The following is a 286,394-nucleotide window of genomic DNA, read 5'->3' as shown; positions in this document are numbered from 1 at the left end:
GGGTAGGTTTTGGTTTGTATGATCCTAATATAACATGTGCACCTCTAATGTTTTAAAAGAATGGAATGCCTTCTGTTGTAGTAATGAAGACAGGATTAGGATTGCTAATCAGATTAGGGAGATTACTGCTGTGAGAGACAGCTATACAACAGATTTCTCTAATCGGGCTGAATGTAATCATTATAGAGTTTTTGTGTACTGTGTTAATGTGTATTTTGCAATTGTGTATTTTTGGGGTGTAATTTGTATGTGTATGCGATTTCTTTTTCGTTTTATTGTGTATTTTATGAGAATCAAGAATCTGAACTGAGCTATCCTTGATTAAACGCCTGTCGTGAGCTCTACTCTTTTGGTTTATAAAAATAAAAAGACGCTTTTCTTGGGGGAGGTGGCGATTTATTTTGTTGTTTTGTTTAGGTACCTTGGGTATCCCCTGTCCTAATGGGGGTAACATGACGTGTGGGGGTGATGATGGGGAAGATGGGGGAGCTCACGTTTTATCCGGACACTGGGAGTAGTGAAAAAGAGGACAGCTGGACACAAACTTAAACTAGGTTGCATAAGGCTGCATAAAAAAACATATCTACATGGGCGTCGCCAGGATTTTTTCAAGAGGGAGGCAAATCACATCCCCCCCCCCCCAGAAATCCCTGTTTACTCATATTCTCGATTCATCATTTATCCAATAAATTAACAGCAATATGACTTCGCACCTCTTTTTCTTTCTTTTTGCCCATTATCCCCCTCCTTTTTTTGGGGTGGGGGAAGCACCCCTATCCCCCCCCCCCCCCTTCGTGACGCCCATGCATATCTACAACTCTCACTTGTGTACAACTTAATATACGTTTGGAAAGAACCGACGCAGGAAAGGCTTGGGTGGTGCTTCCATTAGGGCAAGTACATGTGTCACAAGTTCAATTAAGTTCAGAGTAATCAGGGTACCAGTGTATTGTGCGCACTGGTCCAATGCGTTTATATTGATCTCCCTGACAACCAGGCTTTGTGCTGTTGACACGGGACTCCATGCATTGAAATACGGAGGACTGGGAACAGCCCCGTGGGTAACGTTCCCACGGGAAGCTGCACACGTCACCGCCTCCTGCTCCATCCATGCAAAGAAAAACAAAGATTGACCGATTGACTGATGTCATTCGACGTTTACAACACTGATTAAAATGACTTCATTGGAACCTCAACAATAATCCGTCTACGAAATTCAAAGTCTGGGCACTAAACCGTGCATAATGATCATGATTGGGCAACAAAGCAACAATCACAACGCATTCAAGGTCTATAGAAAAAGGCCGACAAGAAACGATAGTTTGTGTACAGCAGAACTAAATCTAACTAAAGTCTTTTTTTTTTAAAATATATACCAGCTGCAAACCACGTCCTATTATTGAACCTGGGCATAATTTCATGGGAACAGCCTCAGGCTGTGGAACGTCGAGGAAATGGCCCAGTTGGGTACGAAAACGCGTTTATCAAGAACTGATGAAAGGTTCACACAACTGTCATTACAACGCGAAAGAATTTCGGGGTATGAAATTGGTTTTAAAAAATGGAGCCGTTGGAGCGCTTGTCGTAAGACTCATCTTCAGGGAAAGACGTCTTTCAGCAATGACATTGTTTCTCAATAATCATCATATACGATCACTTTCACCTAAAAGTCCCGTTTATATTGATCTCCCTGACAACCAGGCTTTGTGCTGTTCACACGAGACTCCATGCATTGAAATACGGAGGACTGGGAACAGTCCCGTGGGTAACGTTCCCACGGGAAGCTGTACACGTCACCGCCTCCTGCTCCATCCATGCAAAGAAAAACAAAGATTGACCGATTGACTGATGTCATTCGACGTTTACAACACTGATTAAAATGACTTCATTTGGAACCTCAACAATAATCCGTCTACGAAATTCAAAGTCTGGGCACTAAACCGTGCATAATGATCATGATTGGGCAACAAAGCAACAATCACAACGCATTCAAGGTCTATAGAAAAAGGCCGACAAGAAACGATAGTTTGTGTACAGCAGAACTAAATCTAACTAAAGTCTCTTTTTTTTTTTAAATATATACCAGCTGCAAACCACGTCCTATTATTGAACCTGGGCATAATTTCATGGGAACAGCCTCAGGCTGTGGAACGTCGAGGAAATGGCCCAGTTGGGTACGAAAACGCATTCATCAAGAACTGATGAAAGGTTCACACAACTGTCATTACAACGCGAAAGAATTTCAGGGTATAAAATTGGTTTTAAAAAAATGGAGCCGTTGGAGCGCTTGTCGTAAGACTCATTTTCAGGGAAAGACGTCTTTCAGCAATGACATTGTTTCTCAATAATCATCATATACGATCATATTTCTTCTAAAAGTCCCGTGTTTCCGTGACAACTTATCAAGGGAAAAGCGAAGAAGGTAATTTTAAGCTTCCTTCAAACTTCATGCTGCCTATAAGGTTGGCGAAGTTCCAGTCCTCCTCCCACGACTGGTTGTAATTCAAGATAGATTTGGAAGCTGTCATTGGTCCGTGATAAGTGGGAAGGTTTACAGCACTTGTTTGTGTAGACTGTCTGCTACATACACGCGTAATTAGCCAATATGCCTCGAAGCAGCTGATCCGACATATCGTCAACCGCCTCCCGTTGATTTGTTAATTCCTAATATTAATAAGGGAATAAATGTGTGCTCCGGAGGTTTTTATCACTCTGTTTAATACCACTTAGAGTCTGGGTGCTGATAATTACCCGAGCCGGAGGCGAGGGTAATTATCAGCACCCAGACTCTAAGTGGTATTAAACAGAGTGATAAATACCGACGGAGTACATATTTATTCCCATTCATAAATACCTTTTCGGTAAAAAAAAATCATATAATTCGTTCAAAACACCCCGATTTTGTTCAACAAATTCACTTTATGCTTTTTGAAACATCCCTCCTGCAAAATAATAGAGTGTTCAGCTGGCGAGTAAGATGAAAACAACCCTTTTATGGAGATTGACGCGCGCGTATCATGTTCTACGCGATGTCGCGCAGAACGCACCTGGCGCGTTGCGTTTTGAATTTAGAACTATAAAATTCTAACTCCCTGGTAGTGTTGCGCATGCCTACGTGAGGATTGTGAACGTTCAACCAATGAAACGATAAGAGGCACTGGATTTTTAGGAGTCCACATTTTATTGTGACACTGGAAAAGTGTTTAAGACCAGCTAGCCATGTCTTTATCATCCGTTTAATACCGGCCACGTGACGGGCTCTCGACCAATAGGAATGGCTAAACTGTCTGAGGTATTTATGAATGTTCTTTAATAATTCCCCATAAAATTTAGTTATTCTGTTCGTGTTGGCCAGTGCTCTGAATATGATCGTTTAAATCTAAGCAACAAAAACAAAATGGTCAGAAAATAAAATTCAAAAGAAGTAAATCCAATGCCAAATACCTGGGGGAAACGCGTTCAATGCGCGTGCGTCGTGAGTAACCCAAAATGGCGGATGTTGCGTCAAGGCGTGAGCATCAATCGTGAGCACTGTGCGGTCGAAAATTGTTAGAATTGTGTCAACAAAGTGTACAGGGGGGATTCGGGATTTTCTCAAAGGGGGGGGGGGGGGAGGCGTCTATCGCTTCTGAAAAGTGGCGGGGTGGGGGAAATACTTTGATCAGAACTAATGGGAGCGCGAAGCCCTTATACGGCGTTGGGTTCGGGGCCCGCTTAAGGGCCCCGAACAATAATTCTAGATTCTAGCAATCTGAGGCCATTTCTGACCACTTTAACCAGTTTTTTTTTAAACAAAAGATCATCTTTTAAACATCCAACATTTTCGAGTGTGTATAGTAATTGAATCAGCTATTCTGAGCTATAATCAAATATAGGCTACAAGTGTTATTCGGGGACGAAAAAATGGAGGGGGGGGGGACAAACGATATGATATCACCCACCCCACTTTAAAAAGTGGGGGAGAGGTCTACCTGCCCCCTCCCCCCCCCCCCGATTGCCGCCAATGGACGTGAATTTTATCCTCTTTCTTGAATGCAAAAAATATGTGATTTTCGTAACAGAGTGAGACTCCGATAATACGATACGATACCTCCACCGTCTAGCAGTAACACTCATCTGGTTTTAAAGGGCGTGCAATTGCATAGGTCTGCTCCCCTCTCACTCGTCGCGCGCCCTCTGTCTCGTCGCGTGTGCTGTCTCGTTGCAGTTCTTGGTCCCGTCGCTTTTTAATTTAGTAAAGTACGACCGAACCCCGATAATAATTACTGTCTTATGTGCAACTAATCCTTGCAGGCTACGGCCTGACGTAACTGATTTTGTCTCACCCTCTTCTTTCTTCTCTTTTTGAGTCTCTCTCCCTCTATACAGTGAGAGTCAAAAAAAACTATACCCTTTAAGAATTTACTATAGTTTTATTCTGTAGCAATATAGATAAGATATTTCAATATAAGGACATTCAGTACAATTGAAATCGCCTCCCAGAACAATGACCCGGTCGGAACACTGAGAACAATGATCCGAGAGATCGCTAATGGCTTGAATTGCATCATTGTCAGTTTGGGGAATTAAAACGTTGTATCTGTGATAAATAGTATTCCGAAATTCGAGTTTAGTGTAAAGGATGTGTCCGCGGCAAATTACACTGGAATCCAGAGTATTAAAAGTACCACTTTTATTGAGAGTAGTGACACCAGATCCTTTGAACGAATCGGGGGCATATATGGGAGTATAATGCCATGTGTTCCAACAGGGACATTGCTCCGTGAGGCTATACGTTTCTTGCAAAAACACAATATCGGGATTACTACAAATATTATGAACATAGACTTGAAAATAGGGGGTCCGTGTTGCAGTGGAGCACCCCCGGTATTTAAATTAAGGAACGACAGAGCCATAAAGAAATTAAGCAGGTGAAGAAATTGAAATTCCATGGAGAAAGAGAGAAATTAAATATCAAGTGATCTGATCAGTTGTTTGCACCCTCTGCTGCATGCTCTTTTGCAGGAGCGGATGGTTTTGCAGGGGTTTTAGTTGTTTTTCAAGTCCCGGGACGTCAGAGGTGAATTTTTGGATGATCTGGGTCTTTTTCTTTTTTGGCTTTGACCTGGGTGAGAAAGTTAATCATCTGTTTGTGTGAGAGGGGACCTTTTGTGGTGAAAATGGTCTCAGGGATGAAATCATCTTCGGTATGTGTGTGTCTTCCCACAGCATGGAGTCGGTGACGGTGTTCATTTCCGCGGCGGTCGAGGCGGGCGAGGAGGGCACGGGTGTTTGGGTGTCGAGCGCTTGGGAAAAGGAAGGGAGAGCCATCCGGTGTGAGGATCATTGAGGATTTAGGTGTTTGTGTGGTGAAATTGTGGGCCAGTTTCACAAGTTTGGAAGGTGGAGGCGAGGACGATTTGCTTCTGGTTGGTTTTCCTTTAGCGATTATGTCAGAGAAGAGACGTGACAGCCCAGGGGGTGATCCCCAAACGGAAAGGATCTCCGCAGGTGGGTTTGGATGGATGGTTGACTTGGAGGGATTTGTGGAGGTTTTTTTTTAGGAGGTTTGGAATGGGATTTGGGTGTTTCCGGGATAGATATGGGGCCAGTTGCGTTACTGGGCGCGGCTTGGCTGTTTTAGTAGGCATTCCTGGTAGTTTATTAGGGGGCGGGGGCCGAGGCAGCAGACGCACCTTTCACGGAGGCGTTGCCCCTGACCGCGGCAGTGGGCGCGGGCGCAGGACCGGCAGCCCCAGCAGAGGAAGCTGGCTCGGGTGGGAATGAGGGGTTTTTTTTCGGGGGGGGGGGGGGGGGGGTTGGCGCTGGATTTATTGTGGACAAAGGTTGGGGGAGGATTGATTGGATTGTCTGGTTTGTTCGATACTTCACCGTGGTCACGTTCGTCAATGTCATCGTCGGGTCGTCGTTTCTTGCAGGAGCGGCTGACATGCCCGAACTCGTCGCAGTTGAAACACCGCACCGATTCCGCTGTGAGGAAGACACGGTAGTTGACACAAGAGAACGTGAAATTGATGTGATCGGGGCGGGGGGGGGAGGATGTTTGAGGCAAAAAGGACCTGAACTTGTCTTTGCATTTGACATTAAAAGCTTTTGCATGTCTAGGAGAAAAGTCTATTGCAAGAGCAACTGATTCAGCCGACAAAATCGCAATATTTAAATACCTACGTGTCAAATCCAGTTTCAATAAAGTGATAAATCAATCTACATCACACTAGATATGCTAAATACAGTACACTAGTGGAAAATGCATAGTATTAATGTCTACAAACGAGTGAGGGCGCCCTTTACCGTATCACAATACGGTCGTTTCACAATAGTGCGCCTCCAAGAGTTTGCAACGCTTTGGCCAATTACAATGCGCAAAATCTGTCGACCCAATACGCGTTTGGAAAAGGTCGACTGATTTCGCGCATTGTAATTGGCCAACGCTCTGCAAACTCTTGGAGGCGCACTATTGTGAATCGCCCGTATTCCAGTCAAAAAGGCCTAAAAATGCTGTGTACTTTGCCTTATATTCCAAGAAAGATACACTGTGGACAGGTTAGTCCTACTTTCGGCACACCACACAGGAATATTTTCTACATGAGCATTAGAAATTTATCCGTATCATTCTATCCTAGAGAAATGCATAGCGTTAAGGGCGGCTCCATGTTGGATACAATTTAATGACACAAACTTGCTTATGGTGAAGTTTCAAACTAATTTTACACACACAAAATCTGAAGTTTGGATGAAACATAAATTATCTAAACAAATCAAATCTCATACCTGAAGATCAGTTGGATACGGCCAGCCCAACACACAAGGCATGCGGACAGCGTTTGCCCGCCGCCGCGTGGTGGCGCTGTAACCGCTACTCGGACAGATGCGTAAGTGATGCCTTACCAATCCTACACAGTCTTTTTATCACAATGAACACGTAATTGTTTAATGTGCATCTTTAGATTTATTCCACATTGGCAAGCACGAGAAAGGTGGGACAATTCATTTCATAAAATAAGAACATTAATTCTAGAAAGCGTTTAATTTAATTACAAAAACTTCACTCCGAATTTTATTCTCTTTTGACACTCTTTGTTGAGACGATAACTCAAGAACAACATATTGCATTGGTTTGTAATTGCGAACGGTTATTAATAATAACATTTGACACAACCCGTTTGAAAGTTGGCAAATCCAGTTTCAATAAAGTGATAAATCAATCTACATCACACTAGATATGCTAAATACAGTACACTAGTGGAAAATGCATAGTATTAATGTCTACAAACGAGTGAGGGCGCCCTTTACCGTATCACAATACGGTCGTTTCACAATAGTGCGCCTCCAAGAGTTTGCAACGCTTTGGCCAATTACAATGCGCAAAATCTGTCGACCCAATACGCGTTTGGAAAAGGTCGACTGATTTCGCGCATTGTAATTGGCCAACGCTCTGCAAACTCTTGGAGGCGCACTATTGTGAATCGCCCGTATTCCAGTCAAAAAGGCCTAAAAATGCTGTGTACTTTGCCTTATATTCCAAGAAAGATACACTGTGGACAGGTTAGTCCTACTTTCGGCACACCACACAGGAATATTTTCTACATGAGCATTAGGAATTTATCCGTATCATTCTATCCTAGAGAAATGCATAGCGTTAAGGGCGGCTCCATGTTGGATACAATTTAATGACACAAACTTGCTTATGGTGAAGTTTCAAACTAATTTTACACACACAAAATCTGAAGTTTGGATGAAACATAAATTATCTAAACAAATCAAATCTCATACCTGAAGATCAGTTGGATACGGCCAGCCCAACACACAAGGCATGCGGACAGCGTTTGCCCGCCGCCGCGTGGTGGCGCTGTAACCGCTACTCGGACAGATGCGTAAGTGATGCCTTACCAATCCTACACAGTCTTTTTATCACAATGAACACGTAATTGTTTAATGTGCATCTTTAGATTTATTCCACATTGGCAAGCACGAGAAAGGTGGGACAATTAATTTCATAAAATAAGAACATTAATTCTAGAAAGCGTTTAATTTAATTACAAAAACTTCACTCCGAATTTTATTCTCTTTTGACACTCTTTGTTGAGACGATAACTCAAGAACAACATATTGCATTGGTTTGAAATTGCGAACGGTTATTAATAATAACATTTGACACAACCCGTTTGAAAGTTGGCATGATTCCTGCGGGAATGAAGCACTCTTTTGGAGTCAGTAACTCTAGAAAAAAAATGTGTTCTGAAAAGAAACATTGTTCGCTAAACAGTCGTGATGTGATGACAGAAAAAGTGGAAATCGACTGGAACCGTGATAACCAACGGCCAAGAGGGCGCCCTACACAACCACTGGTCAGCACGCGGCCACAATCTGCCCATTGAACAAAAATACAACACTTTTCGTAGAGACAATAACTCAAGAACAACATGTCGCTATGGATTGAAATTGCAAACGATTATTGACCATAACATTTGGCACAACCCGTTTGAAAACTGGCGTGAACTGTGGAAGAATACATTTAATATGATTTAAAGAAAATAGGCCTAAGCGGTTAAATCACGAAAACTTCATTCCGAATTGTATCTTTTCTGACACATTTTGTGTGGAGACGATAACTCAAGAACAACATAATGCATTGGATTGAAATTGCGTCCGATTATTGACCATACAATGTGACACAACCCGTTGGAAAATTTACGTGAACCGTGGAAAAATACATTTAATATGTTTTAAAGAAAATAGGCATAAGCGTTTAATTTAATTACGAAAACTTCACTCCGAATTGTATTATCTTTTGACACTCCTTGTTGAGACGATAACTCAAGAACAACATATTGCATTGGTTTGAAATTGCCAACGCTTATTAATCATAACATTTGACACAGCACGTTTGAAAATTGATGTGAACCGTGGAAGAATACAATCAATATGATAAAAGGAAAGAAGTGCTGAGAATTACGAAAAATTCATTCCGAATCTGAGTCTATTTGAATTGCAAACAAAATGAAGCACTCTTTTGGAGACAAAAACTCCAGAAAAAAAAATTGGTTCTGAAACAAAACTTTGTTCGATAATAAGTCGTGATGAAATGACAGAAAAAGTGGAAACCGACTGGAACCGTGATAACCAACGGCCAACAGTGCATGTGCCAGATTTTTCTACCCTCTATGATTTTTTCCTTAAGAGGGCGCCCTACACAACCACTGGTCAGCACTTTTTGTGGAGACGATAACTCAAGAACAACATATCGCATATTGGATTGAAATTGCAAACGATTATTTACCATAACATTTGACACAACCCGTCACCATGACGTCATCGCATGACTTTTATAATTAAAAAAAAAAATCTTGTACCGTATACTTTAAAACATTGTACATGTACATACATTGTCTGGGGCGTGTTATAGATATAAAAAAAGGATAATGCAGAAAAGCCCTATGTTCTGTTGCAAACAGACATAGATCTCTAGTTTTTTCTTCCTCTTCTTTTTTTTTGCCTAACTCTGATAGACTTTGTACACGTATTTTCCACCCTTCACGTTTGCAATTCATCTTAGTCATACATTTTTCAAAGTTATCATAGGCATAGTCCCTAAAGCAAACATGTGTCCCGAAGAATGACGTAAAGATCATGGGTCACGTGACGTCATCATTCATGTGCATATAACAAATTCCTATTTCTACAGATTGAGTTGAAACTTAGTATGTAGGTAGACCGGGATGTCTTATAGATGAAAATTGGGGTGACGTTATGATGACGTCATCATAGGTCACTTGACGTCACCCTAAATGTGCATATTGTAAAGTCCTATATCTAGAGAACTGAATGTCGGATTGGGTCGAAACTTGGTATGTGAGTAGACCGGGATGTGTTTTAGGCAAACATTGAGGTAAGGTCATCATGAAGTCATCGTGGGATTTTCTATATTTTTTTGGATGTTTTTACCTTTAAGTCATATCTCACGAACCCAACATGCAACAATCAAAATTCTTTTTGTATTTTGTTTGTTGGATAATAGGCGCTTGCACAAAGTTTTGAAAAACGTGTGACGTCATGATGAATCATCAAAAATGCAATTTTTGAAAACATATATAAGGGAAAGTCTGATCGTCATAAAACTTGGTTGATAGCTAGATAATGGTACAAGTATGCAGAATCCCCCCCCCCCCCCGGGGGGGGGGGGGCAGAAATTGCGTCAGTCCTTAACCCAGGTTTTCAGGCTCAGATATGCCTGACCCGGGGTCACTAAAGGTGACTGCATATCTCCGTAGTGGGTGTCTGTGGCTAGGATTAGATGGAAGATCACCAGAATTGGTTTGAAAACTTTTTTTTAATTAAGGTAATTAACCAAATTGGGTCCCCAAAAGGGCTAGTTTCTGTGTCGGAGGGTTTTAATATTTACAATTTCATTCCGTTTCCAAAATTGAGCATTTCCTTTCGTCTGATTGACTTATTAAAAGGACTATTACATTTAGCAGTTATCCCTAGCTACAGAGTATTAGGCCATCACACACCAGTCTTTATCACGACTAAATCATTTTTTGTCTGATAGACAATTACATTTTTACTGCAACTTAATATTTAAACTTTATATAACATTTCGGTGATTAATTATTAAGTGCCAATCATTTTCAACTAATTTCTCAATCACAAACATTTTATTGTTTTTAAATCAAATAAATCAGTTTTTGCTTATCCTTCCCAATCACTACAGGAATGCGTTCGAACATTTCATACAAAAAGTAGTTTTAAAAAGATATAAACAGCAAAGTGTTATAGATTAAAATTGATATGTCAAGGTCTTGTGACACTTACTTCCGGTGTCGCCGTAAGTGCTATTTTAGACCCTAATTACCATATCTCCTGAGTTATACAACTGATGGGTTTGATTCCTTGTAATAGTATTTCCCAACATTCACAGATCACTATACTGCAGAATTATTACTGCTAAATTTTTTGTTCTTATGTTTTGACGTCATGAATATTTAATGACGCAAATTTGTGGCCATCATAATCTCAACAATACAATACGATAAGTTTCCGTACATTGCAGTTCTTTGCAAAATGTCCTTATATTGGAGTGAAAATGCACCACCTTCAATGTCAAGGTTATGTGACCCATACTTCCGGTTTTATACCGGAAGTGCAATTTTTAAAGATTATAATATCAATTTCTATTAATATTGTTTTGATTGTCAGCATTTCGTACGGTCCAATAGACATTCAAAAACATTTTGGGAACAGCTCTGTGGTTCAAATTAGAAGAATAGCTCTGTGGTTGTTCACAACGACAATCTCTAGTTTTGGGGTTTTTTTTCCTTTCTCTCTTTTTTCCCTCTTCCACTTTTACCCATAGGGTTTGTACACGTTTTCATTCTTAAAGCCAATTTTGGGTATTATTTTAAATCCGATCAACATTCAACTTTCCATAGTCATTAACCATCATTTGAAGATGTATGCCATCAATTTGAAGGTTATTTTTTTACAGTCTTGTAACAAATGAACTATTGGACCGATCTAATGAATTATTAATGTGATTGGGTTGAAACTTCATATTAATACAAAACTATAATGACAGACAATAATATAGTTGCACTATAATTACTGTGCACTTAATTGTTGTCATATTATGCCGTCATGAATATTTAATGAGGCAAAGTTGTTGCCACCATATTTCAACAATTCGATAATGTATGATTACAATTTTTTTCACATGTTCTTGTATTGAACGATAAATGCGTTTCCTGGAATATCAAAGTCATGTGATCCTCAGAATTGGTACTTTTACCCTAATGATTATATCTTATGAATTATAAATGTTATGGGGTTGATACCTCAAAGTATTAGGAGGGAACATTGAAAGATTAATATATTGCATTATTATTTATGTGTAATTTATTGTTTTCATGTTATGACGTCATGAATATTAAACTGTCAATATTGTGACCGCAATATCGCAACAAGTCAATCAATTATATGCATCCAGAACTTTGCACATTTCCTCATATTGGACTGAAAACGTACTTCAGGCAATGTCAAAGCCATGTGACCCTCACTTCAGGTTGTACCGAAAGTCCAATTGTTCAAGGTTATAATTTCAATATTAATAGTTAATTATTTTGTAATAATTTCATCATGTTTCATGGTCCAATAAAGAATCATAGAACTATCAGACCTATATTGATCTCTCATTATTAGAACAAACACAGTAATGATCCATTAGGCCTGCAATACATTGATTAATTAATGAATCCATCACAGTTGTATCATAATTTTGTATAGGCATGTATAATATATTATAACAAATTTGAAAAAAATTGTCACACTTACGTCAAACCGAAAGGCTAATCACGTAACTATAGGTTTTTCCGGACAATTTCAGAAAATGTATACATGAATTTGTAAAAGAAGCATTCGTTTCCGTGCGAATCAACCTTCAAAATCCCTGTTTCTATTTATTAAGTGATAATTGTTATTCCATGAAGGTGCATTCAGTCGTATGTGTAATACTTTAAATTAAACGTTGTGCACATTCATTCATTTATTTGAATGATGCAAAATGAAATCAAATGCTAGTTATTGTGATATTTAACCCTGGATATACGCTAATTCTGAAAATCAGCGCCAAATTGAATGATGTTTTACACATTCAAATGCACATTTTCCAAAATTGTCCGGGAAAACCTATACATGTAATTACATTTTTTTGGGAAAAAAATCATGAATCATTTTGAACTGTCCAATAGACAATCAAGAACACATATATACACAGAAAACACAAAGTGAGTAATTTGACTCATTATCGTAATAAATGAGTCAAACCTTGAGCCAAAGTGCGTCACTATACGGACAAAATGACTCATTTTTGACGATATTGAGTCAAATTACTCACTTTCTGTTTTCTGTGTATATCAGATGGGTTTGATACCTTATATTAGCATGAAACAACAATGATAAATATGTTAGCATAATTATTACTTTGCATCTTATTGCTCTCATGTTATTAATATGTCATTAATATGTAAATGAGGCAATCTTTACCGTCTTATTCACCGATTGATCTCAAACTTGATAGGTATATAGACAGGGAAATGTTTTAGATGAATATTGTTATGTTAAAGTCATGTGACCCTTACCTCTGGTGTTACCGGAATGTTTATATTAAACCCAATGTATCATATCTTATGAATTATAAATCTGATGGGGTTGATATCGTATATTAACATGAAGCAACAGTCATTATTGCATTATTATTAATGTCCAGTTTAATGTTCTTATGTTAAGACGGTATGAATATTTGTGGTTAACGTTTATTAACAATTTGATTTTATTCTATGCAATAGACAATCAAAAATATTTTGGAAACAGCTCTGTGGTTGTTTGGTCCCAACCACAATCTTTAGTATTTTCTTACTCTTCTTTCATTACTGAATTTCTGATGCCAGACGGCTCCAATTCATTTGCTGGCTATGTTGGAGGGGGGTTGGACCCGCGCCACACGCTAGAAATCACAGTTGAAGCAAAAACATACAATTGTAAATTTTAAGTGTGTTGGAGTTTGCACAACGCATTACAAGGGTGGACCTGAGGGGACTAACCAATCTCGCCCCAGACTAAACCAATGTTAACTTTTAACATAATGGGTAAAAATTCCCAAATTCAATCACTGAATAACGTCATCACTCAATATTGGGTATCTTAATTCATTGTTTGAAGCCTAGTACTATTTTGCATAGACTGCAATGCCTCATCCAACACCCCAACCCCCCTGAAAAGTCTTGGACTTCAACAAAGCAACCACCCTAATAGAAAGTTTTGTAATGGCTGTTGATTAATTGGGGAGTCGGGGTTAAAATTAGACAGAAAATGTACCCATGTACGGGCGCCCTTCGTTCACGAGCACCGCCATGAAAAGCGCCACCTATTGTTGTTGTCTGTGTCATATTTTTTTAAGGGGGGAGGGGGGGGTTGATGGCAAAGGGCTGTATGGATTTTTGAAGGGCCATGATGTCAGTGCGCAGCATTTCAAGTAGCCTGTGGCAAAAAAAATCTGCTGTTTGCTGGTTCCAGGTAAATTTCCATCCCACAAATATTACCTAAGACTTTACATGTATATACATATCGAGTTTGAAAGTTCGTTTCCAGTCCCATTATTGAATCAAGTCAATTCAAAGGTACCTTTTGGGGGACTTGAGTTGAAAAGCTCGTTATTATGTTCACATCCTTCTTCTTACGGACTTGAATTATGTTCTCATCCGCGATGTCTTCATGAGCTTGTTTTACTGGGGCCCTATACTGTTGTGACCTGCACAAGGGGGTTACAAAATGAACTAGTCACGCGTGACCACGGTCCAGGTGAGCTCTCACACCTCTGGGTTGGCCAATTATTGTCCGATTCCCCCTGCCAAATACTGTCCCATTTTTCCTGCCAAATCGTGTCCGATTTTCCTGCCAAATACTGTCCGATTCCCATGCCAAATATTGTCCGATTTTTCCTGCAAAATACTGTCCGAATTTTCCTGCCAAGTAACGTCCGATTTTTCCTGCCAAATACTGTCCGATTCGATCCCCCTGCCAACTACTGTCCGATTCGATCCCCCTGCCAAATACTGTCCGATTCCCTCTATCCATCCCTACCACATATTGTCCGATTTTTTCCTGCAAAATACTGTCCGATTTTTCCTGCCAAATACTGTCCGATTCCCCTGCCAAAAACTGTCCGATTAGTCCTGCAAAACTGTCCGGCAGGACGAGTACGCTCTGACCATACCATACTTGTGGTGTCAGTGCGCCCTAATAGCCTTTAGTGATCGGTCGATCGACGGCGTCCGGACACTATTTGGCACCGGACACCATTTGGCATGTATTCATGCCAAATAGTGTCTGGCGCCCACTGCGCATGCTCAGCGGACACTATTTGGCACCGGACGGTTTTTGGCATGACACCGTCCGATGCTCTCACTCCACCGGGTGGACAACGAGTCTTGCAGTTAGGGCCCTGTCACACCTCTGCTTATCCCAATTCCTTATGAGTTGCGCATGGAAATTTTGTTCATACGCAGTCGTACGCACAATACGCACCTCATATGCATCTGTATCGTTTTGTGTAAGTTTTATGTACGCAGGCATACGCATGGTACGGCCAAGTACGCCGGATAGTTTTGGGCATGCACAAAACTACGCTGCGTACGCTGTTACGCAGATCATAAGTTATAAATACGCAGCGCATCGGTCCCGGATCTGTCGAGCACGGTACGAGTACGCTATGTGTTCGTAGGGGATAATCGATTCATACGCAGTAATACGCTGACCTCCCGGCACGCACCCCGTCAGCATATGAGCCGCCTATAATTGGACGTATACATAGCGTACTTGCATAAGGTGTGACAGGGGCTTTAAAGCCCCTGTCACACTTTTGCGTATTCCAATTCCTTATGAGTTCCTTATCAACAATTTTCAATACGCAGCCGTACGATCAAAAACGTCGAAATTTGTTGATTACTTTGACATGTGTGCGACACACATCTAGCGAACAAGTAACGAATTCAGCGCATCCACTGCGTATGAGATGCGTATGAGTTGCGTATGCAGTGCGCAAGTTCGCCATCTGTGCGTTTCTCAAGAGTTACGAATAAGTACAATGCGCTGCCCGCTCGCAGGACGAGCGGTACTAATTCGCGCAATACGTCGCTATGTATACGTCCAATATAGGAGGTCAGCGTATTGCCGCGTATGAACGGCTTATTATCCCTCACGAACACATAGCGTACTCGTACCGCGCTCGACCGATGCGGGACCGATGCGCTGCGTATTTATAACTTATGACCTGCGTAACAGCGTACGCAGCGTAGTTTTGTGCATGCCCAAAACTATCCAGCGTACTGGGCCGTACCATGCGTATGCCTGCGTACATAAAACTTACATAAAACGATAGAGATGCATATGAGGTGCGTATTGTGCGTACGACTGCGTATGAAAAATAGTCAATGCGCAACTCATAAGGAATTAGGATACGCAGAAGTGTGACATGGCCCTATATAATAAACCAGTCACGTATGAACACGGCATGACCTTTGTGATTAAGTCTGACCCAGTGACCAGCCCCGCCCAGGCCACGACACGGCCAAACCTGACTTGCATTCTAGGAGACTCTTGTAAATATATTTTGACGTTCACAACAATACGTATTTATGTTTTAATTAACTTGGACTGCGTATGAAATTTATGGCTATGGCTTGAAAAAGCTAGCACTTGTTAGTTATTTGCGGCCACTGCCGAGTAGTTCAGACAGACTCGCAAGAGTAATTGCTCCGTTATTTCTGCGAACAAAAACAAACAAAAAAGTGTAAATCTTGCATGGAAACTGATCGCAAGTCCAGAAACTTACCGGCAAACACAGACGAAGCAAACTAAAACAGCGCCCCCTATGACGACAGCTAACAATGCAATGCCTACTCTTGGGGAAGGAGTTTTAGCTGCAGACATATACAAAATATAAAAAAAAATATAAATAAAACATTGGACAGTTTTATAATTTATTTTTCATCGGTTAGTATACTTAACATATTAATCCCTGTACCACCTGTGCCGCCCCAAAATTCCCTACCTGTTACTTCCTGTGCGACACCAAAAACCGCCCATATGCAGCCAACTATGAAGGTGGATGAAGCGTGTACTCACACTCAACGGCAACGGGTCAGGTGTGTGCCACATCTTAAGGGGGAGAAGTACAACTTTTTGTACCAACCGCAGGCCGAAAATGTGACAACCAGTACAACTGCAACCTCGTACCCAGGGTGTCGAACAGTATGCGCCCATCACTACCTGCTCTCTCACCCTGGTATTGGATCATTTGCATGTGCAAGATTTTTGCACACGTATGCAAATGAGGAACAGTCTGGTGTCTGGATATGCGTTACACATTAGCGTTTGTTTTTGTATGCGGTGTCTGGGGTAAAAACAGAGTCAATTCGTAGCAGCGCGAGCACGGCGTGAGTTACGAAAACACGATTTTTGAAATCAAACTGTTACGATCTTATCGAGACAACATGTGTAGTATCCATAGCCATTCATTTGTATCCTAGGCATTCCATCACATGCGAGATCACTTGTGTTATTCTGTGCTACTAGGCGCTCCATAGATAAGGTCACTGAAAGGTCAAATAAAGCATGCTTGCATGGCACCACAATAGTACAGTTTGTCTGTCTCGATCAGTCCAACAAAACCTCTAAGTTATACACTTGAAACATCACAATTGGCGACGAGGATGGGATCTTTTCGTTGCTGAGGAACCCAGCATTGATTCTGTCGTCAGTTGTTGTCAGTTTGTCGTCGTTTGTTGGCTGAAATTCCGGTCTCAAAACTGAGTAAGTTTTCGGAAGATCGTCTGTTGAACAATCTCGTACGTGTGTACTGTATGCATCACATGCACTGTTACACGACCGTGTGCGTCGTATAAACGCTGTACTGTACCGTCAAAAGCAGTGCACTAATCACCATGGCTGCATCTAACTGCCCTAATCTGCCATCTTTTCCGAACTTTCAACCACACACCGAGCCATCTACTGTTGGCTTGCGATGGCAGAAGTATGTAAAGAGACTGGAAAACCTCTTTGTAGCTTTCAACATTGTTGATGATAAACAACAGCGGGCACTCCTACTGCACTATGCAGGCCAGGAAGTCATGGACATTTTCGAGACACTAGCTGATACTGGGTCAGATTACAAGACAGCTAAAGAGCAGCTTGACAAGTACTTCTCCCCACGACGCAATATTGAATATGAGAGATTCGTGTTCAGAGAAGCGAAACAATCTCCGACTGAAACAGTTGGTGATTTAAACACCAGGCTCCAACAGCTGGCACAAAAATGCGAGTTCCATGACCTGGACTCCGAGGTCAAGTCGCAAATCATCCGTGGTTGTTCTTCGTCCAAGCTGCGTCGTTACGCCCTGCGTGAAGCAGATCTCACTCTCACGAAGCTGCTTACAACCGCACGTGCCTACGAACTTTCGGATACGCAGGCAAAAAGCATGGAAAAACATCCAAGTCCCAGTACAGAGACAGTGCACAAGGTACACAGCTCCAAGTACCGGTCAAGCTCGAGTCAGCAATTGGGCAAATCTGCGCACATGGCCAAACCCCGACACAGCGTGCCATGTCGCAATTGCGGTGGAACATTCCCACACAAGACACAGTGTCCTGCCAAGGGTGTCACGTGTCATACCTGCGGAAAACTGAACCATTTCGCAAAACACTGCCTGAGTCGCGGTGGCACACGAGACAAACCACGACCCGGCAAAGCCAAAGTACATGCCGTTGATCACGACGCTGAGTCCAGCTCCGAAGATGAGTACGTTTTCGGTGTGAAAGCACCACACCGATCCAAGCAACCTGTTGTCACGGTCCGCATCAACAAGACGCCTATCAAAGCGATCATTGACACCGGTGCGTCTGTCAGTGTCATGTCAGCTGTAACCTACGGCACTCTTCAGTCTGTTCCGAAACTGCAGAGACATACAAACACGAAAATCTTCGCGTATGGCAGTACTACTCCCCTCGAGATTGTAGGCACATTCGAGGCAACTGTTGCCTACAAGTCTTCCGATATCAAGTCGACATTTTACGTGACAAAGCAGCAGGGGGACACGCTTATCAGTTTCACCACCGCATCAGAACTTGGCATCATCCATGTCGCGTACAACATCCAACCGGATGACTCGCCGCAGATACATCAGTTGCTTGAGCACTACTCCGATCGTTTCATCGGCATCGGTAAGCTCAAAGACTTTCAGTGCATACTCCATGAGGACAAGTCCGTCCAGCCCATCGCTCTACCTCATCGCCGCATACCGTTCCAAGTGCGGAAAAAAGTCGAAGCCGAGTTACGCAAGCTACTTGCCTTGGACATCATCGAACCAGTGCGTGACGAGCCCACTCCATGGGTCTCGCCAATCCATGTAGTCGAGAAACCCAAACGGCCCGGGGAGATACGCATGTGCGTCGACATGCGTAATGTCAATAAAGCCATCAAGCGCGAACGACACGTAACCCCCACCATCGATGACATCATCGCGGACGTCAACGGCTCCACGGTGTTTAGTAAGCTTGATCTTAACGCAGGCTACCACCAGGTGGAGTTGTCCCCAGAGTCGCGTCATCTTACAGTCTTCTCAACACACGCAGGACTGTACCGCTACAAGCGCTTGAACTTTGGCGTTTGTTCAGCTGCTGAAGTGTTCCAGAATATCATCAACGCTACACTGCAGGGGCTTGAGGGAGTCCTCAATATCAGTGATGATATCCTCGTGTTCGGCAGCACTCAACAAGAGCATGACACGCGACTCAAAGCCTGTCTTAACCGTCTCCGCGAAAGAAACCTCACGCTGAACAAAGACAAGTGCCGATTCAGCAAGAGCCGAGTTGAATACTTCGGACACATCTTCAGCCGTGACGGGGTCTCACCTGATCCAAAAAAGGTTCAGGCTATCCAAGATGTGTCTGAGCCCCAAAACGCCAGTGAAGTCCGCAGCTTCCTTGGACTAGTCACTTACTGCAGTCGTTTCATCCCCGACCTAGCTACCATCTCCGCACCCCTACGCGAACTGACCAAAGACTCAGTCCCTTGGTCATGGGGTCCTGAACAGCAGCAGGCTCTCAAGCAAGCCCAAGAACGCGTTTCGCAGTGCTGCACCATGGCGTACTACGACCCAACCAAGAAGACGGAGATCGTAGTGGATGCCAGTCCAGTCGGTCTCGCTGGCATTCTTGCACAACGCAACGCCAACGACGAACTCTCAGTTGTCGCACTCGCGAGTCGGTCACTAACACCCGTTGAGCAACGGTACTCGCAAACCGAGCGAGAAGCGCTGGCCATAACATGGGCAGTTCTTCATTTTCACCTCTATGTATACGGGGGCGATTTCACCATCGTCACAGACCACAAACCGCTGGTCACGCTATTCAACAGTCCGAACAATCAAGCTCCAGCTCGCATCGAACGCTGGATACTGAAGCTCCAGGAGTACAACTACACTGTTGAATACCAGCCGGGTAAGCTAAACCCTGCTGACTACATGTCACGTCACCCCCAGCCCCACACGCGAGCTCCAAGCAGAGAACAAAAGATCGCGGAAGAACATCTCAACTTCATCGCTGAGAACGCTGTGCCCAAAACTGTTACGCTGGAAGAACTCCAAACCGCAACACAACAAGATCCAGTTCTCCAGAACTGCATCAACGCATTGGTCACTGGTAGTTGGGACAGACTTCTCACCCAACCACACAATCAGCAGGCCAGTGACACAGTGCGAAGCTTACACAAGATACGTGCTGAGCTTACCACAACCGCAAATCGCGATCTCCTACTCCGCGGACACCGTATTGTCGTTCCCCGAACTCTCCAGCAAACAGTCGTCAACATCGCCCATGAGGGACACCAGGGAATAACCAAAACCAAACAACTGCTGCGTGAGAAAATATGGTTTCCTGGCATTGATCGTCTGGTTGACCAAACCATCCGCGACTGCCTGCCGTGCCAAGCCTCGACGGTGGACACTACACGCGCTCCACTGCAAATGTCGCCGCTCCCCAACGGTCCATGGCTTGAGGTCAGTGTTGACTTCTGTGACCTCCCTTCTGGTGAGCACATCCTAGTCGTCATTGATGACTACAGCAGGTTTCCAGAGATTGAAATCGTCTCATCTACATCAGCACGCGCAGTCATCCCGAAACTCGATCGCATATTCGCAACGTTCGGTGTGCCACAAGTCGTACGCACGGACAATGGCCCACCATTCAACAGTGGAGAGTTCTCCAATTTTGCAGACTACCTTGGCTTCAAGCACCGCAAAGTCACGCCACGTTGGCCACGCGCAAATGGAGAGGTCGAGCGGTTTATGCAAACTCTAAAGAAAACCTATCGCACCGCCATTGCTGACCACAAGCCGTGGAAGCAAACCCTCTTCCAGCTCCTTCGAAACTACCGCGCAACCCCACACGCGACCACAGGCACCCCTCCTGCAACACTTCTCTTCGGTAGGCCAATGCGCACTCGCCTTCCGGAGACTACACGCACGACTCCCAATCCCAACGCCAAACGCAAAGACAAACGTCGAAAGGCTGCCATGAAGGCATACGCAGACAAGCGTGAACACGCCAAACACAAAAACATCACTGTGGGTGACACAGTTCTCATCCGCCGCGATGGTATGGTTGCAAAGGACCAAACACCATATCACCTTCAACCCTACATCGTCACCGACACGCGAGGATCCATGATCACTGCTCGACGCGGGTCTCACAGAGTGACTCGCAACATTTCTCGCTTCAAGCGCATCAATGATCAACCTCAACCATCACATGACTCAGATGAGTCTGACCTGGATGACCTGTCTGATACACCTACCCAAACACCCAATCAAGCACCACGCAGAAACCCACCTCGAGCACGCCACCCACCAGCGCGTTTCAAAGACTATACTGTGAAATAACTTGGCCACTCAAACTACCAACACCAGAGAACACTTGGTTTCAATCATGACAGTTTGAACTTGTATATACATGTAACCGTTTTGATTTTAACATGTAACCGTTTTGATTTTTATGAACATGTAACCGTTTGCACTTTATATAACTGCGTAAACTTCATGTAACTGTTTTGATCTCTTATAATGTGTTTTCACTGTTTTGACCTAAACCTCCTTTGTTTGAACGAGCACACAGCGCTTACCAAAAACAAACAACTTTGGCATTCCTGATTGTTTTCATGTTCCAAAAAAAGGGAGTGATGTAGTATCCATAGCCATTCATTTGTATCCTAGGCATTCCATCACATGCGAGATCACTTGTGTTATTCTGTGCTACTAGGCGCTCCATAGATAAGGTCACTGAAAGGTCAAATAAAGCATGCTTGCATGGCACCACAATAGTACAGTTTGTCTGTCTCGATCAGTCCAACAAAACCTCTAAGTTATACACTTGAAACATCACAACATGCAGTATCATATTTCATATTAATATGAGCAAATTGGAAAGGAAATTAGTATTTTCGAGAAGGCGTGGACGAATGATCGCGAAAACACGTACTGCACGTTGTGAATATATAGCACCAAGTACACGATAAAAATCCATTACTAGCCAATTGCGGTATCCAATCAGGATACAGGAAGAAAGTTTCCTATCCAGGGTTTACTATTGGAAACGCGGTTGGAAATAAAGTAAGCACTGGGGACGAGGTTGAGTACAACTGGTTATGCGCGAAACGCATCTTGTGAAGTTCCCTAGGGATGGAGCTAAGGGCATATTTGTGATTCCACACCGATGGCCGAGTGATTTTTTCCCAAACGACACCGCAATGGAGTGAACTTTCACGTGTGTTCACGACCATTATGTCCGTCTGGTCGATTACGTCCGACAACAGATTTTGACGAGCAATGACCGATTATGCCCAACCCATTGTGTCCGACGCCTGATTATGTTCGACCCATTTTGTCACCCAAAGCTCACCTTTTTGATTGTAACTGCAGATATTTGGCTATAGGGCCATCGCAGATTTGTCATTTAAAAAACCTTAGGTAGTAAGAATAGTAATATTTAACTTTTCAAAATGGCTGTCATTGTATTGTTATTATACCTATATTTTGTTTCAAAGGAAAAAACTGCAATGGCCCTAAAGCCAAATATCTTTCTCAAGACATACGCTGACTTTGTGCCAAATACCCTGCTTTTATCATCAAATGAACAATTCCGTCACTTTTTCCATTTTAATATTAAAGTGTTTCGCGTTTTTAAGTTTCATTTAAATATTTCATACTTTTGTTATCTACATGATTAGTATGTATTTCTTGTTATGTAATTAAAACTTATTATGTAGCTCAAATTTATTGAAGTCTTTTAATACTTATTTTAGTTGGCGAGATTCTTTGTTTACTTCATCGCCATCAATAGACTTGGTGCCAAGTCGGTTATTGTTCACGTACGTACGTTATCGGTTACTGGTTCTGCGCAAGCAAAATGTCATATTTGGTCTGGTTCCCAGATCAAATATATGATCCTGACTATTGATGTTTAACAACCGACTTGACAAAAACGTTTTCTACTTTGTACACAACATATGGGAGTATTTTGAATCGCTGGCGAATTCCATGCGAGCACTCTGATTGGTTCAGATTCCAGCATGTATTCTAGGCCGCTACGAAAGGTCATTCTCATTTGTGCTTTGTGCTGTGTAACATTCCAAAATTAATTACAGAGCATACACGCCTCCGATAAATCAAGTATACCAAAATGATACATTTTATTTTGTATACACAATTGACCAAGCTGAGGGATTGGCCAATAAAATGTCACCCGATCTGCAAACATGTCCAGACGTATTGAGCAGAACTCCCCATGTAACGGAACGAACAAGTCCTCATTTGCGTTGCTGTGCGCCATTGGATCTCACCGCATAGATCACTGCATATGTATTGCGCTGCACGCATATATGAATATCGTTCGGAGAACGTACCGGTCAAGTCTTTACATATCTGTGTCGCAACCATAGAGCTGTATAATAAAGACTGGTCTTATACCAGCCGCACCGATGTAGATCGACTGAAGTACACACACAAAATACGACTATCTAACGACTTGTCATCAAGTTTACGTCATCAACGGCATCATCGCCGTTGTTATCACTATTTCGTGTAACCGTCCATACTAACATTTCTAGGCACCGAAGGGCAAACCCTAACTCCCTTGGGGTACGCAAAATCGTATTGAAATCGGAGGATTTAGGACTGTTAGGGCTATTAATCAGTATTTGTATTAATAAAAATAATATCAGTAAAAGGAGATGGGTCATACATGAAACCACAGTTATGATTTGCATTGAATTCGATTGAACAGTAAGAAGTATCTAAAGAAATAAGTTAGGCCGTTGTGGTTTTAATTGTCAAATTCTTAGGTTGTTCTGTGATTTTTCCTCTGCCAGCGCTAACAGTACATTTGTATAGGCTTTTTTGTTTAACCGATTACCTTTTGCTAATCGCTTGATTTATATTTTTAGTAAATATCAACCGGTATATGATACAGCGATGATAGTGTCGATATATTTACTCTTGCTCTTATTGGCAAAGATTAAATAACCCATTTAATTAAAATTGTGTCGATTGCGTTGAATTATTTCTGTTAGCAATATTCAAAATACAGTTACTACTGTCATCAATATTCAGAATACCCAAAGTCGTCAATGGCTTTAATATTTCTAGTAGGACTGTCCGCGTTAAATTTGGGTCATAATATTGGAATTGGCAACCAGTAGGGCACAATAGCGCAAAGGTCAACGTGTACCTACACATTTTCGTCACCTTAGTTATCCTTCACCTCTGTATATTCCAAAACGAGACCACTCTAATGATATAAGGTCACATCCATGAAAATTATGTAAACGCACAACCTTACAATACGTGATTTTTGTTTTATTAAACCCTTCTTATCTTCCAAGATTATTTCGAATTTTAGGTCTCCTACTTTGAAAACTGTGTCCCTCCGTTTACACGAAAAATTGCCAGCTCTTTACCACTATTATGCACAATTGAAACGATACACTTATCGATACTTGTTTAAATTCTCCAAACCACATTTCCAAACTACAAAAGAAAAATGCCCTACAATAAAACCAAAAAAAATATTAAAGGGAACGAATTAAAGAAATAATGAATGAACACAAAAGCAATGACAGTTCACGAAGTATCCACTAAACTACATTAGTGACTCCTTCCACTGAGTTGTTTTATTCGTTATATTATTGCATGTACATGTATTGCGCCATACGCTGCAATTATCCATGTAGGACCGACTTTGTGGTATAGAAAAGACTCATTGACTGCTTGAGTCACTGACTGCATGTCTATGTCATTGACCTCCTGACTGAGGCACTGACCTCCTGACTGGGTCACTAACCTCCTGAGTGTACTGACTGTCTGACTGAGTCACCGACTGCCTGACTGAGTCCCTAACCTCCTGACCGAGTCACAAAACTCCTGAGTCACTGACACATACATGAGTCACTGACACGTACATGAGTCAATGACCTCCTGTCTAAGTCACAGACCGCATGTTTGAGTCACTCACCATATGACTGACTCAATGACTGCTTAAGTCACTGACCGCTAACTGAGTCACTGACTGCATGACTGAGTCACTGACATCCTGACTGAGTTACTGGCTGCCTGATTGAGTCACGAATCTCTTGACTGAGTCACTGCCTGCCTGACTGAGTCATCGACTGCACGACTGAATCACTGACCTCCTGACTGAGTCACTGACCACCTGATTGTGTCACTGACTGCCTGATTGTGTCACTGACTATCTGACCGAGTCACTCCCCTCCTCCCCGAGCCACTGACTGCCTGACTGAGTCACTAACCTCTTGACTGAGTCACGGACTGCTTGACTGAGTCACTCACTGACTACATGCCTGAGTCACTAACCTTCTGACTGAGTCACTGACATCCTTACTGCGTGACTGACCACATGAAAGAGTCACCGACCTCCTGACTGAGTCACAAACCGCATGACCAAGTCACTGAACATATGACTGAGTAAAAGATTGCCTAAATCACTGACTGCCTGACTGAGTCTCTGACTGCCTAACTGAGTCACTGAATGCCTAACTTAGTCACTGACTGACGACTGACTGAGAACTGAGTCTCTGACTGATCCATTGGGCCACTGACTGACTGACCGACTCCCCGAATGAATGACTGACTAACTAATTGTTGTAACTGATGAGTCTAATTGACCGAGTGACTGAATGAGTAAATGACTGAGAAACTCCCCGAGTCAAAAACTGAGTAGGTCACTGACTAAATGATTGAGACACTGACTGGGTGAGTCACTGAAAGGTATTGACTGACTGACTTGGTCGCTGACTGAATGACTGAATCACCGACTGAAGAAGTTACTGACTGACTGATTGACTAACTTTCCTGTTCACCGGACTGAGTCACTGTCTGACAGAATGAGTTACTGACTGACTTACTGATGACTCATTGATAAACTGATCAATGACTAGGTCCGTACAGTAGGGACGGGAGGGCTGGGCAGACGCAAGAGACACGACAAACGAAAAGGTGTCACTTGGTCTGCAAAAAAAATAATAAAATCATCGCAGTATATTATTGCATTTGCTAAATTTCCTCTACAGACAAACAAATTCTCCTTTCCGAAACTCACCCCGTACTGTCACGGTGAAGGTGCACTCTGCTGTGTTACCCTGGCCATCTCGTGCCTCGTAGGTGATTGTATGGGATCCCTGGCTAAAGTGACTTCCAGGGGGTGACCCCTGGGTTTGAAATATCCTCCGACTGTACGGCACATTGTCGGTTGCTGTTGGTGCCTCCCAGCTCACCACGGCACGTGTTTGTCTACTGCCTGCCTCCACTGAAAAGCTGCTTGGACAAGACGTGAACCTTGGTGGCTCAATATCTGAAGAACAAAACGGGGAAAATCATGTCCATGTATAAGAAGAATCAGTTTTTAAATAAATAGTTACTAATTTTTGGCTCTTCTTACATTCTATGATATCCTCCAAAAGATCTACCAAATTTTAAGACACAAAATTGTATCGTTCGTTAATTACCCTAATTACACAAAGTGACGAATGTTGATTCAGCAGCTCAGTGTTTCGTTTTGAAGAAGTGACGAATCTGTATTTGAGATTTAGTCTCGTAGTGCTGAGACTTGACTCGAGTCACAATTGCTTTAAGTCGGTATCTCAAAACAAAAAGGAAATACAAACAAAATCACCAAAACCACTTAGTTTGCATAAGTGTAGTGCAGACCCGACCGAAAACCGACTTTATTTTATTATTTACTTATTTATTTATTTTAAATCTTTAGACATTAAGTTCAGAAATACAATCCTAAATGTAAGCGTGTTCAATGACAAGTCCTTGGAAGATCGAGTCACATTGTGCACTAGTTGGTCGATACAAAAAAAAAAAATCAGCCAAGTTCTCTAAAGATGTTTTCAAACCACTTGAACAACTAGGGGACCAGTCGATGTTAAAATCACCCAGAAGGATGACACCCGCATATTTGTCCAAGTCAAGGATCATCAAAGTTGCCTCAAGAACGTCAATGCCAGCATGGTCAGATGGTGGACGGTAGAAGACCCCACATAGCCGCTGCTCGGATCCAATGATTAGTTGGGCAAACGCTATTTCCGCACTGTCATCCGTTGGCAAATCCACAGCAATTGGTTTGAGGACATTTGAAATCATCAACATGACACCACCACCGTGCCGACTCCTATCTTTCCGAAAGATGGAGTAATTGTCATTTGCAAACAGTGAGGAGGGCACTGAAGAGTCTAGCCAAGTTTCTGTTACTGCAACCACAGCCAGCTCCAAAGAGGTGACCAGTGCTTCGAATTCAGCCATTTTGTTTTTTTAAACTCCCTAGAGTTTAAAGACACACAGCAGAGTTTTCGAACGTTACCGCTAGTGGTTGGGGCAGTTCTTTCATGGATATGATGGGATATGTCCTGGTCAGAATCTTTGCAGGAGGTTGATACAGATTCAAAAAAGAGTCACTTAAATTAGGCAAGGAGCAGGCGACACAGTTCCAAAGCTCGTCCGGATGATGATATAAGGTTGCAGTTCAGTAAATCGGTCCGAAATCAGTTGTCTGCTACCTATAATTTCAAAATGGCGCCTTTCATCGTTTGTTGTCAAATGTGTACGCCTGCGCTTTACATTCCACGACATTTTTTTTTGGGGGGGGGGACCTGGGGGGGGGGGCAGCGTTTCAAAAGGGGTCACCAATGACGGTTCCGCAACAAATGCGCCCAAAATCTGAATGGGGCTGATGGACCGTCGTCCGATCACAGCAATTTCGAGCGGACAAGGGGGGGGAATTTGGGGTTGGAAGGAGCAAAAACTCAATTAACTCCTATTGGGGCGCCCTACAGCAAGAGGGCTTGTTTTCAGGCCAGAAATCGCAGTCAGAGATTTTTTATCGCTATTTTTTGATGAAATATGAGTCATCCATCCTTCCTCGTGCCGTAGAAGTGGTTTGGGGAAATTTTCAAAACCTCGCTTCTTTATAGGTTGCAAACCAGTAAATCGGTCCGAAATTGCATACGCCGGCCAAATCACGATTTGCATGCCCTCAAAATCTTCAGTATTTGAGCATGCTGTGGGCCATGAACTTGAGGGTTTGTAAGAAATATGGGTGGAAGCCGTGCACAGGACTGTGAACTTGTAGTTCCGTTCAATTTGGAAGAAATTGGGGCCCTTAAAGCGCTCTATTTTGCAATGGAGTGTAGGCATCGTTTTTCAAATTAGCGATGGGCTTCAGGACTATTTTCAGGGGTGATCAACTTCGGATGGAAATTTCTCCTAAAAGTCATCAATTGACCCCCAAAAAATTGAAAAGAAAATGAAAGATGATGAAATAAACTTCAAGTTGATGTGTGCGTCGAACACCTTGGAGAGTTGTGAGTATTTTTCCCGAATTTCTGTCAAATTTCCTGTCAAACTCTCGTGTTTTTTTTACAAAATTCTGTCAAAGTTAACCGAAAATCGGCTAAAACGGTCACCTTGCGTCCAATGGACATGTACATTCATGGCTCGCGCTGCGCCTCACGACGAACGTTCAGCCAGAGATAGGTGTGTCTGGGTGCCAGACTGTGTGGGTATAGGACACCCCAAGTTGCTGTGAAAAAAACTTCACGCAAGAGTGGGTTTACAACTTGGGACTGTCGTGAATATTGGCGTCAATATTGGCTTCAATATTTGCGACATGGAGGCTATGTCGTGAATATTGGCGTCAATATTGGCGTCAAAATTTGCGACATGCAGACCATGTCGTCAATATTGACGTCAATATTGGCGTCAATATTTGCGACATGGAGGTCATGTCGTGAATGTAGGTGTGTCTGGGTGCCAGACTGTGTGGGTAACGGATACCCCAAGTTGCTGTTAAAAAAAAATCACGCATGAGTGGGTTTACAACTTGGGCCTGTCGTTAATATTGGCGTCAATATTGGCGTCAATATTTGCAACATGGAGGCTATGTCGTGAATATTGCCGTCGATATTGGCGTCAATATTTGCGACATGGAGACCATGTCGTGAATATTGGCGTCAATATTGGCGTCAACATTTTCGACTTGGAGACCATGTCGTGAATATTGGCGTCAATATTGGCGTCAATATTTGCGACTTGGAGACCATGTCGTGAATATTGGCGTCAATATTGGCGTTAATATTTGCGACTTGGAGACCATGTCGTGAATATTGGCGTCAATATTGGCGTCAATATTTGCAAATTGGGTCCATGTCGTGAATATTGGCGTCAATATTGGCGCAAATAATTGCGACATGGAGGCCATGTCGTATATATTCGCGTCAATATTGGCGTCAATATATATGTGCGATGTTCCTTTAAAGCCACCATATTAAGCCACAGAGAGACCAGGATTTTCACGCGACGACGGTACTTTTAGGCACAAAAAAGGGACAACACACCTAGTTGCCTAAGCCAGATATTCGGGGTTTTGTCGGGTCGGTTCGGTTTCGGGTCGGTTCGGGTCGGTTTTCCCTGAATTCGTGTCGGGTCGGTTTTATGTTGTTCAGCTCGATTTCTGTTCGGTTTTGGTTTATATCTATAATATTTCGGGTCGGACAAGGGCCTGATTACAGTTTTGTTTGACCTTCAGACCGTCAGGTTTTGGTTGAACCAGCACTCCACCACTGCTAAACAGTATTGATGGCTTCGGCTCTGCCAACCTGTGGTAGTAATGCGCATGCGCTTATCTTATTTGCATATTTCATGGGAAAGGCCATTATCATCACCCAGACTCTAAGCAGTCTTAAACAGAGTGATCAAAACCTCTCGAGCACACATTTATTCCCTTATTCAAGACACTGTCCTCATTTCGTCTTTTTCGATTTGAAGCTGCCACTGTAATATTGTTGACAACAGTTCGCGTATACCTAGCATTCTCGCGCACATGCATCGCGCATGCAGCTTCTGCGTGCATATTTTCCGTGTTCGTCGGTACGCGCACGCTACGCTCTGTTGGGTGGTTGACAACTGTGAATTTCTATGCCTCTTAATCGTGCGGGAACCAGCGAAAATGCCTGGATGACTGCAATCAACCGGGAATTTCATTATTGCAATCATCTGGGAACTTTTTATCAAAGCATACAATACGCTGATTTACTTTTACCGATGGAAGCCTGATATAAATAATAATTATTATACGTGTAAAGTATCATTAAGGAGACACGTTATCGTAATTTCTTCGCACGATGGGAGACATCGGTCATTAGGGAGACATTTTCATGTCTCCCTAATGTCACAACCCCCCTTTAGAGGCATTTTTTTTATTGCAACTAGATCATACTTGTTGCTCGTGTCTAATCAGTAAACAAACCGACATTCGTGGAAAAACGACAAGGGATTATTGGGTTAGGGCACATCCAGACTCCAGTCCAGAGTAATTATTAATATTATTATTATTAAAATTATTTCTTTGGGGCGTGGGGCATTGGGGGTTAAGGTGAGGCAAAGAAAAGGAGGTGGGGCAGGAGCATTATTTTTTTTAAGTTCTTGTGTCAATTCTTTACCTACGCATCTAGGGAAATCACTAGACCACTCGCCATTGTCTTGACATTCCAATAGCGTTGAACTAGTAAGAGTGAATCCAGTCCCACAATGGAATTTGCACACCGATGCTGCAATGTTGGTCTTGGTGCAACTATAAAAGAGATCAGAACCTCCAAGGATGATCGGGCATCGAAGGACTGAAAACAAAAAAAAAGATAAATTTACTGTCACATCGATTCTGTCACATCGATTCACTTCACATTGCAGTCACAAGTTTAATTTAGCTCAGTTGGTGTTTGGGGTTTTGGGGGGGGGGGGGGGGGTTTTGCTGGACATATGTCCGACAAACATAATTATACTAACTGACTAACTGACTGACTGACTGACAAACCAAGTGACTGTCTGAGTGACTGATGGGCCTTTTCACACTACGACAAATCTTCGTGTTGTACACGGGTCCGACACGTGTAAAATGGAATAACCTTTTATAGTCGGGGGGTCTTAGGGATATTTTGGTTCAGATTCTTCCAAAGCACCGAATTTGGCACAGATGTCGTCCATACCATACTATTTCGATTTTTGACGGGCGCCAAGACAGGCGCCACACGGGGCCGCCATATTGGCAAAATCCAATATGGCCGCCAACCGGGTCAGAGGTCAAATAAACTAAATGAGCTAGAATCATAAATAATACCACTTTTCAGGTATTTTCGGGGTTGAGCAATCTGAATCTGATGTTATTTTAACGATTTAAGGCAGGACAGACGCCCAAGGGACCGCCATATTGGCAGAATCCAAAATGGCCGCCACATATATCACAGTTAAACAAATAATGAGCTAAAATCTTAAATTATACCACCTGTAATGATTTGAGGCAAGACAGATGCCCTAGGCAACCAGGTTGGAGGTACTCGCAGTTAAAACAATACAACCACAGGGGTTTTGGGGGGTCGAAATATCTGATTCTGATGTTATTTTAATTATTTTAGGTCAAGTTTACCACTCGAGATCGTTTGGGTAAAACCTGGTGTTTCTGGTGCGTCATTCCATATAAAAAAAAAATCCTTTCCTATTGGCTGTACATGTCGGCAAGTTTGACATCTCTACACATACCATATAAACAATCTTAAATTGGAGCGAGAAAATTGTCCCAAGTTATTAAAGGATGTACAGGCGCGTGTGGTGTGTGCCTGCCATGCTGAGGATGGGTGGTGCTATCAACCAACGGTTGTTTCATTGTCTTCACCACCAACGATGTTGATCACAGATAACTGAGGCTCAGGGCAACCTCTCACTTGGTGAGTTCCAGTGATATGCCCAAACCGTAAATATCCATTTCTCGCATGAAACCCTGCAGTGAAGCGGGCTCATCAAGCTTGACCTCTCCGACAAATCAACTCAAAAGCTACCTGACTCCTACATGATCCAGCCTCTCCCAAATTGAACTCATGTCTAAATTTGCACCCAGACTTGACAAACGAAGTTAGGCCATCCCTTGATGTGCGAGTTGACAAGGTCAAGAAAGGATGAGGCTTGGATGGCACATATACCAGCTTACAGAAGCAACGCAGGCCTGCAGATGGTGACATCATCACCTGATTGGGACACAATTAACTCAGTGCTAGCAAACGAGTCAGCGAAGCCCCTTGCTGAAATCGGCATCTACGCCATATTCCTACACAAGGCCACATCCTTATTTTCAATGTTCAAGCACGTGATGGAACTGACGATGCAGAGCACTGAATTCCTCAATCCAGGCCAAACCGGCGTGTTTAGATTAGTCACTGTATGATATCACCAATCTGCTCTCAAAGTCAATACCACCGATTTATTTTAGGAGAAGAGAAGTTTGTAAATATGATGGGCGTGCTGCGTGCTGCACATTGAAGACATTCATCAATGTGACAGGGTAGCACCTGCCTCACTCTGGGCATGGAGGATGGGAGGGCCACTGTCCTTTCTAAGGCTGAGGTCCTGACATTCGCTCACAGTCTGAACTCAAAGAGCATCACATCAGCCGCAGGAGGTACGCCCATTAAGTCTCTCTCACGTCACTTTACCTGGACAAGCAGACCGCCTACTCAGAGCATTATAAGAATGTAATGGGCACACCGGAGTAATTTGATATGCGACCCACTGAGCCTGAAGGATTGAGAGTCACTGCGATCACTTCCGAGATCATTTCAAGCTTGTTTTGGAGATCCTCGATCGGCCTATTGGAGCTCTGGGTGGGCTTTGGAAGTGGTGAAAAGTACAGTGACACTAGTCCATAGCATCTACTCCGATCTTGGTCCGACAAAGTCCTTGGCACCACCCCTCTTTTAAAGCCTGACATGGTGCGACACGACTTGCTTCGCCATGTCATGCAGAGCAAGGGGTGTGGTGCAGCTGCAGGTGTCAAATGGGCCAGACATCGCTTCTCCACTACTGGAAGCAGCTTGTCGGAAGCATCCCAGCTACCTGCCGTGCTGTTTGAACATATAAAGCAACCGCTACTGCAGGCCACCTCTGACCAGCAGGAAATGCCTGACTTCATGGAGTGGGGCTGGCACAAAGATGGTACCAGTACATGGCAACCACTATGGACCACACTCTCAATGATGCTTCAGTGGCATGCGCCATTCTCTTGCACTGTGGCTGCCACACGCAAGGGAAGGTAGAAATGCAATCACACTGGGTTTCTATATGCAAGGTCCTATACAAATTATGGAGAAATGTGCATAATTGGACGGTGGTGATGACCAGTACAGTACTCATTTCTGGCCGAGCATCATAGAGGGCGGGCCAAAATGTATAGGTGGTAATATCATCAATCACTGGTTCATGTGCATATTGTAAACATGCAGCTCCATTCAAACGCGCACAGCGGCATATAGCATTTTGTCATTGCAGATATCATCTTCAAATATTTTAATAAAAATGGTTCAAACAGTAATCTTTATTGAAAAGTCTAATCCCTAATGACCTTTAGGGCAAAATGTGACCTACAATCTTTAATAAAGCAATAGATTCAGATTCTCCAAACCTGAAAACCCCTGTAAAATGGTATTATTAATGGTCCTAGCTCGTTTAGTTTTTAACTGTGACTGACCTCTATAAACTTGGCTATCGGCCATATTGGATTTTTCCAATATGGCAGCCCCCTGGGGCATCCGTCTTGCATCAAATCATTGAAATAACCTCAGATTCAGATTCTTTGACACCGAAAACCCCTCCAAAGTTGTATTACTCATGATTCTAGCTAGTTTAGTTTTTTAACTGCGGTGTGTGGCGGCCATTTTGGATTTGCCAATATTGCGGTCCCTTGGGCGTTTGTCTTGCCTCAAATCATTAAAATAACATCAGATTCAGATTGCTCGACCCCGAAAATACCTGAAAAGTGGTATTATTTATGATTCTAGCTCGTTTAGTTTGATTGACCTCTGACCCGGTTGGCGGCCATATTAGATTTTGCCAATATGGCGGCCCCGTGGGGTGCCTGTCTTTGCGCCCGTCAAAATTCGAAATAGTATGGTATGGACGACATCTGTGCCGAATTTGGTGCTTTTGGAAGAATCTGAACCAAACAGCCCCTATAACGCCCTAACATCTTTGACTATTAACACTACAACATTTGAACACGGCACTGACCCGTGTAGAGCGCTCGACCCGTGTCGAAACTTATACCCTACTCGGGAGGTGGGTTGAGATTTCTCGATCCGTGTCGATAAGTCCGACACGTGTTAAAAGCCGTAGTGTGAACACTTCTGGGTTGCGTTCGACCCGTTTACAACCGCACATCGACTCATCCGATGCGGACCGGCCGGTACGAGTGCGTGCATGCAGCATGCATCACGCTGCAGATGTTACTTTTTAGCATGCAACAAACATACAAATAACCTCTGACCTGCTGCCCTGTCGCGCCACCACCGGTGTGATATGAAAATCGGACTCGTGTGAAAATTGGACTAATTTTCCCTTTTATTGGTAAAACCCTTTCACGTGACCGGTCCCTCTCCTAATTATTTATGCATGAGCATGCCAATACCTTAATGAGTCCGTATTTCATAACACCTGATATTCACGCTACACCTGCCGACCGCGCTTGCTTTTTTCGTAAGGGCTAGAAAGTAGAAGCGGCAGACCACGTTTTGATTTTGTGCGTTCTTCGCATTACTTTCGATGGTGCTAGAAGTTCAAGTAACAAAATATTTTATCCTCCGACGTTAAATGGGCCGTACTGACTTACTGACTGGCCGACCGACTCCCCAAGTAACTGATTGACTGGCTGGCTGGCTGACTCCCCAGTCATACTAGCTTACTGGCTCACTGACATTCTGACTGAATGGCTGACTGAGTCACCTAACTAACAGTGATTGGCAGACGGACCGACTGACTGATCAACTTACCAACATACCGACTGGCTAACCGACTGAATAACTGACTTACTAAACGACTGAGTCATATATTGGGTATGAATAATGTCCGTAACTGAAGATTGTCCAAGTTTAAGTTTCAAGGGAGGGCTGCTCTAGTCATGCATAACGCTCAGATGATTCTACCTAGTGTTTAAGTAGATGCATAAAACAAGGCATGGAGCAATGAATCAAGATTTGATGATTTCAATATATCCCCTCAGATCTGTCCTTGAAATTGTCAGAATGACTGTGCACCTATCCCATAAATACCTTTCATGGTGATACGAAACGTGCAGTATGCCCTCTGGTTGGCGGTGTTACTGGCTACATATATTATGGTGTGAACTCCTTCGCTAAATGTAGTACCTGACGCTTGTCCGGCTGATTGGCTGTAAATCAAAAAACATTGACAATTCTGGTAACTTCAATAGAAACACTAGACCTATGTTTGCAGACAACACAAAACAGCATCTATAACACATCACATTATACGTAAATATCAAGTTATCGAACATATATTTCTGTAGATATTGGCCTTAAATAGAAAAATGCCCCTTTAGTGGACGTCACATGACTTTTGATGACGTCATGGTGACATCACTTAAATTTTCATCTCTAACACATCCCGGTATGCGTACATATAAAGTTACAACCCGATCGGACCAATGTTCTGTAGATATAGGCCTCAGAAAATCGCCCATTTAATGTAACGTCACATGACTCTTGATGACGTCATGATAACGTCACCTCAATTTTCATCCGTAACACATCCTTGTGAATGTGCATATTATATTTCAACCCAATCAGACTTGTACTTCCGGAGATATAGCGATGTGAAAAATTGCAAATTTAATATGACGTTACGTAACACATGATGACGTCATCATTATAAAAATCATCGGGGACCACCTTCGGCTGCTGGTCTAAGTGTCTGCCCAAGTCTAAAGTCAATCAGACATATGCAAGTGCCAAAGTTCATTGTTTGAAGAAAAACGTGTACAAATGTATGGGGGAAATGCATCTTTAATGTAACGTAACCTGAAACCTGATAACGTCACTGTAATAATGATGTTCATCGGGTCGGGTTGACCAGGCGAAACCGACCAGAAACATTACAGATATAAACTGAATCCAATCCGAAACCGATCTTAACTCTCTTAAACCAGGACCACCTGTGGGTGGTGTTCTAAGTATGTACCAAGTCTGAAATCAATCAGATTAAAAAGAAAAAAAGAAAAGAAAAGGGCCAAAGTGGACTTGTAGAAGAAACGTGTGCAAAACCTAGGGAGAAAAAAGGCTGAAAAAGGAGAAACAATCTTAACGAAAGCAAGAGCTGTTCGAAACAGCTAAAAATAAATGAGAACAAAAACAAAGGCTTTTCCGCACTTTGCGGAAAAGCCAAAAACAGAAATGTGTTTGTGGACAAACATAAAACTGTTCGGATATTTGAAATATTATGTCCACGTGATGAACAATAGATGACGTCACTTCAAATGCCATTTTAAAACAGCACATTGTACGTACATATCAAGTTACAAGTTAATAGAGTATATAGTTCTGTAGATATAGACCTTTATTAGAAAATTGCAACCTTAATTGATGTCACATAACATTTGATAATGCCATAACCTGAAGTTTCATCTGTAATACATCCTCGCATGAGTACGTGTCAAGTTACAATTCAATCAGACCTATATGGTTCTGTAGCTATAGGTCTTAAATGTTGCCATCTGTATCACATCCCTGTGAGTGTGCTAACCAAGTGTATTCAAATCAGACTTGTATTTCAGAAGTTAAAGCGATTTTTAAAAAAAATGCATCTTTAATGTGACATAACCGAACACCTGATGACATCACGATCACAAATTTCTTTTAGGACTATTTGTGGATGGTGGTCTAAGTATATACTAAATCTGAAGTCGATCGGATTTACGAAAGTGCCAAAGTTGAGTGTTTTAAAACGTGTACAAACCCAATATGGACAAATGCATCTTTAATGTGATGTAACCTGACACATAATTTCGTCACGACCACGAATTTCTTTTAGGACCATCTGTGGGTGGTGGTCTATGTAACATTTAGGAAAGTGCCAAAGTGTATGGGTAGAATTAAGAAACGTGTACAAAACCTAAGGAGAAAAAGTCTGAAAAAGAGAGGAAAAAAGGAAACTAGAGATCTATGTCTGTTTACAACAAAACATAGGGCTTCTCCGCATTATGCATGTATTTTTATCAATTACACGTCCCAGACTATGCATGTACAACGTTTAAATGTATACGATACCATTTTTTTTCTTTTATTATGCAGCGTCTGTGAGATACCTAGTCGTCAGAAAATAATATATCGATATTGAGTCAAACATATCGGACTACTTTCATACGCAATTTTAACCCATTTGGGACTGATAGTTTTCTCAATATATACAAATGCACCTTTATGATTACGTCACATGCATTACGATGACGTCATCTCAATAACGCTTGCAAGGAAGTGGTAAATTTTAGAAGCGGAATGAAATTGTAAATATTAATAAATTCTTAAAAATCATGCGATGACGTCATGGTGACGTCATTTTAGTTTTTACATTCTAGTACAATTATCTAGCTATCCATCAAGTTTCATGATATGACGATCGGACCTTCCATTAGGCCTAGAAGTGTTTTTAAAAAAACCACATTTTTGATGACGTCATGATGACGTGACACATTTTTCAACATTAGTTACGTATACCTATTACCTAATAATCATAACACGAAAAGAATTAAAAATGTTGTGATGACGTCACGTGACCCATGGTAACGTCACGATGACGTCACTATTTGGCATATAAAGATGTATGACAATGATAAAGTCCAAAAGTGGCACTGAGAAAAAACGTGTACAAAGTTCATGGGATTTAGGCGACAAGAAGAGGAGGAGGAGGAGCGGGAGGAGGAGGAGGAGAAGGAAGAAGAAGAAAGAAAAATCTTTACAAAAATATTTAAAAAAACAGTTTTTTCCGCACTTTGCGGAAAAGCCCAAAAATCTTAACCCTGCGCAGCGTTTACAGCTAAAAATGAGAACAAAAAGATATGTGATATGTGACAAAATATCGATGAATTGTGCACTTTTGCATAAAAGCGTGAAACTTGGCACAGATGTTCATATTCATGCGAGAAAATGTTTTAGATGTGGAGCCATCGCAAATTCACCCTTTAAGGGGGGGGGGGCATCAATTAAGGGGGGCAGGACTCATCACGCCCGCAGTGAAAACGGTTGTTCCCACTTGTCAAAACAGCAGGAAACTTCACAAAGACATAATTATATAGACTTTAAGTGTTTACCGGATTCGGTGCCACCAAAAAAGTACCGGGGGGGGGCGTGGCAGCCATTAAAAAAGGGGGGGTAAATATTGTGCCTACCTTGAGAAAAATTGTTCTCATATTTTATGAACGAATAAAACGTCCCACAGACGTTTATATGTATGAGGGGGAAACATCCAGATGTGGAGCCATTTCGAACACAACCTTTCAGGGGCGTGGCAACCATATTAGAAAAAAAGGGCGGGGTTTTCGTTATGCCCACCATGGAACCATTGGTCCCACATTCGTAGAGAAATGGAACTTTTCCACAGCCATTGACATTCATGAGAAATAAATTCCAGATGTGGAGCCATCGCAAATACACCCTTTTAGGGGCGTGGCAGCCATATTGAAAAAGGGGCGGGGCTCTCATTATGCCCACTATGGGGAAAATGTGCCCACATCTCATAAACGAAAGCTAATTCCCAAAGAACGTTGATTCACGAGAAAAAAAATTCAGACGTGGAGCCGACCATCGCAAACACACCCTTTTAGGGGCGTGGCAGCCATAGTAAAATGTGGGTAGTCATAATGCTCCTATAAAAAAAGGTGTGCCTCCTTCTTATCAACGGATTAAACTCCACACAGACAATATATTTACGAACATCTTTCTTTTTTGAATGTGAAGCCATCACAAACTTACCCTTTTAGAGGCGTGGCATCCATTAAAAAAATGGGGGAATGCTACTTATCATTTTCCCACCATCGAAACTTGTGCCTACCTTATATAAATGAGTAAACTTCACACAAACTTGGTTGGTTAAAGAAAACAAATTCAGATTTGGAGCCACCCCAAACTCATTTTTAGAGGCGTGAGGGGCCTACTGACTCTGGCCACAATTTGTTTATTTTGTGGTTGATTTCTTATAATGTTGATTGGCCCATAACTTATATGACATTATTTGGTGACACTATGACTTACACAAAAGAGCACGGGCAAGTATCGGTAGGCTAACCAGTTAAAGGGTTCAATGCCTTTGGGTCCGTTATAAAAAAAAAAGCATGGCAAACACATAAGGTATTTGAAAGTAACAATAGGCTTTCCAAGTATAACTGAGGTACCCCAGTTTATACCCCAATTCAGAAATTGCTGTAGGGGATGAGAGGTTAACAATAATTCTACAGACGACAGAACCAGTTACTGAATTAAATAATATACATGTAGATGAGGCAATAATGCATAGTGTAAGAAAAAAAGGGTTTACCAACAATCACTTCCAACTATAAAGGCGGCTTTAGATCCAACACATTAGAAGAGCTATCTAAGTTGGATTGATTATATGAAAAGTGGTCAAAATTTTCCACAGTGGGCACATTGAGTGCCCCCCCCCCCCGCCATTTTAAAAATGGATTCCACGCCTCTAAAAGCGAAAAAAAACAAGAGCTGTTTCGGCGTGTACACCGAAACAGCTAACTAATTTGTTTTTACAAAAACAAGAGCTGTTTCGGTAACAGCTAACTAGAGATCTATGTCTGCTTTCAACATTATGCTTTTTTTCAATAACACGTCCCAGACTATGCATGTAAAACGTTTCAAAGGACATTGTATACGGTCCATTTTTTTTTTAAATTTAGCATGTTGTGTCTGTGAGATATATTATCGTCCAACAGAAATAAACCAATATTAAATCAGACGTGTCGGACTACCTTTGTACGCAATTTTGACCCATTTGGACTGATAGTTTTCTCAATATGAGACAATAAAAATGCTTTATGATAGCGCCACATGTCCTGCGATGACGTCATCTTGATAAAACTTATCAATACACATTTTTGCATTGTGGCCTTGGTTTGTACCAAGGTTGAAGTCAATCCAATGAAAAAAAAGTGTTAAATTTTGGAAGCGCAATGAAATTGTAAATATGAAAAAAAAATTAAAAAAATCAACCAATGACGTCATGGTGACGTCTTTTCGGAATTTGCATACTCGTACCATTATCAAGCCATCCATCAAGTTTCATGGCGATCATACTTTCCCTGATGTGTGTTTTTTGAAAATCGCATTTTTTTATGAAGTCATGATGACATCACACATTTTTAAAAAAAAAAATTGTGAATATACCTATTACCTAACAAACATAATACGAAAAGAATTTTGAATTTTCCAAGTTACGATCGTGAGATATGGCTTGAATCTCCAAAAATGAAAAAAAAATTAAAACTCACACGATGACGTCATGATGAGTCACTTCAATTTTTACCTATAACACATCCCGGTCTACTTACATACACAGTTTCAACCCAATCGGACTTCAGTTCTCTAGACATAGGACTTTACAATATGCACTTAAAATTGTAAATATGAAAAAAAATCATACAAAAAATCAACCGATGTCGTCATGGTGAAGTCTTTGCGGAGTTTGCATACTAGAACCATTATCTAAACTGATTTATCGGGCTGGAAAATATGACAACGTCACTCCTATCCTCCACGATCTTCACTGGCTGACAATCCCCAACCGAATCAACTTCAAACTTCTGTCTTAACACTGACTCTGCACCTTCATACTTAACCGAACTCATTCAGCTTTACAAGCCAACCAGAAGCCTCCGATCATCTACTGACACCAGATTACTCCATGTACCCAAAACTCGCACTTCCACTGGAGAAAAAAGCTTCCACGCTGCTGCCCCAAAACTCTGGAACAATTTACCCTATATCATCCGCCACTCTAGCTCACTAGCAACATTCAAAAAATCCCTGAAAACCCATTTGTTTAATTGATCTGTTTAACTGATCTGTTTAATTTGATAGATTTGTTATTACTTACTCATGTATTTTGAATGTGGTTTATTTCTTGTTCTGTTTTCTGGTGGTTTTTTGGGGGGATTTTCGTCAATTTTGTGTAAAGCGCTGTGGTACTTTCTATGACAGTTAGAGCGCTATATAAATGTTCAGTATTATTATTATTATTATTATCTAGCTATCCACTAAGTTTCATGGCGTAAAAACAAATGAAAAAGTAGGCAAAAGTTTTGTTTGTTACTTTAATGTTTTGTTTTCTTTAAGTAAGAAATATGTTTTATCCTGTAAATTTGGCATGGTGTCATAAAGAGTTATGAAATGTACATGCGATGTCGTGTAGTTTTTTTTTTTTGTTTTTTTTTGTTTTGTCATTCTGCTGATGAGTGCCTTACGGTACGAAACAGTCTGTCCAGAAGAGAGATATGCCAAAGTTAGATTAGGTCATATTCGGAATTATTTGCATGATAGTCATATAAATATATGTTGTATACACAATGCAACAAAAATACATTAAGGCAGCAAGGAGAGCACTTTGCAACAGAATCTTTCCATACAGCAACAATTAAAGTCAAACTTAAGTAGAACCTCTTCATAAAAAAATATTTGAAAATGTACCTGACGGAAAACCCTGGTGACAGGGGTGTGGCATAGTCAACTATTTTCATTCCATTAGCATCATCAGTAGTGTGTTGCATATCAGCGGGGCAATATGCAAAAACTGGAGCTGGAAAGAGAATAGTTTAAAAACCGCACATAATGCAGTGTTACATTCGTTTGGGTTAGGGTTAAGGTAAGGGTTAGGGTTAGAGATAGGAACGTGTGCAGTCGGAACATAGGGGTGTGGGAACGTAGGTGTGTTACTTTGTGGAACGTACTTTACCCCACAAGGGAAATTCCAAAGAAGAGGGATTAAAAAGAGAACAATGCATGTACCTTTTACAGGCGTATATAGGATCATTTGCATTTTCCCAAAAGTAACCTATCAAATTATTATTAAAAGCTTACTTTGATTGAAAATCGTACTGGTACTAAGCAACTCTTGTAATTTTTCCGAATGGCTTTCTGTCATTTAGAAGAAATTAAAAAGTGAATCTCAACGACCAGTCAATTGATCGATTTTTGGAATAAAGAGTGCTGTTGAGGAAAACATATCTTTTTTCCCTTTTTTTCCCCGAGGCCAAAGATGGATCCGCCCCAACTTCTCAGTGGGGGTACCTGGGGTGCATAAAATTTTCAGGGGGGGGGACCCTGAAGCCAAAGTTGTATGATATTTTGTTTAATTCCGTATTTTTAACAGGGGCGGGGGCACCAGGGGCACTGACATCTGTTTTGGGTGCACATCCCTCCCCCCCCCCCCTTGCCCAAATCTGGTACTTATACGCTACTGATTGCAAGAAAACAATAAGCACTTTCACGGCAGTGTGCCCCGTCTTGTTCACAGGGCAATAAGAACAAACGTTGATAGACACGTGCGCATTTCGAAATGAACGCTTAATGACTTTGAAGCACATACATTTTCGATTGACAATGATGTGTACACAGCAAGGCGTGTAAATTTGCCCCGTAAGCCAGGGGGCATATTACCGGTGAAAGTGCTTATTGCAGTATTTACAGCTCACACACTTATTCTTTGGGCCTTGTTTGTCATAAAATGGGGATGTCACGTTAGAAAAGTTCTTACCTGGAGGTTGTGGTTCAGGGGATCCGCGTCTTCTTCGTCTCCTCGAACATTCTTGTTCATAAGGGGGAATAAAAGAAAAACATAGTGTTTACATTTTGTGAAGAAAAAAGAATCATGCTCCGATCACAATGAACTGAAACTAACTAGACTTTTAGAACGAATTTAATCAATCGAATATCGGTTAAGTTGACTTTCTCCTTGCAGTAATACCCTATCAAAATTGGTCCCTAGGTTTCTTTTAACGAAATAAGTTTCACTTTTTGGAAATTAACACGATTTCTTACTGATGAACTTCGAATTCGGGTTGCCTAATTGCAAATTGGGCGTATCTGCTCCAAACTTCACCACAAGCTTTAATACCGAAATAATAATGTACTACTACGCCTGTTGTTTCTTTAAATAACATTTCCAACGAGTGAAATGATATTAATCCGACGATTTAGAGTGGAATATTACTCGAATTTAACGCCGTAAATAAGTGAACAGCCAAAATTCAAACTCAGCCGGTGAAGCTCGATCGTTTCGAGTTAAGGAATTTCACTCCAAATCAACTTTTCCTAGTTACAGCTCGGTGGTGTGAATTTTCACTCCAACTGAAACGATGTTCACTGTTCGGAAATCAGAGAGTAATGACCTGTCTACGAATATATGAAGGTCGCTGAAATTTGGGGCGAACAACGATAATGAAAAATCCGAGGCATAGGCCTAGTATATATGGCTCCCAACAACAGAAACCGCCTTTGGCAAGTTTTTTTACGGGGAAGGGGAAAATATGAAAACAAAAAAGGTACCAACCTCCTTGGTCGACCTCCAACAGGAAAATCAGGATCAAGATCAAGGCGAACACACGAAGCAGCTTGCTTGGGCTCGGCATTCCGGGTGGTAGCACGTATACGAAGGGGGTTCTTCCGATGCGAACTTCAGTTGCACACTGGCAAAGAATAATTAATAAGTAAGTCGCGCCAAACCTTTACCCCTCACCTCCCTATACCCTATTCACACCCTAGATTATTGTTAGGGCTCCCTGGATATCTCAAAAGAATTTCTGAGATTATGGTAACACAGTGACCAACACAAAAGAGGGAGGGGGGGGGTTCCCTCTCTCACATATCGTGCTACATAATGGCCAAACCAGAAACATTTCAGTGGAGTTGAGGGTCGTCCAACCGTACTATTTTGCACGGTCGTTTGCGTACATATGTTTACTAGTCATTAACGGATCCAGAGGTGGTGCAGCCGACGCCGCCCCCCCCCCCCATCCCCTCTATGTTCACAGTTTTATGTATTTTAAATGTAGGAGGTACGTCTTGTCTTTTTTCCCTGTTTCCTCTGCTGTCAACTTCAAAGATAGGAATTGTATGCCACATTAGCAAGTATATACCCCCCCCCCAAAAAAAAAAAACTAAGGGAAAGTGGGCTTACAAATCTGCCTTTTGGTACTTTTATACTGGGATTGTGTAAACAAGGTTGGCATTTTTACCATCCATCAATTCCGCCCATTTTGGGGTTTGGAGTGATGGTTTTGTTTTTTTAGTTCTTTTTGGAGTAGGCCTAATTCCCAGGGGAGTTGCTATTCTTTGAAATAATAATTTTGAGTATAAAGTTAAGTGGGTCCAGAATGATGACAATGGTAACTCGTTAATTGTGGAGTTTGAAATTGGTCAGTACATACATAATTACTCTGGTCAACCTGTATGGACCAAATAATGATGACCCTGGTTTTTATAATGATATTCCCACAACTTTAAACGATTGGATAACACTCATGCTATTATACGTGGTGATTGGAATCTGATTTTAAATAAATTTCTTGATTGTGTTAAGTACATCAATTGAACAATCATTCGGCAAGAAACAGAGTGCTTAGTACATGTAATGACCAATATTCAGTAGAGTTTTGGCGAGTACATATTCCATTTTCTCCCAGACACACATGGAGACAAAAAACCTTTGAGTACTTTTTAAACTTAGAAGAGCGTATTTTTAAAAATAAATCAATGAAGTGTCGAACTTAAGTCGAACATGCATCGGCGCGGCTGGTATAAGACTAGTACGTAATCGGCCCAGTTGCGACAAATCTAACGACTTGACGATTACGTTCTCGCACCGTTATTCATATATGCAAGCAGCGCAATACATATGCAGTGCATTTTTGCGGTGGTATCCAATCGCACACCGCTATGCAAATGAGGAATTATTCATTCCGTTACCTGGGGAGTTCTTCTCAATACGTCAGGGACATGTTTGCAGATCTGGCGACGTTTTAACGACCAATACTGGCTTGGTGAATCGTGTATAGAAATAAAATTTATCATTGTGATATACTTGATTATTTGAGTCGTGTATACCCTATAATGCATTTTGTAATGTTACACAACACAAAGTACAAACCCTCGAAGTAACGAGAACGATCTTCGGTGGCGGCCGAGAATACTGTGACGAAACAGGGTGCAGGTATATATGTAGACTTGTATAGGGTGCAGGTATATATGTAGACTTGCGGACCAATAATGAATGAATTATGCTGCGTGATCAGGAGATGAATAATTCATGGTGCGCATTGACCAATCCGCATCGCGTATTGCGGAGGCCATGCGCGAATTAGCATGTTATAGCGTGGGGTCCAGAGATCATTTCGGGAGTTCGCAAGATGGGGTCAATGCAGTAGGAACGCGTTCTGGTGCTGTTGCCAAGTTGCAAGACGCCAAGCTTAGGGGGTAGGGACGAGTCAAATCGCGATGCCGTTGTTGAGGTCTTTCGTTGCTGTTGCTCGGGAGTAGGAGCTCATCTCTGACGGTGGACGCTCTGGTGCGTCCGGGTTCGGGAGTTGAATCTCAGGGTTTAGTTAACATTAAGCTAAGTGTTATCTAATGCATTTAAGTAGAGTTTTAGCTCTAGGGTTTTTTATTCAGTGTCGATTATCTAAGATAATTGAGGACAAAGATTTAGGTGGAGTACTACATGTAGTAGGGAAAACTAAGGCTGATCGTTGTGTCTTGATTAGTGCTAGAACAAAAGGGCTTGGTTGGAGATGCTGGTGAGACTGTGATTCGGTGGTAAATTGCTTGTCGTGGGTTGGACACCTATTCGGTGGGGTTTTACGACTGAGGCGATCATTGCCGTAATCATTGAACGAGCTTGCCTGACGAGTTTACTCTTTGCCGTGTTCTGAGCACTTGTGAGGGTTACTGGTTTCCTGTGAGGGTTATTGGACCGCTCAGCCTGCGTGAGGGTTATTTGGATTGCGTAGTTCAACCTGCATTGACAATACATCGTGTTTCGTGTGTGGGTTATTGCACGTAAGGCTTATATTGTATAACTCAGGTTGAGGGTTATCTTTCCTTGTGTGAGGATTATTGGGACCGCTCAGTTCGTGTGAGGGTTATTTGGATATAATATAATAGTACAGCCTGCTTTGACGATAAATCGTGTTGAGGGTTACCTTCCTTGTGCGAGGGTTATGTACATAGGGCTTATATTGTAAATCGGGTTGAGGGTTACCTTTCCTGTGTGAGGGTAATTTGAACTGTGATAATAACAGGCATTAAACTGGTATAAGTTTATTATTCCGTGGTGCAGTTGACCACGTGAGGGTTACAGAAGACTAAGTTTATTATAAAGGGTGCAGTTGACCCTTGTTATAACCAGTGAGGGTTATTGCCTATATGTAACATATATGTCCATAATTTATTGCCTCGTGCATTGTTGTTATTTGTACATTACCGTAGAGTATTGTAAATTATTGTTAAGCTTTGATTATGGAAAAAAATCTATGGATTGAGATTCTTGAATAAATCATATCTATAATCGTCTTTGGAATCACTAGTCTATGTGAGGGTTACTAGATTCACTGTGAGGGTTACCAGGTTCATGCACTGAGGGATACATAGGTCTGCCGTGAGGGTTACCTGAGTTCACTTTGAGGCCTATTGACGCTACTTGTATTGCTCTAATTCCATTCAATTAATTACTCAATCACAAAACGGTGGTATATTTCCACCAAACGAACAGCCCCTAGTTTTAGTCCACCGTTCTTTAATTGCCCCCCCCCCTTTCGTATGGGTAGCCGCTCATCCGTTCGTTAGGCTAATAAACATGTTTGTGGGATAATAGGTTGGAGTCCTGGGATAAATAAGACCAGTCGCCCTCGGGTTCCTGCCAACACCCGCCTGTTCCGCCACAAATGGTGTCAGGATAGGTTTCACCACAATACACTCTAGAATCTGAACCAATCCAGAGTGCTCGCATAGAATTCGCTAGCGATTCACAATACAGTCGAATCTCATCAGTACAAACTCTGTTATTACAAAATTCTGGTTTGGTCCCGACAGTGCATTTATGTGCACAATGAATGGGACTGATGTTCCTCTTAATACTTAATACAAAATTCTGATATAACAAACAATTTGGCTAGGTCCGAATGAGTTTGTTATAACGAGACTCGACTGTACACCCATATGTTATGTACAAAATTGAAAACGTTTTCTCCAAGTCGGTAATTTTATCAGAAATAGTCAGCATCATCTAGGAACCAGACTACCTGCATTGCAGTGATATTTTGCGTGCATGGAGCCAGTGACCGATTATATTTACCGACTTAGCACCAAGTCTATGGTTATGTTAAAATACAATATTTTGTCCTTAGGCCCCATGGATTAAATCCGATTTGCGCGCGTCCCCGGGCGCGGGTAACTCAAACAAAGGAGATTTGGAACCCATTGGCCCGCATCGGCACGGACTTGCCACGCAAACGGACTCATTGAGAGGCGGTATTCCATTACCAAAAAAACAAACGCAGAAGTGCACAATGGACATCGTATTGGACCGTAGCATTTGTTCCCTTGTTAATCTGTTTATCTGCTAGTATATTTTTAGTTAATTGTAAAGAGTCTTGGTTGTAAACAGTCTTGGCAATTAAGGCCAAAGATTACTCATCTCTGGTAACTCAAACAAAGGAGATTTGGAACCCACTGGCCCGCATTGGCGCGCATCTGCCCGCATCGGCACGGACTTGCACGAAGTGGCACGCAAACGGACTCAGAGGTGTACGTTCGACATCGTATTGGACTGTAGCCTTTGTGCCCTTGTTAATTTGTTTGTCTGCTAGTTTATTTTTAGTTAATTGTAAACAGTCTTGGCAATTAGGCCAAGGATGACTCATCTCTAGTACAAATAATTACATGTATTCGAAAATGACTTGTTCAAATGTACAACACATAGGCCTACGACAGAAAATGTTAATGATAATAGTCAATCAAATGGGTAACGAGAATTCATGCAGTCACTGACTGCATTTCGTTTCAATGAATATTGTTATAACTCAATCAAGTGTTGCAATATTTACGCGATATTATATGACCATGCAAGTTACTTTTCGTCTCGGGAAAAAACTGATAGGCCTACTCACAATCTTTTTGCAACGTTTGCTTTGTTAATTATTTGAATGTGAACAAATGTCAGAGTCTTTGAATGAATTTGAGTACCAACTTCATAAAAAACACTTGATATTTACTTTAAAAAAATTTGCACCCGGACGGCTACCGGAATGTCGTCAGTGCAAATATTTTGCTGGGGTCGGTGCAATTCAAACATTGAAAATTTGAGAGCACATAATATCTTATTTGATATCAATGAGAAAAATGGATACAACAGTGACAGTGGAAGGAACAGAAAACTCAATATTCAGTTGTGCATACATGCAAATACCTACCTCGTCGCAACAAAAACATTCCACTCGACTCTCAACGGGCCCCAATTACGGCCTAATTTATCAAAATTAACTCTCCCTTGCAAACTCTTGGTGGCACACTGCGAAGACCATAGTCTGGTTCCCAGACCTGACAATTATTCCCGACGCTCACATCTAAAGGTTGCAGACCAGTAATAAACTTCCATAGACCCCAATGGTAAATGCTCACAATTCAGAAATTCGGGAAAAATACTCACAACTCTCCAAGGTGTTCGAGACTCACATCAAATTAACCCTGCGGGCTGCGCAGGAGCTCACGCGCAAGTCCCTTTTTTTGTTTCTTAACTTTTTTTATGAAGCTATCGCCCAATTCCCTTGAAACTACATGTAATCCTAAAGTGAACCTTGTGGTTTGAGATGGTGTGGTCGCTTTTCTTGTAGGAGTTCACTTGGGGGTCAGCCGCCCCTGGGAAAGTTGGGCCTCCAGCCAAAGCCTATTCACTTGTGCACAAAAAAGTGTTTTACATACTGTGTTTTACATACCGCCGTCACAACAATGTCATCAATCATCCTCTACTGCTGGCCCAGTTGACAGCTGTCTAGAGCCAGAGAAAGGCTGTCTCGACTGTTTCATGTCCATCTTTTTGGGGGGATCCAACATGTAATGGTTCATCCAACATGTAATGGTCAATCCAACATGTAACGATAATGGCAGTACACAACCTAATGAATCCGGCGTAAATCGACCATTATAATACAACATCGTCGGACACAATGGGTAAGACATAATCGTCGTCAGACATAATCGGCTGTCGGAGACAATGGGCCGGACATGATTGGCAGTCGGACACAGTGGGTCCGACATAATCGGCCGTCGGACATAATGGGTCGGACATAATGGGTCGGACATAATCGGCCATTGATCGTCAAAATCTGTTGTCAGACGTAATCGAACAAATGGATATAATGGTCGTGAACACACGTACACGCATTATAGAAAATTCTGGAAACAAAATGGCATCAATGAAAAGCTTAGGCTGGTACAAATGTTCAGATTAAAATCTTGGCAGGAATCGCCGGGAATCCTTTATCACACAAAAGAACACTTTCGAGCGTTTCTGGTCAAATTTACAAGTTGACTGCTTTCTCCTTCATAAAGTCACAACGCGTTTTTCAAAGTTGCCACTTTGATCGTTTTAAGAGCGGCATTCGTACTGTTTTCATGTTCACAGGGGTTTATGACACTATCAATACCTACCAAAAAACATATTGGTGGAAAAAATTGTCTTCAGGCTGTTTTCTTTCTCAAACAAGTTTGAAAATTGAAAATGTCGCATGCACCAATTTTGAATTTTGCACACTTTGAGGCAATTCTGGCCCACCTTGCGGCGCATCAACACTAACTCTGCTGACGTTCAAACCCCTCCGAGCACGCCGACTAACGTCCCGCCCCCGTGCAGTGACGTCACCTCTGACACGTCCAAGCCCGTATCCTTCCAGAAAGTCCTCCCTCACACTGATGGCAACAGTAACACTCCTACTTGGTGGTGTGCGCAACCTAGGTGAACATAATTTGGTGCTCGTGTTTTTGGGTGGGCACAAAGAAGGCCTGTATCATTTTAATGCAAGGTTGAATATCAGTAAAAACTTTACTGTGGTCAATACCCAGACCAAATGTTGGCTGAAGAGAAAAACTGGTAACCTTTCCCGTTTTTGTGAGTGTCAAAAACTTATCCAAAGGGAAATCTTTCTTTAACTCACCCTGTATACTAACCTGTGGCACCAGCGCACGCGAGCGTTCTTAATCATCTGCACTGCAATTCAACGAATCGGTAACCGCCCAAGAGTCAGCAACTGTGCACCAAAACTTGGCGTTCCTGCTGCGACGAAGCGATCTTGTAAAGCTCTGCAAATGCACCAAAATGTAGGGTTCTTACTGCAACGCAGTCATCTTGCGAACTGCCCCAAAACAAAGCCGCAAGCGCCCAGACCCTACGACATTCGTGCTCCTGATTGGTGCAGGCTCGCAGCATAATTATTCAATGAACTACTTTGTCGCAATGTAAAAAGTTGTAAATTATTAACAGTAATTAAAAAGATTAACATGAGGCAGGTCTCGGATCGCTACTTCTATTGCATGCTATCTGATGATGATATCTTACATGTCAAAGTTGTGAATTATTAACCATAATTAAATATAAGGTCACATGGGGCAGATCTTGGATCTCTACTTCCAATACATGCTGTAGCTGCTAAGGTTATCTTAAATATCAAAGTTGTAAATTATTAACCATAATTACAATGGTAACATGGGGCAGGTCTCGGATCGCTACTTGTATTGCATGCTATTAGGGGTGGGTATTATTTCACTTTTTTCACTTTTTAATGTTCTGCCCCCTTCAAAATATGTAGTGGCATACTAGAAACAACAATCAAACATTAAAACGAAATTCGGAGACATTTACCCCCCCCCCCTGTACATGCCGTAACAAGTTTTGGGCGAAGTGCGCCCTCTATGGCTAGTTGAACTGACATGTTCCCTGACTTACAATGTACTTAAGGAAGGCAAAATGTATGGTACCAGACGATAAATATTAAAAACCATTTGCACTGCACAGGAGATCAGCTGCTCATAGTTTGTGGACGTAGTTGGCGGTTTTTAGTTATTAAAAGCAATATATTTTGCAGTTCAATGATTACTTAAACAAGTTAAGTTCCTTTTTACTGGCCATTTCTTGCAACATGATAGTAAAAAAGTTGTTATTTGGTCCATAGTTGGGTGATTTGTTTTCTTCTCACTTTCCCCGTGCATAGGATTGCCTTCCTAATATTGAAACTTGTTTTATGGACGTTTACAATTCTACTTTACAATTGAAGGGTCTAAAAAATAGTATAAAGGAGATTTTCAGAAGTGTTTTTATTTTTTTCTTGTAAGGGTAAGGATGATACTTTGTCGTGATATAGTTACTTTTGTGAAATTACTTTGCAGTTTGGCTGGATGACCTTTGAAAATAACGCGAAAAATGAATTTTTGCAGCCTCAAAATTGCCCAAAAGTGGCCAAAACTTGCTTCCTAAGTCCTTTCATCCCTCAAAGTTTTAAAAAATTCGATTTTTTGAGCGTGGACACTTATATGAAGTATTTACACGAAATTACTCTTAAGTTATTCTTTTGTTCTTTAAGAACTTCAATAGTTTCCGGCGTGACATCCGGCGTGGACTGCAAATTGTCCATAGTTTGATTAATTTTGGCAAAATAGGCATGTTCTTCTTTGGCAACTTTGCTGCTGTACATCTGAGTAATTGTTTAGATATGAATCTTTCCGAGGTCCCACCACTACCAAAATTCAGAAAAATCTGAAATTTGGTTCCTCCAGTCTTTCCAAAAGGACCGGATGATATCAATAAAAAAATTGGTCTTCTAAAAGAAAATGATTAAAGTGCCAATATGCACTTCCTCTCTCTCTAACGCTGGGAGGTGTCAAAGAAAGGAAAAAAGCGGAGTGGTCCGAGAGAGAACAAGGGATAATTTTGCAAAAACGCACAGATGGAGAAGATCGGAGTAAAACGATCCAACCTGGCTTGGGATATTCCGCAAGGACGGGAGGGACTGTTTCTTGACCAAGTAATTTTTTTTGTCGGACGGGTGCAGTCCACACTAGATATCACAAAAAGACAGCATATTGATGGCATTTGTGAGAGCCGTGAAGATTTGGCGTCTGTGCTCAGTGGGCGTACACAGACGACCAATAGTAGGACATTCAGTACAATTGAAATCGCCTCCCAGAACAATGGGCCGAATTCATAAAAAAACTAGTAATTGCGATTAAGCAGATGCACCGAGCAAAAGCAAAAGTTCATCAAGCAGAAGCCGAAGCAAAAGCAATTGCTTAAAAACGTATAAATAACCATTTGCTTTTTCTCAAGCTAGCCCAGCAATTGCTTGTAGGTTCTATAAAGTGCTATTCATGTGCGATGAGGCATGCGTAAATTTGAAGGTTTTTTTTATAGAAGCAGATTGGCTTTACCCACACAATTTCCAAAATGGCTGCATGATCAAACTGTTGTCAAATATGATCAACAAGTGAGTGCAGTTTTGGTCAAAATCATCCCAAAACACCCTGTGCTATAAGACCAATCTCAACTACCAAGTGGCAAGGAAAAGAAACAGAGGGCACTTCAGGATTCCAAAAACAATTGCTACAAACACCGGGGAAAACATGAATGACAAATAAATACTGAAGAAGGTTGCCAACATGAAAGCACAGGTCAAGAAGAAAACGGACGCAAATGAAAAGGGTAAATCGTATGATCAATCTGTGTTCCTGTCTTCGATGCGCTGAAAGGGCAAGAAAACCCTACCATAAACAAAATGGCTTCCGCATTTTCAACGGGAGTTTGTTCCTCCAGTTGCGCTTCTGCCGATGCCCGCTTTAGGGTTTGTATTTTTTCTACTAAATCTCTTCTTTTTTTCACTGTAATTTTACATTTGTTAGAAATGATTTGATCAAGTAGGCCTATTGTTGCTTTTACCGTTCTTTCTTACTGAATATTAAAGTCCCACCCAACATGTGTAGCTAAATCTACAGTATATTCCACAGAAATAAAGAGCAGTTGCATCACTTTATACATCAACTTTTTGTGTTCACTCAGCACTACTTTAATCATGATAAATCTGTCCAAAACGAAACATACAAATAAGACAAAGACATCTTTGAACCACTCTCTAATGCAATTTTGAATTTTCAATACCGTACTCAATCTACATTATATATACAGTTCTAAAGTAAGTTTAGGCAACAAAACTAATCATATCGGGCATAAACATGATGAAATCGTCTCTGATGTCTCTAATATCACTAACAAGCGAGAGGTCAAGCTATCATGTGGGGATCTTGTAACACTACAAGCAATTGCTGAATAACACAAGCAAAAGCTGGTTGTTATGTATACGTTTTTAGGCAATTGCTAATCCAGGTGGCATTTGCTTGCTTTTGCTTAAAACTAGAAACTTTTGCTTGCTAGCAACTGCTTATTTTAATGTATGAAGATGTAAGCAAAAGCCTAGAAAAAACATTGCTAGTTTTTATGAATTCGGCCAAATGACCTGATCGGAACATTTGGCATTTGCTTGCTTTTGCTTAAAACTAGAAACGTTTGCTTGCTAGCAACTGCTTATTTTTATGTATGAAGATGTAAGCAAAAGCCTAGAAAAAAACATTGCTAGTTTTTATGAATTCGGCCAAATGACCTGATCGGAACACTGAGAACAATGATCCAAGGGATCACTAATGGCTTGAATTGCATCATTGTCAGTTTGGGGAATTAAAACGTTGTAACTGTGATAAATAGTATTCCGAAATTCGAGTTAAGTGTAAAGGATGTGTCCGCGGCAAATTACACTGGAATCCAGAGTATTAAAAGTACTACTTTTAATGAGAGTAGTGACACCAGATCCTTTGAACGAATCGGGGGCATATATGGGAGTATAATGCCATGTGTTCCAACAGGGACATTGCTCCGTGAGGCTATACGTTTCTTGCAAAAACACAATATCAGGATAACTACAAATATTATGAACACAGAATTGAAAAGAGGCGCTCAGTGTTGCAGCGGAGCATCCCCGGTATTTAAATTAAGGAACGACAGAGCCATAAAGAAATTAAGCAAGTGAAGAAATTGAAATTCCATGGAGAAAGAGAGAAATTAAATATCAAGTGATCTGATCAGTTGTTTGAACCCTCTGCTGCATGCTCTTTTGCAGGAGTGGATGGTTTCGCAGGGGTTTTAGTTGTTTTACAAGTCCCGGGACGTCAGAGGTGAATTTTTGGATGATCTGGGTCTTTTTAGCTGTTTCGGTGACTCACCGAAACAGCTATTGTTTTCGTTAAGATTTTTTTTTTTCTTTTTTTTTTTTTTTCTTTTTTTCTCCTTTTTCAGACTTTTTCTCCATAGGTTTAACACACGTTTCTTCCACCAGTCCACTTTGCCACTTTTTTTAAATCCGATTGATTTCAGACTTGATACATACTCAGACCACCACCCACAGATGGTCCTAGAAGAAATTCGTGACCGTGACGTCATCAGGTGTCGGGTTACGTCACATTAAAGACGCATTTTTCCCCATATGTTTTGTACACGTTTTAAAACACTCCACTTTGGCCTCTTCGTAAATCTGATCGACCTCAGACTTGATACATACTTAGACCATCACCCACAGATGGTCCTAAAAGAAATTCGTGATCGTGACGTCATCTGGTGTTGGGTTACGTCACATTAAAGACGCATTTTTATCCATAGGGTTTGTACACGTTATAAAACACTCCACTTTGGCACTTCTGTAAATCCGATCGACGTCAGACTTGGTACACACTTAGATTACCACCCACAGATGGTCCTAGAAGAAATTTGTGATCGTGACGTCATCAGGTGTTGGATTACGTCACATTAAAGATGCATTTTTCCCCATAGGGTTTGTACACGTTTTAAAACATTCTACTTTGGCACTTTCGTAAATCTGATCGATGTTAGACTTAGTACACACTTAGACTACCACCTACAGATGGTCCTAGAAGAAATTCGTGATCGTGACATCATCAGGTGTAAGGTTACTTCACATTAAAGATGAATTTTTCCCCATAGGGTTTGTACACGTTTTTCTTCAAATCATACTTTGGCACTATATGTCTGATTGACTTTTCACTTGGCAGATGACATTTGAAGTGACTTCATCAAGTGTTCATCACGTGCACAGAGTATTTCAAATATCCGAAACAGCTTGTGTTTGTCCACAAACACATTTCTAGTTCTTTTTTGGTTTCGACCTGGGTGAGAAAGTTAATCGTCTGTTTGTGTGAGAGGGGACCTTTTGTGGTGAAAATGGTCTCAGGGATGAAATCATCTTCGGTATGTGTGTGTCTTCCCACAGCATGGAGTCGGTGACGGTGTTCGTTTCCGCGGCGGTCGAGGAGGGCACGGGTGTTTGGGTGTCGAGGGCTGGGGAAAGGGAAGGAGAGCCATCCGGTGCGAGGATCATTGAGGATTTAAGTGTTTGTTTGGTGAAATTGTGGGCCAGTTTCACAAGTTTGGAAGGTGGAGGCGAGGACGATTTGCTTCTGGTTGGTTTTCCTTTAGCGATTATGTCAGAGAAGAGACGTGACAGCCGAAGGGGTGATCCCCAAACGGAAAGGATCTCCGCCGGTGGGTTTGGATGGATGGTTGACTTGGAGGGATTTGTGGAGGTGTTTTTTTAGGAGATTTGGAGTGGGATTTGGGTGTTTCCGGGATAGAAATGAGGCCAGTTGCCTGACTGGGCGCGGCTTGGCTGTTTTAGTAGGCAGTCCTGGTGGTTTACCAGGGGGCGGGGCCGGGGCAGCAGACGCAGCTTTCACGGAGGCGGTGCCCCGACCGCGGCAGTAGGCGCGGGCGCAGGACCGGTGGCCCCAGCAGAGGAAGCTGGCTCGGGTGGGACTGAGGGTTTGGGGGTTTTTTTGGAGGATATTTGGCGCTCGATTTATTGTGGACAAAGGTTGGGGGAGGATTGATTGGATTGTCTGGTTTGTTCGATACTTCACCGTGGTCACGTTCGTCAATGTCATCGTCAGGTCGTCGTTTCTTGCAGGAGCGGCTGACATGCCCGAACTCGCCGCAGTTGAAACACCGCACCGATTCAGCTGTGAGGAAGACACGGTAGTTGACACAAGAGAACGTGAAATTGATGTGATTGGGGGGGGGATGTTTGGGGCAAATAGGACCTGAACTTGTCTTTGCATTTGACATTAAAAGCTTTTGCATGACTAGGAGAAAAGTCTATTGCAAGAGCAACTGATTCAGCCGACAAAATCGCAATATTCAAATACCTACGTGTCAAATCCAGTTTCAATAAAGTGATCAATCAATCTACATCACACTCACTACCTGCCATCGCGGCAGCATCCAATTTGCGCCCTCTTTTGTTCAACGTTGTCCATGGGCCTTATAACAGATAGCTCGATTTTGCCACTGCGCATGCGCGCGCAAAGGACAGTGGGAAAAATTGTTGGTAAGGAAATTTGTTAATACTATTTCGTCACGTCGCGTCGTACCCGTACGTACAAAGAGCGCCTAGTTTGAAAGTGTAACCATAATTATCATTTTATTTTTATCGTTTTAAGAAGTTGAGTAATTTGTTCAGCATGAACCTTGAAGTCACTGATGAAGAACTTTGGGGATGTGTCAGGCAGTTCGACGTGAAAACATTGCAGGAATTTCTGTCAAAAGTGGACGTTCCGAAAAGCGGTTCTAAAGACTGTCTGCAAAAGCGGCTGTTCTATGCATTGAAGCTGGGACTCCCCATAGTGCCCACGGCCAGTAACGAAGAACTGAGCAGACGTGAAAGCCGGGAGAGAAAGCTTCGCTTTGGAGAACAATTTAAGTTGCCTCACCCCCTCACTCTCGATGGCTGGGAAGGTACATCCGCAAATCTTCCACCAATTACAGAAGAAAAAGTAAACCATTATTTCCGGACACGTAAGTCACTCATACATGTATGATGTAACGTTTACAGTCTTCAAAGACAAAGAAAATGATTTAGTCTGACCTGGTCTAGTCTGACGGTGACACTTAGTGATTTTAGGGATTTATCACCTGATTACCATGATTACAATTTACATTTCTGGGAGTGTGAAAAATGGTTTGGAATGATTTTTTTTGAAATTTGCTTACTATTAAAATGTTTAATATAATAATTTGGGTAAAAAGTGCATCAAGTTCCAATGAGTAACTGTGTTAGCCTTTGACAATTGTCATGTATATTTTGCAACAAACATGTACATGATGTACAGTATAGTAATGGTACATTATGTACATGTACCATCTTTATATACTGTAGTAGTATTCCAAGTAACTTGGACCCAAATATCACCTTTTTAATATTTGGACATGGTCGGGTGATAGGCTAGTAAGGTTCAAGTGAAAGCCCTACGGATCGCGGTACAAAATGTCTGCACATCGACCCCCCTGACCTCCCACACTTATCCCCCCCCCAAAAAAAATGTCACGGAAAACGGCCATATTAAAAAAGTGATATTTGGGTCCAAGTTACTAGGCCTACTTGTAGTAGTAGCCGCCTAGTGCACTGGACTCTCTCCATAATCCTTGGCCCTAAACACATGTGTACACAATCACAGGGGAAAATTTTGAACAATATATTTCTTCTTCCGGAACTATGAGCCCTGATATTCCACATACACTTTCACCGGGTATTCACCATATACCATGCCATGCCTTGTATGTGCTCTTTCTCAAAAAGGGTAATATCCTCATTTCTACTTTTCGTGAAATTTGGCTCCAAAGTTGGAGAGAAATTTTGAGTTAAGAGAAAAGTAGAAATCAGGATATTGCACTTTTTGTGAGAAATCACCTGGCATGGGTAAGTGAGAGTGTATGTGAAATTTCACGGCGCATAGTTTAAGGGAAAAAACTAGTTTTCAAAATTTCCCCCTGTGATTTTTTTCACATGTTTATAGGGCTACTGATATGGAGGGAGTCCAGTAGCGTGGCCCTAAACTAAGGCTACTTTACATGTATACATATAGACCATCACCGTGACGACCATGTACATGTATTAAGAAAGCTATCTAATTTGCAAAACCTAATTCCTCTAATCAGGAAACAAAGAACTTGAGATAAGTACAGATGGCAGCAAATCTCTCGGTCAAGGAAGGAGCATGGCAGTTTCCAGGGGCAGGGTGCACACAGTTGAACACCACCACATCAGTGATATTGTAGGTGAGACAAATATCAAAATGAATGGGAGATTGCAACCACATTTCTTTTGGGGGCTGTTCTACATGTACACTGTATTTATCACATGTTTCTCTTGACCATTGACTGAGTACATATGAATGGTGTGGTGGAAAAATTTACATGTACATGTGCATGTATACAATGTACAGTGTACTAATTCTTGAAGTGTGATATGTTTACAAAGTGTCTAAATCTGCAAATGACAAATGAGGGAATTAACAAGTCATTTATTTATTTTTTTCAACAGGGCTCAGCTACATTCGAGGACTGGTTGTACCACAAACAAGAGTTCATGAGCAGCCATACATGGTGTGGATCCTTGTATTTAAAAATACAGGTGTTATACATCAGGCAGATTGTCATTGCATTGCAGGGTGAGATTCATGACCGTACATCACAAATGGGCCATATGAAGTTGCAAACTGTAATTTTTTATAAAAAAAGACAAGTTCACACTTCACACAAATGCAAAGCCATGCGAATGTCACAAACTCCGCAAATGTTCTTCATTTGTGAAATCTGCCATTACACTTAAGGTAATAAATTAGTTTTGCTCACAAAATTGGAATGAAGCATTAACAAGCCTAAAACTTGAAATCACTGAAACTGGGCATTGACGTTGAATTTCCCATTCAAAAGGGAGCTGCTGTATTTGTTCTTAAATTCTGAGTGTGCTTCTGCTGTAGGGTGTCACACTCAAGTTAATTTTGGGGGGGTTTTGAGGGGAGGGCTGATTAGTTTACCATTTACCAACAGATGGTGATTGAGAAAGAAAAATAATCATTCTGAACAAAATTGGTCTGTTGTGTAATTTGTGTAGTTTGGAAAGGCTGAAGTGCAACAATCTGTTTTCTGTTGTTTATTGTTTTTTATGTTCTTCTTTTTTATCTCCCTTCTCTTAACAAATTTAGGCTCAGCGGTATGTGTAAACACGTTGCAGCACTATTGTCATTTGTGACACAACAAGTGGAATGTGGTTCCAGTGAGTCATGCACAAGCCAGCTTCAACAGTGGCACAGGCCAAGCAGCAGCAATCTTAACCAGAAATTAAAGACATCGGCATTCCTGAAAGACATTAAAACACCCAAAGTGTCATCTTCAATGTGTGACAATAGGAAGGGTCGAAGGGACATGTTTGATCCCCGCGCTGTGGTTAACAAGAAAGTAAGAAAGCTATGCGATTATGATTTAGATAGTTTGGCTGACATATCAAATGGTAAGGCTGCAGTGCTCTTATATGCAGCACATCAAAGGCATGTTCACCCAACATTGACATCAAAGCCGGATATCAATCATCTAAATTCCACATTAGATGAAGATATATCATCATCTTCACCAATTAGAGTTTCATCTGTTGTAGATGCCTTTAGAGAAGTGAAGAAAAGTGCAGGTACTGATGCAGCCACATACACAGCTATGACAAAAGAGATGGCCTGTAGTGGTCGCAGTAGAGAGTGGTTGGCTGAATCAACATGTCAACAGGCAGAATCACATATGTGGCACAAACACAGAGTTGGGCGCATAACTGCCTCTAACATGGGGGCTGTTACGAAACACGTGGATGAATCTGGGAACCTTACTGGCTCCACACATAGCATCATTGCCACTGTGATGTCTTACTATAAGGACTTTGTATCACCAGCCACAATCTATGGTAAAAAACATGAAGCTGTAGCAAAATCTAAATATCTGATGAAGATGCGCAGAACACATAGACATTTCAACTTGGAAAAGATTGGACTTTGCATATCCAGTAGTCACCCATTTATTGCAGCCAGTCCAGATGGTTATGTAAACTGCAAGTGTTGTGGAGCAGGACTTGTGGAAGTGAAGTGTCCCTTTAAAGACAAATCACTAACTGTAACACAATATGCATCCAAAGGGAAAACCTGCCTCACAGTTGACGAAGACAAAGTAAGCCTGAGAACAACCCACAATTACTATGCCCAGGTTCAGTGTCAGTTGTTCTGCACAGATAGGAAATACTGTGACTTTGTGTTGATGACTGAAGCAAAAGAAGATAGTATGTTGATACAACGTGTTTACAGAAATGATGAAATAATCAATCAAATGAAACACAAGGCATCAAGTTTCTGGGCCAATGCAGTCCTGTCTGAGCTTGAAACTGGAGCTGTAGAAAAGAAAATTGCACTGAAATATAAGGAAATGCAAACTGAACCTTAAAGCAAGTATTGTATATTGTTGTTCAAATTTCCTTGACCCAAAACTCCACCTCCATTTTTTTAAATCTTAAATTCATCGACAGGGCTTTTGATTGTATTCTGCACAGTGGACAAACTGATGGGGGATTCTGTTTAGAAATGGATACTTCACCACTGGCTTTTTGAGTGAACAAAAAATAACATGTTCAACCCTTATATACATGTACATGTAGAATGATTCAGTCCTATTAAACTGGGGGAAAATATATAACTTTTGAGAGGAAAAAGACAGATTTTCCAGAACAAGTTGTTTTCATAACAAACACTTGTAAAAAAAAGGTGCAAAATAAGGAAAATGATTTTCTGTATGAAACATTCACAGTTTATTGCAGTTCAATGTATATATATTGTCATTTGAATCTTCACAAATTAATTATGGGGTATGGTTTCCAAGGTGTAGTGCAGCACTGCACAGGGATTTCAACAAGAATGCTGGAAGGTATATACATGTAAAACTTTTTCAAACAGAACTAATATAATGACAGATATGTCTCCAAAGGGACTAATCCATTGGATTTCTTATTCTACAGTTGTATATGTATTTAATAATTTATTAATTAAAATAAACTAAAGGGCATTAATTGCACATATATATATTTTTTCATATATATATATATATACATGTATATACATCTACTCACCGGGTTCATTATTCATTAAACTAAAATTTACCATATTTATTGCAAATTCAAGTTTGTAAAATATTTTAAATCCTCTGGTAAACATTGTATAATCAGTTTGTATGAGAACAACTATTAAGAAAAAAGCATCAATAATGCCATTGGTAAAAACTTCATTTACAATGTATGCCACAGTTGCTATCTCACTGAGAGGGTCAGGAATTACCAGTGAAACGGTTCATGTAAATAAATGTATTAAATTATACAGACGCAGAACAAACTCTCATATTGAATGATAACTCTCATTGTGCATACTTTTTTTGAGTACTTCATTCAAATGAAAACTGATAACCTCTGGTTAAAAAGTCAGGCCTGGTTCATTTTAATATCTGTTTTTTTAAATTATCATCGCAATCATCATCTTAGTTTTGTTTGATCAAAATGAACAAACATCCCCCAACAAAAACATAAGCTGTGTAGTTTTTGCACACTGATGCACAGCTGTATTAAACAACATTCACATCATCATAAACATTAACTATTGGGTGAACATTTTATTAAAATGTAGCATTTTTTGTTCACCACTAACTCTTTCCAACAACAGAACTTTTAAGGTTGGTAAGAGCACAACATACCTTAGCTGCAGGACCTATCAAATCCAGTTGAGACACTGGTATTTCACTTGACAAGTACTTGTAGTCACGTAACCTACCAATGACGCGCTCAATGTGAATTCGAGCATGTGCAATTTGCTTGCTCAATTTATTCTTTTCCTCAGTGAAAGGCTGGCCTTTATGTACAAAAGGTGGATGGATAAGTTCAACACCATACTCCAACAACTCCCCTTTGATAAGGAAACCTTTGTCAACCATACACTTATCACCAGGGGAGAATTTTTGGGGAAGGTTGCATGCAATGACAATCTCCTTGTCCGACATGTTTCCACCTGCTGGGGGTGATATGAAGGAGATAGATCCTCCTGGTGTACAAGCAAGGCAGAATTTGGTGGTGGCCCGATTCTTATACGATGAAAATACTTGTGTATTTGCCTCTACATGCGATGGTTTCTGGGTTGGGATTTCAAAACAATCTAATAGTGCTCTAATGCCTGGCCATCTCTTAAAATAATCTGGATAGCAAAGTTTGATTTCCTCCACTTCAGGCCAGTAAATCAATCCAGACAGTTCATGGCTCAACAACGGAATCCATGTGGATAATATGGAGGAGACTGTGGGCTGCTTAACATTAAAAAGGTATGCCAGGTACTCCTCCATCATGTTAAGTCTTAACTTCATTAAAGTTATCAGGAGTTCATTTTCTTTAGACACCACCCGACTTGGTCCAGGCTTTTTCTGGTTGGTTTCTATATATTTTTTGGCCTTTTCTGATCCATTACCATGCCAATATTTCATATTTTCTGATGCCTTGTCAACTTCTTTATAAATCCACTTGAAGTACTGATATGACGGCAACCCGGTATGAAGCTGAATAAGTTCATCAGAATGCTTTATTGACTCGATTGACACTTTTGGTCCTTTCATGATCTGCTGTGTGCACTTCAATGCACTTTCAGGTTCAGTGATTTTTTCACTTAGCTGGATATTTTGTGTTTCCCTAAGAGTTGAATCTCCATGGAAGAAACTTTCATAAAGTACTTCTTCTTTACATTCCACTGCTGTTAATCTTTGTTTTTTATTGTTGTGCTTCCTCCAAGCTACACCCTCTTTTCTATTACACTGGTGTCCACAATGAACCATCTCTGTGGACTGTTTGAATGTTTCAGGTTTGGCATATGAATGGAAGGCAGGTATTGAATAAGGATTACAGTCTTTCCTTTTATTAGCGCAGACAGAGTCAAACTTAGTGGGCTGAAACTGAGCCGATAACCAACCGGTCCCTTCACACAAGGCTCCATATCTATAAATATGGAGGGCCTCTAAACATTTTCCTCCCGGCACAATTGGTGCAACTTGCTGTAATAACTGTCTAGCCTCAGTACTAGACATGGACAGCAATTTTTGGAAAATACAGTCACTGTTCTTTCCAGGTTGTACTCTAAGCTGCTCCGCAAGTCTAGTTGTTGTCTGTGGGTCCAGATACTTACACACATGCACCAATGCATGACAAATCAGTCCATTTTCTACTGCTGCAACTTCCTTAGCTGCCTGTTTTCTTGACAATGCCCAGTCCGGATAGGAACGCATGTACAGTGTAGGAACAGAACTCCCTGCTAATGGCTTACCATACCTGTGATGTGAAATGTTAAAAGCATTTTATTAGGGAAGAAAGGTGAAAAAGTCACAGAGCTTAATTACATTACTAGAGATCTAACTCCTAACAAAGAGCAAACGCTGCTGATAGCATCCATGTTTGTGCACAAATCTATAAACTCAAAATATGCACAAATTCATAACCTGAGTCAAGTATTAAAACAACACTCATTCTTGCAACTATTCTGGATTTTTACAGACACTACGGTGGGAGATGCATGCAGAACAGCCATGCTATGACATTTCAGATAATCAAAATTGTTCTTCCATGCACAAACATGTCATATGCAAATCATCAGAAAATATACAAATACAAGAATATGATAACTTACAATTGACCTATCGCAATAGAATCATGAGAATATACAGTTTGTGAACATTGTCGCATCACATGAACTAAGTACATGTATGATGCAAAATGAATGAAACTGAAACTAACAAAGAATACCGCACAGTTTTCAACAAGTACATGTATTAAAAAGGAAGGACTTACTTGAAGTGATTACTGCAAATTCTTGTGTACTGTGACACCCTGTAATCCGTCTTGTCAAGCTTCTTTTCCCATTTAGTGTAGTCCTCTGCATGTGCCTTATGGAACTGTAGTTCAATTACATGTGGCATAACAATCAACCTGAAGAATTATATAAGGGATAAAATTATACAAAATTATACAGACTGTATAAAATAGATATATTCAGTGCCCCCCTTGAAAAATGTGTGCACCCCCGGGTGCCCCCTTGGAAGTATGACCCTAGTTACGCCGCTGGTAAAGGGCACTCTTTATCAGGGCAAAATCCTGTTATAAAGAGAAAATGCAAAATCTGAGATCCCGAGTCTCATTAAATTATTTTATTTTGCAGCGTTCTTTTATGAAGGTCCTGTTTGTAATTTCGCTGTTTAAGTTTGCTACATGAATAATGAGAGTTCACTTTATAGGGTTTAGTAAGTTGGTCAAAATCAACAATCCTTACCTATCCCTGTATTTTGAATTGTTCACACAGGATGCTGCTGCACAATGCATGATTGATATCACAATCTCACTTGGAGAGAAAATGCTGATTACTGAGGAAAACTTGATGTGCACACTATTCAGTTGAGGTCATGAAGTGCCATGCATGTTACACTAGCTGCAGATGGTTGAGAATAAAGGTGCAGACTGTACAGGACATGTCGACAAGCAGCACATCAGGAGACACAATAAAAGCCTACCGGAAAACAAAAAAACATGATAAAGTTACACCCAAAATTTAAAGCTGCATGCATATTAAAATTTCAAAATTCTTAACACTTTTCCTTAAATTGACCATCTATATTGCTATCTGTGGACCACGTATTGTTGATGTACCCTAACGTGGCGCGGCCCCTAACGTGGCGCACTTTGATTTTGCGCCTCCGGTGCCTTGCTAGAGCAACATTTTTACCTCAAATTTCACAATTAGTGAAATTTCATCAAGCTCTAAACATTCCTGTTCATAAATCTTGAGTTTACGTACCCGCTACAAAGTTCCAATGAAATTCTATTTGGGCATGATTTTCCGATTTTTTTTGAAGTGCACAATGAACTCTTTTAAAATGCGCCCAAAAATAAGAAAATAATTTCTCCACAAACTTGTAGCTGGGTATGTAAGTGTAGGTTATAATGATTTATCAGAATTTATCAATTTTAAAGAAATTTTTAAATGTTAATGTGGGATTTTCTGAGATTTGTTCAAGTGCGCCACGTTAGGGAACACTCAGCTGAATTTGTGCCCAATTTCCAGACGCCACCGTTTTGAATTTCGGACTTAATTTCATGATGTTGTGCCCATTCTTGAAAATCACGCATTCTCGAGAATGGGCGCGCATTCTTAAGAATGAGCGCCCATTCTTAAGAACGAGCACGCGTTCTTAAGAATGAGCGCTCATTCTTAAGATTGGGTGGGAATATCACGTGCACAATTTATGAATTTTGCCCAATCTTAACAAACATTGCACGACATAATTATGTTAAATGAATTGTATAGCGGTTAAAAGGGAAACAATTCATATAAAGAGGAAAGAAAATGTTCTATGCTTCTGTACTCGTATAACTACGATAATTTTATATATTAAACCTGTTATTATTGCTTTTTCCTGCCTACTTATGGGAAGTTTTGTAATAACGGAGGACTGGGAACTAGTCTGGGAAGTGCTTTGTTTAGGCTAGACAAGTACAAGTCCCTGTATGTATCATATGCGTGCCACGGAAAAAAAACGATGTCCAGAAGCTGCCAAAATTGCTCTTTAGACTAGATAGAATCCAGCTCTGCGACGTTATGGTGGGGTGTGAACAATAAATTGGTGGCAATTTAAATGGGAAATAGCATTAGCACTATGGGATGTCGCAGTATTCATTCTCATTCTTCACATTCTTCATTCCTACGTCCCCCCCCCCCTTTTATTATCCCAGAAATCTGAATTCTTTCTTATTTATTCTTATTTTTTCCCCCGGTCCCCTCCCCCAATACGTGTATACTTTTCATATCCACTCTACTTTTCAGCGCCTTGCGTTGCAACAGTATAACGATTAAGAATCAGTGAACGAGGATTCAGCTAGACTTGCCAAGCGCAGCCGGTGCTCGGCATCGACAAGACCGTTATCTTGTCGCGCATTCTCAAGAATGTGCGCTCAATCTGGAAGAGTTATTTTTTGCCAACTGGATCCTTATCCAGTTGCACATTCTCAAGAATGTGCATACCCATTCTCGAGAATGCGTGATTTTCAAGAATGGGCACAACAGTGACACTGAAATTGTTCACAAATTTTAAACAGCATGTTATTAAGGTACTAGTACCAGTATTTGACTGAAGCAATTTCAAGTTTTACAACAAAGAGGTTTGGCAACACTGCATGAGGAAAGTCGAGTGAAACGTCGAAGTGCGCCACGTTAGGGAACACGACTATCTGACTATACAAGTAGGCCTATGCATGTTGCACAAAATAGTTCTAAAGGACAAGGCAGGATACGGGTTATCATTATGTACACATGTGTACAAAAAGTTGGAAAATTACAATGAACTTCTCGGGAAGAATGTTATCCTGTTGATGTTTTCCCCATTATTGGCCAACGTATAGCAATCCAAGGCTTAATTAATAATAACAAGTTAGTACCTTAACTATGGCTCGTGGCCTGTGACGCGAGCTAGCTTCGCAGCCGGCCGAACAGCTGTACTGTGCGTATTTTTCATTACCAACTCGATTACCCATAGTGCTTTGTATAGTGACAATTTTTGCTATCTGTAGGGATCAATGGCTGCTTCAGGGGCCATTTTTTCGCTTGTTCTTTGAAGCCGGTCTTTATCAACCTCGTACCCAGGGTGTCGAGCAGTACGCGCCCATCACTACCTGCTCTCTCACCCTGGTATTGGATCATTTGCATGTGCAAGATTTTTGAACACATAGGCAAATGTGGAATAGTCTGGTGCCTACATGTGCGTTACATTAGCGTTTGTTTTTGAATGCGGTGTCTGGGGTAAAAACAGAGTCAATCTGTTGCAGCGCGAGCATGGCGTGAGTTACGAAAACACGATTTTTATTCAATTAAACTGTTACAATCTTAACGAAACAATAAGCAGTATCACATTTCATATTAATATTAACAAATTGGAAAGGAAATTAATAGTTTCGAGAAGGTGTGGCCAAATGATCGCGAAAACACGTACTGCACGTTGTGAATAACAACACCAAGTACACGATAAAAATCCATTACTAGCCAATTGTGGTATCTAATCAGGATACAGGAAGAAAGTTTCCTATCCAGGGTTTACTATTGGAAACCGTGTTGGAAATAAAGTAGGCACTGGGGACGAGGTTGGGTCTTTATATCACCGTTAATGCACGGCCACGTGATTGAGTCTCGACCAATCAGAAACCTTCAACTCTCCAAGGTATTTATTAATGTAAAAAAAAATTATAGCCGATGGTTTTGACGAGTACAAGCAATCGCGCGCAAAGCATTCGGCGCGCCACACGCACGTAGCAAAATCGCATGATAGTCTACTTTGAGCGCGTATATAAGCAAAGATCGTAACCATTTTTGATAGTCTTTTCGGACTTTCGGACCTTATTTTCGTTTTGGACTATTGAACCTTCGGACTGATTATCCTTATTCTAACTTCCAACTATCGAACCTTTGGATAAATGAACCTTCGAACTGATGAACTTGGGATTAAAGAAGCTTCGAACTTTTTCATCAAATATTCTGATTAACGAACCTTATTTCCTTTTCGGACTAACGAACCCCCTCTTATTGAAATTTTGTGCATTCGGAATATCGAACCTTCGGACTAAACAACCTTTGGACCTTCGGACTATCGGGTGGCATCTGCCGTTTTGGATGTCTTTTTCAGAATTTCGCACAATTGCCCTGAAAAGCACCATATATTGGCTCTTTGTGTGCATAATTGTCAGTTTTGAACAGCGCCCTCATCGACAGATGGTACCAGCCCCTCCCTCTCCCCCTCCCCCGCTTTTTGATTGTACGGAGGCCAAGTGTCCGGAGAAAAAAAAACTGTCTACATTTCACAACGGATGTGCAAGTGCCCTTTTCAAAAAAATTTACCCCCCAATAAAAATGATCATTACATGCCACGCCCCTGATATGTACTGCCTGAAGCGCTGTACTGCCGGATACAATGTGGACTATGGAGTTCCTCAAGGATCAGTCATTGAGCCAAGGTTTTGTTTTCAATTATACCAAACTGCGTCCAACAAGTCTCCATCATACATGTCGGATGTTTTTGACCTCAGGAAACCTAAACGTCAAAATCTCTGCTCGGAAATTTTGGTCATCCCTCAGTTAACCAGGAATACAGGAGATCGTGCCTTCTCCGTTGCTGGGCCCGGAACATGGAACTCCCTCCCCTCACCATCCGTAGTGTATTATATCTTGTACAATTGAATTTGTTTCGTTCTCAATTCCGTTGATCTGTTTACAGCGCTTTGAATCCTTTGGCAAAAAAAGCTGTATACAAACCAATTATTATTATAATCAGCCAGTCCAAAGGTCAGTGTTTTCACAGTATTGTTGAAATTGTGTGAACGTGTGCAGGCCCAGCCTTGTACTGCATAATGAGCGGGCTATTTGTTTCGGAAACATACATACAATTTGTTTGTTCTCCATATGTCAACAAGGACGATAAGCCTACACATTTAACATTATGTGAAACCGAAAGTAAACAAAGATGTTTACGAAAACGGCCACAAATAAGCTTTTCTAAAGAAAAGGGAATTTACGCAGGGAAATCCCTAGCTATATCTGCCTCTTTGTTTGACGTTCATGTGATGCGATGCATACAACCTTTATAGTTCTTAAACGAGGCCTAGGATCTGGGATGCTGGAATAAGACTTATTTCTTCCCTTCGAAACAGGAAAGGAGACTTGGCCTGATGGATTTGGCGCAAGACCCGGGTAGGACTGCTTTGCAGAGACTAGTTGACACGTTGAAGTTGCGGATTCAAAACCAAGGTGTTGACTCTCAGCGTGAGTATTTTTTTAGTCCATGGGCCCGGTGCAAAATCTAGACGCCATACAAGTAACCAGCGGGGGGTGTAATATTTTGTATAGACTTTCCTTTTCCATTCAAATGCCCTTTTTTCAACAACAAAAAATTGATAATTGTGCCCTTCTTTTGTTAATAAATGGCCTTTTTCTCTGAACAACTGTCCTTTAAAAAGAAAAAGTCGTACCCTTCTTGTGCCCGTGGCCATTTTGAGTGCCTTTTTTCATTTCGCGCATGCATCGCTCTAAAAAAACGCCATATAGGCCTATTGTCTGGTAGTGCATAATCGTCAGGTTTTTCCATTAACAGATAGTACCAGCCACTCTCCCTACCACTATTTCATGCCAAGAAGATAGTGGATATTTTGCCGGAGGTAATGACGGCAAACTAAATGTTTGCCGGTGGCAATCGTATCAACAGAGGGCGCTGTACTCTTTTAGATAGGGCTGAATTATAAGATGTATTAAATTCCCACCAAGAATTGTGTAGTACGTTAGGTGTAGTGGTTAAGCAACGGCTTTAGTGAGCGGCATGACCCGGGTTCGATCCCGATCACTGCCACATTTTAAAGGTTTTTTCCCATCCCCAAATCAATAAAAATATTCTTCTTTTATTATTTTAACATGTCGTTTTAAACATTTTATTGCAGAGTATTACATTTTCTTTTTCAGATTTGTGGCTCTGGAGGATTTTTTTTTAAAGGGAAACAAAGTCCGAAATTATAAAATGTTCTGACTCCCATCTTGTGAATACGAAGTTGCAATGATATTATTGGCATGGCGCCAGACTAAAATGTGTCACCGGAAAATGTTTTTAAGTAAAAAAAAACAGTAACTGTGCATGTTCAGTGCATATCCGGCAAACTAACGTTTACTAAAGGTTTGCCGTCTCCGGCAAAATATCCACTGCCTTTTATGAACGCTGTATATTCCGATTAAAACAACATTCTACACTGTAAAAACAATCGTGTCTTCATTTCGGCACGCATGTGCAAATGCGTTTTCAAGACATTTTATATCCCCCCCAAAAAAAATGGCCTTGCTCCGCCCCTGGATGCGGTTTGTTTTATTTGCTGTACATCTACAGTATATCCCCCCCAGAAAGTGTCCGTCCAACTACTTTTTGACTTACAACAAAACCGCAAAGTCAATTTTACTGGCTTCGTCCTCGTCTTCCTCCTCTAGATTCTGTAGGGCCTGGGTATTGTTTGAGAGACATATCTCAACTTGTTTTGTTACATTCTTATGCTGGTGTTGGCCGCCATTCGCCACTTTGAATGTTCACCTTGAGGCCTACTGCGCATAACATTTCGTTGTTTTCGAGTATATTTAGTACTGCTCTTGCATAAAAAAATAAAGTAAAGTTAAAACAGTATACAAGCACTGACCTAAATATGTTCGTTATACCAATTTTGAAAAGACTTGAATGTTAAATGAAGAAATTATGCTAACAGTGCTGTTTTTGACCAAGATGGGCAAAAATACAGTAAAGCACACTCTTGGGCTTAATAAGCGCAATCAAGTGACAAAATATCATATATAACTTACCAACCAATATTCCTGCTAAAATTTAGGAAAGCCAGCTGTCGAGTATACATATTACGATGGGGGCATAATGTTCCCCCTCTATCCTAACCAGATCACAGGCATAACAATTTAATATTAATTTTAAAAGGCTATCACGTCATATATTTTTTTCTTTATTTGTCACCATTAAAATTGTGCCACATCACATGAAACCGACATCTGGTCTAGCCCATGTATTTCTTCTAAATGACAGCAAGCCAGATGAAATACGTTTTCTTGGTGTTAGTATCCAGTTCGGTCAATCTAAGTACGCTTTTTGATGATATTACCCAGGGACATTATGAGTAAAGAACCCGTCTATAATATAAACGTAGCCTCGTTTTACGGCGGCAATCAAACTCTCGTTTTATGGCCGCAATCAAGCTATGTTTTATCATAATAGTTCATGGCCAGACCGGATGTTGGTTTCATCTTTGGCAAAACTTTGATGATGACAAATAGTGAAAAAAAGTATGACGTGATAGCCTTTCTTAATTAATATTGTAACCCCATGATCTGGTTAGGATAGAGGGGGAACATCGTAATATGTATACTCGACAACCGATTTTCCTAAAATTTGGCAAGAACGTTAGTTGGTTAGTTATATATGATTTTTTTGTCACTTGGTCGCCCTTCATTTAGCCCAAGAGTGTGATTCAGTGGGGGGGGTGCCCAATTTGGTCAAAAACTTGTAAATCAGACATTGTTTGTCTTTTGACTTGCTGTTTGATATTTCTTGTGAAATAATCCGTAATGACTGAATGAAGGAATGAACAGCATTGTACTGTTATAACTTTACTATAGTTTCATGCGAGAGTTTGACGCGTTCGTTTCTCATATTTGTGTATCCCTGGGCAAAAGTCTATACTTTTCTCTTCCAGTCCAGGATTGTTAATGGCGCATAAGATCATTTGCATTTATCCCAGGAGTAACCTACCGAACTGTCAACAAAAACCGTACTTAGATTGAGCGAAGTGGATACTATAACACATAGAAAACCTATTTCGTCTGGCTTGCTGTCATTTAGAAGAAATCAGGAAATGTAGCCTAGCTAGTTGATTTTCAGCGATCAGTCAACTGACTTAATTGTGCAAATAATGATTTACCTATTCAAAGAGGAAATCGTGTTTCGTGATGTGATCAAAGGGTAATGCATGGTTTTCACTGTTTTCTAGAAAGGAGTAATATCCGCTTTATAGATGGAACTTATATAGGTCAGGTTTTGAACATTCTGCTTTGGATTGTGTGTGTTTATTGGAAACATAAGAGGTACGTTGGAGAGAGATGGGGGTTACTTGGTTACTTGGTTAGTCGACATAGTTGGTTGCGAAAAAAGGAAAGTGACTTCAGTTAAAATTTACATGCACTGCACTAATTCCCATTTTCGAGGAGAAGTCATCGGCTTGTATCCCCAGACCCGGAGATACGCAGCCTTTCATACCAAGAATTCAAGAGACAAATGTTCTCATGACCCTGATTATTTTTGAACTAACTCTAGACAAGATGTGCGAAAATAATTTTGAGTTTCCGAAAATGGTACTCCCCGGGTGATTTTCTGGAATGTTATTAATTTTTGTGGAAGAGTAGAGTGAGTTGATTTATTTTTTTTGTTTTTAAAGTGAAGAACTCTCCTATTGTTCTGTTTGCAGGGATCCCTAAAGGAATGGCTGTTATGGGCCTTGGTGTACTTTCCGTTTGGCTCGGGGTATCTCTCCTATTTAACCGTCCTCTCATTATCATCGGAAATGTAAGTCGATCCGTTCTACAGGAGATAATTATTTTGTGGTACAAATAAATGATTGTGTCTAAACGGCCATTGATGTCTACCTTATTAGGTGCTCCTTGTGGCAGGTCCTGTTTACATCTTCGATTTCGAGCACACCCGCAATTTCCTGTGCAGGAAAAGCAATCGGATGGCATCTTGTTGCTTCTTAGGAGGCATCTTCCTGGTCCTGAACCGAAGTCTTGTCATTGGAATACCACTTGAAATATATGGAGTCTTTTCGTTAATTAAGTAAGCACTTTTTCTTTTTCACCGAATCGATTGACGGTGCATCGCACGAGCGGTAGTCCGAATGGACAATAAGGTTAGATTGTCCGAATTTACAATAGGACCTTATTGTCGATTCGGACTATCGGACCTAATTGTAGGTTCGGAGTCGGACTATCGGACCTTATTTTCAATTCAGAATTAAGAACCTTCGGACTAGTGAACCTTGTTTTCGTTTCGGACTATTGAACATTCGCACTAATTAACCTTATTCTAAATTCGACCTACAGAACCTTCGGACTAATGCACCTTCGGACTAATGAACAATTTGACTAATGAACCTTCCGACTAATAAACCTTCGGACTAATGAACCTTCGGACTAATAAACCTTCGGACTAATGAACCTTCGGACTTTTGCTTCAAATGTTCGGATTAACGAACCTTAATTCATTTTCAGACTAACGAACTCCCTCTTATGGAAAGTTTGTGCATTCGGACTATCGAACCTTCGGACCATTGAACCTTCGGACTATCGGGTTTTTTTAACATAATTTCTTTGAGTTGTCCTCTTCATATTGCGACAGATAAACTTAACACAAAACGTTCACGCTTCCTGCATCTGTCCACATAGATTATGCAAGGTTAGAGTGCATGTACATGTACACTTGAATGTAATTGGGCTGTGACACACATGTACAACTGGGTGTACGTACTGTATGCACGGCGGGATTTGTGCACTTGTTTATACATTCAAATTGTGGACGTTGAACAATAGAGGAAAATAGAGTCCAAGATTGACCGATGGTCCACGATTGACGATCGTATACAAAACATATGAGGGGTCTTCTTAAAAGGTTATTACAAACAAAAGAGGGACAGCAAGGGGTCCACGCTAAGGTGTTAACACACTGGTGCGTGTGCGTGTGACTGATCGGGGTTTTCCGAGCAGTTCTGTATACGGGTAGGCTATGCACGGCAAGCGACGATCGCACGCTGATAAATCAGTTGCACAACCTTGTATTCAAGGCTACCCTGGAAACAAATGGCGTGCAGCCATTCAGCCCCCCCCCCCCAGGCCTCCCCTTTGCAGTCATTGACTGATGTTGTTTGTAATTTTGAGTTGGCACGATCATGGTTTGTTTTACAGACCGCACCTTCCACCAAATCCGATCCGATATCTTATTGATGTCGTGACGACGTCCCTCGGATTGGAATTAGAGGAACACGAAAAGACCGCCACTTCTACGTACGTGGGGGGTTCGGCTTTATTGGCCCTTACCAAGCTCGGACTTATACCTACCAAGTTCGGACTGGCATGCAAAATACTGGGACCTGCGTGTGTAGTTCTTGGATTCGCATATGTACTTTACAAGTAAGTTTCTGTTTTGTATTTGGCTTTGAGAGTGAAATATCAAAAATCATGGTTTTTTTTGGTTTCTTCTGTCTTTCAAAGTTATCGATCAAGTTGTAGATGTACATGACATGATATAATTTAATCGATGACAGTTTTAGTGAAATGAATTATTTGTTAAGTGGGAAATTGGTTTCAGTGACTGCAACGTTTTCAAAACTTTCTTTTGCATGTGGTCATTATGATTTAGCAATGTTTGCCAACCATCGATACTGGCTCATCGGAGCAGTTTATTAATTTTACCAAATTGAATGATGTATTTATTTATAACATCATGCATACGTGTCTGTAACCAGAATTATCTTCTGTTTGTCGCTCACCCTTAAATAATAATGGCCACAGCGCCTTCTTTCAGTCAACACGTGGTCTCATTCCTACCATCACTTTTCTTTCTCCATTCCTAGGTCCGACAACCCATGGCAATATAAACTGACTGCATTATGTGTCTCTGCTGGGGGCGTGCTTTCTTCCCTCGCAGGATGGTTCGTTGTCGGAGTAACTGTCATGGGTCTGGCACACATCCCATTGTTCAGGTGATGTAGGTTATTGGGATAAAAGAAAATAATTCTCTATTTACAGTAATCTCTTTCAAAAAAATCCAGGTAGGTAGGAATATTTGTAGGCTTTCGCTGGTCCTAGATGACCAGCTTACAGTCCTTTGACTGACTAATGAATTGCTATCATTTTGTCCAGAAGACTTGTCTAGTTAATACAGCAGGACAATGCTATGGTATTTGTACCCCGTAAAGGGCTAGATCCATATTCATATTCATATTTATATTCATATTTATATTCATAATTTATTCGTCTTGTGAGTTAAAACAGATATGAAATTCTTGTCCTGGTGTAAAATCATAGAGTAAATACAGTAAAACAGCAATCTACACATAAGAAGATGACAATAACTGAAAATATAAACAATATATAAATTACATTACCTAATAAATAAAAATATACCGGTATAAAAAAGCAAACTTCAATGGTTCAACCAAACTCCATAATATTTAGGGGAAAAAATCAACTTTGCACACATTCCTGACCACAGTAGTCACAAAAGTGACCATATAGCTAGAATGATGTTGTGTGAGCAGTACACATACACATGACACGCACGTGAAAAGGCAAGACGTTCCGATCACGCAAATATTTTTTTGTGTAAAATTCCCAAGATTTCCCTGGGTAACGGACAATACATATGCTTTTTGTAGCACTAAGGATTCGTGAATCGGGAGCCAGCCAAGTCCATGCTTCTTATGTTCGCTCGGCACTGCACGGTTACCCATGATGAGACCATTTCGGGATTGTTCAAAGCAAAATTCTAACTTGGGGAAAATCCCAAAATGGTCTCACTGGTAATCGTGAAGTATGCAGTGAGCGAACATAAGCATAGGCTTGGCTTGGCTGGCTCCCGATTCACGTACTCATCATATCATGAAGCGCTAGGACAAGGATTTTGCTTGGGAAAAATGCCGAAATGGTCCTACTGGTGAGGACATGAGTACCAGGTTGCAATGGAATCGATAAACAAGACATGGACTCGATTTGTACTCCCGAGTACCGAGTCCAAACCAACGAGTCCGTGCCAAAATTCGAGTACAAAGAATCGAGTACGGGACGAGTCCAAATAATTTTCGAGTACTGATATAGTAGATACGGGCCGAGTACTTGAGTGTACTCGAGTTGTACTCGAGTACGAGAACGAGTACTCCAACACTGGTATTCGATTTGGCTAGTATTATGGTCACCTGGTGGTGGACCTGGTTACTAGGAGCAGATAAGTGACGTCACATAAGGAGATACAAAATACGGCCAGTGCGCATCACTGAGATAACAGGCCATGTTTAAGATTTAATTCCATTTCAAATGAGTTCATATTAATATATGAACAATTAGAAGAGATGTCCAAGTAATTTGAATAGGATATTTGACCCCAAGGACCATTTGATCATGCTACATGTCACGGTAGCTTAGTTTTTGTTGCCTAGCAACCGCACCCTCCTTAGCAACATCCATTTGGAGCCTGATTAACTTACTAAAAACGAATCTACAACGGGAGTAACCCGAGTGTTTTCCCAACTAGCAAAACAATTGGGACCCAGTTGGGTTTTTGTGGGCCCCAATTGTCACAAATGGGTCCCAAGTGGGCACAAGCTGGGCAACTTGGGCAACTTCTGCTCACATCTTCCCAACTGAGTCCCAAGTGGGCCCCGGTCTGATTTTAAATGATGATCATGTGACCTGTATATATATTTCACATTTCTATCCATTGCTTTTTATGGTCAAAAATAAGGGTTTTTTTTATAATGCATTGACATTCCTGAATGGGGAACACCCATTTTGAATCCACCATTGTAAATCATGTATTGCCTCTTGAGCCACGATCATGTACCCTAAAAAAAATGCCATCATTTGTTCTGAGTGCTTCGTCTTTCGCCATTTCAAGGCTTCTGTAATAAAGGGGGCCAAGAGGCACTGCCGGCCAACAAGATATTAGTTTCCCAATAACTTGAGCAACAAGATGAATAATTGGACGTTGCTGATTAACAAATGGGTGCATGCTTCGACAATAGAAGCAGCTTTCCCGGCTGGTAATTGCACAGACATTTCTATCTCAAGTATTCAAGGGATTGAGCGGGCTTTTTGTGTGATTTCTTTTCATTAATAACGAACCCCAAATTCTCTTCGAGTGAACACCTTGCCTCGACATTTTTGGAGCATTCGTCTTTTGAATCGCCATAAGGAGGGAGTCATCAATGTAATTGGCCGAAATGTGACCCATGTTACGCAATGTTGCCACTACAGACTTCATGACTTTGGTGAATATTCGTGGTGCACTAGCAATGGCCAAAACATAAGCAAGTAAACTGCCATAACTTGTCTTTCCACTCAAAACACAATTTTTTTTTATGTTCGTTTGCTACAGGGATAGTAAAGTAGGCATCTTTTAGATCAATGGATGCCAAGTAGCAATCTTGACGGATAAGCGTCAGTGCGTATTCAAAAGTCTCCATTTTGAAATGGTGGTATTTCACGAATGTATTTAAGCTTTTCAAGTTAATGATTGGTCTCATCGAACCATCTTTATTTGGTCGAAGAAAAATATTTGAGACAAATTCTCCAGTACCGGGATGAGCCTGTTTGATTGCACCCTTGTCAAGCAACGTCTTTACCAAATAATCTATTATCAATGATTCTGAAAAGAGAATAGGTTTTAGAACCTCTTTTTAAAAGGAATGTCTGTGAATTCGATGTGACAATGGGAGATACAGTCCAAAATCCATGTACCTGAGGTAATAGTTTTTCATGTGGAGGCGAAATATCTTAGCCTTCCTGCAATGTCAATATTATCATTATGACACTTACTCACTTCGCCACTGTTGCTGCTGTTGCTGCTGTTGTTGCTGCTGGTGTTGCTGTTGTTGTTGTTGCTGTTGTTGCTGCTGTTGTTGCTGCTGTTGTTGCTGTTGTTGCTGTTGTTGTTTTGTGGGGGGATGGGGGCTCCTGTTAAAGGGAATATACATCATTTGCTTTTGCTGTAATTTTCAGAAATGGATGGAATTGGGGGGTTGGAAATATAAAGCAAATATAGTTGCACTGACTTTTTGGAGGTTTTGGGTTCGAAAATGCTATAAAAACCAAGAAAAACGATCATTTTCCTGTAGTCTGGTTCCCTGACTCCATATAAGAAGAAACAGAGCAGTTTACATACATTGGGGAATTGTAAGGTCAGGGAACCAGTCTAGCTGGCTCGTACCCGTTCATAGGTTTGTAATCGATTGCAAACAAGGGCAATGGTCAATTGGGGCCAGTATTTGAAAAAAAGCCAGTTGTTTCCAACGCTGATCGGCCGATCAGCGTTGGAAATTGATACAAAAATACCACTTTTCTTGAAAATGACAGTATACCAGGTGCCATAATTTTACAGGATGCTTCAGGCTGTCATTTACCAACATCCTATTAAGGTATTTCGCAAAAACTTGGTAGGTTTTTTTTTCGATGTTTGCAAATGTTGTATATTCCCTTTAAGGGAGCTTTCCCAATCCAGACTGACAATAAAGACTCATTTTGGCCCGTTCGATTGATTATGGTCCGTTGCATGCCTATTTTCTTTCTGTTTTGAGGGGGTGGTAGTTAGTTTACATTGTTTTGGCGTTATTTTGGAGGGTACAGGTGCGTGGCCATTTTATCAGACATGACGGAAGTTTACTTCGATTTGTTCAATGATTCAGATTACTTTCTTTTCACGTTACAGTGTATCCAGAAGTCTCATTCCCTATCTTCGCAAAGTACTCGAACCACTCATTCCCTATCTTCGGAAAGTACCCAGACGACTCATTTCCTATCTTCGGGAAGTACCTGGGACGCTACTGAATTTAATCAAGTCTCTCCCGATCTTTCAGCAGGTAAGTTCTGACAATCGAAATGAGCCGGGGGACATACTGCTGTAGCATTTCCAGGATACAGTCTCAAAGACGAGTGACAAGAAAATGCAGAAATACCCAGGAATGTATAGGCCTTCAAGAATGGGTTAGGAAACGCAAAAACTGAATTTAACACCAAAGTGCTTTTAAGCAAGAAGACGAAGTTGCTTTTTCAATTCCACGCCTATCTCTACATGAGACGAATTTACCGAAGTCAGGACCAATCAGAATGCTACTGCACCTTAAATGAAATCCATGAGTGTTTTTTTTTTTTTAATTGAAATTGAAATTGAGATGTTTGTGGATCAAATTAAATAATCATTGCAGGGTTTTTTTGTCATATGTGTTTTAATAACTGCAAAAACCTATATTTTGTCTTCTACTGCACAGGCTCCTATGGCTCCTATGCAAGTGGCGGAAGAACCGAACGGGGAGCCGCTTGAAACTGGAGTCTTTTTGTTAATCCAGTAGGCACCTTTTTTCCACGTAAAACCAATGACGTAATCCGATTGTATTTTTGCCCATTCTTTTTGGGCTTACTTACTCCGAAACGTATGTATGTCGCTTCTGTTTTAAAATCGAATGAGGTGCAAGGCATGGACGGCGATCCCAGTAGGATGGGGGATATGCCCTCCTCCCCTCCCCATGTGAATTAATGTAGGTTTTCACATCCAATTTTATATCTTGCTCATACTAGCGCTGACACCTTGGCCAATGGCGATGTCCCCGCCCCTTTTTATAATTTATCCGAGTTCGTTTAAACCTTGTTCATAAAAGAAAATGTTCATAAACTCACACTGTATTTTTCCTGAATATAATGGCTCCAATGTGTTACTTGTCTTTTACTAAGTTATTTCAGAAATTTGACGTTAGCCGCGCGTACGTAGGTTTAATGAGTGAACAATGTCCCTAGATTCAGACGGCGAGCACACCCCCCCCCCCTTCCCACAGTTTATGGAACTCATAGATCGACTGCGTTTGTTTGAGTTGGAAACTGTCATGATTTGTTTTGCAGACAGTACCTTCCGCCATATCCGTTTGGGTATCTCAATGATGCCGTGACGAGGTCCCTCGGTGTGCAGTTAGAGGAACACGAAAAGACTGTCACTTCTTGGTTCATGTGGAGTTCGGCTTTGTTGGCCCTTGGCCTTGCTTTTACCAAGATCGGACTGGACCTTACTACCAAGCTTGGAATGGCCCTTTGTGTGCTTGGACTTGCGAGTATAACCCTTACATTCGCATGCTTACTCTACAAGTAAGTTTCTGTTTTGTGGTTGGTCTTGAGAGTGGAATCATGTTTTTTTTGCTCATCTATCATTTAAAGTTATTGATCAAAATAGACGTTTTGGACCTACGTGCACCGAATGACGTGTAAGCATTTCGTTGATGACAGTTTAGAGAATCATTCGTTAAGTGAGAAAGTGTTTTTATCGACTGTTATGTTTCAGCACTCTGTCGATTGCATGTAGTCTTTAGTTCAGCACTTTTTGCTAACCATCGATAGGCCTATTCATCAACAAATGAGGTCGCTGTAATGACCCAAGTATCACGCTCATCGGAGCAATTTATTAGCTTGTCACATATGTCACTTTGAGGCTCCAGTACATGTGCCGATATGCTGTGTACGCAAGTTGTATGTAATCAAAGATAGGATCTTTGGTTGTATTAAAGATCCTATAGCTCATACGGCACTATAGAGCATTGCTTCAAAACCCACACGTGAATACACGAGTACGTTACATAGTGTCAGAAGTTTGGACCCCAAAACCTCATTAAAACGGGGAAAGCAATCAACCAGAACTTGTCTAGCAGTACAGAAAAGCATCGGAATTGATATCCATTGAGTGAGTAACAGAAGCTGTAGTTAAAATTCACAAGTAAAACGTCCGAACTTTACGCATCGACGGCACCTCGTGCGTTGCAGAACTACTGAATCTGTTTCGTAATATAATTTCACTCATCATTTTCAGTGCAACGAATCATCGTAAGACTGTTTCGAACGGCCAAGAAACTGAAACCGAGATCTCTAAAACAATAGTTAACTTATTGTAAAGAGAATAACTGCTAGACTGTTAAAATTTGTCTGCAAAATAGAGCACTAACTACCTTACGGCCGAAAACAAAACTACGGAGGCCGATAGCAGACATGTTAAAAGCAACAGAAAAAGCCTGTATGAACTGGTCAGCGCCTGATCTGCCCAAAGAATGGAAGATATTCAAACAGCATTGCACTTTTACATTCAAGGGACCGCTAGCTCAAAAGTCGGAGGTTGAAAGGGTAAACTATCTTATGACCTACGTCGAATATATAGGATAGCAAGTCTACACAACCTTTCAGTGGGGCACACCAGATGAATGCGACAAGCTGGAGGCAGTTTGTGCCAAATTTGACAAATATGTGGCTCCACGGAAAAACCAGATCTATGAGACATCTCAAGAGAGCTTGAGAGAAATCAACAAGGATGGGGATTGTAAATTCAACGCCTTAAGATCAGCGGATCGTTCCCAAAAACTCAGCCACACCACATCGCAAGAAAAGTCACACTTCCCAAGAGGCAGTCGCAACCCAAGGAAGTCCAGCAAAGCTGAAGCAAAACCTGGCACTGTAAAAAGTGCCACAAATGCGGGTACGAGGCAGACCACAGGAAATGCCTTGCAAAAAAAACAAACTTGCGACTTCTACAAAAAGCCGAATCACTTCGTATCGATGTGCAGCCCACAGGATGGAAAGCACCACAGCCCAAGGCACATCAGAAAGTGATGACTTTTCATACGAAGAATACACCCATCTTGTCAGCGCACTGGAGGATGAATCGGCATCAAACACTCGACAAGGATCCACACTCGGCATCAAACGAATGGTACGAGAAAGTCTGGATCGACACTGGAGCAGCACAATCCAATCTACCAGATACTCCGGAACACCAAAGATCTGTGACCGCAAGTTCAAGTCATACTCTAGCAACAAGGTGGAAGGACACATCATGTTGCCTACATGCCACAAAAATGTGTGCATTGATTTGCCATACTACGACGTGCAGGCAGAACGAAGGCCACTACTCCTCAGCGGAGATGCCAGCAAGCAACATAGACTCATTGACAGTGTCTATGGTCTCGAGCAGTACCCTGAGTTAACGATGACCACCGGTACACTTCCAGGAAAATATTCCTGGAAGATTGATCCATCAGTAAAACCAGTAGTGCATGGCCCCAGACGACAGCCACGGACTCTCATGCCAAAGATAGTCAACAAGCTACATGAGATGAAGCGTGATAACCACATCGTGAAAGTCACCGAACCTATAGACTGGGTGAGCTCCATGGTTGTCGTGGTGAAGAATGGAAAGGTGAGACTCTGTTCTGATTCAAAGGATCTCAACAAGGCGATTCGTCGTGAACACTACCCAATCCCATCAGTTGAAGGAGTCGTAGCATCCAATTGCCAGATGCCAAGATTTTCTCCGTCATAGACGCTAAGTCTGGGTTCTTGCAGATTGAGCTTGAATATGAGTCAAGTCTACTCACAACGTTCAACACACCAATTGGGCGTTTCAGATGGCTGCGTCATCCATTTTGGCATAAAGAGCGCACCCGAGATCTTCCAACGTGTCATGGACACCATGCTGGATGTAGGGCATAGATGGAGCATGCGCCATTATGGATGACATTCTGATAGCGGGCAAGAATCCGAAACACCCTGAAGAAGTCATGAAGACTGTAGTAACCAGAGCAACTGAGTGGAACTTGAAGCTCAACTTCGACAAATGCCAGATCAAACAAACGCAAGTCAAGTACGTTGGTCATCTCGTCACTGCCACCGAATTGAAGCCGGACCCTGACAAGGTCAAAGCGATGAGAGAGATGCCCGAGCCACAGACGAAGGACGACGTCCGCATATTTCTTGGCTGCCTCCAATACCTGGCGAAGTACATTCCAAACCTCAGTGAGGTAGACCAGCCGCTTCGCCAAATGATGAAGAAAAACGTGACATTTCACTGGGACAAGCCACAGCAACAAAGCTTTTCTTAGTTGAAAGATCTTTGTATTGCAGCTCCAGTCCTGGCATATTCTGTGCGATGCCAGTAGCTTCGCTCTGGGTGGAGTTCTACTTCAAGAAGGCAAGCCAATAACCTACACATCAAGAGCCATATCACCTACAGAAATGAGGTACGTACAGAAAGAGAAGGAGATGCTTGCGATTGTCCACTCCTGCAGGAAAATTCCATTACTACGTCTCTGGCAAGACTGTGATCGTTGAGAGTGATCACAAACCACTGCAAGCAATCTTCTCCAAACCCCTCCTGTCGGCATGAGACTGCAGTCTATGCTCCTTAGACTTCAGCCATATGCCCTGAACGTCACGTACAAGCCCGGCAAGGAGATCCCGATCAGAGACCTGCTCAGCAGAGCAAACCTACCCGACACAGAACCTGACATCAAGCCAGTCATCATCAACACGGTACACTACATCTCAGTCACACCAACGCACTACAGCGAGTTCCAGAAGAAAACAGCAGACGAGCTGAATGAGCTACACACGATGATCTTGAAAGGTTTACCGGATACAAAACAGGAGACGCCACACGCCGTACGTGAGTACTGGCACACCAGAGATGAGCTCGCAATATCATGATCATACGGTATCATCTACAAGGGCATGAGAAATGTCGTGCCACCAAGCATGAGGCGTGACATGCTTGCCTTGATCCACGAATCGCATCTGGACATCGTCAAATCTAAGCAGAGAGCGAGAGAAGCCCTGTTCTGGCCCGGAATGATGCAACAAATAGAGGAACTTGTCCAGGATTGCAGAGCCTGCAATACACACCAGAACAGACAACCTACTGAGACACTTAAACCCACAAAGGTACCAGATCTTCCTTGGATTGAGCTGGGATCTGACGTATTCCAGTTCGAAGGCTATCAGTACCTACTGACCGTCGACTATTTCTCTAAATTCATTGAAGTCGATAAGCTCACAGACACAACCAGCGCAACAGTCATTGACACCCACAAGTCACAGTTCAGCCGTCACGGCATCCCTGAGAAACTGCGCTCTGACAATGGTCCACAATACTCGTCCACCGAGTTTGACCGTTTCTGGAAAGAGTACCAGATCATCCATGTCACCTCCTCTCCTCGTCACCCTCAGTCCAACGAGGAAGCTGAGCGTGCCGTTCAGACAGTGAAGCGCTTGTGGAAAAAGTGCAACACTTAACACCTCGCGATGCTTGACTATCGCACTACCCCACTCGCAAGCTGTGGCCTCTCACCTGCTCAGCTGCTCATGAGTAGCAGGCCTCGAAACAAGCTACCTGGTAAAAGAGCTCTTCTTCGTCCAAAGGTGCAAAAGACATCTGAAATAAAACAGCGACTCAACCAAGACAAGGACAGACAACAACACTTCTTCAACAAGAAAGGACATGACTTACCATCACTGAAGTCCGGAGACCCAGTGAGGATGGCTCTATTTCCAGGTGCTAAGCAGTGGGTTCCAGCTAGCTACAGGAGTAGATCACCATGAAGCGCCAAGTTCGTACATAGTTCAGTATGGCAACCGCAAGTACCGACGCAATCGACGACACCTTCGTCTATCTACCTACCTGGCCAATAAACAACCCCCACCAGCAGTTATCCAAGATCCAGAGCCAGACCTCCCATCTTTCCATCAGACGACCACCCCTCGCCAGACCCCCAAACCAAACGCGAACCCCCAGCCAGCAAACCAAGGCATCAACCCCACAAGGCCACCCTACGTTACCAGAAGCGGACGCATCGTCAAACCAATCCCGGTACATACCGTTATTTCGTTTTACCGTTTTGGATTTCCTCAAAAACAAAAACAGTCAACGAACCATTGACTGTTTAGTCGTTTTACAGTTTTGTTTAACGGTCAAACGGTATTAAGTCACAAAAAAGAATGACCTTTTTGTTTGTTGTTTTATTTGTAAAAAGCGATAAACGGTTAGTTGCTTCATTTTTAGAATGTTGTTTTACAAAAAAACATGACAATGACAAAACGGTCAATAGTCTTGTCGACCATTTTTTGATTCCGAGTCAGGTTTTTGCAATTAAGCAATGCACCTTGGAATGTTTATGTGTCCTTGTGATCGATTCACTGCCTGGGAAATTGCCCTCCTTACAATTATGTCGTTCTCATGACAGAATTTGCGAAAATTGGCTATTGAAGAGCTGCGCCAAACTCCAATTTCCATCAAGATATCTGCAACTTCTTCATTCGTCTTACCACCCTGTATCCGTTCTGAAATTTCCTCCTTGAAATTTTCCAGCGCCATTTTTGCTTGCAACTCTTTAAGCCCCACCAATTAATCGCAGTAGATGGGGGTCAGGGATACGCCAGAAATCACAACCACGCATTAATTATGCCAAGGTAACACTTCTTCGTGCACGGCATGGTCCCCCTCCAACCCCAACCCCTTTTCCACCTCCACAAAATGCACCACAGACTGTTAACTATGACACTGAAATAAAAAAATAAAAACAGTCTGTCTTCAATACTGACCGTCTCATATCATGAGTAGTGACTCATGAGTAGATGAGCAGTGAAACTGAGTAGATGAGCAGTGAAACTGAGTAGATGAGCAGATGAGCAGTGACTCATGAGTAGATGAGCAGTGACTCATGAGTAAATGAGCAATGAAACTGAGTAGATGAGCAGATGAGCAGTGACTCATGAGTAGATGAGCAGTGACTCACGAGTAAATGAGCAATGAATTGAGCAGATGAGCAATGGAAATGAGTAGTTGAGCAGAAAGCAGTTACTCACGAGTAAATGAGCAATGAATTGAGCAGATGAGCAATGACTCATAAGTAGTTATATATTAAACGTTTTTTTATCCGTTTCTTACCATTCGGAGCTTAACCTTCAAAGCTGCAACATGAATGTTATTTCTGCAGTCAAACCTTATGCTTGTCACATGTGTGACAAAAGCTTCGGACGGAGATATAACCTACAGAGGCATACAGAAAATGTACATGTTGTAGATGATTCTGAAACAGATGAAGTTGAGGAGGATCATTCTGAACCTGATTCTAAAAGCCGTAGATTTGAAGATCCTGATATGGAAAACTATGAAACTGTATCTACGTATGATGAAGACGAAGATCTTGAAGACGATGATTCGGAGTCCGTGACGGAGGTGGAAGATGACGAATTATCTGATGAAGACGAGTCTAGTTCTGATTTGGAAGACAACACCGCATATCGAGACTGGTTGAAAGAGTCCATAGAAGCCACCCAGGAGATGTGGAGTGACAAATATGAAAAGTACATTAACGAGGATATGAGTAAAGATCAGGCCAAGGAAAAGGCCAACAGGAAGACCCTTTGGGCAGTCAAGCGAATCATTTTCAACAAATACAAGGATTTTTTGTCAAGTTACCTATATCTGAAAGATAGTGGCACTCATCAAGAAATTGTGGAAGATATCGAACGAAAATTGATTACGGGCATGAAATTGAACACAGCTCTGAACAGAATTATGCCTGGATACCGTAACACTTTTGACGGACTGTTCCAACAAGATGAGGATGAAGACAACGATGAAGACAGTGATGATTAAAGACTAGTAGTTTCAAAAAGATTACTCATTTTTAAAAATAATCTAGCAGTGTCTTATAGGAAAAAATAATATTTGAAATAGTCGCCCCTTATCACTCTTATACAGTAATTCCTTATGGCTATATTTTTTTTTTACCATGGACGAATAAGTTCATACTAGTATTAAAAATATGTTACATTGGGTCCGCTGACGCTTGAACTTAGAAGAAGAGCATGCCCATATGCATGGAGATTTAAACTTGTGTGGGTTCTATATACGATGTGGCTTTAAAAAGACAGTGTATTGTAAACCGGTATATGTCAGGTACAAAAGACAATATTATTAGATTCAGGTCTAAAATTATAAAACGGGCAATTTATAATGACTGCATAATATTAGTGCACGTATATAAAGTTGTATGCATGATAATGATAAAAAAATTCTCAAATAATCCTTGAAAATACAGTGTGAATTGTCTTCCTTTTATTTATCTTAAACCCAATTACTTATTATTTGCTTTATCTGTTGACTACCCTGGCCCCATACGTCATCCCTCATCAACAGTACAGCGCTCCACGTGCACAAAACTGACCAGCAATTAAGTCCAATGACATTATAATTATGTGTTGGCCCCTGAATCCATTCATGGCTTGGATATGTTCACAATGCAGGTTGTTATTGAAGCGATTATATGACGGTGACGATAATCCTTTTATCAGCTTCCCATGACTGAGTCGTCAACGTCAGATTCTTCATAATTCAATACTATGCTCAAATTGTTCCTCGGTAACGCTAAATCTCAAGCTCAGCATGGACGTACAGCGCGGTATATACATGTATCTAACGTTCTCTTAAATACCAATGCGGCCAGCGCCACAAACAACGATTCCATACGGGGAGATTTTTAAAAACACCGCGGACAATGCACATGACCAGACTTGTCCGGTTGTTTGTCATCATTCGATGAGTCAGCACTATGACGTAACTGGATTCCCCCATTCGAGTACAAAGGCTATTATGATAGAGTGGTAACAGGCACGAGTATGATATGCGGCTTGAGAAATCTCTTCAATTCAGATGTATATATGACGTTTTACTGTACTATACGTAAATTTATGTTATGTATTTTGTCCCTATGCATGTACGCTGTTCAACGGTGAGTGTTTGTTTACCACAACTTCGAATACATAAACTCATTTTTTTATCGGCGATAAAACTCAACCGGAAGAAACTCTAGCATGTCTGTACGCGTACAAACTGTCCGTCCGATTGCACAATAGACTGATGAGTCATTCACAACAAATCTTACGGGTTGTTCCATTCTGAACGATTTTCGCTGTGCTCGGTAATATGTTGCTAAAATTTAACTGAAAGATTAAATTCTTCAATTAGGCAATAAAATAGTTTCGTATATTTCATTAAACGAACAAATAATTTTATTATACGATTTCATAAATATTGTCTATTGTTATCGCTGGTTTTAAATTCGCTTACGCAAATAAACACCCCTCCTACACATATCGATCAGTCCAGCTGGCTCCTCAAACTTGCCATGGTTTATGCTAATGAGGCTAAATGCAGCGTTCTGATTGGCCGAGAGGGTGGTCGTGATGACGTAAAACCGACTATACAGACGGGCATCACTACTAACGACAAAACAGTCAATGGTTTGTTTACTGTTTTTTTTTTCATTTGAGGAAATTCAAAACGGTAAAACGAAATCATGGTATGTACCGGTATGTACCATAGTCAGTCTTGTCATCAAATCAAGCTAGACAACGAACACAGTTCACAAACTTATGCAACTCAGTCACACAAAGTCAGTTTCCTTCACAAGTACCTGATTTTATTGCAAACTCACACATGACCTTCGTTTGAACATAAACCTCTGCCGTTTTGCAAATGTTTTTTTCAAACATGCTTACAAAGAATAGTGAACACTTCAAGTTGACTGTTACAGTTTACAGTTAAAAGATTTAAAGTTGACAGTTAAAGTTGACAGTTAATTTACAGTTACAGTTAGTTTTACAACTCCCTGTATAAAGAAGGAGATGTCACACATATGGCTCCCGTACTTGTACCGATATGCTGTGTACGCAAGTTGTAATAAAGCATTGCTTCAGAACCCACACATGAATACACGAGTATGTTACAAGCTTACTTCAACCAAAGGTTGAATTTTGAAAAAAATTAATCATTAAATTATAGCAGCATTCAAACGAACTTGTGTCCCTCCCCCTCAAAATAATGGCGTTTTCACAGCGCCCTCTTTCAGTCAAACACGTGGTCGCATTCATCAATTTTCTTTCTCCGTAGGTCCGACCACCCATGGCAATATAAACTGGCTGCATCATGTGTCTTTGTTGTGGGAGTGATTCCCCTCCACGCAGGATGGTTCGATGTTGGAGTAGTTGTCACCGCTTTGGCATACATCTCACTTTTTAGGTGATGAAGATTATGGGCTTAAAGAATAATTCTGCATTTACATTAATGTTTTTTAAAACAATATCCAGATATGTAGGAATATTTGTAGCTTTTGACTGGTCCCAGAGGGCCAGACAACAGTCCTCTTGGTATTTCACTGATGATAATTGAATAGAGTTCAGAGCGCTTATGAACCAGATGTAGTGTTTTCACCAGTTTGTCACTCGGGACAGTAAAATCGCATTTACGGATATGTAACCGATTGCAAACTAAAGCAAATTCGGTCAATTTGGGAGCAGTATTATGATATAACATCCGGGGTGTTTTTTCCTCGCAATGTTGTGGTCCCAACCATTGCGACAATTTTATAGTTTCTTTCTGGAAAATAACATCATAGGCCTACTAGGCGAAAATATTGCACGGAATTACTGATTCTGTTATTAACTTACATCAAAACACAGTTATAATGCTATAAATGGCTTTGTTTTGTTTTCGTGGTTTGTATTCTTTTCCCGTCAAAGTTTTGGAAGGAGACTTCCCAATCCAGACTGACGATCAAGACTCATTTGTCCCATTCCTTCAAATTTTGGTCCGTTACAATAATAATAATAATAATAGCAAACATTTATACCGCGCTTAATACTACGTTTCTAAGCGCTTTATGATGCTGTTGTCCTTGTAGACTATTAGTTGAAACAAGGGCAACCGCACCAAATACAAAGAACAGAATTACAGGTAGAAAGCACTAACTGACATGGAGTGTACAAACATAAAGTTGCCACAATACAAAGGAAACTAACAGAAAACAACATAAATTTTGTGTGGACCAAGGAGCAGATTGGGGTAAGACATATTACAGAGATTTGTGTAGGTGAGTTTTTAACATAGATTTAAAATGACAATCCTGGCCTATTGTTTTTAAAAGGGGGATGTAGTTGGGTTTTTTTTGGGGGGGGGATTAGTTGCGTTTTCAATCTTCTAGTCACGACGAACGTTTACCTTGATTTGTTCAATTAATCAGATTACTTTTTTCACATTACAGTAGTGTATTCGAACGACTCATCCCCTATCTCCGGAACGTACCTGTGCTGGGATTTATATTGTTACGCCCAGCCTTTCAGCAGGTAATTTCCGACAATCGAAGGAAAAAAACCAGGTTACAGATCACTGACCAAAGCAGTGATACATCAACGGCAACAAGCGAAGGTAGAAGAAACTGATTCAGTTTCTTCTACCTTTACTTGTTGTCGTTCGTGTATCACTGCTTTGGTTTAGAGCTCCTGGGGATTAACGGGGTGCCGTTTAGAAATGAGTTTCCCACGAGAGCTTTCCATGATTGAGAATCCTTAGGAACAATCACTTCCCAGTCTCATGACGAATTCATCCCGATATTGAAAATAACATTAAAATGAAATCATGATTTCTCTGAGTTGCCATGTGGCCCTATGAAATATAAATCCAAAACGTTCAAAAGCTGCGAATCTATGGCTTAAATATTGTGTACCTTGCTTGCCTTATTTTCATACATTATGACTAGACCAAGCTATATGCAACAAAAACTGCATGATATAAACCTACATTCAAAAGCACAGTATGAAATAAAACTTCCTCTAATAATGAAGTTACAGTCCAGCACAAAGTTAGTACAAGCTTGTTTATGCGTCTGTGCATTTATAGATGACTAAGATACTGTTTTGTCTTCCGCTGCACAGGCCCCTCAGGAGAATCAGAATTAAGACACTCTGGAACCGAGAGGTAACGAGGTCGATTCAAGATCCTACGAAAGAAGGTCACATTTGTATAAGTCACATTCCATCATAATCAAATGTTATATTGTAAATCAGTATATTTCAACTTCCTTCAGTTGTTCTACTATTATGCCAACTAATTAATTAATTAATCAATTTATTGACCACTGATTTATAGCTTTAATTGTTGTATATTTCATAAGTTATTCACAAACGGGACCAGGCTCTGTATTAGTTTAGGCTTTTATCCTGGTTCCCCCATCTGACACCATTAATGTTTAGTTTACCAAAGTGTTGTACAATGTACATGTATTAGCATTCAATTAAGTTTAGTTATTGTTGTATAGTAAAATACATTGTTGCATTAGCTTTATTTATTAGTGACAAATGGAAAATAAACAATACAATACAATACAAACCTGTCAACCTTGCCCCCGTAACGGGCGTCCAGTAATATATGCATCTGCCGCTTGCGAAAACTTTTTCCGTAGGCGGGATGCTCCAAAGTCATGCATAATTCCTTGAATCGTTTCGGGACACTCAGATACTCGTTCTCTTTTTGCCTTAAAAACAGATTATCTCAACAATAAATTCAGAAAAGAAAAACAGTCGATGAAAATGAGCAGCGACGATCGACGTGGATTCGAACCCGTGATCTTTGTATCCAGAGCTCATCACGCTATCCACTAGGCTACCGTGTGGTAGCTCGACGATGTCCGTACAATGCTTAAAAGGTAACTGGTTGACTATAAATAACAACAATTATCCAGATATCATTGTTCTGTTCATGAAACAACATACTGGCCTTATCGAAACTATTGGTTATTCATGACTTTGGAGCATGCCACCTACGGAAAAGAAATTCGCCTGCCGCTTACTCAAATATATGTACATTATATCCAAGACATTTGGGATGTGCCTCTGAGGAGATATTTTACGTGTAAATATTACCTGATCAGCAGATCAGTTTGCATGGTGTATATTTTTAAGTAGAGCATATTTTAAAATTGTGTCAAATCATTAAAAAGTGTCAAAATATTACCCCTATAAACTGAAAAATTGCCTGGGTTAATTTTACTCAAGTAAGGGTGAAAACTGCAACTACCCAAAGTTGGGTTGTCCTTTACCCAATTGTTTTGGTTAGAACTTCTGTTCAATTCAACCCAAACTTGTGGTCGTACAATTATACCAAATAAAATTTAGTCTAGTATGACCACAAGGTTTGGTTGAATTTAACAGAAAGTCTTGTCCACACAATTGGGTAGAGGACAACCAAATTTTGGGTAGTTGCAGTTTTCACCCTTGCTTGGGTAAAATTAACTTAGGCAATGCTACCGTGTGTTCGTAATCAAAGCACTGTATATATTATGGAACCACCTCAAACCAATGCCTATCTTTAAGTACGGAGCGTCCTGGCACATGCACTGTTGGCCGTTGGTTAATATTGTGGCACATGCACTGTTGGCCGTTGGTTAATATTGTCGTTGTATTTTTTCTTCCACGGTTCCAGTCGATTTCCACTTTTTCTGTCATTTCATCACGACTTATTATTGAACGAAGTTTCGTTTCCGTATAATTTGGGTTTTTTTTTGTCTTTCTGGAGTTACTATGTCTCCAAAAGAGCACTTCATTTTTTTTTCCATTTAAATTAGACTCAGATGCGGAATGAATTTTTCGTAATTCTAAGCCCTTCTTTCCTTTAAGCTATTCATATTAAATGTATTCTTCCACGGTTTACGTCAATTTTCAAACAGCTTGTGTCAAATGTTATGGTTAATAACCGTGCGCAATTTGAAACCAATGCAATTATGTTGTTCTTGAGTTATCGTCTCACCAAGCGTGTAAAAATGTCAAAAGAGTCTATTTGAAGTGAGGTTTTCGTGATTTAATTAAACGCTTAGGCATATTTTCTTTATATCATTTCAAATATATTCTTCCTTAGTTTACGTCAATTTTCAAACGGGTTGCGTCATGTTATTGTAATGATTAGAAATAGTTTATTTGTTTTGCCCATAAGGTCAAATGAGGGCGCTGTTTAAGTTAACTGGTCAAACTTCCGCGAATTTGTTGAGGGGTTATGAGGATATAGAAATAGTACGTTCATCAGCCAAGTAAGGGGATATTTTGACGATAATAGATAATTAAGGGGTTCTATCGCTCATGAAGTGCTGTATTCTCAAACGTAAATTTCTGTTATTGTAAAATATGTGAATGTAGGATATTGCAGATGATCGTGTGCGCCTTAATACTAAACAACTGCTGACGTAAGCGGGTTTGGCGGGCACTGTCTCCGAGGTCGACTCTGCGTTTCTGACAGCTGCAGAAAAAGGCTTGCTTTATCAATATCAGACCAATTAAGCCTGACAGCCGATGGCTGGGATGTACATTTAAACACCAGAGGAAGGAGAGACAGCCCTGGAGCCCGTGCACTGGCTGGTATGGGACAAATTGAATTATTTTCATGTTATTTTGGGGGTTTTACTATCAACGAAAGTGTAACTTCCAAGATGCCGACCGGGTCAGAGGTCACATGTCATACATGTACGTTAACGTGGGAAGGCTGTTGTATTTGCAATGGAGTTCTTTGTATCTGGGTTGGACTATGTAATTTTCTAGCGTTAATGTATTACTTGTACACACATGTATTGTGATTAATGGGATACGTGCACATGTATGTGAAGTTATGTGAGTTTATATTGATTTATTTTTTAATGTATTTGATTACTTGGTTTTTTGTGATGAATGGGAGATAGACGACTAATAAATTTGATGTGATTGAATCATCACCCCTGAAGATCGACTCCACACCGAGTTTCACTACAAAATGGCCAATGATTGGACGCAATTTCAAACCAATGCAATATGTTGTTCTTGAGTTATCGTCTCCTCAGTTAGTGTCGAAAGAGACTAAAATTCAGCAAGAACTTCTCGTGATGGCGCATAGGCCTATTTTCTTAAAATCATATTAAATGTATTCTTTCTTGCTTCACATCAATTTTCGAACGGAAAGTGTCACATTTCATGGCCAATAATAGTACGCAATTTCAATCTAATGCAATATGTTGTTCTTGAGTTATCGTCTTCACAAAGAGTGTTGTATATTTGTAAAATGCCGAGCACATTGTGATCCCATTGACATCAGACAGTGCTGACCAGTGGTTTTGTAGGGCGCCCTCAATAAGGAAAAATCATAGAGGGTAGCAAAATGTACGGAGCGTCCTGGCACATGCAATCACGTTCCGTTGGTTATTGTTGCTGTGTGTATTTGTTTTCTTCCATGGTTCCAGTCGATTTCCACTTTTTGTGTCATTAAATCACGAGTTACTATCAAACGAAGTTTCGTTTCAGTAAAAGTTGGGGTTTTTTTTGGAGTTACTGTCTTTTTTTTTTTAATTGAAATAAACTCAGATTCGAAATGAATTTTCAATTAAAATAGACTCAGATTCGGAAAGAGTTTTTCGTAATAAAGCACTTCTTTGCTTTATGTATTCTTCCATGGTTCACGGCAATTTTCAAACAGGTAATGTCAAATGTTATGGTCAATAATCGGACGCAATTTTAAATCAATGCAATATGTTGTTCTAGTTCTTGAGTTATCGTCTTAACAAAAGTGTCAAAAGACACTAAAAGTCGGCATGATTTGTTTTGGTAATTTAATTAAACGCTTAGGCCTATTTTCTTTAAATCATATCAAGTGTATTCTTCCACGGTTCACGTCAATTTTCAAACGAAATGTGTCAAATGTTATGGTCAATAACCGTTTCAATTACGAGCAATTCATTCCGAATTTTAGTCTCTGTTGACACTCTTTGTTGAGATGATAACTCAAGAACAACATATTGCATTGGTTTGAAATTGCGAATGATTATTAACCATAACATTTGACACAACACGTTTGAAAATTGATGTGAACCGTGGAAGAATACATTTAAAATGATAAAAGGAAAGAAGTGCTTAGAATTACGAAAAAAGTCATTTCTACAAGAGGGCGCCCTACACAACCGCTGGTCAGCGCCGTAAACACAAAAATGCAACACTCTAAGTTTGTTGAGACGATAATATTTTTTCCTTTTGATATATCTAATCTGGAGGTAACACTTATCATTATAATTATACATTTGGTACATACATTTATATTCAATATTATGTCATATTTAAAAGTACTAAATAAAGCAAATCTTGTGCAATCCACCCATTTCGTTGAAATAGTTCATGACAACGGTGATGTTTGGCTCCAGGTTGCCAAACAACGGGAACGTTGCATTGTATTGCACAATCAGTCAGTAATAACACAATTATCCCGGGTATTTCCCGTTTGAGTCCCTGTACCTTTTCACAATCTTGCCAGGGTAACCTAATACATGCACATTTACAATATTTTTTCCTGTTGATATATCTTATCTGGAGGAAAAAACTAGTCATAACCATTATACATTTGGTACATATATTCATATTCAATGTTATGTCGTATTTAAAAGTACTAAATAAAGCAAATCTTGTGCAATCCACCCAGATCTGGATTTAACTTTAAAAAGATCAAAATATAAATTTTGCAAAAGTCCATTATTTTGTCAATTTGTATGTGTACAAATGACTGCCACTTGAAAACGCAAAATAGCCACCCTAGGGGCATTAGAAAAATGGCACAAGGTGATTGTTTGGACTTGTTGAGGTGTCCATAGGTGATCCTGAGAGTTTCGAAGAATGTATACCTATGGGCTCCCGCAAGCCCACTTTTGGAATATGTCCCCTTTAAAAAAAATTGAGACACCCCCAAAGGGGAAAATTTTTTATGATTAGACAGGTTAACATTCTGTCCATCCGGTTTACTGTACTGAATGGAAACAAAAACAAAAATATCAAAAATATTTCCTTTGCAGCTCGATTTTCTGTTAATGACATCTGCCCCCACTTTTATAAAATGTGGTCCCATCCCGAAGAGGCAAAATTGTGGATTTTTTTTTCTCGTGATGTGGCACTTGGGTAAGCTGTCCAAATGCTAAAATGAAAAGCGAAATTATCTTTAGCATTTTTTCTTTGCGCACGAAGCCCCCCACTTTTAAAGTCATGCCCCGCCCATAAAAGGGTCAGAAACTTTTTCAGGTATCTGTTAGTGATCCTGATAGTTTCAAAGAATATACCCAAAAATGCATATGGGCTACCACAAGCCCACTGACTATATTACTACAAGGAGACGGTCAATATTCAACCTATATGGCGATTGAATAAATTCGCTCTAAAGTCTAGTTAGTTAGTTTCAGAAAACGAGACAGTACTGATAAAGAATAAAATAACTTGTTTAATTGCTAGGAAAATTGTAATCCGAAAAAGAATAAAATGTTATGCGAGGCGATACTAAATAGCATTTCGTCCCACTACGTACGCTTCGTTGCTAGCGTTACCAAAACCTTAAAACCAAATAAAACGAACAAACAACCCTATAGAACCCATGTAAACATTTTGTTGAAATAGTTCATGACAACGGTGATGTTTGGCTCCAGGTTGCCAAACAACGGGAACGTTCTATTGTATTGCACTATCAGTCATTAATAACACAATTATCCCGGGTATTTCCCGTTTGAGTCCCTGTACCTTTTCACAATCTTGCCAGGGTAACCTAATACATGCACATTGACAATCATTTTTCCTGTTGATATATCTAATCTGGAGGTAACACTAATTATAATCATTATACATTTGGTACATATATTTATATTCAATATTATGTCATATTAAAAAGTACTAAATAAAGCAAATCTTGTGCAATCCTCCCAGATCTGGATTTAACTATGAAACTATGTATCTTTCCACCTCGTAGCCGGCTACGAAGTCACGGTTTGTTGACCTCAATAAACATTCTCAGCGCTACTTGTATGTACTATGCGTCATGCTCCTTGGCACTCCCACTTCGTAACCACGTAGCCACCAACAGGGTATTTGGTTTGGACTTCACATTTTTTCAGCAACTCCCATTCCTTTTGTGTTGCTTCGTTCTCAAGCATATTCAAGGGGACTCCCACTCCGTATCCGCGTAGCCGCCAACAGGGTGGTTAGTTTGGACTTTGAATTTTTTTTCAGCAACTCCCATTCCTTTTGTGTTGCTTCGTTCTCAAATAATGGACCCCCACTCAGTATCCGCGCAGCTGGCATGGACTTGAATTGTTTCTTTTCCAGTGATTCCAACCTCGTAGCCAGAGAATTTAGGGGTGTATTTCCGAGTGGCGGGGTATTCTGTAATTACTCCGTTTTCCCGGCCAATTTCACTAAGTTGTCATTCAATTTAGCGCCTGGCTCATTCCATTTAGATTAAAATTGAAAGATCATGCAGATCGTCATTCAACAATCAAAAAGAATATTCATTCAATTTCAATATCCGATCTATCGCATCAGCTTCACTCGTCCCATGTAAATGATGCATTTAAATTAAAAGTGTCGCGTTGGACGGTTCATTCAATTTCGTCTGAATCACTAGCCGTTGGTTGATCGTGCATTCATTTTCATTAATGGGCAAACATATTTCACATTCTGTCAAGCATGTTTAAGACTTTACATATAAAATTCTGAATTATCTCGGCGTAAATCTTATCTGATGTCTTCAATCCGTAAATGCAGCTCTCTCTCTCTCTCTCTCTCTCTCTCTCTCTTAATTAAAGGGGTCGTGCAATTAATTTATCTCAGGAATACATTTTTCGCAACTTTCTACTACTCTGAAATGTATGAAACTATATATTTAGTGATTAAATGATGTACGTGTCAGTACATGGCAGTAAGCCAATAACCAACCCTTTCCCACAAATGTTTTTAATTACAATTTTGGATGATGATTTGAAAGAAATAAACCTAAACTGAACAGAGTCTTCCTGAAATAACATCATCATTCCGTAGTCCGGAAAAGCATGATGGAAAATGTTTAAAGAAGTGCACTTTTGCAGTACGATTAACCATGTTTTGTCAAAATGTGTAGTTTCCTTACATTTCACAGTAGTAAAGAGTTGCACAATAAGATTTCCTGAGAAGAATTGCACATACCCTTTAATTAAAAAAGAAAGGCATCTACGGATTGAAGTCATCAAATATGATTTATGCTACTACGGACACGTATGAAGTCTTAAAAGATGTTTGACAAAATGTGAAATATGTTTGCCCATTAATTGAATGATTCTTTTTGACTGTCGAATGCCGATCTGCGTGATCTTTCCAATCTCAATCTAAATCAATGAGCCAGGCGTTAAATTGAATGAAAGCTTGTTATTGGCCGGGAAAACCTATATTATTTACATGTAGGCACTCTTTGTTATTCCAATCCAACCCAAGTCCCCGTAGTTCAAAGATCGCGATATTTGAAGCAATTTATGGGCGCATTTTCTCGAAAATTTCAGTCAACAGCATCTTCCATCGGGTATATAACCGAGCATCACTATTTTATTATTTGGTTTTCATTTCCGACCGACCGTATTTAGGGCTCCCGAATCAAAGAATTTGTTTTCATTACCGCCGACCATGTCTGGAGCCCTCCTAATTAAAAGAATATATACAGTCGAGTGTCGTTATAACAAACTCGTTCGGACCTAGCCAAATTGTTTGTTATATCAGAATTTTGTATTAAGAGGAACATCAGTCCCATTCAATGTGCACACAAATGCACAGTCGGGACCAAGGCTTTATGTTTGTTATAACCAGAATTTTGTATTAACAGAGTTTGTACTAACCAGAGAGTCGACTGTATATATAAATGAATTGCTTTTACGATGCAATGACTTTTACGATGCAATGACAACGATCTTTTCGCATTGCGAAAAATGGAAGTTGTTGGAAACATTAGGTGTACATCGAATTCTTAAGATATTAATGACATCACGTTCGCGAGATTTTTTTGCAGAAGAAGGTTCATTCTTTCCTTTGAGTACATTAACAGTTGGGAGACTTTCGTTGTTGTCGAAAAAAAAACTGGAAATTTCATGGCATAATTTTTAGTCGATTTATCCGTGAAATAATACCGTCAAAATTCATCGAAACCATATTTTTCAGAAAAAAATACCTTGATCGATGTATTTAGTAGGTCTTTAACTACCTGAGACAGCTTTGTTTGTTTGGATCGGTTGTGGTTTTCCATGAAAACTGCGAATTTTCTGAAGCCCTTCTTACGGCCATCGTTCGCTGGCCTCGCGTTGCTATCAGTTGTCTGGACGAGAAAATAGAGCTGCTACGCGTGACACGGCAACTGACTGTAGCGGTTAATTAGTTAAGGAAATATGCAGTTATAGGTCCAACAGGTTAGTAGGAAACGAAGTGGACACAGGTTTACACAAACGACAGTGCAAAATAGTACCGTAGAATGACCCGCAGCTCGACTGAAAGGATTCGGGTTTGGCGTACGTGACTTACTCATTAATTATTCTGTACCAGTGTGCAACTGAAGTTCGCATCGGAAGAAACCCGTTCTTAAAGTAATACGCGCTAGCGGCTGTGAGCTCGAGAATCATGCCGAACATAAGCAAGCTGCTTCGTGTATACGCATTGATCTTGATCTTGATTTTTCTGTCGGAGGTCGACCAGGGAGGTTAGTGCCTTTTGTGTTTTCCATATTTTTCCTTCACCATAACGTCGTTCAAGTTTAGGATAAAACATAAAGTGGCCCAAAACTTGCCAAAGACAGTTTATGTGGTTGCGAGTCCTAGCTGGCTGTGCCTCGGATTTTTGATGATCGTTGTTCGCCCAAAATTCCAACGACCTTCTTATTTTCGCAGACGGGCCATTATTTACTCTAATTATTTCTGAAGAGTGAAAATACTTCTATTGGAGTGAAAACTTACACTTCCCAGCTGAGACTTTAGGAAAAAGACGTTTTTGGAGTGATTTTCCTTCATCCGAAACGATCGAGTTTCACCCGAGTTTAAATTTCGGCGATTCATTTTTTTTACTGGCGGTAAATTGGAGTCATTTCCCACTCAACATCATCGAGTTAATATCGTTTTACTCGTTGTAAATTTAAATCAAAGAACTTTGTACAGGCGTATAGTATTTAAAAAAAAATCGGTGTGACGGAACGTTTTCACGAAGAGGCGAATTTAGTATTTCATTACAAACGTTTGAGATAATCGCGTTTAAAGTTGGTCTTTTTTTGTACCCTTTTATGGGCGGGGCCATGACTTTATATAGTGGGGGACTTTGTGTGCAAAAAATGACAAAGATAATTTCACTTTTCTATTAGCATTTGGACAGCTCACCCAAGTGCTAAATCATGAGAAAAAATTCCAAAATTTTGCCTTGGCGGCGGTGGGGACATATGTTATTAATGTGGGTGCAAATGTCATTTGCAGAAAATCGAGCTGTGACGGACATTTTTTTTGTGTTTTTGGTTTTGTTTCCATTTAGTACAGAACATCGGGTGGACAGAATGCTTAGCTGTCAACTATTTTTTCCCCTTTTGTGGGTGTGTCACTCTTTTTCATTAAACGGGGGCATATTCCAAAAATGGGCTTAAGGGAGCCCATATTCATTTAAGGTATTTCTTTGAAACTCGCAGGATCACCTATGGACCCCTTAACAAGTCCAGCAAATCACATTGTCCCATTTTTCAACACCCCTAGTGTTGCCATTTTAAATTTCCACATGGTAGCCATTTAAAACATCTATCCTAAATATTGTACATACACTAATTGAAAAAAAATATTGATTTTTGAGACAGTTATGTTTTGATCTTTTTTTTTGTTTTATCCAGAATATAGGGCTGACCTCCTTGACTGTACACTCAATCTGTAACAGCCATTTTAAACTTACAGTTTATACAGGGTGAGTCAAAAAAACGGAACCCAAACCCCACAAATTATATTTCATATTTAAAAACAATATGTAGCACCTAAAATAATAATGACTGGAAAGCCAATTTCATAAGGTACTTTTAGATGAAAGAAATTACTGAAATTGGTTAATCCGTTCAGAAAATATCACCATTTAAACACAATGATCCAAAAACCTCTCTTGTCCAAAAAAATGCGATTTCAGTAATCGTCGATGCAATTGTCTTCAAACATCACCAGCGATAAAATCTCAGTTTAAACGATAAAAATATTCAACAGAATCCCTTTGAAGGCCCATCCTTTACAAAAAAAGTAGATTTTATAAATCATATTGTTTGCCTAGCCAGGGTTGTTAATAAAGATATTGTGTACTACAGTTGGTAACAGTTGTTGAAACAAGTATTCTTTGTCATTTTCTTTGTTGTTCTAAACTGTAAAAACACACGAAAAATTTCTTTTTTTTTTTGGACGAGACAGGTTTTAGGGTCATTGTGTTTAAATGGTGATAGTCTTTGAACGGATTGAGCAATTTCAGTAATTTTTTTCATCTAAAAGTAGCTCATGAAATTGGCTTTCCAGTCATTATTAGTTTTGGTGCTACATATATTTTTAAATATTAAATATATTTTATGGGGTTTGGGTTTCGCTTTTTTTTTTACTCACCCTGTGTTAAAGATATTGTTTGCATTTATTGGAAAAAGTCTAAAAATGACAAAGTTCAATAAGTCAAAGAGCAATAAGTTACCAAGTTCAGATGAATAAGCGAATGAAATATACATCACTTGTAATTGGACACAAGTTTGATGAGGCATTTGATATTAATGACCTTATTCAGAGAAAAAAAACCTTGAGACCTAAAGGTATCTGCCAATAATTTTACAAGTTAAATCCAGATCTGTATGCATTACACAACATTTGCATTATTGTAATATATTTATGTAATTTGAACTGGTTACATGCTTTCCTGGAATTTGATTAAACATTTTATAAGTTCGCAAAAAGCGTCAGCATCAGGGTGGCTGGCTGTATTTGCACACATCACTTCAGCTTCACATCTGCACAGTTCAGTGCAAAAGTGTTTTTGCTTTGCAGGAACATCTTGCAGTTACACAGTTGTTGGAATAGTCCTGATACCTAATGACGTCACGCTTTGTTTACATGTGCGCTTTCCAATGAGAGTTAGGTGGGGATTGGGGAGAAATATTTCCAGAAAAACGGTCAAAAACCAGTTTGTCCACATGCAACTTAGTCAAAACAATCGCCGCTCGTCGCTGAGTGCACAAAGAAACGATGCCCACATGTGATCAAACTGATATTTGACAATATTTGTGTACATGGCTTAATTTCAGGTTGAATTTTCGATGCCATTTTCATCATATCGGGGACCTACCACCAAAAACCTGTACATTAGGAATATTTTAAAACAATTTCAATATGTCTCCCCAATTTTGAGAAATCTGCGTCTGAAAAAGTGTAAAGTTGTTTTGGACTTCAATGTAGGTCAATCTCTATGGTTGTATCACAACTTGCGTAGTCAAAAAGCTGTCACACTGCTATAGCGATGCATATGTGTCAGTGTAAATCAAGTTGACATCTTAAAAGCACATTACCAAGCATCTGTTTGAGCGCAGGATTTAATTCTCCCTCATATCGATCCGGATCCGCTCAATCTTAGCTGGACGAGGGTTGATAGTGGCTTGGTCCCAGATTTGGCAAAATAGTTTTGACTAATAATATCCCAGGATATCCTTTGCTTTGACTTTGTAGATTACTTTTTATATGTGAAAAAACTGAACGGCTAGAGGCATGCCTCTGGAAAGAGTTATATTTTTTTCCTTTTGATATATCTAATCTGGAGGTAACACTTATCATAATAATTATACATTTGGTACATATATTCATATTCAATATTATGTCATATTTAAAAGTACTAAATAAAGCAAATCGTGTGCAATCCTCCCATTTCGTTGAAATAGTTAATGACAACGGTCATGTTTAGCTCCAGGTTGCCAAACAATGGGAACGTTGCATTGTATTGCACAATCAGTCAGTAATAACACAATTATCCCGGGTATTTCCCGTTTGAGTCCCTGTACCTTTTCACAATCTTGCCAGCGTAACCTAATAGTAGGGGGGCCAATGTACAGATTTGGGTTCCCGTGGAAATTTCATGTTAATTTATGGCAACCATTATAAATGTAATCTTATGAGTCCCGAGAACAAGAAAATTGATGTTGCCATTTTGTCCATTGACCTTTAGTGACCTTGACCTGAGGTCAAAGTTCATGGGTTATTTTCACCAAAAATTTGCCTTTCAGAAGGGTTTGCAAAGATTTTCGAGGCAAGTGAGCACATATTGTAATTGGTTGAGAGTTTCTCCATTATAATAATTGTTATTATAAATGTATTTATGGGTTTTGCTTAAGGAAACATGGGAAAATGTCACTTTTGCCCGAAAAGGGCCGGGTTGTTTTGACCATATCTCACGCAGATTCCGCCCCCCCCCCCATGACCTCTGCCATCGAGTGACGAAAAATTATGAAACTCGGTACATGCATAGAGCAACATAACATGAACAAATCTAAGAAATTTCATGACTATGGGTTAAAGGGTTTTGGAATTACGGCTAATTAATTATTCATAAGCACGTATGGTAATTCAAATGTTTACACTACGTATATGGGGAAATTCAGTTTTGACGGAGGGTAGCGCCGAAAAAGTTTCGCTGCGCGGCAACCTGTAGTTCGAATTTTATGTTTTTGGTATCAAAAGATGTGCAAGACTCGGGGAAAAAATGTCAGGACAGCTCAGGTCGTGAAATAAATAATTGTTCAAGAGTATCGCGGAAAAAGTTGAAAGAGGGAAAATCCGCCCCCTATTACGGACAAAATATGACCAACCCTTTATAGTGCCTGGCATCTAAATATGAAATGTTGTAAAGTGTCCTCTGCAGTACCGCACTCACACAGGGTGTTTGTAGGTTGAGGAAAATCCCCACTTCTTTTGGTGTGAGCCACTCCAGAGGTGATTTAAGCACCTCCAGGTCTTCCATCCTGCATTGGATCCTGTAGGTAAGGCTTCTGCAGGCTTGATTGGCATCTCATGTAGTGGGGGAGACGACACCAGCCTGGTCAACCTAGGAGTAACACACGGGTCTTAATAGCAGGGTTGATCGCTTTCAGGTGACTCACAGTGTATATAGCACTGCTGTGACTTGTCAAGAGCATCGGTCAACGTCTTCCCTTGGGGGACCGTTCCTTTGAAGACGTACTCTACTCTGCCACTGAATACTACAAAGAAACGATGGTTCTTCAGTAGGACACCAATAAACTGGGTGAGGGTCCCGTCTGCCGTCATGTCCAGGATCTTCTGAAGGAGTCGGCAACGGTTAACACTGTCAAAAGCAGCTGTAAGATCAACAAAGTCAGCGCCGGTGATCTATTTTTTTTCTGATGGAAGCAGTCCTGAATGTACTGAGTGAGGTTTAGAAGCTGTCCCGTTGTAGATTTGCCGGGACGGAAGCCTGCCTGCCTGTTCCTGTATCAGTTGTTTCTCAATGAAGAGGCAATAATAATAATAATATAATAATAATCGGCATTTAAGAACGCTCTTTTTAGTACACTAAATCACAGCGCTTACAGTATTATCCCTGATCATCGGGCCAATTTAACATTCCAAATACCAACTCAGCTCCCTGGGGAGTATACAGCTCGATGCTGCCTGTTAGGCGCAAGCAAGCTATATCAATCACATAACCATCTCTGCCCTCACAGGTACCCATTTACCCCTGGGTGGAGAGAAGCAATGAGTGACAAAGTGCCTTGCTCAAGGGCACACGCACCATGACCCCGCCAGGACTCGAACCCACAACCTGCAGCTTTACCCACAGACCATGAATCAGTGCCCTTAACCACGAGGCCACAGCACTCCACACCACGAGGCCACAGCACTCCAGGCAAGAAGGTTGAGGAGAAAATATTCCAGCAACTTGAATGTGTGACTTAAAAGGGATTTGGGACGATAAGTTTTGACATGCATTGGGTCTTTTCCGGGTTTTAGGAGGGCGATGACCTTCGACTTTTGCCACACTTTAGGTATTGTTTGTGTGGCGAGGCAGGTGTTGATGAGCTGGAGTAACCAATTTGAGGCGTTTGGTCCAAGATGTTTCAGTTCTTTGGTGAAAATGTTATCCAGTTTGGTTGATTTCCTGTTCTTTATTTATGCCAGTCGCAAGTTCATTAGCAGAAAAGGACTTGATGAAGCCAATTAGGTCGATGGCGAGGTCTTTCTGGCGGAGCTTGGGTTTCGGTCGCTTATTAAGAGAACGTGGTACTTTACCATTTAAATAGCAGTTGTTGTGGGCTATTTGGTTGGCGGTGATGTTACAATGCTGTTCACTTGACTGAGCTTTTTTTATATTATACTCCAGGCTTGGAGGCCATATTGGCTTCTTGGCCATATTGGTGGTTACCACAAAGGTTTGCCACAAGCTTTGAAGCTGGTCTGATATGGCTGTTATTAATTCCTCCCCAGATGAGATGGTATCGACAGCAAGAGGGTCGTTTTCATACATGTGTTTCTATTTCCTGTGAAGTTCAGCACTACGGGATGCTGCTAAGCCTGGGATGTAATCAGTGCGGCAGCCCGTAGGGATGTTCTTGCACCACCACATCAACAAACCGGTGTCCTCGTTATCAGGGGTTGGATCAATCTCAGCTATAGATGGTGTTTGAGCTCATTGGTGAAGCCTTCACAGTTGGCCTTACTAAGTTGAAACAGCGGTGGAATGGAATTGTTGCGAAGAGACAGCAGCAGTCACTTTGATTCCAATAGGGCGATATCGGGTCTTTGGAATGGGGTCAAGGACCATCTTGTTGCTAAGCGATGCGATGTTGTGGCTCACAAGGGCTAGAGCAGGGTTGAAACTTTATCTCCAGCCTCCACTGTGGACAAACTTCGACAGTTTCGCATTGTGCAGGCATGCAACTGTAAACTCACAAAAAAAGAGGAAATTCCTAAATTCAGAAGACTTTGTACTGTGATTTTCAATTTTGAATGGCAGAAATGGGAATAAAAAAAAAGAGGAAATCAGCTCATCCGAGGAAAAGTTGCATGCCTGATTGTGAATAAGGCTCAGTTGACTTGCTTCGGCCAGCGATTCAAAAGCGTCGACGTCTGTGTTGGAATGATAGCCAATGATGCTGCTGTGGCTATTAAATCCCCGATAATTACGCGTGGCTTGGGCTGTTTTGTGGATTGTTGGTGGCATTAGGATGGAAGACCTGGAGGTGCTTAAATCACCTTCGCTCTGGAGTGGCTCGCTCCAAAAGCACCATGAAGAAGTAGGGATTTTCCTCAACCGACAAACACCCTGTGTGAGTGCGGAACTGCAGAGGACACTTTACAACATTTCATATTTAGATGCTAGGCACTAAAGGGTTGGTCATATTTTGGCCCTAAAAGGGGGGCGGATTTCCCCCCTTTCAACTTTTTCCGCGATACTCTTGAAAAGTTATTTATTTCGCGGCCTGAGCTGTCCTGACATTTTTTCCCCGAGTCTTGCACATCTTTTGATACCAAAAACATAAAATTCGAACCACAGGTTGCCGCGCAGCGAAATATTTTCGGCGCTTCCCTCCGTCAAAACTAAATTTCCCCATATACGTAGTGTATACATTTGAATTATCATACGTGCTTATGAATAATTAATTAGCCGTAATTCCAAAACCCTTTGACCTATAGTCATGAAATTTCTTGGGTCTGTTCATGTTATGTTGTTCTATGCATGTACCGAGTTTCATAATTTTTCGTCACTCGATGGCAGAGGTCATGGGGGGGGGGGAAATCTGCGTGAGATGGTCAAAACAACCCTGCACTTTTCGGGCAAAAGTGACATTTTCCCATGTTTTCTTCAGCAAAACCCATAAATACATTAATAATAACATTTATTATAATGGAAAAAAACTCTCAACCAAACACAATTTGTGCTCACTTGCCTCAAAAATCTTTGCAAACCCTTCCGAAAGGCAAATTTTAGGTGAAAATGACCCATGAACTTTTACCTCAGGTCAAGGTCACTAAAGGTCAATTGAAAAAATGGCAACATCAATTTTCTTGTTCTCAGGACTCATAAGATTACATTTATAATGGTTGCCATAAATTAACATGACATGCCAACGGAAGTACATTGCCCCCCCCCCCCTAAATACATGCACATTGACACTCATTTTCCTGTTGATATATCTAATCTGGAGGTAACACTAATCATAATCATTATACATTTGGTACATATATTCATATTCAATATTATGTCATATTTAAAAGTACTAAATAAAGCAAATCTTGTGCAATCCACCCAGATCTGGATTTAACTTGTGAAACTATGGACAAATACCTTTAGGTCTCAAGCTTTCTTTTTTTACTGAACATGGTCATTAATATCAAATGCCTCATCAAATTAACTTTTGTCCAGTTACAAGTGATTTATATTTCATTCGCTTAATCATCGGAGCTTGATGACTTATTATCTTTGACTTATTGAACTTTGTCATTTTTAGACTTTTTCCAGGAAGTGCAAACGTTATAGTATTAACTGTAAGTTTCGGCCATTTTGAAGTTTAAAATGGCCGTTATACAGTTCGAGTGTACTGCTAAGGAGGTCAGAGTTGTATTGAGGATAAAATGTAAAAGATCAAAATATAAATTTTGCAAAAGTCGATTATTTTGTCAATTTGTTCGCGTACAAATGGCTGCCACTTGGAAATTGGGAGTTTCGAAGAATGTATACCTGAAATGCATATGGGCTCCCGCAAGCCCACTTTTGGAATATGCCCCCTTTAAAAAAAAAAAATTGAGACACCCCCAAAGGGGAAAAAAAATTATGATTTGACAGGTTAACATTCTCTCCATCCGGTTTACTGTACTGAATGGAAGCAAAACCATAAATATCAAAAATATTTCCTTTACAGCTCGATTTTTCTGTTAATGACATTTGCCCCCACTTTTATAAAATGTGGCCCCAACCCCGAAGAGGCAAAATTCTGGATTTTTTTTTCTCTCGTGATGTGGCACTTAGGTGAGCTGTCCAAATGCTAAAAGGAAAAGTGAAATTATTTTTAGCATTTTTTCTTTGCGCACGAAGCCCCCCACTTTTAAAATCATGCCCCGCCCATAAAAGGGTCAGAAAAAATGGCACCAAGTGGTTTTGAACTTCTTCAGGTATCTGTTAGTGATCCTGATAGTTTCAAAGAATGTACCCAAAAATGCATATGGGCCACCACAAGCCCACTGACTATATTACTACAAGGAGACGGTCAATATTCAACCTATATGGCGATTGAATAAATTCGCTCTTTAAAGGGAATATACATCATTTGCTTTTGCTGTAATTTTCAGAAATGGATGGAATTGGGGGGTTGGAAATATATAGCAAATATAGTTACACTGACTTTTTTGAGGTTTTGGGTTCGAAAAAGCTATAAAAACCAAGAAAAACGATCATTTTCCTGTAGTCTGGTTCCCTGACTCCATATAAGAAGAAACAGAGCAGTTTACATACATTGGGGAATTGTAAGATCAGGGAACCAGTCTAGCTGGCTCGTACCCGTTCATAGGTTTGTAATCGATTGCAAACAAGTGCGATGGTCAATTGGGGCCAGTATTTGAAAAAAAAAGCCAGTTGTTTCCAACGCTGATCGGCCGATCAGCGTTGGAAATTGATACAAAAATACCACTTTTCTTGAAAATGGCAGTATACCAGGTGCCATGATTTTACAGGATGCTTTACACTGTCATTCACTAACAGTCCAGCAAGGTATTTCAAAATGATTTGGTAGTTTTATTTTTTGATGTTTGCAAATGATGTATTTTCCCTTTAAAAGTCTAGTTAGTTAGTTTCAGAAAAGGAGACAGTACTGATAAAGAATATAATAACTTGTTTATTTGCTAGGAAAATTGTAATCCGAAAAAGAATAAAATTTTATGCGAGGCGATACTTATAGCATTTCGTCCCACCACGTACGCGTCGTTGCTAGCGTTACCAAAACCTTAAAGGGAATGTACATCATTGGTTTTGGCTGTAATTTTCAGAAATGAACTATTTGAGGGGTTACTATGATAGATCAACTATTGTTACACTGACATGTTTGAAGTTTTGTGCTCGAAAATGCTGGAAAAACCAAGAAAAACACAAATGATGGAGTACTCTGGTTCCCTGACTCCACTAAAGATAAAATGGATCAATTTATAGATGCCGGAAATTTGTAAGGTAAGGGAACCAGTCTAGCTGGCCTGCACCCGTTCATGAACATGTTACCAATAGCAAACAAAATTTGGACTGAAAAAATGGTGAAGTTAGAGCAGTAGGTGAAAAATAGTTAGGTCTTTCCAACGGTGGTCGGCCGACCACTGTTGGAAATTTATACAAAAATACAATTTTCTTGAAAATGACTTCACACCAGGTGCCATAATTTTACAGGATGCTTTAGACTGTCATTTACCAACATCCTAGTAAGTATTTCAGAAAAACTTGGCAGTTTTATTTTTCGATGTTTGCAAATGTTGTATATTCCCTTTAAAACCAACCAAAACGAACAAACAACCCTATAGAACCCATGTAAACATTTTGTTGAAATAGTTCATGACAACGGTGATGTTTGGCTCCAGGTTGCCAAACAACGGGAACGTTGCATTGTATTGCACAATCAGTCAGTAATAACACAATTATCCCGGGTATTTCCCTTTTGAGTCACTGCACCTTTTCTTCACAATTTTGCCAGGGTCACCTAATACATGCACATTGACAATCACAATGGCGTTTATATTACAAAGGGACACGATATTTCGCAATCCGTTGTGATCGGAGCATGATCCTCCAAACTATAATGCGCGGAGTTCAAATTGCCGCGGTAGCGCAGAACGCAAGCCTAGCCTGACAGTTGAATTCAGTAACAAAATGGGCTGATGCACTAAGAATTAGTAAAAGAAAATATAAATTAAAGAAGTGTTCACCAGTTATTGCTTTGCCAAATTTTCGGACACTTGTCCGTCCTTCGTCAGGGTGTAGCAAGGCTGTAGAAAGGTTGGCAAAGCAATAACTGATGAGCACTACCTTAATTTATATTTTCTTTTCCCCGACAGTTCAGTGTTTTATGAGGCATCGCGTGCCAATTCCAAACTTAATGCGATTTTCATTTCATTTGGGGTATCCAATTTTGTTTTACCGAGTTGACCGAATTTCAGCAGAATGACACCGGCGATTTAAACGGTGCAGCGTGCATAACAAAATAACAAAAATTCTAAAACACTATATAGTTATACATGTATATTTCTTTTTTTCTTTCCTTTTTCTCTTGTTACAAAAGAATGTTGGCGACGAAGAAGAAGACGCCGATCATCATCTCCGCCGCCTCCTCGTAAGAACCTAGCCGTGACACCCCATTTTATGATAAACAAGGCCCAAAGAAGGAGTTGTGTGTGCGGATCTTGTGTGTGATGTAATGTGCACCCCAAACAGATATTCGTGTTCCGGGTGCCCCCATTTAAAATCTTGATTGAACAAAATACCTTCAGTTTTGCCTTCAGTGCCCACCTGGAAAGTTAATGGACCTCCAGGTGCTCCCACTGAGAAGTTGGGGCGGATCCAGCTTTGGCTTCTAGCAAAAAAAGAGAAAAATACACGATTTCCTTAATGGCACTTTTATTAAGTGGCGTATCCGGCTTTTGATAGGGGGGAACCACACTCGCACATTCCCGCCGAAATGTAAACACGTTTTTTTTCTCTGGATGCTTGGCCTTCGTAAAATAAACCAAAAAGGGGGGAGGGGGGAGGGGGCTGGTACCCATCGTCCAAATGGGGGCGCTCTTCAAACCGTATTGTGGGTGCACACCGGTAAATCGATCCGCCAAGCTCATGAATAAAAGTTATACCCTCAAAATATTCTATATTAGAGAGTTCTGAGCGCCGTAAAATTGGGGAATTGAAGAGATATGGTAATTAACCTCTGGCCCGGACTTGGGGCTTCCAATTCTGAGCATTTTGGATGCTATTGGGCTCGAAAGTGGCACTATTTTGCCATGCTGTGGAGGGATCGTTTTTCAAGATGGCTACTTTTCCGCTTTGGGGAAAATAGGGGTCGTCTTCTTTGCGTGAAAATATCTCGAAAAGTCAATGGTCAACCCACCAAAAGTTGAAAAGAAAATGAAAGATGACACATTGATCATCATTTTTCTGTGCAGCTTGAATACCTGTGAGAGTTTTGAGTATTTTTAAAATAATTTTGAAGTAAGGGCATTTAGCACTAGTGTCTATGGGAGTTTATTTGCAGGTATGCATCCTTATGCATACTCGAAAATGTACGCAGATTTTCACGTAGCCTTGACCAAGTCTGTCGACCAAGCCTTTTTCCTGACAAACGGTCCGGCAGCCGTTTTGAATCCCGGACAATCCCGGTACATACCGTCATTTCGTTTTACCGTTTTGGATTTCTTAAAAACAAAAACAGTAAACGAACCATTGACCGTTTTGTCGTTTCACAGTTTTGAAAAATGGACAAACGATGTTAAGTCATAGAAAACAATTACATTGTTGTTATGTTTTTAGTTGTAAAAAGCGATAAACCGTTAGTTGATTTTAGAGCGATATTTACAAAAACGTCCATGACAATGATAAAACGGTCAATAGTCTTGTCGACCATTTTTGACTGTTTTTGTTTTTGAGGAAATATAAAACAGTAAAACGATTGGTTGTACACCCCATGCAGTAACCACGCGTCACGACGCGGCCGCAGTCGCGATCGAGGCGAAAGACCCGTGACTCCCACGGCAAGGTTACTGCACGTCCGTGAACGGTGCTGATTTGTGTCTGTGGCATGGCACAGGCAAAGCGGAGCTAGCAAGCAAGGGTGCTGCGCACAGCATACGGCTGCCGGACCGTTTGTTCATCAGGGAAAAAGTTTGCGGCTTGACGTGCTTGGTCAAGGCTAATTTTCACGGCGCATTGTAATGGCAACGGGTGCCCCCCTTCCCCCTTGCCCCACTCCCCCTCTGGATACGCCACTGTCTTCATTTCAAATCAGTCAATTGACTGGTCGTTGAGAATCACTTATACTGACTTAGGGGCGTTAGGCCTAACGTTACATTTTCGATTTCTTCTAAATGACAGCAAGCCAGACGGAATGATTCCACGAGGTATTTAGTACCAGATCCAATTCCAAGTAATCTTTTTAGTAATTCGGTAGGCCTAGGTTACTTTTTTGGAAAAATGCAAATTATTAGGGGCATACATGCATTGTTCTCCTTTTATCCCTCTTCTTTGGAATTTTCCTTGTACTAAAGTCAGACAAAGATGGACTTATGGGTAGCCCAGGTTGGACGATTGTCTTCATTGCATAAGTCCAGCCCGGTGAAGATACCTCCTTCCGTACGTAGGGAGGCAGGGAGTCACAGGGCTAGGCTTATACGGTACAATTACCCTTTGTGCGAGCATGGAGCTAGGAAGGTGCGAGTTTAAATAAGGACCACCCTGGTAAGAAATTGTTCGTCCACAAATCTAACACACAATTAATACCATCACCAAATTCTACATAAAAAGTGTATTTTTTAATAAAACTGTTTTGTTTTTCCAGCTCCGGAACCCAGTTTTACATATTGTCCCAGTGATATAGCACACACTACTGATGATGCTAATGGAAAGAGAGTAAACTATCCCACGCCCCAGGCACCAGGGTTTTCAGTCAGGTACATTCAATGGATGTTTGAAGTCAGACAGTTTATTAAATTTTTTTTTTATAAAGAGGTCCTACTAAAATGTGACCTTAATTGTTGCTACATTGAAGCATTCTGTTGGAAAATGCTCTCATTGCTGCCTTTCTGTATTTTGTTGCATTTTGTACTCTCTAAATTCCAAAGAGTGAAATTAGGGACGAGACGTTTTAGAATGAAAATCACCCAAGGAAAATTCATGTCATGAGCCCTTTAAATTTTGACATTTGACTTTGGTATGGTCCCCTGTTCCCCATCCGACCTAGGGCAACTTAAGAATGGCCATTTCAGAACTTTTCCCCCTTCCCCCCCCCCCCCCCCCCCATTTGGATTAGTACTACATGTATTTAGGATCGTGTCAAATGGTCAGTTTGTCCAGATACTGAATACGGCGGCCACATGGTTTGCCGTAAAAGGACCAACACTGGCCCGATTCAGGCTATGTACCCTTTAAGTTGCCGTTATGGTTTGACTTGAAAGGCCCCGGTCCCATTCAGGTTGTGTACCGTCTTGACATTATGGTTTCCCTTAAAGGGACCAACACTGGCCAGATTCAGGCCTTTTACCGTCTTTTCATCATGGTTTATCGTAAGAGGACCTGCAATGACCGGTTCAGGCTGTGCGCTGTCTTGCTTCTTTATTTTTGCCTTAAAAAGACCAGCACTGATCTGACGATGTTACCATTACCGTTTGCCATTTAATAGGGCGCGTTTCGGCGCAATCGAGCCAGCATTAGCCCGCTCTGGTCTTGTACCGTTTAAACTGTATGATACTGCCACAACAAACCCATAATTAGATGGTATCGGCCCAATACCATGCCACAACTACATGCAGCTGATGAACCACCGTTTTGTAGCTCCATTTGATTAAGGCGGGTCTGTGATCGTCCTGGTTCTCAAGCGGCTGATTGTTTTCCATTGAGCACATGTCGATGTTGGGAGGTTTTCCGCCGTTGTTATAGTCTAACCATGACAATCGGTGGGCGTTTGCTCCCAGTCGTTGCTGCCAGTGTTGGAGTCTTCGATCCCTGGATGTTGTGAAGGAGTGGAACATTGCTGAGGAAGCTCAGTTTTTTTGACTTCAGCCTTTTGTGCCGAAGCTTGCCCCGTCCCTGGAGGAGGTGACACTCGTCATTTAACAATATTTGGACATCTTAGCTCAGCTGGCAACTTCCCTTTGGAAATCCGAAGAGGAAATGCCAGCAAGGAGGTGCAAATTACTAATTGTGTTGGTGGGTTTCAAGCATCCAGTGATCAAACTGCATGTTGCTTAAAGCTGGGTCAGGTTTCATGGTATGGGCTGATGTCTCCCAGGCGGGGCACACATACTCTGTTGAAGAATGGCGCGGAGCCAAAACGGTTAATTGGTGTGTGGTTTGGTTCCCCTTTCGGAGGCTGTTCAATTTCTTTATGATGTTGTTATGGGGAACTACATTTGGATGACTTGAATGACAGGATACGATGGAGGGTCACCCTAAGGTAGACAGGAAGGCTACAAGGGACCAAGGGGCCAATGGTGTTCCGGACCATTTGATGTTAAGGCTTTGCGGTTAACGTTCCTGAGATGGACGAGCAGACTTGGGTCTTAACGAGATTGGTACGGAGGTGATTGCGTTCATAGAGACGGCTAAGTGCTGAGGTAAGTTTTGCTTCTATGGTTTCAAACGGAAGTTTTGAGATGTAACACAAAGATCGTCTGCGTAGATGAAACGCTCAGAATTGTGATATTGTGTAGACGTTATACAGCAACGGAGCTAGCACAGTGCCTTGAGGTAGGCCGGTTTTTTTGCCGTCGACAGCGTTTTTGTTTTGTTCTGAACAACAAACAAGCATCTGTCTTTGAGAAGGGCTCCGATGATCCGTAAATGCGAGGTATTGGGACAACTCCAAGATCTTTTTCAGAAGGCGGCAGTGGTTTACAGTATTATATGTGACCGAAAGATCCACAAAAATGGCTCATTGTCGTTTTGAGACCCATCCTCAGTGTGCTGTGCCAGATTAAGAGTTGGCTTGTTGTTGACTTGCAATGTCGCAATCCAGGTTGCTGAGGGATAAGGGATGTTTCAGCAATGGCAAGGGCGGATCCAGAACACAATTTTTTGGGGCCCAAAAAAATTTTGGTCCCCCCAAAAGTGGGTCCAAAAAAATAGGGCGTGGGGTTCGGGGCCCGCTTAAGGGCCCCGAAAATTTTTTGGATTCTAGATGCTCTGTGGTGCGATTTGAGGCAAATTCTGACCACTTTAACCAATGTTTTTTGAGGAAAAGATGGTGGTGTACTCATTGCCTGCCTTTATTGCGATGTCACATAAAAAAAAAAATGGATCCGCCCTTGAGCAATGGGGACAAGCCTGTTTAGGATCTGGCACTCGAACATGAACAAAACAGTAATGGGTTCCTGTCTGCACCATGTTACCTAGTGGCCTCCAAAGCCTGCAGTGAACTAGTTAATGTGGCTTCAAGAATCAAAGTGTATGCGGTGCAAGACGTGTATGCAACACCTTGAGAATTATAGGGCGAGCACTTTAAACTTTTGTGAGTGATGAAATTCATTATCACATAATGTTGTTTTACTTATATACTTCATACAGTATTTTCGGTGACTGCAGTATATATCAACGGTATAGTGTTAGAGATTTTATCTTCAGTTTGACTATTTTGTGTGTATAACGAAAATCATCTTGGTCTCTTCTGAATAAAAGAGTTGCATTTCCTGACCCTGAAAATTTATGTTTTGACACCTAGACTGTGGGTACTAGCTGAAATATCAGTAAATGCAATTATTATCTGGCGGCCATCTTCAAAATCAAAGATGGCCACAATAGTGTACAAACTGTTCATTTGACACTGTCATAAGTGGTATAGCATTCCTTTACCCTGAAAATGTATGTTTGGACGCCAAAATGTTAATCCTAAGTGGCTTAGAAGATGGCCACCGCAATGTATGTGGACAAATTAACCATTTAGCACTATCCAAATGAAAATATATGTTTAGACACTAAGATTTCAATGTTAAGTGCCGGCTTAAAGATGTAATACATGTAGGCCTAGTACACAATATAGCCCTGTAAATGAGAGTTCAAAAATCTGTGGGGGGGGGGGGACATTTGATATTGTGCCTCCATCCTTCAAGAAGTGGGGGACATGTCCCCCTGTCTCTCCCAGGATTGACGGTCATGCCCCCTAGTACTCCTGTGTGTGTACATACAGAGGGCGCTGTACCATGTGATCATTAACTAATACAGAGTCTGTTGGATTCAATAAGCCTCTACTAATGAAGTCACACTTTGCACTTTGCTATGGTGCTCAGTGGACCGGGCCCCCACTGGCTCCATAGGAAAGTGCACATGTGAACAAAGTGTGACGTCATTAGTACAGAGGCTTATAGAGCTGTAGAGCTTATGGGTCGGTCAACCCTAGAGAGATGCACAACATGACCTCACTGAGGTCAAATCTCGCATAAGCTTATACTGTCATTTACTGTGGGAAAACAGCTGTGCATAGTACCCTCTAATTAGGCTTCGCACTTTGGTTTAGATTATAATTCTGTTAGAGATTCCACATTGCAGAATAGTCACTATTTTGCTGTAATGTCATGATGTTGTTTGGCTCACATTTTGTTCTTACAATGGATTCTTCTGGATTAGCACTTTCACAGTATTATACATGTATATGCGCCATCTTGCTGATGACAGGCAAATTTATAGGCGCACGTTGCTGTGTACGCATCGATCATCAATTGAAAACTTTTGCACCAAGTCTTCATGTGTTCATTCCAAAATGCGCCCGTGTCTATATAGCAACGCATATTCCTGTGTGGCGCATATTACTGTGAAACTGCGAGTATTAATTCAAACTTTGCTTTTTCTGTTTGAATATAGCAGACTTTTAATTGTTTTACGATTTACAGTCGATCAGGTGGACAAATGTCAGGCAGTCACTTCGGCGAAGGAGTTCACACCATAATATATGTGGCCAGCAACACTGCCAACCAGAAGGTGGACTGCACATTTCGTATCACCATAACAGGTATCATGGGTGCACAGTCATTCTGACAATTACAAGGGCAGATCTGAGGTGATATTGGTTGGCTTGAAATCTTGAAATCTTGATTCATTGCTCCATGCATTGTTTTTTTATGCATTGACTGCAATAGTAGAGCAGGCCCCCGCCCCTTGAAACATAAAGTTGAATTCTCAGTTAAGGACATTATTCACAACCAATGACTCAAGCGTTTAGTCGGTCTGTTGGGGAGTCGGTCAGTCAGTCAGTCAGTCAGTCAGATGATCCAGTCAGCCATTCAGCCACAATGTCGGTATGAGTCAGTCAGCTTGTGTATTCAGTCATTCAGCCAGCCAGCCAGCCAGCCATGGCCAGCCAGCCAGCCAGCCATGGCCAGCCAGCCATGGCCAGCCAGCCAGCCAGCCAGCCATGGCCAGCCAGCCAGCCATGGCCAGCCAGCCAGCCATGGCCAGCCAGCCAGCCAGCCATGGCCAGCCAGCCAGCCATGGCCAGCCAGCCAGCCATGGCCAGCCAGCCAGCCATGGCCAGCCAGCCAGCCATCCAATTACCAGCCATGGCCAGCCAGCCAGCCATGGCCAGCCAGCCAGCCAGCCAGCCAGCCAGTCATTCAGTCGGTATCTGTTTGCCTCATATATGTCCAGCAAAAAATACGGAAATCAACTGAGCTAAATTCAACTTGGGACTGCACTTTGAGGTGAATCAAGAATTGATGCACAGTAAATTTACCCCCTTTTTTTTGTTTTCAGTCCTACGATGCCCGATCATCCCAGGAAGTTCTGCTCTCTCTTATAGTTGCACCAAGACCAACATTGCAGGATCCGTGTGCGAATTCCATTGTGGGACTGGATTCACTCTTAGTGGTTCAATGACATTGGCATGTCAAAGCAGCAGCGCATGGTCTAGTAATTTCCCAACTTGCAAAGGTAAAGAATTGCCACCGGTACTTCAAAAAAGTAATATTGCCCCACCCTCCCCTTACCTTGTCTCACCTTACCGCCATGCCCCTCCCTCCCACCCCACCCCTTCCATCCCTTTTATAGGACGTTGCATACCTATTTGTGGATATTCCTTTGTTTTCATGTACTTAACAAAAGATAACAGGAAAAAAACCTCATTTTACTCGCACAGTGAACACTCTTCAACCCGAATTTGTGATCATAATTTTTAGTATACCTCGATTACATTTTGCAACAGATAACCCTATAACCCAAATGTTCCTCTAAAACTGTTTTCCAGTGAGGTGGCAGCCTTGTGTGGGCCTTGTCCAGTCCACACAACCAAAATGTGATAGCCTTATTGTTTAACCTTTTACAATCCCCACCCTGTCGTGGTTGCCCTAAGTAATTTTTGAGGGCTCATTTAAACAATGTAAGAATAGATAGTGAAGGTATTAAATACAATGCATAAATACAGTGTAGGCCTATGCAGTGCCAATCAGTGGCGTAGCCCGGAATTTTTCAGTGGGGGGCGCTGGGGGGGCTGGAACATTTCATGGGGGGGGGGGCGTCATGTAGATCAATGATAATTTTTTTTAGAAACTCAATATCTCAGTGGGGGGCAACTGGGTGGGCGACAAGGTTTCATGGGGTGGGTGCTGTCTCCCCCCCCCCCCCCCCCCCCCCCCCCCCCCCCCCCCCCCCCCCCCCCGTGGCTATGCCACTGGTGCCAATTGACTTCAAATAGTAATACATTTTTTTGTATTTCACTGTTTAGTGAAGACTTGCAGTCCCCCGCAAACTTCAATCCCCAATGGAGGAGTAACATGCTCTGACTCAAACCAGTACAACAGCGTGTGCACATTTACTTGTGACAGTCACCGTGGATATGGGTTTCAAAATGGCAACACTGCAACATCACGCACCTGTCAGGAAAACTGGTCCGGAAGTATGCCAACTTGTATTGGTAAGTTTTATAGGCTCCATGTGGGAAGTGGAGAGGGCACTTTATGGCCTACACATGAGGGACAGTGCATATAAGAAACAGGAGCACATGTGTGCACAGTCATGTTTTCCATTACTCTCGAGGACAAGGCTTTGTGTTTCCCTTTGTTCCTATAATATAACAATTTCCTATAGTTCCGTTACTTCCGAGGACTGCTCTCAACAAATAACAAAATCCCGATGCCAACAAAGAATATTTTTGTGTGTATTGGGTTGTATGTAATAACATATTGGTTTATGCATCGTCTTTATGTCACAGTATGCATGCAACGGTGCATCGCGTAGAGAGAAATCTTTAATGGGGAGGTGCAGGCTATTTACCAAGTTTTTTTCCTCATAAATTTCAATTTTGCCAGATGGCTATGATTGTTTAAGCCATACCTGCATACCGCATGCCACGTGCAAGCTGGCCGTGTGCAGAGAGCGCAATCAATGTATCGATGCACGGCTACGCCTCCCTTCTTCTCTTTCCTCTGCTAGCTCCTCCCCTAAATTTAACCCCTCCCCCACATCTTGTTTACACATGTATGCACAAGGAGGGGCCTCATTTCTGGACGGGGTACTAGGGTTTCAAGCAATACAAATCTCTTTTATGGTCATCTCCAAATTCTGAGCAGGGGCAGTGTGGGTGAAGGGGCACAGGCCTTCCCTACCCATCCAACATAGTTACACCCCCCACACACACTCATAATTGTTATACCTCTGTCTTGATTGGCCTAGAACGATCACATGTTAAGTTTATGAAAAGTCATGGAACACTTCCTGTGGGATATCACGTATGTACGGTGCGTACGGTGTGAAACGCTTGTTTCATTGGTATATCCACGCTATTTCACCATGTTTTCACACATGACTTGGAGCAGGGAACTAGCAGACGATCAGCTGTTTTGAGCATGCGACATGCATGTGAGTTGACGTTAGATAATGTCATAATTGTTGTATTTATACTGCTGTTTGTTTTCGTGATTTTTGCATCAAAATCCAAAGAATCCAAGACGGAGGTATAACAAAACAATTGTTGACTGCTGTGATGGGGGATATGACGTTTTGAACACCCGAGAGGTGCATAGCATCCGAGGTGACGAAGCCGAGGGTGTTATGCGCCCCGAGGGGTGCATAGCATCCTACATCACAGCAGTCAACAATTGTTGATTAGTAACAAACTATTTAGGAACCAACTATTTAGTAACCAATTTTTCGAGCCATATAGGATAGCTCAAATCTAAAAGGCGAGCACAATGACAAAGTGACAAATCCAGATTCATCACTTCCTCAAAATTTCGCGAAAATTTCAACATGCCACTTTGTATAATTAGCGTAATTAACAACAATGCTATTTTGTGTCTTGAAATTTGGTAGATAATTTAGAGGCCATCATCAACTGTTAGACTGTATTCCATAAATGAGTAACCAATTACTTAGTAACCAATTCTTCTAACACAGCAACATAATTTTTTCCCCTGATTTGTTTTTAGATATTGAGCCACCAAGGTTCACGTCTTGTCCAAGCAGCTTTTCGGTGGAGGCCGATAATAGACAAACAAGTGCCAATGTAAGCTGGGAGGCACCAACAGCAACCGACAATGTGCCGTACGGTCTGACAGTCTACCAAACCCAGGGGGTACCCCCTGGAAGTCTCTTCAGCCAGGGATCTCATACAATCACCTACGAGGCACGAGATGGCCAGGGTAACACAGCAGAGTGCACCTTCACCGTGACAGTACGGGGTGAGTTTCGGAAAGAAACACTTTTTTTTGTCCATAGAGGAAATTTAGCTAATGGAATGATTTACTGCAATGATTTAATTCATTTTTGTGCAGACCAATTTGTATATAGTCACACCTTTTCATTGGTCCTGACTCTTGCGTCTGCCCAGCCCTCCCGGCCCTACCGTACGGACCTAGACATTAATCAGTTTAGTATTGAGTCATCAGTCAGTCCGTCAGTCAGTAACTCATTCTGTCAGACAGTGACTCAGTCAGGTGACCAGGGGAGTCAGTCAATCAGTCGGTAACTTCTTCAGACAGTGAAACAGTCAATCAATCAGCGACTCAAGTTAGTCAATCAGTGATCAGGTCAGTCATACAGTGACTCAGTCAGGCAGTCAGTGACTCATCAGTCAGGAGTTTAGTGACTCAGTCAGGCAGTAGATGACTCAGTCAGGAGGTCAGTGACTCAGTCGTGCAGTCAGTGACTCGGGGAGGCAGTCAGTGACTCATCAGTCAGGAGTTTAGTGACTCAGTCAGGCAGTAGATGACTCGGGGAGGAGGTCAGTGACTCAGTCATGGAGTCAGTGACTCAGTCAGTGTGCGTGTATATAAGATTTATATACAATATATATTTAGATCGCAGATTCGTCACTTTGTCAAAATGCAAGCCGTATAGGCTTGCTCCGAAAGCAGGCACTTTGAGACTAAGTGACAAATCCAGATTCATCACTTAGTTGCTGCACATTTGACACTTTGTGTAATTAGCATAATTAACAAACAATGCAATTTTGTGTCTTGAATTTGGTACATCATGCAGAGGACATCATAAAATGTATGAATATCCAAAAATCTCAAATTGAAAATTTTGGTTTTGGACGAATACGTTACTTTGTAGAATCATGTCTTAATTGATCAATTTTCTTTGTTTCTCTTTACAGTGATCACCTGCAGTACTTTAGTTGCCACACAGGGACTGGTAATCACTTGTCCTGACGGCTACATTAAGGGGGCAACCTGTACCTTCCGATGCGAGGCAGGGTACCAGCCAATCAGAAATAACACTTCCACTTGTCTTTCAAATGCATCATGGAGCCCAACTCCGCCAACGTGTGGCCGTACGTTGATTCACATTTGTTTTTTAAATATATTCAAAATCCAGGATATCACTTTTTTTTAGGCTGAATTAATTGTGTGTTTATGGTCCTACCTGGATTTTTGTGCAAATCTGCCAACCTGAAATTTTTGTATATTTAAAGCTTCATCTAGACTAATCTGTGACCTCAATAACATGCAATTTCTGTGGTGGTATTATGCTGGCCAACTTGCAAACACTCAATGCATCTTGGATTTAAAAAAGGAAGCAAAATGCAGGTGAGCTTTGTGCCTTCTGATTATAGGTCAGTGGAGTACTTTATATCCATGCAGTTTTAAATGTTTCAGATTTCAGAAATTTGTATAGAGCCGCTGTACGGAACCTGTGGAAAGCTTCAAATTTTGTACAGCTTTGTATTTCAATTTGTATATATCTGCATTAAGAGCTCATATATTTGCATTTAAAAGCTCACCAGAGAAATTCCATTCCATCTCCCTTTAATATATTCTCCCAAATCGGGCAGTTACTTTTCTAGTACTTTAAATAAAGCTCAATGGCATCCGCTGGCAAAAGTAGAATTTTAATTTTTATGCCCCGCGGCGAAACCGAAGGGGCATACTGTTTCCGCCTTGTCCTTCCGTGGGTGGGTGTGTGGGTGGGTGTGAGTTTGTCTTACATATACGCAGTGTGGACTTCCGAACAAAAGACGTCCACATAATGTAGGTAGCACCGACGTTGTGTGGACTTACCCCACGTCCACACAGTGTTTCCCCATTTCTGGAAAACAGGTTTAGAGGCATTTTTGGGTTAGGTTTATGTGTAGCAGAATGAAGAGAAACACTAAAGGGAATCATAGAAAAAAAATTGGGTTGAAAGAGTTTTCACAGTTTGAGAAAAATGAGTTTTTTCACTGGTTTTTCTTAACTACACGAAAGCAATGGAAAGTCCACACTAGTCATGTGAAACAAGTATGTGTGTGGGTGTGTGGGTGTGTGTGTGTGTCCGGACAAATCTTGTCAGCACGATAACTTGAGAAATACTTAACATATGAACTTCAAATTTGGTCTGTGTATTGTTCTTGGTAATCCTAAGAGGCCTATTGCATTTGGGGCCAAAAGGTCAAGGGTCAAGGTCACAGTGGCTGAAACAATAGAAATTTTGTCAGCGCGATAACTTGAGAAATACTTTACATATGAACTTCAAATTTGGTTTGTGGATTGTCCTTGGCAATCCTAAGAAGCCTTTTGTATTTGGGGCCGAAAGGTCAAGGGTCAAGGTCACAGTGGCTAAAACAAAAGAATTTTTGTCAGCGTGATAACTTGAGATAAACTTTACATATGAACTTCAAATTTGGTTTGTGGATTGTCCTTGGCAATCCTAAGAAGCCTATAGATTTGGGGCCGAAAGGTCAAGGGTCAAGGTCACAGTGGCTAAAACAAAAGAAATTTTGTCAGCGCGATAACTTGAGAAATACTTTACATATGAACTTCAAATTTGGTTTGTGTATTGTTCTTGGTAATCCTAAGAAGCCTATTGCATTTGGGGCCGAAAGGTCAAGGGTCAAGGTCACAGTGGCTGAAACAATAGAAATTTTGTCAGCGCGATAACTTGAGAAATACTTTACATATTAACTTCAAATTTGGTTTGTGGATTGTCCTTGGTAATCCTAAGAAGCCTTTTGCATTTGGGGCCAAAAGGTCAAGGGTCAAGGTCACAGTGGCTAAAACAATAGAAATCTTGTATTTATTCTGAGATCATAGGGATTAGGGATTAATTCATATAAAACCTACAGAAGACACTAATGCTGTCAATTAATGAACGTTCCATGTGACCAAGGTACATGTAAGTTGATGTTAAAAGAGTGGTGTTATGTCATGGGAACAGTCACGGTTGCGGGGCATTTGTGTTTGTAAACACACCTGACTTGTTTAAATTTTAATTTATTATTATTCTCATTAGTAGTAGTTTTTTGTTTTGGGGGAGGGGGGGGGAGGAAGGAAGAGAAGATTGAGATCAGCTTGGCAGACTGATGCAGTAGGCTCCACCCCACAGTATATTAACGAATCAGCTGTGGTTAATGTGCGAAATGCGTGCACAAAAGTCTGATATATGTGCATGCACGTACGACAAATGCAGATGAGAAATGCAGTGTCACAGTGGCACTGGTTTAGGGAGTCGCACTTGTTGACCCACGTACGCTGTAAGTGGAGCCTAGTGGATCAGTCTATTGTTGAAATTGAATGTGGCAAATTTTATTTTTCTTGACCCGGCAGTACTCCAATGCCCGCCTTTGGACCCACCGGAGAACGGCAACTTCAGAGATTCCCAGCCTTGCGGTGTCACCGTCGGATCCTGGTGCTACTTTGTCTGTGATTCTGGTTACGGCATCGTGGGCAGCGCATACCGAATCTGCACTGCGCACTCCGGCCAGACCACTGCAATCTGGGATGGCACGATGACCGTATGCCAAAGTAAATTACGTTCGCTCGTCCCACGACCCTATCCACATGCACTTGTGGTGATCGCTACTTGACGCTAATAGACCTTTACAAGGGTTTGTCATCTTGAAAATCAAAGCGAGGCAAATAACGCAAACAAACAAACATAGCTGCATTAATAGTGTGTGCGGTGAACGAATGACCCTTGCAAATTAAGTTACAGCAGATTGACATTCAGGAATTTCTGAAATTCCCCTAAACATCAATCAATTTCTAGGTAGGTCACATCTCATTGTATTTTGACAGTGTTGTAGTCGAGTACTTTTTTCCGAGTACCGAGTACTTAGCCGAGTACGAGTTCGAGAACGAGTACTTGTCTTCGAGTGTAGGGACAGGTCTCTAAGTACGCGTACTTCTATTGCCGAACGCGGCCATATGGCAAATGGGTTATTTGTGCCTAATTGGCCCAGGCCCAGTCAGACTGATAACAGAGTGCCATTCACGGCTAGCTGTTAAATGTGTTAATTTGTTCAGACGTGCAGACGACGCTACCGTTGGGAAGTGAAAGAGAAACTTTTCATGTTCCTGCATATGTGCACCGGGCTCTAATTTTCCTCTTTATTTCTGGAAAATGACAGGTCCTGTGGGAATTACAATTCATGGATAGCCCCCTAATTAAGTACCTACTAAACAGGTGCAATTTCAGCTCCGAAAACGTTGCTGATGGAAATAAAAGTGAAAATATAAAGTCTGTGACATTTCTCTTGTCTGACGTCTAACCTGTATTTTCAAGGCAAACACTGACAAATGATGTTACATTAACACAGGGAACATGTGTCAGAAGTTGCCACTGGGCACCGGTCTGAGGGAGGTCCAGTCAGACACATGTCCTGTGGGAAACACCGTACCTTCTGGAAGTGTCTGCAGCTATGAGTGTCAGGAGGGCTACGTTATACAAGGAGCTTCGTCACTGACTTGTGGACAAGAAGGCAATTGGCTACAGATTTTGCCCCAGTGCCGAGGTAGGTAGGACTTGAACAAATACTAGTTCCCTGAATAAAAATGCAGGGTACCCAAAACTTGTAAATTTTATGCCTGAAACTTTCTGTGTAGATAAACCTGAAACTTCTCTGGAGATATAAAGACAACCTTTCTGATAGGGCAAACAAGTTTTTAAAGATGAATTGGGGATAAAAATGGTGTGAAATGCAAGTAATACCAAATTTTGTTGTGAGACTAATTGTTAACAAGTTCCAATAGAGAATCTGTGGTGGTTTTATGTATTAATGGACCATTGTAAGGGCTCAAATCAGCCAATAAAAATGCATATTAAGTTGTCATGCAGAGTATAATTCCCTCCGTCAATCTATTTCAACTCTTGTAAATGTCTTGGCATTACATTTGCCTTTGTGTGAAGTATGAACTGGCCATGTTTCTCTTTTGATCTTGTTTATTACAAAAACTCTAACAGAAATTACCTGTGCAAGTAGTGATCTACCAGTTCCATTAAATGGCGTGAAGAGCGGATGTATTCGGGAGCACGAGCCATATGGTACCACATGCTCCTTGTCCTGTAACCATGGTTACGTGCCGAGTACGACAACACAGAGAGTGTGCTTGAGTGATGCAACCAATGTTGGAGTCTGGTCCGGTGGAACAATCTCTTGTACAGGTGAGGCCTTGACCATAGTATAAAATGATGTCTAATCAAATGAGATTTGGCAACATTGTTATCCAGTCACAACAATATTCCTTACAAAGAGAATTGCTAGAAAAATAACAATTTACAAAACATCTTTTTTGGCGAGCTGCGAAGCAGATGCGAGCCTATGTAATACCAATTTCCGTCCGTCTGTCCGGGCGCCCTGACGTCCGTCCGTCCGTCCGTCCGTCCGGCCGTCCGCGTTCAGATAAAAATGTTGAAGTTTTTGGTTCTAGTTAACTTGGGGAAAAAAAATTAAAAGCAGTTGTCATGTATCATCTCTATAACTTAGTTAGGTTCATATCATTGCAGTAAATTCAATAATTTTTTTTGAGGAATTTTAATTCAAGGAAATGTTAAAGTTTTTAATTGTTACATGTTCATGTATACTGGTATAACATGTACATGTGTGTATACCGGTATAACATGTACATGTACATTATGCATTTTGGGGATGTGCATGAGCTTCTGGTTTGATCTTTTAGTTTATGGGGTTGGAGTAGGGATGGGGTAGGGGAAGGTGGGGTAGGGTGGGTTGGGGGATAGGGTTGGAGTTAGGGTTTGTGTGAGTAGGATGAGTAGAGGAGCTAGGATGGGTGGGGCGGGGTGGGTTGGGGTGGGGTGGGGTGGGGAGAGGGGTTGGAATACTGGGTTTGGGTGGGGTGGGGATTTGTAGGGGTGGGGTGCGAACAGGTAGGGAGAGACAGGTAGGGAGAGGGTGGGCATGGATGTAGGGGTTGGGTTAGGAGGGGGTTGGGCAGGGGGCGGGATATAGGATCGGAGTAGGGTTGGGTTGGGGATGTGTAGGGATGGGTTGTTGTAGGGGTTGGATAAGGGGAGGGGGCAGTATATAGGATCAGAGTAGCATAGCTGCCAACTAGTACGATTTTTTCGTAATTATTACGAAGTGTTTGTTAAATTACGAAAATACGATTTGCCACTAAAACATTACGAATTTCCCATTTTCTACCTAACGAAGAAAAACAAAATGTAAAGTATCGTTTTTGACCGAAAACTTCTGGCGAAATGTCCCGATAAAGGATGGACTGGTGACAAGTCTAATAAGAATGCAGTCAAGCACCTGATAGACATCAATACAGTGTGCGCAGTGGAGTACTTGAGGACCAGACTAAAAATATTTTTCAATGGTGTGTCATTTGTGTGCATCTCGTGGATGTGTGGTTGTGTGTACTGTATGTGAGTACTTTTCAGTGACGATCATGAGCACATTTAGTCGCTTATTGCCGGGATGAGACCCATCAGTGCGAGATTTTAATCATGGAATTTAATAAGAGTATGGTTGGAATAATTGGTAATAGAATTTGAGTTTGTCACAACGAACAGAAAAGATAAATCAGCATGCGTTTGCAAGGTATGTTGGCGGAATATTTCTATTGCATACGGTGGCCATAGATCATTGTGTGTAAAAACATGATACGAACTTGAAACTTAACTTCGATAGCATGCATCTCCAAAAAAATATGCGCACATGTTATTGATGTTATTATTTATTTGACTTCAACAAACAAATACAGACATTAAAACAAAATTAATTTTAAAAAATATATATATATATATATATTTTTTTTATGCCCCGCGGCGAAGCCGAAGGGGCATACTGTTTCCGCCTTGTCCTTCCGTGGGTGGGTGTGTGGGTGGGTGAGTTTGTCTTACATACGCAGTGTGGACTTCCGAACAAAAGACGTCCACATAATGTAGGTAGCACCGACGTTGTGTGGACTTGCCCCACGTCCACACAGTGTTTCCCCATTTCTGGAAAACAGGTTTAGAGGCATTTTTGGGTTAGGTTTATCAGTAGCAGAATGAAGAGAAACACTAAAGGGAATCATAGAAAAACAAGTCAGGTGTGTTTACAAACACAAATGCCCCGCAACCGTGACTGTTCCCATGACATAACACCACTCTTTTAACATCAACTTACATGTACCTTGGTCACATGGAACATTCATTGACAGCATTAGTGTCTTCTGTAGGTTTTATATGAATTAATCCTTAATCCCTATAATCTCAGAATAAATACAAGATTTCTATTGTTTTAGCCACTGTGAACTTGACCCTTGACCTTTTTGCCCCAAATTCAATAGGTTTCTTAGGATTACCAAGAACAATCCACAAACCAAATTTGAAGTTCATATGTTAAGTATTTCTCAAGTTATCGCGCTGACAAGATTTCTATTGTTTTAGCCACTGTGAACTTGACACTTGACCTTTTGACCCCAAATGCAATAGGCTTCTTAGGATTGCCAAGAACAATCCACAAACCAAATTTGAAGTTCACATGTAAAGTATTTCTCAAGTTATTGCGCTGACAAGATTTCTATTGTTTTAGCCACTGTGAACTTGACCTTTGGCCTTTTGGCCCCAAATGCAAAAGGCTTCTTAGGATTGCCAAAAACAATCCACAAACCAAATTTGAAGTTCACATGTAAAGTATTTCTCAAGTTATCGCGCTGACAAGATTTCTATTGTTTTAGCCACTGTGAACTTGACCTTTGGCCTTTTGGCCCCAAATGCGAAAGGCTTCTTAGGATTGCCAAAAACAATCCACAAACCAAATTTGAAGTTCACATGTAAAGTATTTCTCAAGTTATCGCGCTGACAAGATTTCTATTGTTTTAGCCACTGTGAACTTGACCTTTGGCCTTTTGGCCCCAAATGCGAAAGGCTTCTTAGGATTACCAAGAACAATCCACAAACCAAATTTGAAGTTCATATGTTAAGTATTTCTCAAGTTATCGCGCTGACAAGATTTGTCCGGACACACACACCCACCCACCCACACACCCACCCACCCACCCACCCACGGAAGGACAAGGCGGAAACAGTATGCCCCTTCGGCTTCGCCGCGGGGCATAAAAATTGGGTTGAAAGAGTTTTCACAGTTTGAGAAAAATGAGTTTTTTCACTGGTTTTTCTTAACTACATGAAAGCAATGGAAAGTCCACACTAGTCATGTGAAACAAGTATGGGTGGGTGGGTGTGTGTGTGTGTCCGGACAAATCTTGTCAGCGCGATAACTTTAGAAATACTTAACATATGAACTTCAAATTTGGTTTGTGGATTGTCCTTGGTAGTCCTAAGAAGCCTTTTGCATTTGGGGCCAAAAGGTCAAGGGTCAAGGTCACAGTGGCTGAAACAATAGAAATTTTGTCAGCGCGATAACTTGAGAAATACTTAACATATGAACTTCAAATTTGGTTTGTGGATTGTCCTTGGTAATCCTAAGAAGCCTTTTGCATTTGGGGCCAAAAGGTCAAGGGTCAAGGTCACAGTGACTGAAACAATAGAAATTTTGTCAGCGCGATAACTTGAGAAATACTTTACATATGAACTTCAAATTTGGTTTGTGGATTGTCCTTGGCAATTCTAAGAAGCCTTTTGCATTTGGGGCCAAAAGGTCAAGGGTCAAGGTCACAGTGACTAAAACAAAAGAAATTTTGTCAGCGCGATAACTTGAGAAATACTTTACATATGAACTTCAAATTTGGTTTGTGTATTGTTCTTGGTAATCCTAAGAAGCCTATTGCATTTGGGGCCGAAAGGTCAAGGGTCAAGGTCACAGTGGCTGAAACAATAGAAATTTTGTCAGTGCGATAACTTGAGATATACTTTACATATGAACTTCAAATTTGGTTTGTGGATTGTCCTTGGCAATCCTAAGAAGCCTTTTGTATTTGGGGCCAAAAGGTCAAGGGTCAAGGTCACATTGGCAAAAACAAAAGAAATGTTGTCAGCGTGATAACTTGAGATATACTTTACATATGAACTTCAAATTTGGTTTGTGGATTGTCCTTGGCAATCCTAAGGAGCCTATCGCATTGGGGGTCGAAAGGTCAAGGGTCAAGGTCACAGTGGCTAAAACAATAGAAATCTTGTATTTATTCTGAGATCATAGGGATTAGGGATTAATTCATATAAAACCTACAGAAGACACTAATGCTGTCAATGAACGTTCCATTTGACCAAGGTACATGTAAGTTGATGTTAGAGTGGTGTTATGTCATGGAAACAGTCACGGTTGCGGGGCATTTGTGTTTGTAAACACACCTGACTTGTTTTTTTTTTAAATTATCTTTTGGCCTACAGTACATTATTATTCACAACAAGAAGGGTATGCACATGTATGTGTACATGTAAACCATGTACCTGTACTCGATGTTGGTAAAGCTTTTGATAAAACGAGAAGTTGAAAATGACCGCGCAGGATGATTACTAATTGGGATTTTGAAATGTTGGCAGCTATGGAGTAGGGGTTGCATGGGGGTCAGGTGGGATGTATGGGTGGGGGAATGGGGTGGGCGGGATATTGGAATTCGAGTAAGGGTTAGGGTGGGGATGTGTAGGGTGGGTAAGGACAGATAGGGGAAGATAGGGTAGGTGGGTGTAGGGGGTTGGGGTAGGGGAGGGTACGGGTCAGGGGAGGGGAAGGAGATAGGGATTGGAGTTTGGGTGGGGTTGGGATGTGTAGGTGATAGGGTGGGGATGGTTAGGGGAGGATGGAATGGGTGTGGATAGGGGGTTGGGTGGGGGAGGGGGCGGGTTGGGGATGGGGTAAGGTTTTGGGATGGGTAAGGTTTGGGGGAGGTGGTGATGGTGCTGTGTCTACATGTACATGTATACCCATTCTTGTTCTGCATTTGTGGCGACTACACAATAATACAGTGACGGCTAACCTATATACACATGTATTTATTAGGTAATCTGTTGACATTTAAAAACTGACCCCTACACCTAGGCACATCAACAAGAATCCTGATCCCCTTCCATCATGCTCATCCCCAACCCTACCTTCATAGCCTCCCTTCCTGCCTTGGACAGCGAGCCATGGCGGCTTCGCCGTTCTAGTTTTGGCAATGAAACTTGAAAATAGCATGGATCTTAGGTCAGGTGACTGTCACATTCAAAAATAGAACATGATGCACAGCAAAGCCCTGCTGTCATCTGAGTGTATACTCAAGGCAAAAGGTCCTGATGGACAATAACTACTGGGCATTATGCTTGAGAATTTGTAGATGTAAGCCTTGATTCGGTAAACTCAAAAATATACGACGAATATTTTGTTGGTATTTTAACGGCAGTTAGTTTACTTGCGACCAACGATCTCACCATGTTTGTGTACTGTGTACTGTGTGCGCGTAATATATAGCTAGTGCATGGAGCACTTATTTGGGTATGTTTGCATTTCACACATGTACTGTGCGCTGTAGTTTGTTGTTGCCAGGAATAAATAATTTCTTGAATTGTTGCTCATTTATATCTTGTGTTAAATAATTTATTCATTAAGTCCGTCTGATCTGCCCATGAAATAGGATATACTTCACCAATTTTTTTTGCTGTATCTTGTGTGGCGCACTAAGCTTATTACAGGCTCGGACGGGTCGGCATCTAATAAGGGATAGTTATGCAAAGGGCTAAAGTTCACGGGCATGTAAATTGCGCTGGAAAACTTTTAACCAATCAGATTCTTGGGTGTGCGTCGGGACGCTGGGCGCTCGGCGGGCTGTAATCATACGGCCACTCTGTCACAGCCATCCAAAGCGTGTACAGACAAAAAGTCTGTTCTTTCAATTTTAGTTCAATTTTCATTTAGCTTTATGCTTGAATTTATTGCTGAACAATAATTAAAAAGTTGTTGATCATAGCACTTATTGCTGGAATATTTACTCGTCTTTGTACAATCGTATGTTTCTCAACTGCGACTCTTTACCTGGATTTCTTTGATGGATATATTGATTCTGAGAACTGTGACTTGCACCTGGATTTCTTTCTGGATTGGTCTGTTCGTGCTGATTCTGTGAACGCCTTGTTTTGCAACTGAGACTTTATCCTGGATCAAATGTTGGAATTTATCTCCGCCTGGATTCGGTCCGTCGTCCATCGCTTAAGTTTGTGGGCAGCATGATGCGCTGACTTTCGCTTGATATTATTGCCAACGAAGCGCTAGTGTGGACCAAAGTTCTTCGTAACGGGCCCGGTGTGTAGTCCTTGCCCCGCCTGCCCAACTACCCCTGGCGTTCTCGGCGAGTTTGGCCACAGTGGCATTGCAGCGTTTTCCCGGGGTAAATTAAACAGTACAAGGCCAGGTCTATCCTCCCTAGTTTCACCATACTCTTCAGTATCGTCCAACCGACATGCTAGCCATCTTGAGATCCATATGGGCCGTCCAAACCAGCGGTTTCTCATGTTTTAATTCCATCTGCAATGGCCCTCCAACTCTCGGCTGTGGATTGCTCCGCTCGCCACTGCCAGCTGACTGCTTCTTCCTGGATCATTCTTTGGCAGTTCTACCCTGTACTCATAATCCATGCTTGGATAGCCGACGCCCACAGGCACAGACTGGCGGAACTCAAGGTGGCTTAAAGTTTGCTTTATGCCACCGTGTTACGGTCTTTGCCCAATTCTTTCTAAAGACTAATAAATAAATTAGCCTATTAATGAATAGTGAATAAGAAAATAAAATAAAACCGTCCACCTTAATATCGGCCTAGACGCTAGGCCTATGCAAAAACAATAAGTCGTCGCACAGTAACTAGCTTAACTGCTAAAACAGGTCGTAGCATATTTACAGGTTGCTTTATTCCACAATGACAGTAGTACTTACATGACTAAATAAATAAATAAAAAAAAAAATGAATAAATAATTCCGGACCTAGATAAAATGAAATAATATAAGGGCCTTGTGGTGTCCTTGTATATTGTCTTTACTGCACTTCCCGATCTGCATTGAATGGGGAATTTTCCCATTATGTGGTATTTTTTAATTATTAAGTTTTATTAGACAGATCATATCACTGCACAGTGTTCTGTTTGACCTAGAAATGTATACGATGTGACACGTATGTTAGTGTGACCCAAAAATGTATCCTTTCTGGCCTCAATGTTTGCCCTGGTGCACAATTATATGCAACACACATACCTTCGCTTTGGCTGTGTTCATAGAAACACGAGTACCAACACCAGTAGGTGTTTTGGTTGAGTCTGCCAGTTTTGGACAAATGATAATAGCTCATGGTATTCTGGTAATTCTCGCAATTGCAAGTATTTCTATTTTTCAAATTCTAATTAACGTACATAAAAAGTGCTCTTTATTATCAAAGCTTTGCTACCTATTTTCAAGGTGTATTTTGTATGATCCAAGGGAGCTAACAAAGATGATTCAGACACTACCTATGTCACAAAGAAAACCTGGTCGCCGATTCAGGGGCCGGAAGGGAATTTTCCCAACTTGTCCCCACATTATATGGGTTTTTTTTTTTTTTTTGCCCTTCTTAGGAGCATGCAATTACAAGGTAATTACCAGTATATGTACTTAAAGATGGCGTTTCATATTGCCCACATACTCTTAATTTGAGGCAGTACACAATGTGTTTCTTTTGACACAGTGGGACTATTGTTTCCTTATGGACCATCATAAGAGGCAACCAGCAGCCTTTTCTCTCGTTTCCATTGGATCATGCTATGTTAGGCAAATCAATTTTACTTGAATTTTAAATATCGAATGATTGTATGAACTATCAAGATGCATTATATCTAATTTTCATCGTCCTGTGACAAGTTTCAACTTGCTTATTATTGTTCTTGAAAAACAGTTTGGGCAAGTGATGACTCGCTCTTAGGGAGTGTAGATTGTTGGTTAAATTTGACCTCCCAATTTTCGTCATGCTTCGCAAAGTTCACTCTTTTGTTACTTGACCTTATTTTCATACATGATAGGTACATGTCATGCAACAATTGGCCATTTTATTATTATTCTACTAGTACTAAACCTGACAAAATAGCTGAGTTTTCATGTGGTAATATACTTTGTCAAGTATGTTTCAATTCTGGCGCGGGACTTTTCCCAGTAAGTTTCGGAGTGTCATCCCAACACAATCATAGTCGGGCGCAATGGCATATGCATATGCTTTTGTACATGTATCAGAATGATGGATTCTACCCCCTCCTTCCTGTCGGACAACCGTATTTTGCTACCATATCACTGAATGCGGTAGTATCTGGTCACATCTTTCTAGCCCTTCTGTATCATAGCAAGTTGCTATGCCCCTTGTCCTCTGGCATGCATGCATTATGGGTTCCTTCTCCAGGTGGGCGCTTGGCGCGTGTGGCAATTTTTGCGGATGCAGACAGCCAGTAACCAAATTACTCATATTTTGGGGCATGTAAATATAATGTATAATTGTTATGCAAATTTAAATTGTTGCCATAGCGCTCAAAAGTTTCCCGATGCTATGCTTTCCTGACTGAATGTAACATCGGTTGGAAGCTATTGTGTGTCAATCCACGTGTGATTTAAGCACCAAGTTGACTTGCATTTGGCTCATGTACATGTAGCTTGGGCACGTTATGCCCATTGTTTTGGGCCTGGGTGCCCAGGGCATGTTATTGCCCCAGGGCATGTTGTTGCCCAATGGCGTGTTATTGCCAATTTCTGGTCGGGCCGTGTGTTACCCAATGGCATTATTAATAACTTTTAATACTGACAACCGGTATGCCCAATTCTGGTATCCAGAAAAATAAAACACTACTTTAGGCTGTGGCATAAACTCAATGAATTGTCTCTTTGTTGCTTAATTTGAGTGTGAGTATAATGGAAAACATATTCGAAAAAAATCTGTCATTTTCAGAAATGGGCATGATCATGCCCATTTCAGTCCTGTGCTGCAGCACATACCTTGTCTAAACTCTACGTTTTGTCACAAAAGTTAGAATCTTTTGGTCTGGGAACCTGACTAGATCAACTTTATAACTACTTGTTGATATCTCTTTCAAACAAAACCGATGTGAGTCACTTGGTCATAATTAACAATATCAGCAATCATGTTCTTGTTTTCTTTTGTGTGTGTTTGCTTTAGCTGTGACTTGCTCGCCTCTCTCTGACCCTATGGATGGATACATCTCAAGCTGCATCCGCAACTCACAGGAAACAACCATAAGGAGTCCCCAGCTGTTTGACACTACATGCTCTGCAGTTTGCAATGAGGGCTACACCCTGACTGGCACAGCAAGTCGGACCTGTCAGGTTTCGGGATTTTGGAGTGGAAGAAATGCCGAATGCATGGGTATGGGTTCACACGCCATGTAATAAATTAAATGTTAAAAACAGTTTGGCATTTGGGCAGCGATAGGTTGATGAAATAACTGGATAGATTGAAACAAATGTTGCAAATTTGAGTGTGATGCCAATTTGATGTGAATAGAATGCTTCTGACAAAGTTCACAGGGTTGCAAAGCTTTTAACTTTGGAAAAATTTGCAGCATCTAGTGCATGTAGTGATTGGACATGATTGTTAGACACAAGCCTAATGAGTTCTGAGAGACAATGTACATGGTCATCACCACCAATACAATTTTTGTCAAGACAGAGAAAATCTGCCTCACTTGAATGCCATGAAATCATAATGTGTTCATGTTTGCAGTTTAGGTTTTTTTTTTACGTGTTCCAATTATTTATTTTAGTGTGTCATATTTAATCAGTTGGAGAGCCCCTCGACAGAAACCATGTTTCTTTTGGGTGATCCAGCGGGAGCTGGTTAAATATTATACTGTGAAAGTTTTGTCTAATGTTCTTGTGTGTTTCTGAGTATATTATGTTATTGTTTGTAATTGTTGTAACAGATGTATTCCCAAAAATAAAATACATGTAATGTAAATGAGATTGTTTGGGACATCAAAACAGAATAATCACACTACTTGCCTGAAAAACAACAACAATGTTTTGGATTTGTTTCATTACACCTCGTATGTTTAAGCTCCATTTATAAAAATTTGGCAAAAATCCCTCCTACAGAATATTTGTTAATCTGGAAGTTTTTTTCTAGTGTGGAACCACTAGCAACCTAATCTGCGGTTGCTACTGTTGCTTAGCTAGAAGTCAAGGTGCTATCTCAGGTACTACTTGCCCAGTTCTACGTACTGACTGGTTGGGCAACAGCTTTTTTCCTGATGCATCGTAACATTAACCAATGAAAGAAGCAAGTACGGCTCATAAACATGTATAAGTCTAACACAGTTTGTCAACATTTTCTGTATTTCATTGTTATTCATTTCAGATGTGACTGACCCCATAGTCCAGTGCCCTCCTAACCAGGTCATCTTTGCCGGCGAAGGTCAAAACAGGGTCACTGTGTCATGGCAGTGGGAGCCAGTTATGGTAATGCAATGCTCATCCCCAAAACTGCTTATCCCCAAAACTGCTTAAAGTTACGTCCGATGGGAGGGGCAAACCCAATGTTAACATTACATCTTCCTGACAAAAAAATCACCTATATTGCTATATCAGGTTCAAATTGGTCATCCAATCCTGGCCGACACAGTGTTGAATGGTTAAAGACGTCTGCAATGTAAGCTGCAGGAGGTCACAGATTCGAGTCCCACCTGAATAAAGCCGATTGGACCCAGACAACTCCCACCCCACTATAAAGCCTCGCTTGTCATGAATGTGCTTCATACTTTTCTGAAAAGTTTTTCTTAAAACTCAGTTTTAATTTAGACTTAATTTTGTATTCTTTTGACAGGCTACAGATGCTGGGGTTGACATACCCGCCATTCTTCTGACGATCAACTCAATTCCGTTCAATGGCACTAAGCCAACCAGCTTTGATGAAGGAACCTACTTCTTGGACTACACGGCAACAGATGCTGCTGGCAACTCAGAGTCATGCGTTGTGCAAATTGAGGCTAAAGGTGAGATGTCATTTGATTGCGACAATAAAGTAATCGACTGTTCCTGATTTGGCTATTAGCCCCGCCCGCTGTTGGTTTGCATACATTTCTCACCTGCAGTGCTTGAGGACAAGTTTGACTATCAGTTTTGACCAAGCCCCAGTGGCGGATCCAGGGGGTGCAGAGGGGGTATCTGCCCCCCCCCCCCCCCGGCAGTGACCAACATTTTCTCAATTACAGCCAGTGCCATCCTGCCCCCCCCCCCTTCCCCGGCAGTAACCTCTCTGGATCCACCCTTGAGCCCTGCCTACCAGATTTGGCCAGATTTGGTTTGTGTACATTTCATGCAGTGCTTAATTGGAACTGAGTTAAGATAACCGAGTTACCATATAGTCACCTGACCAATTAAAAATTGTAATAATTGACTGGGTGTGTATTTCAAGTATGTTTTGGCTTCATTGAATCAAAACAAATCGCAGACAAATTGGAGATTCGCCATCACAATTTGATTGGTAGGGTTTGAGATTCTTTTTTTTTTCATCGATTCCTTTTGGATTTTAAGCTGAACGAAGACATTGACTGAAGCAGGGTTAGAAACTGCAACCTCTGGTTTGTTGTTCTGGTGCTCTACCAACCGAGCCTTTTAGCTCAATGTTGTGTCAACCTATTTTGTCAGTGTCTTTGTTCAAGGGAAGTAGTCAGAACCCATAAACTGGTTTATGCCACGTACCTAGGGTCACGACCAAAGTCAGGATGCTAGCAACATTAGCAGTGCTGCAAACCTGGGACATAGCAAACGGGGGTCACTCAGAGGTTTATTTGAAAGGATCCTCTTTGAATGAGTTTCATGAGAAATAGAAATTAATCGTTGTAATGAACAATTCTTTGCAGTGACCAGATGCCTGGGATTGAGTGCGCCCAGCAACGGGCAAATTTCACTTGTGTCGGGGCACGGCACGTGTACAGGGAGTGCTGTGTACGGCTCTGTGTGTGAGTTCAGCTGTGAAGTGGGATACACTTTGTCAACAGGGGGCGCCATACTGCAGAGGCAGTGCAGCCGGGTGACTGACCAAAGTAGCCAAGGTTTTTGGAGCTTGAGTCAACCAATGTGTGAGGGTACGTAAAAGTTGCTCTTTTCGAGTTGAAACCCCCCCTCAAAACTTGTTGGCGTGATACAAAATTCATTCACTTTTGATTGAATTTCTTTGCATATTTTGGATTAGTTGCAGCTGGACAATAAATCAGGCAGATCTGTTTGTGCATTAGAGATACAAAGTCAACCCAGTGTAACAGCCTTTTGAAGAGAATTGCAAATGCCTCAAATAGAAATAAAGTAATTTCTATTCTATATGACACCTAAAATGACTGAGTAAGTTACAACATTCAACTAAAAAAAATTAAGTTACACTGGACTTAACGCATTACCTTATTGGAGTTGTGATATAACATATGGACTCTGTGTGAACAACATACGTGAGCCCCAGTGGGAGGGATCGACACACCACGTGCAGGTCAGTGGTTCATGCGCATAAGACGCGAAGTACATAAGATATGTTTGGTTCTGAATGTGCACAAATCCCTACCATCTTCGCATGAGTGTCTGGTGCCATCAGCAATTGCATTCAATTGTCCTTCCCCGTCGTCTAATTCCCCCAACTCCTTTGTTACCGTTGAGGGGGGTATACTTGCCCACGGAGTCCATTCATGTCTTCTCTGTTCTCTTTTGTTTATTTCATGCAGTCAACACCTGTCCTTATCCACCTGTTGCCAATGGTTATGTCACTGGTTGCCAAGGCAGCTCTGCTGCTTATGGTGACTCGTGTGAGTTTAGGTGTGACCCAGGTCACAGGTCAGCCAGCGGACAGACATTCAGTATACGTCAGTGCCAAGCAGACAGCACTTGGAGTGGTCCGGATTTCCAGTGCTCAAGTGAGGATATTTTACTGTTTGTTTCTTATTTTTATTTAATTTCAAAGTGTATATATAAAAACTCACACTGGTGTGGTCACTTGGATCATAAATAAGGGAATAAATGTGTGCTCCGGAGGCTTATATCACTCTGTTTAAGACCGCTTAGAGTCTGGGTGCTGATAATTACCCGAGCCGGAGGCGAGGGTAATTATCAGCACCCAGACTCTAAGCGGTCTTAAACAGAGTGATAAATACCGACCGAGCACATATTTATTCCCATTCATAAATACCTTTTTCGGTAAAAACAAATCAAATAATTCGTTCAAAAAATCCCGATTTTGTTCAACAAGTTAATTTCATGCTTTTTGAAACATCCCTCGAGCAAAATAATGCAGTGTACAGCTGGCGAGTAAGATGTAAACAACCCTTTTATGGAGATTGACGCGCGCGACTAGCATGTTCTGCGCGATGTTGCGCAGAACGCACCTGGGGCGTTGCACTTTGATAACAATAAAATTCTGACTCGCTGGTAGTGTTGCGCATGCCTATGTGAGGATTGTGAACGTTCAACCAATGAAACGGTAAGAGGCACTGGATTTTTAGGAGTCCACATTTTATTGTGACACTGGAAAAGTGTTTAAGACCAGTTAGCCATGTCTTTATCATCCGTTTAAGACCGGCCATGTGACGGGCTCTCGACCAATAGGAATAGCTAAACTGCATGCCTGAGGTATTTATGAATCACAATTGATATACACTAGGTTTTTAGAAGAACCGATCTTTGATTTTTCGTGCTTGTAATTTTTTTCGTTTACAAGCAACAAAATTGCTCTAAGTCTTAAGTAGGGTGTAATTAACAACTAACCTGTTGAGATTTCAGCTCAGTGAATAATGTACAGTTTGAGAAAACAGAGAAAACATGCACAATATTTTGGGTCTCAAACTGGATTGTGTAGATTCAATGCTAGTTTTCTTCCAAACCGTATACTCAGGCAGAATAATTTCACATGGTACCAATGATAACAGTCTTTTGAGCAAGGTTTCTGTTTTTTAAATTGGTAGGTTCTTTCCCGGGTAATTGCAAATACTCCTTTTTGGCTTTACATATGGATTCCTTTGGGGAACTAACCCACCGGGCCGGTTTTCATGTGGAATCTCTATGAGTGAACACGACGAAAAAATCATTAAAAACGGGCCCTTTTTCACATCTGTCGCCACCACTTCATTATTCGACAGAGTATACCTTTAACAGTATGACGCCAACAATACACTCTTTCAGAAAATGAAAGAAAAACTGAATATAACAACGATTTTCACTCATGAAATGATGTTAAACACGTACTGCATTTTTAGTCAAAAATCTCCCTGCTCAGTCAAGAGCTGGTCCATTAACATTAACATCACAACGTTCAATAGCGCCATCTGGGAGCTTAGATCTCTCGAGTCATTTTCTTCGTCTCGATCGTCAGCTTTCCAACAATATAACCCTTATTGTGATTGGTTGAGGTTTAGGCTCGGGTATATTCATTTACAAAAGAATTGTTCCCTCTAAACTCCAATAGAATTTGCCGTTGCTCATGGCTCATAGCGCGTACTAGGTCTGTTTATTGTACACGTGCTAGGCAGTGCTAGTGCTAGTGCTAGTTTTGGCTTGTTGATTTTACTACCACATTTTTGCCATTTTCTTGTTTCTAATGGTTTGTTGTTTTGTGTTGCATAATACATTTTTTATATACATTTGTGGTTAGTTTTTATGCATTTTACTTTTTGGTTTGGTGTTGTGTGTTGCATGGTATCTTTTTGCTATTGTAGCCATTTTCCCCCTGTGTTGCATTGGACGTTTTCTACTTTCAGCACTCTTAAGGTGCAACGTTGTATTTATAAATAATTGATATTTTGAATGCTTTTATTTGGCTTTTTAAAGTTTTTTAGGTTTTAATTGTTTTCTTCTGGCATTTGTTTGCTTCCGTGTTTTAGTACTTGTCACTGTAGCACTTTAAGTAACTTTTACATTTTCATTTTAGTATTTTCATTGCCTATAGGTTTTAGTTTTATTGTGAGGCGCTTTGAGATATTTTTACGTAAAGCGCCATATAAATGCCTTTATTCCTACAAATGTACCATTAGGGAGACACGTTATCGTAATTTCTTCGACAATAGGGAGACACTGGTCATTAGGGAGACATTTTCATGTCTCCCTAATTCCACAGCCCACCTTTAGGGGCAAAATTTTGCTGTCGCAATCAGGTTATATTTGTTGCTCGTGGTCTAATTAGTAAAAATACCAAAATTCGTGGAAAAAGGACAAGGGAATATTGGGTTAGGGCACATTTAAGTTTGAAAAACTTTGTACACAAGTCTATCGGAATATCTCCCAAATGACCCATTCCCGGTTATTATTTTTATTAATTATTATTATTATTATTTTTTTTCTGAGGGGGAAACACTTTTATCTGCACCTAATTCTGCTTTCAAACACAGACAATTGGCGAATATATGTTTAGCAGTGCATCGATCCTCTTTCAGTCAAGTCATACACAATCAAATAACTTTAAAAAAGAGGCTTAAAATTGACATTTTAATGTGTTTTTTTTCCACTGAAGCATAGTGCTTGATATGACAATGCCGTGTAAATGAGAAGTGCATAGCAAGTCGTGTAATGATCTATCTGGTAAGACATATGTTTGTTTTATATAATTCCATGTCATTTTTTTCTTTTTTTTTGGATTACTCATCTAGTGGTGGTGACATGCCCTGGTCCATTCTCCATCACTCATGGAACCATAGAGCCTGCCCTCTGCAGTCAGGCCCAGACTTTACCCTTCAACACAGCCTGCCAATTCTCTTGTGACAGTGGCTTCCAACAATACGGTCCAGCGGTCAAGACTTGTACCGAAATTGGCGTCTGGAGTAATCTTCAAAATACTGTCTGCCTTGGTAATTGCAGCATATGATCGATACTAACTGTACGGCAATGCATACTGGGAGCTTCTTGCATTATTGTTCCCGTTTGTGGGTGCGGAAAAGAGTAACATTATGTTTTCATTAGAAATTAGGTTTTTTCCTCCCTTTCTTCATGTTATGAGCGACACCGAAATCATGCATTCGTATGGCAATGCGTATAGCAAGCCAGCAGTACTTGTGTGTTGCCAATGCATTTTTTGTATGTGCATAATACCATGACGCAACAAATGCCCTAGGTAATGTTGTACATCAGGTCGTGTTGACCAGGCCTAACCGACCCGAAACATTATAGATATAAACCGAATCCAAATGGTAACCGATCTGAACTCCCTAAAACCAACCCAACCCGACCTAGCTGACCCGAAAAAATTCAATGAAAACTGAACCAAACCAACCCCCAAAATCTGAATATATATGTGGCTTGGGCAACTGTGTCCGCTTTTTGTGCCTTAACTTACCCGCGTTGCAAGAAAATCATTGTCTCTCGGTCACTGAATCATACCGTATGGTACTCACAATGTGACTTACTGGTGGGCCTACGTGCTTTAGACTGTGCGGGGTAGACCACAAACCACAGTTGGTTGTACTCATGGGCACAGTGACTCTGCAATAAATATTGCACTGTGTGAATGCCTGAACTGTTTCAGTTTTTTTCTTCGGTTTATTTCGGTTAAATTCAGAGTATTTTCCAAGATAGCTTAACCGACCCAACCCGAAAATTGCAAACGCAAAACTGAAACCGACCTGAACTGACTGAAATGATGGACGAACCAACCCAATCCGAAGTCGGTTTCGGGTTGGGTCGGGTTGGTTTCGGTTTTGCGTTGGGTTTGCACAACATTAGTCCTAGGCACACACGTTCTTGTTAGAATTTGTAACTCAACCTCTCCAACATGTTTACTATATACCATTTTTTTTTCTACAGTTGAAATTTTAGTTCTTCCATCTTATTTCAGTATTAAAACAAGATATAATAATAACTGTTAGACTATGGTATATTCAACTGTCAATATTAGGCTACCAGTAAAGTATACAGTGAGGTTGTCACAATGGCCGATCAGACCAGCATTATATCTACGGTTTCGGTGGCATATGAAATGTGGGATGGGATGCCGATCTATCGCAGCTCACTTTCTCATAATTTCAAACATTATTCTCATGTTCATCCTTACAATTACTGTTTTTTGTTGTTTTTGTTTTAGTGCCGCCGGCCAGTTACATAATTAAATGTTTCAGATTTTGTTTCACTTCTTAGACGTGCAGCCTCCCGTTTTTGACACCAGCTGTCCGCAATCTGTGTCGGTAAACAACGATGTTGGCTCCACCTCTGCGATAGTGAATTTCGACGTACCAACCGCGACTGACAACTCTGGAAACGTCACTGTGAACAAGTAAGTGATGTCTAGAAGCAAGTTACCTCAAGAATCATACATGGTTATTAAACAATATTAGTTTGAGTATCTTGAACCTATATGCTAGTTGACTATGGGCTCTGTGCACACGTACCCACTCAACGGTAAGAAAGGAAGATTTGGGGAGACCACCGGGAGAGACATTCTAACACATGCCAACGACGCCTGTATAATGCTTACACAAAGATGCTGTGGTTTTGCGTTAGCTTGAGTAACTCCAGCTCATATGCGCTAGCTTGAGTAACTCCAGCTCATATGCTCATCGATGCCGAATTCCCGATGAGCATATGAGCTGCATGGAGTTACTCGATGTCGAATTCCCAATGAGCATATGAGCTGGAGTTACTCAAGCTAGTCTGGGGTACTTTAAATTTGCACGTACAAGTATGAGAATGCAGTGTGTTCAAACCACTGGGCTCTCAAAAGTGGTAAAAAATAGTGCCCTCTCTTGTTCACGCATGGATTCGTACTAGTCCAGTCAACTATTCGGAACCAGCCTGAGGTCCATTGCATTGCTAGTTACAATAGCCACACACATATCAATATACACAGCAGGGAATCAATACCAAGAAGTTCCATGATGACATCTTAACTATCATTATTTTGACTAGAGATTTTCACATTAGAATATATACAGACATGTTTTGACTGTCAGTTAACTAGAGACATTGCTATTAGTGCTCAGAAGTATTAAGTTACGCAAAAATCAATCACTAGTCGATCAATGGTCCTCGCCTGAACTTGCCCTTTGTTGACAAAGGTTGGACTATAATTGACCATGTTTGGTCTCTTCTGCCATTAGCTTAATGTATATGTTGGTGACATTCAAACTGGGAGTCCGAACCAAGACATTTTGGACTTGTTTACTTGCAAGCCTCTCAAAAACTTTCTCCAGTGGCAATTGATCATAGCAGGCCAAACTGCATCTACTCAGTGCACCATCCATCAAATTGTTTTTTTTTAAATGATATTTGTTTGGCAGATATGCTGGCCATCCTGACTCAGGCAGTAGCTTTGCAGAAGGCAGAACCACAGTCACCTTTACCGCGACAGATCCCAGCGGCAACGCTGCCCAGTGCGATGTCATTGTGATAGTAACAGGTAACTAGAAAATACACATCAATATATCAATTATACTGCTGCACACTGCTTATTGACTGGATTGACCTGAAATACACAAATAAACAAAATTTGCTGGCCCGACATTTTGGTCTTAACAAGACCTGCTTTAGAGGAAAATGACCAAAGAGCTGCTAACAATTCATGTCACAGCCGGGCATGTAGTAAACAGCGGGTTGTGGGGGGATACACCCCTTCCAATAATTTCTCTCAATTGGCATTTAGAGCTTCAATCTGCAAATGGAAACCACCCCTGCCCTCTGCTGTCGAGGAGGGGTGGTGGGGGTGTCGGACCCCCATTAACATCTTAGTTGGCAAAATTGTCATCCTAGTTGTTGGTAAAATTATGTGCCTGTCAGCAAATTTGCCTCAACGACGCCCATGGTCACGGTAGCCATTGTGTTGTCTTTAGCATACTCTTTCCAGTTCTTACTGTCACGTGTGTTTCAGCCGCTCATTTAGTTTGCACGCATGCGCACTCAAAATATGAAATACTGATTATCAGCAAACATGGATGTCTGCAGTTGCAGTTTGACCCAATGAAGTATCAGTCAACATCATGCTCGAAGTACTTTGATAAATTTTTCTTTCCACGTGGACAGGAATTTAAGGCAATCAAAGTCACTTTTGCAAACCTTAGCGCAAAAAAACAGAGAGTATTTGATGCATTTTTTTTGTTTTTCCGTGTCGTGTACTACGAAAGTATTGGGTCAGAAATTCAAAACAGGGGACAGTTTAGGGGATAATTTTTCAGTTTTGCCGAGTAATTGTAAACTTATATAAGATTTGAGGCTTTGCATGGTGGGGTATTGGTATCGTTTCGGTTTGCGGTAACACCATGTGGTAATAACTACTGCTTAGAAGATATTAGTTCTGAGAAGAACTTGTCCTGCTTATTATCAACTTTGCTAAGTAGTTTTTTGTTCTGTTTAGAACAGTCCTGCTGTAAGTTCTAAAAGAACTTGTCTTTGGTCTCAACGTTTCGACTAGCCTGCTCTAGTCATCGTCAGGAGACTGACGAATTGTAAACTTGTCTTCACTGAAAAATGGTAAAGGATGCCACGGAAAGTGCGATGTATAAATATCACTTAAAATGGAAACCGTTTTTAAATGAGAAAAGTAAGGTCTCACGTTATAAGTTTTTGTTGTTGAATGTAACGTTATTGTGCACGTACCTGTACACAGACCCTGGAATCTGGCCCGTAAACATGGCTAGCCACGTGCCACGCGCCACGGCGCTCCGTTTGTGATCTGTCGACGCGTTGGAAATGTATACATTTAACTGAAACGATTTACAACTGACTGGTTCCCGGCCCTGAAATGCAGTTAAGTACGATCGTAGAGGGCACTGGGACCAGTTTATTTGTGCACGAAGCTTTCAAAATGGGTTTACTCGAAAAATGACGATTTTTATAAGCTACAGGTTTCCTTCTTACATCAAATCACCTGTAAAATGAAAATAATCTATCATCCTTTCCGATACTACGGCCGATCTAAGGTAAACCCGGCAAATTGTCCAAATGTGTAAACCAAACTCAAAAGCGAACGATGTTTTTCCTTTTCATTTTGTACGTTTTTTGTCCATAATTATTGTTTTTTTTATATATTTGAAAAGGTTTTTAGCGCCGTTACCACACTGTAGAGACAATTTATATCTTTGTTCACTTGGTCTACTGATAATTTTTGGTTTGAATCATCTTTTAAGTACGTTTGAGAAGGATACATTTTAAGACATGAAAACCAGACAGTTGTTCATTGCGTCGTCTGCTACCGCTGTTTGCAAGCCGACGACGCGGAGGAAACCATTGCGCATGCGTGAGAAGACGAACTAAATGCACGCACGGTCTATGGGGCTGAAACATAGTGCTGTATGCACGTGATCACATTCATGCCCTTTCACCTTGCCTACTGCAGCTTTTTTGCGTCATTTATATATGCTGACATAATTTCTCTGCCTTAAAGAGCAAAGATACTATTGAGAATGCGGTAATAAAGTCTGATGCTGTGCTATAGGCCTCATGGTATTGTCAATCTGCGTGTAGTCTTGGCTCAATTGGCATCAGATTTGTATTTGAATCTTCAAACCTCAAGTCCGAGCCACTTACATTGAGTCCACGTCCCAAGTCTGAGTCCTAGTTTAATAAAGTCTGAGTCACCAAAATTGTGACTTGAGTTGAATCAGACTGAGTCTGAGTCACGAGTCATACATCTCTTATTCACACCGTGGCTTAATTCACTTCTCAGTCAAGATGGCCTTAGCAAAAGGTTATGGTAACTTTTGTCCCATGTTGCAACTTCTTGTGAATTCCCTCCACCAGTCCATCGTTGTCAGAGACTTCCAGCCCCGATGTTTGGCACTGTCCTCTGTGACTTTGCCATTCCCATCGTGGACACCGTGTGCAGCTACAGTTGCAACACCGGTTACAATTTGACGAGCGGATCGCAGACCAGAGCATGCCACATGACGAGCAACGTCACGACAGACTGGGATGGGCAACCTGCTGTTTGTACAAGTAAGTTTTAATTAGAATGGTCTTTTCTTCTTTACCCCTAATAGAGCCGGGTTTTGAGGGGCATCCTACAGCCAACGTTGGTGGATTCCTTTCCCTTCTGAATTTAGAAGGGCAATGACCAATTGTTCTGAAATTTTAAATGTTAAGTACATACATAAAGTTTTAGCTCAATCCAAAAGAGCTTTCTGTAATTATAATCATTACATTCTCTGCTTCAATAGTAATTTAGTAAAAGAAAGGTCTATAGTTGGAGCAGTCCTCGCCACAGTAGGTACTGCTCAACTACAGTTGGGATAGTTGCTGTAGTTGGAGTGTCATAACATCATTTACCATAAGGAATAAATATTAAACTAAATGAAAGGGTCCACGTTTTTGTCCCTGCCCTAGTTGTGCGATGCCTATCCCAGCCCACGCCTTCGAATGCCGTCAAGTCTGGTTGCAGCATTGATGCGACAGCCAGAGAGCCTTACGGCACGGTGTGTTCCTTCTACTGCGTGACCGGCTATGGGGCAGAGACGACCGACGAAGGGAGATCGCGCTGCCGGGAAGATGGAACCTGGTCAGGAACAGATCTTGTCTGCACTGGTAAGCGTGAAGAGATTTTGCTTAAAAACATCTGCGTGTTATTGCCGGTCTTTACATAGTCTTGGGGCCAATTTTACCTGGGGCCGAAATCCTGAGATGTCTTTATGAATGGCAACTTGTCTTAACTCGCGACTTGTCCTAGGATAAATTTCATCAAACTTAAGACAACGTCAACACGTCTATGCTGTGTTTCCATTGGACTTTTTTCCCATTGGACTTGTGTAGTCTGTTTTACAGTGTAGTCGTGGTTGTTCTACAGCGCGGAGCTGCATCTGAGTATCATCTTATCTCATTAAGGCATGTCGTCTTGTCAGTGCAACAAGGTCGTATGTCCATTCTGCAACAAAGTCGTATCTCACGCGTATACGCTCCGTGCAACAACGTCGTATCTCGACGTCCATTGAATTTGCATGTACATCCGGGTTATTTTAAGCCACATACGACCTCTTGACATTCTGAAACCTCGCGTTTTGCGTTCATGCCATTTTACGAGATACGATCTTGTTGCACTGACGCGACGATGTGTCCATTTGTATATCATCTGGAAATCATTGCTGTTACAGACGAGTGTTGGCCTAGAGTTACAGTTTCGAGGAAGGAAACTGCTTTAGATACAAATTTGAGAAGATTTCTTATACATGGGTAGCTATAATAATATAAGCATATTTACAAAATTTAATTCTACCCAAACACCTAGTCGACTTTTGAAAATAGAGTGTTGGAATGGGGAGTAAGAAAGACTCTATCGTACTTGTATCTTTACCAGCCAACCGATCCCGGCTGGCTCGATAGTCGAGTGGTAAGAAGTTTGCACTAGTAAGAAGGAGGTCGCTGGTTTGAGGCCCGCCGAGCAATTTTGTGATTTTTTCTCTCAGTCTTTATAAACATACATCCGTGAAGGGCAAAACCCACAAAAATTCCACCTGATGAATAGGCCCTGGTTATCATTCGGAGTGACTGTAACAGTTCCACGTAATTGCTCCGTAATTGCCTTTTTTGGGTTCAGTGTGTCTGTGGAATATCAGTCAGACATGGTGTTAGCCTACTGGGGAACCTGCAGTGGGCACAGTTCTTGAGCAAAAACAAATTGGGGGAGGGGAGAAAGGGGTGCTTAACACATGATTTGGGGGTGGGTTAGAATGAGATTGGAAGTCTCATTTAAAAGTCCTTGGCCCTCCTCGGCCCTTTGTTTCATTTCACCTTTTTTGACCTAGCCATATTTAAAAATAAAAATTAAATCAAGTAAGATATTTTTGTTTTGCTCATTCCCTGATTGGTCAACTGCAGAGACCGAGTGTCCAATCCTGAGCCCAGTCTCTGGCGTCTCTCTGCTCCCGGCGGTATGCTACAACCGCCCAGTCTTTGGACGTGACTGTCTCCTATCCTGCGTCCATGATGGTTTTGTCATAGACCCCCAAGGCATGGACTATGTCACATGTCTAAGCAACGGGCAGTGGTCCCATAGCATCTCAACAATCCAGTGTGTTGGTGAGTCAGTTAAATTTTATTGACTTTCAAGTTAAAATTTCAGTGCTGACCAAACGTAGCTCCAATGATAAAACCTCTTTTACATGTGTTCCTCAATGTACGTGTCAAATTAATGGAATTTCGATAGGGTTGTGTTAATGCCACTTACAGTTACACAAAAATTGTGCTAATGTTTGTCAGCATTGAGAATATTGGCACAAGAGGGACCAGCTGGTTGCCACCAACATTAATGAATGTTATCAACAAAGGCAAACAGTCTTCCTGAGTTGTTAGAAATTCCCATATTTAAAATGGCGACACCTCGTGACATTGAACATAATCATGGCTCTGTCAGGGCTGAAATTTTTTCGCTTTTTTTTCACATCCTAAGTAAATTCACATGACAAATTTTTCTTGCTTAACAGTCACAAGTAATGTATCTTAAATTCAAAAAGATTCTATGTAAGTTTGGTGCTGCCATGACAACAGTCTTTCAATGACGACATCGTTTCCTTTCAGGTTGGCGTGTTTGTAGGGCCAAGCTAGAACAAATGCAAACACATTGGCATGACTGAACGCTCCCCAGTTTTTATGGATATCAAAAGATATCAAAATGTCAGATATTGACAGTGTTTGAACACTGCGTCAGATGGCCTCTAGCCATATCCTCCTCTCCCTTTGAATTTCCCAAACTGACAAGAAGTAGCCACTGCTGGTGGGTATGATTCAAAATATGATCCACGACTTGGTTACCGTTTAGCATGAGCGACAATCTTTCTGAAGTTGGGGATTCATCCCCGAATAAAAACTATAGCTTACATATGATTCTATGACTCACAATAGCTGATTCAATAACTCCAACCTCAAAAATGACATTTAAGTGATGAGTAAATTGATGCCTGAGATCGCACCACAGAGTGAACCCAATGCCGTTAGGGCTTCGTGCTCGCATTAGTTCAGATCAAGGTGTGTCCCCCCCCCCCCCGCCACTATTGAGAAGCGATTGGCGTCCTGTTGGTGCATTGTCTTGAGCTTTCTCAACATGTGAAATCCAGAGGAAGGGCATAGAATTTAATCGAGGACGATGACACCATTCCTGATGATGACAATTAACATCTTTCATTTTCCAGATCGTCAGAGCCCGCGATGGACAACCTGCCCGTCCGTCTTTATTGTCCACGTCGAGGCCGGTCAGACATCAGCCCAGGTGGACTGGGTCATCGAGGCCACAGATAACGATGACCTCCCGCCGACAGTGACCTGTGACCCTGGGCCTGGTCAATTTAACCTTGGCGACCACCAGGTCATCTGCACTGCCATGGATTTGGCGGGAAATTCGGGGACGTGTCGTTTTCAAGTTACAGTGGAAGGTTGGTATCAATAATTAATGCTCCAAGCCAACTTGAATTATCGATCCTGATTAGTGGATTAGTGGCAAATAGTATGGTATTATCCCATATACCATATGGTCTATCACATTCCACATCTTGCACTATTCTAGAATGCCCGAAACTTAGCCTACTGCATGCACAATGGGATGCAATGAGATAACCATTGAAAAGTTTGTGTACAGCATGCGTACGTGTTCCATCTCTACTTTGCATAAGGTTTGCTTGAAGATAAACTTGTTTTCCTACCTGCGCTCGTGGAACATGGAAAATGGAGTGCATCTGTGTCCCGTACAACTCGGCTTTCGGCTTTGTGGCATATATAGAACACGGATGCAAATCATTTTTTTCGTATTTCACTTGGGCTCGAGGGTTAATTGTAAAATAGTAATAAATTAAAATATATATTGCGCGGTCTTCATAAAAATGATCAACCTGCATTACATAAAATACCACAGAAAATTACATTAAAAAACAAGAAATAAAATCAGTTACATCCTATGTTAAAAGAGGGGTAAAACTACTGGAAAATATGTCAAGACGATAAAAAAAATCCTAAATTAAACGAAATGTAATAAAATGAAATTGAAGTTTAGTTATGATTCTACCGAGTAACCACTAGCACTGAAGGACTGACGTGAGATTGCACCTGCCACCGGTATTTCTTCGTCACACTTGAGAGAGTCCTTTGTCAAAAGGATGAATCTCCCTATATAAGTGAGCCCCGCGATCCATGCCTCGGGGCATTTTTGTAGGAGTATTAATAACTTTTTGTAGTTTAAATGGGAGGGAAAATGCACTTTTATTCAAGTATGTAAACCCCATCAATGTAGTCCCCAGAAATGAGGGCGGGGACGTAAGTCCTTCAGTGCTAGTGGTTACTCGGTAGAATATTTTGTACACCCGGAAGATGGGAAGTAGTAAGCCAAATCTTCCTTGTCTTACACCATAACCAAATTTCTCTGGTCAAAGAATGTAGCAAGTCTGATTTTGAACCACCAAAGTGTCGTATATAGGCTACCACTGTGGTATTATCTGATCTAAGATGGACGGATGGGTCGTTATCATCTGCAAAGAATGATTGTAATGCTAAAAAGCAAGCCTTTAGCTCAAGCCAATTGATATGATGCGTGGCCTCATCTTTGGACCAACGCCCACCAGTGGTGCGACCATTAAAGTGTGCACCCCAGCCCAGAGTAGATGCATCAGTTTCAATTACGTGATCAGGATCGTGTCTATGCATAGGCGCAAATGACACTGGTAGTTCGTTAATCCACCAGTTCATATCTGAAACTGCGTACCTGGAAAGACTCATTTTGGCCTCAAAATCACCGCCATTTTGTGACAGTGCATGGTTCTTTTCGTTTTCTAATGTTCTTCTGAACAGAGGTCCCTTTAGTGAACACACGTGGTGCACATGCTAAACCAAAGGGCAGGCAGGTAAACTCGTATACCATATTTCGCCAAGTGAATCCCAGATATTTCCTATGCTCAGGGGCTATAGGTACATGTACTGCAAAAAATGCATCCTTAAGATCTATAGAGGCCATGTAACATTGAGGCCGTATCAGCTGAATTGCTGTGCAGTCTCCATTTTGAAATGGAAATATGCCACAAACGTATTAAAACCCTTAAGATTTATAATGGGTCGGAAAAGAACCATCCTTTTTAGGTCTGATGAAAATATTTTAAATAAATTCACCATCAGTATGATTCGTTTGCACTATAGCTCCTTTTTCGAGCATTTTGGCAATTTCTGTGGCTATAATTTCAGCCTCAGGGGTTTCAAAACGCAATTCCCTTGGAATGCGAGTTTGGTATGGCATTTTAATGAGTTCAATATGGTAGTGCTGAATAGCATCAAGCACCCAATCATCAGATGTAATCTCGCGCCATTTGGCTATATGATTTGCGAGTTTACCTGCCAATAACCCCACAACCTGAGTGTTATCACATTGGTGCTACATGTAGCTCACCGATTTTACTTGGCATCGGATTGCTGCCGTGTCTGTGCTGGCTTTCTTTTCTTCCAACGTTTTGGGCGACTGGAGTTTCCCTGCCGCGTTTGCCCACTGTACATGTGGAAAGTCTTACCATTTCCCCTTTGTCTTGCTCTATCCGATTTCGGAGCAGCTGACGAACTCAAACGCTGGCCAAATTTTTGGCCTAGTTTATTCGTTTCTTGAATATCTTTGCACTGTTTGGATAAATCATCCCCAAACAAGAGCCCGGTTACGGGCACTTGGGCAGAACAAAGAGACGAATACTGCTGGTTCAAAATCGGGCTTGATAAGCTCTCTATGCCTGAAATTAAGCTGGGTGATGGTATGGCCAATTATAGCCATTGAATCCAGTAGATTAGTCACTAGCGTTTTGTGATCCACGCTCTTGCTACTCATTAGAGTCTCAATGCATGACACAATGGGCACCATACCTTTTTGTGCCGCATGTTCAATCTTTTGTAGTTTGATGTCCGTTGATCTTGTCTTGGACTGCAGAGAATTCCAGATTTCTGGATTAACTCTGGTAACATCCATTTCTGGAATGTTAGATGGTCGCTTGAAACTATTAAGTTTCTCTGCTACCTTCTCTTCTGATGTTTTCTTGCGGAGTAGTTTGCTGATGACGCCCGCTAGTTTCTTATCAACCTTGTTCCCAGAATCTTCTCCAGAGTAGAACTGTTCTACTGCGGTGAGTACCCCGGCTGATGAATTATCATCGGCATCGGGTTTGAGAAGGTTGTCAATTAGCTGGCCCGTTGCAAGCGACTCGTCGCTTGATGAACTTGCTGCTTGGTCTGCTACTACATGGTCGACTTTCTGTTTCTTCGTTGGCGGGTTCCCCAACGAAGCCAAGACTGTAGACTGGAGAGTTTGCATTGCGTCTGCCATCGTTGAAATCTTGTCTTGAAGAGACGCAAACTCTTGTCTGGTGACCTCGTCCGAGGATCTGGTTGATTTCTTTGACTTCGCCTTGGCCTTAACGACCGGTGGATTACCACCGGCGGCAGAGAGCGAAGTACATGTAGACGGGAGTGGGTCGGCGTTTGCCACAACACCACTGCACTCAAGGTCCGAAGGACCGTTGAGTAAACTCAAAATGTCCGCGGAGAGATGCGTGGACATTGCTGCTATACGAAGTTATACCGGTCACGAAAATGCACTAAGGCATGGATCGTGGGGATCACTTTTATAGGGAGATTCATCCTTTTGACAAAGGACTCAAGTGTGACGAAGAAATACCGGTGGCAGTTGCAATCTCACGTAAGGCCGAAGTGCTATGTGGTTACGAGGTAGAATTAAAAATACACCGATACATGAACATCAACATTAGATAAAAACCAGTTTAAAAAGATAAGTCATGACTTAACGCTTAAAAACAAAAACAGAAATTCTGGGGCTGATAGATGAGCAATACAATTAGTTAAAAGCCAGTTTAAAAAGATAGATCTTTACTTTACGCTTAAATATGTCAATGGACCGCGATTGTTGGATATCAGCAGGCAACTTATTCCATAGTTCAGGGGCTGCATTTAAAAAGATCTACCCCAGGTGTTTTGCATATTCTACACTTTATTGTTGGAATGTAAGCAGTAAGGGAAAAAATCAAGAATGATTTTTGTTTTATTGAACTACAGGAGAAATACATTTGATGCACAAATAACACTAACCACAACTCATGGTAAGTGTTGGTCAATGGCCCCCACATGGGAGGTCCCCCACATCCTGTTTCCAAGTACTCTCCCTCATGAGTCATGGAAACAGATGCTTTTTCATAGCAACCAGTTCATTGAAATAATTAGTATTGTCTCTATGTGTCATGAAATGGGTTTATATGTGCAAGTGTGATCAGCTTCATTCTGATTCAAGCCACAGCAGCACTGACTTCAAGAATTTTCTTCACGATGCCTCACTGATGTACTTTGGGGATAGACAGTGTAAAGCTTTGAACATTAAAAGAAGTATTTTAAAATCTATACAAAATGTTACTGGCAGCCAATGTAATTGACACAAGCCCGATGATATGTGGTTGAATTTCTGAGTGTTGCTAACTAGCCTAGCAGCTGCATTTTGAACTCGTTGTAACTTAGCTATTTCAGAGGCGGGTAAGCCATACAGAAGACTGTTACAATCATCATCATCAAGTCGACTCTCGTCGGACTGCAACAAAGGTACGCCATACATCACAGTCTCGCATGGCAATCCTGATCTCGGCTGTGGAGGCAAGCCCAGTGTCACGACACAGCTGGTCCACATAGGGTAGTGTCTGCCCACCTCAAGAGGCTACCCCATATGTGGGTTCCCTTTGGATGAGTTGGCTTGCAGCTATCTCTGGATGTCATACATACGCAGTGTCCATCCAATCGCAGACGCCTAGTTCTGATAGTTGTGGAGATCCTTGGCAGGTTGCCATAGAGCACCTCATTCCTGACTTTGTCTCTCCAACTCACGTCTAGAGCCATCCTCAGCATGCGAGTGTAGCAGCCATCGAGTCGAGCCTCTTGCTTTGTAGTAAGGGTCCATGCCTCAGAGCCGTAAAGTAGGATGGACTCTACAGATGCACGGAATGGAGCTCGTTTGAGTTTATCCGGCATCATAGACTTCCAGATCTGCTTCAGGATTTGGCAAGCCTTCCAAGCCTGTACTTTCCTCACTCAGATGTCCTTGTCTGTTAAGATGATGCAGGAGCCAAGGTACTTGAAGTCTTTTCTCACTGCTAGGGTAACGTAGTGCCTTGGTGTTGACTTTCACATCCCCAGTGTTGATGTTGAAGCACATGACTTCCATCTTCTTGGCATTGATCTGCAGACCAATCTTTTTGTACTCGCCTTCCACGCTGAGGAGCAGAGCTTGTGCCTTCTGCACCGAATCTGAGACCAGAGGGATGTCACTATTACAATAATCAAGGCTGTTGGTAACAAATGCATGTACGAGAGTGACAACAACTTGCTAATGTTGCTAATTTGAGTCAAACCAAGCTCCCAAATTTCTAACTGACGCACTTGGAGCAATGCGAGTACTGCCAATTTTAAGGTTATCAACTGAGAAATTCAGTTTTGTCATCAGTAATCATTAATCTATCATGAAGCATCCATGCTGTTATTTCTCTAATACAGTTTTCCATAGCCTCAACGGCTCAGTGCAGCCTGTGTGACACTTGAACCAGGTTTAAAAGACAAGTACAGCCGAGTGCCATCAGTGATAACTAATAATAGGACGTCAAGGTGCTACAGAACAATAATTAGAAGAAAAGAAGTGTGCTCAATTTGCTACTTAATTTAGGTTAAGGGCAAGCACATGCCAACATTATTATATTGATTTTGGCAGTGCTTTTTCAAGCCAGTCAGCTGACACTGGCAAGCTCGATGGTTAAGACATCTGCACTAGAAGGAGGTTTTGGTTTCGGATCCCACCTGAGCTCTCAGACAACACTAAGTATACAGTGCTTACAAAATTAGTTGTCAGAAGGCAAAGCCATTGTAAGTTCTACTTTCAGAAAAATTCAGGCACGTGAACATGTAAACTTATGACGCCCCCTTCAATGGAGAAACCTTTATACTCATGTTCAAAGCAACTGCCCCATGACAGATTATCTGATCACTGCAATGCTTATGCCATTGAAGGGAGCCTTCATGATAGAATTGATAGCCTGCCCAGATTGGTCAAACCCAGTTTCAGACTAATACTCTAGAGTTGCATCAAACTAAATTATTTCTAAGTATATTTGTAAATTAATAGTTTGGCATTCAAAATATTTAGAAATGACTGGGTCCGGCCAGTCCAGTTTGTATGGAACCAAAACATATAATTTAAATCTCTCCCAATTAATACTTGGTTTGGTGGGACAAACTGGATTGCCAGTTTGAAATGGGCAAAAGATTACCATGACTATAAACTTGAAACTGTCACAGTGGAGTAAGTCTTGATTTTTCCAGAAGTCGCCCAATTCACCAGTTTCTTTCTGTAATTTAAATTGTTGTCAGCTCGCAGATGCCCTGTCCTCGCCCCACCATTCTTTGGAGAGTTTGTAGGTGAGTGTCAGAGGGTCTATGGCAGCGTGTGTCGAGTACAGTGCAGCAGTGTTGGGTACCAGTTGGTTGGTTCCAGTGAAGTGACCTGCGTGTTTGACGGGAACAACACATACTGGCAGCGAGCAGAAACACCCCGGTGTGAACGTAAGTCAAATATTTTATGCTTTGTTTCCCCAGTTAAATTACGAGGTTGTTGTATGGACTCTAGGAGCAGACTATGACCAAAGGCAGATCAAGGGGGAGGGGGAAGGGGGCAAAATAAAGTGGGGCATTCCACCTCCATAAAAAATACAAATAAACAAAACAAAACGGAAAATTCATGGTAAAGGAGACTTAATGCTCTCATTAAGTTGCAGTTTATAGCACGTTATTTACACTTAATGACTCAGTCGTCAGTCCACAAGTTAGTCGGTCAGTCCACACGACTCAGTCAATAGTCAGTCAGTCGGTCAAGTCAGTTAATCTCTAATTTGTCAGTGAGTCAGTAGTCGGTCAGTATTAAGCCAGTCAGTCAATCAGTCACAAATCAATCAGTAAGTCAGTTGGGAGTCGGTCGGTCAGTGGGGAGTCGGGGAATCAGTCAGTCAGTAGTCAGTGGGGAGTCAGTCAGTCAGTCAATCACTCATAACTCAGTCGGCGAGTCAGTCAGTCAGTGGTGATTTTAAAAGTACATGTATTTGCTTACCAATGAGATTAAATCAGTCAAGCGTGCCATTGCGGGCTGTCAGCTCTGGTCCGCTGCTTGCATGTGAAGGCAGTCTTGAATGTGAAACAATCCTGTGTGGATGTGTCATGTGTGCGTTATTGCGTGTGCGGTCCGCCTACACGCGTGCAAGACTCCCCAACCTATGGCCACTGGCCCAGGTATGTATTAGTCAGTCAGTCATCTTAGTTCAGAGGACAATAGGCTTCCCCTTTGGATCCAGTAAAAATTTGAGCAGTTTGTTAATTCTCAGACAGGCTTTCAAGTCAATGTTACACAACTATCATATCCGAATCATTTATTTTCAATTGTTATGATATTTTCAGTGGTCAGCTGTGATGCCTTAGTTTTGCCGACCGGTGTACAAGTCGTTCCATCAATCTGCAGAGTTGGTACTCCATTAGCTGGTACCCTGTGTAGTTTCTACTGTTTGAATGGATTGGTTCTTACCGGGGGTGTCTCGTCTATCGTGTGCGGAGTTCAAGGCTCGTGGGAAGGTGGCTCAGCCAATCTACCGACAAGTTGTGAAGGTATTATAGGGGTTAATAGTGGTGCAAAAACAGTATAGAATTGTTGTCCATGGGGTTTTTGCATAAGAGAGGTGAAGCCAATATGGCTGCCATTTGCCCTCGAGACAGTACAAAACCCATTTACTATAATATCACAATAGACAACAAATGTCTTGTTATACCATGTTATTATAATTTATTATACAAGCAAACTTGTATCGTAAATGCTGATTGGTCGATCTATGGCAACAACAGTGTGATATATTATGCGGTATTGCACGGTCCATATCGCACCCTGCGTATTGTACTATTCCAAGATGCAAGTGATATTCCAGCTACATGTGCTAAACTGCTAAAAGGTTCTCGCAAAGTGTGCTAGTTCATATTTACTGTGTGTCAAGTTTGATTGTTGTCATCGTGGTTGCGCTTTCGGAACATGGAAAATGTAGTGGGTCTTTGTCCCACATATCGTTCGGCCTTCGGACTCGTGTTATGTGGGACACAGATGCACTACATTTTTCTGTGTTCCACTCGTGCTCACGGGATAACTTCTTACATCTTGTTTTAGTCTTTATAAATAATGACAACATAATAATGATAAAACAAAAATTTCCGTAAAGACAGAAATTTTATCTGTTTGTCACCCCATTGCATTTTGATTGAGCAGTCTAGTGCTTTAGGTCTTTCGTCTCTTTTTATGGAGATCATGTATGTCAATGGTTCCCGAGCACCAGGTTGTAGACGGTGCTCAGGGCTCGTAGCGCAAATGTGGCATGGAGCACAGGGTCTCACAACCAGTTTTAAACATCAGTAAGATACGGTGGTTTAAAAACACCCATATGATGGGCCTGATACCAATAGGAATAGGTAAACTGTCTCGGGTATTTTTGAGTGTATTATTAAAATAAAGGTTTACCGTCTTGTTTTTCCTGTTAGATCAAACTCCCCCTTTCCTCACCTTTTGCCCGGGACCCATTTACGCCACAGTTACAGACCCATCCGGGTACTCTGTGACCTTTGACCTGCCTAGAGCCCAAGACAACAGCCAGTCTGGTACCTTGACTCTCGTGACGTTACCAGCCGATATCACTTCGCCGTATTTGTTCAACAAGTCCACTGAAGTGACGTACACGTTTAGTGATGAGGCCGGCAACTCCGTCAGTTGCATTTTCTGGGTCTACATACTCGGTGAGTGCAAAGTCCGGTCCTCTGCATGTCAGCACGAGTGAACAAGAGCAAGAAAGGGTGTGTTTTTTGGGCAAAATGGCTTTGTTTAAACTCCATTGAGTGCCATCCCCCTCACATGTCCAAGGGGTGCCAAAACTGACGTGATTTTGCCTTAAGAAAAAACTATAGACAATTTTTAGGGGTCAGGTAATGTCGGACTTCTGTTATATTCATATAGAGGACAGTTGGGTCCACAATTCTTGAAGGTCCACAATTGACGATCGTGTACAAAATTGGGACACTGGGGCCCACAATTGAAGTTGTTTGTTTGTGGGGCCTGCCCTGCACATACACATGATGCAGAGGTAATTTACCATGCAGTGTATATGAGGTAATTTATATGCAACGCAGTGGCTGTAATGTAAATGGTCATTTTTACAGACTGGACACGTGGTTGTTCTAGACCAATGAAAGTACAGTATTAGAGACAGGTAATAAGTTATAATAGGTAATACTCATAAATCATACCTATTTATAAGCTTGAAGTGTCATTGCTATTTAATAGATGAGAGGGCACCGGAGGTTGTCTTCTGCCCAGACAGCTACAGTTTCACAGCTCAGGCTAGTGTAACGGAAGTCACCTGGGAGAAGCCTTTATTCCGCGATCCTTCTGGAGATGAGTTGGTGGTCACCAGTAACAGGGGACTGGGTAACCGAGACAACTTCACGGTGGGGACGCATAACGTGATGTACACGGCGCGGGACACTGACAACGGAAAGACTGCAACATGTGAATTCACGGTGACAATACAGTGTGAGTTAAAACCTGAGAAATATGAAGAGTTTATTTCCAAAACACAATACATCCACTTACTAAAGACTAACAACTATATAACAGCTGTTTCTAAACTTTTTGCTCTACTTTATTCTTAAATTGTGTTTATTTAAGCCATAACTGACTTTAAGCAGCCAGGAGAGCATGGGATTTTATTAAAGGTAACAAAAAAGCATTTATTGTGTTTTGGAAATATTCAGCTTCTGGGTGTGAGATTGAGCTGGGCACAGAGTCACAGTGGTGGGGAGACTCAGAGGGGAGGTTGTCACCTAACTTTAGAGGGCGCTGATGTTCAAAAGTGCATGTATCACACGTTGTATGCCTATCGCTCCATATACTGTTTTACTTAAGTAAATTGGATGTTGAAGTATCAATTTTTAACTTAAAAGTTAAAAAATATTTTGTTATGTCTATGGTTTCCATCATGCGCAACAAGAGACGTAGGTTGCCGTAGCCAAAGGAGGTGGGGGGGGGGGGGTAATTCCCCCCTACACTCCCCATACAAGCATTGTTGCTCCTCCCCCCTTGGCTGCTATGCATGTTGCCCCTTTGGGTGTTAAAACACCATTTCTATAATCACAGCAGTCAACAATTGTTAATTGTCAGAAAACAAACCTCTGATAATGGATGTCATGTTCATCTGTCTTTATCATTGGAACAGATGCGTCGTGTCGTAGTTTGGATGCCCCTGCAAATGGGGCCCTTACCTGCGCTCTTTGGGTCCAGGGTACTATATGCAGCATCCACTGCAATGAGATGTATGATATTCCAAGGCTTAGCAGTGATCAGAGACCACCCGTTCAGTACATTTGTGGCTTGTCAGGCATCTGGAGTCCTCACGATTTTATTCCAGATTGCTCAGGTATGTTCATAAATGATCAGCTGAGTGCATGGAAGAAGGCCATAATGGTGAAAAGTAGATCAAGGGGTCAAATTCAAGTTTCAGGGTAATCACTATTGCATTATTTTCCCCTGTTTAAGGATGTAGAATGTTGGATAAAGAATCCAATAGATAAACAGATGGATGAATGAAAATAGAAACATGTCGAGCAACGTACACCATGTGGAAAGAAATCTCTTCTTGGAAGAAGTGTGGTTCTGAAAAAGAACCGGTTGGTTGAGTGTAGAACTCAACATTTGGAGAGGAGGCTCTGTCCATCCTCAGGAGGGTGAGTGATAAGTGCGGATGCTGGAGGTTTTGTGGCTGAATGCGTGTGCAGTGGGGTGTGTCGGATGTAGGATGCGCTGGGGTGTGTTGGACGTAGGATTCTGGATGCGCGAGCCAGGGTGTGTCTGATGTAGGATGCTGGATGTGCTGGGGTGTGTCAGATGTAGGATGCTGGATGCGCTGGGGTGCGTCAAATGTAGGATGCTGGATGCGCTGGGGTGTGTTGGACGTAGGATGCTGGATGCGCTGGGGTGTGTCAGATGTAGGATGCTGGATGCGCTGGGGTGTGTCAGATGTAGGATGCTGGAAACGCTTGGGTGTGTCAGATGTAGGATGCTGGATGCGCTGGGGTGTGTCAGATGTAGGATGCTGGATGCGCTGGGGTGTGTTGGACGTAGGATGCTGGATGCTCTGGGGTGTGTCAGATGTAGGATGCTGGATGCGCTGGGGTGCGTCGGATGTAGGATGCTGGATGCGCTGGGATGTGTTGGACGTAGGATGCTGGATGCGCTGGGGTGTGTCAGATGTAGGATGCTGGATGCGCTGGGGTGCGTCGGATGTAGGATGCTGGATGCGCTGGGGTGCGTCGGATGTAGGATGCTGGATGCGCTGGGGTGTGTTGGACGTAGGATTCTGGATGCGCGAGCCAGGGTGTGTCAGATGTAGGATGCTGGATGCACTGGGGTGTGTCAGATGTAGGATGCTGGATGTGCTGGGGTGTGTCAGATGTAGGATGCTGGATGCGCTGGGGTGTGTTGGACGTAGGATGCTGGATGTGCTTGGGTGCGTCGGATGTAGGATGCTGGATGCACTGGGGTGTGTCAGATGTAGGATGCTGGATGCGCTGGGGTGTGTCAGATGTAGGATGCTGGATGCGCTGGGGTGTGTCGGATGTAGGATGCTGGATGCGCTGGGGTGCGTCAGATGTAGGATTCTGGATGCGCTGGGGTGTGTCAGATGTAGGATGCTGGATGCGCTGGGGTGTGTCAGATGTAGAATGCTGGATGCGCTGGGGTGTGTCAGATGTAGGATTCTGGATGCGCTGGGGTGTGTCGGATGTAGAATGCTGGATGCGCTGGGGTGTGTCAGATGTAGGATGCTGGATGCGCTGGGGTGTGTCAGATGTAGGATTCTGGATGCGCTGGGGTGTGTCGGATGTAGGATTCTGGATGCGCTGGGGTGTGTCGGATGTAGAATGCTGGATGCACTGGGGTGTGTCAGATGTAGGATGCTGGATGCGCTGGGGTGTGTCAGATGTAGGATGCTGGATACGCTGGGGTGCGTCGGATGTAGGATTCTGGATGCGCTGGGGTGTGTCAGATGTAGGATGCTGGATGCGCTGGGGTGCGTCGGATGTAGGATTCTGGATGCGCTGGGGTGCGTCGGATCTAGGATGCTGGATGCGCTTGGGTGGGCTGGATGCATGATGCTGGTTGCTTGTTTCACAACTACACTTCTAATTCCGAGAAGAGATTTTGTTCCACAATTTTTTTAGTTCATCTCATCTGTCATACAAAGCTTCAGTTAATATATAAATGGATATATGGTTATTTGTTTCTTATGACAAGATGTTGCAATCACAGATTGAATTGCATCAAGTCGAGACAGGTAATAAATCTAGTACACACTGCTTACATGTATAAATACATCAAAATAAAATAACAGTAAACAAGTACAATAAATGACAATTTCTCAAATGTCAACCCCCTAAAAATGTTGTTTGACCCAGCTTGAGGCCCAATACCGCCCCAGCCCCAAAACTACCAGTACGTTGCGAATCCCAAACTTCATTAATATATATTTTCCGTTAGATTGCTTACAACTGTACGAAAAACTATTTTCAGTGCGTTAATTTCCCCCCGACGTGCAGAGGTAAAGCACAGTTTATTAGATGCTTGCAATCCAACATCCTCAGAAGCGTGCAGCTAAAGGAGTTCTCCGGTAAAAGGCTGTTTGCATAAACAGGGTTCCCAGGGTCATGGAAAAATCATGGAAAGTCCCGGGAAGAGAGTTGTCCTGGAAATCATGGAAAAGTTATGGAAATCAAGATCATGTAAGGTTCATGGAAAAATCATGGAAAGTCCTGGGAAGAAAGTTGTCCTGGAAATCAAGGAAAAGATATGGAAATCAAGATCATAAAGGGGTCATGGAAAGAATCATGGAAAGTCCTGGGAAGAAAGTTGTCCTGGAAATCATGGAAAAGTTATGGAAATCAAGATCATGTAAGGGTCATGAAAAAATCATGGAAAGTCCTGGGAAGAAAGTTGCCCTGGAAATCATGGAAAAGTTATGGAAATCAAAATCATGTAAGGGTTATTTTTGACAGGCCGCTTTAAGAATGGCTGGGAGGAGGCCATTACGGTTTTTGAACTGCCGTTTTGTTTACATGGTTTTACATTGTATCCGTTATGCTTTTGCAGTGGAAATCCTCTTGAAATGAGCTTTTTACTTTCAGGCAATCCTTCAGACCTGCGTTTTGAATTGTTTGTGTTTTTGTAGTTGTCATTATCTATTTGTATATTATATTCTTAATTTTTTTTTTAACTTCTAATTTAATATGTTTTTCCAAAACGCGATAAATGTGTTTTGTTACCTTTAGAATCCTGCCCTGTTCTGGTTGCCGAAGTAGGTTTCAATGGATTTTATCTTATCACATTTTAATAGACAATTTTAAGCAAAAAAAAAAACCTTAAAAACAGCTGTCAATATTGTATCAGTTTTCATAACAGTACATTTTTTTTTCAATTTTTTCAGATGGATTATTGCATTTTGGAAATCACTCTTCAGTAACTTGTTTATATACTGTGTACTTGTATTTTTAATATATATACGTGGGCCTGGAATTCTAATGAATAGTAAATTATAGTGTTTTTGTTTTGGTTCATTAGAGGCAAGACGTCCTGGCAATTCCCAACTTCCCGTAGACGTGATGTATTTCTCCGGAGATTGCAGCAGTCAGTCGACCAGGGACAGCATCGCTGCCGCTTTCATCACGCTTCTGCAGGACGCGAATCTCTGCCAGCCGACAGACCAGTGCACTGTGCAGAATGTTCAGGTCATTTGTGGCCCGAGCACGCGCAGACGTCGTAGAGCTCTTGAAGATTTGCCAAGCCGAGCACGAGACGTGAAACTTAAAGAGAAAAAATATTTGGAGAAAGAACATATGCTATCACGATTCAGACAACGCAGAACTGCCGTAAATGAGCAGGTCTCTATCAGCTTTGATATCAGCATGCCTGTCCCGCATTCTGAGGGCGACAGCAGCTTCAATGCCGTACTCAGTGCAGAGAGTACCATGATGGCGGCAGCTGACACTTTGATTAACAAAATGAGCAACGGAAGCATTCCGCCGCTTCAGGTGGAAGGCATAAACGTGACACTTGACGAGGACTCAATGAGTTACGGATATGCAGAGATTGATTGTGAGCCAGGATACATCGCTAACAATGATGACTATGTCTGTAGTAAGTACCAAATAAATGTAATACTTATGATATAATGTTATATAATAGCAAATTTGCACCTGCAGTATTGGTGCTCAAGGTGGCACATCATCATTATTACCCTACTCATTGGGCCCATAACATACTAAAGAACATCTCAAGTTCCTATGGGGATAAACAATTCCATGTTGCTATATCGGTGCAAAGAACATAAAACCTATCACAAGTACCAACTCGACCCTCCTTATATCCATTTACTCCTACGTTAGGAGACAAATGAGTGACACAACAGTGCCTTGCCCAAGGGCACACACACCATAACCCCAGGCTGGACCCCAACCCACAACCTGCAGAATTACCGGCAAATCTTGAGTTCAATGGCGTGGGGGGGGGGGGGGCTGGACACCATCTTTCTATCGGGGCATGGTTCAAACTGGACGATCACGGGCATTATCAGACAATAGGTGGTGCTTTTCAGGGCGGTATAATTGCCAACGTTGCCAAAAAAGGCATTCATTTAAAACGGCTGCTGGTGAAAAAAAGGGCACCTTTGTAAGAAAAAAAGGAACTCTTAAACAAACAGTTATTTTTTTTGGGGGGGGGGGGTAAACTGCTGGTGAAAAAGGGTACTTCTGTACAAAAAGCAATTTTTACAAAATGTGTTTTTTAGCACAACTTTCAGTTCAATTTTCCAAACATTTGGAGAATGTGTTCTACTCTTTGAGACCTACATGTACTGCAACAATAAACGAATCTTGAAAGAATGGCTACTCTTATTGGTCAAGTTGTTGCAGGGAATAATGTGGATTGATCAAATTAGACTTGCTAATTTTTCGAAATCAAGTGCATGCTTATGTTCTGCACATGTACATGTACAGACATGCATTGTTAAAGGGCAAGTGGCATTCATGTTCAAGATATTACTCTGTTGGAATTCAGGGCAGGTTTTGTGTGTGTGTTTGTGTGTGTGTGAATATCAACTTGAAAGTCCAACTTGCATACGTAGCAAGATATATAACAGAACCCCCTCCTTTTTGTGTTGCAGGCATGAGATTTTTAAGATTTTTGTCCGTAATCAGACTTTTCGAATCTGAAAGAAGACATAAGATGCATCTTTCAGACATGTTATCAATTTTCAGACTTTTTATAATTGACAATCTCATCCCTGGTGTTGGTCAAAATCAAATGATGATTTTGGCCCCAAAAGTTGATGGGGCCCTCTAGTGTTGCTGTAGGATGGCGAAGGTTGTTTGAATGCTTCTATATTGACCCAAAACAATATTTGTAACAAATTTGAAAGCATTTGAATGCAAAATGTACAAGTTATGCCAAAAATACTGTTTTTTGACAAAAAAAATAGCAAACATAAAAAAGTAAAGCGCCCTCTTGTGGTGGCAGTAGCACACCCAAATGAGTTCAAATTATTAAGTACTTAGGGGCCATTCAGAATTTTCAATGTTTTAAAATTTCGATCTTTTTTCCAAATTGTGGGTGGGTGGGTCAAGCTAAATAATTAAAATCGAAATTCACTTTCCATGGAAAAAAGATTAAAAAACAAAGAAAGATAGATCTTTTGACTTGCCTGAACAACACGCAAGCGTTCCGATATCGCGATGCATGTTTCTTTTCCAACTTGTCCTGTATGTACTGTACATGTATGTCATGTACGTGTATATAGACCCACTGTGGCATGAGAAGGAGGTGGTTTTTCAGTAGACTTGGACGCCGGGCGTTTGGAGCGGTTAGGCCGTGCAGAGGCAGCAGGGTACCAGGTGTACTAGATCGGCTCTATAACACGCCGCGGGTGTCGATTACCAATCGCTATAAAAACTGGACTATTCAACCACTGGTCTCCAAGACTAAGAAGACCGCAGCCTGTGATGTGATGACTGCCCAAACCTGATGTTTTTCTTTCGCTCGTACCCCGCCCTGCAAACAGGGCAGGGGGTACGAGGGAATGTTTTTCTCAGCTACCTCACGTGACAGGCACAACCTCGTATGTCACATGTCATCCACCTCATCCAGAAATAGCCCCATAAATGTGCCCAATTTACTGGACTGCCTCCGTAAATAAGCCACACTGCCACCATATACAAAAACATGTTGAACTTTGTTAAATTTTGATTTTCACATTTAGGCTTAGTTTGTAGTTTATTTTTGCTTTAGAAGCATACTCACCCCCTTTATAGGCTAATTAGAAAGTGCTGCCTTTTTCAGATGTCGATTTTTCGAAAAATTTCATGTTGAAATTTTGATGTGCAAACGAATCTGGAAATTTCACGAAAAATAGACACGTTTTTTTACATGGTCGCAGTGTAACCTTTATTTACAGAGGCAATCCAGTAAGTTGGCCACATTTATGGGGCTAATCCAGAAAATGACAAAACCTCGGTCATCTTTGTGGCTTCCAAGACTGCAACCTGCCTTTCCCAACAGCATATCAGCTGGCAAAACACAAGAAAACTGATGAAGGCCACCACTGCAAAAGAGGAAGACTGACAACTTCACGCCGTCACTGAACTAGACACACATGTACACACATGTACATGTACATGGGTATACATGTACATGTTCAAGTATATGTACACTGTACATGCAAGTGCATGTACATGTAGGCTACAATAAATGTTCAGTTTTTTATTAATCGAAATTAGGGGTGGGTGGGTGGGTCAAAATAATTTGGAAAAAAAGTCGAAATTTTAAAACATTGAAAATTCTGAATGGCCCCTTACTGGTACCAGCCAGCATTCTTGCCAAATTTCAGGAAAATATGCCAAAGCATAGTGGCTGAAGTAGGGTAGTGGTCAGAATACCTTCACCTTGGCCACTGATTTAACTATGCACTTTACCCACAATGCCTTACATCTAGAGCCATAGACTTGTGCATGTGTCAGTCTGTTACCGTCATCAGTCTGTTACCGCAGGCATCCGTCTGTTACCATGGTTTATTTGAATGATAAAAAAAAGATATATGAATTTTCTTTGTCAATTTTGTTCATACGGTAGCTTGATGGCTACAGAGAATCAAACAAAAAAGAAGAAGTTATTCCTAACTAATATAAAAGACTAAAAAATATTTTTTAGATACTTCGGTAACAGACTGACACATAGTTTTGGTAAAATTTAAAAGCAGCAGGATTTTGGGTAAAATGCAAAACAAATTCAGTTTTGGAATTCTAGGCAAAAAAAGGCAGCTTTTTGCTTAAAAATGACAAAATACAAGAACAATTTGTCAAAATATACTTATTTAATTGTCAAAATATACCTAAAATGCAATTCATTAAAATTTTGCTTTTTAACCAATAAGTGCCTTTTTTCACCCATTTTCTGGTCAATTTTGCATTGATGTAAAATTGAGTGACATTTTTGTATTCTGTACCTGATCAGCTTAAAAATGGTAGCCAACATGACCATTTATTATGAAAAACAATTTATGACCCCAGGATGACATTTTCACGGAATTGCCCTCCAGCGTTATAATTTTGTTGATTTCCCGATGAGCATAAGCGCTGAAGTTACTCAAGCTATCTCTAACTTACATTATATATTAGTTTTGAATGACTGAAACAGTGGATTTTGTTCTCAAGATTTGGTTGGTACTTGGTTGGTTCTTCTCCTCAGTACTTCCACAAGGGAGTATAACTAGGAGGCCAGAAACACCGGGACAAACCCTTTTTATAGGCCTTCTTGGAGCAGGGCCAGTAACTACCTCAAATAGCACACTCTCAAGAATGAATGTGTAAAGGAGAACTGAGGAGAACTGTTTCGGACTGACTCAGTGTTTTATTCAGACATATACGTAGTCTCTTTTCAAGAAGCGTGGAATGCTAGGTTAATTATGGAGGGCGCCATCTGTTGGCCGAACATCAACAAGTGTACATATACAATGCGGGTATGTTACAGAATGTATAAATGAAATTATGAACAGAGCAAGTCACTTGTCAGAGAAAGATGAACCCGCTGCTATGTAGGCATAAATCAGATTCGAACCAGCCAACCGATCCCATTAGCTTGGTGGTCGAGTGGTAAGACATCCGCACTTGAAAGCAGGAGGTTGTGGGCTCAAGTCCCATCCGAGTGATTTTTTTCCAACTTTCACTCGGGAGGTAACACACTGAGTATACAGTGTTTATACGTCAGTGAAGGGCAAAAAGTAATTTGATTACACAACCATGCGTAATTATTGCGGACGTAGTTTGCCCAACAGTTTTGGCATTACAAAAGTGTAATACATTGGGTACGCATACCAGTGTTGTAGTACTTGTACTCGGTACTCGTACTCAAATACTACTCGAGTACTCTTTTTGGAGTACTCGTACTCGTACTCGAATGTCAAAGTACTCGTACTCGAAATGACGGTACTCGTACTCGGGCAGCAAAGTACTCATACTTGACATGTTGAAATTGTACTCGATCATCAAAGTACTCGTACTCGAATAGCAGTTCTCGAAGAAAAAATGGTATAGTTTGACTTACCACGGCCTTATTTTATTATCGATATTTTCAGTTAGAAATAGATGATTGGCTTGCAGAGAAATCAAAGATTCCTGATTTTTCTCTGTGCACGTCCGGACAAACACATTTAACAGCTAGCCGTGAGTGGGTCTGTATATCGGTCTGACTGGGCCTGGGCAAATTACGAACAATGAACCATTTGCCATATGGCCGTATTCGGAAATAAAGGTATACTCGTACTCGGAAGTACAAGTACTCGTACTCAGAGACCTGAACTTGTACTTGGAAGTACAAGTAGTACTCGGTAACCTTACTTCTTGGCAGTACTCGGTACTCGGAAAAAGTACTCGACTACAACACTGACGCATATGTAATAATACAGGTTAATAAAGAGAGGGTGACACAGAACCAATGCATTGCTGGCTGGAGTGGGTTTAATCAATGTTTCAAGACAGTAAAACTGCTCTTCTTCATGTAGCGGTATTATAATTAAAATTTTGCCCTGCCCAAAGGCAATGAGTCTCCGGTAAAGGAAGAAGCCAGACAAGGGGTACTCCAGTCAGCTCAAATCTTTTTTAACTTGGAGGGAACTGCTCCTCTTTTGATTCCAGCAACCACCGACAAACACACTCACAAATCTTCTCTCTTGCATTTTCCCCCACTCGGTCCCCCACCAATGTATACATTTGTAACAACTTGTCAGCGCGTCTCGCTCTTTGACCCATGACCCCCGCCAGTGAGCCCCAGGTGCACGACATATTATTAGCGTACGAGAATTAACAAAAGTTTAGCACAAAGTGAGTTTAATGGCTGTTACATGTACTTTGAACACAATTGAAGAATACAATGAAACGGATGTTGTACTTTGTTTGTTAGTTTGAAAGCCATGTAACTTTGTCACTGTTATTTTTTGCCCGGCCAAAAAAATATATTGAGTTTTGGAAATAAAATCTTCAATTCTTCATTTCAAAACATTTCCTACATCTGTTCCATCATTTCCCCTCAGCTGCATGTACTACAGGTGTCATGTTCAATAGCTCAACTGGGGAGTGCCAGTTTTGTCCCAGAGGGTTCTACCAGGACCAGCAGGCGCAGTTCTCCTGTATTCCTTGTCCTCCTGGAAATTCAACAGCGGAGCAAGGAGCCAAAAATGTAACTTTGTGTCAAGGTATTAAATCATTTTTTCATTTATAGTCTGGTAAACTATATTTTGACCCAGAACAAATAGCAATAGAAATCATTCAAGCGTCAAACAACTTCAAACAAATACAAAAGCAAAGTATGTGATAGATCTAATTTTTTTATGAGGTGGAGAGGCATTTTTTCCAAGCACTTTTTAGAGATTAATACCGGTCTTATGAACTTTTTCCTGGAACAATTCATCTGGTGACTTGCTTCGATTTACATGCCTATGTAAGCTAATGTTATCATGACCACATGCAAGTGCAGCAGACGACAGTGCGTCGGAAACTAATAAAACCAAAGTTTTTTTCCTGTGATAGTATTTTCTTTTGCTTTTCACATAAACTTTTACAGTACATTTCATGTTTTAAGAGCAGTACAGGTTTATATATAACTTGGTTAACAATTCTACATTTGATGGGGATGCTGTCTATTTCAAGTCATAACTTGATCCAAAGTGTATGGCCTTCTGCCCAATAATATGTAAGTAGATAGACGAGATACGTGTATTTACAAAAAAAGTATGCAAGTTTTTTGTTTGTTTGATCATAGGCCCTACATTTTAAAAAAAGATACCAATTGGACAGTCTATGCACAGACCATTTTGAAATTAAGCAAAAACCCTTTATTTAAAGAATTGATTGAGGGCCTGAAAATGATGATGGTGAACAAATAAATGTTTTGAATTTGGTTAAGAAAATGCAGGAAATAGTTGGCTCAATTGCTCTGATGCTTACATTTGTAAGTATCATGAAACAAAAATCTCAAAACACTTTGATCATAAAGCAATAATTTCTGAGTTTAATGAGAAACATGTTAAGTCCGTATATGAGCTGTGCATTCACATTGTACATTTTCCATAAGTAATTAAATCAGCAAAATCGAGAAGATCCTGAGGTATGAAAGAAAGGTTTGCTTGAGATATTTGCTTGTCAAGATCAATGCACTCATTCCAGACAAGCACACTCGAGTCCCGAAGTCTCAAGGAAATGATTTTTTTTTATAGAATAGACCTCCTGTTACTCTTATTACTTTCAAAATGTATTACTTTCAAATTGTGCTCAGTGGCATGGGGACAGGGAGGTAGGTTTGAAATATTATTCAAATACCTGAGACAGTTTACCAATTCCTATTGTTGAGGGTACATCACGTGGGTGGTGTTAAACTGCTGGTAAAACACTGCAGCGTTCTGTGCCACATCGTGCAGTACGTGTCACGTGTGTGCCAATTTAAATCTCCATATAAGGAGATTTTTAGCACTATATATACGAGGCACGTACACATGACCAGAGGGCTGTACCCGCTTTTAAAACCGGCCAAACACATATATATTCCCTTATTCAGTGGGGAAAAAAAACGATTATGGCCATTTTTTTCTTTTTATTTATGATCTATTTCTTCGCTTGGTAGCAGATGTTTTCAACATCTCCCAGTCTTAGATGCAATCTTTTTGGTGTGGGAGATTTTGTAGTGTTTGCTTGATCATCCAGAAAACATGCTGGTAACTAAAATATCTGTACCAAAATTGTAAATTTCTGTAGCAAAAAGAAAGCTTAACTTTTAGTTAAACGTTTGTTGTCAACAGATGAGTGTGCAGCGGGCAGTTTCTCGGACAGCGGCATCATCCCTTGTTCAAGATGCATGATAGGAGAATACCAACCACACACGGGTCAAATGTCGTGCCTACCTTGCCCTGAGGGATTGACAACTGCAGACTTTGGATCCCAATCTAGCAACCAGTGTTTGGGTAAATAGCGATTAGGATAGCAGAAAGCTTATGATACATTAAGCCTTTAAACTCGGCCCTAATTTGAGGTTTTTTTTGCTTAGTTAATTTCTGGGACTTTTTTCAATAGAATTCTTTATTATGACTGGGTAAGTTAATATCAACTGAAAGCTTGTGAGCTATAAAGAATTTTTAAAAAAAGGATAAAAATACGACCCCCTCCCTCTCAATGGCGGCCATTTTGTAGATTTTTTGTAGATTTTTGGCAAAAAAATCTTAAAAACAAACAGCTAGGTGACTTTTGAATGCATTACTAGAAAAATACGACTCTTCATGAGAAAACACCTCAGAAAGCAATTGTATACATTTTTGGTTGTCATAGTAAGTAATGACTAAAGAGACACAAATGGTGCGGTTTTGGTGTATGAATTTTGAGGTATTTCATGCAATCATATATTCACTATTCCATGAGACCAAAAATTATTATTTTTTGTACAGAAATAAATATAAATACCTTCCACTAAGTTATTGGAAAATGTTTCCTTGCATAAATAGTGACATAGCATGTAAAATATTGTTCAAGTATCATCATGATTATCATGGATTTTATGCCAACAAAAAATACTGGGAAAATATTACGTGCATGACTGCACATAGGTCTATCTACTAGGGATGCATCACATGTCATTCAGAATGTCTGCATTGCTGCCATGGTCTCCTTTCTCGCCATTTCCGTCTCCCAAAGAGAGAAGATTTAAAACATCTTTGTCATGAACCAAGTTCCTCTTCACTCACTCACTCACTAAGTCGGCTACAGCCGAGCCCGGGTACAGATCCTCCATTCGTGAGGATTCCTCATGCACGCATCTAGCTCATTTGTCTCCTCCACCCCTGTGTCCCTCTTCAGTACAATTTGACAAAGAGCCTACTTGAATTCACCGTACATGACGAACGGTCATAACAAACCACGGGCGGTGAACAACAAAGGTCTGGCGTCTTTTTCACTTCACATGTAAAAGCGTACAGATACAAAAACAAAAGATACCATTGGGTAGCCAGTTCATGAAGCTAAAAAATGGTATCAAACATGAGTCAAAAGAGGGCGGCAAACACAAAATACAATAATCTGAAATTTTCAATCATCGGCGATCGATGTATCTGAAAAACAGTCAGAGTTGCTCTTTAATGAAGTCCAGCAACTACATGTATGTCTAAAATGACTCCATTTCAGTCTCAAACTACACCCTTGAAGAGACTTCATCTACTCTACTCCCATAAAGTTTCTGAAGAGTCACAATAGTAAATGTGACTCCTCTGGGGCTCCACTGACCCCCTGGATGAGTCACAATGTCAAGTATTGAAGGGCAAGGGGGCTGGGGTCTGGAGTTGTGTCTCGTTGGCGATACCCAATGCGACATCTGAAAGATCAATCAGTATTTTAAATCTTAGCCTAACATCTTGATTTGCCCCTCTACTGTAATCACAGTAGATACGTGGGAAAATGTTCTTCTGATACTTTTTTTATGGAGGCCATTAAATCTTAATTTCGGGACTATCCTCGAAAACATCCAGCAAGTTATCACAACTTCAAAGCCTTACGTTGTGAAACATGGACGTCGCCAGGATTTTTTCTAGAGGGAGGCAAAAAATTTTTTGCCAAAAAATGCTTGTATTTCTCATCATTCTCGATTCATCAGTTTTAGCGGGGGGCAGGGACATTCCCCCCCCCCCCCCCCCCAACTCGTTAAATTTACACCACTTTGTTTTCTCGCCTCTTTTTCTTTTTCCTTTTTTTCTTTTTTCCTTTTTTTTTTTTTTTTTGGCTTTTCCAGGGGGGGGGGGGGGCAAGTGCCCCCCCCTTGCCCCCCCCCCCTCGCGACGCCCATGTTGTGAAATAAAAATCGTAAAGTTGCTTGACAAAAGCGAGTCACGCTCATCTGGGGTCAAATGCAAATGCAGGTTCAATATGCACCGACGACTCTGATGAAGAGTCACAATAACTCCACATAATTTGTTACAGTCAGACACGTTCGACACGTTTGTCGTTTGACTCTCAATAGCACAGCATGCTAACAACGACACCAATGATGAGTCAGATAACTCACAAACTCACTCTTCAAGAGAGTCGCTTGACTTGAATATGAACTTCTGATTAACTTGTGATGAGTTGTGCTGACTCTTGATGGCTTGTGATAATTTGCAATTGCTTGTGGAAGACTTGTCATTAAGTTGTGATCAACGTGTGTGGACTTGTGATGACTTGTGGCTATCAAGAAATTATCCTTTTTTTTTGCTTTTCCTTTAGAAATTTGCCCACCAGGCAGTGTGTCGGCAACCGGTCTGGCTCCGTGCCAACCCTGTGAACATCGAAGCTATCAACCACTGAGCCAGCAGCAACACTGCATATTGTGCCCGGGCAATAGCACAACACTTGGTACCGGATCCACTATGCGGGACCAGTGTATAGGTAGTAATAATTTTTTTTTGCAAAAGCTTTGTCGCCAGCTTCAGCTGCATGATATTTAGGTCCTAATATGAGGTCAAAGTCAAAGAATATTCAAGACTTCTCAATAATTTTGAAGTCGGTTAAAAAAATGAAGCAACCTACAAAGGGTTTCACAAGTCCCTCATTTTCATAAATGAACTCTGTGTCGGAACTAAAGAGGACAGCATTGTAATTTAAGCAACTCAATGAATTTTGTGGCCCATGATCAGAAGGTCAGGGGTTCAAATCTATGCCAGTGCTGGTGATATATATCGTGTCCATGGGCAATCCACTTTGTCTAATTGCCTTTTAACACCAGGATTGTAAATGGGTACCTGCATTAGCTGCGGAGTATACCATGATGGATTAATTGGCATCCCATCCAGAGGGAATAACCCTTTTGATTATTAAGGCGGAGTAAGACAGCAATAACTTTGTATATAGATAGCATAGGCATGACCTTATCCTTTGTACATTGATTGTTATTAAATTGAAAATAACAAAACATGTACCCTCTGAGACACACAGGAATATTTCATGCCACAGAAATTGGTGAAATTGGATCAGAACAGACTGTACTTTTCCCCAACTTCATTACTCATTTGCTTGTGATTATTCTATTTCGATCAACCATCTCTCATGGTCCATATTTGCTGTAGATGTAAATGAGTGCGCCAGCTCCCCATGTGACCACCAGGCTACCTGCGTGGACTTGATCGACGGCTACCGCTGCGACTGTCCGCCAGGCTACGAGGGCGTACACTGCCAAAACAACACTGACGACTGCCTGGACCACCAGTGTACCCACAATGCAACATGCGTGGATGGGTTGTTGGGATACGTATGCGTTTGTGACCCAGCATTCCAAGGTATGAGTGTTGAAGAATCCCGAAGCAAGTTTGATCAAGTACTTTTGGGAAGTGGTTAATTTGTGATGTACCATGTTGCACACAGTGTTGTATCATACTTGGACTCATCAAAATGCACTCATACTCGTACTCATGGAGAAAAATTTGTCTTGAACTCATACTCGTACTTGTACTGTACTGATATGGCAAGGTACTCGGCACTCATACTCACTTAGACTCATACTCTTACTCACGGAAATGGACTGGGCTACAACACTGGATGCGCACGAATACCTGCAGTGTTACACATGAATACCAATCGGAAGGTTTTGCAATATGAGAATGAATAAGGTGAACGCACTAATTAGGTTATGAGTTTTTGTGATCTTGTGAAGTCACATGCGACCCGCTATCAACTACATACATACAAATGTGTTGCGGTACCCTGCGCTGCTATATCAGATTCAAACCAGCCAGATCATCCCAGGTGGTCAGTCAATTGACGTAGGAGGTCATGGGTTCAAGTCCTAACCAAGTAATTTGTGAATTCTTTCTCAAAAGCAATTGGACAACACTGTGCTTGTAAAATACGTCAGTGAAGGGCAAACCCAATATCGAATATATACATATACAGTGACATCTGGATAAGTCAAATCTCAAGGGAATGGATAAAAAATTTCAAGATACGCATACAAGTTCCCAATTTTTCCCTATTTTTCGCTATTCTTTTGACGGGAATAAGTTCTTACTTTGAGTTAACAGGGTTTTCGAGTTAAACGGTTTTGACTTATTGAGATTTCACTATGCGAATCCATTTCGCATATAAACTACAAATCACCCACTTGTCAACCAATGGTCCTAAAATTAAAGAAATCTTGCAAATTGGTTCAATTAAGCTAATCAAATTCAGGAAATGTTGTTAAACAGTGTCCAAAGAGCATAAATAACCATTTACACAATTAATTAATAAACAAAAAAATTAGAACTGCAAAATACACCGAAATTCAGGAACATTTCTGGCTTTTTCCCTTCAGGCACATTCTGTGAGTTGAACATTAATGAGTGTTCCTCGGCACCATGCCAGAATGACGGAGTGTGCCATGACGGAATCGGCGGATATGACTGTGAGTGTCCTTCAAACTATCACGGGGTCCACTGTGAGCAGGAAAAGACAAGGTAAGAGTCACTGATGAGTAATTTTTTCCAACACTCATGCGGGAGGTAACACACTGTGTATACAGTGTTTGTACGTCAGTGTTGTGTCCTCAGGGTAACTCTACAACTCAATAATTGACACAGAGACATGGATAACTGTCTGAAAAGGCCTAAAGTGGCCAAACATGTTAACATCTCAAAGCTATCCCTTGAACAAGAGAGAAGGAAAGTACTGGAACTTTCCACACAGATGCGCATGCATGCGCCTTGACAAGCAGAACGCAAAGGGTGCGTTTCATGAATTCCCTGTCTAATGTTGTTCATACTAATACAGGGGCTCCACAGGGGTGCGTTTTGTCCCCAGTGCTTTTTACTCTTTACACTAGTGACCTCAGAAGTGAAGACCCTATGTGTCCTATGATAAAATATGCAGATGACACCTCACTGACAGAGTTGATTAGTCATGACAATGAGACTGGATACAGGAACGAAATTGTTAAGTTCTGTAATTGGTGCAAAGATAACTTCCTAATATTGAACACGCAGAAGACGCAAGAAATTGTTTTTGATTTTAGGAAAAATCAGAATGTCATCAAACCTGTTGTTATTAGTGGTGATGAAATCCAAATTGTGACAGAGTATAAGTACCTTGGGACGTACATTGATAGTAAATTGAATTGGAATGTGAATACTCTTAAGTTATGTGCCAAGGCTAGTCAACGGCTCTTTTTCCTGCGGAAATTGAAATTATTTCATGTTAATCGTGATATTATGTTGCTTTTTTATCAGAGTGTCATACAGTCCGTCATGTCTTTTTGTTGTATCGCCTGGTTTAATGGTTTGACTGTTGTGAATTCGAACAAGTTGAAAAGGATCACTAAAATTGCCAGCAGGGTCATTGGTGTTGATGTTCTGGACATTCAATCAATGTACCACAATGCTCTTGAATCCAAACTGAGAACCATTATGCAAGACAATACTCACCCACTCCATTCGTTCATAGTACAAAACAGGTCAGGTAGAATCCGTCAATTGAATTCTCGTACAACACGACACAACCTTTCATTTTTACCCAGTGCAGTTTCACATTTTAACAAGAATTATACTAGATAATGCTGTTTTTATAATCGTGCTGTAGTGTGTTTTTAGTGCAATCAGATTAGCCCTTATTCTGTCTTATCTCATAATATTCTTATCCACCCCTCCTCACACATCTACCCATTTGTGTCAGGTTAAATTAGTAAATTGAAATCTCGTTAACACGACACATTTTTTTTTTTCCCCCTTATTTTTAACCAGGGCAATCTCGTGTTTTTAATCAGACTTATAGTAGATATTATGCTTTTTAAATCGTGATGTAAATGTGTGTGTTTATACCCCTCGTACATGTAAGTTTAAACCCTTTCCCTGTTTCCTTTTCCCCCGGTCATATCCCCCTGGCTTTCTAATCCCCCCCCCCCCCCCGGCTTGCCATTGTGTCCTTCCCATTTTTCGTCTTTATACATAATAGCTCTATCAATCCAGATATTTTATTTATATATTTAATCAGGCTCAATTTGTTGTTCTATTTCTGTTTACGTGTACTCTTGTCAGTGTTCTTATATTGTTACGCCTATTTGTACATTTATGTAATTTGTTTTTGTTTTGGTTTTTAATGTGAAGTTTTTAAGTGTTTTATACATCATATTTGTGTGCAGAACGAGGAGACAAGTTTCATGTTTTTACATGATGAGAATAAATAAATAAATAAATAAATAAATAAATAAATAAAAGTACATCAATTGTCTACTAGTCTTAGGTCAAGTCCATACACCTCAGTCAGTGAAGGGCAAAACCTTATATTGATTTACATATTACCCCGACGCAAATTCATCTTATAAATCAGTAGTTTAATTGCTATATCCTTACTATAAATTACCACAAGGCCACTGTGAATTGGAAAAGAAGAGGTAAGATACACTTAAATCATTCAAATGATTACAGGGTCTAGTGTGAAAAAAGGGCTAAGTGAGAATCACTGATGATGAGAGTCACATTATTACCAAAATACCACAACCAATTATTACATCCTATTCTGTGTGTCTCTCTCAAAATGTTTGCCATTGTCTAAATTTTCTTACAAAATCTGTTGATCCATCCCGGTCTCGAAAAGAGCGAAAAATTTTACAACTGTTTTACCCGCCAAATGTTGCCTTGATCGTATGCGCACATTTTTACATCCATCTGTGACCTTTGTGGTGCATTTACTGCATTTAGCCTCGTCCACGACATGCTTTTACCGTAGTAATAATTTGGCACTTTGCGCAGCTTAGACAAGTTTCGTGAATTGGTCCACAAATTTGTTGCAAAAGCTTCAAGGTGCAGTGTGAACAAGAAATTAATTAGACAAGTGACAGTGTCACATGCAAAACTACCTGACAAAGTTCAATGTGAACAAAAGTTGAGATGTGCAAATCATTTTCACCTCTTTTTGCACCGGTGTTCCAGAATTCTGATGAACCAATTAAATGTATTTAGAGCAACTTAAGTCAATTCAAATGGAAATTTGGTTTTAGACGGGAACTTTATGAATTAATTTTCCATTGACTGGACTCTGGAGTTATATCAAACAACTGTACAGCCGATCTAACAACTCGTTGTTTCAAAAGGTTAAAATTATTTCTCAGTGATCTTTGGAATAATTCATTAGTTCAGCACAACTCTTTAACAGGTGTTATGATATCCTTTACAACTTGAGTTCACTAGATATGATAACAAAGTAATTTAGTAGGTGGTTTTATTCAGAGCATTTGTTGTTTATTTGTTTTTTGTTGTTGTCGTTTTGACAGTTGTTCTGATCCAAGCCCCTGCCAGAATGGCGCTACATGCATGGTTCTTGGGGACGGGTACCAGTGTATGTGTAGCCCAGGTTACAGCGGCACTGACTGTGAAGTGGACACCAATGAATGCCTCAGCTATCCTTGTTTGAATGGCGCAACGTGCACGGACAGGCCCAACGCGTACCACTGCACCTGCTTGACTGGCTTCACAGGTTCCCGTTGCGAGGGCGATATTGACTGGTGCGCCTCTTCCCCGTGCCATGATGGTGCGACATGCGTGGATATGCTCAAAACCTTCCGCTGTGTGTGCCCGCCGCTGCGCTCAGGCCCTCTGTGTGACCAGACTCCCTGTCAGAATGGCGCCCTCTATATCTCGGGTGATGACGTAAACGTAGATGCATACACCTGTAATTGTCAGCCTGGGTATGTGGGTCGGGATTGCGAAATAGATATTGATGAGTGCGCATCAAAACCGTGTTCTAATGGAGGAACTTGCCATCAGCATCAGATTAATGCATTCATGTGTGAATGCCCGCCAGGTTTTCAAGGTAAGTGTGGAATCAGCCAACATTTACATCCATTGTGTACTGGACTCCGTATAGGAACAGTGATGATAATAATAATGGATATTTGCACACGTATCTACCGGTATTGGTGCTCAAGGCAATACATCATTATTACCCCTGCTCATTTGGACCATTACCAAACTTGACTGCAGTCATTTAGCATTCCTTTAGCATGCAATTAACATGCGAATGCTATGAGAACTGCCATTTGATAGCATTCACAAAAAGCCATATATATATGTCTGTACTTCCTAAAGCATTTTTCATAGCATTCCTTGAGGATAGCAATCAGATAGCAGTTTTATAGCATGTCAGAAGCCCGAATTATGTAAATGAGCTATAGCATTCGCATGCTATGGAGAATGCTATTTAGGCATGCAAACGTGAATGCTATAACAGCATTCACATGCTATGAGAATAGCATTCGCATGCTATGAGAATAGCATTCGCATGCTATGAGAATAGCATTCGCATGCTATGAGAATAGCATTCGCATGCTATGAAAATAGCATTCGCATGCTATGATGCATGCTATGTGAATGCTATCATGACTGCTATATTGTGACATGGACACGGGCATCCTACAACATACATTTTCAATGTCACAATTTATACCAAAAATTACTTGTGTTATATCAGCTTTAATAATTGAATGTATTGAACCATATTTAACACAGCTAACACCATTTTGAAATTTAATAGACCTATGTATACAGACTGTGATCAAAATATATGAAATAAGAAAATTGTTCTTTAAGACTTTATCAGCCTCAGAATTGCTGTACAAACATGGGGACAACCTTTGTTTTTGTCTAACATTGTCATGCTTATAAAAGCAATGGCCAGAAATTTCATGCAACAATTATCTGCTTATAATTTGAATTATCTTTGAAGCAACCAGTAGTCACTTTTATGCCAGTTGGCATCACAATTAAAAACAGTTTTATCATCCGATATCCAGCTGATTCAAAAATTCAATCAATTGGATGAAGGAATGTTCAACATCACATACACCATGAACACTAACATACTCAAAGCCAGAATAAAATTGTCTTTATCTAGCCAAAAACTGAATACCCACCATGTACAAATATAGACCCATTGGTAGTACAAACTGTAGACTTACCAAATACAAGCAGTTTGTGAGTGTGTTGCATACATATGTATGGAGGCTCCATATTGCTTGGTTCAACTGTTGCTTTTAAGTTGTCAATTCCAAAGACTTTCAGCCAGTCATCCAGTGTATTTTGTCATGTACATGTACAACAATGTACAGGTTGAGTGCATGCATGTGAACATGAAATTATATCCACAAGCATTCATGCCATAAGGTATGTCCATGCTTTCTACAATTTCTTGCAAAACTATGTGCAGCCTATACTGCACTCTGCACTGACAATATTCAACTGACTGCAGTTTTCAAATTTCCCACACTGACTGTTAATCTGTGGAATGCACAAGGCCATCACTGATCATGTGACTTGTAGTCCATGATATGATTGGCTTATATATTGAAATGCTATTGTGCAGGCTATGCTTAGCCACAGAATGCTATACTTTAAAATTATTTTACAATTGACTGCTAAATTGGAATGCTGTACTCAATTTGCAGTCCTCCCTCTTTCACTTGCATGCTATGCAGAATGCTTTGAAGCTCGCATGCTATTTGGAATGCTATTTTCATTCTGTATGCTATTGAGAATGCTATATGGACTGCTAAAGTTAGCAGTCATCATCTTCTTAATGCTATGTGGATGCTATAATAGCATGCACATGCTGTTTAAATGCTATTGAACTGCTATGCACATGCTATTATAGCTCCCTGGGTATACAGCTCAATGCTACCGTTTTGGTGCAAATTAAGAAATCAATCCAACCAATCACAATAACGAAGGGTATAGCCACTCACAAAGTGTACAGCCACTCACAACAGCTCCATTGTGTAGGACATATGCACACACTGGTGTTACCATCTATGCTAGCCCAGGTGGACTCCCTTTCCTCACTACGTAACGGAGGGAGTCCAGGGTATGAAGTGCCCAAAACCGGGCGAAAAAATTTATGACCAATATTTTCAATATTTTTACCTTGTTGGAGAAGCTAATTTTTACGTCGTAGTATTCTATGTGTCCTTATCTATTGGGCCGCTGGGTTCAGAAATTCCATTTGCGACGCTGACCGACCTTAATTTGGAAAATAAACTCGAAAGCAACGTTAAACTTGTACGTGTTTGTAGACTCTTTTCATCAGTTTCTCACCACCGAGTCTATTCTAGTCGTACATGATGTACGTCTGTGCAGCGTGTAGTCTGGTTCCCTAGACCGGACGGTTATTCTCCACGCTCATATCACGTCTGGTCCGGGGGCCAGACTATGCAGCAGGAATATGCAGTGCGCACGCGCGATTTGCTTAGTAACCGCCCTCTTATGCACGCGCACTTAAAGGCGCGGTCGCTAATCCAATGACCGACCGTGTTTTCGTACCAGTTACCAGAAACACGTTTCGGCTTTGGTCGTTGGTTGAGCGTTTTCGTGACATCGGTTGGCTGGAGTGACGTCACGGTTCCAACCAAAACTAAACAAATGAGGGCGCTAGCGTGCGTGCGCGCTTTCGTACGCACGTACATGTACACTGTACATGACGTACGACTCTGGGAATAAACTGATGAAAAGAGACTACAAACACGTACAAGTTTAACGCTGCATTAGAGTTTATTTTCCTGATTAATGTCGGTCAGCATAACAAATGGAATTCCTGAACCCAGCGGCCTAATAGGTAAGGACACATAGAACATGTTGGCGTGAAATAAGCTTCTGTAACGAGGTAAAACGTAACAAAAATCTGGTCCAAATTTTGGGTGGTGTTATGTAGAGAATTCTCGTCCTGGACGTTAGTCGTATTGCAATGAAGACTTCGTCCAACCTGGGCTACCAAATACAAACTCATGACCAGTGTTCGACTTAAGTGGTAGCCCGCTAGCCAAATGCTAGTCAAAACAGCAGTTAAACTATTCCTTAAGTAGCTCAGCTTGCGAGTCAAAAATTATTGGGATACGACAAAGATGAAAGGACAGGAAGAAATAAATCATTAAATTCAGAAAGCAAACTTTTATCAATTTGTGTCAAATTTTCTTAACTGTTTTGGGTTAAATTATTAGATCTGTTCATTGAAACACTGACAAGATGGCCTCAGGATACACGTTTTACATGTATGCAATATATAAAAGAAAAGCATGCCGGCTTGTTAAGAGTCTATTTCAGTAGCCTGGCTGGCTAGTAAATAAAAAAATTAAGGTGGAACCCTGCTCACGACTAGCTTTCTTCTAAGCATTCAGCTTTAACCTTTAACATTTTGTTATAGTGGAGGGCTCATGGCATGTTCTTTTGAGAGGATACTCTAATTAAAGCCAGAGTCCATCATTTGCAGCTATCCCAAAAGTAACTGGCATAATTATTGTTGAAAAACATACTTGGTTGAAAGATAGTAAGGGGACTAATCTCCCTGTGAAATTATTCTTTCTGGCAAGCTGTCATTTTGAAGAAATCAACGAAAGAAGGCCTTTCCAACTTAAGAAGCACCGTTGGAAAGTTCCGTTAGTAGTTTTTTTTGTTTTATTCGGTGCGCAGTTGCTAAAATTCGTCGGATCGGTGCGCGACATCGCGTAGCTGCAATCGGCTCAGTGAGAATGTGTCTTGGAAGCTGAATTCAGGCCCAATTCAAAACATGATTCAGCAACTTTTGATTTGAAATCCAGATCCTAGAAAATGATTTTTTTCGAAATATACAGCTGAAGCTGAGCTGAAACTTCATCAGGTTAGTTGTTCAGCACCCCAGCTTCTTTAGATTTTGAACACTTTTGTTGCTTCAAACGAACAAAATGCTCAAATTACAAATGATGGACTATACCTTTAAAAAGAAAAGTTAGTATTTAACCCAATAGCACCTGTACTACATTGTACTAAATTGTACTACATTGTTTTTATCACCTGATAATCTATAAACCATACATCTCTGGCACTACTGGCCCGGTACAGTGGGTACCTGGGCAGGATGGTTTAATTAAGGCAGAACAGGGATCAATGGGTTAAATGATATTGTTGTCAACATTTTTTTTTGTTTTTTCATGCTTTGAAACTTTGACCTATTGTTTTCAAACTCAGTTGCCAATTTCTGTTCACCCACAATTCCAGGGGAATCATGCACCGTTGACATCAATGAGTGTTCATCTGATCCCTGTGGAGCCAGTAACACCTGCCAAGATGATGTCAACGGATACACCTGTCTCTGTGGGCCAGGATTCACTGGTACCGTCTGCCAGCATCCTATTGACCTCTGTGAGCCGTCGGCTTGCCAGAATGGGGCCACTTGCCTCAATATGGGTGCCGGGTACCAGTGTGTGTGCGCAGCAGGGTTCACAGGTAATATATTGTTTCAGGTCTGGCTTTTGTCAATTAAACAAGAAGCATTGACAATTAGATCATTCCTTTTGGTCAGGTGACTATGGTAGCTTTTAATTCCAGTCACAACTACTGTGAGAATTAATAAAACTTTATAAAACTAAATCCATTAATCCTAACCCTTTGGTGTTTGGCCAATCATAGCTGTGATTATGTGCAGCAAATTGGATACTGGGGATCTGCCAATAGAGCATAGAGGTACATCATTCCAGTGGTAGCAGGTTAATCCCCCCCTCCGGTCAATAAACCGATCCATTAACCCATTAGTATCTGTACTTAATTGTATTACATTGTGTTTATTCACTGAAAATTTAATAAAACGTACCATACAGTGCCCGGCAGTTTTGGGTGGTACAATGAGTATTAGGAACAGCGGTTTTGGGTGGTACAATGAGTATTAGGAACAGCGGTTTTGGGTGGTACATAGCCCCGCTCACTGCTTACATGTACATGGGCAATCCACATGTGCACTTCTCGAATGCCATACAGACTGCATGTTCCAGCTGTGCATGTCATACATGTGTGCATGCTGCGTCATGCGTGTGTTATGGCTGTGAAGCAACATTGGGTGAGACTTAATGAATTGGTCTATTTTGTCTTTGACTAGGAATGGATTGTCAGCTGGACATAGACGACTGCCTATTGGGACCCTGTATGCACAATGGTGGCTGTGTGGATGGCATCAATGGCTTTACGTGTGTCTGCCAGCCGGGATTTGTGGGGAACTTATGTGATGTCTGCAGCAATGAGTAAACTATGATTTGATTACTTTATAGGCTCTGTGCACAAGAACCCCTCAAAGGAGGGGGAGAGAGAGGTGAAGGAGACCACTTGGAGAGACATTCGAACACATTGCCAATGATCGACTGATGTCAATTCATGCGGAAGACACTATGGCTTTGTGCACATTTAAGAGTAAAATATGTCTTTGTGGTATATGCACATGAACTAGTACGCACATGCAGTGTGTCACATCCACTGGGCTCTGGAAACGGGTTAAAAGCAACCTTTCTTGTTAGCGAACGGAGCCCAAGGATAACTGTGGGGTTATAATATTCCATGGGAAAGGAGTCAGATTGTGTTGAAGTACTGGGCTATAGCTTGCATTACCCATGGGTGTGTATTAGTGCATCAATCCACATCCCATGTGTGTTATTGCCAGTCATATAACCAAGAAATTCAGATATGGCTTAAAACGCGGTCTTTAAAATAAGAAAAACTCAGTACTGCTTGTTCAATCAGACTGACGATTCAGAGTGGTGCTGAACTAGATTGATTTAAGAACGACTCAAACTGACCCAATTTGCTTGTTACCAGGTTGGTGAGAATAAGCTTTACTGTACAGTGTGAAGTACGCAGTTTCTGAGTGTGCACAGTTCCATTGTGTCAATGCATGTGCATCAAGCGCAGACGGTAATGCGTTTGAATAATGGCATGCCTGCCAGGATACGTCGGACCAACTCTCCATTTGCAACCGTTGAGGGGGTGCACAGAGACCATTGTGTGATTTTTGGTTACATTTAACGTTACACTTCTTCTCACTATTTCTTGCCTTTTGTTCATCACTTCCTCTATTCCTTTAATAGGCTCTGTGTAGAAGTGGCTAAAAGAGCGGCCAACAATAATTAAGTCTCGATAAAACATAAAAATTAAAGTCAACAACCGACACTTCTTGGAACCTAAAATGTTCCAAATTTAAATTTCTGACCGGATTTAATGCTAATTAATGTAATTTAATGAACTTAAAAGTATGAAAAGCCTCAAAAGTACAAAGACACGCATATTTTTATATCTGTGGGATTTTCATCCATGATGACCATTGCATTTTACAGCAAGGAGTCAAAATTTAATGGTAGTAAAGTTATATTACTACACGTGCTATTGATGCACGCATTCATCAAAAGCTCCATCAGCCTTGTTCCAATCAACTGCAGCAGTTGATCTTTTGACGGCGTGCACATCTAGTTGCTTGTAATTGTTTCAAATGTCGAACTTTTCTAGTTCAAAACCTCAGGAATAATTTCCTTCGGAGCAATTTTAGAATGCCAGTCCGAAACGGGCATAATTTTACAAAAATTGGGATTTGTTACTTCCTAGTAATTCTTGGTTTTTATTTCATTCCATAGATCCTGCTATAATGGTGGCACTTGTGTTGTTGGCATCGGTGGCGAGTTTGCTTGTGCCTGTCTGAATAACTACACTGGTGCCCAATGTGAAGTACCAATCAGCTACTGCCTCAGTAGTCCCTGCCAGAATGGGGGTTCTTGTGTCGACATACCCCTTGGTCATCTCTGCTCATGCTTGCCAGGATACGTCGGACCAAACTGCGAAAAGGATCTTGATGAGTGTGCCTCTTTCCCCTGCGTGCACGCCACACAGTGCAGAGATGGCGTCAACCACTACACGTGCACCTGCGAGGGCGGCTACAGCGGCATCAACTGTGATTTGAATACCGACGAGTGTGCAAGCCAGCCGTGCTTCAACGGAGCAACTTGCCTTGATCTTGTTCACAGATACTCCTGCCTGTGCGTCCAGGGGTACACAGGCGAGCGCTGTGAAATTAACATCAACGAATGTGCGGAAAATCCCTGTTTTAACGATGGCGTATGCATTGATGGCGTCAACGGTTTCACGTGCCTTTGTAATCAAGGCTCAACAGGTAGGAATTTTATTCACCCTGTTATTATTGCTGGTTCATACTTGACACATACTTGAATTTGTGACGTCAAGGCAAGTGTTAACGCTTCAAATCTGCAAAAGTTGAACACATTTCAACCACAGCAGTTTTTGCCGTGAGTGAATTGTGATGCCAATTTTGCATGAAGTGTCAACTGGCCTTTGGGCTGTCTTTTTAATAACAAAATAAAGAAATCTGTCACCTAATAAAAATTGAATTCCAAAAAAGCACAATTGTAAACTGCGGAAAACGTAAATTTTTAAAGTTTGAGACCTATGATTGAGTATTTTTCTTACAAAGTTGCAGACGGCACTGCATGGCTATGAACTAATCTGATTATGGCCTCATTGGTATTACAGAGGTTATGCCACACACACATACACACTTTTCGTGCATTAAAACACACAGTTAGTTTGAATAGCCTGTTGGTTGAAGGAGCACGGAATGCATGCATACAACATGTAGGTGTCATCTAGAGGCCAGTTCTTACTTCATGTGAATTTTGATTTGACACTACAAAACATTAGCTGTCAAATTTGCCAACATTTATAGGTGTTAAACTTTTGAAAATTTGCATCGCGAAAACGTGATGTGACATCACAAATTTGTGTTCATGATCACAAATTTGCAGTCATGATCACGTGAAGTATGAACCGGCTGTTAGTCTATACAATTAAAAAAAATCAAAAATATTACACTGGAGGCAGTGGTGGTAGCAAAGGGGAAAGGGGGGGGGGAAGCACATGCCCCCCATCCCATAATGAATCGTCACCTCCCGACCGGAGAACAGCACAGTCAGATAAGTTACCATTATTAACAGATTTAACTTAAGGAAATTTTGTTCACGTCTATTTATTTTTCACTAAAAGTCCCTGTTTAACCCGAGTGGCTGTCTATTTTAACGTCTCGTGGAAATCGAATAGCGCCACTTATTGTCTAACATTGACCATGATGTCGGTTTGAACAGCGCACCCATGGGAAGATGTGTCGAGCACCCCCCCCCCCCTCCCCCCATTTTGATTTAACGGAGGCTGGGTGTCCGGTGAAAAAGAATTTCTCCCTTATTTCAGTACTGATGAAATTGGCGCTTCCTGCCAATGTAACATCCAGCCCCCCACTCGCCCCTCCCCCCTAGAATGAGAACGCTGACAACGCCGCTGATTGGAGGACACAAAAAACCACTGTTATTATAACTGTTGTACAGGCCTGTTTTGTGAGATTAATGTCAACGACTGTGACCCGGATCCTTGCCAGAACGGCGGGGAATGCTCAGATCAGCTCAACGCATACGCCTGCCTCTGCTTACCGGGCTACAGCGGGATCAACTGTGAGGTGGATATAAACGAATGCCAACAACTGAACGTGCAATGTCAACATGGCGGAACCTGTGTGAATAAGGTAAATTTGTGTAAAAAGTATTAAAGCATCCATTTCACTTGTTACGTTTGAAACTTAATTTTTACTTTTTTTTCTTAAGGAAGGTGCTATATTTAAGACTGAAGGATTTTTTTTGAGGAAACAAAAGTTGAAGTGATCAAATTTAAATATTGGCCATGTCCTCATCTCTTGTCTGGAAGTATTGCTTATAAATACAACTTCATGAGAACTAAGCTGACAACTGACGTAGCGGCAGCAGCTGGAAGCCCATTTCAGACTCGGCATAAATTGCAATTTCTTCAGGAAATGGGCAAATTGGGGGATTTTTGTAGGGGAAAAATGAACAGAAGTTGGGTATTTTTGGGCGCCGTGTACAAACAAGAGAGGGTGATAGTGACCACTTTCAAAAGCACTTCGTACTGGTTCGCGCTCGTAAAGTGCGAAGCACGTACAACTTGTTTATTCTGAATGTGCACAAAGCCACAGCGTCTTCACGTGAGCGTCAGGAGTTCAAATATCTCTCCAAGTTGTCTCCCCCAACTTTCCGTTTCTTACAAGGATTTTAATTTATGTTGAGGTAATCACACGTGGGAAGGAAGAATTAGTCATTGCGCAGGAAATCTCACCAGCTGTTGTTAGGTTGTAGCTTGTTCCCATGGTTGAGGCCAGGTTTCCAGTTCAGCGTTCTTGCAATATAGCCCCCTCAGGGTGCAGACCAGTAAATCGGTCCGAAATTGCCTGCGCCGGCCAAATCACGATTTGCATGCCCTCAAAATCTTCGGTATTTGAGCATGCTGTGGGCCATGAACTTGAGGGTTTGTAAAAAATATGGGTGGAAACCGTGCACAGGACTGGGAGCTTGCAGTTCTGTGTAATTTTGATGTAATTTGGATCCTAAAAGGGCTCTATTTTGCAATGGAGTGTAGGCATCGTTTTTCAAAATGGCGATGGGCTTCAGGACTATTTTCAGGGGTGATCATGTTCAGATGGAAATTTCTCCTAAAAGTCATCAGTTGACCCCCCAAAAATTGAAAAGAAAATGAAAGATGATGAAATAAGCTTTAATTTGATGTGTGTCTCGAACACGTTGGAGAGTTGTGAGTATTTTTCCCGAATTTTTGAAGTGGGAGCATTTACCATTGGGGTCTATGGAAGTTTATTTACTGGTCTGCTACCCTCAAAGGGTAGTGCCCACTGCAGATTGATACTTGTACTGAAAGACAATTCTACGCTCCTACCCTTGCCTTACTACAATGACCTTTTCATTCTGATTGCATGTATACATGTATAGGTGGCAGACTTTGAGTGCTCGTGTGTCGCTGGCTATGAGGGACACTATTGTGAGGAGGAAATCAATGAATGTGAGTTGGACCCGTGTGGCAACGGAGGAAGCTGTCGCGACAAGCTGGCGTCATTTGCCTGTGTTTGTTCGCAAGGTAAGTCATTTGTTGAAACCCTTGAGTGACCTCTAATTGTTTGTTGAACATACTTTCAATAAATTTCCTCTTTTGCAAGTGGTCAACTATCTTTGTTTATTTCAATTAAAATCTACTTTTATCCTTGTGTTAATTATGTTTTCATCGGATTTTGTTGGTTGGTTGGTTGGATGGTTGGTCTGTAAAAAAGGTTTTTTAGGGGTGGTCCTTGGAAAAAGTACAAATACGTGTACACATTTTTTTTAAAGGATTCTTCACAACTTATGCGAGTATTTCTTTTGTTTAGCCTTGGTGGAGGTTTGCGCTCTCTGAGTGTTTCTAGTTATTGGCTGTTTCGGCAACCTGCCGAAACAGCCTTTGTTTTTGTTAAGATTTGTTTGTTTGTTTGTTTTTTTTTTCAAACAAAGCATAGCATTTGTACACGTTTTCATCGTGGAAGGCACTTTGGGCACTAAAATCAATCCGTTTGCCTTTATACTCGGCACACACTTAGAACAGCATCTGAACATGGACGTCATCATGGCGTCATCACGTGACCTGTGACGTCACATTTAATGTCCATATTTTGAAGGCCTTTATTATCTACAGAACTACAAGGCCGATTGGGTTGAAAGTTGGTATATACCGGTACCTATACCGGGAAGTGTTATTGATGAAAATTGTCGTGACTTCATCACGAGTCACGAGACGTCACATTAAAAAGTGCATATTTTGCAGGCCTATATCTTCAAAACTACATGTCCGATTGGGTAAACCGGGATATGTTTTAGATGAAAATTCAAGTGATGTCACGATGATGTCATCACGCGATATGTTTCGAAGGCCTATATCTACAGAACAACATGTCCAATTGGGTTGAAAGTTGGTTTGTACATAGACAGGGATGTGTTATAGATGAAAATTGAAGTGGCGTCACGATGACATCATCACGTGATATGTTACGGCATTCTAAAAGTGTATATTTTTAAGGCCAATATCTACAGAACTGTATGGGTCCTGATTACTCTACCGCAGATGTTGTCTAATCAGTCTTACATGACATAAAAATACAATAACAAATTACCGAAACAGCCGTATGTTTGTACACAAACATAAGTAAATCTAGTTATTGTTATCATTATTATTAATTATTTCCGATAATGAAACCAAGGATTCCTCAAAAGTGCCCTAGGCACTGTAGCTCAAGAAACCTGCACATGTAGATAGAAGACAATGAGAACAAATTACAGTTTTAAAAGTGGGAGGAAAACCCCAGAAGAATGTTCTGGGGAAAACCCACGGAATCAGGTAGGGATTGAAAACCCAATTGACCTATTGCCGTTAGCGAGTTAGCCACGCCCCTTAGACAACCCAGTGGAGTTTTTGTACGTTAAAGTTTTGTTTGTCTCAGATTTTGCGCGTTCCATTTCCATTTGTATATCATGTAATTGAACAATATTTCACAAGCTGCGTTGACACGATTCTAACGCGATAGGTCAATCCACATGTGTCCAGGGCAGAAATCAAACCTGGGTTACAGAGATGGAAGGTGACCCTTTGCAAAAGGCTTGTTTGGGATTGGTTTTCATCTCTAATGAAAATGAAAGATCTGCCTGAATTATTTTTTGGGCAGCATATAATTCAACATTTGCAAGGTAATTAGTCAAAAAGTACTGTTGATTGTTTGATATCTCATTCCAATGTTAAAACTACTCTATTTTGAACATAGTTCTTTGCTAAGCACTGTATATACTTTGTGCTGTCCACGAGGTCGTGTGAGAAAAATCCACAAGCGTAGTCAGGTGAGACTTGAACCCAAGTCTGCTTTCACCGTAATATTTTGAAAAACAGCAATAAAAAAAATTGCTGTTCAGCATGAAACCCCAAAAATAGCATGGGGAGAGCAACATTAATTTCATTTGAGCTATGCTCTTTTGTTTTGATTGTATTTGAGGGTTCACCGGTGTGCAGTGTAACATTGAAGTCAATTTGTGTCTGGACGCTCCCTGCAGTAACGGTGCCACGTGCATCCCCAGCACCGGGGGTTTCACCTGCACATGCCCGGCAGGATTCAGGTACGGTGTTTATAAAGTCTGTTTCATATGTAATTGTGCATACAATGTGAATTTTATGTCATGGAACATTTTTGCACAGGAAATGTTTGCTGTGGTTTTACATGTGTTCAACCCTAGCATTTTAAACTTGCCGCGATGCCGCTACTGAGTTCGCATTGACTTTAGTTAAAGATATTTAGTCCATCATTTGTAATTTGTGCATTTTGTTCGTTTAAAGCAACAAAAGTGCTCAAAATCTAAAGAAGGGTACTGAACAACTAACCTGATGAAGTTTCAGCTTAGCTTCAGCTGTATATTCCGAGAAAAACAGCATTCTAGGATCTCAATTTCAAATCAAAAGTTGCTGAATCATGTTTTGAATTAGGCCTGAATTCAGCGTTCTCACTGAGCGATTGCAGACACGTTCTCACTGAGCGATTGCAGTTACGCGATGTCGCGCACTGATCAGACGAATTATAGCAACCGCACGTGTGTGTGGGTCGTGCCAATGCTTGCGCGTGCTTCGCCGAATAACAAAACGAACTACTAATTTAAATTTTCCTACGGTGCGTCTTAAGAAGCACCGTTGGAAAGGCCTTCTTTCGTTGATTAATTCAAAATGACAGCTTGCCAGAAAGAATAATTTCACATGGAGTTTAGTCCCCTTACTATCTTTCAACCAAATATGTTTTTCAACAATAATTACCCCAGTTACTTTTTCGGATAGCTGCAAATGATGGACTATAGCTTTAAGTAGTACAGTACATACATGTGTTTGCCTTTTAAATGGGCAATTCATGAGAAAGTGGACATGGCTGGAAAATAGACATAAAATCTCCAGAACTATGAGCATCACTTTTGGTATCATATTAAAGGGAACAACAAACCTCTCATTTTAGTGGTGTGCCAGTGAAAATGGGATCTGGTGAAGTGTTTAAACAAATAAATCAATGATTTTTGGGCTAAAATTATGAAGTTTAGGTAGTCATTTTGGTGCCTTGTTTTTAAGTGTAAAATGCAAGTGTTGTTGTGAGTTGTTTGTTTTCAGGTAGAGAAAAAGGTTAATAATTATTATGCCAAAAGAGATTTTGGGAGATTATGATTTTCTCATTTGTTTTGTCTTGTACCAAAGATAGGTGGACAAACTGTAACATGAGTTACCGTAACGCGAGTTATCGAAATATATCCCTCTAGAGTTCTCATGATTGTTTTTTTTTTACGATTGTTACGGTAGCATATGACTTACATGTACAATAATAATGTAAGGGCACTCAGATTTTTCCAACAGTTATCACAGTATGACGAAACTTTCAAATGTGAGGTACTTACATTTTTTTTCCACGTCCATTTTGTGTAACGTGAGTTACCAATAAAAATCTTATTGCCAAACCAACAAAAGTTTAGTTTGTTTGCTTTTTTTTGAAGTTTAGTCACTTAATTTCAAGGGTATCCTCCGTGTGAAAAAATCCACCCAAAATGCTTTGACTTTATAGAATAACAGTACAAAGACGATGGAAGGCCTCTTCTCAATCTAATCTGAGTTACCACAGAATTTCCCAAATGCAAAACTTGGCAATACACACAGAGTAATTATAAACCTCCTCCCTAAAAAAATAATAATAATAATAATAATAACACTGGATAGGACATTAGGGAGACACTCCCATAGACTCGTGCGCAAAATGTTTCAATCTTAAATGTGACCTAATTACCCAATATTCCCTTGTCCTTTTTGCCACGAATTTTGGTATGTTTACTAATTAGACCACGACCAACAAAATAACCAGGTTGAGACAGCAAAATTGTGCCTCTAACGGGGGGCTGTAACATTAGGGAGACATTTTCATGTCTCCCTAATGACCGGTGTCTACCTAATGACCGGTGTCTCCCTCCGTTCGAAAAAATTACGATAATGTGTTGCCAAAAGGTACCATTTAGTGGAATAAACATAACAAATTCAAAAAAAAATATCATATGGACTCAATGCCCAATAATATGCCCAGCAGTTACAATGCAAAACATTACACGTATTGATGGACTATACTTATTTTATGATTTTTTTGGGATAAATTTGTTAAAAATGTCGTAAATTTCCAATTGGATAGACTTTTTGTGCTAGAACCAGCTTTAATATTGGTTTGTCTTCTCTTGTGATGTTTTCTCGCCAGTGGTTCCCTGTGTGACACAGAAGTTGATGAGTGTTTGAGCCAGCCATGTCTACATCAGTCGAAGTGTTCTGATCAAATCAACGGTTACCAGTGTGTTTGCCTACCAGGCTACACCGATACCCACTGTGAAACAGGTATTAAGTTGTCTTATGAAAAGTTGTTTTAGAGCTATAATTTTCATCTTTGGTTGTATTTTTTGGTTTGCATATTAGCTCAATTGACAACACAATCGTAATGGGCTCCCTGCACAAACAAGAGATTGAGAGTGCTTTTGACAACTTTTGAGAGGCCATGCATGGATGCACCGCTTGTGCTTATTTACTAAATCATGCGCATATAGTAATAATAGTGGATATTTATAAAGCGCACGTATCCACCAGGACTGGTGCTCAAGGCGCTACATCATTATTACCCCTGCTCATTGGGCACACGAAACATTCCAAATACCATCTCAGCTCCCTGGGGAGTATACAGCTCGATGCAGCCTGTTAGGCGCAAGGAAGCTTATTCAATCACAATAACCATCTCTGTCCTCACAGGAACCCATTTACTCCTAGGTGGAGAGAAGCAAGTGCCTTGCCCAAGGGCACACACACCATGACCCCGCCAGGACTCGAACACACAACCTGCAGCTTTACCCACAGACCACGAATCAGTGCCCTTAACCACAAGGCCACAGTACTCCACATATACCGGTACACCTAGTGCACGTACGAATTATTACATTCTGAATGAGCACAAAGCTATGTAGCATCTTCGCTTGAGCATCAGGCGTCATCAGCAGTGCGTTTGAATGTCTCTCTCAGTGGTCTCCCCCAACTATCCTTTTCTTGCCGTTGAGGGGTACTTGTGCATGAAGCCCCTTATTGTTCCTTCAAAAGTATTATGTGATTTTATAAACTCACTTGAAAATCCTGATTGCAGAAAACGTTTTACAGCACATTCCTGTTTTATTACTCAAGATAGATCCTATTTTTTTTCTTCAAATGAGCATCTGAAGTAATTAATCTGTTGGTATAAGAATTCTACAAAGCCACTGAACTGCCAAGAACAGGTGAGTCCGAAGCATTTACTTGAGTGTCCAATGAAACTTACCCCATTAGTCCCTTTTCTGTCCTAAACCATCCTGCCTGTTAGGGTTTTTCTACATGCCTTCGTCTTGCCTATGTTGAAATCAACAAGGGTCCACCATAAGCAGAACCGCTTTCATCAAGCACAGGCAGGCGGTCGTACACAGGTCAGCTGTAGATTTTGGATTTTCTACCTGGGTAGAGCCTCTCAACCCTGGTCTTGACAAGGGTTGGATTTGACCCATGTAGAGCATTGGATCTATGTGGAAGCCATGTTGGACTCTTGCTAGTATGAAAGGGGTTCCCGAAATCTATGTGTCAACCATGTTGAAATCAAGGGGCCACCATAAGCAGAACCCCTTTCATCAAACACAGGCAGGCGGTCGCACATAGGTTATATTTTTGATTTCTACCAGGGTAGAACCTCTCAATTCTTGCGAGTGTGAAAGGTGTTCCTGAAATATCTGTGTTAGACCCATCCGACACAGAGATTGTGGACAGTGTGAAAGGCCCTTAACATACCATCCCCAAACCACCCTGGCACTGTATGGATTCATCAGGATATAATGTTAGGTTGTAGTAGCGCTATAGTGTCTGGCAGCTCTGCATTTTTGCGCTCTGTTCTACTCACATTTTTGTGTCTTTCCTTAATACATTTATATATTATTTTTGACATTATGTGACCGTCAGAGACTTGATGATCATGATGGTGCTGCTTGATTTGCTTGTGATCGTTCTGATTTGGAGCATTTTTAACCCGCTCAGCCACAGAGAAGCTTGTTCACGCCGTCATTTCTTTTCATTTGGATTTTTGTAACTCTGTTGTGTCAGCTACCCCGTAATCAACTTGCTCATCTACAAAGACTCCAAAATTCTGCTGCTCGTATTGTCACCCTGACACCCTCTAGAGCCGATATCATCCCAATTTTGCAGTCTCTGCACTGGCACTGTTACCAGACTCATATTCGAGTCACGAAACATCGAGTCCAAGTCTGAGTCTGAGTCACATTTCTCAAGTCCAAGTCCCAAGTCCTCCAGGTCGAGTCCGAGTCCGAGTCCGAGTCCGAGTCACGAGTCACAAAGGTCAAGTCCAAGTCCAAGTCATGAGTCACCTCTAACATTGTATTGGAAAAACGTACATTTTAGGGAATTCAGAGTCACCTTTGATATAGTATTGGAAATACGTACATTTCAGGTGCTGTAAGCAGTATTATGTGCGGACAGCGGGGTACAAGTTTCAGTACATTGATTTCTTCAATCAATATATCGTTAATCGGCCACGGCCACGCACGCACCGCATCGAGCGTCCTGTACATGTATTGCACAGTAAAGAAAATGATTGACTTACGTATGTGCGCGTGTGCAGTGCGGTAATTTCCGTCGAGTCACAAGTCAGTTCGAGACCAAGTGCGAGTCCGTAGCCCTGAGTCTGAGTCCGAGTCGTAAGTCAAAGTGACTCGAGTCTGAGTCCGAGTCATTAAAAATGTGACTCGAGTCAGACTCGAGTCCGAGTCCAAGTCACGAGTCATACAAGTCTAACTGTTGCTGACCGGATTGTACAGACTGTTATTGCTTGTTTTTCATTGGCTTTGGGGATCATGCTGGCTACTTTCTCGTGGTGATCTCCGTTACGGCTCAAGCTCACAAGCTCACAAGCCTGCAAAGCTACAGCCAACCGAAGCCAGCAACACAACTCAACCTACGCAATATCGCTAAGGAATGTCAACCATCTCAACCGCCAATTGAGGTTAGATCCATCCAATCCCACCTTATTGGCCAACGAATCAGGGGCGTTCCCCTAAAACGAGACAATGTCTACTACCGAGATTCGTATACTCCAAATTAATGTCGAAGGACTCACTAGAGCCAAACGTGACCTTGTCCGACACCTGGCTGAAAAACATCAAGCCAACATCATACTCCTGCAGGAGACCCACGTGCAGGATGTACAAAAGCTCGAAATTGAAGGCTTCAACACTATAGGGTTTATCCCCAGCAAACACCGTGGGATTGCCTCGTATGCGCGCGATGGTATTACTGCCAAGTTGGACCAAAAGTCGACTGCAGACAGCCAAACTGAATGGATAACCATCGCTGCCAATAACCACCAAGTTATAAACCTCTACAAGCCACCTCCATCGACGGTCACCCAACGCAACCTGCCCCTGGTTATAGCCCCTGCCATTGTTTGTGGTGACTTCAACAGCCGCAATACAAACTGGGGTTACTGTGACACCAACCTGAATTGTGACGTCATCGCCAACTGGGCTGAAAGGCTTGATCTCTACCAGCTTAACAACTCGAAAGACCACCCCACCTTCTTCTCAGGTCGGCACAAGCAGTGGTCAAACCCAGACCTGAGCTTCGTCTCCTCCAACATCTCACTGACAAAACTGCGAACGCATCATTCTCGACAAATTCCCAAGATCCGGACACTGCCCTATTGTTATCAGTACCAAGATTGAAATAAACATCACCTCCCCCAAGAAAAAGAGGTGGAACTTTAGAAAGGCTGACTGGAACAAGTTCACATCCTTAACAGACGACCTCACCTCCGACCTCCCAAGCCCATCCGAAGTATATACCGCCTTCACCAACATGCTCTCATCTGCTGCAAAGTCATCTATTCCTCGTGGAAGACCTGGCCAGTATATTCCATGCTGGGATGCTGACTGTGACTCATTACTCTTGGAGTACAACGATGCGAGTGACACCAAGAAAGCAGACAAAGCTGACATACTATAATGCATACCCTCGGTGAAAAAAGGCGTACCAGATGGGAAGAGATGGTAACCCCTATTGATTTCACCCACTCCAGCCAGAAGGCGTGGTCCAACCAATCAACCGACTCACTGGTCGAACCAGTAAACCAAAGCCCTGTCCAGTTCCTGCAAACTCAATTGCATCTGTCCTCGTGGACAACGGAAGATGGAAAGACCGCTCAACTGATGCCAAAAACCACAACCGAAGAGTCAATGAGGAAATAAAAGAAGTTATCTCCACCCAACCCTCCTCAAGCGGCCTGTCAGGGCCAATCTCCAAAGAAGAACTCATGAAAGCCATTCTCTGTCTGAGGAATGGGAAAGCGCCGGGCATAGACCTGGTGCACTCTGAGTTCTTGAGACATATAGGACCTCAGGCTGTCGAGTGGCTCCGCCTCTTCCTAACCAACTGTATGGATACACTGTCGATTCCAGCGGTTTGGAGAAAAGCGAAAGTTATCGCCATACTCAAGCCCAAAAAACCTGCCAACGAGGCGAAGAGCTACCACCTCATCTCTCTCTTGTGTATGCCCTTCAAACTAATGGAGAGGGTAATTCTCGCATGCATCAATGACCTCGTAGAACTGAGCCTACCACATGCGCAAGCTGGTTTCCGTAAGGGAAGATCTACCACGGACCAGATCTCACGCCTTGTCAATGATATCGAAGCCGCATTCCAGAGAAAAGAGAAGCTTGGGGCAGTCTTCGTAGACCTCACAGCTGCATATGACACCGTTTGCCATCGCGGCCTGTGCCTGGAGCTGCTAAGAACTATACCAGACGTAAAGCTGGTGCAATTCATAATGACTCTGCTGCAGAACCGTACGTTCTTTTTTGAGACCTCCAGTGGCGACCGAAGCAGAAAGCGATGCCTACAGAACAGCCTTCCTCAGGGGTCAGTGCTCGCACCTATCTTATATAACATCTACACTGCCGACTTCCCGAACACCACCTCGGAACAGTATGTCTATGCCGATGATAGCGCCCTAGGTATTACTGGAAAAACCTTTGAGGAAATCCAGCAGCCGCTCGAAGATGATCTCTCCACCCTATAATGCAGCTACTACCACCGCTGGCACCTGAAGCTGAGCGAGTCAAAAACAGTATGCTCCATCTTTCACCTAGCCAACAGGCTGGCAAAGAAGGAGCTTACCATTAACCTCAATGGCAGCAAACTCAAATTTGACCCCGAGCCGGTCTACCTTGGCATTACGCTCGACCGCAGCCTAACGTTTTGGCCGCACCTAGAAAAAGTAGTTAGAAGACATCAAAGGGAGTGAACATCCTCAAAAAGCTTGTTAGCACCCACTGGGGCGCTAACTTTGCGATGCTCCACACATCTGCTCTTGCCCTGGCATACTCAACCGCAGAGTATGCAGCCCCTGTATGGGCGCAGAGCCGCCACACAAAAGCAATAGACACAGGGCCCTACAACTTATCTCCGGTACCATGGCACCCACACCAGCAAGCTTACTGCCCATGGTCACAGGTATCCCACCCGAAAGCATAAGACTTGACCACCTGACCCTCAAGCTTTCTCAGAAGGCCAGCACACCTGGTAGCCTAATGCCCTACATCCCTGACAACTGCCCTCCGCAGCGAATCAACTGCCGGCACTTCGTAACCCGTGCTTGTGAGCTAAAGAACGGCCCCTCACTCTCCCCGTCCTGGGTAGCAGACCGATGGAGAGAACAGTGAGACAGCATGACCACCAGCCTGCATGAGTTCATGCCTGTACCATCAACTGAGCCAGCAGGGCACAACCTCGAGCGCAAGCCCTGGGTTAGGTCAACCGACTACGGACGGAGTGGGGAAAAAACCAACTCGTTCCTCCACTTAGTTGGTGCCGGAGACGACGACACCTGCCCCTGTGGGTCCCCACAGACGATCACGCACATCCTACAGGAGTGTCCAATCTTCGGCCCTCCCAATGGACCTGCTGGCCTGATTGACCTTGAAGACACCACATTGGAGTGGTTGGGAACTGACGTTCCGGTTTGATACTCCAGGAACCGAGTTATACGAACGACGACGATTGCCTGCATGCTTCAGCTCCCAAATACAACAAAGGGTTATTAACCTCATACAATCCCTCAAGGCGTTTAAGATCTTCTGATGCTTCTTGGCTTGATGATAGTACTATTTATATAAACCGACATACAGATCCTTGTCATTTGATTAGTGGAACTCAAATCAAATGACATTCGTTATTGCTCCCATTCACGCCACGGCTCAAAAAGTACTATCTGCCTATGGGGAACGGGAAATACTATTCAACAGTTAGGATCATGACACGGTATTTGTGTGCAAATGCATGCTGATGTGCGCATTTAGCGTTGCGCGTAGCGCGTATTGTTTCAAAGAGCCAGCGCTACAGCGTTGGGTTCAAACATTTTCGTGAAGGGGTGGTTTGGAAGAGAGAAATATATTTTCCTCCAGTTTTGTATTAGAAAAAAAAGTTCAAATATATCAAATGACAACGAGCTATATGTCAGTTATATAAAACAAATATTGAGTGGCTTTTATGTTGTGAAATGGGAGGAATATTATCTCTCTGTAAAATCTGGACTTTTCCAGTTTTTTGCCTTGTGAAATGGAAAAGTCCAGAGTTTACCTTGCGATAATATTCCTCCCATTCCACGCTGAGCCATTCATTATTTGAATAATATACAATGCTCATTGGTGTAGCAAAATTGTTTCTTGGATCCTTTCAGACTTGGACACCAACTTTGACCTCAAGTTTTCCGGCCGGGTGTTTGGCACAGATCTACGAGTGGTCGACATGACTCAAGGCACGCTCACAGGATTGTCAGCCTCAGTGTGGTTAAGATCCACGAGTTGCCATGGCGATATCAACCTCATCACTTTGTCGGTACCCGAAGGGCCAGCAGTTAGGTTGAGTCAACCGAGCAACCTAATATTGACCTTCAAAGGGTAAGAAAACCTGTGACATTTTACCCTCAATTGTTTCTCTCCCCATCAATAAATTATATATTTTTGTACTCCAATCAAATTTCAATTTTGATGTTTTATTTTAACAACTTTTTCCTGTTTTTTTTAATCATCTGGCCCCCTGAAAAAGTCTTTTATCTTAGATCAGTTTTGTGCCCGCTTTTACTCAAAACACCTGGATGGCTCAGTTGGTAGAGAACCGGAACGGCAATCCAGAGGTCGCAGGTGCAAACCCCACTCCAGTCAATTTCATTTTTTACATTTAAAAACAATTGTTGTAATGCACCCAGTCTGTTCCCCTTGTGGTTTATTTGAAATTTTTTAAAGAAAAGTCATGTTCCCTCTGAGTGATCCCCGTTTGCTATTTCCCAGGTTTGCTGCATATATGGCCATGTCCATGGTATGTGCCTCAAAATACCCTTATATGGAAATTGGCACGCACATAGCACGTACTTTACGATGTGGCACAGAATGCAATGGTACAGGATTAAAGTGTTTAAAACCAACTGGTGTTTTACCAGCAGTTTAGGATACCCAAGTACGTGACGGGCTCTCGGCCAATAGGAATGGGTAAACTGTCTTAGGTATTTATGAATAACAATTCAGAATCCAGAAAATCTCCCATTTCATGTGGATATGCAAATCCTACTTTGCCTGCATTGCATTGGGGAGAAAAGTTGACTTTCATTTTTACACATCGCAAAACAACATGAATTTTGCACTGGGCTACAACAGAATTGTTTTGTACTTCTTTAGCTCAGCAACATAGTTTAGTATACAACAATTCTCTCGTTTTTTTCCCCCGCATCAAATTATTTAAAAATGCAACATAGATAATGTCTGTATTACTTTGTACAATAATTTGTTAATAAAAAGTCCAAAATTTACTTCATTTAAGGCAGTTATGAACATTGGTGATTACCCAGAAACAATCCAACCAATATAAGGAGAAAACTTTGTTCAACATGACATAGAGATGGCACCAAATACCCTGTGAAGTTATTCCGCCTGAAAAGGTATCTTTCAGAAGAAAACAATCACTACAGCTGGTTTTAAAAAGATAGGCCTGCAGACACACTTTTTAAAATATATTAACAATGAAATCCATTGATTGAGACCATAAAAAATTGTTCCGTAAGTTTCTTTCTTTTATCAAAATGTATAGGAGCCACTGAGTTGAAAGTTAAATAGATTATTTGTTCAGCGGCAGATCAAGGAGGTGCAGAAGGGTGAACCCCCCCCCCTCCCCCCGGGATTGACTGAAATTTTCTAAGGCCATTTTTCCCTGGCAGAAAGCTTCCTCAGGATCCACCCTTGTTATACATCCTGCTCAAGAATTTGAATACTTTTGTTGCTTTAAACGGAAAAAAAATTCACAAAAGGCAAATGCATGATTCTAATACCTTTAATCAAAGCATTGCTAGATGGTATTTCAGATTTGGGTGGAGTGGCGTCCACCAGACCTCGGCCGGGGTATCGTCCACGCTCTGCGATGGGCACTGGCACAGTGTGCTGCTGACCTGGCATCAGACAGGCTGCAGTCAGGAGTGGACCTTGTACGTGGACCAAGCCATGACGTTACAAGATAATCACAATGTCAGTCGGCCGTTTGAGTTACCCGGGGGTCTGGCGCTCACCATCGGTCCGCAAGCTAAAGAGGGTAAATATCTTGTAATGTGGGCTTAATGGAGCTGTTCTGGGTTGAAGGGAGTTCTACTTCTTCTACTTCTACTTCTATGGAGCTACTTATTTACAACCTCTCCAGCAACTTAATTAGGACTGTGGTGTGCTGTCTTAAATGATGGACACTTGTGCAGGGTGCTCTGATACATGTATATACAAAGTTGGTGCAACTGAAAAGTCAGCTCCTCATAATGATCTAGGCACTGATGGCTCCCTTGAACTGCTCCACAGTGGGCAGCTCAATGATGTCTTGGGGGAGCGCATGGGTTGCCAAGAACCCCTTGGCCCCTCATGATGATATTCAAGCTCCATCAAGGGGAAGGGGGGGGGTTTGAGCAGATACTAGGGTGCTTCTTTATGGACTCTGTGTAGAGTGGGTTTCGTGACCACTGCAGCTAGATGAGAGCTCCATGGGGAGAGACTGGGTTGTGCTCATGTAGCAGGAAGTACGCAAGCCTGATTCATTCTGACTGTACCAAAACTATATCTTCATTGTAGTGTCGGGCATTCGTATAGTCGGTGGCAATGCTTTTTTCATATTTGTAATGGGGAAGATCCATATTTCAACAAGATCAAAAACACCTTTTTTGACTAGCTGCCAAGAAGAGTGTTTTCTGACTGAAGGCATTAAAATTGAAACATTGTACTTACATGAGTCAAAAGACATATTACATTGAAAACTGTGGATTTATATATCACTATAGTGGATCATGGCAGCAGTTTGGAGCTGGAATTGACCGGTGTCAACATCTTCGGTCGTGCATTCAATGGAGATGAGGTACCAGACATTGCTTCGTCATGCCAACCATCCACTCCTGCTGACGTATTCGCTTGGGGCCAGATAATATATAGACCTAGCACTGGCATCACCCAAACGCTGCGGGTACCCTCCAAATGTGACGGTAAGCAAGATGCTCCAGTTTGGTGCAATTTTGTTTTCTGAATTAAACCATGACGATGTTTGTTGCTTTACGTTGTGACTGACAGTAGCAGAACCCTGTAGCAATGTTTACCATGCATTGTAGTATTAAACTTTCACAGCATTCTCTAAAGTAACATTAAAACAAAACTACTTGAAAGTTTATGTATTTATTTTCACCAGGAACAAAATGTCATTACATTTTTGGTTCAAAAAGGTTAAAAAGAAACCAGTCATTATAGTTAACATTCAACGTAGAAATCAAACGTGCGAGTAGAAGCAAATTGAAAAATAAATTTAAAAATCTCTGAACATGATTTCTTAAGTACAGAAGTCCTGTTCTTGGGAACGTTTTACAACAAACATCTTTTGGTTTAATCCCTTTGCAATTTCTTTTTAAATTTGACAGATTTTGACGAGTGTTCAACCAACCCTTGCCAAACTGGCGAGTGTGAGAACCACCTGGGAATGTTTGTTTGTCGCTGTCCAGAGGGATGGGAGGGAGACCGATGCCAGACCAAGACTGACTACTGTCAGACAGACTCATGCTTGAATCAAGCCACGTGCCACAGTGAGAACTTAGGCTATTGGTGTGTTTGCCCGGCAGCTTTTAACGGCACACGCTGCCAGTTGGAAATTGGTGAGTAGAGAGTGGAGGTCCATTTACTTGAGTACGTTGAGTGTGTCTGCATTTCAAGTCACAGCAAGTCCACCAAAACTAAATCACAACTCAATCATAAACAGTCAGCACAACTCAATCACAAGTCAATCACAAGTCATCACACAAGTCATCACTAGTCAATCACAAGTCATTACAAGTTATCATAAGCGAGTCAGTAGTCATCAGAAGCAAAGTCACAATTCACGAGAAGTCAATTACAATCATCCTATCAAATGAGTTGTAACAAACCTATAAGCATTCACTTATGGTTGCTTAATATCCTATGCTAGTTATGACCAGAGTTGAATTTACATGTGATTGACATAATCACAAATCTTTTGACTGGCATCTAATCTAATTGTTGTCGTAATCAGAAAAAAATTACAATTATAAAAAAAAGTGAATAAATAAAATCTTGATTTCAGTGGATGGCGGTTGGGGTTCCTGGTCTCCATTTTCCGATTGCAGCAAGTCCTGCGGAGGAGGGAAACAGTTCCGATCCCGTGCCTGCGATAGTCCACTGCCATTGAACGGAGGGCTCAACTGCCCTGGAGAAAGACGACAATTGCAACAGTGCAACACTGGCAAATGCCCAGGTGGGTTTGTAGTTTAATTTCATTAGGTCAAAGTTCAGAATATTTGTTTGCAGAACAGAAGAGAACAGACATACATGTTCGTGTTGGTTTTTCCTTTTGTTTGTGTGTGTTGCTTTGGTTTGTTGTGTTTCATGTTGTTCTTTTATTCCTTTTTGTTTGTATCTTGTTTTGTTTTATTTTGTTGTATTTTGCTTCATTTGTTGATTCATTTTGTTTCTTTTTATTTGATTGTGTTAGTTATTTTGTTTTGTTTCATTTCGTACAACATGAAAATGAATAAAATTTAATTTCGAACAATATTCTTTATGGGTTTCATTTTGTCTCTTTCTGTTTCATGTTTGTGGACTCACACGTAGTACTTGTCCACATAGTGCTTGAAGTTTACAGCCCAGCCTTTCAGGGCCCGCCAAAAAAGGAGAACATTTTTAACAGAATGATAGATTTCCACTTCAACTTTTCCATTGCTCCTCTCTATTTTTCCGCAGCTTGTATCCGCCTGAGTCCTCCGATAAGAGGATCGCTACATTGCAATCAAACAGAAAACAGCAACAGTTGCCGAATCACTTGCAACGCTGGCTACACCTTTGACAGGAATTTCCCTGAAGAGCTCCAGTGTGGGCAGAGTACCAACTATGCCTGGAACCACCAGTCTATTTATAATCCCTATGCCAGACTACCTTCGTGTGTCGGTGCGTAGCTTTTTGAACAGTGACCAATGATTTAAAGTTGTGCTCCCTGTGTTCTTCAATCAAACGTTGTTTTTTTGTTAACAAATTTTCTATTTGCATGTTTTATTTTTCAACAAAATTATTTTCTTTCTATATTTGGGTCTGCAACCCTCTGAAAAAGAAATGCTTTGATATTGGGTTGCTTGTGCACACATCTACTGCATGTAAGGATCTTCCTGAATTATTGTCGGATGGGAGCCGTAAATAATACAAAACTAGTAGCAATATTATTTGATGCTGAACATGAGTAAATTCTTTTGTTGAAGGCTTATTCAAAAGTGAATAACTTTTGTATTGCTGGAAAAACATTTATGTGGGGAAAAAAGGTTTGTTTGAGTTTAAACTGGAAAATAGGTCAGGGAGGCCCCTTTAACTAGACATCGAAAATACAATCTTCGCCTTTTATGTAATGGAAGAGTTAAAACCACAAGGGACGATATTCTGCATGGATTTATTTACAGTGAGATTATTTTGTTTCTTTTTCTTGTTTTTTACCATTCAATTTCACAGAGGCTGTAGATCGCGTTGGGACGGCCACAGAAATCAAGGTCTATTTGCTGCAAGTTTTCTGCACCTCGAAAGACAGCATCTTGAGAAGTGTCTCACAGTGGCTATTGCAAGCACTGAACCTACTGCACTGTTTGAGGGAGAAATCTTGCACCTCCACTATTTCTGTGAGTTCAAGTGAATAACGTGTATGACAATGGTCTATAGTTCTATAGATGAATCCCAGCACACGACCACTGCATGTACATACACTTGAAGGCCCCCTTCAATGGAGAAACCATTGTGCATGTGTAGCGGCCATGATTAGAGAATGTGGGCATGCTACACAATTAATTTGTACCAGTTATAAAGCTTTTTTATGTTTTGCTAAAACCAGTGGAATTTATTCTCTTCCGGCTAAATAGAGAAAAGTTTTCGCACACGTAGACCACTATTAATATCCTCACTAGAATAGGAGAATACTTATATTATAAAATGAAAACCCAGGGCTCTACTTATAATAATAAACAAAAGAATACAATTATACAATAAATATTAAAGAGAAGACTAAAGGGGCCTATCTTGGTGAGTGGTTGTAGACTTGGCTCGGCTCGGCTCGGCTCGGCTTGATGCTGAAGGGAACTTGAAGACTTTTACTCTCAATGCATTAAACAATGAGAATGAAGATGACTTGGCGAAAGGGGTCCAAAAGGATATATCTATACCTCTTCTCCAACTGCCAGTTGACAAATGCAGGTGGCAATGCCAAAGCACACAACTGTCCAGTTATAAAGTACTCGATAGGCTTTCTGTGCTGTTTGTGCCTACAGCAGGACAGAGGATGAACGTATAAGTATGGCAGGTTCAATATGAAGAAACAGAGCAGCTAGTGTTGTAGTCGAGACCATCACAAGACCAGACACAAGACAAGTCACAAGACCAGTCACAAGACCAGTCACAAGACCAGTCACAAGACCAGTCACAAGACCAGTCACAAGACCTGTCACAAGACCAGTCACAAGACCAGTCACAAGACCAGTCACAAGACCAGTCACAAGACCAGTCACAAGACCAGTCACAAGACCAGTCACAAGACCAGTCACAAGACCAGTCACAAGACCAGTCACAAGTAAAAGTGTTTGAACTATAACAAAGGAATGCCTTTGTCACAGTTCATTTGAATAGCTTGTGACTTGAGTTGAGACTGGAGGTCTTATAATGGTCTTGTGATGGTCTTGCAGGGTCTCGACTGCAACACTGAAACAGAGACAGTAAAGCAGAGGAGCTGGGTGCTACCAACAACCTGTCTCTGTGGCAGTTCAGTGGTCAAGTGAAGAGAAAGTTCACTGGCCACTGAATTTATACGGTTCCTCCTCAAGGATTCTTGTGTTTGGCTGCAAGTTCTGCTACCAACCGCCCACACACGCGCTGCCAAGCAACCCACACATTTCTTAGAAAGTGCATGACCTAACTCTGAGGGACTTAGGATTTCGAAAAAAATGGGGGGGGGGCACAAAATTCATCCTATTACACATAATATACATGTGGTGCAAAGCAACTGCCCCATGCAGATTACCTGAACAATAGCTAACAAAATTCTTTCAACATCGAAGAGGTCTTGATGCATTTCTGAAAATTTATCAATAAAAAAAATCTCTAAAGGCCTCAGAAAGGTCTCAACTACAACACTGGTATTTCATGTTCTCAAGTCTAAGAAGAAAAATCTGTCTCATTAGGGTGTTTGTTTGTTTGTTTGTTAATTCCAGGTCAACTGTAAGACTGGTGGGAGTCGTGCCGCAAGACAGTCTGAGTCTAATGACGTGCAGCTCAAAATCACATTCTTTACCAACACAACTGCTGGGAATACAACTGGACAAGCTGAGGAAGGTGAGAGGTTTTTTGTTTGTTTACTTCTGAACTAAAAAAAAAAGTATTGCGGTACCAGCTGCTATATCAGATTTGAGCAGCCAGTTGCCTCCTAACAGTTAATTAAGCTCGGTGAATGAATGGTAAGACATCTGCATAATAAAGTAAGCAGGAGATTGTTGGTTCGAGTCCCACTGGAATAAACTTGTGAATTGTTTTTCTTGCAAGCCCACGGACAGCACTTACTGTTATGTTGGTGAAGAACAAACCCGATTTTGGACCTTTGGACAGCAATCTATGGCTTGGTGTTATGTCCTGTAGACCCCACTAGTGCTGCAGCCGAACTGCTGAACCGAACTAAAAATAGCCGAACTTGGCCTTCCGAACCAAACCCGAACCAAACCGAACCCAAATGTTGGTACGGAAGAGTTCGGCAAGTGTTTGTTGATAGCGCTAGAAATGCTAAAGCTTGCAATGAAAGGGCAAAATTAAAGCACACTGATGATTGAATTTACCGTGTTGACAAGTCACTGCATTCATCTTCATTATTTGCGATGTTCTAGCCAGGCATACAATTGGATATTGGGGCTGATTACACTTTGAAAAAATCGTACACACCTGCGATTCTCTCAATAAAAAGCGTGCTCTTTGCATTCATCCAGCGTGGCGGATCTCATATCCCTGGCTGGCCCTGCATGCCACACCACGTGTTGATCAATTTCAGTGTGACACCTTTGGACCAAAACATTTGCGCGGTGAAGGGTGTGCTTTCCTCGCCACAAATTATCAGTATTTTCACCATCTCAAAATTACAAATGATACTTTTTATGGAGTCAAAAACCTTTCCCTTGTTCAGAATAAGTTCTTATCCTTGCAATATTTTTTTTTCATAAAGAACTTATACGAAAAACAATGTAATCTCCCAAAAGAGGGTGGAGCACCCCTTTACAAAATGAATGGATCCGTCTACAGAATGAGAATTTGATGAAAGTCGCGAATCGAAAAATTGATGATTTTTTTTTTTTTTTTTTTTTTTTTACGTGCCCCCCACAAAGTTTTTGTGCCCCCCCCATGCCCCCCCCCCAACAAAATATTGATAATGCCTCTGTCCCGTCCCCAACAAAAAAGGGTTTTTGTAAGTTGTATTCAGTTAACCAAATGTTTACTCTTTACAATTTCTTATGTCAATGGATATAGCGAGGCATCATGGGGCCCAACTGGCAAACACTGCAATGGGACATTTGCGATATGTGCCCCCATGATATTCTGATGCCCCCTTTTGGCCCCCCACTAAAAAAAAAATCCTAGCTACGCCACTGAGCACAGGGTCTAGCAACTACTCTTAAACATCACCGACTGGTGTTTGAACAGAGATTTAAGACCATTCACATAATTGGACTCTCAACAATAAGAGTGGATAAATTGTCTCAGGTATTTATGAATAGTGATTAGATTAACTCATTAATTGAGCTAATGACAACTCTGTGCCTTTCTAAGTGTGAGGGCCAGCTTGAGGGTGATGGGTGCGAAAGAATAAATAAACACACCAACACCTGGGTTCCAGGCACTCCAAAGATTTGAATTTTGATAATAGTGAGCGGTGCGCAGGCCAGTGGTGAGGGAGACAGCACGGTTTCTTTGTTTTCCTTTTCCTTTTCTGTAGATGAAGCTGATGATGTTGTTATGCAGGCCGGTGAAACATTGATGAATCTCATTCAATCGGGAAACTTCACGCCAACCATGGATGGCCAGGTTGTGCAGCCAGACCCGACAACATTGGAGGGGGATGGGTGGGACTTGTGTCCGGAAGGAACAGCAGAAGGCAAGGCTGGATTGTGTGGTAGGTATGGAATATGTATGTGGGTGTTGCAGGGGGGCTTGAGTCAAGGACTCGGACGGGAGTCGAACCATCTCGCTTCACAGTTTCAGTGATTTGCACTCGACTCAAGTCACATCGGCAAAAGACTTGGACGTAAACTTGGACTTGGCAATTTAACTTGGACTCAAGGGCGGATCCAGAACACAATTTTTGGGGGGGCCAAAAAAAATTTTGGTCCCCCCAAAAAGTGGGTCTAAAAAATTACGGCGTGGGGTTCGGGGCCCACTTAAGGGCCCCGAAAAATTTTTGGATTCTAGATGCTCGGTGGTGCGATCTGAGGCAATTTCTGACCACTTTAACCAATTTTTTTTTAGGAAAAGATGGTGGTGAACTCATTGCCTGCCTTTATTGCGATGTCACATTAAAAAAAAAAAAATTGGTTTCGTTTTGGGGGGGGGGCCATGGCCCCCTTTGACCCCCCCCCCTGGATCCGCCCTTGCTTGGACTTGATGTTTGTGATTGGTGACTAGCTAGTGCATTCATTATTTTGCCCAAGAAATTACCTTTTTATGATGTGCATTTTCCAAAAGGAAAAGTATTTAATGAACCCTACTACACCACTTTCCAGAAGATATTGAAAAATAATAATGTTTGGGGGCCCTTCCTATTTCCTGTGACTCGCGCATCATTATATATTAATAATAATAATAATTTATTCTTAATGTAGCGTTTTACATAATAATCTCAAAACGCTTTACAAAACGCTTAACAAAACATTAAAGTTAGTTAAAAAGTAATAGTGATTTAAAAATTCCCACTTCGTTAGTGTTTCTTAAATAACCTGGAATTCTGTTCCATAGAGTAGGTGCATAGATGGTAAAAGCATGATCACCTTATGCCTTGCTAAGCTTTGGATGAACCTTAAGATATTTGAGCTTAATCCCATCACAACTTTTAGTGTGAATGTTGGACACAATGAACTGATATCAACTCTGTTAGGTACTGTGACGCTGACTCACCATGGCGAATAAGTTTAAAAATAATACAAAGGGTCTTGAATTCAACCCGCATCATAACCAGAAGCCAATGTAGTTCCTGAAGTATGGGTTCATGTCTGCATGACGATCCATTTTTCGCCTGATAACCAGTCATGCAGTAGCATTCTGAATATGTTGCAATTTCTTCAACTGATAATCGTATAAACCAGAAAAATAAACTGTTACAATAATGCAATCAGGAAGTAACCTTCACACAAGTGTGTCCATGTTCGTGCACGTCTATTTCAAACTTGAATCAACTGACTTGTGACTAACTGATCTGGACTTGGACTCGGACTCAAGTGACTCAACTACGACACTGAGATGTGGCTAGTGCTAGGATATGTGTTGCAGAGTGACCCGATGGCAAAATTGTCTCTCATTGGCTTGAATTATATCAATTAAACCACTAGTGCTGCCATGGAAGTGTAGCAACTAGCAGCTGTAATTCAGTTCTGTTTATTTTATACAGTGCCTTAAAGGCATCAGTAATGTCACAAATCAACCATAATTTGACCAGTGGTCCATAAGACTGACCCATTGAGCCCTGCCCACTGCACTTGCAGGAAGGCCTCGCTCCAAGTACTGCATGTTCCAGCTGTTATAGCTTCAGCAGCGTATCCAGCTTTTGATGTCAGGGGGCGGGTGAAACCACACATCTGCGCCAAAATTTAGACATTTCTTGAAATCAAAGGGGGGGGGGGCTGGTACCCACCTTACCCAAAAGGGTGTCTGCTTACGGCACACACCGGACGCACGGTCAGGTCAAATACATGTAGTGCAATATTCTCGACAATGCTACTAGCCAGACACTGTATACTTTGCATCACACCCGATAGGCCTAGTGGGGCCAACATGTACATATAGAATTATCTTGGGAAACCCGGCATGCATGGGAAACTAAAAATAACTGTCACCAATACAAATTTTAAAATGTTAGGATTTACCTTAGTGCCCCCAGCCTCCAATAAAATCAGTCAAAACTAAAACCTTGTGTTCAGAATACTGGCACAACCTTTCAATTTAAGACTTTGTAATCAGGAAATATTAATGCAGTCCGAGCATCCGAGGAAGAAAGTAAGGGCATGTAGGGTTTTCGGTGTTACATCATTCTTGGCACTGTACACTGGGAATTAAAAGGAAAACACATTTTGGGTCTAAACAACACGTAAACACAAAAGGTAAACTATGATACACTGGGATTTAAATAGGACTTAAAAGACAGAATGGATGATTGAAAAAAATAATGTTAAAAAATTGATTAGTTTGGTGCTACTAAGAACAAGTGACTTGAGACTCGGACTCGGACTTGAGGCTTGTGACTCGGACTTGGACTCCAGGCTTGTGACTAGAGACTCGGACTCTTACTCAAGGTTTGTGACATGAGACTCAGACTCGTGCTTGTGGCTCGGGACTTGGACTCGACTCGACGTTAGTGACTCGGCTACGACACTGGCATGGCGACGCCCATGGACACTGGTACATATTGCTCCAAAGTGAACTTATTGACCTTACAGCTATATTTCATGTGATCCCTGATGTATGTTCCCCCATAGTTCACTGCGGACCGGGAACCTTTCTGACCCCAAGCGCTGTCCAGGAATTGGACCTGGAATGCCGGCTATGCCTGGCTAACACCTACCAGGACCAGGAGAGACAGACGGAATGCAAGGCATGTCCCAACGGAATGGTTACCAACGGCAATGGGACACGCAACCTCAATGAGTGTTACGGTGAGCTCTGAGGCCAATTTCGTGATGCTGTTATAAGCAGGAAATATACTGCTTAGCAAGTTTAGGCACTGAGCAAAAATGGAGAATGAGAACCAACAAGCAATTTACATCCATAATTTTTGACTGATAACTTTTCATGCTAAAGATATAAATTGTCTGCGCTAAATAAGCAACTCCATAAAATTGGCCCCAGATGAGATGCATGGGCTAGTCCATGCATAAACAGAGAGGGCGCTGTGTTTTCCTGGGTCAACTCGCGTTTTGCCATGCTGTTTGGTTAGCCATGAGGTCATATGCTTGGGTTAGTCACTGCAGATCTGCTCTTTTCATGTCACTCCACTTTTCAGGGCGGCACAATTGCCGCTGTTCACGCAAAATTCCAATAAGGGCACTCGTTAAAAAAAGGGCACTCTTTACAGATATTAGGGGGAAGGGATTGATGGTGAAAAAAGGGCACTTGTATACAAAAGAGCAGTCTAATAAATTTATGACAGCTGGACAGCAGGACAGATTCGTAAGTGTCAAGTTGACCCCAAAACTGTAACTTTAGTTGAAGTCTAAACATAATTATCTATTGATCTCATTGTGTCTTTAGAGGCTGTTCATTTTTACTTCTTGCAATTGACAAACAAGTAGTCGATCACAAAGTAAGACTCAGTCCAAAAAGGTATTTTGTCTATTGCTACGGCAACGGCTACAAAAGGCGCGTGAGGATCATGATAGTCCTAGTTTTAGCTGTCATGTCTAACCCGTCCGCCTTTACCAGAGTTGACTCCAGGAACCTAATCAAATAGAATAGCTTGGGATGATTTTTCAAACATTGTCTCCAGTTTTGCTTTAGGAAGTTTTTAGGTTCCTGAATTAGGGACATCAGCTCTGTCTAGGTCTATGTGTGTGTGCATGTGCCCTGCCCCTGAGTGCTTGTGGAGAACCTTTCTGTTGGGAACATTTGGAACGAGTGAGGACTTTTGACTGTCTCCAACGATTTTGTTCGTACAAAACCAATCAGTGTGTGGTCCCCACAACTGTGGAGTGCCATGGAGCAATAGAAAGTGGACCTTGGAACAGTAGTGAAACATAGGGGCCACAATGAGTGACAGTCCACATTTGGAAATCATAACCAACTCATCTGTAGTTGTTCCAATAATAATATTAACATGCAATTGGAGGACAATATTTAGGAGGTCCACAATCGAAGGTGTTTACAAAGATGGATGAGCATGTGTTAGCATTCAATCGTGGACTTTGAACTACAGAGGGCCATAGGGTCCACGATTGGGTGAAGGTCCACAGTTGGAAATTGAGTACCAAACCAATGCGGTCCTTAACAAAACGTATAGTATAAACTAAAGGAGGACAATAGGATTGATCCACAATCTACTAGGTGTTTACAGCGTGTATTGTGTTCCGATCTGCAGACATAACCTATTAAGTATGATATTTTTTAGAAAAACTGTGTGAAATATCATGTGACACAATCGCAGCTAATCAACAGCCAGATGTTGGGCAGATTGGGTGTTAATGTTTACTATTTCTATCCATATCCAGTGCCATGCACCGAGGGCACATATTACGAGAGGAGTGATGTCATTGGTGAAAATCAGTGCAAGCCCTGCCCGCTCAATACGTACAATCCTGCGAAAGGCATGGACTACTGTGTGCCATGCCCGGAGGGTATGGTTACCGATGAGATGGGTGCCAGCTATGAGATAGAGTGTCATGGTAGGTTTTAAGGGGTGGGGAACGGTGTAAACAGATTATTACTTAGGACATTTCTTATTACGCTACTGAATCTAGGTCAGATAAATAAGAAATGATGGTTGATAGGCTGGTTGGTCTTAAGATTAAAGGGACATTTTGTGTTAAAAAAAACCACCAATTTAAAAATAGACTGCTGTTATGAGCAAATGCTTCATTTTTGTGAAGAAGTAACTGACATAGCCATATTTAAGGGAGGATCCAGAACACATTTTTTTTGGGGGGGGCCCCTAAAAACATTATGGTACCCCAAAAAGTGGGTCAAAAAAATTATGGCGTGGGGTTCGGAGCCCACTTAAGGGCCCAGAATTTTTTTTTATTCTAAAATGCTCTGTGGTGCGATCTGAGGCAATTTCTGACCACTTTAACCAAATCCTTTTGAGGAAAACATGGTGGTGTACACAGTGTCGGCCTTTATTGTGATGTTATTTTTAAAAAAAAAAAATTTTGGGAGGGGGGGACCATGCCCCCCCCCCCCATTGGCTATTTCACCAAATTTGGGGTGCTAAATCTGAAAGTGATAAATACCAAGCTAAATTCTTAGCTTAAAGAGGCATTACGGCCAATTAAAAACAAAAATAATAAAGACATTACTTTTTTCAACTGTACATTAAAAGATATTTAACTTACTTGTAGCTGCTGAAAACAACTGAATAAATAAATGAATCTCACCCCCAAACAGGCATAGGGTTTGTTGATTTTATAGTGGTACATATAGTTTTACTCAGTAAAACTGTTGGGGTGGTACAGGTGGTACAGGGATTAATAGGTTAATTGTACTAAGTAATAAAAATAAATTCAAAACCTGTCAACTTTTTCATATATATTTTCAGAGCCTTGGATGTCTACAGCTTCTGCCACAACAACCATTAAAACTCATCCCCCAGGCTCAGACATTGGGTTGTTAGCTGGCATCATAGGGGGCGCTGTTTCACTCACCATAATTGTGGTGGTTTGCGTCGTCATTGTTTGCAGGTAAGTTTCTGGGCTTGCTTCAGTTTCCATGCAAAGTTTACAATTTTTGGTTCTGTTCTTGAGCAATGACTCTTGCGTTGAGGTGGAGTCTGTCTGAGCTACTCGCCTATGGCAACAGGTGACACACAAATCTATGGGAAGTGCCTACTTCAAGCCATAGCCTTGAACTTCATGCGCAGTCCAAGTTCATTAAAACATATATATGTATTGTTGTGAACGTCAAAATCTATTTACCAAAGGCTCCTAGCAGTGTTGTAGTACTTGTACTCGGTACTTAGAGTACTTTTTTAAGTAATTAATACTCATACTTGTACTCGAATGTCAAAGTACTCGAACTCAAACTGACGGTACTCATACTCAATCAGCAAAGTACTCGTACTCAACATTTTGAAGTTGTACTCGACCATCAAAGTACGCGTACTCGAATAGCGGTACTCGGTGGAAAAATGGTACAGCTCGACTTACCAAGGCCTTAAGTTTGTAATGGTTGATTGGCTTGTCATGCTTGTGGAGAAATCAAAGTTTCATGATTTTTCTTTATGCATGTCCGGATAAACACATTAAACAGCTAGCCGTGAGTGGGTCCGTATATCAGTCTTACTGGGCCTGGGCCAATTATACGCACAATGAACCATTTGCCATATGGCTGTATTCGGAAATACTCGTACTTGTACTCGGAAGTACAAGTACTCTTACTCGGTACAAATACTCATACTCGTACTCGGCAACCTAAGTACTCGGCAGTACCCGGTACTCCGAAAAAAGTACTCAAGTACAACTTTGGCTCCTAGAAGGAGAGGTAGACCTAGCAGGGCTGGTCACTGGAACAGACTCGATCACAAGCGTATCACACAGGTTGGGATCCCAAACACCACTGACTTGTGGCCAACCCAGTGGTGTGGAGCATCAGCAGGGCCCCTGGTCAGGTGTGACTGGTTTATTATGTAACCACATGACTATGGGCCCGACCAGTGGTGTGAGTTAGCAGGGCTGCGGTCATGCGTGACTGGTTTACGGCATGACATGTGGTCCGCCCAGTGGTGTACAGCATTGGCTGGGCCGTGGTCAGGCGTGCCATATGTAACCACATGACTATGGGCCCGACCAGTGGTGTGAGTTAGCAGGGCTGCGGTCATGCGTGACTGGTTTACGGCATGACATGTGGTCCGCCCAGTGGTGTACAGCATTGGCTGGGCCGTGGTCAGGCGTGCCATATGAAACCACATGACTATGGGCCCGACCAGTGGCGTGAGAGCATTAGCAGGGCCGTGGTCATGCATGACTGGTTTAAATGTAACCGCATGACACGTGGTCCAACAGGTGGCAGTGAAAGCATCAGCCAGGTTGTGGTCATATGCCTGACTGGTTTATAATGTAATACTGACTGGTCTAATATGTAACCCCCTTGTGCAGGTCACAAAAGTATAGGGCCTCAGTAAAACCAGTCGATGAAGACACCGAGACTGTGTCGCACACTCCTGCAACGGGCTCTTCAACTCAAGTCCCAAAAAGGTACGCTCATGAAAGAATTCCGAAGGGCGCCTATTCCTCGAGCGCCTTTATTGTCCGAGCACCTTTATTGTCCGAGTGACCTTTTTTTTAACGTGATGCGAACAAGCCTTTTTTATTAGAATTTATTTCTTTTTTGACAAATTACCTTTTTTCACGAGCTCTCTTTTTGGTGCCCTTTTTCAACAACTGCTTTTTTTTCATGAACGCCCTTTTTTAACAAGTGCCCTTTTCCACACTGCCCTTTTTTCACGAGTGCTCCTGTGTGAAAAAAAGGGCACTTGCGGAAAATGGGAACTTGTTACGAAATATAAGAAGTAATGCCCCTTACACCCCCCCCCCCCCCCCACACACAAAGCCATATAGCATCTTTGAGTGCGCGTCAGGCCTTGTTAACAATGCATTCCAATGTCTTTCTCAGTGATTTTCCCCAACTCTCCCATTTCTTACTGGGGTACTTGCACACTCAGCCCATGTGTCTTGACATTTTCTGTCTAATTTTAACCACTCCCCAATTTATCAACAGCCATTACGGAACTTTCCATCAGGGGTGGCTGCTTTGTTGAAGTCCAAGACTTTTCAGAGGGGTTGGGGGTTGGATGAGGGATTGCAGTCAATGCATAAAAGTACTAGGCCTCAAGCGATGAAAGAAGATACCCTATATTGAGTGATGACGTTATTCAGTGATTGAATTTGGGAATTTTTACCCATTATGTAAATAGTTAACATTGGTTTAGTCTGGGGTGGGATTGGTTATTCCCCTCAGATCCACCCTTGTAATCTGTTGTGCAAACTCAAACACACTTAAACTTGAAAATGTTATGTTTTTACTTGTGATTTCTAGCTGGGGGCGCGGATCCGAACCATCTCAAACACATCCAGCAAATGAATATGAGCTGTTGGGCATCAGAAATTCAGTCATGGAAGAGAAGTAAGGAAAGAAAGGTGTGTACATGTTTATGGAGGTGATTCGTAAGTGGTAGAAACTGAACATTACCTGTATAAGGATGGAACCAACATTTTTTTGGTAGAAATGTAAAATCGCTCTTGTCGTTGTCTTTTTGAGTGACACCCTCCCATTACATTTTGTTTTATATTGCTATTTTTCTAGCAATGCAAAGTTTATCACTGTTAAATGAGATGTTGAAGAAACAAAAAATCTGCCCATTTTTAGTTATGGAATAATTACTATACAACTTTCATATCATTAGTGGGTGGACAATCTTTCATGCGTTTCTTTTGTATGTTATGTTTTGTGTGCAAATTGAAACAAAACAAAACATATTTTTAGAGAGTCAACTGAAACGTCTGATATAGAGAGAAGTAGATTTTCCATTTAGGTAAAACATACACATTTAAAATTTGCTTGGAGAAAACAAACTGGAATTTGCTGAAGAGCAGAGATGGAGGAACGTTAAGCAAGTGTGTGTGTGTGTGTTTAGAATTACACTCGATTTGTTTAAGGGTAACGTGTGTTCTTTTTTAATTCAGGAAAATTGTGTAGGTTTTGGATTTTTTTCATGGAATTGTAAGGTTTGAATAGTTTTGTGGCAAGCCTATAAATATATACAGGTTGTCCCACAAAAAACCTAACAGTAACATTTGGCATGTTTCAGACAAGTGGGGGCAAGGGCGGCTCAGGGGGGGGGGGGGGGGGGGCAAAGGGGGCTATGCCCCCCCCCCCAAAAAAAAAAACGAATAAAAAAATATTTTTTTTTTTTTAGTGACTTCGCAATAAGGAGGCAATGAGTACACCACCATCTTTTCCTAAAAAAAAACATTTGTTAAAGTAGTCAGAAATTGCCTCAGATCGCACCACAGAGCATCTAGTATTGGGCTCCGAACCCCACGCCGTAAATTTTTTGGACACATTTTTGGGAACCAAAATTTGTTGGCCCCCCAAATTTGGTTCTGAATCTGCCCTTGAGTGGGGGTAGTATTCAAAATCATGTCTAATGTATTGCTGAGAAGAATAATTGGTCTTCCAAATGCTTTTTAGTTGGTTTCATTAGGATGTTTTGTTCAAAAGATACAGCAATCACAATGCAGGACTTGGAAAAAACACTTGGGCCACTTTTTTTTTTACTTATATCCCCCAGGCTTCCCCCCAAAAGCTTTGTCCAAATGATAAACTGATCAGCTGTACTAACACTTTTGGCCCATCCCTTGTGTGTTGCTCTAACTGTGCTTCATCACTGGCCAGGAAAGTGGCCCAAGATAGTTCAACCCTTGAGTTCTATGAAGCATAGCGTTTGCTCCAATGCATCGATTTGAATGAAACGAAGTTTGCACGGTAGATTTCCGGTTATTTTATTTTAAGAATGTAATTTGAAAATATTCCAAAAACTCACATGCAATATACCTTTTTAAACTAGTTTTGAATGTAAGGTTCTTGGTGGGACAAGCTGTAGGTTTTTTAAAATATATTTGTCTTGGAATTGTTAGATTTAAGTACTTGTGAGCCAAGCTTTTCTGTAGTTTTGTTTTTATATACTTGTCATGGAATTGTAACGTTTGAGTAATTGTGTGAAAGGCCTTTATATGTATTTTTTTTATATAATTGTGTGGCAAGCATATATAGTTTTGCGTTATATTTGCTGGGAATTGTTAGATTTGAGTAATTGTGTGGCAAGCATATATATAGTTTTGTTTTACATATTTGTAGTGGAATAGTTAGATTTGAGTAATTGTGTTGCAAGCATATAGTTTTGTTTTATTTGTAGTGGAATAGTTAGATTTGAGTAATTGTGTGGCAAGCATATATAGTTTTGTTTTATATATTTGTAGTGGAATAGTTAGATTTGAGTAATTGTGTGGCAAGCATATATAGTTTTGTTTTATATATTTGTAGTGGAATAGTTAGATTTGAGTAATTGTGTGGCAAGCTTATATCGTTTTGTTTTATATATTTGCCGTGGAATTGTTAGATTTGAGTAATTGTGTGGCAAGCATATATAGTTTTGTTTTATATATTTGTAGTGGAATAGTTAGATTTGAGTAATTGTGTGGCAAGCATATATAGTTTTGTTTTATATATTTGCAGTGGAATTGTTATATTTGAATAATTGTGCGGCAAGCATATATATAGTTTTGTTTTATATATTTGTAGTGTAATTGTTAGATTTGAGTAATTGTGTGCCAAGCCTGTATTTAGGTTTTTTTTATACATTTGTCGTGGAATTATAAGGTTTCTATAGCACTCCTCATAAATAAAAAAAAATGGTAACCGACTAACTGACATAATAATTTCAGGGGGTGTTCAGTACCAGAAGGATCTTAAATCCAATTTTTAAAAATAAAACGTCGGTAGGTTACTTTTGAAACTGAATTAATGCAAATGATCATGCACATGCCTTTTAGATCGCCAGATGAAGGGAATAAGACATTTGAACAGAAACCAACAAAGCAGTTTGTGCTCTCGTTTTTAAAAGGTCGATTGCAATTTTGCAAATAAGAAAAGTCAAGGTGAGCCTAGTGAAAGTTTCCCCAGAGCGCTCACTATTCTGTTCCAGCGATCCAAGATACAGGGTTGGGGAGGGGTTGCAACGCCCACCCAAGATCCGCAACTATTATGTTGCCGTCCCTCCCTCCTTGGCAAGCTTGATCAAGCCGCTAAGGTAGAGGGCGCTATCAACAAGATGAAGCCATCCAGGAATTTCCTGGGTCAGATGTTACTATATTATTATTTCCCAGACTCGGTTTGATTCATCTGCTGAAAGCGACCTCTATCATCTTGGCGGCTTAAACATCGCTTCCCAGGAACTGGCAGATAGTAGGGGAAGAAACTCCAGTCTTTCGGCTTGAGACAATTTGAGGCAGGATGTTTAGTCATCAGATATTGATTTGGGGGTATCGAAACAATGCATCGAAGCACCCAAAGAAAACTGATTTCATTGGCTGACGGTTATGTTGGACGGTAGGATGGTAGATGTGGAAACACAAAGAAAAAAAAATTCACTCATAAATAAAATGAAAAATCTTGAACGTGGTCCACATAATGACGCCGGGCGCGGTAGTTAATATCCTTTTTGGCGGTGATGGGATTGTGAAAGAGGGCGCTATTACTTATTCGAAGGCAAAGAGTTATACACACGATGCAAGTATGGATCCTAGGCGGGGGATTTCAGTGGTTAACAACCCCTTCCCACGACTGACCCATGTTCATTATTTACATACTTCGAAATACGTCAAGTCCCAAATATTAATTTCTCTGAATAACTTACGTCACCCAATATTGCTCATTATGATCCATTGCTCCAGTTCCTTTCTTGGGGGGGGGGGGGGGCTATATATTTGCGATCATTGCAACCCCTCAATCCCCCCCCCCCCCTTGAAAATTCTTGGACACCAAATACCCAAGCCATCCCCTTGGGAAAATAAATGATTAAATATTATTCTTTGAGATTTAAAATATGTAAAAGCACTCGCCTGTATTTATACACATGGAATTATTAAAACCCTAAATATGTGCCATGAAACAATTTTCCTTTTTTTGTGTGGAAATCTTGAAATGATTGAATATATAATGTCTGTTGGCAATAGTTGAACACAGTTTTAAGCAAAGTAGTGCATGTCAATATTTAAAAGCCATATGAAATTTAAGCCAACACAATGTCAAGATTGACTAAAAAATAGTACCGCCCTTAATTATATTCAGCTAAATTCAAATTAAAAATGCAAACAAACTCTATGCAGTCGATTCTGCTGAAGAGTGGTGCGGTTTGTGTTTCATCCTACTCACGCTGTAAGTCAACACCTAGGGTTTGAATCATCGAGACTAATGCGCCAACTGTGCTCTTCAAGGCAGCAAGGGCGGATCCAGGGGGGGGGGCCAAAGGGGGCCATGGCCCCCCAAAAACGAGACCAATTTTTTTTTTTTTATGTGACATCGCAATAAAGGCAGGCAATGAGTACACCACCATCTTTTCCTCAAAAAAACATTGGTTAAAGTGGTCAGAAATTGCCTCAGATCGCACCACAGAGCATCTAGAATCCAAAAAAATTTCGGCGTCCTTAAGCGGGCCCCGAACCCCACGCCGTAATTTTTTGGACCCACTTTTTTGGGGTCCAATTTTTTTTTTGCCCCCCCCCCCAAAAAAAAATTGTGTTCTGGATCCGCCCTTGCAAGGCAGTCACAAACAGGTCTAGCCCCAAATCCATCAGGCCAAGTCTCTTTCCGGTGTCGAAGGCAAGAAATAAACCCTATTCCTCCCAGATCCTAGCCCTTGTTTACGAACTATAAATTATGCTGTATGCATCGCATCACATAAACACGAAACATATAGCCTGACCAGTATAGCTTGGGATTTCCCAATTTCCTTGAAACCCTGTACTGCACTGTCTGCGTTAATCCCCGTTTATATATGCTCCTTTCAAAAAGCCTATGACAAAAACCAATGACTGCTGCAACGTTTTTACTCACTTCCTTGATTGACTTCGGGAAACTAAGGAAGCTTGAATTGCCTTCCGCGATACCGCGTTACCGTGATAATTTATCACAGAAATCCGGAATTCAAAGATACGTATTCCTCGATATACCGCGTTACTGTGATAATTTATCACAGAAATCCAGAATTCAAAGATACGTATTCCTCGATACCGCGTTACCGTGATAATTTATCACAGAAATCCGGAATTCAGAGATACGTATTCCTCGATACCGCGTTACCGTGATAATTTATCACAGAAATCCTGAATTCAGAGATACGTATTCATCAATACCGCGTTACTGCGATAATTTATCACAGAAATCCGGAATTCAAAGATAATTCCTTCCTTGATACCGCGTTACCGAGATAATCATCACAGAAATCCGGAATTCAAAGATAATTCCTTCCTTGATACCGCGTTACCGAGATAATCATCACAGAAATCCGGAATCCAAAGATAATGCTAAAGGTGAATGCTATATACGCCTTGAAAGTGTGACGTCACGTGGGGTTGTCTCCAAAAACGAGTTCCACACAATGTCTCGTCCGCTATTTTCTCCGTTGGTTTTGGACGGGCGATTCAGGTGAACAATTTCTAGTTGAGATTTCTCAGACATTGAGCATTAAAAAAGACTGGAAAATAGGACAGTGCTTCGTATCGCGTAGCTGACTGTAGGCCCTAATCATCACTCAGAACGTGCCGGATGCTATGAGGCGCCCTTTATGACTTTATTACGAAACCATTATATGACCAATATATATAGAACGAAACCATATATAGAACGAAACCAATATATATAGAACGTAACTCAAATATATATTGAACGAAACTCAAATATATAAAGAACGAAACTCAAATATATATAGAACGAGAAAAAATATATCGAACGAGAAAAATATATCGAACGAGAATTGTAATAATTATATAAAACGAAGCAAGTTGCAAATGGACTCAATTCAGGGGGACTGTAAGGTCAATGCCAAATTCTGCTAGATGTACTTCCAAAATCTGATTGATTAAACAAAAATCTACCAAATCACCTATGATTTACACGAAATACATTATAAACACCTATACTCATATATGCAGATGTTATAAAATGTCCTTAACACCCCCCCCCCCCCCCCAATATAAAATTTATTTCCTTTATAAAAAAGTTATTATTCTTTTTTAATTTAAATGGCTCGTGTCTAGCCTGGTTTCCAATGTCTACAGTAGGCCTACTTTACTGTGTTCTCGTCTTGAATGAACCGTCCAACGCGACACTTTAAATTGAATGCATCATTTACATGGGACGAGTGAACTGGCTGATGCGATAGCTCGGATATTGAAATTGAATGAATATTCTTTTGATTGTTGAATGACGATCTGCATGATCTTTCAATTTTAATCTAAATGGAATGATGCGCTAAATTGAATGACAACTTGGTGAAATTGGCCAGGAAAACCTATACATTTATTCCCTTTCTTTCTCCCTTTCATTATTAACTCCCTTTCTCCCTTCACCCGAGTTTTCGCTTGCGTGGCGTTCGCCATTATTTTATTGAAGGTTCATTTTACATAGCGCCCTCGTTTTTTCATAATTTATTTTAGGGCGATAATTGAAGGACTGGAAACCAGTCTATTACGAATGTGGTGGCGCCCTATACCCACGTGTTTCTGTACTTGTGCCGATTTCATGTATGGTTGTTTATCATTTCACATGTCCAAACGTAAGATTTTGAACGACAGAATTAGAACGGAGCCAGAGGATCGTTTCTTTACGACATTGTACGAGCAGGGGTCAGCCGTGGAGTAAGTGTTGGGGGTTTTCATAGCCCCATAAATGTGGCCAATTTACTGGACTACCTCCGTAAATAAACACATGATAAAGGCATGCCTAGTCTTAGCACCATAAATGTGGCCTATTTACTGGACTGCCTCCGTAAACATAGGCCACACATCCACATGTACAAAAATCGTGTCGACTTTGCCAAATTTTGATTTTCACATTTAGGCTTAGTTTGTAGGGTTTTTTTGCTTTAGAAGCATACTCACCCTCTTTATATGCTAATCAGAAAGTGCTGCCTTTTTCAGATGTATATTTTTTGTGAAATTTCATGTTGAAATTTTGATACGAAAACGTGTAAAAATGAATCTGAAAATTTCACAAAAAAATATACATCTGAAAAAGGCAGCACTTTCTGACTAGCCTATAAAGAGGGTGAGTATGCTTCTAGTTCTAAAGCAAAAAAAACCTACAAACTAAGCCTAAATATCAAAATTTGGCAAAGTCGACATGATTTTTGTACATGTGGATGTGTGGCCTATGTTTACGGAGGCAGTCCAGTAAATAGGCCACATTTATGGGGCTAGCCTAGTCTAGTCCGAGTAACTTGGAAGTTGGACCCAACTTATCGCCTTTTTTAACATTTGGACATGGTCTGGCGACTATGCCTAGTCTAGCCCCATAATGTGGCCAGTTTACTGGACTGCCTCCGTAAACATATGCCACACGTCCACCATCTTGGAATCTGACTCGCCGAAATTTTGAAAGTGATTTCCACATTGCGACTTCAAACCCAGTTCATTTATGCTTTAAAAATACACTCACCCTCTTAATAACAAAATTAGAACCTGCTGCCAGTGTCAGTTGCCCAGCTGCTGCGTAATTTACGACATTTTCTGGACCATTCTTGGCAACTTGATCCAACCGTGGAGCTATCTCCATGGTCCAACTGAACAATGCCCTCGCGCAGATCGTTCACCTGTCAATCACGCGTGCAGGACGCACGCCGCAGGCCCAGTGGTAGTCCGGTTCCCAGACCAAAAGATTCTGACTATTCCTAGGATCAGGAATAGTCAGAATCTTTTGGTCTGGGAACCGGACTACCACTGGGCCTGCGGCGTGCGTCCTGCACGCGTGATTGACAGGTGAATGATCTGCGCGAGGGCATTGTTCAGTTGGACCATGGAGATAGCTCCACGGTTGGATCAAGTTGCCAAGAATGGTCCAGAAAATGTCGTAAATTACGCAGCAGCTGGGCAACTGACACTGGCAGCAGGTTCTAATTTTGTTATTAAGAGGGTGAGTGTATTTTTAAAGCATAAATGAACTGGGTTTGAAGTCGCAATGTGGAAATCACTTTCAAAATTTCGGCGAGTCAGATTCCAAGATGGTGGACGTGTGGCCTATGTTTACGGAGGCAGTCCAGTAAACTGGCCACATTATGGGGCTATGCCTAGTCATGCTAGTCCGAAAATTTGTATGAGAGTCCCAAAACTTAAGGTATCCATATTGTACAAAAACATGTCGAACTTGTTTTTGATTTTCACTAATTTTGATTTTCACATTTAGGCTTAGTTTGTAGTTTGTTTTTGCTTTAGAGCATAGGCCTACTTAGCTCTACTGAGTGGAGCGTTGAATTACTACCTCCTGATGCATGTGATTTACCACATGATTAAAAAGCTGCGGATAATTTGGTATCTCACTGACGCTCCGGGCTAGCCCCATAATAAACCCGTGAACGTGGCGTTGTATACAACGCCACGTTCTTGTTTCATTTCGAACCTGGCGAAATTGATCCGACATACATAATTCCGTATGGGTGTTGATTAGGCCTACTCACCTAGAAATCTAAATTTGCCCGTCCGATTGTTTAGGCTGTGTAATTTCGACGAAATTTGCCCATCAGTAAAGACCCATACGAACGTGTAGAAATTAGATTTTAACCTGACCCTGCCTGACAAATAACTCCGGACGCGTCTGAGTCGCTTGGACAGATTGACGGCTGTTTCATGTCGCAACCCCGAAAAAAAAAACCCGCAGACGATTGGCTGCTCGGCTCATCTCGTGTACAGTACGTGTGTGCACACACACGCGGGCGCACGTGTGACCGCGTGCGGTGCGGTGAGAGAGGAAAGGACTTGAAACTTGTCTAAAACGATGTCTATTTTAGCTGCGACAGTAAACAGCCGTCGAATCATACGAAAATCAAACGCAATGCGCATGCGTCAGTTGGGAGAAAATGGCAGCTAGCAGTAGCGGACGGACTTCATGAACCGGGGCCAGAATTTTCCTCAATTTTCGTCAAATGCAAGTTTTGATGTACAAATAGAATTCAAGACAGCTTCATATGTCAGCACTTATTACATGGGCAAAATAACGTCCAGTGTGTGTAACGAAGGGAGTCAGAGGGACACGTTCGCCAGGTTTGAAAATAGACAACAGCGTGGCGTAGTTTACAAGCCACGTTCACGGGTCTAGCCCCATAAATGTGGCCTATTTACTGGACTGCCTCCGTAAACATAGGCCACACATCCACATGTACAAAAACGTGTCACACTTTGCCAAATTTTGATTTTTTTCACATTTATTTTAGGCTTAGTTTGTAGGTTTTTTTTGCTTTAGAAGCATACTCACCCTCTTTATAGGCTAATCAGAAAGTGCTGCCTTTTTCAGATGTCCATTTTTCGTGAAATTTCCAGAAACATTTGCACACGTTTGCGTATCAAAATTTCAACATGAAATCTCACAAAAATTAGACATCTGAAAAAGGCAGCACTTTCTGATTAGCGTTTTTGTACATATATGTGGATGTGTGGCCTATGTTTACGGAGGCAGTCCAGTACATAGGCCACATTTATGGGGCTAGCTCCGGGCATGATGTCCGGATCATAAGTGCGATTCCAAATTATTAGCTGTGTTTATCACGTGGTCTCATAATTGGCCAATCCGACGCCGCCTATCATATGCGCCACATGAAGCAGACGGGTAGCTCGGAGAGCTCCAATGATACTCCTAGAACTATGAGGCTCCACGTAGTGGAGCCTCATAGGCAGATAACCCCGCTAAACTGTTTGCTATACAAAACACCAACTAAGTACAAAAACGTCCATCCCAACCAAGCTTTTTCCCACAGAACCGCTGCACAGTGTGCCCCTAAACTCCGTACAATACCTCATGACATACTCACGTTATGTGCACCAAACAAACATCGGTGGATTCTGTCGGTTTTTCGGCAAAAATGATGAAAAATATGCCCTTTCGGCACTGAGCCAACCTGACACTTGAAACATGCACGCGTGCAGAATGATCTAATGGCAGTCACTTTCGGTTTGATTGCTCGGAGCGCGCCGTAGGGGGTACGGGTACGTACTTCCACTTGTACGCATGCGCATACTATCGTTCCGCTCTACACCATACCCCTCGCGGCGCGCTCCGAGCGATCGAACCGAAAATGACTGCGATCAATTTGCTCTGTACTTTGGAATTAGCCACAAGTAATTTTTTTACATTTGTATGATTCTGTTTTGCAGTGTCCATACAAAATGGTGCGTAAAAAGATTGACAATCGTATCCGGGTGTTGATAGAGAATGGGGTGACTCTCGGCCATCGGTCCATGTTTGTGGTGGTTGGAGACCATGGTAAAGATCAGGTAAGATTCAGCTACTCCACAGTGTTTTCTTTCCATTAAGTATATCGGAAATTATATAACTGACATACAGATCCTAGTCATTTGATTGGTGGAACTCACATCACGTGACATTCGTTATTGCTCCCATTCACGCCGCGGCTCAAAAAGTACTATCCGCCCATGGGGAATGGGAAATACTATTCAACAGTTAGGATCATGACGCGGTATTTGTGTGCAAATGCATGCTGGTGAGCGCGTTCAGCGTCGCGCGTAGCGCGTATTGTTCCAAAGAGCCAGCCCTGCGCTACAGCGTTGGGTTCAAACATTTTCGTGAAGGGCTGGTTTGGAAGAGATACATTTTCCTCCAGTTTTGTATTGGAAAAAAAGTTCAAATATATCAAATGACAAGGATCTGTCAGTTATATAAAGCAAATATTGAGTGGCTTTAAATTGTGAAATGGGAGGAATATTATCGCTCGGTAAAATCTGGACTTTTCCAGTTCACTGGGCTTCGCCTCGTGAAATGGAAAAGTCCAGATTTTACCTTGCGATAATATTCCTCCCATTCCACGCTGAGCCACTCAATATTTGTATACGCCCAAACTGCTATGTCCCACAGTGCATGCATGTAGGTTCATTATTCACCTTGACTAGTTTCTCTTTTTAAAATAAATGTTTCAGTTTTCATCAACCCCCCCCTTTCCCGCCCCCAATTTTTGCGCCCGCCTTAATTTGTTTGGTATGTTAAATTTTTTTTGTTAAGTGTGTATTTTCTCCAATAAAGTGTATTTTTCCAGACAAATTTCTCACAAATCGTCGGTCAACTCCATTTTTCCAACATGATTAAGCAGGTTTTTCTTCACATGGCGCATACATATGAATGTATGCGGCAAGTGCCTGCATTCTACATTACGCAAAAGCAAAAGCTCGTTGCTTGAAACCTCACAATGAATTATGGCTTACATTTTGGTTGCATAAGTTATGGGGTACAACAAAAATAACACTGTTTGACTGACTTATCGTAATCGCAGTAAACCATCGCTGCCCAACTTCATTATCACTAGTGATACAAGAAATGCTCAGCCGTTGTAGTTTTGAAATTGTTACAGTGAAAAGGAGGAAGTCCCAATATTGCAAATTGTTCTTAAAACTGTTTAAACAATTGCAACCATTAAAGGGACTATACAACATTTGCAAACATCGAAAAATAAAACTACCAAGTTTTTATGAAATACCTTGCTAGGATGTTGGTAAATGACAGTTTAAAGCATCCTGTAAAATTATGGCACCTGGTGTGAAGTCATTTTCAAGAAAATGGTATTTTTGTATACATTTCCAACAGTGGTCGGCCGACCACCGTTGGAAAAACTAACTATTTAGCAACTACTGCTCAAAATTTACCATTTCTTCAGTCCAAATTTTGTTTGCTTATTGGTTACATGTTCATGAACGGATGCAGGTCAGCTAAACTGGTTCCCTTACCTTACAATTTTCCGGCATCTATAAATGGATCCATTTTATCTAAATTAGTAGCGTCAGGGAACCAGACTACTTGAACATTGTTGTTTTTCTTGGTTTTTCCAGCATTTTCGAACACAAACCTTCAAACATGTCAGTATAACAATATTTGATGTATTATACTAACCCCTAAAATACATGTAGTTCATTTCTGAAAATTACAGCAAAAGCCAATGATGTACATTCCCTTTAACATTGTAGCATGTACATGTATGTCATGTACTTGAAGTACATGTATGTAGCCCATGATGTTATTTGTTGTTTTTTTGTTGTTGGTCATATTACAGGTTGTGATTTTACATCACATGCTATCTAAGGCAGTTGTCAAGGCTAGACCATCGGTGCTATGGTGCTACAAAAAAGAACTGGGCTTCAGCAGGTAAAGGTTCCACAAACAAATTGGTGTACATGTATAAATACATATCTTGGATGTGTTTTGTGATCGTATTGTTTTATTTTGTTATATGGATATTACATTGATGCAATTTGTACAGGGTGTATCCAAAAACGGGAATTTTGAAAAGAAATAGGTTAGTATATAAACCCCTTGAGCACTTTTACTAGAAAGTATCCTGAATCCGCCACTATCCACCTATTGTGTCATGCACAAAAATGTTGGTGACTGCTCAGTATGGAGGTATCCTGAATCCATCAAAATCCTGCAGTACCGCTAGGCTTAAATTCCTCAATCGATCAAAATCCCCCTGTATTCAACATGGAGGGATCCTGGATCCACCGAAATCCTCCAAACAGTGGTATGTATTTTGATGGATTCATGTGCGTTAGGCCAAAAAAAAAAATAAGGCGGTCTCTGGTCAGCGCGCGCGTCGATTTAAATCATGCGCGTCAATCTTGTTTTTTCCCAAATGTTCCGCGGTAGCTCCAACAGCGCCCTCTATTGCCACACCTCATTTTTTTTTTACCAAAGAGCACCAAGGAATGGGAAATTGCACCAAGGCAAATGATCGAGAGCGCCAAGGCAAATTATGGAGGACACCAATGCAATGTACATGAGGACACCAAAAAAGCAAAATAGTACCCCACCTTGTCTCTGCAGTCCAAGCTTGAAAAAAAAAATCAAAAAAAAAAAAAATGCATTGCCGCGTCAATTCCGGAACTGTGGTCTGACCAGAGACCAATTTTTTTTTTTTGGCCTTAGGGTCAATGCATCAACTTGAAATCTGTCAGTAAAGGGTGCGTCATTCAGGTTGCATGAAAGTTGAGTTGCATACATGAAAAAATGCAATCAAATCGGCCATTTTCTTTTTGCCAAACAGCTGTTCTACAACAGCTGTTTGTATATTTAAATTTCTACAGCATCAGTAGTGATTGAGAGCAAATTTTGGAATTTTTCTTTCTCAAACGTGAGCTGTAAGTATTCTTCACAGCTGTTGAAGCAAGATGAACTGGAATGCTGTGGCCTAGTGGTCTGGAGCATTGAATTTGTGGTCTGCGGGTAATTCTGCAGGTTGTGGGTTCGAGTCCAGCCTGGGGTCATGCTGTGTGTGTCCTTGGTCTAGGCACTTTGTCACTCACTGCTTCTCTCCACCCAGGAGCAAATGGGCACCTGTGAGGGCAGTGTTGGTGACTGTGAGAGGTTGATTACGGCAAAAAGCGCCGAAACGGCTGCCTACCAGCCGTGTATGCTCCCTAGGGAGTTGAGAAGGTTTCAGGAGTGTTTACACCGTTGCGGTGTAAAAGCGCTATATAAATGCCTGCTATTATTATTATTATTATACTGGTCCTACTGAAACAAAGATAATGACCAGAATGCTTCTGGAAAGACTAGGAACCAACCTGTTCAATTGGCATTTCAGCTGCAGCAGTGATACTCATTGTTGTTGATTTTATTTTTGGGTGGATGGCCTTTTGTGAAATACTTATATGTCAATAAATTCCATAATTATTTTTGTATTTTACCAGTCAAGTATGATAACAGAACTACAGAACACACGTACATGTCCTGTTCATGTATGTGCATGTATATAATTGTGACCGGCTCCACAAAAAAGGGTATTAAGTCGCGCTGAGCATTATTGTGTAATGGCCTGCTCAACATTAAGAGGGTGAAAATTTGGTCAAAATGTGATTTTCATTTTTGTCATGAGTGACATCTTTAATACCTACAGTTTCAGGTTTCATTCACAGAAATGTTGATTTTGATGAACAAAGTGGAAAAACAACCATTTTATGTGCATCGTTCTGTTGTTCTACAACAAAGCCAGCTATTTCAAAGCCTGTTTTCACAGTTGTGTAATTTGAACTCCAAGGAAGTAATTAATATGCAAACACGTCATGTCTCCAGAACGGGAGGGGCTATGGAGCTCAATTATATTCCAAATGAAAGCTTACATTGTGGGCTTTCCAACCATGTATATAACTCAATTTCACTTTTTTGCAACATAATACCCTTTTTTGTGGAGCTGGTCACCTATGTACATGTATACATAGCATGCAAACATGTATATTGACGATTTTGTGTGTATATATATGTATTGTTGCAGCCATCGCAAGAAACGTATGAAGCAACTACAGAAGAAGCTCAAGAGTGGTGCCTTAGATGTTAAAGAAGATGACCCATTTGAGTTGTTCATTGCTGCAACTAACATCCGCTACTGTTACTACTCAGAAACTCATAAGATCTTAGGAAATACATACGGCATGTGTGTACTGCAGGTGAGGTTTATTCATTCATTATTTTTTTTTTTTTTCAAATTTCAGCCACATCCAACAGCGCAAGCGCCAATAACAAGATGGATAAATGGAGGGGAAGACAATGAGAAGAAGTTACAGTTTTAGAGGTGGGAGGAAAAGCCCAGAAGAATATTCTGGGGAAAACCAACGGAATCAGGCAGGGACTGAAAACCCAATCCACATATTGGCCCAGGCGGGATTCGAACCCGGGTCACAGCGGTGGAAGGCAAGGAAAGTACCGCTACGCCAACCTGACTCCCCTATTGATAGTGCCAGGACTTGGCACGTCTTTTCTACACTTTGCTACCAAAAATGATTTCTAAATATTTGATAAAGCATCGTTTCCTCACAAAGTGACAAAAACCTCAAAAATCGATAAGGCCAAAAACAAAAATAGTTCTGCTTCCGATTACATGCCTTTAAAAGTAGGTCGGAATGTTTTTTTTTTGGTTTTTTGGCCAATTTATTTTTGTGCTGATTGAATGGGGTATTCAATTACGTGCGAACTTCGGCCTGAAATATTTCCATTGCACTGCGAAAGCTGCCGGTCATCCACCGTGGTGTTGCCGTACCAGACAGCGATTGAGAGTGTCAAAACACTCTCAACCACTGCCCGATAAAAACTTCACCAACAGACCTTGATATGATATCAAAAACTAGTGATTTCAATTGTTGCAATTATATATTTGCATGAAAAAGGAAAATATTTAATGAATCCTTTTCCTGTTCATTTCTTATTTTTAGGACTTTGAAGCTATGACCCCTAACCTCCTGGCCCGTACCATTGAGACAGTAGAGGGGGGTGGTATTATCGTTATACTTGTCCGCACAATGGCATCTCTGAAGCAGCTGTACACAATCTCTATGGATGTTCATTCACGATACCGCACAGAAGCACACCAAGATGTTGTAGGCAGATTCAATGAAAGGTTTGGCATATTTTAATCTGAATATTTCCATTAACTGTGTCAGTTAAAAGTTAATCAAATGAGGTTTTGCCCTTCACCGACGTTTAAACACTGTATACTCAGTGTGTTACCTCCAGAGTGAAAGCTGGAAAAAATCACTCGGGTGGGACTCGAACCCACCACCTCCTGCTTTCTAGTGCAGATGTCTTACCACTCGACCACCGAGCTAACGGGATCGGTTGGCTGGTTCGAATCTGATGTATAGCAGCGGGTACCGCATAAACTATTATAAGATGGAATTTTTGCGCCGGGGTGATTAAAAAAAATAAATAAATAAAAAATTCCATCTAATCTTATAATAGTTTATGCGATACCCGCTGCTATACATCAGATTCGAACCAGCCAACCGATTCCGTTAGCTCGGTGGTCGAGTGGTAAGACATCTGCACTAAAAAGCAGGAGGTTCTGGGTTCGAGTCCCACCCGAGTGATTTTTCCAACTTTCACTTGGGAGGTAACACACTGAGTATACAGTGTTTAAACGTCGGTGAAGGGCAAAACCTAATTTGATTTGTATCACCCCTGCGCAAAAATTCCATCTTATAACGGTTAAAAGTTAGTAAGTAGTTATAGAGAACAATAGCTTGACTCAGTAATGCTACAAGTCACACACATTACCCTAATGAGCTATTTTATTGCCATTTTGGTTACATTTACTAGTTTAAATAAATAGTTTCCTGCCCCAAATATGACCAGAACAGTTCTTTTTTACTTACCTTCCCGTTGCCAACATGGCTTTGACCTGCAAGTGTTGGGCATTTCTCAGAGAGAAAATGGCAAATGACAGTTGTTGCTGCTCCTTCTACAAGCTTTGCATCTTGGGACATTTGATGTAGGTTGAAAAGTATTCTTGGTCAGTGAGTAAGACAATATATCCTGCAATGTGTACATGTATTTCAACTTTAGCACACTTCAGACGTTAAGGGTATTAGATTCCAATGCTTGAAAATAATACTCATGAGGATCTGACCAACATGTGCGTTTTAGTGGCTACTGGTGTTGATATGTGAGCATTGTTACTGTTGCAGGTTTCTGTTATCCCTTGCAATGTGCAGACGTTGTATGGTCATTGATGATAAGCTCAACATTCTACCTATGTATTAAACATTGTTACTTTTGCAGGTTTCTGTTATCCCTTGCAACATGCAGACGTTGTATGGTCATTGATGATGAGCTCAACATTCTACCTGTGTAACATTGTTGCTGTTGCAGGTTTCTGTTATCCCTTGCAATGTGCAGACGTTGTATGGTCATTGATGATAAGCTCAACATTCTACCTATGTATTAAACATTGTTACTGTTGCAGGTTTCTGTTATCCCTTGCAACGTGCAGACGTTGTATGGTCATTGATGATGAGCTCAACATTCTACCTGTGTAACATTGTTGCTGTTGCAGGTTTCTGTTATCCCTTCCAACGTGCAGACGTTGTATGGTCATTGGTGATAAGCTCAACATTCTACCTATGTAACATTGTTACTGTTGCAGGTTTCTGTTATCCCTTGCAACGTGCAGACGTTGTATGGTCATTGATGATAAGCTCAACATTCTACCTGTGTAACATTGTTGCTGTTGCAGGTTTCTGTTATCCCTTGCAACGTGCAGAGGTTGTATGGTCATTGATGATAAGCTCAACATTCTACCTATGTAACATTGTTGCTGTTGCAGGTTTCTGTTATCCCTTGCAACGTGCAGAGGTTGTATGGTCATTGATGATAAGCTCAACATTCTACCTATGTAACATTGTTACTGTTGCAGGTTTCTGTTATCCCTTGCAACGTGCAGACGTTGTATGGTCATTGATGATAAGCTCAACATTCTACCTACATGTATGTAACATTGTTACTGTTGCAGGTTTCTGTTATCCCTTGCAACGTGCAGACGTTGTATGGTCATTGATGATAAGCTCAACATTCTACCTATGTAACATTGTTGCTGTTGCAGGTTTCTGTTATCCCTTGCAACGTGCAGACGTTGTATGGTCATTGATGATAAGCTCAACATTCTACCTCTCTCATCTCATATTCTGGCCATCCAAGCTGTACCGCCCAAAACTATGGTAAGCTCAAGAAAAGTTTGCTCTGTAGTTAAATGTTACATCACTTGCAATATTAACCCTAACTCCCTAGGCCTTTTTGCTAGTATGTAGCCTCAATCCTGAAAATCCTCCAATTTGCCTCATGGAAAAATAGCATATAGCCTCAATCCTGCAAATTCCTCCGTTATTTCTTGAATATGGTCCATGGAGGGGTCGCCTAGGCTGACCAACGGTCGTGCCACCACCAACCGAAGGGGAAATTGTCCCCAACTAGATGTAGTTGAACGGTAATCAGAGCACTTCTAACATTGTAGGTGTGGTCTGATCGCAAGCAAGTGGATGAGTGTCTCTAGCAATGCCTTGTCATTACACGAAAGCTAAGCTATATGCAGCACGCAATGCAGCTCATAAAAACTTAACAATATTCTAGAATTCAAGGTATGTTGGAATGTTTCTGATCAATGCAGCTAGCAATGCTAGAATGTGATTGCAGGAAAGTTAAGGAACCAAGCAGGGGCGTTGCAATAAAAAGTTTCTGTAACTACAGAGGGCGCTAATTATGTTATCAAAATAATGGCTCATCCTGTTGTACAGCCTATTTACTATACATCTTGATTATAAAAGAAATGTTACTGAGATCTGTCTGTTGTAAAACACGACTGGTCACACATGTAACCCCAATCCTGCAAATTCCACCAATTTGCAAAAAGGATTTTGGAGGATTCAGGGCAGTTAGGGTTAACCCTAACCCTCCAGGGCATTTTTGCTAGAAACCCTGCCAAACGCAGCAACATGCAACACTTGTCTGCATGACAAGCCTGCCCAGTGTAGCTAGATTCATCAGGCCAAAAGTCTCAGAGTCTGTTGTCATCGAATGCAGCAGGACACAACTGAGGCATCGTTCAATGGGACTAGCTCTCATTGTCTCAGAACTGGCCGTTTATGCACTGGTGTTAATAGCTGAATGCCTAAAAATACACCAGACTTGTCCACCTGATGCACTGTGTTGCATCTGGGTGGGTTAGGGGTAAGATACTAGCCTGTTCATGTAGTTATGGGCTCCGTGCACAAGTACCCTCAACGGTAAGAAAAGGAGAGATGGGAGAAACCTCTTGGAGAGACATTCAGAGTTTTCAGACACACTGCTTATGACGCTTCCAAATAAAATAAGTCGTGCTATACGCACAGAGAGCCAGGTGTGTCCATGGGACTCTCAAAAGTGGCAAATAAGCGCCCTCTCGTGTTCTTGCACGGAGCCCATAGGAAAACCCACTTACAATCCGTGGAGTATTTCATAGAATGGAAAGCATTGATAGAAGTTAACCGTGACTAATGTGTTCTCATTTGTGGGATGTCAGGCTGACACTCTGAGCCCAACTGAAGCTGAATTGAAAGACTTGAAGGCGTCCTTACAAGACACACAGCCTGTCGGTGCATTAGTCAACCGTACCAAGACACTGGATCAAGCCAAAGCTTTACTCAAGTTCGTTGAAGCCATCTCAGAGAAGACACTGCGTAGCACTGTGTGTATGACAGCGGCTAGGGGTAGAGGCAAGTCAGCCGCTTTGGGTCTCGCTATGGCTACAGCTGTGGCATTTGGGTAGGTACAGGTAGCTCCACTTGCTGGCTTCATTTTTTTTTTAATTCTGTGCTGTGGCCTCGTGGTTAAGGGCACTGGATTCATGGTCTGTGAGTAAAGCTGCAGGTTTGGGTTCGAGTCCTGGCGGGGTCATGGTGCGTGTGCCCTTGGGCAAGGTACTTTGTCACTCATTGCTTCTCTCCACCCAGGGGTAATGGGGACCTGTGAGGGCAGAGATGGTTATTGTGATTGAATAAGCTTGTTTGCGCCTAACAGGCAGCATTGAGGTGTATACTCCCCAGGGAGCTGAGATGGTATTTAGAATGTTTAATTGGCCCAATGATCAGGGGTAATAATAATATTGTAAGCGCTGTGATTTAGTTTACTAATAAGAGCGTTCTTAAATGCGGATTATTATTAATTCCGCATTTTAAAATTACTTTTGAACCAATATTGTTAGAATTGCTGTTCATTGCTTTTAGCCATTATTTCATGCTAAAAAATCTTCAGTGACACAATTTTCATGAATCTGTTGGAGTTGGAGTAGGACATTCTTCTCCATGTGTCCCTCTCCAGCGTGATAGACCTCAGTTCCTCTGTACTGCTCCGTCCATACTTGATGGGTCAAAACACTGGATAAGAACCCTAGGTCTCTGTAGAATGATGTCAGCGTAATCAGGATTATTCCTGTAGTACAGGGTGTATCAAAAAAAAGGTAATCCAAAAATGATGGGTTAATATGCAAAAGTTGTGAAAGGGTAGTTCATTAGCTTTTCATTGGTATCTCATTTGCATCTCTTCAGTCACGGATGACTGAGCACCATTGATTTCAAAACAAAGGCTAAAAACCACTGTTTCCAAGTTTGCTGAATAAGTGGCGAGTTAAGCTGTCGGATGAATGCGCTGTCGCAGCTGTGGAATGTGCGTTAAAAGGGGTATGTAAGAGGTGATGGCGCATACAATGGTACATAATGTCCATGGAATGATTGATCATGCCAGGCATTTTGTTGATCAGCACACGGCCAAACACCTACTATTTCCAAATTTACCTGATTCAGTGGCAAATTGAACAGTCCAAAAAAGTGCGCAGTCGCAGTGGATTTTGTGTCGGGAGGAGAAAGACATGTTGAAAGTGTTTGAGCATAAACTGAAGTATCATGTTTCATGATTAATTCAATCATTTAAAGATTTTGTGTTTACTCATTAAAATAAAAACTACTTTAAAGGGAATATACATCATTTGCTTTTGCTGTAATTTTCAGAAATGGATGGAATTGGGGGGTTGGAAATATGTAGCAAATATAGTTACACTGACTTTTTTGAGGTTTTGGGTTCGAAAATGCTATAAAAACCAAGAAAAACAATCATTTTCCTGTAGTCTGGTGCCCTGACGCCATATAAAAATAAACAGAGCAGTTTACATACATTGGGGAATTGTAAGGTCAGGGAACCAGTCTAGCTGGCTTGTACCGGTTCATAGGTGTGTAATCGATTGCAAACAAGTGCGATGGTCAATTAGGGCAAGTGTTTGAAAAAAAGACCAGTTTTTTCCAACGCTGGTCGGCCGATCAGCGTTGGAAATTGATACAAAAATACCACTTTTCTTGAAAATGACAGTATACCAGGTGCCATGATTTTACAGGATGCTTTACACTGTCATTCACTAACAGTCCAGCAAGGTATTTCAAAACGATTTGGTAGTTTTATTTTTTGATGTTTGCAAATGTTGTATTTTCCCTTTAATGCAAAAATGTACTCAAAACTTAGCTTGGCATGGCTTTGGCTATGCCCATTGCAAGCTATGTTTTAAAGAGTTTTTAAAACTTCATTGCTAGTTTGAGGTGAAAATGAAATCTTGATAATGATTAATTATGTATGGGCAACATAAGGTACCATTTTACGCAACAACACCTCTAACATATTGTTGATGTACCCTAACGTGGCGCGGTCCCTAATGTGGCACACTTTTATTTTTCGCCTGTAGCGCCTAGCTAGAGCAAAAGTTTTAACTGAAATTTCACAGAAAGTGAAATTTCATCAAGTTCTAAACACTCCTGTTCATAAATCGCGAGTTTATTTACCCGTTACAAAGTTAAAAGAAAAAATTATTTTGGCGTGATTTTCCGATTTTATTTTCAAGTGCAAAGTGAACCCTTTGAAAATGCCCCGAAAAATAAGAAAATAATTTTCTGACTAACATCTGGCTGGGTTTGGAAGTAAAGATAATAATGATTTATCAGAATTTATCAAGTTTACAGAAATTCTTAAATGTTAATTTGGGATTTTGTGAGATTTATTCAAGTGCGCCACGTTAGGGAACACTCCGCCAATTTGTGCCCAATTTCCGGACGCGACCGTTTTTGCATTTCGGATTAAATTTTATGAAACCGAAATTGTTCACAGAGGTTAAATAGCAAGCATTAAAAAGGTAAAAGTACCAGTATTTCACTGCATAAATTTGAGGTTTATCAACAAAGAGGTTTGGCAACACTACACGAGGAAAGTTGGGTAAGCTTTGAAGTGCGCCACGTTAGGGAACACGACTATACCCCTATTAGCACACGGTCCACAGCTCTGCGACAGAGCATTCCTCAGACAGCTTAACTCACCACTTATTCAGCAAACTTGGAAGCAAGCTTTTTATGGCCTTGGTTTTGCCATCAATGATGCTCGATCATTAGTGGCTGAAGAGATGCTTTTAAGGTATCAATTAAAAGCTACTGCACTACCCTTCAAGATGGAGCCACTTTGACATTGTAACATTTCCTAACTTGTACATATGGGCAATTCCACGGTTACTCACGTTACATTTTTTATGTACTTTTGAGGTTCCTTGGGCTGTAATTACCATAATGAAAAAGTTTAATAACTGTTATCCCCATGGTAGATAGAGTAGACCTCGACCTACCTAAGCACCAAAGATGACTTCCAGAAAAATGTGTTATGTATGATAACAAGATGCAGAAAATCGGTTACTCACGTCACATTTTCGTAACGTGAGTAACGTGTGCGTCTTGTTTATCATACATAACACATTTTTCTGGATGTCGTCTTTGGTGCTTAGGTAGGTCTAGGTCTACTCTATCTACCACGGGGATAACAATTATTAAACCTTTTCAGTAAGGTAATTACAGCCCAAGGAAACTCAAAAGTACATCAAAAATGTAACGTGAGTAACTGTGGAATTGCCCATATGAGCCCATTGTTTTTGGATTACATTTTTTTGATACACCCTTTATATCACTCGTAGCTGCCTCTTGAACATCTAAATCAATCTAAAAAATGAGTGCATGTAGTAATGACTCATGAGTGTGAATGACGAGTAGTTGAAGTCTACATACATGGACACATTTAACACCATTATAGGAAGGTTTTTTTTTTGTTTTTTGGGGTTTTTTTGGCGTCGGGGTGATATAAATCAAATTAGGTTTTGCCCTTCACCGACGTTTAAACACTGTATATATACACATACTCAGTGTGTGTCACCTCCCGAGTGAAAGTTGGACAAAATCACTCGGGTGGGACTCGAACCTACGACCTCCTGCTTTCTAGTGCAGATGTCTTATCACTCGACCACCGAGCTAATGGGATCGGTTGGCTGGTGCGAATCTGATGTACATAGCAGCGGGTACCGCATAAACTATTATAGGAACACTTAACACCAAGACATTCTAACTGTATGGGACATCAATCTTGCTTTCAAGGGTATTTTTCTCCGAACAATTTTCCCTTTTTTGATCATTAAAAACACTTTTCTGTAAAGTTGTGATTGTTCTTTTGTCAATTGGCAGGTATTCCAACATCTTTGTGACTGCACCCAGCCCTGAGAATCTACGAACTCTCTTTGAATTTGTCTTCAAAGGATTTGATGCATTAGACTATCAGGTAGGTGCATGAATATTTAATCAACTATTTAGTTGACACATAATTTGTCATCCTGTTCACATTTTGATATTGCTGAGTGTGTAATCCAACAGAATCCAACATTAAAATACAAGTTAAGCTACAGTTACCTGCGGAATCCAAGCATGTGCTTTTGAATTTTCTGGAAAGAAAAACTCATTATCCGAGAGTGTCTTTTGATTGATCAAATCAAAGAAATGAACCAAATAATTGATAGATTAAAGCTATAGTCCATCATTTGCAGCAATCCGAAAAGTAGCTGGCGTAATTATTGTTGAAAAAACATACTTGGTTAAAAGATAGTAAGTGGACGAAACTCCCTGTGAAATTATTCTTTCTGGCAAGCTGTCATTTTGAAGTAATCAACGAAAGAAGGCCTTTCCAAAATTTAAATTAGTAGTTCGTTTTGTTATTTAGAGAAGTGCGCGCAAGCATTGGCATGACACACACGTGCGCGCGGTTGCTGTAATTCGTCGGATCAGTGCGTGACATCGCGTATAGCTGCAATCGGCTCAGTGAGAACGTGTCTTGGACGCTGAATTCAGGTCCAATTCAAAACATGATTCAGCAACTTTTGATTTGAAATGCGATCCTAGAATGCTGTTTTTCTCGGAATATACAGCTGAAGCTGAGCTGAAACTTCATCGGGTTAGTTGTTCAGTATCCTTCATTAGATTTTGAACACTTTTGTTGCTTCAAACGAACAAAATGCACAAATTACAAATGATGGACTATATCTTTAATCAAGTAACTAAGTAATCATTTTGGAACTTATTACGACATTGATTTTGTTAAACAAAGTCTGATATATCATTTGTTTGTAGGAGCATCTTGACTATGAGTTAGTCCAGTCTACCAACCCAGAATTCAACAAGGCTATTGTTAGAGTCAACATATACAGGGAACACAGGCAGACAATACAGGTTGGTAAGGCTATGGCTGTTTGCAAAAGCCAGCTTCTATAGCTATGGCTGTGGCTAAGTCTATTGTCAGCTCGTTCTGGCTGTGGCTAAGTCTATTGTCAGCTTGTTCTGGCTGTGGCTTAGTCTATTGTCAGCTTGTTCTGGCTGTGGCTTAGTCTATTGTCAGCTTGTTCTGGCTGTGGCTTAGTCTATTGTCAGCTTGTTCTGGCTGTGGCTTAGTCTATTGTCAGCTTGTTCTGGCTGTGGCTTAGTCTATTGTCAGCTTGTTCTGGCTGTGGCTTAGTCTATTGTCAGCTTGTTCTGGCTGTGGCTTAGTCTATTGTCAGCTTGTTCTCACGTAGATGTAATGAGTTAGGACCTACATGTAGACAGCAGCTGTAGATGAGAAATTCAGACAGCCTGATGACAGCTCAAAATAGGCTCCATTTTGAAATTGATGTAATTCAAGTCAGTGGTTCCTTTACCAATTGCAACCCAAGTCATACTCCCCGCAAGAATTTCCTTGTTAATCTTCTGGCGCTTTATGACAAATCGTCTGGAGTGTCATGGCCTAGCGGTTAAGAGTACCGTACTCATGTTCTGGTGTTTCAGAGGCAACAGTGACGTGGGTTCGAGCCCGCCGGCGGACACTTGTGCTCTTAAGCAAGGCACTTTAACCATTATTGCTTCGTCCTTCGGATGGGACGTTAAGCCGTAGGTCCCGTGTGTTGCATAAATGCACGTAAAAGAACCCAGTAAACACTTATCGCTAAGAGAAGGGGTTTGCCCCTGTGTTTCTGGCCTCCTGTATAAACTCCCACGCGGAGTATTAAGGAGAAGAACCAACCAAGAACCAAGTATGCCGCTCCATGCAGTAACATTGAGTCTGGTGTTAAATCTACATGTAAATGTAGCTTTACTTCGCCATTATACAGAACAGTAGACAGTGGGTGGGCTCTAACAAACTGGAGCTCAATGATGCCAAAACATAATTTTTCATTGCAGCATCACCTCATCAACTCATTGACAGATCTCGCATTTCAAGTTGGAGAAACTATTATTTGACCATCGCACACAATTAAAAATCTTGGGGGTATTTTTGATTCTACAATGTCTATGTCGCATCATGTTACAAATGTTTGTAAATCCTTGAACTTTCACCTCCGCAACATAAATCGCATCCGTTAATTCATCCATCAACACACCTTTCATCATGCTGTACGCTGTCCGATCACTTCTTGCCTTGACTATTGTAATTCTTTACTGTACGGTATTAGCCACAAGGTGATATCGACAGACTACAAGAACTTCAAAATCGTTCTGCCAGGCTTGTTTTCTCCGTTGGCCGATCTGAATGTGCTTCCAGTCTTATTCAGCAGCTACACTGGTTACCACTCAAACATCGCATCCTTTTCAAATTACTCATGCATGTCTACAAGTCACAACACAGCAGAGCTCCCCCCTACTTGGCTGAACTTCTTTCCTTTCATGAACCTGGTAGGGAGGTGCTGCACCCGATTTCACGAAGCGCTGCTAAGAAGAGTAATTTCTAAGCCAGTTTTATGCCATTAACATTACATTAACGAGATTATAATACCGAGGCAATGTGTGTAAAGTTGTAAATAGAAACTTCATTGAAAAATTATGCATCAGACCAGAATATTAGAGTTGAAATTTCAAAGTAGCTATACAGTCCAATGAGAGCTTGTTTTCCTTCAAAATTGCATCGCACGGCCGCCATTTTGTTTTACGTTTTAACAAATTTTGAGCTGAGATCCGACGACTGTTTGTTGAATATCAGACGACTATTTACTGTACGCTGACTTAATACATAAAACAGTCACCGAGTTGTGCTATAAATACACCTACGACGCGTCGCACGTAAGACGTGTTTTGTGAAACGGATCGCAGGACGCGTCGCAGCTGCAACGCATCATAGAGATACGACGCGTCGCATCGCTGCGATGCATCGTAAGTTACGAAGAGTTTCATGAAATCGGGTGCAGGTCTTCATCTGATAAATCCCGCCTACGGACAACCATCACTACCAAGAGTACAGGAAACAAAGCCTCCATTGCAGGTCCTAAAGAATGGAACAAGATCCCATTACACATCAGAGACTCCCAATCTATCCACATTTTCAAGAAGCTTCTCCAAACCTATCACTTTGTTCTATACCACTAGCTCTTATTGATTGTTTCTTCTCCGTAAAGCACTTTGATCTTGCTAAAAGCGCTATAAAAATCACCAGTTTATTATTATTATTATTATTAATATAAGTTGTTTGATTTTGCAATGAGGAATATATTTATGGTTGTACTTTTTGAGAAAAAAAAACAATGTCAAGTTTGTGATGTTTCTATTTGCACAATAAATTCTTAGTGCTGGATTACCAGACTACAAATAGTCCTGTTTGATGTTAAATTGGCAATTTTTTGCAATTACAAGAACATATAGTTGCAATTTTTGTGGCATGTTTTGTGGCACTTTTTAACACTTCTACCAATGTTACAGTACCATTAACCCCAACCTTCCTGAATCCATCCATATCAATACCCCTGTGGAGACTTTCGCCAAATTCTGGATACCTCTATATTGAAAACTGGGGGATTTTGATGGACTCAGGATTGTAAGCCTAGCGTACTGCAGGATTTAATGGATTCAGGATACCTCCATATTGAGTAGTCACCAACTCCAACATTTTTAAAGGGAAAATACAACATTTGCAAACATCAAAAAATAAAACTACCAAATCATTTTGAAATACCTTGCTGGACTGTTAGTGAATGACAGTGTAAAGCATCCTGTAAAATCATGGCACCTGGTATACTGTCATTTTCAAGAAAAGTGGTATTTTTGTATCAATTTCCAACGCTGGTCGGCTGACCAGCGTTGGAAAAAACTGGCTTTTTTTCAAAAACTGGCCCCAATTGACCATCGCACTTGTTTGCAATCGATTACACACCTATGAACGGGTACAAGCCAGCTAGACTTGTTCCCTGACCTTACAATTCCCCAATGTGTGTAAACTGCTCTGTTTCTTCTTATATGGAGTCAGACTACAGGAAAATGATTGTTTTTCTTGGTTTTTATAGCATTTTCGAACCCAAAACCTCAAAAAAGTCAGTGTAACTATATTTTCTATATATTTCCAACCCCCCAATTCCATCCATTTCTGAAAATTACAGCAAAAGCAAATGATGTATATTCCCTTTAACGTGACATAATTGGTGGGTTTTGGCGGATTCAGGATACTTTCTAGTAAAGATACCCATTGTCGTTGTATTGATGTGTGTTTGTTTGATAGTACATCCATCCTGGTGATGCAGTCAAGCTAGGCCAAGCTGAGCTAGTCATCATAGACGAAGCAGCGGCTATCCCACTACCATTAGTCAAGGAACTACTGGGACCATACCTTGTATTCATGTCATCAACCGTTAATGGGTAAATGCTTGATTCTTCTTTTATTTTATATCAAAGCACTTTTGCTTTTGTTTTTATTACATAATGAAACTTTGATGCAATAATTTGAACGTGTTGCCCCTGAGTGATTGTGAGGAAAACAAATCACTCGGGTGAGACTCGAACCCACAACCTCCTGCTTACTAGTGCAGACGTCTTGCCACTCGACCACCACGCATGTAGTCAAGTTATGAAAGTTACTGTGAGAATTTATGCGCCACATTCAATAAAATTGTGGCATATAGACTGCCACAGAAATGGTGTGTCAATATTAAAGGGAATAAATGTGTGCTCGGGAGGTTTTTATCACTCCGTTTAAGACCACTTAGAGTCTGGGTGCTGATAATTACCCGAGCCGGAGGCGAGGGTAATTATCAGCACCCAGACTCTAAGCGGTCTTAACCCTTTCATTACCACATTGTTTATTGACTTGGCTCTCCCCAGGACCAAATTGTTTGCTCAGTCATGCGGAAATCACTAGAGCGTGAAACAAACGACCACAAGTCCAAAACTCTCTTTTTTCAACCCAGATTTTCACTGCCAAGGAGTGATTTAAATCATAGGTGCTATGTGTAAAGTTTGTTCCTTGAACCTTACTCTTTTATGTGATGTAAAAATGAAGTCCATACGTGCAAATATAAGACAGTTATGCCTTTTTCTTCATGTGGTCCCATTTATCAAACTGCAAGCCATTTCACCACATGACCAAATGGCACTCCATACCTCAATTTGTGAGTGGATTATTCTGAAGCACTTTTCTCATTTTTTTGTAATGGTAACGCTATGAATAAACTACACCATTAGAACGATCCGAAAACACTCTTTCAGCTAATATATGGTTGATGTATGGGCGGCCAAACATATCAACATGCCGCCTTTCTGAAAAGTAGTAAATAATGTGTGTTGAGGGTGTTCTGTGTGTGGTTTCCTGGTCGACTAAAGTCGCCCATGGGAACCAGCAGGGGGTTCTTCTTGTCGACAAAAGTCGCCCATGGTAAGGAAAGGGTTAAACAGAGTGATAAATACCGACCGAGCACATATTTATTCCCATTCGTAAATACCTTTATGGTAAAAAAAATAATTAAATTATTTGTTCAAAAAATCCCGATTTTGTTCAACAAGTTCACTTCATGCTTTTTGAAACATCCCTCTGGCAAAATAATGGAGTTTTCAGCTGGCGAGTAAGATGTAAACAACGCTTTTATGGAGAGTGACGCGCGCGTGGCTTGTTCTGCGCGATGTCGCGCAGAACGCACCTGGGGCGTTGTGTTTGGAATTTTGAACTATAAAATTTTGACTCGCTGGTAGTGTTGCGCATGCCTACGTGAGATTTGTGAACGTTCAACCAATGAAACAGTAAAAGGCACTGGACTTTTAGGAGTCCACATTTTATTGTGAAACTGGAAAAGTGTTTAAGACCAGCTAGCCATGTCTTTATTATCCGTTTAAGACCGGCCATGTGACGGGCTCTCGACCAATAGGAATAGCTGGAATGGCTAAACTGTCTGAGGTATGCATCAATGTGTTTAACCGTGTTTCCTTGGATATAAACTCTATTTTGTTTCAGATATGAGGGGACAGGACGCTCTCTGTCATTGAAGTTAATTCAGCAGCTGAGGCAGCAGAATGCATCATTTGGTGGCAGTGGCAAGACACAGGCTAGGACTAGCATAGAGGCTGGGTCATCAGCTACAGGTCAGATCAGTCAGTTGGCCGAGTAGGAGATGCTTTAAACACTCATCATGTATCATGACAACACCTGATGAAAATACAGTCGGAGCGTTCACAATAGACGAAAAATAGCTTTACACAATTATTGAAGTATAGCACTCTGCATTTAGTCTGAGTATCACCCGTTCTCCACCCAGCCCATCTCCGGTAGAACGTCTGATATACAAATATTGATTGCTTTATCTCGTGGTGTAGTAAAACTAGCCTCCCGAGGTAATCCATGGACATTCTATTTTTCCGGAGGCGAAGCCGAGGGAAAATAGAATGTCCATGGAGCACAACCTACCTGTATTTCAAAATGGACATCTGTCCATGATATTACCACAAACCCTACTTTATCTTTGGGTGACATATCTAAAAACATCGGCCACATAATGATTGATTGATTGTGATCATTTGATTCTTTGTTGGCGTGTTTGTACAGGTCGTATTCTACATGAGGTTTGTCTTGAGGAGTCCATTCGTTACAGTGTGGGCGATGAAGTAGAGCAGTGGTTGAATAGTCTGCTGTGCCTGGATGTGGCTAGTGTACCACGCATATCTTCAGGATGCCCAGTGCCACAAGACTGTGACTTATATCCTTGGCTATATTTAAAAAAAAAAAAAAATTTAAAATCAAAATAATCGTTATTATATCCCACTGGGGTAATTGCTTAGCCCAAACAGTCCTGAATCCTCAAATTTCAATACGATTTTGCACACCCCCTAGGGAGTTAGGGTTAATGGATACATTCCATTTCTGTCTTAAAGGTTTACAGATATCAAAATGGGAATAAGAAAATCTACAAATGGTTCCAGAACAAAGATACAGTTTTTGTGTTTCTGTAATTGATCAAGACTTGAGGCTTGAATCTGTCATTGAATTCTTACTCACAAAACACCATTTTCTTATGTGACTTATTAGATGTAGTCACGATGTATTTCACATATTTCGCATATTGTGTTTAATAATACCTAGTTGTTTTAATTCAAGGAAAATATACCAAAATGGGGAATTCTAAATCATGCACAACATTTAAAGCTATAGTCCATCATTTGCAGCCATCCGAAAAAGTAACTGGTGTATTATTGTTGAAAAACATACTTGGTTGAAAGATAGTAAGGGAACTAAACTCCCTGTGAAATTAATCCTTCTGGCAAGCTATCATTTTGAAGAAATCAACGAAAGAAGGCCTTTCCAACAGTGCGTCTTAAGACGCACCGTAGGAAAATTTAAATTAGTAGTTTGTTTTGTTATTCGGCGCAGCGCGCGCAAGCACTGGCACGACACACAGGCGCGCGCGGTTGCTATAATTCGTCGGATCAGTGCGCGACATCGCGTATAGCTGCAATTCAAAACATGATTCAGCAACTTTTGATTTGAAATTGAGATCCTAGAATGCTGTTTTTCTCGGAATATACTGCTGAAGCTGAACTGAAACTTCATCAGGTTAGTTGTTCAGTATCCTTCATTCATGTCATTAGATTTTGAACACTTTTGTTGCTTCAAATAAACAAAATGCACAAATTACAAATGATGGACTATATCTTTAATACATAACGTTAGTAAAGAAGAGAAGACAGCATCCTACATGGTTTTGATTGCATTGTGTCAGCATGTGTGGACTGCCATGTACCAACAATCACGTTGGTGAACTGGCAGCAAAAAAAATACAAAAACGCTAGGTTGTATCACTACAAATTTGAGATACATACACAAAAATGTAAAAGAAATACACAGAAAAAAGAGATCAAGTCTTTGGAATGTCTTTCATCATCTTTCCAATGATAATCTTTAACGATGTCGAAGCTTGAACAGGAAGGCCATTTGAGCTAGACCCATTGCGGTAGCCTGCGCACTGATAGTAACATGCGAACGTCTCTCGTCAAAGCTGGTCAAAATGTCATCGCAAAACTTCTGGATCCTGGCTCTCTGCTAGCGTTCTGAATGCACACGGCTATTGGTTACCAGCGAAGCAACCAACCCCAGTAGGCTGGTTCCAAATAGTCGACTCGCGTAGTCAACCACCGTCGACTAGACAGAGTTCGGGCAAACGTTAGTTAACCATTGGTCAACTATAGTCCTTGCGCGAACTTGGCCTAAACTGTTCTCGGTCTGTCCTGGTTGTTTTCTTTATAGCAGCAGGAACCAGTTGCCCAGTACAGCCATCCTGTCAGCTTGACCTGTGATTTGCTTACGCCACGACGGAACAAGCCTTGGTCACGCGTGAAGCGCTCGGCGTTAGTGTCCGTGATGGTATCTGGCCCCTAAAAACATAAACACAAGCTGCGCGCTATGCACTTAACGAAGCTCGAACAATGACCTCACGTGGCTACAATATGCAAGTCAGTTGGCAAAGAACGGCCAAATACCATCATGGACACTTCCGGTGAATGCCTTGTCCAAAAATTCTGTCACGGCACAAGCAAATCACAGATCAACCTGACGTTGGCTTACTGCATGCCACATACGCTTTATCACTGTACAGGACACTTAGGGCCCGTGACCATTCAGCCCCGGTATGAAAAGGGCCCCCCAGTAAGCTCGTCCCCTCCCAAGAAGTCCTCTTGTACCGTCCCAGCTACCAGCCCAGGAGCTGGTCCGGTTGCTAATCAGGAACTCCCCTATCCTGGGCTCTATTGTTTGCAAGTATTGACACATGTAATATATCCCAGAAGAAACCCGCTTGTGGTTTTCATCTCTCAGCGCGAAACAATAGAACACTTTCGTCCGCACAGATCAAAACCCCTGCCATGCGGTTTCGCGCACAATGGGATCGTAAATTACCAAGGCGTTATGGAAGGATTTTATCTTTAATCTGGTAAGTCTGCTATTGTTCTGCTCTGGAGGTTCTCTGAAGGGCAATAAATGGATGCGCCTGACTGACTTCAAAACTTCTGGTCAGACAGGACCATGTACCGGACGAGACTGGGCTGAAGACCGGACTGGCTTTGGACCGGACGAGGTACTGGGGGGCCCTTTTCATACCAGGGCTGAATGGTCACGGTCCCTTACTCTACGTACGTGCATTGGGTCTTCGTTTGTGCATGGTTTGTTTGTAGCGGCCTAAATGTGAGTTTTGTGGAAGTTCTTACAAACAAATCCTTGTCTTTTGGTGCTTTCATCACCTCTGATTGTGTTTCAGTCAAATTCTGAAAATTCCTCTTGGAAATTTTGGAACTTTTTTTTTTTCCTGAAAATTCCTCTTGGAAAGTCTCTTAGTTTCTATGATTCCCATCAGATGGTAGATTCATCAGACACCCAGCTTGACAATGATGATGCTTGCACCTCTAGGGCTACACTTATAACAGACCATTGTACCATTGATAATTTGGTGTCTACACACTGAACCAACATACCCTTTGTAATGTAAACAATTCCATGATATTCTAGGTCTTTTCACATTTTCATCATAGAGCATATGCATTGGCCACGTCTGTATTCATTAACTTTAACCCTCCTCAATCCTCCAAAATCCTCCTTGTGGTTTTGGAGGATTTTGGAGGATTGAGGCTGAATGGTATTTTTTTCAGAAAAGGATTTTGGAGGATTGAGGCTGAACATGCTGAATGGTATTTTTCAGAAAAGGATTTTGGAGGATTGAGGCTGAATGGTATTTTTCAGAAAAGGATTTTGGAGGATTGAGGCTAAATGGTATTTTTTTTTTCAGAAAAGGATTTTGGAGGATTGAGGCTGAATGGTATTTTGAGGCAGGACTGTCTGATGGTTTTGAAGGATTGAGGGGCTGGGTACCCTTCATTTCAACATAAGTGCAACATTTTTGGATGAGGAGGATTTTGGAGGATTGAGGATGAATGCATTTTGAGGCAGGACTGTCTGAAAATTTGAAGAATGTAGGCGCTGTTGTAAAATTTTGGAGGATTGAGGATGGTTCCTAGCAAAAAGGTCTAGGGCTTAGGGTTAATATTCCCAAATTGTTATTATTTCCTGACCAATGCACACATACTACATCAACCGAGATACATTGTTCAGTTTTCACAAGGCTTCTGAAGTATTTCTGCAGCGTCTGATGTCCATATATGTAGCAGCTCACTACAAGGTAGCAAGAAATCACCTACTCTCATTTTTCAACACGTATTTCCCAAATTATTTTTTAGGAAAAAATATGTAATTAACTCCGAAGATTATTATTTTAAGAATAGACTATTCATAAAATGGAATTTGTGTCGGGGTGGTGTAAATTCAATATTAGGTTTAGCCCTTCACCGACATATAAACACTGCATACGCAGTGTGTTGCCTTTCGAGTGAAAGTTGGAAAAAATCACTCGGGTGGGACTCGAACCCATGACCTCCTGCTTTCTAGTGGAGACGTCTTACCACTCGACCACCAAGCTTGCGGGATCGGCTGGCTGGTTCGAATCTGATGTAACATTGGGTACCGCAATTAAAGTATTCATAAGATGCATAGATACCTTATCAAAATATCGGAAAGGCAAAACCTAATATTGAATTAAGAATAGTCGATATTAAATTTGTGGTAAAATTCATTGTAAGCATTTAATTGTTATCCCTTTTTCTTTTGGCAGCGTTTTTTTTTTAACCAGAAACCTTCTTAATTCTCAAACTCCAACACTGCCCACTGAACCAATCTTACAGTCTTTGAACTGTGACATGAAATCCCCGAGAATGTACTTTTCAAACTACTTGGGTTTTATTTATTTTACGATCAAAGATTACCTGTATGTCTTAAAAAGTAGACATTGAATGTCAGCCTGTAAACTTGCTGGTCATTTTGCACTAGCTTAATTATCACTTCAGAAAGTTTCACCCTTCCTTAAACAAGACACAACTGAGGATATTTTAACCCTTTTTCATTAATTGTATTGAATCATTACTTGCAACCCGAGTATAATTCTTGCCTTGATAGTGTAGCTGGTACATCGTTAGCTTGGGGAAAAAAGTCGCTGGGAGATTCCAATGTGATTGTACATGTACAGTCGACTCTGGTTATAACAAACTCATTCAGACTTAGCCAAATTGTTTGTTATATCAGAATTTTGTATTAAAAGGACCTCAGTCCAATTCATTGTGCACATAAATGCACAGTCCGGACCAAGGCTTTATGTTTGTTATAACCAGAATTTTGTATTAACAGAGTTTGTACTAACGAGAGTCGACTGTAGATGGTTAACCTATGTGGATTGATTTGTGTGTTGCAGAATACACCCAATGATTTGCAGCTTCTATCTGATGCTCCAGCACATCATGTCTTTTGCCTACTGGGACCAGTAGATCCTACACAAAATAGTCTACCTGAAATACTTTGTGTACTACAGGTATGTCACGTGCAAGAATAAGTTTGCACTTTGTTTCTTTTTTGCCCAAGTCAATTGGTTTTAAAGAGGTTGTGGAATGCTCGAAGACATTTCCGTCATTTTTCGGTTATATGTAGCCTAAGGTGTAATGAAATAAAAACGACTATTGTGTCTGTCATGAAACGAGTACAAAAGGTACTGTTGAGAGCTGTTTTTCAGGTCCTGTTTCGACCCGAACGTGCAATTTGTGTAAAAGTCGTCGTTGGGGGTAGCAAACAAAACATAGTAAATCGTGACGTAATAAACAGGACTCCCGAGTCCTGCGTAGTCCTGCAGCGTAGTATAAACGAGACACAATAGTCGTTTTTATTTCATCACACCTTAGGCTACATATACCCGAAAAATAACGGAAATGTCTTCGAGCATTCCACAACCTCTTTAACCTCACATATTATATAAGATTGCCTTTTGGGGGTTATGTGTTTTCGCAAGGCCCAGTGCTGTGGCTGCCTGACCCAGGTATCTCTCTTTTCATAAATTAGAGACCACAAATAATGCTATCAAGTAAATATGTTTGTTTGATCAATGCTAAGCTACATCATACTGGTCTATGGCAAGTGGATGTGGCTGCTCCCGTGTGCTATGTCAAGCCGCAGGCAAGCCATTCAGACATAGCCTTACAAAGGCTTACCATTCGCATGTAATTTTGTGATAACAGGCTTAAAGTAAAACTTTTAGCCAAGACTCTTATGATAGATTTGAAGCTTAAACAATATGTAGTTTAAAACTAAAACGTGTATTGATTTAATTTGAGATTTTTGTAAATAAGGGTCTTGTGGCCTTCATTTTTCCAAAAAGTAACCCTATTAAAAAAAAATTGGGGGGGTCCAAAAAATTCTCTCTTTCTGATTTGATAATTTCCATTTTAGGATTGTCTTGAGCTGAAAAGGCTCCTCAGCCATGCTTGTTCTCATCCGCAGTTTCCACGGCCTGCACCCGATTTCATCAAACTCTTCGTAACTTATGATGCATCGTAGCGATGCGACGCGTCGTATCTCTACGATGCGTCGCAGCTGCGACGCGTCCTGCGATCCATTTCACGAAACACGTCGTAAGTGCGACGTGTCGTAGGTGTATTTATAGCACAACTTGATGACTGTTTTATGTATATAGTCATTGACAGTAAATAGTTGTCTGATATTCAACAAAGAGTCGTCGGATCTCAGCTCGAAATCTGTTAAAATGTAAAACAAAATGGTGGCTGTGCGATGCAATTTTGAAGGAAAACAAACTCTCAGTGGACTGTATACATGTAGCTACTTTGAAATTTCAACTGCAATATTCCAGTCTAATTCATAATTATTCAATTAATATTTTTATTTACAACTTTACACACATTGCTTCGGTATTATAATCTCGTTTTTGTCATGTTTATGGCATTAAATTGGCTTAGAAAGGGACTCTTCGTATTTTGCGATGACCACTAGACACGTCGTAAGTTACGACGTGTTTTAAGCCGTTGTCAAGGAACTTACGACGCGTTCAACACATTGCAACTTTCGTGAAATGGATGATACGACGCGTCGCGAGTTGCGACGTGTTACACGTCGTAACTTGAGTTGCGACGCGTCGCAGCGCTTCGTGAAATCGGGTGCTGGAAATGTAATACAAATATTTGTATAAAGCCCTTGCTATTTGTTTGCCCAAGGCCATGCACACAGCCAGCAGCAGGATAGAACTCCAGATCCTCCAATCATAATCCATGAACCATGAAACAAAACTTCACAGGCAATAATAATGTGATTTTAAGAGACCCCCTGTCATTAAAATTGCTGTAAGAGTGTCCTTGTATTTTGGTTGCAATCCTGATGTCTGATAATGTTTGTTCATCAGGTGTGCTTAGAAGGCCAGATCTCCAAGCAGACTATCCTGTCTAGCTTATCCCGAGGCAAGAGGGCTTCGGGAGATCTCATTCCATGGACCATCTTACAACAGGTAACACCCTACATATGTATAACACCAGAGTTGCTGACTCGAGTCATGTGTCTTGGACTTGAGTCGCTATTTTTGTGACTTGACTTGTAAATACCAGCTTTGACTTGACTTGGACTTGCAAACAATGACTTGTGACTTGACTTGGGATTGCAAAAAATGACTTGTTACCAACCCAAGTCAGACGCTACTGGAGCGACCCAATACACTTTAATTAAGCTATTATACTTTTAATTAGCTTTTCATTCCAGAAAATAGACCTCAGTGACTGAATCCAGTAAAATGAATAGTTCCCACTTGTTTCAAAAGTTTTCAATAAGACTGTCACAACAAACTACAGTTTTCAATGACCAATTGTCTCTTGCTTAATGTATTGGTTGAACAAACTTTGAAAGGAACCTTTCATGAAAAGAAAGCAGGCCTTTTTCAATTGCATTTAAAATACCGGATAGCCTAACCCATTGGTAGGCGTTTAGTATACATGAATATTGAACAATAAAGTGTTAGTATACTACATGTAATCGAGTGAGTGAAGTCTTTTTTTCACGGTTATCTCAACATTTATTTCTACAATGTAAAGTAAATTTATTAAAGTATACAAAGGGCTAATATCCGACAGATATGTGATAAACCACAAGAATAGTAATTGCAACACATTGAAAAAGGGGAATTAAGGAGGCATGTTCAAAATAACTCGTAAGTTCACGCCAGGTTAATTCTTTTAGCTTATTACAGCTGGACAAAATAATGTGCAACTTGACGTGTTCTAGGACAAAGATACTTGTGACTTGACTTGTGTTTAGACCAAATGACTTGTGACTTGACTTGTGACTGGACCTAATGACTTGTGACTTGACTTGGACTTGCAAACAATGACTTGCTGCCACCTCTGTATAATAACACCAGTCGCATATAAGAAACCTGAATCCAGAAAGCTCATTTCTCATTTTCACAACAGAAATCATGATATCTAGTACCTGCTGTATGTTGTCTGGTTTATGCTGTCTGGGCTTCTAGTATGCTATAAATGTTGCAAATAATTTGAAGAAGTTAGCAAAGATGAAACTTCTTTGCAGCATGCATTCTGTGATAACTACAGCAGCATTTTTAATGTACTCTGCGATTTTAATTGATAAAATAATAATGATTGAAGTAACAGACTAATGAGATCGTCAACAAAGTATTTAAACACTCAGATGTCCTTTTGCTGCAGGATAAAGGCTTCATTACCTGATCTCATCATCCTGAAATGACGCGACACTGACACCACAAACCAATGAGAGGTCATATCTGGTTATTTATAACTTTTGCTCTTTTTCTTTTAGTTTCAAGACAATGATTTTCCCAGTTTATCCGGTGCTCGGGTTGTGCGGATAGCCACACATCCTGACTACCAAGGGGTAAGCACACTCTCACATTCTTGTTCAGGAAACCCACATCATCTATATTGAGTTCAATAATATACAGGTATCACAAGTCCTACGTTCCCCCCAACATTATTCTTAATTAATGAAATAGAAATGCACGAGTTCAACAATATCCCAAATGCAAATGACAGAGGACACTCTTCTGCCCATTTTGTGAAAAAAAATGATAGAAACCCAATCACGCATACCAACACGAAGCTCATTTGAATGAAAAAAGTGCCAATAAAAAAAGTTGCAGTAAATAGCATTGCTCCAATGTACTGGTTTGAGTGATCCTGCAAGGCAGGGTAGACTTTCATTAATTAATAACTTTACCTTAAGTACAAAAGTTTCCTTGTTTAAAAGGATGTTTAACTAACACAAGACACAATCTTGGTAATCTAACAGATAATTATAGACCTTTTAATGCAAAGATGACAAAGAAAATGCAACTTAAATGTAACATTTTTGAAATTGGTTTTCTTGTTCTTCCTCTTTCAAGTAGAGACTCCTGTTTTTACATGGGACATTTAAAAATGTTACATTTAATTTGCATTTTCTTTGTCATCTTTGCATTAAAAGGTCTATAATTATCTGTTAGATTACCAAGATTGCGTCTTGTTTTAGTTAAACATCCTTTTAAATAAGGACACTTTTGTAAGGTAAAGTTATTATTTAATGAAAGTCTACCCTGCCTTGCAGGATCACTCAAACCAGTACATTGGAGCAATGCTATTTACTGCAACTTTTTTTTTGCACTTTTTTCATTCAAATGAGCTTCGTGTTGGTATGCATGATTGGATTTCTATCATTTTCTCACAAGATGGGCAGAAGAGTGTCCTCTGTCATTTGCATTTGGGATATTGTTGAAATCGTGCATTTCTATTTCATTAATTAAGAATAATGTTGGGGGGAACTTAGGACTTGTGATACCTGTATAGTGGTGTTCCCTAACGTGGCGCACTTCGACAATTACCCAGACTTTCAACATAAGTGTTGCCACACTTCTTTGTTGACAAACTTCAAATTCATTCAGTCAAAATACTGGTACATTTACCTTATTAATGCTTACTATTTAACCTCTGTGAACAATTTCGGTTTCATGAAATATAATCCGAAATTCTAAAACGGTGGCGTCCGGAAATTGGGCACAAATTGGCTGAGTGTTCCCCAACGCGGCGCACTTGAATAAATCGCGAAAAATACCAAATTAACATTTAAGAATTTCTGTAAAGTTGATAAATTCTGATAAACAATTATTATTTCTTCTTACAAACTCAACTAGAAGTTTGTCAGCAAATTATTTTTTTTATTTTTGGGGGGGACATTTTCAAAGGGTTCACTGTGCACTTCGAAATAAATCGGAAATTCACAATGAAATATTTTTTTCTTCTAACTTTCTAACGGGAAGATAAACTGGTGATTTACAAACGGAAGTGTTTAGAACTTGATAAAATTTTACTTTTTGTGAAATTTCAGTTAAAACTTTTGCTCTAGCTAGGCGCTACAGGCGAAATATCAGAGTGCGCCATGTTGGGGGCCGGGCCACGTTAGGGTACATCATTAATATACATATGTCATTCAGGCTAGCTTGTCATGACGTGTTCTGTCATCACTACTATATTTACTGCCGTATACATTTCAGTTTTTAGCAGACATTTTGAAGCCCAGTTGAAAAATTTCCATTATTTTTTTAAAGTTTTCTTTTCAATTTATAGAACACATTTCATGATCTGTTAGAATGTACCTGTTCAAATGTCAGCTTGTTGGCTACTATGCTAAAATGAAATTTAATGGCATTGCATAGTTTCCTATTCATGAAACATATGTTGTTTGATGGTCGTCTGAAGTGAGCACTAGATCTCACCAGGCTCAATCAATGAAAGATATAGTCCATCATTTGTAATTTCTGCATTTTGTTCGTTTGAAGCAACAAAAGTGTTCAAAATCTAAAGAAGGGTACTGAACAACTAACCTGGGCCCAATTTCATAGAGCTGCTTAAGCACAAAATTTGCTGAAGCACGAAAAAGCATTTCTTAGTAAAATTAGGTTACCGGCCAAAACGCCATGTAAGGTGCATTGCTTGTGACTGGTATATAGCTGTTGTTTACTTGACATAATAATCGAGTGGAGTTTTGGCCGGAAACCTGATTTTATTCAGCAAGACGTTTTTGTGCTTAAGCAAATTTTTGTGCGTAAGCAGCTCTATGAAATTGGCCCCAGATGAAGTTTTAGCTCAGCTCCAGCTGTATATTCCGAGAAAAACAGCATTCTAGGATCTCAATTTCCAATCAAAAGTTGCTGAATCATGTTTTGAATTGCAGCTATACGCCATGTCGTGCACTGATCCGACGAATTATAGCAACCGCGCGCGCCTGTGCGTCGTGCCAATGCTTGCGCGCGCTGCGCCGAATAACAAAAGAAACTACTAATTTAAATTTTCCTACGGTGTGTCTTAAGACGCACCGTTGGAATGGCCTTCTTTCGTTGATTACTTCAAAATGATAGCTAGCCAGAAAGATTAATTTCACAGGGAGTTTAGTCCACTTACTATCTTTCAACCAAGTATGTTTTTCAACAATAATACGCCAGTTACTTTTTCGGATGGCTGCAAATGATGGACTATAGCTTTAAACATCAGATCTAACCTCATTCATCCAAGTCAGCACAGTGTTTCAAACTTAATCTGTCATTGAATTCTAGTAAAGAACTAAATTCAGATAAATATGATACATGTAGGTTTTGGTAGAAAAAGTTTGGCGTATTTTTCACAGCCATAGCATTATTTCACTTTGTATTTTCGGAGAGTTAATTTTTTTCCAGTGCATTGTGGGAGATGGTCGACAAATTCGCAGCTCGGGACATTTGAAATTGTTCGTTTTTTCCGGTCAGTAGTTTCGTAAGCGTATGATTCGAGTATATGTTTGCCCTTTTCTTTTCTTTGTATCAATATGGTGATTTTTGGTAAGGCGGCAGAACGCTATGCCCCAATCTATAACAAATTAGCTCAAGTGTCTACTGACGCTCATTCAAATGGGCCATATTTTGTCGACCGTAAACTTGAAAAGTTGACTCTCCATTGCAAACTCTTGGTGGCGCACTGCATTGTGAATCGCCCGAATTGTAATGTTTGATATCTTCTGATTATATTTAGATGGGTTATGGGTCCAGGGCCTTGATGTTACTACAGAGGTACTATGAGGGTCAATTCCCTAATCTAGGAGAGACTAGTACAACGCCATCAGGATTGAATACTGTGGAGAGTGAGGTAGGTTGCGTAACATGCATTATCTTCAAGTAAACTTGAATCCTCGATCCTGATTGGTCGATCCATGGCAACAAGCCGTGCTACATATAACCATGTAGCACGGCCACGGTTCATACCGCACTCTGCGTTTTGCAATATTCCAAGATGCGCGCGCCATTCCGTACAAACCACGCACGTGTAATAGGATAAGCACTTTGTGTACAGCGTGCGTTTCATCTTTATTGTGCGTCGAGTTTGCTTGAAGATAAATTTGTTATCACGCTCGCGCTCGTGGAACACGGAATAATGTAGTGCGTCTGTGTCCCACATACCACTCGGCCTTCGGCCTCGTGGTATGTGGGTCACAGACGCACTACATTATTCCGTGTTCCACTCGCGCTCGCGGGATAACTAATAATACCTGTATAGCCAGAGTTGTTAACAGTTCAATTTGATGCCAGTTTCATGTGGTGGAGCTTTTGAAAATGGATTTGATTTGTTTGCAAACAGCACTATGGACCAATTAGAAGGATTGGTCAATTGGCAACATTCATGTGACAATTCATGTTTTACCTTAATGAAGGTCTGTGGACATTGAACTAGTTAAATGGTAATGTTTAGTGAAAATTATTTACAAGTTTAATAATAGGTCAAAATAGTTCATTTTTCCGTGGTCTATCATAAAAAGAATTGACTTTTGAGCCATACATATGATACTTGAATATAAGTATTGACAAATTTAGTGACAAACACAATAGGCACATGGTGTTTGCAAATAAAAAAGTCTGTCCATGTATCAATGTAGTCCTTTTTCAGTTTCTTGGTTTACTAGATGTTGAGCTACTCTAATGTGTAGCACACTGGGCGCTTGCTATTGAATGGACTGTTTGGCAATTGGTTGAAATGTCTTGCAATAGCACTCGGCACTAATGACGTCAATTGTGCTTCACGCCGTACACGTGTATACCCCGCATTTCAGACAAACTTTTGAACAAGCACGCGCGCACATGTATGCACACCCTGGCCGCATACATTCACTTAGAAACGGTGCTGCAAGCGTGCATGTACATGTATCTTCACACAAGAAGTCCGTACAGCATGCTTGTCTGAGATCCGGGTACTTGCTTTTATTTTTTACATTAGTGCGGAGTGCTATTCTCATGCTGATTCATGCACATGCAGTTTCAAGCAATATACACAGAGTACATTCAATCATCTCACTTTGTTGGTACATGGTTGTCATAGACACACATCTATTCCACTTCTTGTATCAAATTAATTGGACAATTTTGGATTTGCGGAACTTTTTGATGGGTTTAGGTGCATTGTCGTGAAAGTTAGATGTAACGACGTATTGAACACCAAATGACCCATAAAATATGTATTCAGTGAGTAAAATTTGTGAGTTTTTTAGGGGGGGGGGGGGAAGTAGGGACTTTGTCGTGGGTGTCGCTTCTACCTTTCCCCTGCCACTGATTGTGGAGTGCTGTGGCCTCGTGGTTAAGGGCACTGGATTCGTGGTCTGTGGGTAAAGCTGCAGGTTGTGGGTTCGAGTCCAGCCGGAGTCATGGTGCGTGTGCCCTTGAGCAAGGCCTTTTGTCACGCATTGCTTCTCTCCACTCAGGAGTAAATGGGTACCTGTGAGGGCAGAGATGGTTATTGTGATTGAATGATCCTTGCGCCTAACAGGCTGCATCAGGCTGTATACTCCCCAGGGAGCTGAGATGGTATTTGGAATGTTTAATTGGCCCAATGATCAGGGGTAATAATAAAACTGTAAGCGCTGTGATTTAGTTTACTAATAAGAGTGTTCTTAATTGCCGATTATTATTATTATTACTGATTACCACCCATCCACTTGCTCATCACTGTAATAACTCATTATGATAACTCACTGAACTTACAGGGGTAGGCTGACCAGTTGAAATCTTACATAGCAGCATGGTCCCCCGCAGTGATGGATTGCACAACCCAGTACTTGTGCATTGTCCTTGATATTGTTTGAATGTCTTTAGGAGGTTGATTTGATGGAGGAAGTGATTGGACCGAGGAGGAACCTTCCTCCGCTGCTATCCAAGCTGAATGAACGACCTGCTGAGAAGTTGGACTACCTAGGAGTATCATTTGGAATCACATCACAGCTACTCAGGTAGGTCCTACTATCATACTAGCGTGTACATGTTCTATGCAGTGTTGGGATGATACCATAAAACTTACTGTTGGATTAGCTACTGTTGCAGTCAATTTCACCCAACTCATGACAGGGGACTTTTGAGGACTTAAAAAATTGACAGTATGATCAATCCATAGTTCCACAAAGCCATTTAAAAAAATCACATGTATAACAAATCACAAGTATTAAAATATAATTATGACTGAATCATGAATGTACTCTATGAGCTATAAAGAGCTGATTTTTAGGAAAGGGATTTCAGATTTTCTCAAGAAGTTCACATTTATGATGTGTGATTTTGACTGAAAAAAAGTTTGGGGCAAAATGTACGTAATTTGAAAGTGCACATAGACATTTCTCAATTATTATACATGACCTCCATGGACACTTAAATGCATGGTTTTCATTGATGGCACTTGATCTATGACATGTTCATTGATAATGTCACAAACTGAATATGATGATGCTTATTCAAGTGCTGGTTTAGCTTTGCTTCATTGCCATTCAACAGCCATAAATACTTGACATTTTCAGCAATCTTTGACAACTTCATTTGCAAGTAAGTTACAATTACATGGTATCAAGTAATCATTTTTCAAGGCGTTCTGAACTCCAAGTGGAGTCGGTAGTGTTGTTTTCTGGTAATTGCAGTTGTATATTACTTTGACATTTGCGAAGTAAATATTTGCAATCTTGTAGATGACAGGGCAACTTGATTTGCGGTTGACAGGTTCTTCATTATAATTGAAGACATAATGCAATTTCTTTTCATCTTTTTTCCTTGTCAGATTTTGGAAGAAGGCTGGCTTTGTGCCCGTGTATCTCAGGCAGACACCTGTGAGTAATGTTCATTTAAGGACAGGATAAATTCCCTGACAAAGTGTCAAAATCATGATGGTGCTCCGAGGTTACCCTGGAGTTCCTAATAGTGGGAAGTGAAATACTAAGGGAATAAATGTGTGTTTGGAAGGTATTAAAAACTATGTCTAAGACCAGTTGGAGTCTGGGTGCTGATAATTACACAAGGCGAAGACAAGGGTAATTATCAGCACTCCAGACTCCAACCAGTCTTAAACAGAGTGTTTAATACCGACCAAGCAAAAAAAATTCCCATTCATAAATACTTTTCGGTCAAAAAAAAAAATCTTTTCGGTCAAAAAATCAAAACAAGTCAAAAACTAGACGTTGCCAACCATTTTGTTCAACAAGTTTACTTCATGTTTTATGAAACACCCCTCTGACTATAATATGGAATGTCCCTCTACAACTCCTTACCTTATCAGGAGATTGGCGTGCGCGTCGCGTGTACTGAGCGATGTCGCGCAAAACGCAGCTGGGCTGGTGTAGAGTGGATTTAGGACTATGAAATACTGATTCACTGGTAGTATTGGGCATGCCTACGTGAGGAATGTGAACGTTCAACCAATGAAACGTTAAAAGGCACCGGATTTCATGGGAGTCCAAATTTCATGTGACACTGGAAAAGTGTTTAAGACCAGCTAGCCATGTCTTTATCATCTGTTTAAGACCGGCCACGTGACGGGCCCTAAACCAATAGGAATATTTATGAATACCTGTTAAAAGCCTGAAGCAAAATGATTGAGGTTTGGTTAAAGGTGCCAAACCGAACTGACAACAGTTTTATTCAAAGAGAGTATAACAGTTTTGAAATCAGCAGACCATACTTTGTTTGATCATTTTTTAGAATAAAGTACTGTAGAGTTTTGCTTGGAATAAAGCACACATGTCAAAATCAGACTCTTCTGGGCATAAGGTCAAAAATGAGATTTTTGCATATTGTTAAAATATGTTCTGTTTCCTTTTAAAAGGTTGTTTAATTTTTGAAACCAGTCATTCCTGGGCAGAGTTATGCTATTTTGAAGTTTATTGTGTTGAAAAGTAGAAAACTGAGAAAATGGCCACGAACGTCACAAAGCAGTAATATCTTTAACTGATACACCTTAACAAATCATCAAAAATACTATATTTAGAGCTCAAAGTAGGGTTTCAAACGCTTATAGTATATTTTGGACATGTTCAGGATTACAAATATGCAAAAATTTGAAAATCGAAAAAAATCACCCCCACAGCATTTTTTGGCCTTATCTTCATTTCAACCTCTGCCCAGAAGCGTCTGCTTTTGACAGAACAGGTCACACATGTCAACACATGGCATGGTAAAAGCAGTGCCGAATCAGCTGGTCGGATGTTTGATAAGAGAGGTATAAACCATTGATAATCAAGCGAGTATTTCTTCCTGTGTCGTAGAATGACCTGACCGGTGAGCATTCCTGTATTATGCTGAAGACCATAAATGAAGAGATGACTCGTCAGCCAGACACTGAGTCATGGCTAATGGCCTTCTCTACAGGTTGGTACAATCAAGAAGCCTTGCACATGATGGTTTACCCTGTAGATGTTATGAAAGTCTCATGCAACTTTGAAATTCACATTCTTACCTTTGAATTTAAAGAGGGTGTGGAATGCTCGAAGACATTTCCGTCATTTTTTGGGTATATGTAGCCTAAGGTGTGATGAAATAAAAACGGCTATTGTTTCTGTCATGAAATGAGTACAAAGGGTACTTTTGAGAGCTATTCTTCAGGTCCTGTTTCGACCCGAACGCGCAATTTGTGTAAAAGTCGTCGTTGCGGGCAGCAAACAAAACACAGTAAATCGTGACGTAATAAACAGGACTGGTTTATGCTACTCTGCATCGGGAGTCCTGTTTATTACGTCACGATTTAATGTGTTTTGTTTGCTGCCCGCAACGACGACTTTTACACAAATTGCACGTTCGGGTCGAAACAGGCATGACAGGACTTGAAAAACAGCTCTCAAAAATACCTTTTGTACTCATTTCATGACAGACACAATAGTTGTTTTTATTTCATCACACCTTAGACTACATATACCCAAAAAATGACGGAAATGTTTTTGAGCATTCCACAACCTCTTTAATACACAAAGTTTATTATGTGATTTTCATGAGTAGACCACTCAAAAGTTCACCCATGGGGCCCATAAACAGGCATTCACTTTTGGAGAATCATTCGATGAGATTGGAACTCAAATAAATTTAGAAATTGTATCTGTTAATAGTGGAAACTAATATCAGAGTTGTAACGAGTCACTGATTTTTGTGACTCAAGTCGAGTCGAGTCATTTTAAAGAAGTGACTCGAGTCGAGTCATTTTAAAGAAGTGACTCGAGTCGAGTCGAGTCATTTTAAAGAAGTGACTCGAGTCGAGTCACTAGGTCAAAAGGTCGAGTCGAGTCGAGTCGAGTCAAATATTTAGCTCGAGTCAATTCGAGTCACGAATATTTGAACAATATACCAAAATTTATAAAAGTCGGCCATAAGTTTAGCCAGCGTTCGAATCCAAGAGCTTTATAAGAAATCGCCCAAAACCAATGATGAAACAGCAAATTAGAAAATGTGTTTAAAAATCTGGTTCCTGGATAGTATTTTGTGCGTTCTAGAACCATGAGGTGGGAGTCTGTGACACGCTGTATATTTATACATGACTGCTATTCACAAAGCGAAGTGAGCATAAATTTTGCATCGTAAGTCATTGCAAATACTTTTCGCAAAGTTTTGTTTTTATTTTTGGGACTCGAGTCTTATTAGCCTTCGCTCGAGTCGAGTCGAGTCTTCTGATGAGGGACTCGAGTCAAGTCGAGTCATCTGCCCTTAGGGACTCGAGTCGAGTCGAGTCATCAAAAATTGTGACTCGAGTCGGACTCAAGTCGAGTCATTGACTCGAGTCATTACAACTCTGACTAATATGGAGATATCATATAGAATGTAAAATCTAATGCATTATTCCAAATCATGACAGTGATAGTATTGTTGTTTGTTTGTCAGATTTCAGGAGACGGTTTGTGTCGTTGTGTTCCTATCAGTTCCGCAGTTTTCAACCCTCTATGGCACTGAGTATACTGCATCACAAAGATTACAAGCCACAGACTCCGCGTAAGTTTGAAGAAATCAATTCACATTCCAGTTACGCGTGTGCGCATAATGATTGAACAATGTTTACTTTGATAAGATGGAATTTTGCGTCGGGGTGATATAGATCAAATTATAGGTTTTGCCCTTCAATCGACCAGCCAACCGATCCCGTTAGCTCGGTGGTCGAGTGGTAAGACATCTGCACTAGAAAGCAGGAGGTCGTGGGTTCGAGTCCCACCCGAGTGATTTTTTTCCAACTTTCACTCGGGAGGTAACACACTGAGTATACAGTGTTTAAACGTCGGTGAAGGGCAAAACCTATAATTTGATTTATATCACCCCAATGCAAAATTCCGTCTTATGATAGTTTATGCGGTACCGGCGCTGCTATGTACATCAGATTTGAACCAGCCAATAGATCCCGTTAGCTCGGTGGTCGAGTGGTAAGACATCTGCACTAGAAAGCAGGAGGTCGTGGGTTCGAGTCCCACCCGAGTGATTTTTTCCAACTTTCACTCGGGAGGTAACACACTGAGTATACAGTGTTTAAATGTCGGTGAAGGGCAAAACCTATAATTTGAATGTTTACTTTGAGTGCAAATCATAGAAGGTCACAATAATATTGAAGGCAGTTCTTGTTCCGACGTTGGTACAGAAGTCGATCTTATTTGCCAACTTACGTTGGAATGATACTTCTGTCTACATTTTAATTGCCTGAAAATCGGAGATTGCAGGGTGAGTTACCATGACCCTGACAGACAGGTGCACAACTATCTGCTGTTGTTTATTTCAATGTGAACATTGTCAATTCATGATTTAATTCGGGCGATTCACAATGCAGTGCGCCACCAAGAGTTGGCCACAGAGAGTTAATTTTTCCCAGTGCATTGTGGGAGATGGTCGACAAATTCGCAGCGCGGGACATTTGAAATTGTTAGTTTTACGTTTTACGGCCAGAAAGTTCGTAAGCGTATGATTCGAGTATCTGTTTACCCTTTTGTTTTTGTTTTATCGATATGGAGTTTTTTGTAAGGTGGCAGAATGCTTTGCCCCAATCTATAACAAATTAGCTCAAGTTTTCTACTGACACTCGTCCAAATGGGCCATGTTTTGTTGACCGTAAACTTGAAAAATGAATTCTCCATGGCAAACTCTTGGTGGCGCACTGCATTGTGAATCGCCCGAATTGTGCAAGCTGAGCTCCACTCAACCTTTCTCCAAGCACAATGTACTTAAAACAACAAGCAAGTATAACAGATTGTGAGAAAAAGGGTGTTAATGTGACCATAAACAATGGGCAAAAAAGGCGTGATTACTGAATGTATGATTGAAGTCTGTACGATGAAGAATATACAAAACTGTAAGCTGGAACTTTTAATTCATCTGGCAGGGCCCAATTCCATAGAGCTGCTTAAGCAGAAAATTTGCTTAAGCACGAAAAAACATTGCTTAGTAAAATTAGGTTACCGGCCAAAACTTCATGTGATGTACATTGCTTGTGACTGGTATTTAGCTGTTGTTTACTTAGCATAACAATCACATGGAGTTTTGGCCAGTAGCCTGATTTTATTAAGCAAGACGTTTTTGTGCTTAAGCAAATTTTGTGCTTAAGCAGCTCCTTGAAATTTGCCCCTGAATCCATGCTTTCTGTTGCTAACAGCACTCCAAGCGGATGAGCTGAGTTCTTACTGCAGCAAGTATGATCTACAACGACTGGAGTTGTACTCGCGTAACATGGCTGATTACCACCTGATAATGGATCTAGTGCCTTCTATTGCCAAGCTGCATTCTCTGCATAGGATACAGGCACACCTATCAGCAGTGCAGTCAGTAAGTCAGACGCAACAAGGATATCAATTCAATTCAATTCAATTCAGTTGACATTTATTTAGCACTCTCCAATAAACCAATACAAAGTTGGATAATGTAAGTACAATACAGTTATATTTAAAGCTATAGTCCATCATTTGCAGCCATCCGAAAAGTAACTGGCGTAATTATTGTTGAAAAACAAACTTGGTCGAAAGATAGTAAGGGGACTAAACTCCCTGTGAAATTATTCTTTCTGGGAAGCTGTCATTTTGAAGTAATCAACGAAAGAAGGCATTTCCAACGGTGATTCTTAAGAAGCACCGTAGGAAAATTTAAATTAGTAGTTCGTTTTGTTATTCAGCGCAGCGCGCACAAGTATTGGAACGACGCACATGCGCACGCGGTTGTTATAATTCATCAGATCAGTGCGCGACGTCGCGTATAGCTGCAATTCAAAACAATTCAAAACATGATTCAGTAACTTTTGATTTGAAATTGAGATCTTAGAATGCTGTTTTTCTCGGAATATACAGCTGAAGCTGAGCTGAAACTTCATCAAGTAAGTTGTTCAGTATCCTTCATTAGATTTTGAACACGTTTGTTGCTTCAAACGAACAAAATGCACTAATTACAAATGATGGACTATAGCTTTAAACAAGTGATTACAAATGTGAAGGTAATTACCACCAGAACAAAAAATGCTTAAATTGAATCTAATTATTTAAATTAAGATTAATAGCAAGCGAAGTTGAAAAAGAGTAGAATAGGATAGGAGAATACAAGGCTGTTCACATAAGCCAAGGCTTGTAGGTGGAACAGCCTGGACAGACTATACAACGTAATCACACAAAAACACAAAAAGACAGACACGATCGGACACACAAACAAATGACAAACAAAACCAACGTAAGTCATATTATAAACCAGGCTGATGCAAGATAAAAGAACAACAATGCACAATGATAACAATGAATACGAAGGAAAGCCTAAATATTGAATATTGAAAGGAAAAAACAAAAAACAAATACACTGTAAAGAAGGAAAGGCTATGTTACATACTGGGAGAGAAGAAATCTTTTATTGGAGGATTTGAATCGACCCACGGACGGCATTGCCCTGATGTCATCGGGAATGGAGTTCCATAGACGTGGACCATCGAACTTGAGGGTGAGGCTAGCGTATAGTGTGCGAGTAAAGGGATATAGTTTAATATGTCCAGCAAGAGCATTGTGATAGTAGTGGATCCAAACCCAGTCGGGGTATTCTGGTGGTTTTGTCCTTGAGCAGTTCACTTTGCCTTAACCCTAACCTTCCCAAATCCTCCAAAATCCTCTTTGCAAAATGGAGGCTATATGGCAAAAATGAGTGGCAGATTTGGAGGATGCACTGTGCCAAGGTCTTGGGCCGGACCTTGTGTTGTTTCTGCTCAGCTGTGCATAAATTTAGGCCTATATTGTACTTGAAATCCTCCGCACTGCTCCAGGATGCTCTGCCTCAACATATTGACAGTGACTGCCGGAGGATTTTGCAGGATTGAGGCAGTGGTCACCCCTCCAAGGACCACATTCAAGACATAATGGAGGATTTTGCAGGATTGTCTAAGGAGTGAGGGTTAATGAAATTCCTTTAGTTAGAAGCAGAACAAGTATGTATGATGCTCATGTGAATCAAGTACTGTGGTTCTACATAGGTAATCATCTTAAAACATACTTTAAAGACAGTCCTAAATGTCCTGCTTTAATGTTCAGGGGGGGGGAAGCTGACAAGGGGGTGCTCTTTCACCATGACAATGCTTTCGTCCACAAGTCCCCAGTGGCCATGGCTGCCATCCAGCAATGTGGATTTGAACTGGTCGAACACACACCCTATGATTTGGCACCCTCTGACTACTACCTCTTCCATAAGATGAAGAGCACCCCCTTGTCAGCTTCCCCCGCCTCATTGTTTGATTCAGTATCTCAGGAACCGGGACTGTCAAGGTTTAATTTTCTTTAACAGAAAAACAAGAACAGATCATAAGTTCAAACTATCTGTCACAAAAAAAAGTCAAAACTGTATAGCTCATCTCCTTCTACCTTAGGCCACGAACTTATCAATCACCCCTCGTATTCAGTCAAACGCCTTTATAACAAGGTCCTTGGGACTTTACAAATTACCTTGTTATAGCAGGTACCTTGTTAACAGTAGCGGAAAACAAAGGCTTGGGACCTAAAGTTTTGCTTGTTATAAGCAGTACCATGTATTAACAGTGCCCTTTTATCAGGGTGTGACTGTATAGCGCTTTATACCAAAGGTCTCAAAGCATTTCACAATTATTCCCCCTGTTCATCAGGCCATGGGAGCTTTTTTCTGCAGCAGCTCGAGATCAGCGCATTCTGGTCCCTACCCTCACAGGTACCCATTTATACTCCTGGATGGAGAGAGGCAATTGTAGTAAAGTGTCTTGCCCAAGCACACAAGCACCATGTTCCCCGGTCAGGATTAAACCCATGTTCCACGTACACCGTAACCAGTCAAACACCACAACAATACGGGCGATTCACAATAGTGCGCCTCCAAGAGTTTGCAACACGTTGGCCAATCACAATGCACGAAATCTGTCGACCTTTTCCAAACGCACATTGGGTCGACAGATTTCGCGCATTGTGATTGGCCAACGCGTTGCAAACTCTTGGAGGCGCACTATTGTGAAACAACCGTATTGGTCCAGACACATAATTACACCTGTAAACATTTGATATCTCCATATCTATCAGATTTCCAGGAACACTCTTCATTTCGGCAGGCTAGTTACTTGACTTTGTATTTTCTTTTGAAGGCAATCCTGGTTGGGTTAGGAATCCAGCACAAGACGGTAGACTGCCTTGCCAAAGACTTGGACCTGCCATCCAGTCAGATCTTGGCGCTCTTCAACCGTATCATCAGGAAAGTTGTTCAAGAGTTCACTGGGACCTTAGAGAGAGAGGTTGAGAGTACGATCATGACAGCATCAGACAAAGAGGTGGTGATGGAGCCAACCAGGCAAACAATGGCCCAGGATTTGGTAAGGCCAACCTAACCTCAGCCAGATCTGTTTTACACTTACTTCAAACGTTCATTCATATAATACCCACGGTGCCATTAGGAAAAATCTGTATGTTAATTATAGTAGAACTTCATTGTCCAAAAACAGTGTTGTCCAACGTGGCACTCTACATGTATATTGGAATAGTCTTGATGACTCTTTTAACCCTTACCCTACTAGACCCTCCAACGCATGCCAATATGTGCCTCAAGAAAATCTCCTATGTTTTTTGCATGGCCCTCCAATATCTGCCATGTCATTTCAAGGGTAACTGGACAGGCACTCCAATACATGCCACAGAGAACAATGAGAGTCCTCTGATAACAAAGTGAGTGCCCCCAGCTGGTCAGTATCAGGCACCCTCCAGGGCCTCCAACTCCTGCCAATTGGAGCCTTCACTGTTAAGACAAACTATCTGCCAATAAACTGCAGCTGGAGGGCATTGGCATAACCAACTGACATGCAGTAAACTACCCTCAGAGAGTAAGGGTTAAATCATCACCCACTCTCTCTATTTTTGCTAGAAAACTAAAAACTCATTTCTTAATTGCATACTAAAAAATGTAATAGGGATAATAACGGCCTTGATTACTGTCTTACACCTGTGTCTGTGCTCTGTCTTTCCATGTATGTCTGTCACTTGTCTGTCTGTCCATAGGCTGGGGAACAAAAGCTGATGCTTCACCCTGGACCTAGATGTTGCCATCTAGTTAATGTTCACTATTGTAAATATATCTAGTATGTATTGTCAATTTGAATATATAACATTATGTATTATGTATCATCCTTATGCAGCATCGAAATAAATGTATCGAATTGTATAATAAAGACATTGGCAATTTGGGAGACCTGCAGCATATGGCTGCGTAGCTTGGTGGAGGATTAAACCCCACTCGACCCAAATTTCTTTGTAGAACTTAATTTTTGTTTTCTGGGATGTGAATTGTAGGATGTTGGATACACACATATTATGTTTAAACATACTAGGAAGCGTTGAGGTTGACTTGATTCTTAACAGTTACAATATCTGCTAAAGCTATAGTCCATCATTTGCGGCCATCCGAAAAGTAACTGGCGTAATTATTGTTGAAAAACAAACTTGGTTGAAAGATAGTAAGGGAACTAAACTCCCTGTGAAATTATACTTTCTGGGAAGCTGTCATTTTGAAGTAATCAACAAAAGAAGGCATTTCCAACGGTGATTCTTAAGAAGCACCGTAGGAAAATTTAAATTAATAGTTCGTTTTGTTATTCAGCGCAGCGCGCACAAGGTTTGGAACGACGCGCGCGCGGTTGTTATAATTAGTCGGATCAGTGCGCTACGTCGCGTATAGCTGCAATTCAAAACAATTCAAAACATGATTCAGTAACTTTTGATTTGAAATTGAGATCTTAGAATGCTGTTTTTCTCGGAATATACAGCTGAAGCTTAGCTGAAACTTCATCAGGTTAGTTGCTCAGTATCCTTCATTAGATTTTGAACACTTTTGTTGCTTCAAACGAACAAAATGCACAAATTACAAATGATGGACTATAGCTTTAAGCTGAAAATTCCTGAATATGTTAGGGTTTAAACATGCAGTAATAAATTCCTAAGACAGTTTACCCATTCCCATTGATTGAGAGCCGGTGATCCCATTGATCGTGGTCGGTCTTAAAGAGGTTGTGGAATGCTCAAAGACATTTCCGTCATTTTTCGGGTATATGTAGCCTAAGGTGTGATGAAATAAAAACGACTATTGTTTCTGTCATGAAATGAGTACAAAAGGTACTTTTGAGAGCTGTTTTTCAGGTCCAGTTTCGACCCGAACGTGCAACTGTGTAAAAGTCGTCGTTGCGGGGAGCAAACAAAACACAGTAAATCGTGACGTAATAAACAGGACTCGTGTATGCTACTGTGCATCGGGAGTCCTGTTTATTAGTCACGATTTACTGTGTTTTGTTTGCTGCCCGCAACAACGACTTTTACACAGTTGCACGTTCGGGTCGAAACTGGACCTGAAAAACAGCTCTCAAAAGTACCTTTTGTACTCATTTCATGACAGAAACAATAGTGGTTTTTATTTCATCACACCTTAGGCTACATATACCCGAAAAATGACGGAAATGTCTTCGAGCTTTCCACAACCTCTTTAAACGGATGATAAAGACATGGCCGGCTGGTCTTAAGCACTTTTCCAGTGTCACATGAAATTTGGACTCCTATGAAATCCAGTGCCTTTTACCATTTTATTGGTTGAACGTTCACTTTCCTCACGTAGGCATGCGCAATACTACGAGTGAGTCAGTATTTCATAGTCCTAAATTCACAACACACTCACCACAGCTGCATATGCGCATCATCGCGCAGTACACGTGCGCGCCAATCTCCATAAAAGTTGTTTATGTCTTACTCGCGAGCTGGACACTCCATTATATTAGCTAGAGGGGTGTTTCAAAAAACAGAAAGTGAAGTTGTTGAACAAAAATCGTTGGAAAGTTTTAAATTTGACTCGTTTTGACTTCTGGACCAAAAGGTTTTGATTTTTTTTTAATGAAAAAAGGTATTTATGAATGGGAATAAATATTTGCTTGGTCGGTATTAAACACTATGTTTAAGACTGGTTGGAGTCTGGAATGCCAATAATTACCCTCGGCCTCGCCTCGGGTAATTATCTGCATTCCAGACTCAAACCAGTCTTAAACATAGTGTTTAAACACCTCCCAAGCACACATTTATTCCCTTAGAAATAAATTATTATTATTATTACCTATTCCTATTGATTCATATTGGTCGAAAGCCTGTCAAGTCGGTGGTTTAAACCACCATTTATATATAACTAAGACAGTTTACCCATTCCTATTGGTCGAAAGCCTGTCACATGGCCGTTTTTAAACGGTTGATAAAGACATGGCTGACTGGTCTTAAACACTTTTCCAGTGTCACATGAAATTTGGACTCCTATGAAATCTGGTGCCTTTTACTTTTTTTTTGGTTGAACGTTCACACAATCCTTACGTAGGCATGCGCAATACTAAAGTGGGTCGGTGGGTCATTGTCCTGAATTCACACTACACTGGCAAAACTGCATTCTGCGCCACATCTCCATATAAGGACTTGTTTACGACTACTCACGAGGGCCATACCATAACATAGCTAGAGGCGTGTTTCGAAAAACATGAAGTAAAACTGTTGAACAAAATCATTGGAACTTTATGATTTTGACTTTGAAGTTTTGATTTGTGATTGAAAAGGTATTTCTGTATGGGAATAAATATGTGCTTGGCCTGAACGCCGACAGTGGTCCAAGCTGAATGGTGGCTAGGCCTCTAACTGGATTTAAACCACATGTTTATAAATACTCCATCACACTATTAAGGGAATAAATGTGTTCTCGAGAGGTTTTAATCACTCCGTTTAAGACCGCTTAGAGTCTGGCTGCTGATAATTACCCGAGCCGGAGGCGAGGGTAATTATCAGCACCCAGACTCTAAGCGGTCTTAAACAGAGTGATAAATACCGACCGAGCACATATTTATTCCCATTCATAAATACCTTTTCGGTCAAAAAATATAATATTTCGGTCAAAAAAATCCCGATTTTGTTCAACAAGTTCACTTCATGCTTTTTGAAACATCCCTCTAGCTAAATAATGGAGTGTTCAGCTGGCGATTAAGATGTAAACAACCCTTTTATGGAGATTGACGTGCACGTGGCACGTTCTGTACGATTTCACGCAGAACGCACCTGGGGCATTGCGTTTTGAATTTAGAACTATAAAATTCTGACTCACTGGTAGTGTTGCGCATGCCTAGGTGAGGACTGTGAACTTTCAACCTATAAAACGGTAAGAGGCACTGGATTTTTAGGAGTCCACATTTTATGTTACACTGGAAAAGTGTTTAAGACCAGCTAGCCATGTATTTATCATCCGTTTAAGACCGGCCACGTGACGGGCTCTCGACCAATAGGAATGGGTAAACTGTCTGAGGTATTTATGAATATCTTAACACTACACTTTGCTAAATGTTTCCTTGTGTGTTTAAACTACTGAAACTGCAATGATACTACAAAATGTTTTCATTTCAAACATTCCAGTATAATTGCAGCTTCAAACAGATTAAATGTTATTATAGAGAAACCTGTCCTTCTGACAGACAGGTGATGCAGAACTTTCATTGCAGCTTCTATTTTGAGCAGCTAATTTGTCAGCACCGTTTAATTGGAGTATTTGTTTATTACACTGGAACAGGAGGAAGCAGCCAGCGAGATTAAAGCTAAGCAGAAGAAGGAATTGGAACGATTGAAGCTTCTGGATATGAGTCAGTATGCCATCAAAGGACAGGAAGACGAATGGAAGAAAGCATTACAGTCTGGCAAGGCAAAGAGCATGATTAGCATTCCTAGGTAAGCATGTATCTTATTGTTGATACAAGCATAGTGCAAGGACCCAAGGAGTCAGAACTCTTGGGCGATTTACATTTTGACCATTAACATACCAATCCCTCGGGAATGTCTATAGCTACAGCACTGTGACTGCAAGCCTCGACCTTTCAAAGCGTGAATGCCAGCGGCCTTTGAACACGATGATCGTCGCCGCCTTTTTAGTTGGTATTACCGACAACCTCCCTATATGCTGCATAATAAGTCATGTCACGTCGCTGCTCTTTTTTGAAAAATATATTGTACGACAAGGTTTTTACAACTGCGCAGTTGTTAGATGTGAGTTATGAACTAAAGTTAGCAATGTGCAGTTGTTGGTGCTTAAAAGCGTTATCTGTCCCTGTAATTTGGAGATAAATTGGATTTCTTTCAGATAAGTTTTCATGTATTTTCAGACATTTTAATTGGCAATATATCATTGATGAAATGTGTTCTTTTTGGAAAATTTCACAAGTTTTCACACTTAAGGTACAGAGCATTTTGTTTTTCATGAAATGATTGTTCCAGTGATGTTGACCACATTTATATACAGTATCATCCAACTGCGAACAAACACTTCAAAATCATTCATTTTTAGCGATGTATGACAACTGCACATGCGTATTTACCATGGTACTGTCTACGAAGCCATGCAAACTCCTTTTTTTGGCATTAGTGAGCGCGGATCTCTATTGTGTCGAGATTAGCGTGGTGAGCAACTGAGCAAGCTGGCGCCAGGTGCTTTCTATTGTAGCTTTCCAGCGCGGCGACCATCATTTTACTTTTGAAGTCTTGGAGTACGAATTCCTTGGGTCCTTGCTCTATGATACAAGAATACGTCACACCCATCTTCTTTTCTCTGCTGTTTTTAAAGGCATGTAGGAACATTTGTAATTACCCAGAAACAGACTTACCGATTTAATGAGAAAACCTTGCTTAACCAGCTCATGCCGGGATTATTGTGACAAGAACGGAATGAGGTGCGCGATTACTTTTCACTCGACCTCAAGCCAGGCGGGTTGAAGCCATCACCCTCGGGCAGCACACTCATATTTCCGGCCTCGCTCTCTGCGTGTTTATCCGTCATCCATTCCGAATACCGGAAAACCTTTGCGGACCGTATACACGTTATCCAGCGCGAAATGGTTAAAAAGAAGGCTTGGTACCAACTACCCTGTTCGCCTGGGTTGTTTTTCAAACTGGAATTCAGTTACAAAACCGAAAAAATTGTGCCAATATTTTGTCTCTTTTCTCCAAATGTATAGTAGTCCCTGAGCTAAAACTTTCACAGGTTTGTTGTTGTGCACCCTACTTAAGAGTTTGAGCAATTTTGTTGCTTCAAATAAAAAAAAACTGTGTATAAAGAAAACAATCCTTTATCTTAAATGAGGATCTGCTACCACAAGGCTCAAGCTGCATTTCATACTTGACTTTGACTATGCTGTATAGGTCCTGTATGTTAACCCTGCGCAGCGTTTACAAGAAATTATCCGAAGTCGCCAACTGCGTACCTTTGGGACGCAGGTACTTCCCCCACTACGCAAGACCCTATCCATGTCAAAACAACAAAAAGCCATGTGCCAGACAGTGTCCAGGCATTTGCCAGACAGGGCACTTAAAAGATAATTGACTGGTGGCTGCGGTTTCGGGCTATGAAGAGAGATGGCTGTGTCAAGTTACAGGTGTTTGTATATGTTTCAATGAGACTTGGCAGGAGGCCTGGTCCCAAGGTTGTTGACACCGCTCGGGTGAAACCCTGGCTGCAAAGTTCATTGAACCAGCTGATTTGGCATGGGTTGAATGAGTATTAGATGGAAGGTGAACGTCATTGGCCCACAATTTTTTTTATTTTTTTTTTTAAATTCGGTCACCAGCGTACCCCGGGCACGCAGGTCACTCCGCGCAGGGTTAAACAAGGTGTTGTGCAACAGCAGAAGTGTACGCTGTCCTTGCTGTGTGCCTCGGTAGTCGAGTGAGGACATCAACATAACACATTCTTCTATTAGAGTTGCAGACACACATTGTTGTTCATTAGTTACGAGGAACAAAAATGTAGGCACACAACTTCGTTGAAACTTTCCTGACGGTGTGCTTTTCCATAAGGCTGGGGCCTTCCCTGAATAATTAACCAATTAATCCTAATGAGTATAAGATTGTCTCTTTTTACAGCAGTGATAAGGAAGGTCCACAGACAAAGAAACAGAAAGTGGATAGCCAGGATGCGGAGTCAACAAAAGGCAAGAAGAAGAAGAAGAAAGTCAAGCTAGCCAAGTCAGCTAAGAACTAATGAATACAACGATGCCATGCAACATTTAGTTTTTAATCATTTCATGAGATACACGCAGTGGCATTTTGTGGCACTGTTTCCGCCTCGTCCTTCCGTGGGTGGGTGGGTGGGTGTGTGTGTGTGTGGGTGGGTGGGTGGGTGAGTTTGTCTTACATACGCAGTGTGGACTTCCGAACAAAAGACGTCCACATAATGTAGGTAGCACCGACGTTGTGTGGACTTACCCCACGTCCACACAGTGTTTCCCCATTTCTGGAAAACAGGTTTAGAGGCATTTTTGGGTTAGGTTTATCTGTAGCAGAATGAAGAGAAACACTAAAGGGAATCATAGAAAAAAAATTGGGTTGAAAGAGTTTTCACAGTTTGAGAAAAATGAGTTTTTTCACTGGTTTTTCTTAACTACACGAAAGCAATGGAAAGTCCACACTAGTCATGTGAAACAAGTATGGGTGGGTGGGTGGGTGGGTGTGTGTGTGTGTCCGGACAAATCTTGTCAGCGCGATAACTTGAGAAATACTTAACATATGAACTTCAAATTTGGTTTGTGGATTTTTCTTGGCAATCCTAAGAAGCCTTTTGCATTTGGGGCCAAAAGGCCAAAGGTCAAGTTCACAGTGGCTAAAACAATAGAAATCTTGTCAGCGCGATAACTTGAGAAATACTTAACATATGAACTTCAAATTTGGTTTGTGGATTGTTCTTGGTAATCCTAAGAAGCCTTTTGCATTTGGGGCCAAAAGGCCAAAGGTCAAGTTCACACTGGCTAAAACAATAGAAATCTTGTCAGCGCGATAACTTGAGAAATACCTAACATATGAACTTCAAATTTGGTTTGTGGATTGTTCTTGGTAATCCTAAGAAGCCTTTTGCATTTGGGGCCAAAAGGCCAAAGGTCAAGTTCACACTGGCTAAAACAATAGAAATCTTGTCAGCGCGATAACTTGAGAAATACTTAACATATGAACTTCAAATTTGGTTTGTGGATTGTTCTTGGTAATCCTAAGAAGCCTTTTGCATTTGGGGCCAAAAGGCCAAAGGTCAAGTTCACACTGGCTAAAACAATAGAAATCTTGTCAGCGCGATAACTTGAGAAATACTTAACATATGAACTTCAAATTTGGTTTGTGGATTGTTCTTGGTAATCCTAAGAAGCCTTTTGCATTTGGGGCCAAAGGCCAAAGGTCAAGTTCACAGTGGCTAAAACAATAGAAATCTTGTCAGCGCGATAACTTGAGAAATAATTAACATATGAACTTCAAATTTGGTTTGTGGATTGTTCTTGGTAATCCTAAGAAGCCTTTTGCATTTGGGGCCAAAAGGCCAAAGGTCAAGTTCACAGTGGCTAAAACAATATAAATCTTGTCAGCGCGATAACTTGAGAAATACTTAACATATGAACTTCAAATTTGGTTTGTGGATTGTTCTTGGTAATCCTAAGAAGCCTTTTGCATTTGGGGCCAAAAGGCCAAAGGTCAAGTTCACACTGGCTAAAACAATAGAAATCTTGTCAGCGCGATAACTTGAGAAATACTTAACATATGAACTTCAAATTTGGTTTGTGGATTGTTCTTGGTAATCCTAAGAAGCCTTTTGCATTTGGGGCCAAAAGGCCAAAGGTCAAGTTCACACTGGCTAAAACAATAGAAATCTTGTCAGCGCGATAACTTGAGACATAATTAACATCTGAACTTCAAATTTGGTTTGTGGATTGTTCTTGGCAATCCTAAGAAGCCTATTGCATTTGGGGCCAAAAGGTCAAGGGTCAAGTTCACAGTGGCTAAAACAATAGAAATCTTGTCAGCGCGATAACTTGAGAAATACTTTACATGTGAGCTACAAATTTGGTTTGTGGATTGTTCTTGGTAATCCTAAGAAGCCTATTGAATTTGGGGCCAAAAGGTCAAGGGTCAAGTTCACAGTGGCTAAAACAATAGAAATCATGTATTTATTCTGAGATTATAGGGATTAGGGATTAATTCATATAAAACCTACAGAAGACACTAATGCTGTCAATGAATGTTCCATGTGACCAAGGTACATGTAAGTTGATGTTAAAAGAGTGGTGTTATGTCATGGGAACTGTCACCGTTGCGGGGCATTTGTGTTTGTAAACACACCTGACTTGTTCACTATATTTTCTGTACATTCTGATAAGAAGCTACAAGGGGCAAAATAAGGAATGTATTTTCCATAAAGGCTTTGGCCTTTCTACTTCCTTAAGGAATTAATCAAGTAATCCTAATTAGTATAGCCAGGATGTGGAATCATCCTATGGTTATATACTAGAGTAGTTTTGAACAAAATCATAGGTTGGTTTGTCAGAATTCTGTTCCACTGCAAGTAGAGTTTGTTACAACACAATTACAACATACAGTAAACTCCGGCTAAGTCGACACTCTCGGGACCCGAGAATTTGTGACGACTTACGCGAATGCCGACATCTGCTGTAAAGTCGCCATTTTGCTGACTTACATGAATGGTCTTTTGCACACATGATTCATTGCACTAATTGGCTTCAATTTACCCTGGGTTTATCTCCTTAATGCTTGAGTTGAATCCAGCAAATTAATCCTCGAATTGTATCATCACATTTGGGGTATTGACAGTGGAGACCACGATACATATGTACGTGCACAGTAACAAATTAAATGCGTGCGTGGTCCGATATATACCACGCACGCGTTGACTGCAGCACTAGACGTATTCAATAAGACGACCCCCCAAAATTGACAGAGCTCATGCGTACAGCCGAGAGGGGGTACTGGTATTGATATGCTCACAACGCATATGCGATGTATGCAAGTAGACATCCTTTTTCGACACCGATGCATGCAGCGATCACGGGCCGTGCGAAACCACTTTCACTGGACACTTTGCCAACCACAGTACAGGAAGTCGATGCCAATGCGTGATGTGTTGAATGCTGACTTACACAAAGGATTTTGTATTGCTTTTTATGGAAAGGGGACCGAGAGTAACACGACGACTTGAGCGAAATGGCGACTTATAAAAGCCGACTTAGAAATAAAAAATTCAATGGAAATGCATTATGGACAATCGGGACTTTAGTCAGACGGCCGACTTGAGCAATTTGACGAGTTGTACGATGTTGGTTTAGCCGGAGTTTACTGTACATGCAAATACATTTTTCAAGCTTCATATACACAGTGGATCATGGAGTGAAATGTAACAGTGTTCTATAAACAAGAAATACTCATTTGTTGAAATTGAGGGTCAATTTGTTGAAATTGACTGGGATAAAAAATACATGTATTGAGTTAAATGGTTAATATATGTATTATAAGGCCTCATCACCAACAGATTTTGCTTGATTTAAGAGATAAGTTATTAATTTGTTACCAGAATCCAATTAAAATGTCCTTCTATTCCAGTTTGAAATTACTTCAAAAATATCCTTGCACTTTGCCGAACTACCCCTTCGTGAAATGGTTGAACCCATCTCTGTAGCGTGATGGTATACACATAATTAATGTTAGTGAGTGCAATGGAGGGAATATTTTCTTGAGGTGAAATATTGACCTGGTTGAATGGAACAGTCAATTTTTCACAGAATGAATATATTCCTTCCATAGCACAAATTAAAAAGAATTCATTATTTGTTTTATAAAACACCCATATAGATCCTTGTCATTGAATAAGGGAATAAATGTGTGCTCGAGAGGTTTTTATCACTCTGTTTAAGACCGCTTAGAGTCTGGGTGCTGATAATTACCCGAGCCGGAGGCGAGGGTAATTATCAGCACCCAGACTCTAAGCGGTCTTAAACAGAGTGATAAATACCGACAGAGCACATATTTATTCCCATTCATAAATACCTTTTTGGTAAAAAAAATCAGATAATTTGTTAAAAAAATCCTGATTTTGTTCAACAAGTTCACTTCATGCTTTTTGAAACATCCCTCTAGCAAAATAATGGAGTGTTCAGCTGGCGAGTAAGATGTAAACAACCCTTTTTATGGAGATTGACGCGCGCGTAGCATGTCCTGTGCGATGTCGCGCAGAACGCACCTGGGGCGTTGCGTGTTAAATTTAGAACTATAAAATTATGACTCGCTGGTAGTGTTGCGCATGCCTACATGTACGTTAAGATTGTGAACGTTCAACCAATAAAACGGTAAGAGGCACCGGATTTTTAAGAGTCCACATTTTATTGTGACACTGGAAAAGTGTTTAAGACCAGCTAGCCATGTCTTTATCATCCGTTTAAGACCGGCCACGTGACGGGCTCTCGGCCAATAGGAATGGCTAAACTGTCAGGTATTTATGAATATTTTATAAAACAAATATTTAGGTTTACCGTCAACGTTTACTTCCTTTCCATGGCCATTCACAACAGTCAACATTATTACGTATCCAACAGGTAGTAAAAGTTCCAATCCAAACAGTTGTAAACACAAGTTCAAAGCTCAAGTCCAACCAGACCCCATGTAAAGCATAATCAGTTTACTAGTGCATTCCTCCCAACAGATTCAAACCAAACATGCAGTTGGATTTTCAAGTGTTGGGGTGGTTCGGGTTAATTGTGGGAAACAACCTTTGTTGCCAAACATTTCAAACAAAAGTGCCCCTCTAATTATAACTTGTATGTGGTGGATGTTGTTTGGTTGTTGGTGGGGCTGTCGGATAATGAGTTAAGAAATTGTCATCTTTGTGAATTAAAATGGATTTTTCAAATTGAGTGTTGATATTTTGGAGTTGCACTTGTACCACTAGAATTGTGGATTGTCCATTGTGGACAAAACAACCGGATTTTCGCGCAGTTGTTTATTGAAAGTTGATTTTTGAAGGAAGGCCTTTCAATTTATTTTATTTCTAAATTAATACTCTGTAAAGAAAAATGAAAATTGGAACATTGAACACTTCTTGAAGTAAAAATATCAGACAGTAAATACACAAACACTACAATATGAGCTAACCTAAATTATTGAAATGAACTAGTAAAAGACAACATTGCACAACTCCATTCATTAACTACAGAACTCAACAAACCTACACCTGCAAAAAAAAAACAAATTATAAGTCATGAACAAACAACTCTTGATGAACTACAACATAGCAATCTCTCTCGTCAACAAATGCAAAACCATACACAAAAACTGCATCATAAAAACAATTAGCCGCATGCAGACACAAAAAAGTGAAACAAAACAAATCAACTTCCGCAACTTCACCAATAAACACGTCTCACCAAACATTGAACAACTTCTCAACCAGTTCAAGCCGGGTTTATTTTGACAGCGACCAAACCCAGACGGGTTCAGGTCACTGATCTCTATATAAAGACTGGATAGCGGATATGCATACAACATTCACACAGTAGACTTTGCATTTTGACCAATTCGCCCCCGGTCTCACGAAGATGGCCGCGCATAATACGAACGTTCTACGCGTAAATACGCGCGCGTTGTATCAACAGTTGACGCGCATTTTGGTCACGTACACATAATGATGTTCTAAAAGGGACACATTTCCGTAGTGATTGTTATTTCAAAAACGCCGGAAAAGTGATTTGCGGCATTATAAAAGTAACCACAACGTTAGAAAAATTGTAGTAAACCTTGGTCAGTTGGTCAGTGGTGGTGGTCAAAATACAAGTCAGGTGAACCGCGACGTTACAAAAGAAAGCATGCTGTCTATAAAGACGGCAACTTGTCCTTTTTAGATCACCAGCCGGTCTCACCAATATGGCGTCAAATTCGTACATTGTGCGGCTCTTTATTAGCTATCCAGTCTTTATAATAGAGATCAGTGGTTCAGGTTAGGCCAAAAAAAAAATAAGTCGGTCTCTGGTCAGCGCGTGCGTCGATTTTAATCATGCGCGTCAATCTTTGTTTTTCCAAAATGTTCCGCGGTAGCTCCAACAGCGCCCTCTATTGCCGCACCTCAATTGTTTTATCAAAGAGCACCAAGGATCCTCATTTTTTTTATCAAAGAGCACCAAGGAATGGCGGGGGCGCGTTGGGGGGGGGGGGGGGCTGTGGGGGGCGACAGCCCCCCCCCCCCATGAAACCTTGTCCCCCCCCCAGTCCCCCCCCCCCCCACTGAGATTTTGAGTTTCTAAAAAAAATATCATTGATCTGACGCCCCATGAAATGTTCCAGCCCCCCCCCCCAGCTCCCCCCCCCCCCCCACCCCCCCCCCCCCCCCCCCCCCCCCGGAAAAATTCCTGGCTCCGCCACTGGCCCCGGTTGACCGTGCGCACCATGGCTCGAACTGTAGTGTGATCCGGTACACTCGCTGGCCCCGTCCAGCTGTTGCTTCCCCGTCACTGTAGCGGTCCGCTCGCGCTTCAGTCCGGCCGTCTCTGCGAAGCAATAGCTCGTACCGTGCCCACTCGGTTCAGCTAGAATCTTTGGCTTACTTGGTTCCCCCAGTTGGTGTTGTGAGACTCCGACACCGGTGTTGAAACCAAGGAAAAGCCTGACGTTGGAGGAATCCCCACAAAGTTCAATAAACCAGTAAAGTCACTGTGTGAAAGCTCTGTTTCCCGCCAAATTCGTTATTATAGATAATAATGTTGATTCTAATGTATTAAGTTAATGTACTAATAGGGAATGCAACAATAATTTCAGGAAAGAATTGCAGGGCAGCTCCGTCGCACAGCCTTTAATAATACGAGAACTGTTCGATTGCCTCATTGATGTTCTCCGAAGTCACCGTGTTAAAATTAGAAAAAGTTGTAACTATGGAAGATCGTGAATCTTTTCTTTCAAAACTGAGGGAGGAATTATTGCAGTCATATTTATCTTATCGTCAATGTAAAATTGTGTCATTTCATTTTGTTCCCGGGTATTTTTTTGTTGTTTCTTTAGTGTGTGTATATAATGTGAGTGTAGACCTATGTATGTGAACTAGGTTGTTTGTTTTTATGGTTTCCATTTTTCTCTCTGTGGAATGGGATTGCTTTTGTTTCTCGATTTTGTTTCGTTTTGTTTGTAATAATCTTTTTAGCCCATTTGTCATTCATTCCCGTTAATGAGTCTGGTTGTTTGTTTTGTTTGCTTGTATGTTTGTTGTGTTGTAAGAGTATTTATTTATTAGTTCGTTTTTATATTTTTGTTTGTCTGATTTGTCTTATGTTTCACTCTATGATTTTTTTGCTGAGTCTTGTCTCATCTCCCCGTCTTGTCTCGTCTCGTCATGTCTCGTCATGTCTCGTCTCATGTGGTTTCGTATGATTTATACAATTTACTTTTCAAAAGTACTTTAATTTTTATGAATGGAATTTTAAATGTGTTTTATTAGCAGGGGTTTGGATAATCGTCTGATGACAATTGTTTTTTTACTTTTACATATCCGTGGCAGCCTGTCCAACTTTTAGCTTTTATTTTATTTTTTAAGATTTAAAATAAAATAATTGACTCAAATAAATCAAATAAAGTTTCTTCAAGTCTTTATTACGCTGGAGATTTCCCGATCGCAGTACATGTGACAGGCAGCCCAAATAGGCGCGACCTAATCCGGCCAAATTACGATTTGTATACTAGTTTATCTGTAATAATACAGAATTTTGGCCCCTGCACTTGAGGGTCTGTATTTGTAGAAGTGAAGGGTCCATGTCCCTTAATTTGGATTTCTGAACAAAACATTTGAATGGAATCTATATTGATATGGAGTGGAAGGAATCTGTTTGTTTGTTTGTTTGTTTGTTTCAAAATGGCGATGGGGTGATCATCGTTGGAGGGAAAAATCACCCAAAAGTCATAGGTCAACCCCCCCCCCAAAAAAAAGATTTCCAAAAAGGTAAAGAGGATTAATTCAGCTTTCATTTGATGTATGTTTTGATCACCTGTGAGGGTTTAGAGTATGTCCCCCGATTTGTTTAAATTGGGGTATTTATCTTTGGTGTCTATGGGAATTTATGTATTGGTGTGCACCCTGAAAGGGAGTGCTGTAAATTCAGGGATCGCATCAACAACTGCTTATGAATCACACAGTCATGTCTGTGTACCATACTTTCCCACACATAAACTTTTCATCTGGAAGGCTCATGTCACAGGAATGTCCCATTAAATTGTTAAGAAATTATGTTGAAAATAACATCTTCATGGATTCCCAGCACAACTCCTCACAATAAGCCCAGTGTTAACAATATTTCTCGTTGTGGGTCTGAAAATGAAAATTGTCGGTTTGTGTATTATGAATATGATCAAGTGAAATTATTTATGCAGTATTTTGCCCATTTTCCCTCAAAATTGCATATTGTAATATTGTACATTTTTATCAATTTGCTAGAATATGTGATACCTCACCAACAAGTATCTTTTAACGAAATTCAATCAGAATATTAATCAATTTTTAAAAATATTTTTAGTTGTTCTGTTACTTGTTGGTGTCCCTGCCACACTGTACGATGGTGTAGCCGGGCGTTATGCAAGTGGATTGTTTACTTTCGTTTTGACGGGGACTGTACTGAATAGAGTCTGGTGACTGTACATAGAAATTTCTTTGAATAAAAGTCGAATCGTTCATTCATGTAAACTTGTTATGCAAAGCAGGGGCAGTGGTTCAACGATATCTATGTCGACTTTTGACACAGTGAGAAATTTTGGAATCATAATGGCGTCAGCGATACTTGCTGGGGAGCTCTTGCGTAAGACTTTCTGAACTTTGGTACTGTTGTCTCCGGAACAATTGTGTGTAGGCCTACGGTAACCCGACGTACCCAGATTTGTAAAGACGAAATTGCCGACCTCAAACTTGTTAGTGCCATATTTGGCAACTATATGTGTGTTATTAGTTTAATTAAACAAATGAACAGGTTAATTACAAAATAAACATATTTGTCTGGATAATTTTTTAGGGCGTTACCGGCAAGTTAACACAAACTTGGTGTGAAATAGATCATGGGAGCTACTTTTCTTTGACTTTTCATACTGTATGACCTGCAGTGGCGTAGCCACGGGGGGCGTGGGGGCGAGCCCCCCCCCCATGAAACCTTGTCGCCCCCCCCCCCCCCGCCCCCCCCCCCCCAGTCGCCCCCCCCCCACACACACACACACACACACATACTGAGAATTTGAGTTTCTAAAAAATTATCATTGATCTACATGACGCCCCCCCCCCCCCTCCCAGCGCCCCGCACTGAAATATTCCTGGCTACGCCACTGTCTGCGGGTAGCACACCCGGATAGTTTCGGCCTGGCTCGCTGCGAGCGGGTCGCTGACAGACATTTCCGGCCTTGCTCGGTGCGTGTTTATCGTCATATTTTCAGTCTGAATACCGCAAAATCTTTGCGTGTATACATGTCATCTGACGTTAACTAGTTAACAAAGGCTCCTTATACATCCTCACTTACCTGCAAGAAGAAAAAATCAACAACAAACACGTACTCCACAAAGCAATAGCTGCCGCACTGAAAACACTTATTCGACTGCCCGATGTTTCTCAATACATATGTTCCCCAATCCCAATGTTTGCTGAAATCCATAGGATTAGGGTTGGGGTTAGGATTAGGCAGTGTTGTAGTCGAGTCACCAACATCGAGTCCGAGTCCCAAGTCACAAGCCTCGAGTCCGAGTGTCGAGTCACAAGCCTCGAGTCTGAGTCCATGTCTCGAGTCCTAAGTCTCGCGTCATAAGCCTCGAAGTCCGAGTCCAAGTCACGAGTCACTTGTTCTTAGTTCTTCACCAAACTAATCAATTTTTTAACATTATTTTTTCAATCATCAATTCTGTCTTTTCAGTAAATCCGTTTACTTTGTGTGTGTACATGTTTTTTAGACCCAAAATGTGTTTTCCTTTTAATTCCCAGTGTACAGTGCCAAGAATGATCATACAGAAACCCTACATGCCTTTACTGTCTTTCTCGGATGCTCGGACTGCGTTAATATTTCCTGATTACAAAGTCTTAAATTGAAAGGTTGTGCCAAAATTCTGAACACAAGGTTCTAGTTTTGACTGATTTTAGTGGAGGCTGGGGGCATTGAAGTAAAATCCTGAAAATTTTTAATTCGTATTGGTGACACTTATTTCTAGTTTCCCATGGTTTCCCAAAATAACGCGATATGTACATGTACTAGGCCTATCCGGTGTAGTGCAAAGTAGTGTCCACCTACAGTATTAGCATTGCCGAAAATATTGCACTATTGACTATAGCGTGCGTCCGGTGTGCGCCGTAAGCAAACACTCTTTGGTACCGGACACTTTCTGGCATGACACCAGGCCCTGGTGTTCGTCGTGCAGGGCTAGGCATGCGTGCGCGGCCCCTGGATATGATTTTCCGCGGCGCCGTGTTTTGTCTATGAAGTAAATTAATGCTACGTTCGTCGCACAAATCCGTAACGTAATGTTTTTTTCTTTTGATTAACGTCTACAAATCGTCACCGTTTTCACGAAGAGCCACATATGTCAAAAATTACCATTTTTCCGATTTTGATTTTTTCAATATTTTGCTTTAAAACAATGTACTTAACCATTTTGACATGTTTCTGTAAGCAAAACATCATTAATTTCCAAGCAGAAATCTCGATAAATGCATTTTGCGTTTTCACGAAGAGCCACATAGATTTTTGCCCTTCGAACGCGTATACAAAACCCATTGCACGGAAATACGTAAAAGTAGGCCAAATAAGATTTACGTTTTCACGAAGAGCCACATATCGTTGTTACATTTGATATATCGTGAGGTATATGTAAGTTGAGTAAATCTAATGTTTACCCCGATCTTAACGATAGCCAAGTTCAAATGCACTTTTTAAATTGAGATCTGCTGATGGTTTGGAGTTGCATTCATGTTCAGTGGTCGCATCAGGCTTACTCTAGCTATCCCACACTGACTAGAAATATTGAACCCCCCCCCCCCACACCACTCTGGAAAACTGTATATCCTACTGGGAAAAAATACAATTAATCTTAGTGTCTCAAACCTTGCAGAAAAGTGCCACTACTTGATACAAGTACATGAATAGAAACAATGACACAAAAAATCTTGCAGTTGATTTTCTTCATTTTCTTTTAATGTTGCTCATACAAGTTCCAAAAGTTTGTCAACAACGATATGTTGCGCCTTAACTGACATTTTACAATATCACAGAGCTCGATTGTAGTTTGAGTGGATTCAGTAACACGGGTTGGGTCATGTATGAGTTGCGTCATTTGAAACAAATTAAAACAAGAAATAATTGGGTGTAAGTTAACACTTTCATCGTTTTTTCGAAACATTCAAATTAAAATCACCACTTACAATCATTTCTTAAAGGGAATATACAACATTTTCAAACATTGAAAATATAAAACTACCAAGTTTTTACGAAATACCTTACTAGGATGTTGGCAAATAACAGTCTAAAGCATCCTCTAAAATTATGGCACCTGGTGTGAAGTTTTTCAAGAAAATAGTATTTTTGTATACATTTCAAACGGTGGTCGGCCGACCTCCGTTGGAAAAACCTAACTAGTTTTCAACTACTGCTCCAACTTCACACTTTTTTCAGTCCAAATTTGTTTGCTATTGGTTACATGTTCATGAACGGGTGCATGCCAGCTAGACTGGTTCCCTTACCTTACAATTTTCCGGCATCTATAAATTGATCCATTTTATCTTTAGTGGAGTCGAGGAACCAGACTACTTGAACATTTTTGTTTTTCTTGGTTTTTCTAGCATTTTCGAAAAAAAAACTTCAAACATGTCAGTGTAACAATATTTGATCTATTATACTAACCCCTCAAATAGTTCATTTCTGAAAATTACAGCAAAAGCCAATGATGTACATTCCCTTTAACTTCGCCTGGTTGTTGACTGGTGAAGAGAGATGGGCAGTTCCGTCATATTGGCATAACACTAATTTCCTCGCCTTCCACCACTTTTGACCCGGGTTCGAATCCAGCCTGGGCCAATATGTGGATTGGGTTTTCAGTCCCCGTGTGATTCTGTGGATTATCCCCTGAATATTATTCTAGAGTTTTACTCCAACCTCCAACACTGTAATTTCTTCTCATTGTCTTCTCTACGGGTTTCTTCAGGCTTGCGAGCTACAATGTACAGTGCCTAGATGCTTTTGATGATTTTTTTTTTACTCTCATGTTTAAATGAAATATTGCGAGTACAATACGCCTGTTTGGGCGTCTTTCATATTCATAATCAAACAATACCACAAAAACAATAAGTGTCTTACTTTACTTCAACGTTTAACAATATGATATCACAAAAAACGCCCAATTTTGTACTTTATTTTCGTGGTTGAATTAAAACTGAAGTGTGCAACACCATCATAATAATAATAATAATATTGGACATTTATAAAGCGCAAACATATCCACCGTGAGGTGCTCAAGGCGCTATACATAATTGTATACAAGCAAAACAGCAGCAAAAATAGGTAAACAAAATCAATATGAATTAATAAACAAACTAAACAAATGAAGGTAAGCAACGGAAGAGCAGAAAAACAAAATAAACATAAATGCAAGGGATTAATTGAAAGCTAACGACATGAGGTGAGTTTTGAGAGCTGTTTTGAAGGACTGGATGGTTTCTTTAAGCTACAGGTGAGAATGCCATCCCCTATGAGATGAGACAATATATAGGATAACATTTTTGATGGATCGTCAAATGTTAAGATTAATTTTGTAAGGTACATGCCATTCCCTTTAAAATAAACACTGGAATTCCTATGGCCCTTCCATATAAATGTATGGATTTGGGAAATTATTCTAATATTGTTGGCACATTTGATAAAACTGTTGTTTACTTTCGTAAACGTTTTGAAGGATTTGGCGGTATATAAGATTATTATTATGATGATTATTATTATTATGTAAGCAATATTGTTATCATATCAGGAGTATAATAATTTGCCTTATTTTTACTTTCATGCTTTACAGTGCAATATCATAGAAATACAATACTCTGTTTACTTGCATG

The 286,394-nt window shown here is 41.0% G+C and overlaps 6 protein-coding genes across 8 annotated transcripts; 4 read left to right on the top strand and 2 right to left on the bottom strand.

The window, feature by feature from the left end:
* Positions 1–17,498: 17,498 nt before the first annotated feature.
* LOC119731130 (uncharacterized protein K02A2.6-like) lies at positions 17,499–21,491 on the top strand. The gene has a single exon (XM_038204153.1). It carries the CDS (start codon positions 17,499–17,501, stop codon positions 21,489–21,491), a length of 3,993 nt encoding a protein of 1,330 aa, XP_038060081.1.
* Positions 21,492–56,530: 35,039 nt separating this feature from the next.
* On the top strand, positions 56,531–59,389 carry LOC119723953. Its single transcript, XM_038194876.1, has 4 exons — positions 56,531–56,963; positions 58,104–58,219; positions 58,489–58,615; positions 59,153–59,389. Exons 1-4 carry the CDS (start codon positions 56,630–56,632, stop codon positions 59,197–59,199), a joined length of 624 nt encoding a protein of 207 aa, XP_038050804.1. The 5' UTR covers positions 56,531–56,629; the 3' UTR covers positions 59,200–59,389.
* Positions 59,390–60,759: 1,370 nt separating this feature from the next.
* Positions 60,760–62,946, bottom strand: LOC119723944. Its single transcript, XM_038194865.1, has one exon. The coding sequence runs from the start codon at positions 62,838–62,840 to the stop codon at positions 61,668–61,670; it is 1,173 nt and encodes a 390-aa protein (XP_038050793.1). The 5' UTR covers positions 62,841–62,946; the 3' UTR covers positions 60,760–61,667.
* On the bottom strand, positions 62,905–66,185 carry LOC119731120. The gene is made up of 5 exons (XM_038204141.1): positions 66,167–66,185; positions 64,325–64,558; positions 63,847–63,984; positions 62,944–63,330; positions 62,905–62,911 (listed from the first exon to the last, which is right to left on the bottom strand). The coding sequence occupies exons 2-5, from the start codon at positions 64,372–64,374 to the stop codon at positions 62,905–62,907; spliced, it is 582 nt and encodes a 193-aa protein (XP_038060069.1). The 5' UTR covers positions 64,375–64,558; positions 66,167–66,185.
* A 49,257-nt stretch (positions 66,186–115,442) lies between these two features.
* On the top strand, positions 115,443–215,934 carry LOC119723935 (sushi, von Willebrand factor type A, EGF and pentraxin domain-containing protein 1-like). The gene is made up of 53 exons (XM_038194853.1): positions 115,443–115,580; positions 116,321–116,497; positions 117,288–117,476; positions 118,990–119,241; positions 120,162–120,338; positions 122,590–122,787; positions 123,582–123,776; positions 124,226–124,426; positions 133,330–133,536; positions 134,527–134,627; positions 134,992–135,160; positions 136,031–136,255; positions 136,880–137,068; positions 139,790–139,987; positions 141,270–141,405; positions 142,409–142,527; positions 144,864–145,058; positions 145,446–145,643; positions 146,931–147,131; positions 148,241–148,480; positions 154,482–154,673; positions 155,559–155,762; positions 156,678–156,929; positions 157,474–157,722; positions 158,405–158,605; positions 161,800–162,375; positions 167,816–167,977; positions 169,577–169,738; positions 172,023–172,184; positions 172,862–173,071; positions 174,085–174,226; positions 177,034–177,572; positions 181,781–182,008; positions 182,655–182,796; positions 184,174–184,706; positions 185,929–186,122; positions 187,393–187,537; positions 189,471–189,591; positions 191,739–191,872; positions 198,285–198,504; positions 199,959–200,182; positions 200,910–201,107; positions 201,534–201,764; positions 202,211–202,381; positions 202,867–203,070; positions 203,620–203,783; positions 205,362–205,482; positions 207,125–207,301; positions 209,874–210,050; positions 211,599–211,772; positions 212,642–212,783; positions 214,197–214,295; positions 215,137–215,934. The coding sequence occupies exons 1-53, from the start codon at positions 115,478–115,480 to the stop codon at positions 215,225–215,227; spliced, it is 10,611 nt and encodes a 3,536-aa protein (XP_038050781.1). The 5' UTR covers positions 115,443–115,477; the 3' UTR covers positions 215,228–215,934.
* Positions 215,935–221,358: 5,424 nt separating this feature from the next.
* Positions 221,359–273,571, top strand: LOC119723915 (RNA cytidine acetyltransferase-like). 3 transcript variants are annotated; one of them, XM_038194831.1, is made up of 25 exons: positions 221,359–221,516; positions 225,021–225,140; positions 226,925–227,016; positions 229,142–229,313; positions 230,076–230,260; positions 232,241–232,355; positions 233,693–233,934; positions 237,705–237,798; positions 238,641–238,739; positions 242,026–242,162; positions 243,748–243,875; positions 244,336–244,486; positions 247,855–247,951; positions 249,074–249,190; positions 251,063–251,164; positions 252,487–252,561; positions 255,723–255,836; positions 257,831–257,964; positions 258,777–258,825; positions 260,257–260,359; positions 261,857–261,964; positions 263,604–263,773; positions 266,574–266,798; positions 271,052–271,206; positions 273,394–273,571. In XM_038194831.1, exons 2-25 carry the CDS (start codon positions 225,033–225,035, stop codon positions 273,506–273,508), a joined length of 3,087 nt encoding a protein of 1,028 aa, XP_038050759.1. In that variant the 5' UTR covers positions 221,359–221,516; positions 225,021–225,032; the 3' UTR covers positions 273,509–273,571. The 3 variants fall into 3 exon arrangements, with proteins under 3 accessions (XP_038050759.1, XP_038050751.1, XP_038050768.1); XM_038194823.1 differs by having other exon boundaries at positions 273,391–273,571; XM_038194840.1 differs by lacking the exons at positions 221,359–221,516; positions 225,021–225,140; positions 226,925–227,016; positions 229,142–229,313; positions 230,076–230,260 and adding an exon at positions 232,155–232,208 and having other exon boundaries at positions 232,299–232,355; positions 273,391–273,571.
* The last annotated feature ends 12,823 nt before the right edge of the window (positions 273,572–286,394 follow it).

Source organism: Patiria miniata, unplaced genomic scaffold, assembly GCF_015706575.1.
Source record: "Patiria miniata isolate m_02_andy unplaced genomic scaffold, ASM1570657v1 HiC_scaffold_1, whole genome shotgun sequence".
Classification (NCBI taxonomy): domain Eukaryota; kingdom Metazoa; phylum Echinodermata; class Asteroidea; order Valvatida; family Asterinidae; genus Patiria; species Patiria miniata.
Note: the sequence above shows the minus strand (reverse complement) of the source record. Positions and strands in the feature narration are given on the sequence as shown.

Excerpts from the sequence above, each read along its gene's own strand:
- LOC119723944 (XM_038194865.1), bottom strand. The coding sequence starts at position 62,840 with ATGGTTCATTGTGGACACCAGTGTAATAGAAAAGAGGGTGTAGCTTGG.
- LOC119723953 (XM_038194876.1), top strand. The coding sequence starts at position 56,630 with ATGAACCTTGAAGTCACTGATGAAGAACTTTGGGGATGTGTCAGGCAG. Across the intron at positions 56,964-58,103 it reads AAACCATTATTTCCGGACAC|GAAACAAAGAACTTGAGATA; the intron begins GTAAGTCACTCA and ends TCCTCTAATCAG. Across the intron at positions 58,616-59,152 it reads GATTGTCATTGCATTGCAGG|GCTCAGCGGTATGTGTAAAC; the intron begins GTGAGATTCATG and ends TAACAAATTTAG.
- LOC119731130 (XM_038204153.1), top strand. The coding sequence starts at position 17,499 with ATGGCTGCATCTAACTGCCCTAATCTGCCATCTTTTCCGAACTTTCAA.
- LOC119723935 (XM_038194853.1), top strand. The coding sequence starts at position 115,478 with ATGTCAGGCAGTCACTTCGGCGAAGGAGTTCACACCATAATATATGTG. Across the intron at positions 133,537-134,526 it reads AAGAAATGCCGAATGCATGG|ATGTGACTGACCCCATAGTC; the intron begins GTATGGGTTCAC and ends TATTCATTTCAG. Across the intron at positions 169,739-172,022 it reads ATCTAGCAACCAGTGTTTGG|AAATTTGCCCACCAGGCAGT; the intron begins GTAAATAGCGAT and ends CTTTTCCTTTAG.
- LOC119723915 (XM_038194823.1), top strand. The coding sequence starts at position 225,033 with ATGGTGCGTAAAAAGATTGACAATCGTATCCGGGTGTTGATAGAGAAT. Across the intron at positions 233,935-237,704 it reads GCTACAGCTGTGGCATTTGG|GTATTCCAACATCTTTGTGA; the intron begins GTAGGTACAGGT and ends GTCAATTGGCAG. Across the intron at positions 243,876-244,335 it reads GGCTGGGTCATCAGCTACAG|GTCGTATTCTACATGAGGTT; the intron begins GTCAGATCAGTC and ends GTGTTTGTACAG.
- LOC119731120 (XM_038204141.1), bottom strand. The coding sequence starts at position 64,374 with ATGCATTGTGCAGCAGCATCCTGTGTGAACAATTCAAAATACAGGGAT. Across the intron at positions 63,985-64,324 it reads AATTCAAAATACAGGGATAG|GTTGATTGTTATGCCACATG; the intron begins GTAAGGATTGTT and ends ATAATTCTTCAG. Across the intron at positions 63,331-63,846 it reads ATTTGCAGTAATCACTTCAA|GTATGGTAAGCCATTAGCAG; the intron begins GTAAGTCCTTCC and ends TTCACATCACAG.